Consider the following 286125-nt stretch of genomic DNA (forward strand, 5'->3'; position numbering starts at 1 on the left):
AACACTGAGGGTTGTCCAGACTTTGTCAGGTCTGGTGCAGCTGTGACATCGGGTTTGACGGCGCTGACTGCTCTGCGGGGCTCGAGGGGTGGAGGACACGGTTCTGCACTGATTTTTCATGCCCTGTTGGGTGAAATCCCTGACAAACTCTTGTACTTCTGAAGAGTGGTGAAAGCTCTCAGCGAGAACCGGAGGGTGATTTAGACTTCCTGTTGGCATTTGAAGACGGTCACTAGAATATGTATTAACCATCTTTGCCTTGAAATGCTCTGGCCGGTTCCAACGGACTTGAACCTCGCTGAGCAATGTGGGGCTGGAGATAAAGAAACTGGGAACCAGCGGTTCATTGAGGAGGAGGACAAGGACCTTTTCAGAGTTACCAGGTAACAATGCAGTTTGTATTGACTTTTCTTCATCCCTGCTTCTTTTGGCTGTAGCTATTGTGTTCCCTCAAATCTAGAGAAGTTTCTTTCATTTCCCACGAAGGGTTGTGAACAGCGTGTCTTGGGGGAGAGCAGGAGCACTGACCTTGCTGTATGGATCTGGGAGGTAAGCACTTCTTCCTCACCCCCTTTTGTTAAACACTGCAAGCTCTGTTTCTTTGCTTTTTTTCTGAGTTACTAACTTAAAACTTGGTTATGAAGTATAGTGGTTACTGGAAACTGCTTGTTGGGCAGCCTCGCTTGGTGCAGGTCAGGCAGCGTTCTGACTACAACCCATTTCTGCTGGGTGCTAAAGCACCTAGAAAATAATTGCAGAAGATAAAATGTTAAAGCTCAAGCATTTGTTGCCTGCACAATCAACACATCATTGCTTTACTTTTTCAAATGACTACTTCCCTCACTTTTGGGTGTAGGAAATCCTCCCTGCAGAGGGGGCTGTGTTTACAGCAGAGGACAACGTGCCCAGCTTAAGAGGTGCTAAAGGGCAAAGCTGGCACGTAGCAGGCTGGTTCATTGTATGGAAACGCTGCTGTACTGCTCTGTGTGCCCACTGTGCTCTATAGGTTGTGCCTCCACTGCAGCGTCGTTTCAGAAGTTGCCCACTTGCTGAGGAACATGGTTTAGTATTTGATAGGAACGGTTGGACTCGATGATCCGGTGGGTCTTTTCCAACCTGGTGATTCTGTGATTCTCTAAATGAGTCTAAGGTTGAAGGAGGCTTTTTCCTTTTAGTCAAAGATTATAATAAGACTTCTTGAAGGGAAGGAAGCGCCTGTCTTAAGCAGAACTTTGTTCTTTAGTACTATAACACCACATATCATGCTATGCATAGAGTTGCTGGTTTTGGGATTTGCAAACTAGCATTCCTTTAGGAAACTGCATTTTTTCACTCCTCAGCAATACACCTGCAGTGAGCTCTCGGGAACCAGGCAGCAAGCAGAGAAAGGTAATGCATTCCCCCTTCCTAGGACGTTTTTACACTTCCAGGAATCCAGTCGTGCTCTTCTCCATGCTTGCTTTTTCAAAGCCACGGAGTGCCCTCGAGTGGCTGAACCGTGCAGCTCGCTCCCATAGAACTTAAAATCCAGCCTACTCATGATTAACCCAACTAGACTGACTACATGAGGCATTTGGGGAATAAAAGCTTTAGTTGAAAACGGACTTTAGGAAAGAGAGCCTTAAATGTAGTTGAATAAGCAGTGTTCTGAGATCGTGTTTAGCCTCTGTTGAAGAGTGTTTTAAGGCTCCAATGTTTAAAACAGTTTTTTACCTTTTTTTAATAATCAATCTGGCAACACAAGCTTTTACCTGTAGTTTAATGTTTATATACCAATGGATAGCACCTAGAGGTCCCAGCCAACATTTGAACCCCCTCAATGTCTCTGCCCGAAAGAGCTTACAGTCTAAGCAGTCAAAAAGTAGGAGAAAATAATAACCGTGCTTGCATTTATAGATCAGTAACTCTGAGATCCAACAGCAGTCAAGTGATTTACCTGCTCTGTGGCACAGAATGCGTGGTGGGAATTGAACCAACGTCCTCTTGCTTCTCTGTTGCATCTCTCAGTTAAAAGCTGCTCCTTCCTCTCTAGGCTATTTTCTCTTAAACAAAAATTAGCCTATTCAGAAGTCTCAACCTGAAGCCGATTACCATTCAGGTCTGTTCCTCAGGTCAGGGCAAGAGCTGCAGGAACGGAACAGAGAGCGTAGCTGTCGGAAGCGTAGCTGCTGCACAATATTTTCATTTTCAGTGGTCATCTCACATGTTTCGGACCTTAAACTGCCCCAGGACTCGCTGTTCCAGGTGCTGTCTGCTTTAGACCAGAATGGTGGCTCGTGGCTTTTCAGTTCAGTGGGCTACATGCAGCAAGAGACGCCCAAATCTTAGGCAGATGCACTGTTTGTGCTACTGGAACAGCTCTGTTCTGCTGTTTCCCAAGTCCCCATACACAAACACTTCTTGTTGGTGAGCACAAGCTAAGTGGGGGTGGTAGGGAAGGCTGGGAGACCTCTTTCCTTTAGGAGCTCCGTAGCATCCCTTCTGCTTTTTTGGGCTAGAGAGAGGCTGCTAGGCAGCAGTAAGGGCCTGTGTTTACAAGAAGAGATTTGCTATTTATTTCAGCTTTGGTAACAAGTTCTTGACTTAGAGGTAGCAGCAGGTTCAGTTTATTTCTATATGCACCAGCAAACCAAAATAAAATGAGTTGAAGGATGCACATTGCTGAATTGCCCACTCTCTACCAACATAGATAACTGCAGCTAATTGAAAAAAAGACAAAGCTATTAATATTTTGCAATTTAAACTAAAGAACTTCAGTTTCATACTCAGTTGAAAGCTTTTGAAATCAGCACCAATCTCATTGTATAAATCACTGCCAGCTGGTCAGTCACCAGTCCTATGTCTTTTGTCAAATGTGCAGAAACCAAGGAGATTGCTGATGCTCCTCGTTTACAATGATAACCAAAAGGTAAGAACAAATAGCCAGTAGCAGATAAATTGCTTAACAGCAGTCAATAAAGAAATACACTTCATCTGTATAAAGCAGTATGTTAATTCACAAGTTAAGATGTATTGATAGTTGAGGTGGCAATATACAATGAAAATATCAAAGTATCATTGCTTGAAAAACAGTTTTGCCTTGCCAAGGAGCTCTGTTTGTACATCAGGGTAGGTGAAACAGCACTGACCATAGAAGCTGAAGTCATGTATACAAAAAGTGACCATTTTTCAGCTATTGCACAAGTAGTGACACTCTTAAGACATACAGAATAGGGTTTGTACAAAATGACATCAGAGAGGCTGCATGCACCATCGTTCGAGGCCTTATGTGAACTATACATACACAAGAGTGGCTGAATACTGTAAATACACCGTGGATGTGTTTAAATTCACATAAGATTAAAAGATCTTGGAAATAGGAAAGTTCCACCAACTTACACTTCATTTTATTCAGGAGGCTTCTTAGCGTGTACGCTATTTTGGATAAAATGCCTGACACCCCTTCATCAGAGAGTTTCATGTAAGCATAATCTTAAATGCTTTGGTAACTGGATTTCCCCAGGAACAGGAGGTTTTGTTAAACCAAACTGATTACTGACAGGTGAATGTGACTTTTATTCAGAAAAGAAGGATATAGAATATGGCTAATAATTTCACATATTTTCTCAAGATACAAAAAACCCCCTTTTCAGGTGGATTGGGATTTCTAAGCACAAATAAACCCACTGTTAGCGTCATGTACAACATTTAAAACCCTGATCCAAAGGACTTTAGAATAATTGTGCATTCCCCAAATGGGAACCGAGTTGGCAACTGAGGAAGGAAATGAAATATTAAATGAATAAGTTGGCTTAAGAGGGGTAAATTCTCTCTGTATCGCACATTTCATAATAAAATACTGCTGTATGTTTTTTAGACATGAACATTTTTATATCAGAGTGTGGTTTGTTGCTAAACGACTGAAAGTTTCAGCTAAAAAGGTGTTTACACAATATACACATTTCATTACTTACAAAGAGAAATAAGCTTAAAATTTCATATTAAAAACCTGGGATACAGTAGGGTTAGTAGCACCATGAAAAATGTTTTTTCAAAACTGCAGTCTTGTTATTTTAAACATACTCAGTGCGTCGTGTTCTTCTTTATTCTCTTGGTTGATCAAAAAGGTGCCATTTTGGTACAGGGAGAGAAATGAAAAATTGCATCTTCTGATCCTTTGTGAACCTCAAGTGTTCTTTTCTGTTTCCAAGAGGTCAATTCTTTCAGCTTAGTCCTGTTGTCAAAGATGTACCAAACAACCCTTAGTTTGGCACACGACTGAGGTACACTTGAACTTGCATGGTTAAAACAGTTTGGATTTTTTTTTTCTTTTCTTTCCGCACAGTAGCACCATTGTTGCAGCTGGAAGACAGTGCATCTTAGGAATTTTCAACTGTTTTATAAAACATTCTCCAAGACGTTACGTCTTCTTCATGCAAACTTGACAACGACTAATACGCGTCCTCAGGTCTCCAGCTTTCAATGTCTCTGACTGAGGTTTGCTGGGTGACAGACACAAAGGTGAGGTGAGGTTAGCTTTTTCTGTGTTTGCAGAACCGTTTCTTTAAAATTCTACTTAATTAACAGTTTAAGATAACATTGAAGTACATCTTTAAAAAAACCCACAGAGTTAAAAAAGAAATTGTGTTTATGGGAGACGCAAAATAGCAGAGACTGAAAACTCAAAGGTGCTTGGTAGGTAGTAGCAGGTAATTTTGACTGGTGAATTACTGGTGAACAACTTGAATACTTACAGTGAGGACTATTTAATGCACATAAAGTATCGGTGTTACACAAAACCAACTTGGGGGCCACTACTGCTGTAGATCACAGTGCACAGGGCCAGCCCTGGACCACAAAGCTGCATTTTTTCAGTTTGGTGGCACTGGCAATATCTGAGGTTTTTATCAGTACACAAACAGGGCAGTAGCAATTTATTCTATGAAAGGAGATGACTTTTCAAAGAAAAAGTGATTTCGCTACTCAAATTGAAAGGGAAGAAGCTGAGAGAGCCCAGTTGGAATTCTGACTGCAGAGAAGCTGAGGACAGAATGTCCCTTGGCTCCCTTGCCACCAAAATGTCATCCTAATTCTTCTGCAGAGTACTGGAAAAAGGAAGTTTCATACCCTCCTTCACACAAGGTTTTTACAAACATGCTTGTAAACATCTGAACAGCTGCTGTAAAGGGTTTAAGGAGGGTTGACCTTGCCCTTCCTGCTTGTCCCTGCTCTGTCTGTGAACTACCTTTTCAAATATTTGGCTCTGCTGAAAGGCCTGGCCAGCAAGAAAACCATCAATATCTATCTTTTAGGCTACAAATCCAGTACCTGCAGTAGGACTGCTTTTAGAGAAAGTTCTGCTAAATGTGCGTAAGAATCAACAGAAAGCTGACTAGAAAGACTACTACAAAGAATCTGACTCCTTGCAAAACAGAATGTGCCCTAGCAAGTTTTTACATAATATTAAGGGCTTACCAAGGGAACACTTGAAAAACTGGTTCTGAGAGGAAAACAAACTGAATTATTTCCCTAGACCGCTGTAAACAAATCTCTTTTGATCTTTGGAATAAATTCAGTTTCCAAAACCTTCATTTTGGAATAAAGCAATATAACAGAAACAGGTTTTCTTACCTGAACATTTCTGACACCTCTACAGTTGCCAGCCAGAAACTATAGGAATTGGCATAGTAATTACACGTGCCACGACCGTGGCATTCGATAAATGGAGCTGAGCGGAATTCTTCTAAACAGGATCCAGGCGATGCCAAGGCCTGTCCAGAGCCCTCTGCTCCAGCACTTGTGTGCTGGTGGAGGAAAGAAACAAACACAAATCTTACACGAGGTGCTAAAAATCACATAGCGCTGCATTCACCTACTGAAGAGCCGCTGCTCAGCGAACCAGAGAATGTCCGGAGTTGGAAGGGAACCACAAGGCTCATCGAGTCCAACTCCTGTCCCTGCACAGGGCAACCCCAGTGTTCACACCATGGTCATTCATGGCTGAAGATAATATGGTGTCAGACGCCTCTATAAATACCAGTTACACTGGGCTCTGTATACTGGAACCCACTGTTCATCTTGCCTACTGTGGTCAGTAACTGAAGGTAAAGGCTTCCAAATGACAGCCAGTTTTTAAGAGTCCTTAAGCAGCTGTTGGACACAAGTGGGGACGAGCCACTTGTGAAGGAGGAGGCAGTTCTTACCATCATGAAAGAATAACCAATCCAAAGGGAGTCCCAGCCTTGAGGGCACGAAGGAATCTGAATGGTCTGGCTGTGTACTGCTATCACCATCGCGGGAGCTTCACACACAACACATCTGGACAGAGGAAAGATCAGAGAAAAGTGGTATTAAAATGTAATGGGAGTATGTTTTATTAAGAATTCGTGCGCAGAGAAGGGGAAGAAAACCAGGCTGTGAAAGGCTGTCCTATTAACCTCGACTTCCACTTCTCATGCATGTTGTAACTGCAATAAAACATTATTTTGGAGTGCAAAATTTGCTTCTATTCCACTGACGACTACTGGGTAAAATACTGAAGCATTTCCTGAAACAAAGCCTGGAAGCTCAAAGTCCCTAAGTGAATGCCTTAGTCGTAGGAACAGCTCTTGTGTTCTCTTTCCTGTCCATGGAGATCTGGCACTGCTGCCTGGAGCTGAGGAGAGCTCGTGCAGCCTCTCGCTATCACTGCTGCACACAGACAGGCCTTCTAAGACAACAAATACTTTTAAACGAGCTGTCTTCCTGGTACTTCCCTGAGCAAAACATCCAGTATCCAGCCAGCATGCTGGAAATATATAGGCAAGACATCATGTTTATCCAAATAATGAAGAAGAGACCTGCTAGCCTGCTTTGTCTCACCGGCTAATGAACGGCTGGATGCTTTGTCCAGTGAGCGGCTCCATGCTCATCGGCATCGGCTCCGGAGTTGAGAGCCAGTAGGAATAGTCATTCCTTGACGCAAAGTTACAAACGTTGTTGATGTTGCAGAACATGAAGGGCATGGTGCTGAAACGTCTAAGACAGCTCCCAGCAGTACCTGTAGAGTAAGATACATAAGATGTGACAGTAAAGTTTTCACTTCATTGCTTTTTATAGTGATTCTTTGAGAACAGTAATTGTGTATTCTTCTCCGCCTGTGAGCGCGCAGCATGCGCTATCAAATTGTCACATATGGGAAAGACTTAACTTCCCAATTTTGGTTTACGTTCTTTCATCCTGAATTATAATGTGCAACCTCTGGAGGGAGTGGATCTTAGTATGCGATCCCCATCCTCATCTAAATCTCCAAGACTGTCAGATCTTCAGAGAACCAGAGCAGTTGAAGCAGCAGCTACAATCTCTTTCCCCTTCAAGATGGAGCATACAAAATCTCACCTAGATCCTGGCCATGTGCTCTCTCATTCCCTTGCACGTATAGAAGAGAGAATCCATCATATATTCTTGATGTTCCTTGTGGACATAGTGGTGTGTCCCTGGTCTGGCTGTGCCGAGTTATAAGGAATCCATGAGCAACAGAAGCTGATCCAGGAGGACCTGGTGGGCCTTGCAAGCCATCGGGACCGGGAGGTCCCTGTATTCCCCGTGAACCTGTTCTCATGAGAGAAACACAACACACAGTATTTATTAACACCATTTCTTGCTCTTTGAGGACTAACGTCGCTCTGAAACGTAGTGTGGTCTTTTGATTAAGGTGTTGGTCAGCTGGGGACCTGGTATCTGCTAACACTATCTTCCCCAAGTTATTTTTTCATGTAAGCTTGGAAGCCACTGGAATGAGTCCAAGTCTGCTTCCCCATTCCAAAACACACCAACCTGTGTTAATAATGCAGCTTAATAAGATAATGGCGAAACGCCCTGTTCAAGATCACCGAATAAATGGCAGAGCCAGAGAAAGAAGTAAGTCTTCCTCTAGGGCTGTGATAACGCCTGAGCCCAAGCCCATCAAAATGCATAGAAAAGCCACAGTCTGCTTTGGAGTAGGTTACAAAAAGTGGAAATAGGCTAGAACAGCCCTGAGTGAGAGCCAGAACGAGTCACAGGGCTGAGAAAGGCATTTGTTCTTGAACAGCAAAAATATAATGAACTAGAACTACAAATATTTAGACTGTTATTTCACAGTCATTATTATTTACATTTTTTTTCACTAAAATAATGCTAACAGAGCTCAGAGAAAAAGGAAGAAAAGTCATTATAGATTTTTGTACTGCTTTAACTATTTAAATTCTGATTCTTTCTCACAAGTTGCCATTTATAGCTTCTCAGCATGTATCATCATCACTAGAAAACTGTCCCAGTGCCTGGTCTGATTTTTCTCAAATCATATTTTAGTAATTCTAAGCAATAGCTGCATGGTAGCCTGATCTCTGCCTTTGGTGAAATTCTTTCCTTTGTGAAGTCTGGTTTTCTCCATTCATGTTTTCCATGCAAAATTAAAATTATTTTACTAATCTCTCTTTTCCATTTCAGACCATCTTCATACACCCCTGTACATCATCTGTGCTGCGAAGGGGATGCCATTAAGCTCAAGACAAAGCACTCTACAGTATTATTCAGCAGCGACTGTCAATGTGTTGATTCCAAGAATATTTCAAACCAAAGGGTGTTCAGCTGCTTGTGGTTTTGCATTTAAAAAGATCCTAAAATTATGATTTTATTATTATTCTCACTTCCCAGTATTAGCCTGCACTTGCAAAAAGGAGCATCTCTTTTTCCACTGGGTCCTCATACCTGGTTGGCCTGGAAGACCTCTCTCTCCTTTACGTCCTGCTGGCCCATCAAAGCCAGGCAGCCCATCGCGCCCGGGGTCACCAGGAAGACCAATTGGACCTAGAATAGACAAACGCATGACTGAAATGAAAGCTTTTCAAGTCTCACTACAGAGATCTTTAAATTGTCTGGCACTTGTCTATCATTTCTTCATGATAGGCTAGACCATTAAACCACATCTACGTGGTAGGACATTACATTTATTTGTTACCTCTTGCTGAGCGACTCGTGCTGCAGCTAATTCTACTTCTCAGTCATTTTCTCTGCAGCCACCTAGGCTCATACCTGGCAATCCCTGTGGCCCTGGCAGTCCAGGTGGCCCTTTCGACCCAGGCTGTCCTGGAGAACCCGGGGGACCGGGGTCACCTTTGACCACAATGCTTCGTCCAATGGTACCTGGTAAACCTGGTGGACCTGAGAGAAAGCAGGTTAGTATTAGATGAACCAAGGTGGAAGAGAGCATTAGATATGGTTTCTGTTACTCTTTATTGCAAAGTCAGAAGCCAAGAGCTCTACTGATGTCCTACCTGGTGGACCTGGCAGTCCTTGACTGCCTGTGAGGCCAGCAGGTCCTGCAGGTCCAGTGGGACCCTTCATACCTGAAACATCAAATGGACAAGTTACACAGAGTAGGAAGAACGTGGTGTCTCACTCGATCTGCTGCAGGAAAGGCGCAAACCAAGCTGCTTTTCTCCCGAGGGGCTGTTATTGTGCTTGGGGGCTTTCACTTAAAATGCCAGTTAAATACCTGGGAATCCTGGAACGCCTGGAACCCCCGGGTCACCCTTCATTCCATTCAGACCTGGACGACCAGGATCCCCCTGAACAGAAGAGCCTCACGTTATTTATTCATCTCCCTCAACAGTTTCAGGCAAACAGCTGGCAAAGGTGGCTGGGGGACAAATCAGCACAACTTGGGTCTGCGACCCAGAGCCTTGGAGGGCTGAGGCTTCTCTTCTGCTCATGGCACTGGGTGTTGTCAGAGAACGCCGGAACACGGAGTGTGCCCTGACCGCTCCAGCCCCCCCAGGAACACAAGGGGGGTGAGTAAGGAAAGGACTCTCTTTACTTGCTACATGACAGGATCTTGTAGCTCCTGCATTTTGGCTTTTATTTTACTATGACGAACTGCATATTCCTCCCAAATATATTCAGTTTTTATTGCATTTAAAAATAAACTAGGGGGAAAACTCCATTTCTTGTCCTACCTGGCGTCCAGGTGGTCCTTGATCTCCCTTTTGACCGGGAAGGCCAGGTGGGCCAGGTTGACCTGGGTTCCCTTTTTCCCCTTTAAGTGCTCCACTGCCTGGTGGCCCTCGTGGACCTTCTGGGCCTGGTGGACCTTAACATTCCAGAACAAATACGCATATATCAGCACATGTCAACCATTCTCCCCAAATCTGGGGAGAAACCCAAAATTAGATGGTACAAATATCCCCTTTGCTGACCCGCGTGACATTCACCATCTCTAAACGCTGTCTTGACAGACTGAATTCTTTCTTGAAGCCCAGCCTGCTGGGCAGCAGGAAGCCCATCATTCTGCCTTGCCTAAATACTAATCTGAATTGCATAAACCTCCTTATACTGATTGACTCTACCTCCAACTGATCTGTCAAGAAATACACGGTGTAAATCCAACAGAAGAACTGGGCTGGTCGTTAAAATATTCTCCCTTTGCTACAGCCACATTAATTCAAAGCAAAGCCGTGGATTTAAATGAAACTTCAGCAGCTGGAGAACTGAAAGATGAGACCCACCCACCTTCATGACACCATCTAAACAGAAGGTTACCTATATTAATTAGTGGCAAAGCAAACTGTGCAAACGCAGCAACAGCAAATAACATTTTACCAGTCAGATCTCATAACTGGATTAACAAAAGGATCTCTTTGCAGGACAGCACTATGACACTGTCCCCTGTATTACCCCAAATCTAGTAATATTTATCAGTGTGCTGGATTTTCAGTTCTTCTGCAGTCTTGAATAATTTAACATCTCCATTGACATCCTCATAGTTTATATTCAGTGGATAAACATCACAAGCTGTATTTCTGCATGCAAATCTGAGCATAGAATTCCTTCCAAAATTTTTCTTTTGAAATCAAACAGCAGGTTTGTACCAGACTTCACACACATCCTGTAGCAGTTTCAGCTATGAAAAACATCCCCCATCATGCAAGGATTTGTGTTCATTTTGCTTTTTTATACTGTTCTAATACTGTACACATGCAAAATGATACCAGGTTACCACCTGAAGCATGCTAATCAAATATATACGATGTGCAGGGTAACCACAGTCCTTAAAAAGATAATCACAGAATTACAGGGAAACATCCATTTCTCTTACATCAAGCACAACGCAGTAAAATAAAGCGACCGAGTTAAGAGTCTAACCTGGAGGACCTGGAAGGATCAGAGTTCACCAAAGCCCAATGATCGATGTTAGAAGGGTCAGACATCACACAGTACAAAACAAGATTACTAGTTAGAAAGAGCACAGATGACAGCAAATACACTACACAACAACCCATTTCACCAGCATATTTTGTATTTACAATATAATCCACATGCATGCATAAAACCATACATGAATACGCAATGCTATGTATTTTCAGATACAAGTTATTCTGGTGACTAGGCTCTACTAGGACTAATTTGACACTTCATTTAACAGCAAACTTAAAGCTTTACTAAAGAATGTGTTATTGCTTTAACATTACAGCTGAGGCCTGTGACTGGTTAGTCCCACTCACCGTGGGGTTTGGACTATGCAACCATTTCACTGACAAAATTCAACCACACGGGGCTTGGAGCTCAGCAAATATGCAGGTAACTTGTGAATAACAGCTCGCTCTCAAACACAAAACTGCTTTGGGCAGGGGGAGGTGTGATTAGCAGAAGGACTTGTCGCCACTGACTGGGTAGGAGCCTCAACCCTCTGAATACAATTCTAGGACTGAACAGTGGCCTTACATCTTCTTCAAAACAGGGAGCAGGGCTGATGTGGATCAAAAAGGCTGCAAATGCTATAAGCAAAAATAAAGCAGAATTTACTACAAATTCAGAATTTGTTGTCTTTGCTGTTAGCATTTCTTTCCTCGATAAAAACACACCTACCAAGGTGCTAATTTACCTGTTTAATTTATTTACAGAGAATGGCATGTGATAACATCCTTAGAAAAATCATTTATTGTCCTTTTTTTCAAAAGGTAAGATGGTTGTCCCTGCTGTGCCCCTGGATTAAGACGTGTTTTAGCTCCTCTGCCACTGGCATCTTTCATGTCAGTGAAATGATTTAAGTGTGTCAACATATCACCATGCAATTTACAGCTAAAAACTACAATAAATACACATCAGGTTTATCTCAATGCACTATTTCTTATATATTACATTATTTTAAATACTAACTGTAATACTGTTATTAAAAATAATGACGTGGACATTTCATTGTTACTGTTAAGTACTTATAAACTATATTTCACTGTTAAATAAGTTTTGCTATGACTTAGAGATCTGTTCAGTATTTGTTGATTATTGAATTCTGGCTGGGCACAGTCACAGGGTGGAACAAAACATGAAGCAATCGATAAGTTCCTCCATCCTCCCCACGACCGTAGTTCCCTTTGAAAGTGTGGTGACTGCTTGTGTGCCCACAGTTCACTTACAAAATAAAACCATGTTTATTCTTTGACACAACTGCATAAATCTAGGATGCAGACAGCAGGGGCTCCTGTATTTGCTGCCTCACAGCGCTTCAGACAGCACACTAAAAATTAAAATGTATTCCTCTATTGAATTTTGATGACAGTTCTTTGCTTCCTGAAAGTCATCATAGCAAAACTTAAAGGCATTGTTATTATTAAATAGGTATACCGAGTCATTTTCAATCTAGGCACAGATGATAACATCTCCCCATGAGCTGGTTTTGTTTCATACTGAACGTTAACGCTGCTTAAACTTGTGAAAATGACCGTGTTCTTCCCAAGGCTGTTCCACTGCCCTGGTGTAAGGGAGGGCAGGGCTGTATGCTTCATTTTCATTAAACACATGTTGAAGGAAGAGCTTTCCTCATTGCTTTTAAACAGGCTGGTGAAGCAAAACAATGGAAATATGGATTTCTCTGCACTGGAAAGTTACAGCGCTCTAAGTGGGGAATGTAAAGCCTCACTGCCACTCTGTACGACTTCTCCTATGGACGCTGTTGGTATAAAAGAAGTATCTAATTTATTTAAGTCACGTGAGAGTGTCCAAAATCAAGAGCAGCAGGTGTTACAAAAATGAACAGTGTCATTTGCCCAAGCTGCAAAACACAATTACACAGCAAAGGCGTGGGAGGAGAGCGCAGTACACACTTTAAAAAAAGATGAAAACCAAGATTTTTGGGTTTGTTGTTTGCTTTTTTCCAATTGCACTAAAAATAAATATGCTAAAACCAGTTTCACAGTTGGGGACACTTTATAAAAGCCTTGTAAGTCTGGACCCACGTGATCCTCCACCATGGGGAGAGCAACATTTTATCCTTCCAATATCAGTTCTACAACAACACCCAGTAAGAGTCTGAAAGCCAACTCTGAGTTTTTCTTTTCTACCACAAATTAAAAGGTATGTCTGAAAAATGACTCAGGATATCTAAATTTAGACATTACAAAAGTATATACATTCATTTTCATGCAAAGTTATTATTTTGGAGTTAAGGGGCTAACCTGAGGGACCTGGGAGTAGGGGGTCAAAGTTCACCAAGGTCATCATTAGAACAATGGGAAAAACATCAAAATTGTTAGAAATATCAACAAGCTAACATATTCAACTAAACCTTTCTTTTTAGATTTAGCTCAATATTCCTTTACATACGGTATGCAAACCACCAAACTATTATTACTCATAACAATGGCAATAGACACATAGAATAGCAGCAGCGTTGTGCTGCCCTGGAAACTGGCTTAATTTTATAATCAATTAATACATCTGTCCCAACACCATCTATCAATTGTTTTAGGAGCAACTCAACTGCATTGAGAGAGCTACACCATGTTTGACTTCAGCACTTTTACTAGTCTTAGAACATATCCAGAAAACAATATACACATACAGCTTCTGGTTTTATTTATGTCCCCTGAAGGGGGGTGATTTGACAGGCACACAGCTGCTTTTATGACTGGCTGCCTTATGCTGAAATGTTACAGCATCAGCATTCCCACAATAGGCTGTGTTATCATTTCAAACAAAAGCCTGGACTGCTGATCGTACCAGAACTGCAATAATAGTTTGGTTTATCCACATTAGTTCACGCGTAACTAAGCAAAACAAATGCTTCACTTTATACATTGCATGCAACAAAAATGGAAATAAAGGAAAGGGAGAAAGATAAAAAGAGAGAGAGAGAGAACATGGCTGAGCAGAACTTCACTGGTTGTTTCCTCCTGCCAATACTCATAAACCTGCATGAAATGAGTGCCACCATTGCTCTGCCTCCCCAGCTGATTAAAATCTGATTTATGCAGAGAAGCGTGAACAGGATGAGGAACTTCATAAAAGCACCAACAGCAGAGCACAGATTCTCAGCTCGTAGCTTTATTATATACATCAGGAGCTGCTTAGCTGCTTTACTTTTTCTCTTTTTTAGGGTTTGAGGATATTCTCTGTCTAAGATTCTTTTAAAGCTGAAAGCCTATGCTCCTATGGGACCAATCAGGTCAAACCTGTAACTGCCGGACCACCCTGCATACCGAAAAACTACCATTGGTGTACCCAGAAAAATCACCATTGGTGTATCCTGTCATCTAGGACGTCTCAGACCTTTATTTGGCACACTCCCATTACAAAGCCCGAGTCCAGCATCTCATCATCCCTCACCCCCTCGCTCCTCATATTTTCACTAGGACTAAAAGGAAACCTCATCCTACTGGCAAACAGCACCCCAGTTTTAAGGTGTTATAAATAAAAACCAAATGCTATTTATCATGACTCATTTTTTGAAAGCACAGTTAGGATAGATGAGTCCATAGCCTACTCTCCAGAAGAGAAAAGCTCATACTGCCATTGAGCATAGTCAAGTACTACTCAATTCCAGTTCTAGTGAAAATATTTTGATAAAATTCATTTCTAAACACATTTTTCAGTGGCACTGCCGCCTCCTCTATCAGGAGCAAGCATGAGGACAAAGTAAATGTTAAAATCCTTCCGAGCACATACTGCGAAACTAAACTCTCCCTTGATAGTAAAAATGAACAATACACGCGTAGCAGCTATTTTAAAAATGTACTAACTCAAAACTAAGTCTCCCCAAACCTTTTGATTAATACAAAAATCTGAGGTCAGAGTTTGAGGGCAATAAATGAAAACGTTACTTCTCCTTTAAAAAGCAAAGAACAAAAACATAATCAACCAATAGTTTGTTTTGGAAGTATCAAGCATGTTAAGTGAGACAGGTCTCATCGGTGGCAGGGTACTTCTGGACTCAAGACACAGCAATAAGCTTGAGCCACAGCTATGACAGGTTCATTGAAGTTAGATTTTTCAAGAGCAATATCTAAATGAATATAAAGCATTCTATGACTTGGAATATAAATCAAATTCTGATACGTGCCAGGGAGTTGCTCAGCAATGTTAACTCAACGTAGTGGTTTTTTCATTCCCAGAATTAGTCGGTGCAGGAACAAAATGCAAACATGGAATGGAAAGATGAAGACGGCATGATGGTGCACGGAGTCCATGGGAACCACATGACACAGTGGAGCAGTGTTACATGACACGAGGATGGAGAGGCAGCTATCCAATTTGATCATGCTGTGATGCTAGCGTGAATTTGATTTTCATGACTCTTAAAATGATGGAGTTTGTTACTTTTGGTTTTTTGTGCGCGATGACATTTGCTGATCACGTGACAAAACTGCAAAGGCATCAGGTGTTCAAAAGTCGATATCGTGCTCGCTAGATGATTACTGTGACAGCATGCGGAGAATCTCCCGTTTATTAAACGCTTCGCATTTTTGCTGCCAGGTATCAGAAATTAATAGAAACTGAGGTTGTTTTATTTTTAGTTACTGTTACTTTTGGCAAGAAAATCCTTTGGTTGCCCACAAACATTAAGGCCTGCACCATGAGGCTTGAACTGATCCATCCAAATAAATTGAGAAAGCTTAAAGGCTGATAACCTAGCAGCAAAACATGAAAGTACTGCCAGATGTTGATAAGTATGGATCACGCTCTTACCTGGCCTTCCTGGAACACCTGGTGGGCCAGGGCTACCTTTAGGACCTTCCAGAGGTGGCCCTGGTAATCCTGGTGGACCCGGTGGACCCTGCAGACCAGGAAATCCCTGGAAACCTGGTTCTCCCTTCAGACCTGGAAGTCCAGGAGGCCCCGGTGGGCCAGGCAACCCCAGTTCTCCTTTTTGTCCTATAAAACCAAACAGCCGTGTTTATGAACAGTTATAAACAACAAGTCCAAATGCCAATTTGCAGAGCCCTTCATCTCTCTTGCAGAAAGTGCAAGTCTGGCCACAGCTCACCTCATTTGTGGGGTGAGACAGTACAAAATTGGCCTAACATTCCAAAAGAGTTAGGGCTAATAATACTTGCAGGAGAAAGTCCTATAGGTTCTGACACAATAAAAGGTCTTACTAAGTCTCACTTGACTACTCAGTGATGGTGCAATTCATAAACATCCTCTGAGGTTGTAAGCATATCAGCAATACTTCCATAAACCTTTAAGTACCCATGAAGAAGTCCATCAATATTAACACTTCATCATTATTTTTTGAGATGCTGCCGAAAGCTACGATGTAATTGAAACATTTTCAAATAAGCTTGAGGAATTTAGGAGCTTTAAAGCTACCAGAAAGTAATGAAGTTGTGAAGTTGCTTTTGAAAATATAGCAAGCAGCTATATTATCAAAGCAGCTTCATTTTTCATCTGTTGTATACATGCTTTATTTACTGAGACAAATAGGCAAAGGTCCACGTAATGCAGTAGATTGTTATCCTGTGTGGATTTATTCTGTCTGCATAATTGAAAGTCCTCAAAGTTCAGTAGTCAGCAATGAGTGTCTTTATTACCTTGGTTAATTGAAAACAGTTTGCTGAGAGAAAAAAAAAAAGATGTTATTGTAGTTGTTGCTATGGCAGGCATTTGTTGCAGAACATAACATGCCCTTCTTTTGCTTGTGTATAAATATATTTTACATTCAACCTTTTTAACAAAGAACATAGAAACTTTACCTGGCAATCCTGGGAGTCCTGGAGGTCCTGGGCGCCCAAAACCTGGTAGACCTGAAAAGAATCAGGTTCAGTCAATAATTAACGTTCAGCTTTCAAGTCTCCAGGAATAGGAACAGCTTACCAGGATTCTCATTCACTCACCAGTCCACAGCAAAGCTAGAGGTTTTGCTACAAAATGCACCTGTAACTTTCATAAGTATTTCCACCCATTCACAAGATGCTCTTTCAGATTTCTGGAGTTAATACGTTTGCATTTTTGTCCAGGGTTCTGTCTTTAAGGCAGACATTACATTTTTTATCCATTGTGTAACTGAGCTGAACCAATACAGCTACCATGGACTAGAGGAACAGTGGCTGGTGTTGAAGTCAGGTAATAAATAAATCTAAGAGCTGATTGAATTCTTATCCTATGCTTCACTGGCAGCTTGACAGCACCCTTTGAGAACCATTCAGCAACTGGGAACCACAGAAGCAGCTTTAAAGGTGTATGGGCAGTTACAGGAAAAACAGAATAGGGGATAGCAAGACACCACAGTGGAGAGCGAAGAGAGAAAAACAAAACAGGGAGGATATCTAACCTGGTTCACCCTTCTGACCAGCTGGTCCAGGGATACCATCTCGACCAGGCTGCCCCTTCTCTCCTGAAGGACCAGGAGGGCCAGGACGACCAATGTCACCTAAAAAGGAGACAGAACACATGAGCACAGTAATGCCTAATCTGTACCAAGAAACCACAGCCCTCTCTGCCTCCCCACCATCTGAATCCAAAGCTGTGACAACATAAGAACAAATTCACAAGGGTGTGATCTTAAAATGAAAACCTTTATCTTTCTCCCCTGACAATTCAGAAAAGGCTTTTAGGCCTGTGACCTTTTAAGCAGTCAGTTTTTGATAAAAGTAGTAAGACTTTCCTTTAGGATAAATTAGAATTTCGCTCCTATAAAAACAGGTTAGGCCATCGGAGAGCTTAACATAAACAAAGCTGGTAAATACTGCAACAGTTAACTTCTTGTTTAAATAGATAGTGATATGAATATGATGGCAAACGAGTCATCAAGAGAAAGTTAGAAGTTCTTTTCTGTTTAGTTTCAGTGAATCAAGTGTGCACAATGGTATCTGAGCATCCATATACACACAGATGCACCTTCATGATGTTATAAACGTATGAAGAAAAGTGGCTTCATGTGTTGTTTTTCACAGAAGCAGCTGACCTTTGCTGCACTGTTCATGCTCACCTACTGGCCCAGGCGGTCCAGGCAAGCCAGGATTACCTGGAGGCCCCTCAATACCTTTTGGTCCTGGAATTCCTGGCGTTCCTGTAAAGCACAAGGACTTTGATCAAATTAAGCACAAAACTGGCTTTTCTGCAGATCTTGAAATGGTATAATCTGAGATGCCCTGAGTAACAAGTGAGCTAACTGTATCAATACACTGTATTTACACTCATTTTGCAGATTTACAGCTGATCAAGAAGATAAACTATAAAACTAATAATGTACAGGAACAAAATATCCCAGCACAACTGTCCTTACTGCTATTCTCAAGACTCTGTCTTCTTAATTGAGTGTCCATGGCCAAGGACACTGAGTCTAGAAAATCACCATTTTAGGGACAGAGGTTTCTGCTTGACAGCAAAGTGAATATGCATTATAACTGGCTGGCTAGCCCTTCCACAACCCTGAAAAAGGAACTTAGAAAAAATGGTCTTAGTTAGAGTTTACTCCGGAGTCTCATCCCTACACCATGAACTGAGTGGGAGGTAGGAAAAACAATCCTTCTGTTGCAGTGTGTCTGTTCTGAACAGCATCTGAGCCTGACCAAGGTAGTATCTCAATACATCATTTTGACTGTTCAGTCTTTCAGACATGACGTGAACCAGAGGTTAAAAACTGTCAAGTTCATGGCCAGGTTTTGTTCCAAGCTTCCTGCTGCCATGACTACACGGTTATAAATGCACTAACTCCCTACATTAAAACAGCTCGAGTGTGCTTGCAGAACAGCCTTTATTGCTGTGAATGCAGCATAAGTAAAAATGCTGTTTCTTTAAATTGAGAATGAAAGAACTGACATACTTCCATGAACAATCGCTATTAATATTTTTTAGTGAAGAGTGCAAAACCTAATTTCATTATGCTTTGGAAAGAGATTTTTCTTTGAACATATTTCCAGACAACTAATACTAATAAAAAAAAAGCTCAGTTTTCCCAATGACAAGTTTTTACTGATTTGTGAAGGAAGAACACAGAGCCAAACATGGGTATCGTGTGGATCAGAAAAGGTGAGAGTCTGACTGCTGTGGGAGCGGAGAGCATTACCTAACAACTGCTCTGTCCCCTCAGAGCAGGTGAATAATTTCAGAACGCACTCTAAGTGGTGCATTCACACACTTACCCTTGCAGGGCCAATTCCAACAGCACAAAGCTTAGAAGCAGCAGATAGTTAGAACTTCGAAAGACACTGCAGCCCTCCACCAATTCCCGCTGTATTAGATGTCATACCGATATAAGCAAGAGGGAAAATAGAAAAATCCTGTTCAGAATTACCTGGGAATCCAGGAAGGCCTGGTTCTCCTTTTGCACCTGGACTGCCTGGAAATCCAGGCAAACCAGGATTTCCAGCTACACCTTTTGGCCCTGGACTACCTGGGTATCCAGGCAAACCAAGATCACCCTAGAAAACAGGAAGCAGAAATAAGAACCCCGTCTTGTAAGACTGGTAATGCCCTTCTTGTATGTTCCCAGTTTTACCATCACGAAAAGGTCATCAGTATACCGTGCACACTTCTTTTATCCAGTTCATGTTAACCATCTCACACAGAAAAATAAATGGAAACAGCAACTGTAAATATTTTAACAGCTTCCCCCTAAAATTTTGCATAGAGTATCACAGTTTTTCCTTACAACTGGCCTATATTGAAGAAAAATAGTGTTCTCTTTTTCTTTCAGAAGAGACAGATTTTTACTCTGTGATAATCCAGAAAAAAAGGAGACATCTGTGGAGCTTTAGTCATGCAATGCTTTTGCTAAATTACTGCTACTCAACATCAATTGTAAGGTGTCAGCAAAGGCCACTAGATATTCCTTAGGTCTTTTTGTCACTTTTTGTGGGTGACAGACAGGATGCAAATGTTCTGTATAGACATAAAAATTTTAAGCAGCAGTAACCATGATATATCAGCTCCTTAGTAATTTACTCTTAAATGCATCTTGTCTTCATTTCGTATAATCAGCTACATAATTAGGCATGGGAACAATGACACTAATTGTATAAATCCCTGCCAAAACATCAGAGGGTATCACAGTATACACGAAGCCACTAACTGAACTCAACTTGAAAGGTGCGGTAAGCAATCTTCTTTAACCAGATCAAATTATATATAAATATTTTCACTTTTAAAATTAGAAATATTTTCTCCTACCTGAAAAGGACAAACCAGCCAAGCCCGTTTGTTATTAATATATTTATATATGTATTTACAGTTATACATTATATATATAGAGTTAGGGTTAAAACAGAAGTCAACATAGAATCTAATTTCTGCATGGAATTTTCTATCGCAGAATTTCATAAATGCACCTTTGGTCCAGGGAGACCAGGAATACCGATGCTTGGAAGACCAGGGTCACCTTTCTCCCCTTTCAATCCAGGAAATCCTGCAGGTCCAGGCTGCCCTGGACGTCCTGTTATTCCTTGGCTGCCTTTAATCCCCGGGGGACCTATCCAAAAGATAAAATACAAGTTCTATAAATACAAATAAAACTTTGGCAGTGGTTTAGAGAAATCACTTCAATTACAGCAACTGAACTAGAAAGGACTAACAAACTGTCTGGCTGGATTTGAACACCTAATGTGTTTTTTATTTTTAAAAACACACTAAAATAATTATCTAAAATCTCTCCTGGCTTTTTGTGTGACATTTATAAGGTTTCTTTCTTAATTTACACAAATCCAAATATCTCTTTGTAGTATGCTAGGCACAATGGTCTGGAATTTCTGTTTCAGTGATCTTTCTACATAACAGCATTAGCTTTCTCCTCCCCCTTTTGCTTGTGCCTGATGTCTGTCTCCTGGCAGGTGAGTTTACAGAATCACCTTTTTTCTGAACTGTCAGGGAGTGGAATCTGAGAAACCAGATCTGAAAGTTAGAAAATATACATCATTCTGCTTCCAACATCTGTAGTCACTTTAAAATAATAAGTATTTACAATACATTTGCTATTTGCATTTTCTGTTTTAACGGGTATTTCTAATTTCTTATGCAGTTATGTATTTCTCAACAAATATATATGTAGGGCTTTATGTATTCCTCATCTGCATATAATAATAACTGCACACGAGTATATCCAGTTTTATACTCTATAAAGGGAAAACATGAGCCAAATGAAGGAAAATACAAGCAGAGAAACAAACCTGGAAGGCCCATTTCTCCCATGGCACCTTTTAACCCTGGAGGTCCTGTTGGTCCTGGCTGCCCGGGAAGCCCTGTTTCTCCCTTGATGCCTAGGAAAGTTGCATTTTCAGTTAATTAATGGCAATAATTAAAAGTTCCTGATACTTATGCATCCTCATAAGAATACACTTTTTATCTAATTACAAAAGCAATGAATTTGGAGTTGCTCTAGGCCTCGTGCTGCTCCTACGTGTTTTTTCACACCCACTTATAGTGAAATATTAAACATCTTCAGTTTGTTCCAAGCCAAGATTTGATCAGAGCAATTTCTTTGTTTTGACAATTAGTCTAATGAAATGGGTCAAATATCAGTCCATGATTTGGTAACCATCTGAAACAATCTAGTACTGGAGTCACCTGGTGTCTCACGCGTTGTTCTGTAGAGCAAACACATCTCTCCCATCTGCAACAGGTATTTAGTAGCTTCTAGTATGGATTTAAACACGATCTACAATTCTTAAACCAGTTTGAGTCCTGGGTGGTTAAAAAAATTCCCCAAGCCTAATAAGATATTTAGAGCAAGACCTACTTTAGACACAGTGAGCAAAGATTCAAAATTTCAGATAAATTGTCATAGCTGTATGAAAAAGCGGTGCAGAACAGAATTTGTATCCCTGATCCTTACAATACTTGAAAGCAAAGATGTGGCATTCAGACAGCTTTTGCAATATATTTATTTGGTTGTTTGCAAAGTATAATGACTAATAATATAATAAACTACAAAACAGGCAAGTCCTGTTGGCAGATCCTGCAGTCATGGTGCTTGTTTAAGTGGCAAGCACTTTTCCAGTCATCCTAAAAGCTATCCTAATCTTCACTGGGATCAGTTTAAAACTGCTTTTGGGTCTGTTAGAAGAGAGCAAAAAGCATGCTGTTTGGATAACAATTTTAAACGTATCAAAACTGAGTTGCAGCTTTAAGTGTAAATCCCTAGGCTTTAGGTAGATACACCTGAATTAACATCCCAATCCCATGCGATAAAAATGCATGCAAAGTTTTAAACATCAAAACTGTCCATCTGAGGCTTTGTTTACTTACCTGGCAATCCTGGCACACCTGGTGGGCCACTAAATCCTGGTGGGCCTGGGTCACCTGGAAGACCTTGATAACCTTTCTGTCCTGGTAAACCAGGGATACCTCAAAGGAGAAAGGTACTTTTTAATATTTTAATTATTACTACTATTTCTACTGCTGTATGCTTTCTTTCACATTAAGAGATCAGATGTAGTTAAAGGTGAATAAAAATCCAAAGAAGGATTTTTCTTCTGTAAATATAATTCCCTCTACATTAGCAAAGAGAAGCATCACAGAACACAAAAGATTGCTTCTGGAAAGTTTAAAATTACTACAGAACAGGAACAATGAAAGTAAGCAGAGGAGAAAGTAACTTTATGACTAGTTCCAATATATTTCACTCAGCAGGGACTGTCTTTTCAGATGTGCAGACTCCACACTAACCTCTATATATTCACCCAGACTATTTATATGCATTTCATCGCATTGTTACACTTTGGAACTGATATGCTAAAAAGTAATGCAGTTTCTTTAGCAGCTTTTTATAATTTCTGTGTGATATTATCCCACACAATCACTCTGTGCTGCCCTGCAGGCATAAATCTGCCCTCTACAGCTCTTAGTTAACAGTGGGAGAAAAAAAACCCCAAAACACTAAGTGCCTTCAGATCCTACCTAGGCTTCACAGAAATTAACGCTGTAGATAAATTAGCACAATAATGGCTGGGTCAACATTAGAGAAAGACATTCTGGTTCTCATTAGGGTAGCATATTTTTACTCTTCTTGAGGCTAAACTAGAGTTCAAAGGAGACATCAGAAACCTTCAGGGGGATAAGAGGGAAGCAAGAAAGGGAGAGAGATAAGAGAGACTTGAGTGAATGGAGAAAACCTTCCAGGCTGACAGTTGCCCAAAGTAGAAACAGACACACAGATGACGTTTAGCTCAGGGGAGGGTAACCTTAGAGAAATACCCAAATGGAGAACCTGGTGATGTATGAGCAGATGACCACGAGCAAAGGCCCAAGGGCCTGTGAGGCAGCAGGAATGCAGCCAGCACAACCACCACTATATCTCATCATGCTTAAGAACAACACCCAGAAGAGTGAATCTTAATCCTGCTGAAAGCACCTTAGTGTTATTACAATATCGCCATATGCTAAGTAAAAGTAACAGTTAAGGAACAAGGGCACTGCAAGCTAACCATACAGAGCAACTTAAGTCATAGAACCACTTAAAAAAAAAGCCTAGAATAATAAAACTTTAAGCCACTGTTTATTTTTTTCTGTAAGAATGAATGAAGTGGAATGGATTCAGGTACAGGTTGCTGTTATCTGTAGAGGACAAACCACCTCCCCGTAGCCACATGCAAACTTCTGTACCTGGAACACCCGGCTCGCCTTTTTCTCCTTTTGCTCCTAGCTGTTTCGGATCAACTTTTCCAGGTGGACCTGGCAGGCCTGCTTCACCTTTGACGCCTTTCTGTCCTACTGGGCCAGGGGGCCCCTGCGGACCAGGCAATCCAGTGTTACCTACAGCAGGGACAGACAACACAACGGGAAAAAATATAATCCTTCAGGGAGGCTCATATATTTGTAATGCTTGTTTTTACATAGGGAGTCCATGAAGTTGCAATTCACTGAACTATCGGTCTTATGCAAGGTTTTCCACAGCATCTTAAGATCTAGAACAAAGCTGAGTGAGCAGACTGCGTGAGGATGTCTGTACGCTGCTGTCTGTCGGCTCTGGCCAGTCCAGCTCAGACGAAGCCGCTGTCTGTACGACCCACATCGAGAGAGCTCCCAGAGCCCCACCACACTGTGCCACTAGCACAGAGGAGCCACAACACATACAGCACCTTCAGATTCACAGCCTTCCTGTTCTTGGGAGAGGGGTGGGTTTTATTCTACCGAACTCTTTCAAAATTAATTTCCACTGAGGGCTGGGAAAATGTAGATAGAACAGTTTCTCTGTGATACCTACAGAGCTGATTCTGGATGACTCCACACCCCAAAGCTACTGATTTTCTCCTTTCTGCTGCTTAAAGCAGATTTTACAACATACTTCAGAAATATTGCCCTACTTCAATGCCATCAATCCAAAGGTAATGTTTAAAAAATAGCTAGCATATTATGACATCAATTAAAAAAAGAAGGATGGAATGCTATGACTTAAAACTGCAAAGCCTTTCTGAACATTGGCACTGTCAAAAGAAGATAATCGGAGCAGTAATGAAGATCTAGATGTTGGTATTACAAAGCCTCTTTCCACACAGCACATGGAAAGCAGCATTCTGCATTCTCTTCAGGGGCAGAGAAAACAAACATTACCTTTCAAGCCAGGAAGGCCATTTCTTCCAGGAGTTCCTGGAGGTCCTGGAGGCCCAGGAGCTCCCATGACACCCATTTCACCTTTGGCACCTAAATGCATTGAAACACCATGGTTATTCTGAAAAAAAACCTCCTCAAAACCTCTAGTACTTTACTTTCACTTCCCTGCATCTCCACAGTATTTATTAAGCAGCACATTCATACAAAGCCTGTGTTAAGAGAATTACAAGCACTCAGTTATTGTAGAGATATTAATCAGATAAAATGACCACTTGAAAATGGTACCAAATTTTCCACAGTTAAGTCATAGAAAGAAAATTTGCAGTGCACTCTTCTTTTAGGTGGAAAGCATATTTATATCTCAAATAAGTTTAGTTCCCTGGTTTGAATACTAAATACCTGTTTGAAAGCAAACTTGAATTTACTAAAAGCCAAAAAGACAATCAGAAATATACTACTTTTAGAACATTTTGTATTGACCCCTTCATCCGAAGACAGATATTCTCAAAATTCAGTTTTGAGATTTCTGTTCTGAAGGGTGAAACAGACTATCTTAACTGAATAGTCTAATGCACAAAATAAGGAGATTAACATTTAAAGCTATGCATTAGATCCAATTGATAGCATTTGTAATTGTTTCCTTTAAACGAATTCTATTTCTACATTTCAGGAGTGACTAGAAAAGAGAAAATCAGAAAATAAATTAGGCAAGTGTCATAATGATGATCGAAGTCACATTTGAAAGTTATGAAACAGTAACAGGGAAAAAATTTGAAGCAAGATACAAGGAAGCGCAGGGAGGTGACAAAGATTTTAATGCAGCTATTTTTTAAATAGTTTTATTTTTAAAAGTATGAAATAAAATGGTTACACGTGTCCAACTTTAAATAGACAGGACAAACACCAAAGCTTATTAAGCCAGTGAGTCAAAGCATAAAGAGCATCCAACTGTAACTACAGTTTGGTCTCTGTCCACAGGTAAAATATGTGAACTTACCTGGAAATCCAGGTATTCCATCCCGGCCAGGTGGTCCAGGTGAACCCTGAGGCCCTGGGAGACCAGGAGGTCCCGGATATCCTGGGGCTCCTTGGTCACCTGGAGGACCAGGAACGTCGAAGCCCGGAGGACCTGGATCCCCTTTCTCCCCTGGAATGCCCTGGAGCCCTAGAAAAAGTTGTTAAGATACAATCTTTAAGCAAAAAGTAAGGCAAGGCTAATATCTGTGCGTATCTAGGCATAACACTGAGGAATATCTAAGCTTTATCTGTGGTCCATTCCTAGCACTGATGAAAACCCTGCAAATCTTCTTAAGCCAGTGTTTTTAATGGTCTCCAGGCATTAAAAAGGCCACATTTTCCCAAAGAGAAGCATTCCTAAAATATTACCAAGTAGTTGCAAATGCAATTCAAAAAATCTCAAAAGGAAAACAACTCTCATCAACAACCCTTTAAGTCTGATTAATAAAAGAAAACCCCAAGATTGATTAGACTGGTTTGTAATTTATCACTAATTATCAAAATTCTTACAAGTATAATTCCATTAATGATTCAGTTTTACTACACTCTAAGATAACATCAGCTAAATATTTTTTGAAGGATAGCAAAATTCTGCATTACCTTTCCCTGAATGAAAATTACAAATTGTCAAAATACATTCAAGATTTTTTAAGGCTAATGATACTGAGCTTGAGGCTCTGCTGAAGCAAGCAGACAGTGCATTGTATTAGAGAAGATTCTCATTCTGGAAACAGAGCTGACAAAAAATTATTATGCTTAAATCTGAAATTAAGAAAAGGCTTTGGTAAAAAAAAAAAAAAACAACACAGTACCTGGGGAACCTGAGGTTCAAAAGCCAACGAGTTAGAGCTCATCAGGAAGTTGAGACAGGTAGCAGTAAGGAGTTGTAATAGTCGTTAAGTTAGGAAACAAAATAAAGCACGTACAGATTAGAACAAAGAAAAAATCTACCCTAAAGTTACTGAAAACAGTTCTATGTACAAAGAGGACGACACTAATGCAGGTAAGAGAAACCAGACTGCAAGGAAACTTGGAGGTCTTTCTCAAAGTGCAACCACCACTGTATGCAGAAACAAGAAACTCTTGTGAGATATTTTCAAATATAAATATCACATCTTAAAAATAAAATTATTTTTCCTTCTCTCCTTGTCTAGTCTCCTTTCTAAACTGTTCCTTAAGACAAAACTGTCACTACTAGGTACTGGCTTGGACACCTTCTGAACACCAGAGTATATCCTACCAATCAGCTTCTTGTTGATTGGCATCACGCTCTGGTCTCTCCAAGCAGGAGTTTTCAAAAGATGGTGCTTCTTTATAACACAAAACTCTCTTTTTTTCCTCTCCATTCTTCCATATCTATCCAGCAGATTTACAGTGTTACATCTACAGAGAGAGTATATGGCATGATACACGCCCTAGCACTCTCTACGGAGATTACGACAACCACCTCAGAGTAACTCCAAGGCAGTATTTCTCTAATTCTGTAACGGTGACTCCTTCTCTTAACTGTACAAACAAGTTTAAGAGTGATGTCATGATGTGTTCTCTGCACACTAAAAAAGCAGATCAAGTTTTCTTGACTGCATAGGCCGTAAACTTCCATTTATCTAATGATAAGCATGCTCCTCTTCAGCAGCGGCTCATCACCTCATTAAACCATGGTGGCATCTGCCTGCAACTGCATACTTTGCAGAGCAAAACCAGCACCAGAGGATGCACAGAGCCTACACACACTCTGTGTTTAACCTATCATCGAGTGGGAAAGAAAAATAAGAAAATAATATATAATCCAGAAATAGGCCGAACTCCATGATAAAGATACTTTTTTTCAAATAGAAATCCATTCTAATTGAATTTCTGCTTCTCAAAAATGTAACCGTATCATAATTTGAACACCACAGACAACACAATAAATTCTGAAGTAACTTGTTACACATTTAAAAACTATTTGAAGAAATGGTGGTGCATGGAAAGGAAATTCTGAACAGGGAAATCCTTTCAAGAATTTTCCAAATTACCTTAAAAACAGGGCCCCAGAAACTTTACCCTAATGTTACATAAAGGAACAGAATCAAAACAGCCTACTAAAACAACAGGAATAGGAGACAGGAATGTAAGACATGCTGCACAAAACAGGCAAGGAGCAGTGTCAAGGGAAATAACAAGGACTTCTCAAGTGGGACCTTCAACCATGCACTAGATTTCAGAGCCACCATGCAGTTAGAAGCCACAGTGGTTAGTTTGTACAGATGTGAAGAGCAAAAATATAAGCAGTTTAAATCCACAAACTCTAGTAATAATTATGCACTTGCCAAAATTGGTATTTTGCAGAATAGATCAGTGATCACGTGAAATCGAACAGTGGCTAATTCCAGAAGAGATGTTAAGGGAAGACAAAATAACATGCTTTGGATGAAATATTCAGACTCATAACTAATATATCCCCCCCCAACACATACCTGTGGTGCCTTCTGCTCAAGTTCAGCCTCAAGGGCAACCATAGGTTCAGGATGGTATAAGGAAGCACAGTAAGCCAGGCAGAGGGCCCACCTGCTGGCTCAGGGAACCTCTGTGCGTATTGTCCAGACCCCTTCTGTCCCTAGCTCTTAATCCTGAACACATTCAAGGCTTGCTAGTGCAGGGACCACACGTTCCTTTCCCCACTGGGAAACTTGTGAAAAAATGTACTTAAACAGAACCCACTCACGCCTTATGGATGTGAGTAGAACTCAAACTCCATGGGCCTACTTACTCAAGGGTTTCCCTGCCTTCAAATTAAGCACTTTGCCGGCTCTCAGCTCACAGTTCATAAAGATCTGAATATGATCAACCCACCTGTGACCCATGGTCTTACTGTTGGCCAGGAATTTTTCAGCATGCATTGCAAACAATGTCAGAACTAGTGCTGACATACAAATTCAACGAGTGCAGCTCACTAACATGCAGCATAAACAGTCACGCAGGCATGGCAAGAACCAGATGGGTTTTAAAATGTTTCAGTGGCTGGCATGCTCAAGTCCACAGAGAGCTTTCACACTGTGGTGACTGCCGCGCATTTGCAGTTGGTGCACAGCAAGCCCATGAGGGGGAAAACTGATTTCCCTAAACAAACATTGTGAATAGAATGATGTACATGCACACATATGTGCCCTTTGAGCACAGAGATGGAGCAAGTTCATGTCTTCATCAGTCACCAGTCATTTTAAACAAAGGACAATCAAACTCCTTTCAGGGACATATTCCTATTGCCACTATCCTTAAATTCTGCTTTGTCAGTCTGCTTTAAATCTATCAGGAATCATGAAATTTGCTCAGTTTGCAGAAAAATAGGGTGTGAGGGAATCAGGAATCTCAGATCTTGGAGGTATCTCTAAGAGGAATTCTAAAGCTCTTTTCCAGGCGTGCTTATGACAAGCTGAGTGTGTATGACCTCTTACTGACAGGCTTTTGTTAAAACAGTATCACATCACTACTTGGAGAACATTTTCTCCTCTGCAAAATAATGAACCTGCTAGTTTGGAATAGTCATGCTTTCTTCTGCAATTCCACTTACAATTTCAGTAAAAAAAACATGATGTACCAAGTCCTGCCTGCTTGGCTGGCAAGACAGCTGAGCTAATAGGTGTGAAGTCTCTATCCTTCCTTCCCTATCTGTTCGGTGGGACCTTCACTGTCCTGTGTACCTGCTTGGCGTTTGCCAGAAATAACCTAAGGTTACAACTGCCGCAAGTTTTACCTGGGGGGCCAACCGGACCCGGAGGTCCTGGAGATCCAGGTGGACCTTGACCACCAATGCCAGGGATGCCTGGTGGGCCTGGGAGTCCGGGTGGTCCACTTGGTCCAGGGTCACCTAAAAGAACACTCTTGTTTAGTTAGATAGTGAACGCAGTCCAGAAATACTTGCTTTCAGAAGCAGAGTGCCTGGACATTGTAGTCGAAATCTTGTCCTTGTGTGTAAACAAATATGGATCTGACACAGAATAAAACCCCACTTCAGAGGCTATTTCTGAAAGCCAGAGATCTGTCCTCACTCTCTGCAGAATGCATGCATTTTATATTCCTCAGCTATACAGACGGGTCATTGCTTCACAATCTAAATCAAACTCAACAAATGCTCTCCAGAAAACCAGGTATGTTCTACAGTTCAATGCAGACAATGACTAACAACAGGAATCCGTGAATTGCTAACCCTCTGCATGTTGAGGCATAGTGTATCTAAATGACCATTATTCTACTGAAAAGGTTTTACCCACATATTAACATGATTTGTCTTTAGAATACGGACTTTCAGATACTGACTCACAGGTTGGTATTTACTCCCTTGGTTGCTTGTCTTTCAAGAACACAAGCTTCCATTCACACAGGTGTCTCTGATTTGGAAAAAATGGACTCTGAAGTAATTGCTGCAAAATCAGCACTGCTTGTGTTTACCTGCCCTATGACTTCCAGAGCATCTACGTTTTCTAAGGTTTAATAGGGAACAGAAAATTGAAGAAGTTTTTCATACCTTTGGGCCCTGGAGTTCCATCAAAACCTGCCCGTCCTGGAAGACCAGGGCTTCCTGGGAAGCCAGGATCACCTTTAGGTCCTTGAAGTCCTTTTGTGCCTGGTGGTCCTGGAGGCCCAGGTGGACCTGGAACTCCAAATCCACGATCCCCCTGTAAAAAAATTAACAAATTTTATAAAATGGGTTGTTTGTAAGTTTAGCCTCTCCTAAAAACATTCAAGTAGCAAAGAAAAAACTCCCACCATCTCAGAGTTCAATTTCTTTTCTCCTACCCTCACTCAAACCTCAAGTAAAAAACGTGACTTCCCTGTGACATCCCCACCATCAAAAGCTGATGAAAGGTGAAACCCTCCCCACTGACACAGAAGAATCTGTAAGAAAGTGAAGTTTTATATTAAACAAGCAAACACAGACCTTCTGTCCTGGGAAACCAGGTGGTCCAGGAGGTCCATCTAGACCAGGGCGACCTGGAGTTCCTGGAGCTCCGGGAGGGCCTGGAGTCCCTGGGAAACCTACACACAACATGGAGGTTAGGGCAGCAGAGGAGAGGACACCAGAGAACATTAGAACAACTCTAACAAAAACACTTAGAGCCCAAGACAGTTCATCTCTGAAAAGAGGTTCTGTGCTAGCTTAACCATGTTTGAGGGGCACCCGTTTGGCTGAGAGAACTTTTGAGTACACAATCTTTGCCACAGAGGATCTCTGGGGCTCCTCTCAGAGGATGGCATTCCACATGCTGTGTGCTCTAACAAAGATTACAAGCAGTTCGCATCAGAAACATTAACATCTCAAGGCGATATATGGTGAAAATTCATTGATTCAAGCTCAAACATTCATAATTTCCCAAGTTTTACCTATTTGTTTTGGTATCCTTGGCTTACTGAAAAGTGTAAGGTGCCATGAAGGTGTAGTACAGTGAACAGAGGAATAAGAGCTCAGCAGGATTTTTCCTGCTACTTCTGAAACTATAATATTATAAAGACCTATAAATTCAAGGCAAACATTTTCTTTAAGTATTCTAGAAATATAAATAAACTCACTATGAAAAAGTGAAGACACACCCCTCTACGTCTCCTTTTACAGCCAGTACAATACAGTAACACAGCTGTAAACATACCTTTTGGGCCTGGTGGACCTGGAAGTCCAATGCCAGGAATACCTGGCTCTCCCTTTGCACCTGGGATGCCAGATAAGCCATGCTGACCTGGCTGACCAGGATCTCCTGTAGAAAGAAGAAAATCAACACGGTTATCAAGAATCAGTCAGAATAAAAAGCTCTTGGAATTCCTTGGATACTTAGTCACTGCTTTACCTGGAAGACCTGGGTCACCATTTCTTCCTGGAGGACCAGGGGGACCAGGAACTCCTGGTTCTGTAATAGTCTGGCCAGGATCACCTTTTGGACCTAAAATAAAAAAGAAGAAATATGTATCACTCAGTATGAGGTTCTTTTCTGTTTTTCTTTCAGCAGACAAAGACACTAGCCACATCCCAAACTTATAAAGAACTTCAACACCAGCAAAACACTACCCAACAGGCGATCTGCCCTTGAGACCCACACAGCACTTACAAGCAGAGAAGCATTTTTTAATGTTAACACAGTTTTCCTGAAAAGTTATTTTTTTTAAGCTTCCTCCTAGGTACCATCACATGAACAGTATTTTCCATAGCTGACACCAGCACAACCTGATCAGGATCTGTGTAGTTGACAAGAAGTAACAAAAGCAAACTTGTTCAAAGCAAACTCTTGTTTTCAAAAACTGTTGTAGTTGCAGTATTATTAAGCACGAGCCAGACAGTGCATTTCCACTGTAATCAGTTGAGAAGGAGAAGCTTCTCTAGAGGTCAGAGCAGAAAAGTGAGTCATGTGGCTACAGTAATATAGTACAAATTTTGCTAATTTAGCAATTTTGTGATGACCTTCAATAGGGGAGCTTATACATACTTGGTCTTGCAACACCTTTGGGAAAAGCTGAAAAGCAGCATGATGTTCTGAGAACTATCTGGAGCAAAAGGACAGAACTTGATTTTGCAGCTTTGTTCAACAGCACACAGAGACCAACTCACCAGGAACTCCAGGAGGCCCTGGACGGCCTGATACACCTTGGATGCCCTTCTCACCAGGTGGACCTTGTGGACCAAAACCAGGAGGTCCAGGAAGTCCTTTGTCTCCAGGAAGACCTGGTATTCCTGGATCACCTGGAATACCCATTTCTCCTTTGAACGCAACACTGCCCTGAAAAAAACAAAGAGCAGGATGGGAAAGAGCAACATGTATTTACTAGCAAAGGAGTGAAGTCTTTCATTGCTTCTGTTTTGAAACTCTATGGCAGTTTCCATCCATCTACTTCTCAAGCTGCCTACATTTTACTAACACGGTAGATAACGTCTAAACCTGGCTACATAATTCCTCACATTACAGAGATGAAACATAGACAATGGCAGAAAGGACCATCTGACACAACCCAGGAGAATTCTCAGCATATTTTCAGAGGCACTGACAGATTGAGAGAGTACTTCTGTGTATCATCACTAGACTGGCAACTATTGAAAAGAATTACTGCATTAGTCACATTCAGAAAAAAGTGCATTTGCCAGTCCTCTTAGCTACACTACATCAAACACATCTAGGACTTCCCAAACATCTGTCCAGTCAAAGACAGCGTAAAATGGAACTCACAGGTTCTCCTTTAGGGCCAGGTAGGCCTGGCAGTCCATCTCGTCCAGGAACGCCATCTATGCCAGGAAGACCTGGAGGACCTGGGAAGCCAGGGTCTCCTTTGTCACCCTTCATTCTTGGAGAAGTCAGGACATCCCCTGGGTCTCCTTTCGGACCAGGTCTCCCTGGAGCACCTGGAAGCCCTGGGAATCCCTGAAGAGGAAGGAAAAAAACAGAAAAGGCATTCAGTATTCAGTTTGGCACAATTGAAGAATTAAACGTTCAAGCTAGTTATGGACAAACATTCAAGATAAATGACACACTGCTTCCCTACCAGAACATAACACCACCACTTACTGGTGGCCCTACAAGGCCAGTTAATCCAGGAAGCCCCTTTTCACCTTTTGGTCCAGGAAAACCAGGAGAACCTGCGTGGTGCAGAAAGACATAAAAGAAAACCATAAAACTCTAGAAGCTGTAAATATCAAGCATGCTGTTTGCATAAGATAATAGCTATGCTGTCTTAAAACCAGGCAAGGTTTAGTCTGATTTTTTTTAGAGAGCTTGATTTCATTTGAGCAGAACAAAATTTGCAACTCTAAGCTCAATCAGTAGTGTCAAAAAATATCACACTTCTAAAAAAGCTCCAGCTCCTCTGTCATTTCCAGAATAGCAAGTAGTAGAAGTTAATTTCTCTTTCAGTGAAATCTATAGCAGATCATAAACCTTCAAAACGCAGAATGCTTGCAAGTCTGTCTTTGATCAGAGAATTGTTTTTGAAAGACCTGATTTGCAAAAAAATGAGTGATTGTTTTACACGTACCCCATCTGTTTCTTCCTAACTCTCCGCAACTGTGCAAAATAGGACATGCATCAACTTTATACTGGAGCTGACAACCATGCATTTGAATTTGTACACAATACACAGATATATCATTAGCATTATACACACATACTTGGCTATAAAAGTGACTTCACAGAACTTATTAAGCAAAACAGTGACAGCTACAGCCTCACCTGGACTACCTGGAGGCCCTGGTGGTCCTCTCTCCCCAGGCGGCCCAGTTATTCCAGTTCCTATGCAATTGAAGCACGTGTCCCCTTGATCACCTAAAAAGATTTGCATTGAAAAAGCACACTTGAGCATCAGATCTTAGAAAAAAATGAAAAGAATTCAGCACAACAGCGACTGTTTTCTTGCTGCTGATCTACAACAGCAACTTTTATAACTATTTTACGTAATTATATGATTGCTTAAATATTAGAAGGCTTCCCCATGAAGGACAGACTGAAGTGTTTCTGGTTACTAGGCATAAGAAACCCAATATCAGATGTGATTAAGATTTATTTACAATAGTGCAAAATATATTAAACCAAAACAAATGTTTTCAATAATAATAAAAAATACTGTGGACTTTTTTTTGCACAGCAAAAGTCCTCTTCTAAAGTAGGTACTTGACACTTCAAACTGCAACTCTAAAACACTTACTAAAATCCCAAACTTTAATTAAGCTCCAAGAGTGCAAAACAAATACTGGGAATATTTCACTGATTTGACAATAGGCTAGAACTTATTTTATTTAAAAGAAAAAAAAAAAAGAAAAAATAATTATTTGCAGAAGTTTAGGAATTTCCTTCACATACAGATGTTTCTGACATTCGTGAATGTAGTATTTAAATATTTCACGTAGGTTAATTAACCCTTATAATCTCCATGAGGAAGGAATATGGTTTGGAAGGGGCACAAAAATAAGTGAGATGCCCAAAGTCATCTAGGATGTCCATGGCTGAGCTAGGAAAAGATTCTCACTTACCTATATCAGCATCCTCATTGCAAGATTGTCTTTTTGGAAACAAGGATACACATTAAAGATGTATTTCTTTTGCTTATCAAACAAACAAACTCATTATAGATTGACCAACTCAAATTAGGAATCTTGCATCTATAATTTCAATACTGCTTTCCATAAAAAAATGTCAAATTTATTCATGAAGTAAGTATAAAACTTTTTCACATAGAGTTGGCAAGCGCTGTTACAAAACACTTAATTCTATCTACCCGGGAGGCATTCATAAACCTGAAGTTCCATTTTACTTCAGTCACGATGCATGCTAGGGCCTACCCCAACATTGGTTGTACCCTGACTCACTTTGATATTCCTGTGCTTTAACACTAGATGAGGGGCTATGCTATGTCCAAACAAACCAGCGTTCTCACTCAGAAACAGAAAATATTTGCACTCAACTCTACTGGCAACAGACACTGATTATCCCTATTTAATGCAGGTTTTACGCTGTTAAATAAGCTTTAGCAAAGAGAGAAAAAAAACAAGATAGCCATGACACTGCACCTTTTTGGCCTCGCTCCCCTATAAAGCCTTGTTGTCCTGGAATTCCTGGAGGACCTGGTGGGCCCTGTTCACATATCCCTTCACCTAAGGAAAATTGGGAGAAGTTTAATGATCGGTTTGTGTTAAGCAGGCATGATAAATACTTACATGTATTCAGTAAAATAAAAGAGTTATTAAAATAAAAGAATGGATATTCTAATATAGCCACACAATCACAGACCAAAGGTTTTGACAATTCAGACAGAGGATTGCTAACGAAAACCCACCAATGTAATTCAGACTCAAAAGGAAACAATCCATGATATTGCACAATGGTCATCAGTTCTCGCTTGCAATCTTACCCATCTCCCACTAACTCCCACTGCCTGCACACTTCCATCTCTACACTACGTTCTGCTGTCCAGCCTTATATCATAAAAGCACATCTATGAAATATCAGTGAGGGGTCTTAAGATGCCAGCGCCATCTCGAAGCTTGATTCCTCCCTGAACCGTGTTAGTTCCGATAAGTCACAGTAAGGCTCGCTTGGGGCAGAAGGAGATCTGATAAAACCAAACTGCAACACACACCATTGAATTTCCAAATTCAATGCCCTTAAGGCTAGATCTAGAAATGTCCTGGTCTGCAATGGGAATGACTTGGAGAACATATACAAATAGTTTGAAATCTTATGGGCTGCAGCTGCTGATAAACTACATCTGTGGAAGTAGAATTTAAAAAAAATTAAAAAAGAATGAATGTCAAAGTTATTCAGACTCTTCTACCTGCTATGTCTCTGTGGTCATCGCTTACCAGCAGGAACAGATGGTGCAGGTGGCCCTGGGGGACCTGGTGGCCCTGGAGGTCCTCGTGGTCCATCAGGTCCTGGTTGCCCAGGAATAGAAACACCAGGTAAACCCGGATCTCCCTTCTGTCCTCTCTCACCAGGTAAGCCAGGTGGGCCAGGAGGTCCAACAGTAGTGATCCCTAAGATAGGAAGAACTTACTTGAGTGCTCAGAGATTTAAATCACCTTTTTGCATGAATGACAATGATATACAATGAATACATGCTATAGATAAGACTTTCCATGAAAGTAATCGATAATATTTCTCTAACATAATCAAACTACATGTTGATGCGCAGTGTTTGACATATGCAACATTTGACATTTTCAGGTATTTCTGCTTGAAAAAATGACCTGAAACTCAAGCAGTAAATTTATGAAGGAAAAAAAAAACAAAACCAAAACAGTAGTAAATGAAAGGAAGTATGGATGGAAAAATAACTTTTACAACCGGCAACATTAGAATAATAATGTTGTTCTTTGTGCATGCACAAGGCAAATAGAAGTTTCACTGCTCACTGTCACTGTAAACACAGCTCATCTCTTCCTCCAGTATCAGCCAATGTACAGAAGAGACTAGGTTTGGTGACCAGGTACCAGATTTCTGGTACATAATACTTTCTCTGTGGAATAGAACGGACAGCATAGAGATAAAGACCATGAAGGTAGTATCTGTTTGACAGCCTTGATGATTAGCATCCTCTGTTCACCACAGCAGGGGCAATGAATGTTCAGAATTTCTCACATTATCCCCATAAGCTAAGTGTCACCCCCAAAGCTCAAAGGTGGCTCTAAATAGTTCTGCCTTCACTTTCTGCTTAGTCCAGCTCTCAAAAGGAGTGTTGAAAGACTGCGAAGCTAAATAAACATTCATACATTTGAGCACGGAGCTTCTTCTAATGCTTGTTCTCCTACCTGGAGAACCTGGCAAGCCAGGGGGGCCCGGCCTGCCAGAGAATCCACGCTCTCCTTTGGCTCCTGGAAGTCCCGGCAATCCTTTGCTACCTTTTGGTCCCACTGCTGCATCAATGCCTGGTCTTGAAATGACCTGTAAATATTTCATGTTCAAGTGAAACAACTTGCTAAGAAAAGAGTGGAATGGTAAAGAGATTGGTGGGAGGAAAGGTTTGACATATTTTGAACCTTGAATGAATGATGCTTTCCTGCTACACTGAATTACCAGGTAAAATTCCAGTAAAGAGCACCTCCCATAGGAAGCACTTTTCCTGCCAAACCAACATGGTTACAACAGGCTTCAGTGAAGCTGACTGCTTCTGCTCATCTGAGGTTATAGTCTAGCCTTCTGTTTGTAACCTAGCAAATCCTAGAGCACAGAATCTAGCTCGAAAGAAGGAAACAATTGTTTCTGTTAGCAAATATATGAAATCTTCACTGATTCTGTCATTGTTATACCCAGCGATGGGACTCAGTTACCCAAGAACTATGAGACAACACTGTCAACCAAATGCAGAAAGAAAAGAAAAGATCAGCAACTTACAATTCCAGGAGGACCAGGGGGACCAATGTCACCTTTTTCACCCTACCAATGAAATTAAAAGCATTCTTTACACTGTGCATTAGTACATAATAAAGTTATTGCAAATAGTCCTCAACACTGTAACAGCACGGACAACGCAATTACTGCTCAGCCAGCACTGAACTCAGTGATGGCAGATTCTCAATTGCTATTATAGCAATAATGAGAAAAAACACCTGACATACCTTTTCACCATCTCTTCCTGGAGCACCATTTATTCCAGGCCCACCAGGTAAACCCTTCAAGAAAAGAGAAATATAATCACACTCAGATTTTCCCCATATCAGAAGAAAAGCTTATAAGGAATCTGCTTAGATTAGAAATGTATGAGTTACTCACATCCCTACCAGGCTGACCAGGTTCTCCATCTTTGCCAGGCTTTCCCTTCAAAGACATAACAAGCATTGAGATAAAATGCTTCAGAAGTGAAGAACTCTTATGGAAATAGTGTTACTTATTTCCCTTTTTCCAGTAAACCAAACTTTCTCTAGAATACAGTCCCTGTGACAAACAGGTCAGAGACATCAAGCGAGTATAATCAATGGAGTTATCTAAACTGGGGTTTTGATTTTGAAAACCAAAGCAACCTTTATTTTAACATCAGGTAAATACTTTATTTGGAAAACAGATCCTAACTCTCTAATACTTCATTAGAAAATTAGTATAAAACGACTGGTGAAACTAAATAAAAATATTTTTGTGTTTGAACTTCTCTCTCCTTTAAATAAATGCAATTTTCTGAAGAATAGTATCAACAAAAATACTACAATTCTGCTCAAAGAAGAGACTTCTAAAACCCATATATTCTTGCTGAACAGATCTGCCATTGTTGCAACAACAGTAGTGCAAGCTTCACTTCGTTCCAGAGTATTCACTGGGCAAGACAAATACAACTTTATTGTTAGCATTACAGAAGCAGTATGTATGGGGGAACACCTGCTGGAACATAATTAGAATAGGCAATTATGTCTGACCACAGCATCAAGATCAACTCTCAGTCCCTGAGAAACTGATAATAAGACCTGACATATACAGTGTATTAGATTATAGTGCGATTTGTGAATTCTTTATTATTAGTGACAAGTTCTGACTCTCAAAAATGAGGTTTTAAGATTTCCTATGAATTTGTAGAACTACATGTTTGATTACCAGTGACATTTTTATGAGTATATCTGAATTGGGTTTGAGGCCCTCAGAATCACAGAGAGCCCTAAAAGGCATTCTTAGAGTAACTTAATAGCAAAATTGTCCTTTAAAGTATGCAGTATGCCCAAGTTCAGAGTAATAAAAGAGAACAAAAATGTTGCTAACCAAGCTTTTGTCAAAAGGCATCTGCTGTATCCCCCCAGGATTGTTATCCCTTCAGATCTTTGCAAATTTATGTGCTTCCCATTTACTTTTGCAGAGAGAAGCATCTTGGAAAATACAATTCAAAAACCACTCAAAATATAATGAGAATTTTGGCTTTATAAAGCTGCCTCATTTCTTAGGTTCTTTAAAGAAGACAAATCAAAGCCCTCGTATATCTCAGCATCTTAGAAGGGTTTTATCTAGAATACCAAACATTTGTTTCCATTGTATTTATTTCTTATCGAAATTTGAAAACCTATTAACATGTTTCTAAATAGTGTTTCTATATTGTCCAATCAACCTGAGCAAGCCTTGTGTCTTGGTTTTCAAAAAGGCACATTATGTTGATGCAATTATGGGTTCGGTAGCTGTGAAAGTGAAAATACCAAATGCTTTGAGCTGGTAGCAGCTTATTTTTACTTTGCTGGTCCAGCCCATGTTATTTACATCCTATTTCTTAGCACTTCTACGATCTTCCTCAGCTTTTCTGAGCTGTGATATTCAGGATGAATTTGAGTTGAGACAGGAACAAAGTGACTCACATTATCCTCAGACGCAGCCATCCTGACTTGTCCCTAGATAGCACATAAACTAAAGTAGCCTCTTGTGAAGCGACAAATGGACTTTTGGTCTTAATGCAGTGTTCAGAGACTTGGTTTTGTGACTGACCTCAGAAGTAATCCCACTGAGAATGCGTTTACATAGACCAGCTTAAATATGTATCAATCTCGCGCTGCTGGCCAACCCAGTGCCAAGCAAAGTGAATGAAGACCCTCTCTAGGAGGAAACAGAACTGCTGCTTCAGTCAAACAGTTCAACAACTTTGAAGAAGGTTGCCATGTGTAACTAAATCGCGTAATTCAAATTAGTTTCTCCTGCCCCCAAATCCAAGATCTGTATGCAGACAATTCTATCAGAAAGCTCTGAAAGATTCATAGCTAGAAGCATTTTCATGAACCAGATGCCGTCATCTACTAGTTTGCCAGGTTACGGAAAACAAAAAGAAGTCTCTTACCCAGAGGCTGTGGCCCCACCTGACTTCAACATTTGCTTAATTCTCAAAGCTAACACTGATTGGAAAGATAAATGTTTGGTTAAACAGACTACTTACTCTTTTGCCTGGTTCTCCTTGCTCACCTTTTTCACCTTTTACGCCACCGGGAAGACCCTGGACACACAAACGTCATCTTAAACTGAGCCCACAAGTCAGAGTAGAATGAATTTACAGTTCTGAAACAGATGTAACAAAAAAGAACTAAAAGAGGACTACTCACAGGAGGGCCTTGTGGTCCAGGAAGTCCTGGTGGGCCTGGATCACCTGGAATACCCTGTCAAGCATGGGCAAAAATAAGAAGATTGAAGCCTCCATCAACTCCTTAGTAGCTCAGTTGATTTTAAAAAAAATAGATTCTTTTTTATTGCCATCATTTAGATTTCCAAGTACTATGAACAGTAAAAGATAATATTTATTCTTTCTTTGTGTGGAACTTCAAGTGCATCTATAAATTTTATTAGCTGTTCATCCTGTTTATTTAGATGATTCACTCCACTAAGACACAGCTACCTCCTGTGTGCACTGCAGCAGCTGGTCTGGTGGCCTGCAGCTGTTATACAATAACAAAAAGAAGGAAGGAAAAAAAGGAAAGAAAGAAAGAGCAAATACCAGATCCTGCTGGAATTAATGGAGCAACAGTCATTATATTACTAGCAATTGTTGAAGTTGTGAGGCCATCAGGACCAACAGCATGTTTGTCAGAACAGTGTTACAGGATCACTGTATTAAAATGTTAGGGCTTCTATTTTGTCTTGCTACACCTCTGTACAAGTTCTTAAATTCTTCACCATTAACCTAAAGAAAACTTATACGGGGTATTGAACTCACAAAAGGTCTGTGTGAAGTTTCTGTTATTTTCTTAAAGGCCTCCTAGACTTGCACAAGCGCATCTATACATTTAATTTTTCAGAAGGAGAACACAGGTAGGGGCACATGCCAGAACTTTGTGTCTACTTCCCAAATAAGAAGCGTAAAGTTGAATTTTGTTACTAAGTGTGTACTATCAAGTATAACTTCAGTTGAAATAAAAGCAAAATTTTAAACTTTGAAATCATTGCTAATTTTGGTCAAAGGCAACACACTGAGACTGTTTGGAAGTCTTAGTGCTTTAAAAGGAAAGTAGTTAGAATACTTTTATTTTGTATGTTTATGTAACTTAATGCCAATGTAATTAGTCTTGCAGAGATCCCTGATGACAGAGGCTAATTACTCTGACCCTAATAAAGTCAGATGAATGTTTGCTTCAGCTACAGTGCAGTCAAAATATCACCTTGTGTTTTCTTTGAACTATAAAGACACACAATGTGGCTCTTTACCTTCTGTCCTATTGCTTTGGTATGCAGCAGTATTTTATTTTGGCAAAGTGTAAGACAATTCTGCCCTTCATCTTGATAAAAACCATTTGTTACTTTTCCTTTCAGAAGAACATTAAGCACCACTAAGGCATTCCCTAAAGCTATCCACTGACATACATTTGCAATGCGTAGTCATCTTAGAAAGATTTTATTTCTGGTTTTGTCTTTGTCTTGGTATTTGTGGGTGGGGAAGGACCCATACAAATGAAACCAACAGTTTGAGCTTGCTGTTATAATATGGCTAGAAATTTACTTCAGAGAGGCCAGAAACGGGAAAACAATTTATTCAGACCACAAGGAAAGCAAGATCTTTGGGCATCACTAATGACTAAAAAAAAGGAGGGGGAAGAAACAAAAAGAAAAAAAAAATAAATTGAGTAAAAATCTTTTTAAAGACTTCTTCACAATGCATGACAGCTGGTTAATTAATGGGAATTTGAATGCCCAGACAGCTTTGAAAATCCCAGTCTGGGTGTTCCAAGAAAGAAGAATATTTCAGCTGCTTTTACTGTTACTATAAAACTTCCTTTAAGAGAGTTTCTTAAGAATAGTTAATTTACTAAGGGAAGTAACTGAGCTAATGCTTCTGGCATGCCTTGTGTTAAAGGAAAAGTACTTAGGACTTAAATATTCAGTATTTTGAGGAAAAATAATTAGAATGTCTGAAGTAAGCAGGATGTGAGTATGTATGAGCAAAACCAATGAGGTCTGCAGCTTGATCACATGCTCATTGTAGATGGACATGTTTTCCCACTCACCTGATCTCCTTTCTGAAACTCAATGTCATTTGGTCTTTTCTGTTCTCCAATTTGTCCTGGTGGCCCTGGAGGTCCCTGAAGACCTTGTTCACCCTAATGTGCAAGAACATGGCAGTTTGTTAGAGGTAGTATGAGCCACAATGGCATGTGTAAGTATTTTGAAAGTAACATGCAAAAATGTCATCATGATCATCCTACTCACTTTTTCACCTTTGGGTCCTTGGAAATTCAAACCCATATTACCCTGCAAAAGGTATAACTCATCAGACATTAGAAGTCACAAAAGAACAGAAAGAAAAACAAAACAGACCACTCCAATAAGGGAAAGGAAATACCTTAGGTCCTGGCAGCCCTGGTGGACCAGGAGGCCCCTATTAAAAATGGAAACAGCAAAAAAATTAATTTCCAAGCACTTGACATGCCCCCTTGTGGGGAAAATAAAAGAACAGTGTTGCTACTTTGAGTCCTATGCATTATATCCATGTTGACAATGCACTCTGCCTTCCCTTGAGAGCTATTCCTCATGCTATTCAACTTCACAAACCTGTAAGAAACTAGTTCTTCCTTTAAGGGAGAGTCAAATAAAACTACACGGTCAACTACGAAATATTAAGGGAAGAATCATTGTGGTTTGAATAAGCTAAATCTTGTCCCTCAGGTTTCACACAAGTAAGGAGCCCGCACAAAGATTCAGCCTGACCTTATTGCTCTCTACAACTACCTGAAAGGAGGTTGTGGAGAGGAGGGAGCTGGGCTCTTCTCCCAAGGGACAGGGGACAGGACAAGAGGGAATGGCCTCAAGCTCCACCAGGGGAGGTTTAGGCTGGACATTAGGAAAATATTTTTCACAGAAAGGGTCCTTGGGCACTGGAACAGGCTGCCCAGGGAGGTGGTTGAGTCACCTTCCCTGGAGGGGTTTAAGGTGGATGAGGTGCTGAGGGGCATGGTTTAGTGTTTGATAGGAATGGTTGGACTCGATGATCTGGTGGGTCTCTTCCAACCTGGTTATTCTATGAAAGAAAAAAAGAGGTGTGGGAACAGGCTAAGTGTTTCAAACCTATCACATTTAAATGTGCACAGTGACAGCTCCAGGGTGAATTGAAGGCATCTGTGGTCTTGGTCATATCAAGTCTAGACTACCAAGTTCTCTGCACTTCAGTGACCTGCCTCTGAGGACACTAAACAAAAAAGTAACTGCCCCATTTAATACTTTCTGGAGTAATAGGTTAAAGAAACTTACTGTCAAACCTGGGGGCCCTGGAGGGCCAATTGGACCTGGTACTCCCATGGAGCCGGGTGGGCCCTGTTGAGAAAGCAAAGGAGGCTGTGAGAGGCACCTGATGAAAAAAACAGCGAGACATTCAAGGTCACAAAACCCAGACAGCTGGCACGCCATACGTGTCAAATCAAAGTAGCTGACCACTAACCTACCAGTCTGTCCTAGTGGAAAGGCGTAAAGGATTGTACATTGTGTTAGGAGTGTTCTGCTCTCAACATCAATACATCTCTTTGGCTTGAATAAGGGGAAGCTTTTTGCTTGTTTTGAACTACTTTTGCTCTTTTTTCTCTCTTCATGCACTGACAGAGAACAACAAAACACTTTGTATTTGTCATTCCTCCCAGCCAGAAACAGACAATAGGGAAGCACAGATCAGAGGAACAGAAATGCTAACAGGCTCAGTCTGGTCAGAATAGCCTGGGGCTTGCCTCTCTGTACCAGGAAATGGGAGTCTCTGGATTCTGTCCAGCCCAGGCAGATAGACTCATTTTCTGCTCCCCTTGTTCTTCCACTAAAGCAAAGAATGGCTCAGTAGGGAAGCACAAGGCCTGGGGTGACTAGCTGTTTTCACAGAAAACTGCTGGGAGAACAGAAACACTGTTCAGGAGGTGCAACATGAGGAGAACAGCTGAGACATTATCCTCTCTTCCCACCATCCAAAATAGCGACTACCACCCAGAAAGGCAGATGTGACTTGCTTTACCACCGGGTGAAGAAGGGAAGGGAACTCTAGAACTGATACAGAGAATGTCTAGGAATGGGGAACAGGCTGGGGAAACAGAGAAGCAGGTCAATTACTGTGCACTGCTGCCTGCTGGACATCATTTTCCTAACCACGGGACCTTTCTGGCCTCTGCGGTTATTAAGAGCACAGAACCTCTGCCCTATTAAGGGCAATATGGAAGCACTTTTCCTCAAGCCATAAACTAGAGGTACAGTAAATATGAGCCCTGCTTCTGCACATAAGCACACGCATCCCCTAGCACCAAATGTCCCAATTGTGCTGTAATGCAAATAATTTTCATGTTATCCTTCTCAGAGAACACAGCCTAATAGTACTTTACACAACTTACAGGTATTCCTGGAAGACCTGGAAATCCTGGGTCGCCCTTCTGTCCCGGCAGCAAGGATGTAATTATTTCACCTGGTTCACCCTAGAAGAAAAAGTGCTGACTTCAATTAATAGCTCATTTTAAAATTCTTTTTTGGCTGTTCTGACTCTAAAGAACATGCAGTGGCTCTCAAGATTCTGAGAGACTCAGAGTTATGCTACACCCTAGCAATACTCTTTAATATAAGTTTAGATTCTCCAACAACAGTGCTTTTCAGAAAAGATCCTTGCATATCTGGAGGATTCTTTATACAGCTAAATTATCAGCTATTCAAAGTTTTTTTTGTCTGTGCAAATATATCAGCATTGACTTAAAGTCCAAAAGATTAGGGGATTGAAATACAAATGGTTCACAAAAGAAAGAGACATTCCAGCTCCATGTGAAAGCAATGGATAGGACACAATGGAAAAAAGGCTCATTCAGCTTTTTCCACCTCATGACATTAATGCTGAGTATGCTGTTATAACAGTCATGCTTAATTTTCTATTTTGAAGCAGTTTCTTATTATTTCAGGGAAGATTTTCATTTTAAAAGTGAATGTTCGCAGGCATTTTTCTAAATCGATGCCTCACAACACAGACAGACGCTGTCCCTCACCCTCTCAAGGAAACCAGCTTCATAAAACAGTGTTACTTCTGGATTTACTGACCCAAATACACAAATTAAGTAACGCTACTGCAGAATTTCTGGCTAGTTGTACTGGAGTGGCCTAGAAAGACTAAGCTTTCTGCAGAGTGTCACTCCAGATTCCAAAGGATGCACATGCTCTTGCATAAAATCAAGGTTACTTATGCTGGATACACTTGATACCCATGCCTGGTTAGCACTGTGATGATAGAGTACAAAACACTTACCTTCATACCTGGCAGGCCAGGGGGTCCCTTTGTTTAAAAGACAAAAAAGCCAAAAAGAAGTATTTATTCAACAGAAATAAATCATTGGTATGTTATTTGCAAATCACTAATCAGATTTACACTCTGAGGCCAGTATTAAAGATAAAATCAAAAAAAAAAAAAAAAAAAGAGGGCAAACAGGAGAAAATAAAATTTTTAAGATCTTCAGAATCAAACACAAAAACTAGAGAGAAATACTTTTACAGTGACTATCGAGCATTAAAGAGACTACACTTCCTAGCAATTTGTTGGTTTATTGCCTTCTATTTATCTATCCTGTCTACTACATCGCTTTCTGTTTGTACTTTGATTCTGACAGTCACTTTGCTGTACATCCTTGTGTTTTATGATGAGAATATCCTACACTGTCTCTTTTTTTCTGCCCTATTAATCACCAGTAAGACTATTTAGATGTACTGGATGATAATATCAAGATCTTACTTCTCCAACACATATGAATGTATTTGTCTTTTTCTGCAGGTGGCAAAACACCTCAGCACGTGAGAACCCAAAGGACTTTATATTAGCTTTACCACTGCATACAGCAGGAAAGCTCTTTCACTGGATACCTAAAATATTCTGATTAACTACCTAAAGAAAAGTATATTCTGATTTATTCAAAGATTAACTGCAAAAATAGATTGATATTTATCTGGTATTTCACAGATTTACACAGAAGTTTTTGAACAGATTATAGGTAGCTGATCTGGAAATCTTTTACTTACAGGAGGCCCTTGTAAACCAGGAAAACCTGGACTGCCTGGGAATCCACGCTCTCCCTTAGGGATGAAGAAAACTATTAGCCAAAGCCAAAACAAAACAGAACAAATAAGCTAACAACAAAACAGGATTTTTCAGTTTGTTTATGACTCCAGAGTAGTGAACTGTACTGCAACTAGCTATAGGATAAGTAGTTTGCTAAATGACACAACTGATTGAAAGAGAACTTTCCACTCTATGGTATCTCCATATACCACCAGGCAATGTACTATACTACAAAGACAGAAAACATAGTGCTATAGAAGATCAGCTTCTTATGTAAAGATGATAACCTGAAACTAAGTAGCATGTTAGGATGAAAGTGATTCCTTCCAAAAAGGATTATGAATTAGCATTTTATATCTATTAAAAATTATTAATAAAAAAGTCCTATTGTTAGTCAATAAGTTTTCCTTGGTAGTAAGAGTCTACTACCAAGGTGAGATGTAGTACGTGACCTAATGATCAGACACTCCTCTCAGTTGTTAGCTATAAGGTTAAGGATTAGAACAAAGAATTTGACTACACTGGCTGCAGAGCACAAACGTTGTGTCTTGGTGCTGGCAATTTCTGGCAAAACTTGTGTTTTAAGTATGAGACCATGACCCCTTCTCTCAGCTGTGTGCCTGAATGTTCCTGGAATTACCTGTAGAACTCAAACAAAAAGTACTGCTGTGCATAATAAACTGAACCTATTGGCTACAGCCAGGAAAGCAAGAATTCTTTATCCCAATTCTGTTGCATTCTTAAGAATTTTAAAGGGATTCCACCTTTGTTCCATTGCATCCTGGGATACCCTGAGGTCCTGGTGGCCCATCTTGTCCCGGTAATCCCTTTAAAGCGGAAAAGAAGAAAGAAGAGTTAGCTTACAGAATGCTCTTCTTAGCCTGAAAGACAGAAGGGAACAGATTTCTATCTATACAACCCATTCCTACTCACAGGAAGTCCTGGCGTTCCTGGAAATCCTGGAAGCCCTGGTGGTCCCTAGAATGAAATTAGCCATGTAAGTTTTAAACAGTACAGTATAAATGGATGTGCAAAAGAATTTACAAAGATTTTACTAAGCTAACCTATATACGCATATGTAAGTAAAGAAAAACAGAAACATCTGAATAATTTGTCAAAAAAAAAAATGCTGTGCTGGATAACAGTTAAAGTTCTTCTTTTAGGGAAATAGACATAAAAACATAGAGATGACAATACAGAACAACTAAAGTCATAGTATGTATATATGGGGAGAAAATAAATGAAAACTCAAGGTGTGGAAAACAGATGTCTCGCCCTGAAGTCAAAGATGCATCAACTGTCACCCAGCTAAGAGGTCTGACAAAAAGGAAAAAGCAAAGGCACAAACCCTAAAGGATTTCCAGACAAATCAGCCTCTCTCATATTGATCCTACATATACTGTATCTACTTCATTATAAACCGAAGCAAAGTTACTGTAGGATTTTAAGTTCCTGTATAGCAAAACGGATCGAATAATATTGGGGTTAGTCTCCCTAAGGAGTTTATGAAAGTAATACAAGTAGCACATAAGATTGTATTATTTATGCAATCTTATATTACTTATAAAAAAGTAATGCAATCTCTTCTAGCTGGCAGATAAATTACTCTTCAGATTTAAGTTAATTTCCCCCCCGTAAATGACCACTTGTGTGAGAACATACTCAATGCCTGGCAGTCTTTATTCATAATTCCAATATTATATTAACAACCCTAAAACTGCAACATTTCTTACTCTGATTCCTTTGGGTCCAATAGGTCCTGGAAGTCCATCATCACCCTAAAAAAAACAACAAACAAACAAAAAAAACCACCACACTCAAATTTGCAGTCTGCCTATCAAATTAAACTGTGAGCATGATAAAGTTTCTTCTATGTGCTTATAATAAGTGGAGTGAAAGTTATAGTCGTTGTCATTTCCTGAATTAAACGGTTCAAAAGTATATTATTTTGGGTGCTGTACTTTGACTTGATAAGTCTTTGTTACAGCTGATAAGCTATGACTTAAAGGAAATGTGTTTTAAAAAAACCCAAAGCTGTTTAAGACTGTAAGCTGATACCTGCCAGGTGCTTTCGTCAAACATCCTACAGTGACCTCTTGTGGGCAAAGCAAAACACACAAGATAAAACGTGAATGATGCTCTACCCTTATTTATATTAGTATAATGCAGAACTTCATATCAAATTCTTAAGAAAAGACATTTATGTAATCACAGTTTCTAGTCCTGGACCCCTCTGTTGTTCCGTTCTTCTTACATCCAATTATCTTTTCTTTTAGTGTAGACTTACTTCTTACTGCCTACCTATTTTTCTTCTTTGTTTCTTTTTGATGTGCTTCTGGTTACTTTACACTGTATTTTAAAACAAGCAGGTCGTGGATAATCTTGTATATATTAAATATAAATGCATTCCAAGTATAATGATCTAATTCAATGGCAAATAAAAATAAACTGAAACCCAAGAACTTCATTTGCATTGCCCCACCCCAAACAAGGCCAGGAATGTCACTAGGTGTGAACAACATTTTGCCTGGGTGGTGGAACCCCTCGGGGCAGCTGACAGCCAAACACAACTCTTATCACTAAACTAAGTGATGGAGTGTGCTATTGCAAGGACTAATAACACCACATTACAGCACCTTGCTAAACCTGTTCTTTGACCTTAATCTGCAGTATCAAGCGAAAGAATACAAGAACACATGTAGTGTTCACAAGCACAGGTGTAGGTGAAGAACAGGAAATTTAGAGCAATCTTTCCTATGACTGACTATTCAAACCAAGCAAAATCCTCTGTCACATCCCAGCGTTTGAAGATTTTGGCTATTAAACCGAGGATAATCAAGAATTTTGGAATTATTTAGGATCAGCACTACAAGCAAGTTAACACACCTAGCATTTTCATGCTATTCCAGAGAAAAACTGGGACTTACCTTTGGGCCTCTTGGACCAGGTGGTCCTTCTGGTCCTGGGAATCCAGGCAAACCTGGCTGTCCTTCCAAGCCTGGGAATCCCCTTTCACCCTACAAAAAGAATAAGCAGTGGTGGAGGTGTAACATGACAAAGGTTATGATAGATTCAGAAAACATATTATCTTTTTGGTTTTCTGTAGGAAGTCGTGATACGGACAAGCAAGCTAACACTGTAATTAAACATCTCACCTGCTTAGCAATCTCACATCTTCAAGAAGAAATCAGCAGAGAACCTAACTGCAGCCTTGAGCAAAACATGCAAAAGGCAATATCAAAGCTTTACTCATCTCCTCTTTACCTGCTGTAAGCACCTGTATGCCAAGCATGACAGCAGTGTTAAGTCACATTCTTAAATCTTAATTTTTGCACTGTACTACTTAGACAGGTGCTCTGTATTCCACTGCGTGAGGCAGGAACTTAAGAAGTTTCATTCAAAATATTTACAAGACCTGAGATTTCAGAAAAGAATCTCAGATGAAGTAACTTCCTGCCTTCTTTCCCAGTACCTGCTGTATTGCTTCCTTGGAAATGGAAGCAGATAACCCTTTGGGTGAGATTAAAGGCTGCATGCAAGCAAGAGCTGCAACCTTACAGTGGAAACAACTAAGCTGTACTTGGTCCTACCTATTCAGTGAGAGTCAGGAGGATCCCTTCAATAGGAATGGGCAGCTCGTTTACTGTTCTGCTAAAGTTGGTTGGCTGTTAATTACAATGTAAACATACCCCTCTTTTACTGTAGGTGACATATTGCTCTCTTGTACAGGACAAACATCTTTTCTCCCCTGTTATAATGCTGAAATCGCATCATAAATGGAGTCTAGCTTAAGTCTGACAGCCTGGGTCCAGACTGTCTTTTTGCACACAGAGGCCAGACTGTACTTTCACATGTAGCTGCTCAGCTGGCACACTGCCTCATCTGAAAAGCAAGACCAGAGGAGTGTTACTCTCTCAGGACAGGATATGAAAGGGTTAGCGTGTCCTTGGCAGAGAGAGAATGAGGAATTTGGGAGTGCCTGATAAAGAAAACATCAGGCAGAGCCAGAATTTGGAGCAGGCTCTGGCAAGAAATGTGTTTGCATGCTAAGGAATCACACCTGCGTACAAGAGCCACATCAGGTGCTACACTGGGTCCACAGTGCCTACTAACTCGGTCACACTTCTGCACGTTTTTGTTAGAGAAAGTAACATCTGCAAATGGTTACTAGAACAAACTTTTAGTGGAGGGTTGGCCCTGTGTGTCAGCTAAAACTGAAGAACTGTTCTTTAAAACACAAGTCATCTGAAGTCTCCATTCTAAGCAGTCACAGAACTGGGAAGCCAAGGGCTTCAAAGTGAAAGAGAAACATATGGAGCCAAACAATTAAGCAGGGGAAATACAAGAGGCAACAGATGACGCCAGTAAACTGCACTACTGAAGCTATGAAATGAGTATTTTCCAAACCCACTTTTAAAGTAAGCTGCAACAATGACAGCCTCGCATGAGAAAACCGTTGCCAGAGCAACTCTTGTGGAGTTTACCAGCAAATTACCCCTAAGAGTAAATACATGACTTGAAGGACTACGTCTGGGGGAAGCTGACGGAATCACAGGAGACTCTTCCCAAAGGAACTTTATCACAGTAATCACAGAGGAAATATTAATAGCTGCATTATAGTAATTATTCTTGATTTTTAAAAAATGGTTGGAGAAAGAAATAAGGGAAAGTTTTGTAGGGGGAGAATCCAAGCTGATCCAGCTCTTTGGGATAAGATGATGATGTAGGGATTTTTTTACTGTCTTTTACTGCAACAGCATATAGAAAGACTCTACAAGTGAGAACAGTTTTCAGACACTGCTTCTGCCTCCAGAATTTTCCTACTGCACACCTTGCCTATACCATACTGTTTTTGTGAAGATATAGATGCTACAAATTTGCCGGGAAAAACTGCTTGCTGCCTTGCAAGAACATGGAGAAGAGGAAAAGACATTTAAAAAGCTTCCCCAAAAAACTCAGTACCAAAAAAATACATTATATAATTGGGGATGAGACTGAAGCCCTTGCACACAGTTTATTTTCTAATAGATGCAAAATCTGACAGTCACTAGGACATTTTTGCTTGCACAGAAAGAACGGAGTGAGTTTGGATACTTTCTCTTTCAGTCTAGAAGCTACTAAAGAGAAACATAAATAGGAATTATTAAGGTCAAATCCAATCTCATTTTCCAGTCCTAAAAGTACACGATTGTTTCCGTAGCAAAATAAAGAGGCAGGTATTTGCAGACCCAGTAAACTCAGCACCTTCTGAAGTTCTCCTTTAAAAGGTCATGGACTGACAATATGTAATAACTAAAGAACATCACCTTAGTCAGTTTAACTTAACTTGAATCTGACCCTGTTCATCAAAAATAGCACAGTGTATTGGAATTAATTTGGAGGGGAACTGTGTCACATAAGACACAGTTGAAAGGAGGGCTGTAAAAAAACCCTCTCACCTTAAGCCACATGTTTCGATCAGCATGAAGGAACTGACCAGGCTGAAACATGCTACATGGCAGAGGTAGAATTAAACAAGAGTCACTGGCAGCAAAGAAGGCGTTAAATAAGAGCTGTAGCTCTTCAAGGCAAGACAAGAAAATAGTTTTCCTATTTGCTACAGTTCAATTTATATTACTTTACCTGATCTGTTAAACTTCGGATATCCTGAATGGAATGCTGGGATGCTTAGGAAGAAGGCTACTTTTGAGTCTCAAGAGGAACGCATTAGGCACTGCAAGGCTGAACAAAGCAGCTCTTTTTAGTTGACTTAATGCAAGTGGACAGAAGCTGGTTGTGGGCCAGAAGCGAAACACAGTGGAACAGAAGCACAGGGCTCAACTGAGTGCATTTGACAAGGCTTTTCCTGTCTTCCCAGTACAGAACCAGGTTCCGTATGCCTGACTTCCAGTACTTCTACAAGCAAATTGTCACACTCTCAATGGGAGAATCAAAGAGGGGAGATTCTTTAAACAGCTCCTTGTCTAATGCTCCTCATAGACCAATTAGGCAAGGAGCTATAGAGTTTGACTCCTGGTTCAGAAGTCACTGGAGAAGGAAGCAGAAACACCAAATGTCAAGCGTCAAATACAAACAAAAAGCCCGAAACTTGTAGCTGCAGTTCATGCTCCACTGGAATAAAGATAATACTTGCAAGAAAGGGTTGAAGACAGTATCATGTTTGAAAACTTACATCAAATATAGAAGTAAGTAAACTGTGATGGATCAAACTAATAATTTTAAGATAGTCTATGATGTCCTGTAGTAGTAAGAGACCCTAGAAAAAGTTTATAGCTGTACAAAAGCCAACAAAAGCCAAAAAAATTTATATGAGAATACATTATGGATGCCAGCAACAGAGAACTCTTGTGGTTCCCCAGAGCTGAACTGTTGAATCCATCAACATATCAGATAGTGAGGGGTTTGTAATTACAGGGCAGCTAACATAACGGGGCGTGAGCACGTACGACCAAACCAGTTCCACTAGCAACGTATCATACTTAAGAAATATGGGTTTTGCTTTCCTTTGTTCCTTTACATAAAGTGTACGTGATGGTCTGCCAGTTTCTGAAGGGCTGTTTAAGAAGAAGCAGCTACAAAAAGCCCTCTAGCGTGCCTTAGGATTATGCTTTTTTACCTTGATCTAGGTGGAAAATTAGTCACAGCTCCCAGATTTCAAAGTGAATCTTCCATTCTAAAGATGGAAAAAAACTTGCCTTATGTCTATCAGTTTAATAAGTGAGAGTCTCAGACACATTCCCTTCACTAAGAGGACTGAGACAAAAAAAAAAAAAAGGAAAAAAAGCCAGAGAAAGCAGTTTTACCATAGGTGAAGCTCTGCTTCCCTTTGTGAGTTTTGGGGTATTTTTTAAATTTTATTGAAAGATTACACTGATCAATTTGCAGTCCCCAAGAATTTTCTAGGAGGATGCAAACCCACAAATATTTGGTCTGATGTTAAGCTTTTTTTTTTTACTGGTGGCTTTTTAACCTTCCCTACTTTCTTTACACAAAAGTTTATCAAGCTTCTCACTCTTCTGCTCAAGAGCTGCTATAATTCACTCCAGAAAAGGCCAATAGATGTAAGAAACTAAATATGGAAGAGTTTCTCCTGCCAGTTCTCCTTAACAATTAGCTAAGGCAGCCTGGAGGAGCAGAACCAAACCCGTCAATACATAATGACACTTCAGAGTTTGATCTTGAAGAAGGCTCCAGAGAAAGCTGAATCAGTATGAGAAAATAATTACTTGATTTTACTTAGCCAGAATATTTACTTCTAGGTCTTCCTTATAGACACTAGCCAGACAATACCCCTTTGTTCACTGAATTCACAACACAGCTGTGCCTAGTCCAGAAAAAGCCAATTTAGAATTACAGAAAGGTTCTCCTAAGTTGCACCTGCATTTGAAGGTCCTGTAGCAATGGCAACCCAGTTCTTTTTGGCTAACCAAACCTGACTCAGAAAGCTTGCTCTCAAGGGGATACTGCTCTTCACTAGGTGTATAAATTAGGAACATACTTGATTAACTCAGAGCAAGTAAATGCCAAGGAATGACCTCATCTGTCAGGAGCAATCTGGATGGCAGGTGTGGCACCAAGAATTACTCTGAATTTTGGACATCTGCCTTGTTCAACCTCAGCCAATACTGAAATTCTGCATCAGCACATTATAGTGCCAATGCATTGACTGAATATTTTGCATTACTTCTGTTTATTTGAGGTCACACTTGCTTATGCAATTTCAAAAATCACTTAAAATGTGTCAGAAATTAATCTTGAGCACTGAAGCCCTTTTAGAAATTTGTTAAGATAGGGTAAGTGGTTTGATAAGACAGGCTTATCAAACTCTTTGTTATCAGTTCACATCGTCAAGATAACTTCACTGTATCTCAAGAAAACTGTTTACAAGACTAAGAGTGGAAGTGTTTCAGGCAGCCTCTCCTCCTTGCAGTGATCACACCAGCAAGAAATAAAAGCTATCATCCACAAGCTTCAGTTATCTAAAACTGGCATATGGCTCAGTGGTTTGGGTATTGATCTAACAGTAAAAAAAAAAATAAGAGAGATTTACCTTTTCACCTTTTACTCCGCTGCAATCACATTTGGATAAAGATGTACATCCATGGCAAGCCTTTAAAGATAAAAGAACAAAGTTAGATGTTTTTAATCATTATAAGACTATACGAAGTGTTTAATTCTATTACAAAAGTCAGTCTGAAATGTAAGCCTACAAGCCTTGTCATCTAGCCACTATACATACATTCAAAGCAGACACAGTTAATTAAGAGTTCACTGACTTTTATTAATACCCATTGTATGTAAGTATATTATTTTAGTTTCCCCCAAAACTGTAGACTTTCAAATTCATGCTTAACTGCCGTTTACTCTAGGGCATGTCACAATCCAACACCTAAAGCCAAAGGGGGCAGAAGTTAAATAAAACAGGCTCCTGAGCACATGCTTCCACACTGAGAAGTGTTCAGTTATGGTTCCCACCAGTAGATGTCAGGGTTTGTGCAAAAATTCAAACCAAGCCTGAAGCTGTGATAGTTATTGGAAAAATACCCACTACACAATTAATTCTTTCCTCCACAGCTCAGTTATTGAGAAAGGGGTGTTTAAAATCCCTTAAATTTCATCTAACTGCATTCACACTCTATTACAAAGAATGACATGTCAGCTTCAACAGTTCCTAGGATTCCCTAAGGAGAGCAACAACCAGATATATTAAGGGATCAGAGGAGGGAGATAAGGAAACTTGAATCACAAAGATTCAAGTTAGGTAAACTTTCTGTACCATATTTGCTTAGCTTATATGATTTCTCCCCAACCCAAATATGCAATAGTCATTAAAGCCCCATGCTGATTTCAGAGATGATCAGATGCTTTTACAGAGTTGTGATTTCTAGAATAAATTACCTTTCTTTTTTTTTTTAATAGAATGTCTCTACATTATACATGTTGGTCATCGCTTTTCAAACCTCTTCATAATTAAAAACCATGACCCAAAATAGAAGATACACTACCTGAAATACTTCAGGGTTTAAGTTGTTCTGAGAATAGGTGCAGCATTTTATTAGAAAAACAGAGCACATACTTGAAAAGTTTTAAAAGCAGAGCATTTGGGGTCAACCCCCCAGTAATCTACTGACAACATTATACACGAAGTTTCATTCAGGCAGGAGGGCAGTCCCTGTGTCAGATCTCAAGTACACCCCCACTTGAGTTGTCACAGAAGCATTTAGAGACATGACCCATCACCTACCTGGCATTAGGAATGTCCTGGCTCTAAGCCCAAGCACACTACCAAGCATCAGACTGGAAACACAGGAGTAGCTTAATTCACCTGGAGCTACACAAATCCAGGATCAACTAAAGCATCTTGCAGCAAAGGCAGAGCTCAGTTTTACTACTCAGTTTAAGTTTTCAAAGATCAGACTGGACAAAACCCAGAGTAACGTGGCCTGTGTCACATTCTTTGGAGCTGGGTGTTCGACTAGATGCCCTTCTGATGTTCCACTTTGATCCAAGTTATCCTGCAAATTTGGTATCAGATCCTTTTCAATTTTAAAAGTGGATTTTTAAAAAAGCAAGTTCCTTGTGAACCAGTTTTAGGGTTAATCTTGTTAACAAAGCTTCATTTAAAAGGGATTACCCTTAGTTACATGCAATATTCCTTTGCCTCACATTACAAGCCTAAGACAAAGAAATAACAAGTTACCTAGCTCACTGGTTTCCCACTCCAAGGACAGCAGAGTGAGAGCTGCATGAAAGTCTTTGCTGCCTCCAAGAGGCAGGGGGGAGGAAAAATAAAGTAAATCGGTGCTCATTAAAAAGCTACCAAAAGCTTTGCAGTAGTAAAACAGCAGCTCAAATAACAAACTCATGGAAAAGACAATCAAGATCCTGCATTAGCACAGGGAGAACTTAGGTTATGGAACAAAAGAGACTTATTTAGTCTTCCTAGCAGCATCCAGAGAACGTTTCCAATAGAAATTCCCTGAGCTTTCACATACAACAGAATTATTGGAGTGATCAGGGAGAAAATGATGCTGGAGGGGAAAAAAGAAGCTTTGTGATTACACTACCCCTTCACAAAAGTTAGAGATGCAGAAATTTGTGAAGGTGAGTTTTTAGACAATGAAACTCGGAGTCTCTACCCTTTGCCACTACATCACTACAGTAAAACTGTAGAAAACTACATTTTTAGCATTAATATATCTTCAGCAGAGATCCTGTCAGCATGAACACTACATAAAATAGATCCAATTAATAAAGAAAATGCAATCATGGAATAGTTTGGTATGAATGGGATCACTCAAAGCAGAGCACTTAGGGCAGGTTGCACATTGAATAGCTACCATGGTGCAGATCCCTCAGCTTCTCTAGGTCCTCGATTTGGTCTCTAACTGCCTTCATGGTGAATTCTCACAGAATTCGCTATGTTGCAACATTTATCGATTTCCTTTAAAGAAATGAGGGGAGCCTGGCTCCATCTTTACTACCTGCCCTAAAGATTTACCCTCTCTGGGTAGTCCCAAAGTAGAGCTGAGAGGCAAGCGATATTTAAGTCATCTTATTTAGAAGCAGGGACTTAACTTCTGCTGATTTTGAAAGAGCTGACAAAGAAGCACCTTTCCTGCATATGCTGCCAATAAGTAGTGGTGAAAGACAAAGTGGGTCTTTTCCCAACAATGCGGCATTAAAAAAAATAGCTTTTAAGATGAATCTAAATCTTCCCATATTAAGTTTTTGAAGAAAGTACTTCTCTGCCTTATTCTATTTGTAGTTTAAAGGGAAAAAAAAAGTGCTTTGATTTAATCAATATAGGGTTTTTTTATATCTGTGACTGTCTTGCAAAGTCATTTATATATTCATACTGGATTGCTTACACTTTGAGCAGATTCTTAACATATACAATTAGTCTATCTCGAAGAGCCACGTGAATGCACTGAACACTTTTTGCAAATAGTTTTGAATATCCAGTTCAGATACGTTACTTGTAGGAAGGGAACACAGTCTTTACCAGACTGGAGTAAAGGAAAGCTACAAGAAGTCTGTAATCAGAAAACTCTTCAAATACCCACTGTAATCAAACGGTAGTAATTTTTGGCTTAAATCCTGAGAAGACTTATTCATCCACAAGCTTATCAAGAAGTATCCCCCAGCAGCGTCACTTATCTTCCTGTACAAAAGCTGTATTTGGCAGATTGTGTTTCTTATTTGCATCAACTCGTATACCCACCAAATCAAGTTGTTGTGTTTTTTTTTTTAACTAAATAGTTTGAAGAGTAAAAGCCCTGAGAACTCATACTATATCAAGATCAATTCATGCCACTTAGGGGTCACATTGCAGTGCAGCATAAAAAACAACATAAAGTAAAACACGTCGGCACAAAGAATAATAAAAAAAAAAAAAAGCTTAAAGGCCTATTCCAAGTGAAAACTTTCATATTGTTTAGATTTTTCAGTAATCTCAAGGCCTTTTTACTTGGGAAAGCAGGCACAAAAATTGTGCTACAGGAGAATGCGTACTGTGTAACAAGCTAGTACAAGTTTGAAAGCCACTTAGCAGCCACAGATTAGAGATTACTTATGTCACATATGTAATTCTGTATTTCATATTAATGAAAAGAAAATCTAGACTCCATACTGTGCCTACAACACGTGGAATTTCTCCTGCACATGAGCAATGAGCTGTCTACACTCCCACCAAACAAGAAAGCAGATACAAAGACTACAGCAATTCAAGCACTGAAAAATCTACATTAAGAACAATATTTAGATGGCTATGAACAGCGGTTTGCCCTTTGTAACAGCTTAACCATCACTAGTTCTGAAAATGAAGTGACTTACTGAATTTTCAGACACGGAAAATTCAATTACTCCAAACCTCAGCAGAACTCTGAGTTACACACTTTGTTGCAGGTGGTACCTTTAGTAGTAATTCAATTACAAGCTCCAGCCAGAACACTTTATCTTATGTGACAGTGAAGATGATAACAAATAAATAAATTTCTTTAAACTGATCATTTGGTGTTGCTTCATCTTAACTTAGCCTGAGGGAAACCCACAGAATTTTGGGTGATCCAGTCTCCCCCAGTTGCATCTGGACAGTCTGATTTGGGTCATAACATTTAAGTAGTGAATCCAGCCAAGTCCGTTGTCCTTTATATGGGTGTGGTGGGGAAAGGGAAGCGTAGCAAGGAGCAGTGAACTTTCAGTGCAAGGGATGAGATTGTAAGAGACCACTGAAAGGAGCAGGGAGTAGATGCCCATCGAGCTCTATGTGACTTGAAAGAGGATATTCCCAAAAAGTGGAGATGACTCTGCAAGCTTTACTGCTTATGGCTTTCTTGATTGTAGTGTATGACAAAAATCTGGAGATGGGCAGCCTCTTCCATTCTCCCCCTCTACTTCCTGCTGCCAAATAGTCTTATTTATTCTGGTCATCTAATTAGTTTGGATTCTCTCTTTCAAACTAGAACTCTTTAATGTTTTAATCAAATCTTGCTTTTCAGTATAGAAGTGTTTTAATCATTTTGATAGGAATGGTTGGACTCGATGATCCGGTGGGTCTCTTCCAACCTGGTTATCCTATGATTCTATGATTGAACGTAATAGCGAGTTTTGGCTTGCTCACAGGGAGCTGGTCACAATCTACAGGCCTAGTAAAATCTTTCCGTTTTCAACTACACAAAGTTGGATAAAGAATTGAGGTAGCTTATAGGAACAAGACAAAGTGCTCAGATTTGCTTCTTACTGCACTGCTGTCACCCCCCCAGCATGTACCTGTAAAGACAAACTCTCTATCATTGCCACTGCTTTTGCTGTGACTTCTGCTTAGCAAGACAAAATCAAGAGCTCTAATTAATCTATTTGAGTTTAGCTAATCCTTTCATTGGATTTTCCCGATAGCTTCTACCTCATTGAATCCATGTGTGGAGAGCAAGTTCTTTTCATTAGTATATAAAAGGAGGGATGGTATTGGTTTACTGGTCAAAGGATAATTCTTCCAGAACAAGCTCAGTCTTTTGTGTCTTACATGAACTGAGGAAAACTGCTTTATGCCACCAACAGAATGGGGGAACGTTTTGGGTTGGCTTCAGTTTGAAGAAACGAGTACGCATTTGAAATCCAAGTCACTTCTTACTCCTGCCCACAGGTTTTTTAGGGTGAGCTCTGCGAAACGAATAAGCCTAAATTATCATCAAAATTTGTTTCAGTGAGAAGCCTGCCCTATGTATTGGACACAAACCCCTCCTTTCTCATCAGGCCTAAAGATGTCAGTCACAAGGCAATTTCAGCATATTCCACTGCCTTCCCAGCTGCATTCACCACAGTATTGGATAAAATACTTCTAAAAACCCACCAGGTAGATGAGTGCTGTTCCTGCAGAGCTCAGCAACTTGGGACTTCCTAAACCCGTGAAGAGAAAAGAGAATCTCTTTCATGGATTACTAAGAGCAAGTTAAAAGAAGTAACAGAAGACCGGGTAGTGGCTTCAGGTAGGTTAGCCTGACTTTGTATCTCAGTTTGTCAGAATCAAAGCAGCACAGCACAATTTAAGCAATGTATTAGCTGCCCAACTAAACGATTTAGATGAGAAACTTAGTTGTGTTCAGAAGTGATTTCCCATTACACACGTGCAGCTGTAGAGAAACTCAATAGTTAGTTGTGGATCTGTAGGGAGGGGTGTAGGGAAATACCACCTGAAATCCCAAACTAAAGTATGCCTTAGGACTTCAATAATACAGAAATACTTAAATATATAGGAGTTCAACAATATTTTAATACTCTTTCCATGGGAAAGGTTACAGGGGTAGGGAGGGAAGCCAGTCATTTTCAGAACCTGACATATACAAATTAGAAATTAAATAATCAAGAAGAGGAGGAGTAACTTCCTCCAGAAGCACAGCAGGTAAATCAAAAGGTGCCTCTGCAAGTTATCAGAAGAGTTCTGATGTGACCCAAGTTGCTCACAAATTAATTCCCAATCCAGGTATCAAACAGTTGCATAAGAGAAAGAAACAAGAAACAGCCTGATCACTTATGGACTGAGCAATTTACTAACTCCAACATCCTCTTTATATTTATTTCATCATGAATCCAGAATTTCATGTTTGATAATCCCCTCTCATTTCTGGATGAGCACAGCAACACACCTAACAAAACAGTTGGTACTGACAGACTACACGCTTTTCTTGACAGCTCAGTTCTGGTGGCATCAAGAAGTCAAGTAAGAATCAAAAACTGATTGTGAGCAGCCACTTGTTTTAAATGCTGGTATGCCCTGTAATGCATTAAGACTCCCTTAGAGATTTAAATGACCACCAGCCTTCAGCATGCAACATCTGTTGGGATTAAGGTGTACACATCAGCTTCCTGAGTAGATGATGTCCTGAAGGGAACCAGGCAGTAATTTGACACCACAACATTGTAAGTTACCTCATCAGGTGAGAAAAGTTCCTTCCAGCAGGGAAAAAATGCACAGAAATCACTGAAAGAAATTCTGCCTAGGAGAAATTGGCAGGAATTTTAAAGAAAACTCTGCAAGACACTCTGATCACAGGAGCATAACTGAACTGTGGAACAATACTCCAGTTTGTGAGGGAGGAGCAGAGAACAAGCAGCAAAGGCTAGAAAAAAACATTACTATGCACTTAAGTCACACCACGCAGCAATTGCTGTTTATGTCTGTATTTGTATGTTCCCATACTTTTTTCCTAATGACTTCACCAGGATTTATTCAAATACACATAATCAAGCCTTTTGATAGTTTGATTTCATTAAGACTCCCATTCACTAGAATGGTCAAAAGCCATTCAAAAGAAATTTTGAATTTGAAAAAACCATTCAATAGAAATGAACCATTCAAAAAATGAAAACCCATTCAAAACAAATTAATCTTTGAGGGCTTCCATGCAGAACATGATCCATCTCCCCTAACAGTTCTTGAACCCAAAACTTGCAATTCAAGCCTGTATACTTTTTCATAGATACGAGTAAATGAAATTTTTCTGCAAGGCTGACGTGCTTTTGAGTTGTTTTTCCTGCTTGAAGCAGGCTTGACTGTACAGCTACTCAGGAAATGAATTACTGTTATTCAAAGGTATAATCTCAACTTCAGGATGGACACATACTAGACTGAATACTTCAGGCTTTATTTTTTTCCTTTTCTTCCAAGAGTTATGAAAAGCTAATACAAAGTGCACTTGCTCTTAATACTAAGTTTTAGATTGATTATCAAGCTCCTGAGGTCTCTCCCTTCAGTATTTACCAGCGTTCAGATGACCAGCTATTCCTATTAGCAAGCTAATCAGGTAATAAAATTAACACAGCACTACTTTCTTTGGAGAGCAAAGAAAAGAAAACAAAGCTGAGTCTTGCATTCTGATAGTGTCACATCAAACCACAAAGCCGCCTGTCACAAGAACTACAGGTACATCAAACCCCTCAACTTCTCCCACAGCATGCATCACCCTCACTAGGTTTTTACTGCCAAAGAGGAAGGGGAGAAGAGTTAGAAACTATGGAAGTGTTAATTAAGCTAAAATTCAGGGGGGTTAAAGTCTTCCATTCCAGAAAACAATTAAATAGGACTTAACAATTCACTAAGTCTGTCTCTGGACGACATATCTGGTAAAATAAACTTATTTCCTGAAACTGCTACAATATCTAGATCAGCTCAAATATACACAACTTCACTACAGAGCAGCAGTTTAACGGTGTTTTGTAGTTCATGAAAACTGTGAAAACAGCAGATTTCCAAGCTGAATTGCAATGTCTCATCATTTGCTCTCGTTCATGATCTAAGAGAATTTTCACAGTAGATACTGCGACTACCTGTTGGACAACTGAGGAAGACCTATTCTTAGATTAAAGCTTATACACCACAGGCAATCCCTGCAACTCACATAGTTACTCTAGCTGCTACAGGAGTTGCCTAAATGCTACTAACATCAGCCTCTGCATTCCAATCCGACAAACTATCAGTCAGGAACATAAGAATGTTTCAACATTAGAGAAAAGTAGCACAAATATCGGGTAATTCTATCAATATAAAGACCAACTCTGCTGTTAGAAATTCCCTCTGATTAAAATCAGCAAATTCACCACACAGGAAAGCATCACTTACAAATGCTTGTGCCCTAGGAGGAAGACTATAGTACCCTATAGTACCCTTTCTGCTGTAACCATGCAAAAGCCTCAAATTCAATTATCCACACTTGTATTTATAATGGAAGAGAAATTCAGCCTTTAAGTTCCAAGCCGACAAAGATTAAGCTTTATTTTGGTGATGGTCCTGAAGAACATACTCATACTCACATGTATTAGCTGGCCAAGATCTGTGTAAGAGAACACCTGCATGGTTATCTAGCTAAGGATTTACTACACAACCAAGTCAAAGATGTCACCATTTATCTTCAGCAAGTTGAGTTTCCTTTCACTTGCCTGGACATGAATATAACCAAGAAACAAAAGGTTTTGCGGGCATTTGAGAAGCAAGAGTTAAGTTAAAGCTGCTATTGTGAGTCCTAATTATGATTTCACTTACGTGCTCTTCAGGCTTAACAAGAGTACAAGTCTGCAGATAACAGTTTATTACTCAAATATCTGTGTGAAGTCAACTACTGCAGCAGAGTCATCACAGCTCCATCCAAATAGCCATTCTATTCTCACTGAAGTACTGTATTTGAGCAGTAACATTTCTAAAGCAGAACCAGAATTAAAAGATAATTACATACCCTTTTAAGTAATTGTTTCCCTCGATTTACCTAGCTAATGACACTAAAAGAATAAGTTTCATGGTCTAAAATGTAAGAGTCAGAACACATTTGCAGCTGTTCTTGACCTTTTTTTTTTTTTTCTTAAAGTAAAGGAACTTCTGACATGTAATTTAACCTCTTACACCTTGAGGCACTATCTTTCTTTGAAGTCCGCACAATACAAGATCTGTTTGGACTTGCAGAGGAAGCTTTTAAGCTGTAGTAGCCTCAATTCTGGCCACTGTGAATGAGTACACAACACAGGCAGGTTAAAAACAGATTCTGAGACAGCTGATGGCTGAACAACCCTTCTTTTCTCTCTTAAAGGGCACCACTAGATTGCTTGCTATTCACACAGTTGAATAGCTTATTACAGTTACCTTTCATGTTATTACTATGAGAAACTCACTAAGTCTAGTTACCATACCCCAAACAAACATCCTGATTACACAGAAAGTCTGTGGATCAATAATTTTTCTCTCTTAATACAGTTACTATGATTTGGTTGGAATTAAAGGACTACTTTTAAAAAGAAACAAAACAAAAGAACAAAACAAACACCCACCCCCCCCGAAAAAACAACCAAAAATATAAACAAGAGAACTTTTGCATTACTACATTCAGCACATTTGAAACTTTAAGCAAGCATTTCTGTGTTAAAAATGTCATGCCACAAGAAACAGAGGTGAGCTTTTTTGTAAAGAGGATTTTTTTTTTCTGCCAGTACTTTGTAACAAAATTATAAGGAATTCTACTGCTTTAAACTGAAGCAGTTACAGCCTTTTAAAGCACAGTTCTCTGTAAAGGTTATCTTTCACAGCGATTTCTAGTTAAAATGAAGGCATTATCTGCAGCAATGCAACTTTCCATAGACCAGTTGACACAGCCTAACCACAGACAACTTTGGGACTCGAAGACTCTTTACTGAATTAATGCCCCAAATGTTGTTTACCTTTCATTAATCCACAAACTGTGACTATACATCCCAAAAGATTTCTTTATCTTATTTCTTCCTAAAAGCCTAAGAGCAAAACAGGGAATAATTTCTTTCTGCTTTCCTGGAAGCTCCTAGGAAAGGTTCAGAGACAAGATCAATAGAAGCACTCACCTACAGATGTTGGCAGGTCAAGTGACCTGCCACTGCAGCTGCCACCACTGCACAAAAGACTCAATTGGCAAACAAGGGGAGTAGAAGGGCAGGCTATTGAAATGCCTGAATTGCTTATGAGTTCAGGAAAAAAAAAATAAAACCGAAAAAACCAGGAAGGACTCATCCCTAGCAATCCCCAGAGGGGCTGCAAGTCAGCAGGAAGAAGCTTACACAGAAACAGATTTTAATCTCCCAGGAGTTCCCACCTCCCTTTTTTAACAACTTAGGGGAAAGCAACAAGCAAACACACACACAGTAGTTATCCCCTGGAACAGGAGGTACTGCAGCCTGACCGAATCTCTCTGTATCTGATCCCTGAACCAAAAAGGAGGACAAAAAGTGCAAGAGCCCAGCTGGGCATCCACTCAACTTTCCTGCCATCCCAGACGCTGCTCCCTTTCTCCATACTTGGCTTTAAGAGAGGGAAGACTGGGAACTCTTCAGGACATGATGAAACTTAAAGCGGGCAGTACAAGGAGCAGAGCTAGCCCTTGCAACACACAGTAGCTTAATCTCATTTTCTACAAAGCCTCACATCTTCAAAACTGATTGTTATCACTTTGCTTTAAAGAGTTGTGCTGACCTTGCACTCAACTGTAGGCAATGAAAAGGACATGGACAGTTCTCACCACTTCTGAGAACCCTTACATATCTGTAGTCTGTTAGTCTTAGAAGACAAAGAATGAGCTTCAAAATAGTATATTTTATGGGGTGGGGCATACAGGAGGCAAACCAATTATATCAACCTCTACTGTCCTTCTCATAAGCATTTCAGAGCTAAAATTGAAGAGAGCCGAGAAGCCAAGTACATTTACTTCTGTCTAATGAACACATTTCCAAACAGCTCTACATCATGCTGTAAGAATGTGCAAAAATTTACTCTAACAGCAACTCAAGTAAAGTACCACCTTTATGCTGCCATCCAGAGGCAGCATCTTAAAATAAAATCTGTGTTTAGATTTGGCAAGTAGCCCTCCTTTAAGCAAAGAGCACTAAATACAAGATGTGGACTACCAGGTCATCTTCAGTTCTGGTATGGAAGGCTTTGAGGATGGACAAGTTTTGTACCACCTCTGCAGTCAGTTTACTCTTCACTACTGCTCATTTCAGTCCTAAATGCTGAAATCAGAATGCAAGCCATCCCCTAGCTTTTATACAGACTACAACCAAACTCCTTAAACAAATGTACAGCAAATTAGAAGAATGGTTTGTTCTAAGCATGCCCCCCCCATCCTTGCCTGTCCAGTTGAACATTTCTGCAGCTAACACTAGCACTGAGACCCAAGTGGTCTCAGTACCTGCCATTCAGTCAGAGGCAGTACACAGTAAGCCACTTCACTTGTCAGGAAGTTTCAATTGTACTTGAATTTTACACACAAGTCTCTAATCACCAGCCTCTCCAGGCTTCCTGATTTTTTCCAGCTGTAAATAAGAAGTGCCATATGGTACTCATTACAGGTTAAGATTTAGTAGTCACTTAGGACCCTTCCCCAGTGACAGGTGTTGGATGTTGCCACTTTCTATAACTATGTCCAAATGCAACATAAACCTAGACCTGAACTGTCAGCTGGGCTTGTAAGCCTAGATACACATGCAAGCCAAGTATTATACAGCCATAACACCACCCGTCCTGGCAGTCTGGTTTTAATCCTTTTCTGGTTAAGGAAATGGAATAAAGACACAGGCTCCAGACTAATTCCACAGAAAACATCCTGTTCCTCAACTTCATCCATGTAATATGCAATAGAAGAAGCTTCCATTTTGGAGTCCTGTTAATGGATATCAGTAATTTGTCTTTGACAACTGCACCTTCATGTGTCAGCTGCATAAAGCAGACCACACAAGAACAGAAATCCACTTCTTCCTCCAAGAAAGGAGACACAATATAGAACAGCAATTCAGGTTAATCCAGCCCCACTGTGGTCTATTTGAAACTACTGAAAGCACTCGAAGATTAAGCAAGTAAAGAACACATGCTTTGCACAGTGATATCGCATTGAGATGTTATCCAAAGCAGTACACACCCTCTTAACTGTCAGAACAAGATCTAACTCACTTAATGCTTGGTGGGCGTCTGGGGGATTTTTTGTGGTGGAAGTGATTATCAACTCCATTTTCTTTCAGTTCTTGGACCAAGTATCATAGCTCCAAGGTTCTTCTAGTACAGAGCTATTTTACCTTTTGTTTATGCCTGCAGCATCAGCATTCTCTGTATGCCCATTTTAATACCTGATGATAGTTCTATGGGATACTTCTATTGCTCAATGCTAATAAAAAAACCTACTATCCTGCCTCAGGTAATCAAAATGGGGAAATTAAGGGGTCAAGTTAAACAGGAAACAATGAAGACAAGGCAATTGTTATAACCCTGTATGTCAGAGACACTTCCAAAAGAACAGAGCATCTGGACCTGACAAGTTGGGAGGCCCTTTTCTTCTTTTATCCACATGGGTTCAGAAATCCCTAGAGCCGATAAAAGTTGGATATTTCGCAGAAGCTCTCAGTTGCCTGTTCATGAACTCACACGCTTAACTGCAGTAGACAGAGTAGCCCTCAAAATTTCTTGAGTTAATTTACTCATGCACTGGCAATAGCCCAGAGTCTCCTTAGAGCACCTGTGACAGCAGGTGAGGTGTTTCATAGGAAGGTGCGCCTTGCTTTGAAAAAGTGACCTTATGGAGGATCACAACAGTAATTTCCCACAGACCATTTCACAGAGGCAAAGCAAGAAGGGGCTTATTACCTTTAAAACGCAGGAAGAGATGGCCACAGGCTAGTGCCAACAGATTATTGTACCTAGCATACACAGATGTTGGAATTAGTAACTCAAACTTGATTAGAAGAAACATATTTCATTCCCCTACACTAGAGAAAATACGTATAGAGTCTATACATTACGTTATACTGAGAATCATTAAATTTGGTTTGCACTGACCATCACTAAACAGAAAGCATGCCCTGGGAATCAAGTCAAAGTTGTCAGAGACTTGCTACATTAAAAAAAAAATGGAACCCACACTAAATAAACAGCTAGAAGGACTGTAGATAAGATCTTTACAGAAAGCACTGAAAAACCAAGTTGTTTTCATTTTAAGTATTAACGTTGTATCAGTAGCAGGAAAGGCAAAATAAATCCCATCAGTGCTAGAGAAGGCAGATGCAGAGGAAAGAAAAGCACTTTATATTTTTGTTTCAAACAGGAGCTGTGTAAGCCATTATAGTATTTTTTTTCTGTATTTTGTCTCTATTGCCCCTCCAGAGCATAGAGAGTTCTCTTTTAAGAAACAGTCACAATGGAGTATTCAGCCTGCGGAGTTCAGTAATAAAAACATTCCTGTAAAATATGATGAGTACTTAAAAAAAGTGCCAGACAGTGCTTTAATAAAGACACAAATTAAAACGTGCAACCAAAGTACTCCTTTTTCAAAACAGAGGGATACCATACACTTAAAACTTGTGAGCAAAATGTCACTTCCAATGAATGTTGTGTAAATAGTTGAATGCTATGTGTTTGGGGAAGGGAAGATGATTTCAGCAGTAGCACTAAGCTTCTCCTTGCTTTGACAGGTGTAAATGTAGTTATTGCTTTCTCCAGCAACTATGATTTTATTCACAATTATTACTGAGTAACCTCCAGAGGGTGAGTTAATGATACCTAACCTTAGGGCAATCCTCTGAGGGCACCCTATCTTCTTTCTGCCATTGCACTAAAGTACAGTTTAAAAGAAGTAGGGGTGGGCAAGAGAGCACACATGGTTCCAGCCCCCTAACACAATAATTAAAGTGAGGAGATCCATTCATAGGAAGAAGCCCTCAAGTATTAATGAAACTCAAGATACAGTTCAGTGTCAAGCTTGGGAGGAGCAAAAAAAACAGCTCCTGGCATTTGCACACATTCCAAAACAGAAAGTCACTTTTTCTAAGGGAAAGTGTTCCCTGAGGCACCCTGTTTTAGGGAGTATACCAACTCCCACAAGTGCTATTTGGAGCTGAACAGGCCAAGAATATAACCTGCCACAAGTTTGTGATACATGCCTCGCATCCTGCGGTAACCAGTAGGTTAATTACAAGAACTCAAAACTTTGAGGAGATGCTCTGTATTAACTGCATTCCCACAGCAAAATTTGGATTAAATGATACTATTATGATGTTCTTTTAGTGCAACTAGGAGAACAACAAATGCAGAACTTGAAATACAGCTCTGCTTTGAGCAAGCGTTAACCTAACCTAGCTTCCAGAGCGGAAGGATGATAGCTGAAGTGTGAGTTCTTACTGTGATTCTACAATAAACTACTAACTCAGAATTTCAGCACTTTTTAATTTTCTTCTTTAAATGTCAGCAACAGTAATCAGAGTTTAATCCAACAATGGTTTGGTGGTGAGGTGATCCCAGCTGGACACCAGGTGCCTACCAAATCCACTCCATCACTCCCCTTCTCAGCTGGACAGAGGACAGAAAATAGAAAAGGTTCATTGGTCAAGGTAAGGACAGGGAGATCAATCAGCAATTACCATCACAGGCAAACCAGACTCAAGTCCAAGAAATTTATTTAATTTATTACCAGAAGTCAGAATAGGATATGAGAAGTCAAAACAAAGCTTAAAAAACCTTCTCGCCATTCCTCTCTTCTTCCCAGGCTAATGTGGAATGCAGGTTGCAGTCATTTCATCACACATTATCTCTGCCGCTCCTTCCTACTCTTCTTCCTACTCCTACTCTTCCCCTGCTCTGGGCATGGAATTCTTCCCATGGGACACAGTCCTACATGAACTTCTCCAACACTGGTCCTTCCCTCAGGGTGCAGCCCCTCAGGAAGATGGGGTTCCCACAGGGTCTCAAGTCCTGCCAGCAAAGCTGCTCCAGCCTGGGGTCCTCCCTCTGCAACGGTCACAGGTCCTGCCAGGAGCCTTCTCCAGCATGGGCTTCCCATGGGGTCACAGCCTCCTTTGGGCAGATCCACAGCATCCTTCTGGGCTTATGCACATCCATCCCTACAGCCCCTTACTACCAGAACCTTGCAACATAAACTAAATACAGTTTTCAATGCTTACCCTCCCCAGTCAAGCACAGAAGACAGTACAGTTCCTAAGTTTCCAGCTCTGCAAAGCTGAATGGAATACTGAATGAGTACCGAGAGAACTACTAAGGTACAACCATAGCTCACATTTCAGATAATATCAGACATTTAATCAGTATCTGTTAGCACAGTATGAAACATGAAATAAAATGCTTGGTCTGAAGCAGAGAGCCAAAAGGCTGGAAATTTTTTTTTCCACAGATAACAGTATTTTGAATATAGGCACTGATTTAAACAGGAGCTTTCTCCCAGGAGAGAGCATGACAGTGTTCTGAGGTGAGTAACTGAAGCTTCTTGGGCAGCATATTTATGATGACCAATGAAAACTGCTGTCCAATTGCAGCAAAATTTTGCATGACTGAAGAATATTTTTCCAGACTTTATTATCAGTTTTTAACTATTAGCATTCAGAAATTCATCTTTACAATTTAAGCATCCACCTGTATTCATCCTCTGAACCCCTTCTGCAGCCGGTGATAATTCAGTATTTATTTCAAAGAATCACAGAATGGTGGGGGTTGGAAGGGACCCGTGGAACTCATTCTGTTCAAGCCCCTTGCTAAAGCAGGGTCATCTCCAACAGGTTGCACAGGAATGTATCCAGGAAAGTTTGAGTTTCTCCATAGAATGAGACTCCACACCCTCCCTGGGCAGCCTGTCCCAGTGCTGTCACCCACACAGGAAAGATTTTCCCCCATGTTCAGGTGGAGCTTCCTGTGCTCCATTTTGTGCCTGTTGCCCCCTGCCCTGTCACTAGGCACCACTGTAAAGAGCCTGGCCCCATCCTCTTGACCCGTGCCCTTTAGATCTTGATCAGCATTGATAAGATTCCCTCTCAGTCTTGCTTCTCCAGGCTGAACATACTCCGGTCCCTCAGACTTTCGTTATGAGAGATGCTCCAGTCCCCTCATCATCTTCATGGGCCTCCACTGGATTGTCTCCTGTAGTTTCTCATCTTCTTGAGCTGTGGAGCCAGAACTGGACATGCGACTCCAGCTGTGGACTCCCTAGGGCAGAGTAAAGGGAGAAGAGAACCTCCCTTGACCCGTTGGCCACATTCTTCCCCAGGCACCCTAGGATTCCCTTGGCCACAAGGGCACAGTGCACCCCTCAAGTCCTGTAGTTTAAAGCCCATCTCACCAAGCTGCTCAGACTGCTATCAAATACTCCCTTGCCTCTTCTATACAGGTGGATTTCATCCCCCTCTAACAGGCTATAGATATCTAAGAACATCCCTGAAATTTCATTTTAGGATCAATGTTTGATAATTTATCTGGTACACTCCTGATCAACACCAAAAAGGGCTTCCCTGCTATTTTAAATAATCTTCTACCAAAATTATCAACATACTGCCATCAAGACAAAAACGTCAGTGAAAAGTTTACAATGAAGTTTAGGACAATACATTCAGTGATCCATCATCTTACTGATGTTAAACACATTTGCATAATCTGCCTGTTTAAAAAGAAGAAAAAAAAAAGTAATACTATTTCTGTCACTGTCATTGACTGGCTGTGCTGTTCCTCCACAATTATTTCTGTAGTATATTAGCTATTCAAGGTTCTTTAAAGAGACATGTTTGACTATTCTCACTCTTGGGTACAGTGTGCTGATGTTCTAAAAATACCTCTTTTCCAAGCATGACTAGACCTGTCAACAAGCATTTTCTCATTCAACACTAAAGTTAAGGAATTTTCTAGGTTCACTTAGGATACAAAAATTCATACTTTAGAAGTAGATGTTTTAACACTTTGTTACTACTATTGCTTTAGGAGTTTCAAACCTTTTATAATAGAAAAGATACTGTCAAGATCTTTGTGTGTTTGCACAAAGCTTTCCAGATCAGAAACTAGAATGAACTACATATACACTTTCTCTTCAGTCAAGCACAAAATTCCACACCCACACAAATATCAACTTTAGTGTCTATTTTCACTGTTTGCCTGGGCAGATTCCGAGCACAGACTTCTAGAGATTTCATGGCTAGGGCACTGCTTTCCCCATTAAGAAAGCTTCCAATATTCATGTGGCCCTAAGCTGACTATCAAAACAAAAAACCACACGCGAGTCTTGCAATTTGTCACTCTCACTAGATTTTCTCACTTAAAATATTTAATGACCTAAGAATTAAAAAACTAATGATTTTGCAGAAACTTCACCCTTTTGCCCTCATGTCTAACTCCACAGTGACAGGATGAAAAGAGATAGAAGTCCAATATAAATTCTTATTTTTCAGTCCAGTGAAGAAGCCTCTTTTCCTTCTGAATATCTTTGTCCTTTAAGGTTAAACATACAAGAGAAACGTTCTTTAACTAATTCAGAACAAGCATATTCTCTGATTAAGTCAATTAATATTGTCTGACTAGAGCTAGAAGTTACTTTGTCTTTCAGAAACAATGACTTCTGTCATTCTGTATAACAGGTTGGTTCAAAGTAAGTTGACTCAAGAAAAATGACTGCCCTGTAAGGAGGATTATTTTTAAAAGGTTTTTAAACCGAGTTCATAAGCTCCTTCACTCACACATTGTTTTGCAGTGGCACTTCTTGTCAGGAAATCAAATTTTCTGGGAGCTGAAGCCTTGTCTAGCCATGCCTGCAGGTCATACTAGTTTTCATTGTGTTAAGTAAACCCATTTAATTGTGTTTTTTAAGAGCTGCTGCAAGGTGTAGCAAGTGTGCAGTTCATTGCCCAGGGTGGTCACTTTCGTCTCTGTCAGGCACCTGCAGGATTTACATGTATAAAGAGAAATAAGATTGCCAGGCTATAGCATAATAGGCAAGCAAATAAACCAGCACCCTTCTCAAGGGTTTCAGAGGCATTTAAACAGGCAAGTAGCAGGTAGAAAGATGGTCTTCCCAGATCAGTAGCTGGGAATGAAACCCAGGCAACCAATTATTCCAAACACCTTAGTAGCAACTTGAAATGTCATTCAAAAAAACATCATTGTTATCAAGTCCTCAGGGATTTTTCTTTAGTTTTGAGTTGCAAAAGAAATGCAGTTATATTATTTCCTCCTGTACTATTTCCTGTACTGTACTATATTAAATACATGGTAATATGTGTTGCCAGTGCGTATGTTTACATATAAAAAACCTAACTTGTACCTGAGAAGATGCTACAAGATGAAGAAAAGGCTCTGACTTCCCAGCCACATAAGTACCAGTTACAGATGGCAAATAGGCAGCTCAGGTTATAAAATATATAAAACGAAGTGTAACACCTCTGACACAGTCAACAAGCTTCTGCCCCTTCCACTCAATGTTGCCAATCCATTAGGCTACATGAAGTTCCTTAAATATATTAAGTAGAAAAAAAACCAAAACCACACTGAAAAGCTTGGATAGTCAAAGCTCATGGCTTTTCTCTCAGTACAAATGTTAGCAAGTTGCTTCACTATCCCTATAGTTGCCAAATAAACCAAATTTTGTTTGGCACATTAAATTTCTCATATTTTAGTCTAGCCTAGTAATCACACATAAAGGCAATTAGTCAAACTGAAAACTAAGCTACAAAAGAAAGACTGTGTAGTTCTGCTTAATTTTCTATTTAAAAAAGTACTAAAAAGATATTAAAACTTAGATATCTTGCAACAGTAGCTCCTAAAACACTCAAGGCTGAAGAACTTCTATAAAGCTTTACTTCTATCATGAAATGCTGTACAGTCTCCAGCTCTTAAATGAATCCGTTCCAATATAGCTCTGCTGATTACTTGCCACAGCTCTCAAGCAAGTCTGTGAGGCAACCAGCAGCACTTAACCTTAACCTCATGCAAGAGGCCCATGTGCACCAGTCAACCTTCAAACTCTTCTACCAGACCCAATAAGCCAACCAGTCACAGATGGAGTTTTCCCCAGGACTCAGCGTTGGTCCAGTTCTGTTTAATATCTGTACCAATAATCTGGACAAGGAGATTGAGTGAACCCTTAGTAAGTTTGCAAACGACACCAAATTTTGTGGGAGCCTTGATCTGCTTGAGGGCAGAAAGGCTCTGCAGAGGGATCTGGACAGGCTGGATCAATGGGCTAAGGCAAACGTACAGGGTTCAACAAGGCTCAGAGTCAGGTCCTCCAATCGGGTCACAACAACCCCATGCAGCACCACAGGCTTAGAGAAAAGTGGCTGGACAGCTGCTCAGCAGAAAAGGACTTGGGGGTGCTGGTTGGCTACAGTTGAACATGAGCCAGCAGTGTGCCCAGGTGGCCAAGGCCAATGGTGGGGCCAGCAGGACCACGGAAGTGATCATTCCCAATCTAAATGTTTCTAAGGTGATCTTATATAGCATAACAACATCTCCAAATACAACACAATGAGGCAAGGGACAACTACTGCAGTAGAAAAAGAGAAGGAAAGAAATTAAAGTTAAGTTTCTTACTAGTGAACCATTTTAACACAACCAAGGCTTCCTTCTGTACTCACCATTCCTTCTAGAGAAGGGGCGTCCACCACATTCAGTTGCAGCTAAGGGCTGTATTACTCTTGTTTCTAAAAGCATCCAAATTCTCTAGGAAGCACTACAGCATAAATATTTTATTCCAAATTAACAGTGTGGTTTAAAACTAAGATTCATACTAACAACAACTAAAGTCAGTCCTAGAATAAACACACTTTCTAACTTGTTTAATATATTTCAGCAGAAAGTCCCAACGGATACAGACACTGGCAAAAAGACTTACTCACCCATTTTCAGCCAGGGAAATGAATAGAGCTTTGCTTATCTCAGGGAAAGTTAAAAGAAGAGAAAACAGGAGTTTCAGCAGAGCTGCAGTAGCAAAGCTTATCTAGCATACAGTGGGATCATATTAGACTACAGCAGGACAGTTCTGCAGGTCGAACTATATGACTCAATAAAAATGATTTTGTATATAATAGCTATTTTATCCTAGATCTTAGCTTAAGTGTGTTGCACACAGATGCCTTTTACAGTGCCAGGAGAGAGATGAGATTGAAATTCGACTCTGACATTTTAATTCTCTGTAGGTATTAGGTAAAAGAAGCAAAATACAGACAAGACTAAACTATCTTCCTTCTCTTCCAAACAGGAGAAGGGGACAAAGACAGAAACTCAGAGCCTACTGCCTTCATCCTAGCCAAAACACCATAGCTTTAGAGTTCCTCCCTTACAAGTCCTAACACACACTTCAGATGAAAAAAACTCACTACATTCATTTTTCTTCTGTTACATTATAACGCAAAAATATAAATGCACAGTGCATAAGACACCTTCCACAAACAAAAAAACTAAAATAGTGCTGTGTTGACACCTTAAGAGATGCTGCCTTGACTAGTTGTAACAAAAAAAAAGTAAGCATTTAAGTAAATATGAACCTTCCCTCTCATAATTCAACTACACAATTATGATTAATTTTTGACTGCAGGATATGTGAGTTGTTTTAAGAGAAAGTACAGCTAGGAGCATGACTGTACTCTTGCATAACTTCAGACTTACAGGATAATTCAGGCTGGAAGGGGCCTCACGGTCCAGCCTCCCACTCAAATCATAGCAGAGACGCAGAGTTTTGTAAGTGGGAGCCACAGGATAGCAAAGTCTTTTCTAGGCAGGCTAAAGATATCTAGTAACACAACAGTTTAAGTATCATGCCTTTTAGAGGGAGAGAGGCTGAAGCATTAACAAGTTTAAACTAAGTTGTATCATTTGTAGTAGAGCTCTGCAGTTATTTAATTGCCCAACATCCATCTCCTAAAATTAAGATCACATGCCCCAGTATTTCTTGTATCATCTCACAACATCTCCAAGAAAAACTTAAGCTCTGCAAGAAAGACTTGAGACAACTGCAAAACACTAAATCAAGCATCAGAACTTCCTTTTTATAACAGGATCCTTTCCTCTTCAGCTCAGCCACATTCATTCTACTGATAATTTCACATTACATCAAAGCTTTTCCTCCACATACTACACACTTAGCAATTCAATAACCAGGATTCCTCAGCACATTTTCTTTCTCAGAAGTTGCACTGTACCAGTGATAATGAATAAGGTTTAATTGTATTGCTAACCTTCCACAAGAGGATAAAGGATGCAGTTTAAGAATCCTTAAAACTGTACCAGCACTATATACTTTGAAACAGTTTATTTCAGGTACTTTTGAGGGTAGATGGTTTACAGTACAGAAAAGTCTGCAGTCAACATCAGGCAGCCAAATTCTGCATGAAGCAAGAACTTAGAATCATAGAATAACTAGGTTGGAAGAGACCCACTGGATCATCAAGTCCAACCATTCCTATCAAACACTAAACCATGTCCCTCAGCACCTCATTCACCCATCCCTTAAACCCCTCCAGGGAAGGTCTCTACCACCTCCCTGGGCAGCCTCTGCCAGTGCCCAATGACCCTTTCTGTGAAAAATTTTTTCCTAATGTCCAGCCTAAACCTCCCCTGGTGGAGCTTGAGGCCATTCCCTCTCATCCTGTCCCCTGTCACTTGGGAGAAGAGGCCAGCTCCCTCCTCTCCACAACCTCATAAAACTTAAAAGCACCCCAGCAGTTTCAAACATCACTGAGTCCATACAGCCTTATGAAACAGATAAGCAAAAAGTCTCTTCATTCAAAGCAATTTGCCTGGTACTATCATTGCTGCCAGCAGCTGCTTTCCATTCAGTACACTTGCGTAATACTATTCCTAGAACGTATAAGTGAGTTATCTAGGTATCTTGCTATGTGGTGATATCAGTGGGGAGTTTACACAATCAATGCAATTAGAGAAGGAAGCATTTTAATCTAAGTCAATGAAAGGTAAAAATGCACAACACATCCTTGCCGTATCTGTGGAACGGATCCCTTATTGCACTTTGCCCCAGATAGAAAGTACACGTGTTAGATTTGTTGAGATGTTCTTACTGTTTTGTTAACAGAAAAGCTTCCACATGTCCTATTAAAATCAACAGCAATTAATTGCGTTATAGTATAAAGAGATCACTATGTACATTTACATTTGTTGTTAAATAAATTTGTCCTCGGAAAATTTATCCTTCTACTTCAAAAAAGAAGTGACTGAGGTAATTGCTTTCTACAAATACATTAATTCATTCATGACCAGGAAAGTGAAAGCCTAGGAGTTTCCACTAAACTATCCATCTATTTCTATCACGTGGAAAAAGCTGAATAAGAGGCAAAGATTTTGTATACATAGCTGCAAAAGATCCTATTACAGTTCAAATGGCTCTTATATTAGGCTTCATTCAGGATTCCTTTGATTTGTTTGAATTTTGGCATGTGCCAGAACACACCTGGAGATACAAGTTTTACTATATAACTAAGAGCCAGAAAGGTCAAAAGCAAAAGAGGACAAATGACAAGTTGCAAGTGGGAGGGCTTGAGCCTTGATGTTATGAAACCCAGAGCATCTTGTGCATGACTAATCAAGACACATCCATGGAATTTCAGAATGAAATACTTTTTGAATCCTAAAATCCAGCATCCATTTCTTTCTGCTTTTACAGACCTAGCTTTCATAACTAGGAAGAGCCACAGCCAGTTATGAAATGGGAAATGACAATAATCACCACCACTACCATGATAAAATAACTAGGGCAAACAAGAGACCTGCAGATGATCATCTTTGACAAGTTAATCAAGTACATTGTAATTAACTTACACAGTGGCACGTATTTTTTTTATGTATGGTAACCTCTGAAAGGAAAAACCCCCAACTCTACCTATAAGGACTTTCATGAATAATACATCACCTTCTTAAACACAAATGATACCTATCTTGACAGCCTGCCTGACCATGTTTGAACAATTGTGTTCATTCTTACACTTTCAGTTAAACCAGAATTACAGTAGAAAGTGAAGAAAAAGACATTGTGGAACCTATTCCATTATTAACAACTTAATAACTCTGAAAACTTTGGCCTTAACTATGAGGGAAGCTTTTCTCAATACAAACCAACAGAGAGTCAGTAATTTCAAGCAAGTTTTACAGATCAGCATAATTTAAAGATCTAGTCTATCTTTTTCAATTAAACAGATTTTCCAGTCACAACCAGCAGTCACTTCTATAACACAGTATAAGCATTAACCTGCTAGGAGAGGAAAAAAACCACATCTGCTTATAGGATGAGCTAATTGGCTTATACAGATGCATGTAAATTTATATTAAAAACATCAAGGCATTTAAGCAATAATGTTGTCCCTTAACATACATTACAAGCACTTGTGTCCTCCAATGAAAGCATACAACAAACAAGCATCTTTTCATTACTATAATTTGAAATCACCCCATGCATTGATGACACTATCTTCTACCTCATCTATTCAGCCATTCTAAAGACTGTTCTGAAGCCCGCAGACACTTTTACTTTGTTCACCTGTAGTTACACACTATATTAACCATCAACAGTGACTTTGCACAAGGGTGCATACCATGATCCATACGACTCAAAATTAGACGATGGGCCATGGAAATCCAGCAATAAAATCTGAACAGTGAAATTAATCCTTATGCAAGTAGGAGGTTTTGGCAGTTTTTTTGTTAATAAGTGATTGGGATTTCCCTTGATGTCCACATTAGCAGATGACTCTTCACTACTTTCTGCCACCTTGTAACTGATCACATAGCCACACGCGCTATTTGAACAACCTGGAGCAAAGAAAGTATGATTTTTTGCATTTGAAATTTATATTGAGGTTGAATAACCATTTCAGATATTATTTTAATAATGACACCAGAATGCCTTGAACATCAGATTTACCCTGTTGGGAAAAGGGGGAGAAATCTGACATAAGGCCCAAAATTCACAGGGCAGAGTATCAAGCGTATGCTTCAGTGTTAATTCAAACCTTTCTGACAATGACAAAAATCAAACACTGACTCTCGTTAATAAGGATAAGCATCATTTAGTATTATGCTCACGAGATTCAAGGATATCAAACCACTGAAGTATTAAAGAACCATTAGACCTTTCTTAAAAAGTACTTCTGGGACTTGCGTGGGAACAGGCCCTTGGGTCTGCAGTTAATCTTATCTCACTGTGGGGCAGTTAGTCCCCAGGGGACTCATCAAGAGGCTGTAGCACAAGGTGGTGTTGAGTACATGGAGTTTCACCACTGTCTTTTCTCCTTTCTTCATTTCTCAGGGGACAGATGGCTGCCTACAGGGTCAGTCCAGCACAGCCCCCTTCCCAAATTTCTACTAGTCACACACACAAAACTCTGCTTGAACCTCCCCATCTTCAACCTCCAGCTACGAAAAAAAGTCAAGTCCTCTAAGTGGGACTGACTGGCTCAGTCTTTGGGGGTGAGAGCTCCGAGAGGTAGCTTGGGGTGAGGAGGCACCGACGAGCAGCGTTTGTGTCACAGCCAGCCTGGAGACAAGCAGTTCTCCAAATCAGTAAGAGCTGGTGGCACCTCAGGGTCACTATAGCACCTGGGCATGGGAAAAAACGAGAGGCAGAGAGGGAGTATATCACAGCTAGTCTTTTCTTTTTGGAAAGGCGGATGAAAGGTCTACAAAGTTTCACCGTAAAGGAATGCGCTTCAAAGGAAAGTTCAAGACAACTACAATTTTGTCAGCTCTAACTACAAAATTGGAGGAGTGGGAAGAAGAAAAGTATTCTACGCGTATTACTGTAGCGTATCACGGTTTTCCAACTAGAAAGCAACCCTAAGCAACAAAATATCTGGATTCATTTTCCTTCTTAAGGAAAGGTTTTTTTAAAAAGTTATCACAGCCAGAACAAGGGGTGGTAGAAACGTGGGACTAACCCACGCTGAAGGATGAACCTTTTGGTTAATTCACTACTCGTTAGCAGCTAAAGGTCTTAATCAAGTAGCCTCAAAAGGGAAACCAGCGATCGCCTCTCGTTCTGCGGGTCCCCAGGCCCAGCGGCTGCAGGGAGCCGGGCAGCATCCCCCTGCCGAGGGGGGAGCACAAGCCGCCGCTGCAGCCCACGTACCGCGCCCCGCAGCTCCCAGCCCCCTGGCACGGCACCTGCCCCCAGGAAAACCCAGGTGGATGCTCCCCGGGAAGAGCTCCCACATCCTCCCCTAAAGGCGCAAGGGAGAGGGAAGGGGGTTTTCCTCCTTTGTCCCGGAGCAGCAGCGGGCTGGCCGCCCCCAGCCTCGAACCCGCGCTGCCCCCGGCACCCCCGCACCTGCCAGGCGAGGGGCTGGGGCAGAATAAGGAGGGCGCCCCGCACTCACCGCCGCCGCCGCCGCCTCCCGCGGCCCCCAGCAACCCAGCAGCAGCAGCAACAGCCCCAGGCAGCCGGCGGCCGGGCTGCGGCTCCTCCCCCGCGGCTCCATGCTCAGCCGCGCCGCGCGGGCATCGCTCCTCGGCGCTCCCGCCGCCGCCCCAGCGCCCGCCCCTCTGCCGCGCTCGCCCGCTTCCCCCGGCTCAAGTCCTCCCGGGACTACTTGCCCCGCCGTATTCATCCGCGCCGGGGGCGGAGGGGGCGCGCGTGCCGTACACTCCTTCCCCCCACCCCCCACCCCCAACCCCAAAACTACCCAACCCTACACCGAGGAGGCTGCCCTTCCCCACCACCCGCCCTCCCTGCGGGGCGCCGGGGGTTTGGTTCGCTCCGAGGGCGGGCACCCGCCTCTCCCCACCCCGCACCTCCACCGGGAGGGCAGCGGCGGGACCCCGGACTATTTTGCGCGGCGGAGGCAGCTGGGTGCGCGGCGTCTTAGGGGGAGCTGCTGGCAGAGGCGGTGGCGGCTCCGCTAGGGCGGGCGGGGGGCGTCCGGCCGTGTCCCGTTCCGCGGGGCTTTGCTCTTTCGCGGCTTTCTCTTGCTCTGTTCCGCTCCGTTCAGGTGCGACGCCCCGGGGGCAGCCGCGCTCCCCTTTCCGAGAGAGAGAGAGAGAGAGAGAGGCGGCGGGGAAGCGAGCGGTGACCGACCCCGAGCGGGGCGGGGAGGGGGGAGGCAAAAGGAGCCGCCGAAGCGCTCGCCCCCGCGCGGGGGTCGCTCTCCGCGAGGGACGGCACCGGGACCCTCCTCTTCCTCCGGCACCGCGAAACCGGGCTGCGTCCTCCCCGCGTGCCGCGCGGGGCATGGGGCGTGCGGGGTGAGTGCCGGGCTCGTCCCCGCGTCCCCCCATCCCTCCTCGTCCCCCCATCCCTCCTCGTCCCCCGCGTCCCCCCATCCCTCCTCGTCCCCCCTCCTTGTCCCCCACGACCCCCTCCCTGGCCCCCCGCGTCCTTCCCTCCCCGCATCCCCCCGCACGCCCCCGTCCCCGCGGGTGACCCTGTCCCTTTCCCCTTCCCGCAGGCTCCTGGTGCTGCTGCTGCTGCTCTCCCTGAGCGCGGAGCTGGCGAGTGCGGTAAGTGCGCAGGTGCCCGGGCCCACCTGCCGGGCTTGGGCATCCCTCGGATAGGAAAGAGACGCCTCCCACCCTCCCGCAGCAAGAGACGCGGGTTCTGGTTCATCGCTGCGCGCCTCCGCTCCCAAATTAACTTTGTGCCTTAAGTCTGCTTCGCTCGGGTTCGTTTTTTGCAGGTTACGATGAGTGAAAGACCTTCTAACACCTTCCCGTGTCTGTGTCGCTCTCTCTCCACACAACTAACTGCCTTTCGTAACTTCTTAGCCTCTTCTCAAACTTTTCTGTTGAAAGCTGATCCTTTAAGTCGTTGCTTGCAAGGGATGCAACTCAGGACACCTCATAGCTGAGTTAAAGTGGTGTGAGAAATGAAAAGCTAAAGCTGTTAAGGCATCGACGCTCATGACTATAAATTAGTAACTGTAAATTCCAGGGTGGCACACAGAAGGAATGACTTTATGATCTGCCAGTCTAATAATTCTATGATATAAACACATATTTTCTTTCAGTGTGCCTAATTTATGTTTAAAGAGATTAGTAAGAAACCGCAGGCTTTTTATATGTTCATAAGTTTTCTTTTTTTTTAGCGTTGTAATAGATCGTTTAGAACTCAGGTGCTGCAACTGTTAGTCCACTTGACTATAGAAAATAACAGAGTACTTTGGAAAATCTGTAGCCTAAATTAAGTCTCCAACTGATATACAGTCAGCAGTTAAAAAAAAAAAAGTTATATTGTGTGGAAAAATTAAGCTTGGACAATAATCTGTGGTCTGGATTTCATAGCACATACATCATAATTAATGAAAGTAGTATAGTGTGTCTTGAGTGTGTTTATTTTAATTTGACTTCTAACAAAACTCGTTAAAACATCAGTTCTTGATTTCTCAGCCAATGTTTTTCAACAGCCTTTGCTACTCTTTTGTTAAGACATTAAGAGTTTAGAGCCTTCCTGTGCAATCGAGAAGAAAAAGGCTTTAATAGCAGAGGAGTTTATACTTTTCAAAAACATGGAAGGCTTGGTTCTGCTTTGTATTTCTGATCATCAATTGCACTAGTAGAATTTCATCATCCTGATCAGGTGGTAGTTACAAGCTCTAATCTTCTCAAAGATTAAAAGATTAGACAATGTGGGAAGCTGTGAGAGTTTCTTTTCTTTGTGTGTTTGGGTTTTTTTTTCTTCAACAAACCTAAGAATTGTTCTTGCAAGTGTTCTTTCTGCAGTGGAATCCATGTGGAAATTACTTTTACACAGGAAGTATTTTCAAGGCTTTTTGAAACAACTGTGCCATATTTTGCAGTAATTTCTGTAAATGTTCGTTAGCTTTTCAGATATGGTAGTAGGTAAATGACTTTCTGGTATTGCTGGATTGAAAACACACCCTAACACCTTCCAACGTGAGGTCAGCTGTTAAGCGAAGGTACTAGAGACTGAATTTTTTTTTGCAGGAAGCAGGGTTTTTTTTGGAAAAGCAGGACCTCTGAAATATTTCTTAGTAGTTCTCTGCCTTGTAATTCGAAGCGACTGAGCATAGTGAAGTACAATGTTAATAAAATGAGGTTAAACCTTTAGGTTAATAAGGAATAATAACTTCTAGAAGACTACTCACTGAGACAGTGACCTATTAAAGCACTTGTTGCTGAAGATTGTGATTTATAACTTTGTTCGTCTTCTATTTCTTTCAGTTATTCTCATTTCAGTAACTTATTTATTGCTTGTGGAGCATTTTTTTGGATTTTTACTGTGGACCTGACTGGTAGGCAGTGGCTGGCATGTCAAGCCAGCATCTTCAATAAAGTTGTATCAAAGATGAAGACTCGGAGGTCTCAATCACAAGTTGTAGTCATCACTGCCTCTGTAATAACAGGATTTTAAAGTGCATCAATGTTAATTTCTCAGCTTGTACTGATTTTTCCTGTAGATAAGCAGTGATATATTTTGAATGGCAGTACAAAATTAGTCTTGTAATGCAGTCTGTGTTTTATTGAGCCAAATGTTGAAAGTATGGGTGACTTGCTGTTACAATGGGTTTATTTTGGAGAGAGCTTGTTAACTTGTTTGTAAACCAATGTCTGTGAATGACCCAAGAACTTTCCCTAACAACTTTCGGCTGAGGTCACTCCAGAAGCTCTGCTTCATTTGTGTTTTCTATCCTTTATTATCAATGGTTTGCATTAATAATGAACCAAGAGCGTCAGTACAAGATGCTATGCAAGTATAAAGCAACCATGTAGGACAGTCTTCAAGACATTGACTGGTTGGTCCAGAGCTGGGGGGAATAAGAGAAAACATGGGAAAAGAGCTAGAGAGGCAGATGTTTGCCTGGGCTTATCACTGCCCACACCTGAGGCTTTTCAAGGCTCCAGGGCAAAATACAGTTTTTAGAAGAGGGACTTCTTTTAAAAGGCTAATCAGCTAGTCCTGATGTGATATCCTAAGGAACTACTGTAAGGACTTATTGTTGGACATGTTCTGTTGGAGCAGCTGAGCTTTCAGATAGAGTTTGGTTAGCTTTTATTTTATAAGTCTGAACTTCATGTACTATCGCAAATTCACCAAGTCATCTGGGCTATTTTTGCTAGTAAATGTGCAGTTTAACGAGAGATACCCTCTTGTTTTCTAGTGCTTAGTATCTTGTACAACAGAACATCTACAGTATACAAGCAAGGCAAATAAAATCAGTGTGCCAGAGCCAGTTCTGGGCAGTGTGGAGGCCGCCCTGGTGACACAGGAATTGGTCCCTGTCACAAAAAAAGTGGAATAATTTTTGATTTAAGCTGAAGTAGAGTTAGGTTTCGTCAAAGTAATTCTATTTTTTGAAAGTTAGCATGTCCCTCTGGTAACATGTTCTCTTTTAGACTGTTCATTAAACAACCTGGAGGTGTTTAAAAGACGGATGGACGAGGCGCTGAGAGGCATGGTTTAGGGATTGATGGGAATAGTTGGACTCGATCCAGTGGGTCCTTTCCAACTTGGTGGTTCTATGATTCTGAGTAACTGAAGCTCTGCTAGTTTATGACAAGGTAGGCCAAGTGAACTTATTTCTCACTTCTCTTAATATATCCCAAGTTTTCTATGTGATTTTTTTTTTTTAATTTATCTGTGATACAACTGCTTTGTGAAGTCTTTTCATTTAGTAGGTACTGGACCAGCTTAATTGAACCAAGCCGGTTGTTTTCAGTGGCCTTATGCCAAAAATAAAATTTGTCCCAGAGCTCTGATAGATGGGAAAAAAATATCTGTTTATGGCTATTTTAAGTCAGACTTGCAGCTCTCATCATTTTGCTTTTTTGATTTCTGCATGTATGATCTTAGCCATTAAGACCTCTTTTAAAAGTGGTTTTCTGTGTCTTTGCCCTTTTAATCAGTATTGATAAGTATGCAGTCCTTTTCTAGTTTGACTTTTACAGCTGTAGCTTTACATAGCAGCGAACTTTATCAGGAAAGAAGTAATACTTGTAATAGAGTTACTTGTGTAAGGAAGGAGCACACAGAATTCAAGAAACAGTGTGAAATGTTAACCTGATCTTGTAAATCTCAGGTTTTGTTTACTGGTTAAGACAGCCTCTAATCTGTAAGAATGCATGGGTGTAGAGCCGCTTGTTTGGTGAAGATTCGTGTACTGTGTTGAGAATGGCCATTCTGAAAAGGTCAGGTTTTAATAGTATGAAGTCTACAGCAAATAATGAGAATTATGCTCTAGTTCCATATCAACTTAATGAGAGTTACTTTAAAAAAACTATTAAAGCAGGCAGTTCATAACAGTGCTAATTATCTAGCCCTTGCCAAGACATGTTGAATTTATTAGAAAATTTTCATTTAAAGCTGAATATCCTTTTCTCTCCCACATGAACAGAGAATTATTCATTTGTTGAACATTTTCTGAGTGCTACAGAGAATTGAGCAGAAAGTGTGGCATTTTATCTGGCACTCATGTTAGGTCACAGCATCGATGAAGTAATGCATGTCGTTGTGTTCTGAAGAGCTTTTTTAATATCATTATCCGTGTGACGTTGTGGCTGCCTTTGGCATCGGTGTGAGAGGCATTGTGTGACCTGAAGAAGCGTTTTATTTCCCTTTCTGGACAATCCAGCTTTACTGCCAGCCACTGTGTTCCCTGGACTTAAGAACTGCTATTAGTAAGTCATGCTGGTGTCCCTGAAGCAGGCAGGGCATTTCATGGTGGCTTCTCCACCCATTTTTCAGCCTTGCAGTAGAGACGCTTTCTGTGTGAGTAGGAGTCTGGTACTGTGCTCCTTACTTCCTCCTGAGGCAACTGCAGTGACATGCTGATGCTTACAGATAACGCCACAGACTGCAAAAAGCAGTGATAGTGAAATGCCTCTTGCTTGCAAATCTGCATCTCCACAAACTCTCAACTCTGCCTCATTCTTATTTAGCTTTTGTGTAATGGCCATACTCCATTTGTAGACGTAGAACTGCTTTTCTTGGTTCTTACTGGTCTGAAGTGAGCTTGCTGGCCCTCTGATTTCACTCTTACCCAAATGGATACAAAGCTGTATAGAACCCTGTTGTCTGTGCTAGCTTCTCTTCTTGTTGTTTTTGCAGGATTTTGACTAGCTTTAGTTGTGTCAACCTCATTGGGCCACTAAACCAGCACCATGCAATTTGTATAGTCTCTGCTCGCTTGGTTAATACTATTAGTAAACCTTAATATTGAGAGAATCAACACTTTGAACCATATTTGGCTTATTTGCTTCAATCCTCCAAGATGTCCATAGCTACTGTATTCTGAGTTTGCCTTATTTGCTCCCTGGGCTTTTTCTCCTATTTGGCTGGAACCTACTGTACTTTGTACAGCTTCCAGCCCTTGCCTCAACGTGCTCTTAAGCTCATCTGCCTTACTAGCTGTGCTAGGGTGGCTGCCAGTGTGACTCCTGGCAGTTAATCCTATAGCGCAAGATGCCTTGCTCTCTGCAGCACTGAGGACGTGTCAATGCCTGTTACCTAGGAATCTGGGTTGCACCAATCTGTTTGAGGGTTGCACACAATGTTTGTTGCTTTTCCCATTGCTAGTAGGAACAAACGATTCCATCCCTGACACAAGTGCTTGGCAAGACCTCAGTAAAATCTACTGAGGTAAAATCCACAGTAAAATCTAATTGCCATCTAAGTGTTGTATCTGGAGTAGTTGAGAAGTAACTAGAAAAGGCAATACATCAAGGTTTCTGTGAGAAGTGAGAGTAATATTTCCTTCAGCTTTGCGTATTTGTCATTTTTCCATTTGGATTGAAGGGAAAAGAAGTTGGGAACAAGGTAGTAACAGCAACATTGACTGGTTTCTTTTAGTTTGAGGGGTTTTTTGTGGTTTTTTTGCCTGGCAGAGAGATCAAGACCTGCCAGTTTCTAGAAGTCAGAGATAAAACATACAGAGTAAGCTGACCTGCATAAATGAATTTATAGCACTGTTAGGAAGGGTTGGATTTGATCTGGAAGACAGAGGAGAGGAAAAATGAAAGTGTGGTTTAACAAGGAGCGGACCTAAAAATGCTCCTGTGCTTCTTAAAATCTCCGTGAATTAAGTGTCAGTAAAACTGAAAATAATCTTGTACTTTTTTTTTCTTTTTTTTGCTAGCAGCATCATTGCAAAGCTCCAAATAGCAACAAGTCAGTGCATTCTCTTTTCCCAACTTTTTTTAATTACTGCATGTACTTTGCATGTTCACATTGCATCAGAGTTTTCAAAACAGCTCCTTGTGTTCCTTGTGCTTTTGTTTGAATTGTTGAAGATATTATTTTCTATTAATGAAGGTCATGCCCTCACAAGGCTGTCCCTCTGTGGACTTGAAATATCTAGCTTTAAAAAAGGAATCTTAATCCAAGAAGTGTTTCATTAGGTAGTAGTATATCTAGAAAAGGAGTGATGAATTTACTACTCTTAAAAATTTGCCTTTAAGTTAAAGTCTACTTAGAATTCATAAGCTGGCAAGTCAGTATTCCAGAAATGCATATACAAACCCATCTCGCTACTGTAAGAAGATTAAATAGATTCACTGACACAATGAATAATTGCTTGACTTTCTCAAAGAGGAGCAGGACCATTTTAAAGTTGTAATAGTTCTTATATTACTAAAACTTTGCTGTGAAGAACTGTGCAGAAATCACTTGCTCTGTAGAATGTATGTGTATATTTTGAAAACAGTTTGGAATTATTACTATTCTATAGTGGAAATACATCAAAATGATAAGGAAGGTGAATCATTGTATTGTCGTTTCATAAAACCTACTCACAAAGCAGGGTGTGACTGCACTGGAATAACATAGCCTGCAGGAGCAAAAACGTTTGGCAAAAAGGAAGCATGGAAAATTAAGAATTTATAGTAGTCATCAGACTTGTCTGTAAAAGGAGCCTGTAGGCTTTCAGCCTCAGCCCTACTTATGAGATTTTTAGACTATCATCAAAGTGCGTGTGAAGTAGGTGAAAAGTTGGAGCATTACCTGTAAAATTAATGTATCTTTGTAAATGCTTTCTTCAAGAAGAGTAGCACGTGTGAAGTGTGGATTCAACTGGAAGGTGAGGTTGGCAGGTCCCATATTACATTGTACAGTGTAACATTTTGCACAGAACGTGCAGACTTTTTATTACTGAGAAGGATTGGAGTGTGGTGGGTCTTAGTCTTGTGGGCATGACTGAGGTGGTCTGTAAAAAGCTCTGGGTGCTGAAAGTAAAGTGTTTTGTTTCCAGTGTACTTTTGAAATGCATATGCTTTTTACTGGGAGAATAGATGTAACACAAATGCATTGCCTGCTATTTAACAAAAGTGTTTTTTAATGTTTTCATCTGAACACTGGTTTTAACAGCTCTCTCTTCTTGTAGGCTTTATGTGATCACTTTTACAAAGGAGGAGGTGTGCATTTTTAACCTAATAAAGTAGTTTTAGCTTAAACTGTGAACTACCTATTAAATCTCCTCTTGCAGATGGTACGTGGCTTTTTGCTGTGACTTGAAAATGTGTAAGGAATAAGCTTAAGAAAAATGTAAAGATTTTAGTGGGGTGGTGGAGGGAAGAAGCTTTCAAACTGCTCCTGTAACGAAGGTGAAATACTGTAGTGACCGCAGTAAACCGTCAGATCTTTAGCCTAGTTTTACCACAAATAGATACTAGAAATACTCTTTAAACTCCCCACAGATTTTAGAGTTACATGGGTTGGTGACCATAAACAAAATACTTCAGATGGTCTCTTCAAGGTAGTGATTATATGGTTTACTCTGTGGTACTTTTAACAGCCTTAATCTCTGTGAATCTATAATCTTGTTAGGACGAAACAAAAATCTGACTAGATAATTAAAGTGAGCTCCTAACTGTGGTTTGACCTAATATCTCTTAGTGGTACAATTTCCATGTGAATGGATTGGCCCTGGAGCATGTGGTATGTTGGGAGCCCTCAACTGTCTCTGGGAACTGAGGGCCCCCTGTACCTCTGAGAAATCTGCAGAAAATCACCCCAGAGGTTTTGCAACCGACTTAACATAAAGTAACATTTTGCAATTTTAACTTTAAAATACTTGCTGGTTGCATACTGTGTTGTCTACCCCTGAGTTGGGTCAGTCCCCAGTTTCAGTACAGGATGGGGGATGATGTGATTGAGAGCAGCCCTGCAGAGAAGGGCTTGGGGTGCTGATTCATGAGAAGCTCAACGTGAGCCGGCGATGTGTGCTCGCAGCCCAGAAGGCCAATTGTGTCCTGGGCTGCATCAAAAGCAGCATGGCCAGCAGGGCAAGGGAGGGGATTCTGGCCCTCTATTCCTCTCCGGTGAGACCTCATCTGGGGTCTTGTGTCCAGTTCTGGAATCTTCAGTATAAGAAGGAGGTAGAGCTGTTGGAACGTGTCCAGAGGAGGCTACAAAGATGATCAGAAGGCTGGAGCATCTTCCATATGAGGACAGGCTGGGAGAGTTGGGGTTGTTCAGCCTGGAGAAGAGAAGGCTCTGAGGAGACCTTATAGTGACCTTCCAGTACCTGAAGGGGCTACAAGAAGGCTGGGGAGGGGCTGTTTACAAAAGCTTGTAGTGATAGAACTAGGGGCCATGGCTTTAAATTGAAGAGGGGCAGGTTTAGACCAGACATAAGGAGGAATTTCTTCATTATGAGAGTGGTGAGGCCCAGGTTGCCCAGGGAAGCTGTGGCTGCCCCAGCCCTGGAGGTGTTCCAGGCCAGGTTGGATGGGCCTTGAGCAGCCTGATCCAGTGGGAGGTGTCGCTGCCCATGGCAGAGGGTTGGAACTAGATGGGCTTTAAGGTCCCTTCCCACTCGAACTATTCTATGATTCTGTGATTTGCATATGAGCCATGTGATGCCCTTCAGCCATGCCTGGCCATGTTATTTTACGACAGGCTAAATAACAGTATTACCATCTTGCATGTATAAAGAAGGCTTTGCCTCAAGTCATGCATCAAGCCAACTGTAGGACTGGATTGCAACCACTAGTTCCGTGCACTAACCACTAGGTAAAAACAAACTTCATGGCCTGGAAATGCAAAATATCACTTTGCATAATGATCATCGGTCTATTACGAAGGTTTGCTTCTTTAAACTGTTGCACCGTAATTGCTAGTTCTTTGTATGCCCTAAGGGTCTTCTGTAAATGAGAAGGCTTGTACAGGCTGCTTTTGGAGGGGGCAGGACAAGAGGGAATGGCCTCAAGCTCCGCCAGGGGAGATTTAGGCTGGACATTAGGAAAAAATTTTTCACAGAAGGGGTCATTGGACACTGGAACAGGCTACCCAGGGAGGTGGTTGGTTCACCTTCCCTGGAGGTGTTTAAAGGACGGGTGGGCGAGGTGCTGAGGGACATGGTTTAGTGTTTGATAGGAATGGTTGGACTCGATGATCCGGTGGGTCTCTTCCAACCTAGTTATTCTATGATCTGGAAGGGCTGGACCTCAAACTGGTAAGGCACAAACTGTAAAAACTTAGTTATGGCTATTTAAAGAATCTCCAACGTAATTATTTTCTTCTGTGTGCTAGCATGATACTGTGAAGTTTCTGAAGTTTCAGCTTCACACTATTTAGCCAAGTTCTGCATGCATTTCAGAAAGGAGTGGCAAGGATTTAGAACCAGCTTGTTTCAACAACAGTCCAACCGTGGTATAGTAGAATTAATGTTTATATTGGATCTCCAGCACTGTGAAAACTTCTTAGCTATATTCAAAGATGTTTTATCATTCACAAACCAAAATGTTTACCAGGTATTTTGGATACAAGTAAACCAATGTTACATTTATTTATTTTTTAAAGGAATGCTGTGATTTTTAATTAATTGTGTGTTGTTTTGAGGTTTTTTTGATTCAAATGTAAATCTGATTCATAAAACAATAGATATTGAGCAAGTTCCAGCAGACAGGTGGGCTGGTTTTTCAGTTTAAAAATTGGTAATAGGTGTTCGATAATTTTAATTCTAAGCTGTTATTAACAGAAGGGTTCTGCAGCTGGCTGTAGCTCTCCAATTCCATTTTGCCTTTCTTTCTTACTTCTCAGCTTGTGAAATGAAGGAAAAGGAAACTTTGGGTTGATTATTTGTTTTTTTTCCCGCACCTTTTGTATTAAGATACTGTCCAGATCTGGAATGATTGTTTTGCTGTTTTCCCTCTATGGAGGACTCTCAGTCCAGTCATCTTTGTGCAGTGATACTGGTTATAGATTTTGTTTGGATCATATGATACTATTGAATTAATTTTGCTGAGCTAGTTATACATTTTCTATATATAGTAGTAAGTGTCCTGTGTGTGTAGGAATAACCAGGCAAAATACTTCCAGCATTCATTTCATCAAGTTGTATGCTTGCAATTTCCATTAAAGAAATTCCAGTGAGAAAGTTATTCCCCTCCTCTTCATTCCGGTACTATGAGCTCACTCACAGGAGGGCAGAGGGGTACCAAGGTCTGGGTTTAAATTCCTTTGCCAGAGGAATGTGCGTTGAGGCACAGGTACAGGCTAGCTCCATGACATTCTTATTTAGAGGGGCCCTTCTGCAACCTGGCAGCTTACAGATCTCAAATTTACAATGATTCTTTACCTGCATGTTTTTGGTTTAAAAAAAAAAAAGATACAGTGGGATTTATCTTTTATGAAGAATGTTGTGACTTTTCTTTACTTTTGAAATGCATATTTCTTTTTTTTTCATTCCACGTTTATAGACAGGCAATGAAAATGTGTTGAAAGACCCCCTTAAGCCTCGTGGATGTGACAGTAAGAAAGGTAGAGACAGTTAAACACTCACTCTGCTGTCAGGTGTAGCCTATGCTATTGTGTTTAACTGAGGCCAGTGAGAATTTAGCTTGCATCTTACATAGTATGTCATTTGGGGTCTCATTGAACTGATTTTTATTTAGTGTCAGACATGAGTAATCCTTATTTTCCTTCTGTATTGAATGTCAGTGGGATCCTGTGCCTGATTATTTAGGTGTTACCTCATGCTGTATCAAAGTAATACTGCTATCAACTTGTATCTTGACAATGTTGCAGAAGAGAACTGAAATGCTTCCATTAAATAAGTTCATCATAAAACTCCTATGGGAAAGTATTCAAACTCTGAAACCAGGTCCTCTGTGTAAGGCGAAACCACTGCAATTCATTCAGTTACTTGGCAGAGCTGTGAAATTTACTGTACCTGCTCAGTTTATATCCACTGCTGCCTCTGCTCTTGATAAGCCCGAAATCACCAATTCCTGTCTGATGATATCAAGAAACTGTATATTGACTTCCATCAGATATTTTATAGTTAGGGCAGGAAGCTGGTATTTTGCAGATAAAATGTAAGGAGTCGATTGTGGCATGAGGAATAAAGAAACCTAGATTCTATTCTCCACATAGCTTGATGAGTGGCTTCATGTAACTTTCTCAAATGCTCCGTATCATGTTTGTAGCTATCTGTAAAATAACCATGCGTATGCCGATCCTGGTGGGTTTTATGTCTTTTTATCAGAGAAAGGAAAAATAGGTTTAATTTTCTTTTGAGTCATTGTAGTAGAGGGAACTGCTCTCAGAGGGAAAGGTATACTTTAAGACAGGGAACTGTTGGTAATGAAAGAAATTTGGGTAAGGAGGGCTTATATGTGTGCTTATTATTGTTTTCCTCAAGGGTGGTACAAGTATTTTGCTTTCTTGACTTTCACGAGTAGTCTACCAGCTCTTAACATAAATGAGTAAGGAATCATAATAATAACATACAAACCATGCATTTTATAAAAATGGATCTGAATGCAACTTAGAACTTGAGTTTTAATTTGATAAAACTGAAGAATTTACCCAAATCTTGTACTTCCCTTACATGTATTCCACAAACGTCTAGCCTTAGAATGATGGTGTTTTAACAGCAGTACATGCTGGTTTTTATTTTAAGAAATGATGCCGTTCTTTAGCAGTCCTGCAGAATTTCCAGCTATGTTTTTTTTATTTCAAAGAAGTTTTTTTAAAAAAGATCTTACAGATGTTGAAATCGTGTGAAGATGAGAACGTCCCCTCCCCTTTAAAATAAAATCTTGTTTTTTCTCTCTGAATCTTAGACAAAAAATGAGGAAACTGGGAGAAAAAGTGATCCTGAAAGTATCATTTTTTCTTTCATAGCTTTTAACTGAGGTGTTTGAGCATAGGCACCTGTTATATAACATCTGGATGTTTCACTTCAGGGAAGCTGGGAGGCTTCCCTAAGACTAGGTTATCTCAGACCTGTCAGCTGCAGGGTTTCTTCTATTGTTGTATGAAAAATTGGCAACCTGTGCTGTTAGTGTCAGGATCTCTGACAAGCTGGATGGAGAGCCATTTAGATAAGACTGGATTGAAGAGCAGAAAACAGTTATGCTCTTCTGGCCTTCAGGACCTGCTGGGTTCATTATGTCATGTTTGGTATATACTGGGGACGGTTAAGTGTTCACAACAAAGTTCAGCTTTTGAAGACATTAATTGATTGTGTTCTCTAAATATTTTTTGATATTTCTGTCTTTGGATGAGCCAGAGTTTGTGGGAGGAGAAAAGCTGTTAAATGAAGCAAGAAACTCCAGCAGAGAAGCTTGCAGTACAGGTGCCAGGAATCCTGTTTGCTGTTGTCAGTATGTGGCAGGAGGTTGTGCCTATGCCCTGCGTGTGGGTACGTGTGTATGTACAGGAGAAAGGAGAGCAGCTTTTTCTGAGGTTTCCTCAGCAAGCCTGTTATGTCCCATTTTGTGGTTTAACGAGTAATTTGGTGCAAACTTTTATACCTCTAACACAGCAAATGCAAGGTGTTTTGTTCAGTGTGAAGCAGGGATATTTCTGTAGCTGGTTTAAATCCAAATAGGTTAGACAACTTGTACTTTAGGATAAGATAACTTGTCTAGCTAAATAAATTGGCTGACTTCCTAGTCTACCCTTTATTTCCCATTTTAGCTGCTCTGCAAGCCTATGTGCTTTAAAAGTAATCAACTTAAATGAAATGTATTCTTCCTTTCAGTTACTCTTCCTGTACTTTATATTAGCAAAGGTCTTTTTGGTGAAAAAAAATAATTTGAAACCTTTCTCAGGTCAGTACATTTGACTGAAATTTGATATGAGTTAATTTAGCCTTGTTTGCTGAGTACCTGCAGTGTATGAGCTTCTGTTTTTAGGGCACCTTTCCAAAATCAGAAATGAAATATTTTCTTTTGAGTTCACTGCTCATAGATAAGTGAATGCTCATGTAACCTTTTGTTTGGTTTTCTATAGCATTTAATTTACAAACGTTGTTGGAAAATAACCTTTTGGCCTTACTACTGAGTTCTGTACCACAAAGGAGTCTGCAGGGTGTCAGGGTGTACAATGCACACCCCCTGCTCTTCAATCTGAAGTTGCTCTTTGCCTCGGGGAAGATGGGAGGTGTTTGGAAGTTAATATTTGGATCACTTCATAGGTTGAACTTTTGGCTTTGCTGATATTTCTCCCACAGCAACTGTAGGTCTTGAATCTGTCACAGAAGTTAGCCTGTGATGAATGTGGGAGTATAGATAGCTGTGAATTGGGTTTTTTGTGGTTAAAGGGGGGAAATGTAGCACTTATCCAGACTTATCAGAAGTCCAGAGCACACAATTGTATTCAGACTTTTTTACATTTAAAAAATACTCTTCAGATAATACTTATATTAACTTGGTTTACAACCTGTGAAGTTTAATGATCTCCATGCAGACAGGAAGAATTATTTTTTTCTGAGACATCACTTTGTAAAGCTGTGAGCTTTCTCATGTTTTTATTACTACTGCTGTAATGCTCACACCTGTGAACTCAGGTCACCAGATCTGACCCTACTGTGCTCTTGTTCCTGAAAAGTCAGAATTGAAATACAATCCATACTCCAAAAGATTTGCAACATGCCAGAATTGTGTAAAACCTAAAGAAATCATGGGAAAATATTGCTCAGCAAGGGGCAGTCTCATCACACCAACTGCAGAATCGCACTGCTGCTGTTTAAGAAACTGAGTACACACAGCTTTCATTCTGTTTAATGATGACAACTCCTCTGCCTCTTAGAATATAGAGAATGCCTGAGCTAAATGTTTTTGGGTAGAGATGTGGAGGTTCAAACCTAATTTTAATTTAAAATTGCTGTTGCACTAGGAAGGTGTTGGTAATTATCTAGCTGAGGAAAGTCTTGGAAACAATTGCCATTTCTATAAAAACTGTTCTTTCTCCTCAGTCTTGCAGCAAAGTACTGGCAGGACGGTGAACTCGGAGCACAGCTGTGCTTTATGCTGCTGACATGTAAATAGAGACCATAAAAAAGGAACCTTGCTGCAACAGTATTTTATTGTTAAGCTGATTGTTGATGTGATAGCTCAGATCATAAATCTATTGAGTCAATGATCAGCAGTCCAAAGCAGTCATTCTCTTCCTTGCAATGCCAGAGGCATTGTTCTTCCAGAAAACATCAAATTGTTTCATATACTCAGGAAAAATCTGCCCCTGTACAGCCAAAAAATAAAGGAAACCCACTACAGCCAGAAAATACATCTTGTTGTTCACTCTGGGAACAATACACATGCCTCTTACAAATAGAGAAATTAATCAGGGCTGTAATCTTTGGGCAAGATTAACGTTAAAGTATCCAAAGCTATTATACTTGATTCAAGTGAAAATGCATGTGGGTGTATGTTTATATACAGCTATTGCTTAGTTTTGACCTCTTGGAAATCTCAAAAGGCAGTAATAGCAGGTGGAAAGAGTTCTCAGGGTAAGTCCAGCATCGTATCCAGATTAGTTATTTGGTATCTGTCACTGACTTTTTTTGCTCTCTGGAAAAAGGCTAAAGGAGGAGAGGATATTTAACCAATCTAGTTTTGAGCTAATTTACCGGTTTAACTGAGATGTAGCTCGGAGAAAGACCATTAACAACCTGAGTCCTTTTATAGCTAAAGGTAATTTGGAGCACCAAGATCAGATGACTGACTGGCGTGGGGAATGCTTACCTCTGTGAATGCTGTGAAAAACACTTGTAAGCTGGCAGGTGGATGGGCAGTGTATGAGAGATCATCAGAAAAGGGCACAAGGGTGGTACACAGTACAGCTGTTCACTTTTTCTTTGCAGTGGTACTCTGATAACTCTAAAGGATTTTGTTCATGTGAACCATTTCTGTAGGTCCCTACGCAGAGTGTGTGACCTGTCCGCATTCTGTCACTGAGGAATGAGGGTTCAGGATAGCTAGGCAGGTAGCAAAACCCAATATAGCCATTTTCAAATAATAAATAGAAGGGATGAAGCAAGTGTCATGTCATTGTGGAGTGCAGTGTATTGGATTCCTGCAGTTAGTGCTTTGTTTTGCAGCGTGCCAATAAAGGGTGCACAGCGTCTTTGAATGGGTAGAAGAATATATGATTTTCTCTGAAACAGTAAGGAGTTTTAAGAAGGCTGCATAGAATTGTTTGTCTTGGGATATGACCAGGATGCAAAGTCTAGTAACTCCGGTATCTCTGGTTTCCTAATGGCCACAGGATGCCAGGACCTCTGGTTTCTGTCTCATCTGGAGGAAAGGCTAAGTCATCAGAACCCCTGATAGCTCAGGATGGACTGAGAGATAAATGCTTCCTGCTAATTCCCAGCTCTCTGCCTGTTCTACCATTCATGTTTCTGGTGAAGCTTCTTATGACAACACAGTTGTGCTGAGATTGGATTTTTTGATGGGGTTAAGTGCAAAAGGTTGCAGCTTTCCTGTGAGATACACACGTTGCTTCATGTCGAAGCAAGGGTTGTGGTGATTACTGTCACAACAAAGACAAAATACATCTAAACACATTTTTTAAAACATTTTAAAAATACTTGATTTCTCTCTCGGGAATAACTTAATGGTCAGTCTTTAAAATGAGGATTTGTGCTCACTGAATTCAGAAGTGGTTTTGAGCCAGAATTAATTAGAAAGGAGCTTGCTGCTTTTAATATTGGGGGGGGGTGGAGAGCAACTGAGCCCTGAAGCAGCTGGTTCATGTTTTCAGGCATCACAATTGTCTATAAATAAAGGAACTGGCCACTTACCTTCTAGGTGAATAAGCAGGAACTGTTTCTTTGACCACTATTTTTAAGTAAGACCTTAAATTCTGTATGTTTTGCCAGGCATCTTTGTTAATTTGGCTTAGAGAGTCATGCCCATAGCATAGTCTGTTATCGCTCTCGACTTTAGTGGTGAGTGGGACTAGGTATGTAGAAAAAGCTGCCAGTCCTGTGGGACAGTAATAAGGCTGTGAAGAGTCATCCTACCACCTGCTGTGCTACAGGATATTGCTCTCCATCTCCTGCACAAAGTGACTGCAGTGAATGGTTCACATAAACTTAGTCAGACCAGAAGTGCAAAGAGGAAACTTTCACTTAATATCCTCCTCTTTCCAATGAACCCTATGAAAAAATTTTCTTATCCTGCACTTGTGACTACTATACATCTTTTGTTCCTCTTTAAAAACAAAATCAGAGTCCAGTGGTAGCTGTAAACTAGACCAGCAAGGTTTCTAGTGGCCCTGTTTATAGAGGGAAATGAGGAGTGGGAGACAGCCAGATTGCTTAGGGAAATGCATATTCTTACCCTGGAGGAAGAATGCACTTGACATTGCAGATCTGAAGTACACAAGAAAATTCTGTGTCCTGGGGGATGCAGTGAAAACCACAGCACTTCTGTGGAGTTTGAGTAAGGTTGAATTTATAGTGGATGAATGTGAGAATGAGACTGACTTTACAGTGGATGTATAGAGAGATGCAATATCTGTTCAAGGGAATGGAAAAAACTACTTCATTTTTGCTACAAGTGCCGGTATGGTACTTCAACACTAACTTCTTCATTTCCTTAAAGGCTCACAAAGGATTTTGATATACCTCAGCATTTGTGGAAGAGCTGTGAGCCGACTAAACTTTTTTCTGGGTATCTTTTTCATTCTTCTCTCCTTTGCTTCCCTCCAGAGAAATTCCAGCCCACATCTGTCCTGTCGCTGAAAGCTTAAAACCTTTTTTCCTTATATGTGACCTTTGCCCTCCCTCTAAGTAAGTGTTAGAGAGAGGACCAGGGCAGTGGCCAGAAGTCTTGTCTGTCTCCTCCCAGCAGCAGGAGTTCTTCCTGCAGAAGGTTGAAATCCAGAGAAAATCAGGATGCCTTTTCAAGCCAGTCCAGTATATGTTAAAGCCTTGACACTTGGATGTTATCTAAGCATTATTGCCAATATTGTGCTCTTTTTAGTCCTGTACAATTTTCTTTATTGAAATCCAGGTACAGGCAGGTACTTCTGCTCTCGTTTTTGGAACCAAAGGCAGAGGGTGATTTGAACAGTTACTTTTTCCATGGTTCCATCAAGAGGACACATTCACAATATTACTTTACTCACAGCACACTGAAGGCATGGTGTGTAAGCTATTGCTAGATGTGGTGATCCCATTTCCATCTCCAGTCAGTCTCTGCATCCTCTGTAAAGAATGTCACTAGTGGAAAAGATGATCTTTGATATGGGGACTGTGAAGATCTAACTTGTACTGTAAAAGCTTCAAAGGCTTGAACACAGCACCTCTTTTTTCACATGGTAACTTGAACTATGAAGACTTAAAATTTGGAAGAGAGAAGGTTGTGAGGAATCCAAGATTGGTTCTTCCTTGTAGTCATTTTATGTCCAGCATAGAAGAGGTGCAATTTTCTATTCAAAGGAACTGTATTTAAAAGATTCCTGGGAGGGGGTTATGTTAAGAAGATCTAAAATCATCATATTTCACCTGCTGGAATGCAGTCATTCAGTCTGTGGTCAAGGATACTTTAAAGATCAAAAAGCCTAAGAATTTGCCTGTAGCTTCTATCTTCAACTACTTGATTTGTTCTGCTGCATTCAAGGTGGGTAGAAGGCACAGAACTCAGTTCTTCCACACTCCAGCCATTGTATTGAACCGGGAGTTTTTATGATTTAAGAGGCTCTGGAGGGTCTTCGCTGTTTGAAATGTCAGTGTTTATAAAACTATCCTTGAGCTGTCTTCTTTAAGCATGCTGTTCAAATTCCTCACTGCAGGAACAAAAAGCAATCCTAACATATAACCCTGACAGAATTCTGTTTACTTTGCTCTACCAGTGACACCATATATTTGTTTAAAGGCACAAAGATATACGTACAACTGAAGGCAGAATTGACCTCATCAAAATGCGAGTGGGTGGAAAGTGAATAAACTTGTTCTGTGAATAAATGTAAATTGCTGTAGCACAGTGTCTTTAGATGATAGCCTCCCAGATGTGTTCCTATCATTGTTTGCATCTGATCAGTTCCTGTTTTCTGAAAACACTTGGTTGCTTCCCATTGCTGACATAAAGGAGTCTTTGAAGATGGTGTGCTATAAGAGAAACATCCTTGAGTCATAATGGAAGTGCCAAACTGGAGTCAAAAAGTCAGGCTTTTGATTGTGGAAGTACTCTGTGACCATGAGTCATTTTTCTAACCTCCCTTGTGTTTCACTCTGCAGCTGTTAATGGCAATAGTGATATAGATGATGAAAAGCTTTTGGCTAGCATCCATGAAGTATAAGATATATACTTTAAGCTCTAAATATCAGCAGATGGTATGTATGTAGAAACATTTTGCCAAGAAAACAAGTTTAGAACATCTAACTGTGCTGACACTGACTTGTAATTTATCCCTAAGTCTTGTTTTGCTTACGCATATTGGTTTTACAGTGGCAATCTCTGATTTCTGTGATACCATTTCTACTGACATCCTACTATCAACCATTAGAAAAGACATTTGCAGAGGAGAGGAAGGAATCTAGCTAGGTAAATTACTTACCTAAAATATCTTTGAACGATTAAGTGCAGTGACTAGAGAAGAGTTTTTAGTGCAGCCCAATGATTTGGGCAGTGCTAAAGCTTATCTTCTACAACATAAAGCAGTACTGCATAATTGCAAACCAACATTGTTAAATTATGTTCAGGATAAATTATGCTTTGTCTGTAACTAATAGGGTCTCCCCAAGATATCTGGGATGGTAGATTCTCTGCTGACCTACTTTTATGTTCTGATGTTAGTGGCAGTTCCTCACTTTTGAAGTGACATGAAATAAGAACTAAGACCTACGTTCCTTTCATCCTGCTGTCCACTTTTAAGCCAAGTCACCTTTGCTGGCTTTTGCTGGTCCATTGCTTCTGTGTTGTGTGAAATAAATTATTCACTGTTCTCCTGATGTCAAGGAACTGTAACCTCTAGGCTAGCTCATAAGGAAAGACAACTGAGACCTGGCTGGCACATGTACAGGATACCTTCATCCCTGCTAGAGCTGGATTGGATCAGGTCCTCTTAAAATTGCTAACTGTTGAAACAGAAGGCCCCATTCTCTCTGATACTCAGCTTCTTTAATTGTGATAACTTCATTCACATGTTCTCATGTGCATACAGAGTAAAATTTCACTCAGTGTCTTTTTTTAAGTGCCATCTGAACCTAACAATTGAGGCAGTTTTCAGTGAATCTTGCTGTCTGCTTGTCTGTAGCCTGTGCTTCATCAGTTTCTCTATGAGGATGTTAAGACAGGCAGTGTTGAATGCCTTACTGAAGTCAAGATAAACAACATCCACTCCTCTCCCCTCATCCATTGAGCGTGTCATCTCATTGTAGAAGGTGATCAGGATGATTAAGCAAGTTATCCTTTTCATAGATCTGTGCTGACTGTTTCTGATTATGTTCTTGTCCTTCCCGTGTCTGGAATTAGTTTCCAGAAGGATTTGCTCCACTAGCTTCACTGGAACGGAGGTGAAACCAACTGGCTTGTAGTTTCCCATATCTTCCTTCTTGCCTTGCCTTGAAGATAAGAGTGAAAATTACTTAGTTCTAGACTCGGTGACCTCTCCAGCTCACCATGTCTTTTCAGAGCTAATCAGGAGTAGTTGTACAACATCACCCAGCTCACTCAGCACTCATGAGTACTTTTGTCAAGTCCTATGAACTTGTGTATGTCCAGTTTTTTTAAGTGTTTGCTATCCTGATCCTCTTCCACGAAGGGTAAGTCTTGCACACTACAAGCAGTATCTAAAAGATACTGCATCTACCAGCAGGTTAAGATTCAGCAAGGGGCTAAAATGTTGGCTTTGTAAATGTGGTTGCGAAATGAATGTGATTTAGTTTATAAAACGACATTATGTGACCTTTAAAACATCTGCTTATGAAGAGAGGGTGTTAAGCGGGACTATAGGCCAGAGCACTTTGTTCTTCAAATGACATTTTTGGAACTTTCATTACAAGAACTGGCTGTTCTTGCTTTGAGAGTGGCCTCTAAAAAACTGTACTGACATGTTAAATTCCTGTCCCATACTTCTGCTTCTCTGGGCTGCTGTATTCCTGCCATATGTTCAGCCTGAAGGATTATTTGCTTATAGGTTTGACAATAACAGGAAAGCTGTTCAAATGGTACAAGTTTACTAGTGCTGTACAGAAGTGTTTAGTCTTGACTTAGCTTCCAAGAGCTGAGGCAAGGAAGTTTATCAATCTTAATGTAATTATTTACTGTCTTGTGATGGTGATTTTGATGGTCTAGTAGCTGGGAAAGATGCTCCCCCACCATACATAGTCTTCATATTTTAAAATTCTGTGTAGGAAAGAACAGCACAAGCAGTCTAGTGGTTCCAGTCTTGGAACAGCATCAGTGGTTCCTCCACGCCACAGTTCAGTCTTGAGACCACTAGATTGGAGTATGTAGATGCAGTGACTACTGCCCACATGTTATTGGGCCCTTGCTAGCGTGCTGCAGGGTTAGTACAGCAGCTCCTTCCTTGACATGTTTATCCAGTCGCCTTGTGTGTCAGATCTACCCACTGCTCCCTTCTCTACATAGCCTTTGGGATGGATTGCAATGAAGTGTAAAATTTTGCATAGTATGGGAAGAAAGTAATCTGAATAGGGTTAAAAATACTTGATCCTGACAGCTGAATAGCTGTGGACCTTTCCAGTGCTTGGGCAGGAGATGGCTGGAAGGAAATTCAAGATGCCAGGGAACAGCAGTGTAGCAAGTACAAGAGATGGAAATTTTTTTTTGTTCTGTGATTATAATGACAGATAAAAAGGAAACAAGGAGCTGAATATGTAAAATGACTTCTTTTCTGTAATGAAGTATGTTTATAGAGGTCTACCTTTAAAATCCATAGGCCCTGTCTTTCTGCTAGTAAACTTGATACCTGCAAGAAAGCATTTAAATACTGTTCATTGCTGTTCCCTATACATAGTTTTAAAGTGTAAGTTGGCTGGTTTTTTTTTCTTTAGTTCATGCATGTAGTTTTATAGCTTTATAGCTCTGTACAGTTATATATATAAAAATACAAATTCTGGTGCTTGTACAAGATGCTATGTTGGGCACACAGCATAAAATACTCCCCCAAGACACAGTCTATACTCAGTCACCAGATAAAATGGCATTTGGACTTGTCTGAGAAGGACATTTTGATAACAAGCCCAGTCTTGCCCCTGTTGGAATCAACCAGAAGTTTCCAGGGACTTCACTGAATGCAGGATTCACAATTTCTTGCAAATCTTTAGGGAGGTCAGATTCTTTGCCCCTCGTGCTAGTGCACCTAGCAAAGAAAAGGGCTAATCCTGCGAAGAGCTGAGCCCATCAAAGTAAGGGAACGAAATACAATTGAATACTTAAATTCAAACCTTGTATCCTCTGTCTTCTATGAAGTGCAGTCCTATATTGCACTTAATCTGACCTAAGTCCTGATTGTGATTTCCTGCCTCACTTGTGTTGGATCAATTAATTGCAGGGTGACCTGGATCAGCTTATTGCTCTGCCAGAAAACTGGTCCCTGCTGATAATCTTACCTGCTGTTACCAGCAGACTCATGTGGTTACTAGCTCTGCAGAGGTGGGAATGGGGAGTGACAGAAAGAGGGAGAGAGGAATCTGTGAGAACAGAAACGAGACTTGAGGCAGCAGCCTGCAGTGCGGTGGAATTAATGTGAAACTGAGGATAATTGTATAAGTAAAAGTTGTCAAAAACCTGCAGTGTAGCCTATTCAGGTATCAAACACTTACTCAAACTTCTATTGACTGAGCAGAGTGAAGTGCCCATGTCTGCTAGTGGCAATGAAGATACTCTTGATGTTGTTGCAGCAGATGTGTTTTGTCATTTGTATTTAAGGGCTAACTTAGCACCAGTTTCTAGTTGTGTCAGGCTGAGACAAGCCTAAGCGTACGTGCTACTTTCTTCAAGGCAAGTTTCATAGCTGTTTAGACACTGTTCTAAGTAATCTAAAAAACATTCCATGCTTTAAAAAATCTTTTTGTTGACATTGTTGCTTAAATTTCAGATCAACAAGGAAGAATTATGGCAGTACATATTGATGTAGTTTGGGTGGGAAAGGTGGAAAGAATAGTTCAAGGTACTTTTTTTTTTCTGATGATACCAACTTTCCAATCACTTCGTGTCAGGACAAATACAGGATGATTTCAACGGAGACTGTATTAATAATTTTCCTAAAGCGAATGAGTAAGACTCAGGAACTTTAACCTCAGAGTACTGTACAAATAAAGAGAGCCTCTCAAACTAACATACTTTTTCTGTCTAGTGCCATTGAAACCAGATAGTGCTGTGTGTCTTTGGCTTATAGGTAATACTGGAGCGGAAATACCCAAGGGGTGTGTGGTGGTTGCTGCTAGCAGGATGCTTTCAGGGACTGAAGAACTGTAGAGCTGTTTCTCACTGTTGCTTGCTATGTCACCTCTGGAGCATAACACAGGACCTGTATTGCGTTGTAGAAGTCCTTAGAGCTTTGTTTTGCAGCTCAATCTGTCTCTTGAGGTGCATGCTAGCAGGAAGGTGGAGGAGTACTGGATGCTTTAAACAGTGTGGCTGCTGCGAAGGTTCTTGTTCATGGCATTTGTCAGTGGCAGTAAAAGATGTCACTACTCACTGAAACAAGGATGCTTGATTGTGTATGCTGGAAAAACCCATAGTTTTCCAAGTTGCATTTTACTACCATTTAAAATTATTTATTTCAATTGGAGGTGTTTTCAGTTTTTTTAATCCACAGAAACTTCTCAAAGAAATTCTTCATAATTACTGTGTTCTGCCTCAGGTTTTTGTTTTGTTTTGGGTTTTTTTTTGTGGCAAATGTATCTGTACTTTATAATCTTTATTTAGATCTTTTAAAAGGGAAAGGGGAAAGGTCTCTCTAAATAGAGACTTTCAAGCCGTTGACTCTAGGAAATAACTGGAAGGTTGCTGGCCTGAGCAGTTGTACTCCTGTGCCACTGCTGGTGACTGGTAAGCATGCTGAGAAAGAAATGTATTTGTGTGTGCAGGTAACTAAAGATACTCGGTAGTGCATATAGTCTGTTGTGAAGGGATTTTGAACTTATTCTTCTGTGTGGCTTTTAAGGAAAAGGAAATTGTGGAGATATATTTTAATGATTTTATTATTCAATTTGTTGTTCTAAAAATTTGCCTCGTTGTATTGTGAGCTCAGATGAGCAGTCCTTTTACATATTCCAGGTTGCTGATATTAACTTGAATAGAATTCAACGTTCCTGTGTTAAACATGGAGTTGTTCTGTGCCTGTTTTAGTAGGCTGTCCTGCTGCAATAGTTTGACTGAATGTCTCTGATCTGTAATCTCAGTTTCTGCGTGCATTAATAATGTAGCACAAAGTGCACAGTGGTGATGCATACAGTAGGAAGCACTCTCACTCTTACGTACTGACTTTTTCTACTAGAATGGCTTTTATTTTGTTTGTCAGTCTGTAATTCTAGTACTACTTTAATTTTCCTCATTAGATCAAAGGTTTTCAGCTTTTCCTGCTGCTTATTCTCTATGTAAAGAACAATCATATTAAGAGTGAGGAACAGGGTTTCCAAAACTTAGCTTGACTCACGTGGTCCATCTGTAGGTACATGTCTGCTATAATCTGGTGGCTCACGGAGTCATGCCTCTTGGGAGTACATGAGTAAAATCACCTTCTAAAAAGCAAATGTTTTTAATCTGAAGTTATCTAAATAACTGGCAGGGAGAGTCATTCTTACTGGACAGTACAAAATATCAGTTCTTTCAACTCCTGCATTTTCAGAAGTTCCAGGGAGTAAGAAACTTGCTTAAATTCAAATTACCTCTTTTCTAGATTTAAACTCTGTGTTGCTCCCTAGCTTAACCCTTTCAAAAGCCTGTGCAGAGAGTGAGGCAGCCCTTCACCCCCACAGGAGGAACAATCTAGCACATGGGCTGTGGTCTCTCAGTGGCTAGTGCTGGACAAATGTTAACAGCGACAGAACAAAACAGCCTTCTCTATGCTAAGGACTGTGCAACACAAATAAAATTAGCTATGTTTTTGCAACATGGTGATCTGGCTGTCACCCAGCAGCTCAGCTCCACTGTCACTTGAGCAGCCCAAGAGCAACCAGAGAGGAAGGAGGTGCTGGAGTTGACCTACAAAGAGCAAACCAGGAGGACGTGAAGGAATGATGCTACTACATGGTGGAAGATTTGGACCCACAGTCAATGAAATGCCTAAACAAGGCTCCAGTGCGTGGTGGCAAGGCAGTCGCAGGGCCTTCTTCCAGAAATGTTTATTCCTCTGCCTGTACTACGTGCCAGCACCAAGACTCCCTGTTGCAAGCAGTGGGACTGAGATCTCTTCCTCTTAGACTCGCCGAGTGCAGTGTCCCCCTCCACTAAGTCTTCCCTGTGTAAGCAGGAGAAATAGGAGTTAAAAAGCAACCATGAATGAGTCAGTGTGGAGCACAGTGTTGTACTTACCTACAATTTTGAACCCGTTATTACATGACTGCTTTTGAGCTGGTTAAGTGGCATGCTGATACAAATGCTTGGGTCACTCCTAGACTGGATTTCCCAAGGAAAATAAAGAGATTATAGAAAATCTCTTTGGAAAACAGCGGCATAAAGCTAAAATCAAAACCAGAAGGCAGGATGGCGTGACCAGCCATAGTCTTGAAGTATTCTTCTAAATTGCAATGCATGTAAATATTACTAAGCCTGTTGTGATGACTAGGGCAGGGCTGGCTTTGGGAAATTCCATGCGGATCTGTAAGTTTTCTGTCAGTTCAGATGAACGGGGTTTCTTTTTTTTTTTTTTAATGCCAAATTTCCTGTTAGTTTTCCACAAAATGTCTTCTGAAATTGCTTTGAATATTTTTTTTTTAAATTTTTTGGATGGCATATTATCCTGGAGGCCATCCCTTTTTTCCTGGTGGTTGTAGGGTCAGAATTCTAAAGTGTGCATCATGTCACGAGCATGAATCTCCTGAATCAAGTGACAGGACTGCAGAACGGGTGGCTTTCATTGTGCTGTGGGGCAGTGTACAGGGGCAGGCTTGAGAAGAGGAATTCAACAGCTCTGGTTAATAGGCTCCAAAATCAAATGGACTTGTACAAGGCAAATTTACAGTGTGCCTTTTCTCCTTAAAAAAAAAAAAAGGCACACTGTCAAATAATCTGAAAGAACCCAACATCTCAATAAGATGTGGTCCCTCCCCCCTGCTCCCTGTTCTGAAAGGGACTATTGTTTCCAGGTTTCAAGGTGGGCTCATTGACTTTCATGTTGCCATGGAACCAGCTTGTTTTTCTTCCTGAATGATACTTGCTTGTGATCTCAGAAGTTTTTTCAGCAAATTAACACAGGTGATTTGTGAGTGACCTTGGTGGACTAAAGGCCAGTTAAGGACCTGTTTGATTAACCAGATGAAGAAATAAAAGGAGTAATAATCAAGCCCTGGGATAAGCCTTGCTTGAAAGCGGGGGGGGGGGGGGGGGGGGGGGGCAGGTAACCAGAAAAGCTACTAATTCCCAGTTTCTATTCTGCATAACACAGAAAGGCTGGTATTGGATTTACATGCTGGTTGACTTAAATGCAAGTTAAGCAAATAAAGTTCTGTTACAACTTAGAATTTTAAATCCGCAAGAGTACTAGATGAAAAAGGAAGAAGTACTTTTGATGGTAATTCATGGCCCACACAGTTAAAACTAGCCTATTCCAGGGAGGTGTCCCTGCCCCTTGCAGGGGGGTTGGAACTAGATGATCTTTAAGGTCCCTTCCAACCCAAACTATTCTATGATTCTGTGATTTCGTAAGAGATACAATGTAGCTCAAACAGGAATTAAATTGGCATGAGATGATTGCAGAAGTCCTGATTTTATAGCACTTTACAGTGTGTATTTGACTCTTGAGCTGGGAGGTTCTGGCTGAGGCCAGGTTCTGGTACAGCTAACTTTGAGCCAGGGCTCAAATAAACTTTACTTGGGCCCAAACTGACTCCTGTAATTCCACTTACGAGTCTTCATGCCACATTCCCCAGGAGTCCAGAATAGATAGTTTAGAAATGGAGTGGTGTGATTTGAAGACAGGGTGCGAGCACCAAGCCAGTAAACCATCCTGCTGGAGGAAGAAGTGTAGCATCACTGTGAATGAACCTGCTTAAGTGTGGCAGTGCTGCCCAGGTCAAGTTCAGTGCTGGAAATGACAGGCTTGGCGATACAGGTGCGTATAGATTTGGCACTTAGTCAGACATGGTGATTTTTCAGCAGTATTGTTAGATAAATTTTCTGTTGTTTCGACGTTATTGCTCTCTAGAACTACATAGAAGGAGGTTGTAGCGAGGTGAATGCTGGTTTCTTCTCCCAAGTATCAGGTGTAATAGGATGAGAGCAAATGGCCTCAAGTTGTGCCAGAGGAGGTTTAGATTGGATATTAAGAAAAATTCTTTTACTGGGAGAGGTGAAGCATTGGCTGTCCAGGGAAGCGATGGAGACCCCGGTCCTGTGGATGTTCAAAAACCGTGTAGCTATGGCATTTCAGGACATGGTTTAGTAGTAGTGTTGGTGTTGTGTTGATGGTTGGACTTGATCTCAGAGGTCTATTCCAACCTTAACAATTCTATGATTCTGTGGTAGTCCTTGAATTGCGGAGTTTGCTTTAATCTCATTGAATGTCTACAGGTTGCTCAGCAATTTGTAGGACTTGTTCCTGATGGGTCCAGTGTCAGTACAAACATTTCCTTTCTCTGCATGGCAGTTCTCGGTCAGTGATATCAGTTGGAAATATCAGAGTTTGTTATTTTAAGAACATCTGTTGTTTCTTGTCACAAACCATGGAAATTTTCAGCTGGAGCCTGTGTAAAAGTTAAAATCCAATTTTTCAATTAAGGAAAAAGGGAGTAATCCTTTCTTAAAACAGTACAGCTTGAAATAATGTGCAAATGAAAGCTTGGTCCTTTTGTGTCTGTGGTCACCTGTTTTTTTATCTCACTTTCCAGTTTAAATTCTATAGACTATTCCATTTTTAAGCCCTAAAGTTGCACACTAAAAGAATATGGGACAGAGGCAGGCTGTACAAAAACATGTAGGAGAAATTGTTGTTCCATCATTAGACTTTCTACTTATATTTGTCGTGTCATTATCATAGAATTAGTCAATGTTCTGGGTAGGAAGGGACCCTAAAGATCATCCAGTTCCAGCCCCCCAGCCATGGGCAGGGACACCTCCCACTGGATCATTATGATGCTTGTAGCCAAAAAAAATTTTAAAAAATGCTTCTTAAGTTGGCAAAGTCCTTGAAAAGAAGTTGTTTGGAATAGTGTGGGTGTTAATTTCTCAGAAGAGACATCTGTGCTTAGCTAGCATGTTGCACAACTAGACAGTAAATTTTTTGCTCATAGCATTAATCTTCTTTCCTTCTCCACATTTTCATGAATTGTTGGGTTTGCTGCTCTAAGTGATAATGTTCAAGGTTGGATATTAAATTGCCTAGAATATTCTAGTAGTGTGCTTTTTACACTGCCTGTGTAGCGCCTCTCGGTCTCATTGGAAGGTGCTGTATCTGTAGCATACATCATCCATTATTACACTATGCTTGACAGCTAGGAACAAATAATTGTACTCAAATTAAGAACAATTTAGGACATTTTGAGAGCTTAACGTGAGTTTCTTGGTGGTACTGATTCTGTAAGATAGTATACTGTGACGATGTCCATTCTGAGCATTAATTCCCTATCTTTTTAATTCTTTTTAGCAGAATTTGTTTTGAATGCAGTGGCAACTGCTCCTTAAAAGAAAGCCTTATCGTTTAAGTTCTCCATTCTTGAGTAGTTCTAACTTTCCACAATAATGCACTCAGTCCGGAGGCACTGCTTGAGGGAGAGGGTTTATAGAAGCTAGTCACAAGATGGTGATCAGCAGGTCCAGGGAGGTTCTTCTCCCTCTGTACTCGGCACTGGTGAGACCGCTCCTCGAATCCTGTGTTCAGTTCTGGGCCCCTCACCACAAGAAGGATGTTGAGGCTCTGGAGCGAGTCCAGAGAAGAGCAATGAAGCTGGTGAAAGGGCTGGAGAACAGGCCTTATGAGGAACGGCTGAGAGAGCTGGGGGTGTTTAGCCTGGAGAAGAGGAGGCTGAGGGGAGACCTCATTGCTCTCTCCAACTCCCTGAAAGGAGGTTGTGGGGAGGAGGGAGCTGGGCTCTTCTCCCAAGTGACAGGGGACAGGACGAGAGGGAATGGCCTCAAGCTCCGACAGGGGAGGTTTAGGCTGGACATTAGGAAAAAATTCTTCACAGAAAGGGTCATTGGGCACTGTCAGAGGCTGCCCAGGGAGGTGGTTGAGTCCCCTTCCCTGGAGGTGTTTAAGGCACAGGTGGACGAGGTGCTAAGGGACATGGTTTAGTGTTTGATAGGAACGGTTGGACTCGATGATCCAGTGGGTCTCTTCCAACCTGGTTATTCTATGGTTCTATGATTCTATGATTTCAGTGAAACTTTGTTATTTTTATCAGCCCCATATTCATGTTCCCTGTTCAGTGACATCTGTCCACTATTAACTCTAGTGAATTTCAGGGAAGAGGAGGCAAGGTAATGCCTTAAAGAGAATGAATGTGTTCTTATAGGATAGCATTGTTGTTTTACAAACTAATTTGTGTAAACATAGTTCCTTGCTTAGACTTCCAGAATAGAATAATTGTTTATCCTTCTTCATTTCTTTGTTAATTGATTGAGACGTCATTTTAGCTTTAACTTCCTGATGAACTTTTTGTCACCCACCCGTATAAGAAGGCCAGGCAGTATGTCTATAGATAGACACTGTAGGTGTGTGGGGATTAGAGGGTTAACCGTTTTAATAAACTACCATTTCAAAACTTGCTTGCAAGGGCACAAGCCTACTGATAAAGATCCATGCCTTTGGCAAAAAAGAGTGCTGGAGATATATTAAGTAGGCATTTCTGTTCTAAATTGCATCAGACTTCACAATCTAATTTAGTAGATAGTTTCAGTCTTTCTGGTGACAGGTTTTTTTGTTTGCGTAGTTTAGTGAAGACTGAGGAAAAATATGTCTTCAAGTTTCATGTCAGGTTCTGTGACAAATGACATCTGAAGGTTGCTGTTGCGCTTGCTTATTATATGCCTTTCCTTGTCTGTGAGACAACTGAAGACAAAAGCCTTGTCTTCCATTCCCGCACACTTAAAATAATACAAATTCTTAAAAAATGTTACATATATTAAGAAAAAAAGAGAAATAAAAGATTAAATTTCTTTTGCGTTGTTTTCAGTTTGAGGACTTCTAATAATGATGTCTCTAAGAGTATCCTTTTTTGTTTTTCTTAGCTGTTGCTAAAAATAGTTTCTTTTTGTCTCAGTTTTTCCTTCCCTTATCCAGTGCTAACTAACTATGACATTTGTTTTGTAAAATTTCTTTCTAAACCTAATAGTCTGCTTAGTAACCTAGATACACAAAAAAATAGAATATTTGTAAATAAAAGGATACATTTATTCTGCCAGTTCTATGGTTTGTCCTTTTTTGGTTTCCTTAGGAGAAATGTTTGTGGCACACATTGTCTCAGATTTAATTGGTACCTATTTCTCAGCAAACATACTCTCATCCTGTCAAAATACTACATCGAGCTATTGCCTCCTCTGATCTGTTTAATCTAGATAAATGTAATAAAGGCATTTTGTCTTTTCCTGTTCCAGACAGGTAAGATTATCCGTAATGGAGATTGTACATTTTGTCTTGGCAGAAGTTTGCAATATCCACAGTTGATGAATAGACATCTGCTCTGCTTAGAAGTGTTTCTTGAAATTAAATAGGCTAAACAGTAAATTAAATATATAGGTATACAATGGAGCTACTTAAATTTCCTTTGATGTTTTATAGTTGTTTACCTCAGTTTATATTTTCTCCCTTCCCCACTTCTTTATCAGTGTCACTAGGAAGACGGTTTAGCATGATAGTCGTGGTCTTCTCTAACATGTGGAATGTTTATTTCTCACGTTGCTGTTAATTTTCGTCTGGCTTAACTGTGAAGTAATGTACTTTTTAGGTAGACAGGAGAGGAATCCTTAAGTAAATCAGTTCTGCCCTGCAGGGAAGGGCTTGACTGGCTGAATTGCTGTGAAGGGTTGCTTTACCATGAAAGGAAGGATCGCTTGCTTTCTGTTGCAAAGCCAAAGCCTTGGTGAAATGAGAAGGGCAGCCCAGAAAATCGGTCTGAACTAACAGCTGTAACACTAAATACAACATCCCATTGTGCACCCTGTCTGCTATATGTAAGTATGAAGAAGGTGGAGTTGTTCTGTAGTAAGAAAATTGCTGGATGATTTAACATCTTGGATTCGTTAGATATATCACAATCCTCAAAGTCATCAATGATTGTATTAAACTGTGGACTGTGGTACTTACATTTGTTCTGCACGTGTGTTTGACCAGGCTCGAAGATACATGCTAGGAACCTTTCCCAACAGCTATGCCATTGTGGCTTTACAGAGCAGCAAGCAGTGAGAAGAACACTTCTATTTAGAGGTTCCTCTGCAAATTCGGCTTTACCTCCTTCTTCAAGTTTCTGGGGCCCAAGATCAAGTTCCCCCAGAGCTGTTGTGTGAAAGCAAAGCTAGAGCAGGGTAACTGAGAAGAAGGCAGGAGCTGACTCTCTTAGAGCAACCCATGAGTACTCTGCTGGAGGAAAGCGAGGAAGTAGGCTTGGCCATAGCTCTGTTTCTGCTGAGTGGGTAGAACTTGAAAAGGTGGTTGTTTCTGTTATTTAACAGGTTTGAGTACCCAACCTTGTCTTCCCAGCTGTTCAGGAGCATCAAGGGTCTTGGTTTCACATGACTCTGAAACCCAAGCCCAGAATTTTTTTTCCATAGTGAAAAATATCCATTCTCTTGTATCCCGAAAATACTGGTTTTGGGGGGAATTTTTCCTAACCTTTTTTCTGTATGGAATGAAAAAAATGTCTGAAATGTAGTATTTCCAGTAGATAAAATTTTTGCCCTCCCTGTCTCCTCCCAGAGATGGCTTGTTTGAAAAATGCTTTGCAGGACCACCGCTGTGTCTGTAGAGGGCTTTGAGATAAATGTGCTCATAGATAAGCTGTGTTGAGAAACATATGGTTATCATCATCAGTGTGATAGAGGGACTCATCAAAGTCACTTTACTGTCTACAGCTGTGGCTAGAAAGGGGAATTACTTAAAAAAAATCCATGTTTAGTTATGTAAACCTGCTTGCAGGGCGATATAATATCTTAAATGCATAACCTTCTGTTTTTTTTTTTTTTTTAACATAGTTTACTTATCCTGATTTTCCACCTGTTATTGCTTGTATTTCTGATGTTTTCATAGTGTTGGAAAATTCTTAATTGCCAACTGATTTATCCTCTGTTAGGGACTAAATGGGAAGCCTTTGGGCTTCAAAGGGCATTTAGACTGCATTTGCTGCTTGGATGGGCCTTTTATGAAACTCCTTTTGCAGAGTTGTAGGGCTACAGAAGAACAACATGTCTGATTTTGCTCTTATTATTTTAAATTTGTTTGCTCGGTTTAAGCTGTATGCGGGAGCATATACAATTTTAAGGATGTACTATATGCATCGTTCATTGTTTTTCATTTTAACATAAAGGATCTGATTTTTCACTGACACTTATACTAGCGCATTATGCCTGTAGATGGTACAGCTGACCTGATGGCATGTTGCATTTCTGATAAAGGGTAAATGACCCATCAAGATTGCATTAGCAGCCAAGAGTCGACAGTTGTATGTTTCTGGGAGAAAAACATGTTCTAACTTGGTAAGTTCGCTCCCTGAAAATAGAAATAGCGAACTAGAAATAGCATAGAGGATGGTAGAGCAACAGCTCCAAAGATGTTTACTTAAAATGCCTCTATTTTTCTTAATTATGCTTACTATGTTGGTGCCCAAAGGTTAGCTAATGGCAAGGACCTGTTGTGCAGTGTCCGCAACCATAAGAATAGCAAACATCTTTTTCCCCGGAGGAGAGTAATTTCTTTATTTGTTTTTTACTTCAAAGATAAGTATTTTGTCAGTGGAGCACAAAAGTGTTTCCCTGGTTTCTTTTGAGATTTTATTAACCAAGAACACACAATGTTCTTGGTACTTTCCAGAACTGATATAGTAAGCCTTTAGTGAAAGACTTGATGAACGTGACACAGTAGGATGCCTCACTATATTATTTGAAATACGTTTAGCCTATTCTTGGTTCTGTCAATGAGAAAACCTCCAGGGATGTGAGGAGGTGTCCAGGTAGAAGCTAGCTCATGTTCGCAGGATCACACAGAGTACAAGTTGAATAGAGATGAGGTGACCAAATAGGGAAAGAAAGCAAACCGGAGGAGCTATGGAGACAGAGGTTAAAGGGTTAACCATGTTGATACTGTAACAGGTAGTCGTCCAACAGTTCTGGGAGATGGCTGCATATCTTTTTATTTAGATAGACTGTAATTATACAGACTTACAGCTGTTTGGGCATTTCCGTCCTTTTGTAACTTTGTGAAGTAGATCTTGTGTTTAAAAAAATAGGATGAGAGATTAAGTTAAAGAGAATGAGTTGATGGAGTTGTTTATCTGTCCCATCCCAAAAAGAAGAATGAATGCCCTTGATTTAAATATTGTAAGTGAACTGGAAAAGCTGGGTAAACTTTATGCCTGTGAGCTATAACACCTTGCTACCTAAACCATTGTGGCACATGGGAGTGGTTCTTAGTTGGTTCCACCCTGTCTACAGCTGACGTGTGCCATCCTATTTTAGCAATTTAATCCTGGGTAGGTGCATTAGTAACCTGACCAGGCAATTGCCACAGCCATAACCATTAATGCAGGTGGAGCTAATTGTTTATGTATGGAATGGAAATGCCAAATCCATCTGTGGGTAATTTCCATTACTTATGACAGAGTCCCGGTAGCAATGATTTCTTGTTACAGGAACATTATTTTAAAGTAAACCCAATTCTTAATCACTTTTCTTTTTCATTTTCAAAACTGTGGTCCTCTAGTATTAAGGATGGGACAACAGACTTTCTTAATCGTTGTCTATTAATAATGTGACAAGGAATTTGAGTGCAAGACTTTGCATGAGATTATTTAGTGCAGGTTTGGAATCCCTGCTGCAGTTATTGACAGGAGTGCTTGCATTCCCTCCCTAAAATAAAGGGGCTTGTGTAATGAAAGTTATTTGTCAAAATAATGTAGTTGTTGAAGTAGTCCTTGTTGTATTGTGTACCATGTCATGGGCAGGGATAGAGGCGGTTTTCTGTGTATGTATTCTAGAAGCATTTGTGCCATAAAAATGGCTAATTCAGCATTATTTTTGTCACTTTGCAGTGGAGAAACACAGCTATCTAGGTAGTTTCAATGTCTATGGAAATATGCATGTTTGGGTGTTGAGTGCTGAGGGCAGCATTTCCTGATCCTGACAAGGAAGGAATCTGGAATATTCCAAACAGCTTATTTTGTCCTTTGGGCTAATCACAAAAACCGTATTCCACATTCCACCTAAAAGCTACATGGCATATTTATTTAAAATAGAAGTGTCAGATAAAAGAGTGAATTCACACAGTTCTCTCCCTGTGTTTTGGAGTGACACTCCTTTTGTTATGCTAGCGAGGGTATTTTCCTCTATCTCAAGCTGATTATTCCTGGAGAGGGAATAGTGCAATTTGTATTTTCTTTCCAAGTCATGTTCAGGGTTGTTCCTAACAGGGAAGGGCAGGCAGTTGTGCTGCTTTGGTCAGAGGGCAACCTTTGTGGGAACTGAGGCAAACGGAGAAGGCTCTCATCATTTATGCAGGAAAGACGCATTCTTGTACTCCTATTTTTTTGCAGGGTTGTTCTATGCTCAGGTAGGTATCCTGAGAGCCATTTATGAGGAAAACCAGCACGTGCCGAAGTTGACTTCCTTGCTTAAGAGAAGCCAGCTTTTTTTTTTTCAATTGAGGTCATCAGAATTAAGCGTGGATCTTAGTGCATTGTGGAGTGGAGTCTTGAATATTAAGATACGATAATATTTGAATATAAAGATATGTTTAGACGTGTAAAGCCGTGTGGAGCCTTGCTGGTCATGTTTTCATTAGAGAAATAAAATAATAGTTAATAAAGAGATTCAGAATGCTGTTGACAGGTATTGTACTGCACAAAGTTGAATTTTGGCTGTTTTGTTTGCCACTAGTTGATTTCTTTTGTGTATGAGAGAAAGTGAGAATTCAATGGAAGAAGCTGGCATGAAAATACTTGAAACAGTTTTCTTTTTCACAAGACTGGTGGTGTCTTCAGGAAGGGCTAGTTACACAAGTTATACTTTGACAATTCTTCAAGGATTCAAACAGAGTAGCAAATGAAAAGGAGCCTGACTAGAATCAGGGCAAGGGCTGTTGAGTACAGAAACAGATCAAAAGCCACTTCTGTTAAAAGGCCCCTCTCATATCCCTTACTATGGATTTCCTTGTACTCATCCCCACACTTCACTGTTGTCCCAGGAGAGAAATGAAGCATCTCTGTACCAGTTGTCTCCCACACGTGAGGCTGGGTTGACCCCTAGTGTAACTCCTTCTGAGTAAGCAGTTACATCAGGCTGGGTTTTTTTATTATTATTTTTTTTGGTGGTTTTTTTTTTTTATTCTGACTCAAGTCCAAAAGATAGAGGGAGAGATTAGTAGTTAGCTTTGGAGGGGAAGGTCAGATGTAGCTCCCTCTCTCACTTCTTGATCTGCCAGTGTTTTGGCAAGAGCATCACTAAAACTGCAGGCAGTTTCTACCCATCTTTTCCTTGGGTTTTACTGTTTGATTGTCAGCTCTGGAACTTGCATTTCAAAAAATGTTTTTTAACCGATGACTTTGGGGAATGATGCATTTGAAAATAAGATGCAAATCATAACTTGCTGCTGTATTTTCAAAGTTGGTGGTCTGTGTCATCTGTAAAATTGGAGGATGAATTGTATAGAGGGCACATTCCAGCTTACCTTCGGGGACATGTTTTGCTGATAAGTACTATGAGCATTCCCTTGACTTTTGGTGAGGATTTTCTGTCTCTGGTATTTTTAACTGTTAGAACTGTTCACAAGATGAAGGAGCTGAGCCAGTGCTTGTCCACTGACCCAGCTGTATCTGAAATAAATGCAAAACTATAGAAAGGTGAAAAAGAAATACAAGGAGATGTTGTATTCACCTCAGTTACATAAGCCTCTGGATGAATAGTCTGCTGCAGTTGGACCTTTAATACAGAGCGGGAGTTTTGAGGCAAAATCAAGCCCTAGCTCATATACCTGAGCTGTGCTTGCTGGCAATCTCCCATGGAAGTCCTGTGTTAGCTGGATTTCTCCTGCCTTTGCTACAAGTACCATTTTATTTGGATTTGCAGGCAAGGCCTTTAAGATTGTTTGCGGCTGTTTTGTGGTCCTGTGTGTTGCTCTAGAGAAACTCGAACAAACATGAGTCTGGGACACCTCTTATGGCATCACAGCTGTTAGATTTCTTTACTGTCTTTGGCTCCACTCCAGAACAAGCTGAAGTCAATGGAAAGGTTCGAATGGCACTCCATCTGAATGAATCAACTGTGCATAAAATGCTTGATGGAAATACACTGGAAGCAGGAGAGGAAAATTGTTTTTACACTAACTCTTGGTTTTACATGTCTTTTTAAAATTATTTCTCACTCCTATCGCTACTTCTATAACTAAAGTGTATTTTCCTACCTTGCAATTCTAGCGATTCTTATGTAAACCTGAAATAATGCAATTAAAATCAGTATGTATGTTACTCAGTTTATATCATGGCTATTTAAATCTCAAAGAGTGTATTTTTAAAAGAGTGCTACCGTTCTATGTTTGTTTTCTGTTTGGAAAACTTTAGTTGTTTTCTAGTCAATGAAATTAAGAGTTTAATTTCTGTTATAATGGTAGTGTTTATGAGTAGTTCTTTAACTGTTATTGTTTCTGAGGAGCTGTATTCACCAATCTGAAATGTATTTCAGAGCAGCTGGAAAGATATCTTCTGGGAATACTTACGCAGAGCAAGTAAAAAGGGCCCATGCTTACACGTTCAGATTACAATCTATAAATGTTCAGATGACCTATGTATTCATACATGTGAATGGAAAAATGTGTTAAACCTTTTCAGAAGAGAACACCACCATGGTCTAGAATCTTACATGCAGCTTTTTAGACTGGTATTCATAAACATTATATACATGGCCGTTTGCTATTTAAATAACTTTGGAGTGTCTGATGTCAGCTACTTCCCCTAAATAAAATACTTAGGACATATAACACCTGGTTTGGAGCCAACTGGCTTTGGTTTGCTTCCTTTCCAAATGCTTATATTCATAAGAGAGCAAACTGATTCCTCATGCTGTGAAAAGGAACCTAGAAATAAATTGTGAACACAGTTTTACACAAAATAGGGACACATTTTGAGTTTTTAATAAAGCTCAGTGAGAGTTTGATCCAGCTCCCAATAAATTCAATGGGAATATTTCTTTTGATTTCCATGGGATTTTGACTAGCACCATATTTACCAACCACAGCCCTGTGGGGAGCTGCATGAGCAGTGAGGATGGAAAGAAGCATTGCATTTTATCCAGTCCTCTGCTGCTGGGCAGGACCTGGTTGCTACCACATACGGGGGATTTCTAACAAGGTGAGCTTCAGCACTCTGGGACAGCAGCTGTTGCAAGGCAGTGACCTTAGAGGAACCACATCCTGCTATGAAATAAAGTTTCTTTGCCATCACTCTCTCCTAGGAGGCCAGGAAAATTAACAGAACCACAGGATCCAAAGTTCATGCAAACAACTGTTGGAACAAAGAATGATCTGGAGAAAAAAGTAATTAAAAGTTGAAATCTTTGAAGAATTTAAGGTTGAATTGATGTCTAGGAAGGTATAATCCGATTCCCTGGAGGCATAAAGGTATCTGCTAAGAGGTTAAATGTGAGGTTAAGTGTCAGGAATAGAGATATACATTGGCTAGCAGCGAGTCCAAATTTCCACTGCAAAATATGCATATAATGGCACAAGGTGTGTCTTTGTGCCCTTCTCTCTCGAGTTTTCTTGAAACTAAATCCTAATGTCTTAATGTGACCTCTCAGCAGTGTGTCTGTTAAGACAGTTTTTATGTATTCAGTCCTTGCCAGTGTAGGTTCCAGACTCAAGTTCATGCTGATCATTCCTTGTTTGAGCAGATGGTTTGGAGATGCTCTTGCAGTCCATCATATAACCTCTAGACACAATTTTTGCGCACTTTGGTTTTGTTTGTTTGGTTTTTGCCTTTCCTGCATTAAGCTTACCTAATCGTCTGCGTTGTGTTCCCTGTTGTGGTGCCTCTCTTGCGATCTATCCCTCTCTCTGTTCTGCTCGAATGTTGTGTTAGCTCCTATTATAAGATGCTGAGGAGAAGTCAAAAGCCTTATATCTAATGGCATCTCATTTGGACAATTTGTCGAAAAGTCTGCACAATTACTGTTTGCTTGTTTTTTTAATGCTTGATGCCTCTTAGAATTGCTTGAAGGTTGTTATGACTATTTTGCAGGAAGAGATAATGCTCCCTTCAGGCTAGGGAAGTATGGGAGGCTGGATTTAAGGCTTTTTGCTGATATCTGTTCATTCTGTGCTACCTTAAAAAGAGGTGTTTAATTTAGCAAAACAGTGTGAACATCGGGGTGTATAGAGGTTTTTTTTTATTTACCTGTAACATCAAAATTATCAAGTGATGTTGGAGTAGTTGCTTTCTTTGAGAAAGCTGGTACAGTGAAGTTCTAAAGTACATGAGAAACTTGCATGAGTTGCCTTTCATTTTTCATGTTCCTTGCCAACAGATGTCAGGAAATTTTAAAGGCCTTAAAAATGTTTTCTATAAATGTGTTTAGGAAGAAAATATTCAAATCCAGTCTGAACTTGTTTCAGCACTTAGCTTGGTCACTTTGATATGAGGAGCTTTAATGTTTATTCCATTTGGAGTTCCAAAACACCGGGGCTGTACCTGCTCACACTTGACTGTGAAAGACAGTTTCCCTAGAGATGGGTGTTCTTAGTGAGTGCCTAAATTGCAACACTATATTAAACTTTTTTCCAGGACTGTTATGGTGTTGCAGGGTTTTGACAGCCCAGTATTTTGAGCCTGTTGAGTGTTGGGAGGGAATGGGTCAAATTCCCTAATCTAAACTCATGTAGTTGACTTCCATGTGCTGTCACACTGCATAACATTCACGATATACGAACTTATGATTTATGTAAATATTGTATTATCCTTGAACTAATTAATGCTAGTGGAAAAAATTAAGAATATATTTTCAAATTAAATCCAAATGCATGGTGGTTTCCTACTGTCTTCCTTGCACGTCTATTCTTAGTTAAAAATACCACATCCTCTCATCCACAAGTTTCTCTTTTCTTATAGCTCAGAGGGTACAGCTTCATGCTCTTAGAAATGTGCAAGGATCACAAAGTTAAATTTATCTTGGTAGTTCTTACTGATGCAGAAATACTTGGTGTGCAGGATGGCTTAGACACGAGTTCTAATAATTGATGGTGATCTTGGTCTAATGGTGTACAGTGTATCTCAAAACACCATCCAGATTTATGGGTTTTAGTAGCCCTAGAAAGTAATCATCACCCTGCAGAATAGCGCCAACTTTTGTGAATTCACTTGTCCTCAAAGGATTTAGAAATCAACTTGTTCTCATCTGTTTGGTGATTCTGAAAACGCCCCCATTATGGAAAAGTTAAAATGTAACTATATTTGCTGATTATTTCCCAGCAAATTCATAGGACAAACAGTACGTGAAAAGTGCTGAAACAAAACATTTTAATTGAAGAAGAACTTCAGCTGACAAATAGGTATAACATTCAATTTTCTCCTTTTCTTTTTAAATAGGGTGGGAAGAAGTCTTACAGTGGGCCATGTGGGGGCCGCGATTGCAGTGCTGGATGCAAATGTTTTCCGGAGAAGGGGGCACGGGTAAGTTTTTTGTTTGTTTATTTTTTAAGCTAGTACAACTAGTCCTTGTGTCTCTTATCAAAATCTTTTTATAAATAAATAAATAAACCCCGAGTTAATATGTGTAGTTCTCAATCTAATGACTTCATGAAACAAGAGGAATGATGAAGACCAGCTGCATTTCAAATATCCCTGGCCAAGATTTAAAAAGCTGGTCTGAAGGTTTACAAATTGCTGGCTTTGCAATGAGTCATCAATGGAATCTCATTTCTTTGTGATCTGAGCCCTAGCTCCAAAAAGTCAGATGATCTTTAAGCAGATTACAACAATTAAAAAGGAAAATCAAAGCAGTGTGAACTTCTAGTACAGATTTTACCCGGTCTTCATTGTAATAGCTTCTGTTTGTTTGTGGAAGTGGTTTTGATTTTGGTATTTGAAGAAACAAAACTCTGAATGAATCTAAGTATTTCCCTTTGAAAAAGTCTTTTGTTTAGCTAAAGTCCCTCTCTCTGAAGTCTGCACTTGAAGCAACCAAATGTTTAAGCAAGTTTTCTGTAAAAAAAAAAACTTTCGTTTCTTTCGATTGTATGACAGTGTTATAAGTTTTATCTTAATGCAGCTGTTTATTTCCTATCTTAAGGTAATGCAGAGCTGCTGACTTCACTCTGCCTTCAATTATAATGTTAATTTTTGTCCAGATACCATCTACTTAGTAATTTCTCTTTAAGTCTCTGTTTTGTCATACATCAAAATGAATCTTACAGATTTTGCATGTGGAGATGAAAGGGGTAAAGAGCTACATTGTAGGTGCTTGAAGAATTAACTTAGAAGTGCTTCTGGAGAGGGAAAATAATATTAGTTGTCTTGTTTATTGTTCTCACTGAAGTCATATTGAAAAGTCATTTTCTGAGGGAAACACCAACAATCTTGCTTTTTTTTTCCCTGTGCATTTCAGTGACGCAGTATGGATAAATTTAGGAATGAACTTAGGAAAACGTTGCTATTTAGAACTGGTTCATCAGCATTGGCTTAAATGTTTCCCTTATTGCAGACAGACTTGAACATGAATTCTTAATTGATATTTGATGGTGGGCTTGTTCTGGAAGTATAAAAATTCTTTCAAATCATCACATGGCTGGGTGAAAACATGTCTAAACAGATAATCTTAAGAACTTTGCAAAGAAGTTCTCTACGTAACTCAGAATATGAGCTAAAGCCAATTGCTTAACACCTTTTGTGATGAGATACAGTAAGGGACAGACCTAGTATGGTTCTGGAACACAATATCCTGTAAATGCTTTGACCTTTAGATAGCAATGAGCATCATCCTTCTGTCTCTTTACATTCACGGAGTTCAAATTGATTGTTTGAACTGGCCACAACACTGTTGACCTTGCAGTTTGAGCTCTTGGCATCTCTTTTGTTAAAATGTCACAAAGATTTTAGGCTGTTATTGCTGACCTGAGAACTCATTTGGCTTTTAGCTAGTTTCTTGTGTGACCTGTATTGGGAGGCATGTTCCATCCTACCGAGACCTGTCCATGAAGTAAACTGTCTGCTAGAGGAGGTAATCTTTCCCTTTTACAACACTACCTCCATCAAGCCACACTGAGCCAAGCTGACACCTTCTTGGACATCTGCAGGCAGCTACTGGAGTCCTGCCATGCCAGAGGATCAGCAGTTGACTGGCTGAACGGGGAAAGGGAACGGTGCGATTATGTATAATACAGCACAGCTTGTTTCTTGGAGGACACTGTACAGCCTGAGGCTAATTCCTTGGCTTCCTGCCTAGCTTCTCCTCCAGTGCCGCAAAACCTTTAAGTTCAGAACAGGCAAATGGGAGATGGGACTTTGCCAATGCCCTGAATCCATATTTTGTTTAAAGAAATGTTTCAGCTGTCAATTTTGCACAATTAACCAGAACAGAATAAAGCTAAGCTTTCTTTTTAAAAGAAAGTAATAGCTAAAAAGCACAAGGAAAGAAATAAGCTGACAACTCGATGAAAATAATATAGGCTGTGTCCTTAAATGTCCTCCTCCCTGAGTGCACTTCTGATCAGATCAGGCTGTGATGAACTTGTTTCTGACCAGACACTTAAAAAAAATAATGTCAAAAGTGTCAAAAAGACCCACTGTCTGATTAGTGAAAGATATTTCTAGAAATGGGCTGTAGGCACGTGGGATCCCCATGTCCCCATATTGTTGCTTTTGCTGTACACTGTTAGCACATGTGAAAGATTTTTAAAAAATAAACGGAAACAATTAATAACCTCCTTATTTTTAAGACAGGGCTTGGTAGAAGATGAACTTCTATAAAGTCAGCTTTTTGTGGAATAGATTTGGATTCTATTTAGAAGGAAGGGTGGGACGGTGTTTATCTAGCAGCCACTCGGGAAGATCTTCTAACAGAATGTTAAGACACAACTCCTACAAGAGCAATATTTTATTTCTATAAGTTATCCCAATGGCTTACATTAACTTTGAAAAGCCATAATGCTAGCTGGTACCCATTTTAGGCTGTTCAGTGAAGTATAGCGTGATCCAATTTACTGCGAAGCCTACACAAGAAGAAATCTGTTGTGAAAGGATCCTTCATCTTGACAGGTGATTCGGAATTGGGCCTTGTATCTAATGATAAGTTAATGAAAAACCTAGCTCTGTCTAATTCAACAGCAAAACTCCTAGACCATATTGCAGCCATTCTCCCCTCTTTATCAGTTCTTGTCTTGTAAAGATTCATGGGTGACAGTCCAGTGATTTGTGCTGAAGTCCAGTTCTTTGTGGAGGGGTGTTACCTTCACTGAAAGTTCCCAGCTAAGACATTTTCTGAAGGTCTGATTTTGGCCAGTTATAAATCTCGGAATTTTGGATATGGTTGTTCAGTTCTCCTAAACCGTGTTGTTAGAACTTACACTGACTTTGATATGAAATCTAACATAATGGTGTGCAAAGAAAATGCCAGGTAGCATCACGGAGAATGAGAGCCCCTGCCTACAGCCGCAGTCTCTAGATGAGTGTGTGGGACTTCTGTATCTCTGTGTCCCTCCTCCTGTTCTTCTCTCCAGCTGAGATACCACCTTTCAAACCAGCACAACAAGGCAATTTTAAAAGGGAGTCTGCTGTGATTGTATAAGTACCTGAGTGTACCTTGGTGCATGAATCTTTTTGGGGACAGGAGACAGTCTGAACACAAACTTACACTTATTGAATCCACTTACCAAGCCTTACATGCATCCTCTTTCAGAATGACAATTGATGAGTAGAAAAAGAAATTTATATTGAACTACAAAGCTCAAGAGGGAAGGTGGAAAAAACAACCATATTAAATCAGAATGTGAGTGAGGAAGTGAACATAAATTCTGATGCTAGTCTCTATCTAGCAAAAGGATGGATTTCTAATAGGTATCATTCCGATGCAGGTGAGTAATCTACAGCTAGAGCATTTTGGGTACTGTCTGAAGAAATGACAGGTTTTAAAAAAATCTGTTCGCGCTCCTCTTTCTCTCTATTTGATCCACAGTTTATGGGCAGGGGTAATGCTGTTTGAAAACATCATGCTGTATTGGTGGCTGTCTCACTAAGAAACACACTGCAGAGAAATCAGCAGTGACCAGGAGGGCATTTTCCTTATTTGCTGAGTTTCAAGAAGCACTAAACTGTAGACAACCTGCACCATTTCATTTCTGCAGCTCATTTTGCATTTGTTTATGATAGTGTTGGCTTTTTTTGTTTTAAGACACTGTCATCTCCTTTCAAACACTCAGAAAGATGAACTAGCAGACGTAGTCCTTATTGCTTGTATGCCTTATCCTCATGCCTGTTCACTTACATTGGAAATTGTAACAGTATCAGGTTTTGTTTTAAACTTTGCTCAATATCTGCTGGAGCTCATCAGCTGCTGTTAATCTTTCATTTTTTTTCATTCTGTCTAAGTCCTGTCCTCGCCCATGAAGAAGAAAAAAAGTTAGAAATTGTTTCCAAAGTTCCACAGTTACTCAACAGAGACTGTCCCAGGTGCTTTTTACAGCTTAAAATTGCTGTAAATTGTGAGAACTTGATGTTGCCAATTATATTTCTTTTTTTCCTGTCATATGTGATCTTGTTGAAAAATGTATATATTTCTTATGCATCGTGTATTCTTTAAAGCCCATTAACATATGATTATGTGATCAATTAGAGAACTGTTAAAGGCATTATAGAACCTTCTTCCTGTCTCGGCAAAAATCTTCACAGAGGCTAGTTGTGTGGTTGGAAAGGAGTGTATGTGTAGAATGAGGCAGTTGGTTCTGAGAGATGTAGTGGACACTTTACACTAAGTTGTGAAGTGAAGAAGTGAAGGCTACTGGAGTGCATCAGGTATGCTGTGTTGCCCGTCTCCTGACCTAGCCTCACTGTAAAGAAATCCTGTTTACGTACTCCAAGAATACACTGCAATGTGAAGGAATGTGCAGTAAGTAGAAGGAATTGAGTAAGATTGAGAGTTTTTGATCAAAAATTCAGTCAACATCTGAATTAAATGCTAGAGTACCCAGAGATACTTGAGATTCCACAGGTTTCCTCTGAAGCTAGAATGATGATAGCAAGTGTAGTGTAAATTATCTGTGGGCAATCAAAGAGTTTTTGATAGAATTACTGTAGATCAAACAAGCTAGAAAAGGCAGGCAGATCCCTAAGACCCAAGCACTGAACAGCGTAACCTGAGGTTAGAACTTGGATGATTTAATCTAATTGTTATCTAACATAAACTAATGTCCCATTGTCAAGATATCTTAGATAAACTTTTGTCTGAAACTAATCCCCTCAACTTAATACTGGATGTACAAAGTGCCTCTCTTGTGATAATTAGTTGAAGATTGGTTGACATTTCTTTACTCTGAAATTGTAATAATTACAGCTTGTGTTTCTAAATAATGTTTGACTTCTATTTTGACTGGTTAAATGCTAATTGGAAAAGTTCAGGGATTTCCTGATGAAACACAATTTCTTTGGAAGTGTCAACTCAACAAAATGAATTTTTCTTGCAGAATTATTTTGCATAAACATATTTGCTGGAGACAAAATTCTATTAAGCTGTTGGTTTAGACTTCTTTCTAAGTGGCTTCCTGCTATTTGGCTTGACAAACGCTGTTGGACACAGAGATGCCAATTTGATATCCATGGCCTGCTGACTGTCCCACCAAACCACTTAAAATTGAACCAGACTATGGGATGTTGACATTTCCTTCAAACTGACAATGCCAAGATATGACCAGTTCTAAACGTTGTCTTGGTGTACTAACTGCAGATAATCTGACTGGTAGAGGTAATGCTGGGATCATTATGTAGTTATTTTTATAAAGGTCTTTTCACATCCAAGAGAAGGAGGAATTGTTGCATTATAGAATTTCTAGGAAAATGTTTGCCATTTAACAGTGGTCATAATCGCTGGTTCTTGTAACATATTTAAGCTTGGTCCTGTACCTGTACAGGAACATGGAATTGGTTCTATAGTAAGTTCAGACAAGAAGGTGAGATAATTTGGGTAGAATGAACTGCTGCTTAATTCTAGAGTGAGTTCTTCAGCATCCAGTTTAAACCATCTGTGAAGCCACACTTTGTGGCTTTTGCTCCTTGTTACCTACAACCAAAGGATGCTTAGAATAGGTGCACCCAGTTATCTTTTTCCTGATGCATAAGAATCCAAAAGTTTGAACTAGACTACATGTCTGTTTTGCCATAATGTCTGATTTCACCTTGAGGCTTCTGCAACTGTTGTTCTAAGTGCTTCCTTTCCACTTCCATTGTAGACAACCTCCAGTCCAACTACTGCCCTAGGTTTCCCTGAAAATGCTATGTTAAAATCTTGTATCCAGGCCATAGGGGCTCAGATATAGTACCCGTGCTAGGACTCAGTACTTTTCCCTACTTTGTGTTTTGTAGTTCCTCTCTTCTATTTTTCTATTTATTTATTTACTGTCTCAGTACAATGAGTTGTTTTCCTTTTCTCTTTCTCTGCCATCAGCTGTATGTCCCACCAGACCTGTACAAATGTCCTTACAAATGTCTCTGTCAATTTAGATGCAGCAGTGCCAGAAGCCAATATCCTGTTTTTAACTGAATCCTCCCGTTCTTCCTCTTCTCTTTGCTGTTGTCAACACCAACATCTTTTCAGTCAGTCAGCTGTCTTGGATGCCATCCTTGACTCGAGTCTTCCTGCAAGGTTATAACCAATTTCTGTCATCCTGTACAGCGTATCCAACTCTTCTTCCTTCCTGTCTACACGTTAACAATTCACGTCCCTTTCTTCTGGCTACAGCAGAAGAATCTGTAGTCTCTCTTTGACTGGTGTCTGGAAATGCTGCTTATAAACTATTGTCCTGCTTTTCGGTGTTTCATCTCTTTGCGTCTTTTAATTGTCTTACAGTCATATCTGAAGTTGGAAGATCTTGGACTTTTGCATATGTCTACTTCATGTAAGAAACTTCATCAACCTGCTCAATTTCTCTCCTTTCCTCATCCTTCCTTCTGTACCAGCTGATCATGTGATGTCTTAGGTTGAACTCTTAAGGTTGAACTGTCTGCGGCGTAACTGAGTGTGCATGGCAACTTAGGAAGGCAGACAGGCTGCTCTCTACCACGTCTTCTGAACATGAGCAGTCAGCTGGCAACCAGACCTTTCTCCAAATGTGAATGTAAGAGCTATGCTTTGTTTTAGATTATCTTGATGTGAGGCAGTTTTCACAATATTGCAGTACTTTCACCCTTAGTAAAAAACTAGTCATGGAATATATGTAAATGATGTCTAATTCTTGTCCAAATCCCACTCTGGTTAAACAAATAAAATGCCATCATTTTATTTGGGAAGAGGATTATCTATAATGTTAAAAAATGTTGACCATTTGTTCAGTGTCATTAAGACGTTTTGGCAATATTTTGAGAGAAAATGAGGTAATAGTTAAGTCAAACAACTTACGTGCCAGCTGCTTTTTTAACAGCTGCCAAGGTATTTTTTTTAAGTAGTAAAACTGACTTTGCCAAATGCAGCATTAAGCAATTATTGTACATGTCCTCCTGACCCAACCTAAATACGTTCAGCCTAGCCCTCTAATGAGAACCACACCATATACTAACTAAACAACATAAATAAAACAGATCTTATTGTGCTTGAAAGTATCCCTTATGCAATGGGTGTCAAGACCAAACCTGCTCCTATGTACAGTTTTACATCATCTTTCATAATCTCAAGTACATTTGTGAAGACTTCTTGGAGGGACAGACACTCATTTTATCTTACTTACAGATGTTGTAGAATTCAGTAATGGTGAACAACTGTATTTAAGCAGGCTAACCAACGAGTCTCTGGTAGCAAATCGTGTTTCCATGACTTTTTTTGCAGTTTGGCTGAAAGGACTTGTGCACTAAATGAGGCTAAAAATATTCTAGGAAACATATCCCATTAAGAAGATTTTCCCAGCTTTGTAAACTAACCAGAAATCGTAGCGTTGCTGTATCACCAGGGTGGCTGAGGTGACTCTGTGACCTGAAACTGTTTCTAAATCTTCCTGCAAGGGCAGCATATTTTGTAATTGCAGTGGGGGCCTCTGTTTACTTTTGAAACCAACCAGAACGTGGGTCCTCAAACTATGCCCATAGAGCACTTCCAGATGGCTTGGAAAAGCCTAGCAAAGAAGTATGTGTCATCATTCAAGTCAGTGTGCTTCATGCAAGTTGTAACCCAGGATTTTAAAGTCTTCCCAGTGGTTTTGGAGCAAATGGAGCGTTTAAAAAGCTTTACGCTGCATCCTACAATGCTGTGAGTTGTGCTAGCTTGGGAAGAAGTTATGTAGTTTCACTGTACCAGGTGACTGTCTTTTCTGTTTTTCCTTTCTATCCTGACAAAACATCTCTGGTTTTCTCAGACTGAGCTTCTCAAAAGTGAGATGTTGCTGGTGTGGATTTAAGCTGAAGACTACTGAAAGTCACACAGTCGGTGGCAGAGTTGGATTGCTCTGCTGTGATATGTCCTTCTCATCTGAAGACACAGTAAACCACGATGCTGGCATTTTGAGCTGAGAACGCAGGCACGTTGCCCTAGGAATAGATACTTTATAATTTCTTGTTTATATAACACAAGCTGCCACAGCTACCATTAGTAATTTGGGTGAGCAAAGTACTGTTCCCCTTGAAGCCAATGCCATCACTCCTGCTGATTTCCTTTTATGCATGTATACAGATGGAAAGACAAAACCAGACTAGCCTCCTCCCTTTCACTTTGGAGCCTGGCCACGACTGGCCTTCTGTTCTAGCTTTGTATCTGTGCCACTTTCTCCAAGACCAAAATGACAAGTTGTGCTACAGATTTGATCCATATGGACAAACAGAGAGTTCAACAAGCTTCCTAGTGACATCTTCCCCATCTCCTCCCGCTTCCTAAATACTGGAGAGTAAAAGCATCCCTGTATCCCAGTCTTTTTCTTTACAAAAATTAAGTCTTTTTTGGCTATAGAAAGGAGTGTTAGACAAATCTGTGATGTTTTACTTGCTGTACAACTCCTTAGAGCAGGACTGACATCAACCCTTTGTTTCTCTTGTTTGTTCACAGTAGGTGAAGAATTGTAAATATTCTTAGAATTTTTATCTATCTTCACCTTTTAGTCAGAAAGGCAACTTCCTACAACAACTGTAGGAAGAGAAACTCTCTGGTGTCCTGCTCAGGGCAAGAAAAGCAGATGTTAACGTGAGTCTTTGGAACATATGGATCTCTACTTGGGCTTTTGCTTAACAAAAGCTGTGGGGTTCTGTTTGATGATTCCTGCAATGATGTCTCAGTTGAAGCAATGATGTCTCAGTTGAAAAGAGGTGATTTATGTCCTCTTATATCTGAGAAATAGCAAAGACTTAGCCTTTCTTTTCCAAGCAGTTAATAGACAAGAAGGGATAACTTCTGTCCTACCTTAAGATTAACCAATTGCCACTTTCTTCCATCACATTCTATGTCATTTGTGTATGGGATTTGCAACTTAGATTGTGTCTTAGTAGCCTTTTTCTCTAGGTTAAATTCTCTTTAATACCTCATCTTCTTCCTACCTCTTTCCTCTCACCCCATCCCCAAACTTGCCCATCTTCTAATCAAGTGTGATTGTTTAAGACTATTCCTGCTACTAATTATTTTTGAAGCTTCTTAAAATGAGAAGAGGTGCCCTTTGCAGAAATAAGAGTCTGTTTGAAAGAGCTTCCGTTGGCAGTAAATGAAAGGTGTGGCAGATTTGCAGTGTGATCTCTTGAGTGAGTCAGCCTATCAGAAACAGAAGGATCACAGAACCGATCTATGAGCAAGGCTGTGTTCTAAGAGATTTGGCAGACTAGGAGCCAATTCGTGAGCCAGGAGAACAGTCGACAGCAGGGATTACGACAAAGCAAACTTAATTAGGCAGCAGATAGGCAGGAAGTGCGCCAGTCAAGAAGCCCACAGCCAGATAGAGCTAACAATGAAGGTGGTTAACCAGGCAAAACTGTGTGTGTGGTGGTAAAAGAGGCTGTAGTGCCAATTAGGTTGAAGCAAAGCCAAATGTATGGTTCCCCCAAACTAGCAGTGGATCTCTGTTTTGGGGGAAAAACGTGCAGTAATTTTGGTGTGAATTGCAGCTTTACCTGGTAGGAAATCATAGATTTCAGAAGACAGGAGAACATCTTGACATTTCTCAGATTTCCATGGTGAGCGAGGTTGAACAGGTGTTTAGAGAGAGTTTCCTTGCTTCAGAAGAGAAAAGGACACATGTATCTACAGCAAAAAAGGGTAGGACCTGTGAAATACCTAACTGTAAGTTACTGCTTATTTTGACTTTGGTATGTAACACCTCTTGTGCCTTTCATGGAAGTAACCAGGCATTCTCTGAGTCTGGAAAAGGTGGTGCAAGAAGGAAAAAAAAAAAAAAAAAATGAAGGGAGTCTCAATCACAACACCATATATGCATTCTTGGTGCAAAAAAATTCATTTCAAAATTATTTTTTATTGCTTAGAATCATCTTGAGGATCCTGGAGTGTGTTACCTAATTCCTCTGTATGACAGAGTGTTTGGTAGGGTTCAAACGAAGGGTGATGTCCTCAATAGGCTGTTTTGTCTGGGAGTAGGTGGGAATTATCATAGGGTCATGGAAAAATGAAGGGACAGTTTGCTGATCATCTAAGAAGTGAAAAAAACCCAGTGATATTGGGAAACAAGGATAACTGAAAAGCTTAGTCCGTGACTAAGCTTCATCAACATTACAAGAGACAATTAGAATAAATGTGAGATTGGTACAAATAAACTGTAGCTTGTTCATGAATGATGGGCAAGGAGATGAAGAAAATGAAAGAAAGGAAAGCCAGACGTTATCACAATAGGCATCTCCTGGAGGAGATCTGATGAGAAAGAAAAGGAAATGATGGCTTTATTTTGGAGGAATAAAGTAGAATCTAAATAACAGAACATAGTGGGAATAAGAGATGAACAAATAGTGTTCATCTCTTAGTGAACAAATAGCGGGATACAGAATGGTCTGGCTGAGGATCTGGGTTATAAGCGTCAATTTTATAAAAGTAACTCTGAAATGATGGAGCAAGTAGCCCTTAAAGATGAGGGAGAACTAGGGGGGATGGTTCATTCTGAGCTTGTATATAGCAATTGAGTGTGCAGCGTGACTGATGGCAGTGCCTAAAGTTGATGTATGAAATATTCCCAAGTTTCTCAAGTGTGGAAAAAGCAGATGCCAGTGAAACAAGGTAAAAAAAGAAGAGTATCAACTTTTCCCTCAACCTAATTCTGAAGAAACAGGAGGAAAAACTCAGGTGTTTGCCAGTCTCCTTCTTCTAAGCTTATTAGAGACATTTTAGCTGTTGCTCTCCGATAAGTCATAAATCCATTAGATGGTACAGGTGTCTTTTCACAACTATCTAACGTTAAGCTGATTTTATAAGTGATGTATTTCATACTGTTTGACCTCTGCGGAATTGCTGACATAGAAAGCTTGGAGGGAAGGTGCTAACTGCAACAAGAAAGGGATACTTCAGTTGTACCAGTTACTTGGTTTGGAAAAAGTAACAGTTTAGTAGTCTGAAACGTAGCCTGGCTACAAATGTCTTATTAATAACAGGTGATTTTTGGAAGCTTGGATTTTGTTGTTATTTAAAAACAGCCGTGTGTTAGCAAAACTAATAAACAAAAAAAATCTAAGTAATTTAAAAATGTCTGGGTTTAATCCATAATAAATACAGTAGATGAACAGCTTTTGAGGACCATTAAAAAGAAATCCTTAGTTGTCTCTTAAAGCTTAAAGCTTGTGTGTTTTTTCAAATGATCAAAGAAAGAGCTCTAATAAAATGACTCAGCATGTGCTGAATTCTCACTGCATACTGTAAATTAAGAATTTTTTTAATACCTAGTGTTAGTGCTAAGGGTGATGCAGTTATATGCGTAATTTTATCTTTTAAAATTCTATAGAGCTGTTATCTTTAAGATAATTCTCTTTGATTTGCGTTCACATCTGTGATGTTCTACTGGAACAGTATAGCAGAACTTGCACTGTTTGGTTGAGCTGGATTCTGCCTGCCTGTTCCTGGAGCTGGGCTGTGGGTTAGCACAGTGGCAAATCTGCTTCAACACCAAGTTTTTTCTGCTCCTGTCTGTGTTACCAGGCCAGCAACATCTGCCTGCTTGTGTGTCTGGGTATTTTCATTTCCTGTCAGGTTCCAAACCCACAAATTAAATTTCTAAATGGGGAGAAAAATAACAAACGCATCAGACAAGATATTCTTACCATAGCTGTTTGCCGCAAACTGCTACACGTGGCATAAAAGAACTTTGAGCTCTGAGTATAGATCAAGAGCTTGTGCGCTCCAGGGCAAAGTCACTTTATATAGAAACTAGATGGAACTTGATGATCTCTAAGGTCCCTTCCAACCCAAACTATTCTATGATTCTGTGATACAGCATATTTTCAGGCTGTGCCTGTGTGTTAGACACAATGAGAGTTGATCATAGAACCGAAGAGATGTATTGAACCTGGGTGTCCTGTCTCCCTGTAGTTGCAAGATTCTTAAATAATCCTGTTCAGTACAGGGTGGATTTTTTATGTATAATAAATTTATTATTTGCAAGTGGAACCCTTAGCAGCAGCGGCTGGTTTGAACTGATGAACAATGACATCACTCCCAAAAAAGCATAAGTTACAGCTTGTATGCTGTGACAGATACTTCCTGGGAGAGGTACAGCATCCCAGCTCCCAGTTATTTGGTGTGGTGCGGTAATGCTTACCCGCAGCCCTTCCTGTGAATCACAGTGCATGTTATCAGTAATCTTTTCATTGGAAACGCTATTTAATTTAGTTCCACTCATATATTGAGGACTGCTTCCGCTGCCATGAATCACGCTTTGTGAACAGCTGGAATGTGAATTACGATATTCTTACAAGAAAAATATAGGTAATGGGTATCTTTTAGTAAATTTTTAAATAAACTTTGTTTCTTCTTTGTGAAGCTTGATTTCCCTTGATACTGAGTGATTGTGTTGGCTGTTCTGAATGCCTACATGATGATGATGTGGCGTTTCTTCTCTTGTAATAGCTACTAACTGAAGGTCCCAGCAGAGATGGGGAACTCCTGCAGTGCAGGGCAGTTAAAAACAAACAGTAGGAGACACTTGGTGCTCCAAAGTGCTTTCTTTCTCTGAGAATTGCTTGCAGTTTTATGTTTTCTCAGGTTTTCATTAAAAAAATCTTTTCCTTACTCAACAGCATTTTCAGGAAAGTAGGTGACTTAATGATTTTGAAATAAAACACTAAGAAGTTAGCACTGTGTACTCCTTACTAAAAGACCTCTGAAAAAAAGTTAATGGATTCTTCTGGAATAGATTTTCTGTCCAAACTCAGAGGCACATAAAAAAGAAGATACCAGAAGAAGTTGTTCTTGTCTCTTTTCAATTACAGCATGTCTTCTCAACAGTACAAAATGTTTTTTTGGAGGGTATTAACCTCTGGAATATCCTTAGCAGTGGAAATATAGCCCAGTCTGTCTCAGAGCAAATTCAAAATAAATAAATAAAGTCTGCATGCAAAATCAAGACAGCAGGTGGTCATTCCCTGTATAACTCCAGCTGCACTTGAGTTGTAAATCCAAAAGCATTACAAAACTAGCAACGGGACACCCAGTGGTTCCTTGTAGGCTTGAATCAGTGTTCCTGCGGCATTAAAGGAAATTTTCCTAAGATTTAATGTTTTCTCTTGAAACAATAAATGACATAAGTGTTATCTCCAGAGTTTTTCCAGAGCAGTGAAGTAATTAAATTTCACTTGTTTTTCCAACATCAGGACTAAAACCTGAACTAATCTATTCTAACCATTCCCTTCTTTTTTATCAGCCGGAATGTGCGTTAACTCCTGAGAACGTTTTAGTGAATAGTAGTTCTGCTTCCAGTGGTTTTGTTTTATGTGCTGGGTGACAGAAAGCAGCCGGAGTTTCCTTCACAGTGTTAATGTAGCTGCATATTCTACATTATTTTTTCTTGCATGAGTACGTCAGGTGTACCACATTTAGATGTCTGTAGATTCATTTAATTTGATGAACATGGTATCTACTGTAAGCAGTGCCTTGATCCTCTCACATACTTTTGTTGTGACTGCTATAATGAACTCTTCAGTCTATACTGAAGAGAAAAGGTGGGTTTCATTGGTGTTACTGAGGGATTTCCCATCAGTTCTGAGGAAGCCAGGATGTTACTTTTCAAACCTTTAAAGCAAACTGCTTTCAGGCTTCTAAGATTGATTGCTCAAACAGACATTTATGTGGGCCATTTTACATCAGTTTTTAAAAAGGGAAGAGGTTTCACTCCTGATATATATTATTTTTCACTTTCTTTTAAAAGAGAGAAGCTGTTTGAGTAGTAGAGAGTGTTGCAGGGTGTTATAGCTGAAGGAAGTGCATTTCTGTAAACCCGATCTCCTTTGCAGAATGAAGATCTAATTTATTTTGCAAGCAATGTTTAGTTGTGACCATGCTAGCTAGATGTGTCATACTTCACTGAGTTCTAGTGCAGGGCATTACCCTTGGAGGAGGCTTCAGGAACATCTCTGTGAGCCAGCTACTAGAAACACGCACAGGTTTCCAGTGTTGAACTTTTAATCGTTTCAATTGCTTCACAGGTGAAGTTTTCTCTTCAGACAGGAATGGGCAAGGAGAAGGAAGCAAAATTGGGTTTTTTCATGTCTTACAGTATCACAGCATAGTTTGCCCTGGAGAAAAAAAAGGCAAGCTGTGTCTCTCAAGGATGGTGAAGCTTGAATGGTCCTTCCATCTTGTGCAATGAACTTCTTTGAAACCTTCAGATACGTGATCTTTTCCAGACCTCCTCTTTGAGCAGCACAATTCTGCTCTGTTCCCAGGCTGTGACTTGCAGTGCCACATCAGGAGAAGCATTTAAAAGTGGTTTCCTTTGCGTTGCAAAACGGGTTGGGGATTTTTATTGTTGTTTTGTAAAATGTCTTCGTGACTTCTGAGCAATTGTGGTGCTTGTTGTATCCGTTTCAATGAAGTTGCAATGTTTAAAGGCCTGCAGAGGAAAATGCAGTTTAAATAGTCTTTAATTTCTTTTCTTTTCCTCTGTCTTATACTTTTTCAGTAAATGCATCTCTTGGCACAAAGGAAATTGAAGTGGGAGTATGTTTCATTTTAAAAAATAACATCCTTGTTAAATAATCCTGCACTTAATTAAATTTCCTCTGTTTTAACTGGACATAGAAACAAATAACTGACAAACAAAAATACAGATCCTTGAGGAATACTGACTTACCTCTGATAAGAACCGTCTGGCATATACATAATGAATTTTTTTTCAGTTATGCTTTAATAAGGAACTCTGCATTTGGTTCACATTTCCTCTTTGTACTTTGGGGTTACTTAAGAATAAAGCCTAATAGATTAAACATATTTGACTTGATGCCTAAAACCCTGTTAGTAAGGTCTTTCAAATCACTTTTCTGTTATACGTTGGAAGGCATCTAGTACAACTGGCTTCTGCCTAGTCAGTATGTAAATACATAAAAGTATCGTAGTTCTCCATTCAATGTTTCTGAAGGGACTAAAGAGAAAACAGTGACCAGTTTCCACATTGTTAATAGTACAGCTGCAGTTCTTATCTTGGTAGCCAGCTACGTTAACAGGGATCATGTTTGGAGCTTCTGACTATGGCCATAAAATTCTTAGAGGGCCTGGCAAAAGTTACCTTTGAAAAGTTTTTTCATGTTTCTGTTACTATTTCAGAGAAGAGCCTGCTCCTTTTTGAGGATGAGAGTCTGTTATTAAAAGGGACCTGCGATTCATGAGAAGTTTGTCATTTGTTTCTGGCTTGACTTTAGAAACTGAGTAAAAAACTGGCTTTTTGAAAGGTGATTGTCCATCCCTAGGAGGCCGATTAGCAACGTTCAAGATACATACCAGTGTAAATAGTTTACTTTCTGGCTGTCCTACGTGTTATTTCTTAAAATAATTCCCAGGGATATTAGATATAAGTTGATTTGCTTCAACAAATACCTTAAATAATTTCTCGTATACTTATTTTATGTGTAGAAGTGTTGGTCTGACAACAGATGCAAACTGTGAACAGGAGTATTATGAGACTTCTGTGCTTCCATGGGATTCGTACCTGCTTTTCCATCCCCTTTACAGATCTGCAATACAAGTATCGCCTGTAAAGTAGCTGCCTCTGTTCAGAGTTTTAATTAATTAAGGAGCACTGGGACCAGCGCGGGTTTACTGTGTTACTGGTTTTGGTGCATGAAAATTTGTGTGCAGAAAAGCTGTGACAGAATTACTATCCTTTCATCCTGTCTTAAATCAGAAGGCCACACAAAAGTGGTCTGATTTTGTAGAAGCGGAATCAAATTAAGACAAGAGATGAGAGAGTAAATGTGTTGCCACTCATGTTTTAGTGGTCTCTTTCCGAAGGAGAGTAACACAGGAGTGAGAAGTTCCTTCTGGGAGGAAGTAGTACATTTTTAATGCTTCGAAGTTGTTGACTGTTCTTGGTCTCATCTGGATTGTCTTTAGCAAATACTTGTGACTTTAGGCTGAGATTTTTCAGAACCTACTAAGAAGGGTTCTGAAATTGAATAGAATTGGTTTCCTTGTTCCCAGCAGCAATGGGATTTGGATCTCTTCATGTCCTTGGTCTTTTGCTGGTCTGTTGTGAAAAGCATGCCTATTTCATCCCTTCTGGCAGAAGAGAGAACAAGGTGTGCCCATTGTGCCAGTCATCTTCAGGGAGTGGGAAGGACTCATCACTTTTTGCATTCTGATGCAGGGTAGGCAGGAAAAGTTTTGTAGCACTGCTGCTGTGAGATACCTTGCAGTCCACCTCAGGTTCTGAGATGAGAGTCTCTATGTGTGTAAGTTCTCAGCATTGTAAACAACAGGAAGAGCTAAGCATAAATACAAAGAGAGGGAGACTGAGGGAGAAGAAGCTAAAATGGCCTGCTTTACCTGCCATCATTTGTGTCCTCTTCAGCCTTAGTTGTCGTTGTCAGACCCAAATCCAGTAATGCCATTGACAGCCTCACTGAAGACACAGAAACATGAACAAAAGCTGAGGGCAATCAGGACATTGCAGGATTAGGTCTTCAGAACAAACTTCAGGCAGTTAGTGAACGTTTGAAGTTGTTAAGTTTTAAAAAACTTGACTTGCAGGTCCTTGTTTGAAGTTGCTGGCGAGCCAGTCCTTCAGAAAGCAGAGCGTAGCGAGTGTGGTAGCATCTGTTTCATGTGGGGATACATGAGGCACAACAGCATCTTCTCTTGGAGTGTGCCATTGATTTTTGACTGGGGTCATTTTCCTCTTTGCCAGTAGAAAGGTGTGTGTTTGCACGTGGGAATTTATCTCAAGAGCCTTCAAGAAAAGGCGCTTTCAGGTGAGGGGAGGTTGCAAAATTGGACCATATCCACATGTGCTCTTCAGAGTAATTCCTTCCTCTGTTCCTATACATTACATTATTGGTGAAATACATCAGCAAATGTTTATAGGCAAGGAAAGTTTGTACTAACACTGTGTCATGCAACTAATCTGTTTATGTTAGAAATAGGGAACAGTAAGTTAGGTCTATTTTGCTCCAGATGCAAGTATCTTATTAAATATTTATACATGACTGGACTGTTTACTTTGCACCTCATAGTATAGTTGTATTAGGAAGATCCAGAACACCTGGGTTTTAGTGAGAACTCAAAGAAGACTTGCTTCAGCTTTCCAAATTAAAGATTAAGAGCTCACTGAATCACCGAGTATTTGACAGGAGAGTTTTAAATAGAGAAGTATCAGTTCTAGAAGTACATTTCTAAAAACGCAGTTAACAAAATATTGGTGAATACCAGATCTGGATTTCACTCTGGTTCTGCTGCATTCCTCTACTTCTCAAACAGAGAAGTGTCAGAAACATCAGAGAAATGCCAGAGTTTCCCCTAGCTTTTTTGGGGTGTGTGTTCTTTATGCTGCCAGTTGCTAGCATCAAGTCGTCACTTGGCTGACTTCTGTGATGCTACTCTAGATTTATGTAAAAAAAGTAAATGAATGTGGTCCTGGATCACTGTGTTAGAGGTGTGCTGGCTATGTAAAACATCCTTCTTTTTTTTTTTTTTTGAGGGAGAGAGAGGTGGTAGATCTAGCCTTCCTTACCATCTCCAGACATAACTCTACCTACTTAATCTGATACCCAAAAGCAGAGACAGGTGGCTTGGCAGAAAGCAGAGAAAAAACTGTTTTGTGGAGGATTCTTAAGTTTCTTGGTGTTCAAACGCTGATTGCTTTTAACAGTTGTATCACTTGAAGAAACATGTAAAAACCCTAACGCTCTTTAAACTACAAAAGTGTGAGTGAAAAGCTTCACTGCTCTGTAGAACAAAAGCTGTAGCTATTCAAAGTGAAAGCTAATTATTGATGTGTAATCTTGCGAGGTGGTGGATTGCATTAGGGAGACTGGGGAGCAGTAGCTTCAAGCTATTGCCAGCAGTTTTTGTTCTCTAATCTCGCTCAGTCTGTACAACACTGGAAGCGGTGCTGCTGTCCAGTCATTTTGCAAGTGTAGCAAAGCTTGTCTGATCAGTGCTCACCTGCAGCAAATATCTGCTCCCTTCACCACAAGATGTGCACATAAAGGAACATTAACTGTTTGTCTTGAGTGTAGTGGCCTGGGATCTTAGGCAGCTTTGAGTGTAAATGCTGTCTGAACCAATTTACACACAACACTAAGGTCTAGTACCCTTTGCTTGCTCCTAAATGCCACTGCATGTTAGAAACTCTCTACCCTAATTCTTTCTAAGCACAACTAGCTATTCAGGTTACACACTTTGGAGGGTTTCCAGAACAATAACAAGCACCCCTTGCTTGTCACAACTTGTACGGTTTACTCTTTTTCTTTTTTTTTGCTGAACATACAGCATTTGTTCTGATTTTAGCTTTACGGAGTTAATATTCTAACCAATATATTCCAAGAGAGAAGCAGCCTCATTCTTGCAAGATGAAGAACTACTGAAATGTAGTTATGACTAATAAAGTGCTTTGCTTTTTTCTGGTGAGTCTTTCTGAGCTAAAGCTTCCTATGTTTAAATTGATTTCCAAATATTTTGCACAAGATCTGGAAATAAACAAAATCTACAGTTCTAGGTATGTACTCTTAAAATATGTTTTGTCCCTGATTTAGTTTGTGCAGGATTTAAGAGTTAGTTGTATGTGGTGTATAAAATTTGCATTCCAGTCTAAACAAAAACGCCTATTTACAAATTGTCTGCTTAGTTTAATTTCTCTGGTTCTTGTCATGCAATGCAGTGCTTGAAATACTAGTCTTTTGATATATAAGTGTGAAAATATCAGTTTCCTGATTCTTTTGTGTTGAAACTAACTAGAAAGTTGAATTGTAGAAGAGATTTTAAGTCAATTACTTTTTGCTTATCACTTGATTACATTTATTTTTTGGCATTGAACTTTCACACTATTACAAGCACTACGGAGATGTCTTATACTGTCTCTATGGAAGAATCAGATTATTCCAGTAAATTAGAATCCATCTGTCCTATAACAGCTATATTAATGTGGGAGGTAAAACGCAATTTCCAGCAGAACTGGGAGACACCATCCAAACGGTTTATAGTTTAAAAGGAGCGTTTGTATGAAGACTCTAGTTTCTTTGGTCTGATGATTGTTTTCAATATTTATAGTACAGCAGGGCCTGGGGCCTCAATTATACATCAGGATCAGTTGTTTTTTGTATAAACAACAAAAAAAGCCCTGCACCAAAGAACTTTTCTTCTAAGCATTAAATTTATTGATTTTTGGAGAAAAGCACACAGCTGGGACAAAACCATGGAACTCTCCCAAACTGCAGCTGGACACAAAGGCAGGTCTGGGTTTTCATCCATCTGCTTTCAGCTGAAGAGCGTTTTGACTTATTGTTCACTGCAGATTTAATGGGGACATTTAAAGATACGTTGAAGGGATCTGCAATATAATTAAAATAAAATGATCCCCAGTGTACTGTACACACAAGCAATATTGAAGGATAAGCCTCTCGAGGAACATGAACCAGAGAAGGAGTCTGATAGTATGTTGGTGCAATCTGAAAGGAAATCTCAAAATTCTGTACAAGCAGGATTTTGAGTGGCCTCTACCCTGGAGCTGACTCTGCGCTAGGAGTGGAGTAAGGCAGTGTGCACCTCTCCATACATCACCAGGTGAATGCACTGTCACAGCATGCAGGCTCTCAACAGAGTTAAGGAGCCATAAAAACTCCACAAAAAGCTGTGGAATGTCCTGTTTCTAATCATCAGAGCGTGGATCAAGTTTTAGCATTCTTTAATTTAAAGAAAGATAGGTCACTAATTTGACCCTTATTGGGTGGTTGAATGTATGTAGATGGCATGATTTAGATAGACTTACAATCAATACTGCAAAATAGCTTCAAGATGGTATTGTTTTTCTGAGTGCTGATCTAAGTGCCAAATACCGGTGAAGATATGATCTCTCTAGCTTTCATGGAAGGCTGCTGGCCTTGGAGATACTTACAAAAAAAGCCTTTGAAATTGCTGGTATTTTGAAAAGATTGTGCGCCTCACATGTTGCTTCAGTGGAGAGGAAAAGAAGGTAGTCAGTGTTAATGGTTAGTTGTTTTTTTAACAAATACAGTATGAGTTGTTAATACAAGAATGCTGTAGTGATATTAAGAAAAGGGCTGTTAAGCTAAGAAATACTGGTTTGATTCTGGTAAATCACAATCTAAAGAAGAGAAGTTGTCCCAGATTTCTTCCCCACTTGTTGTTCTATCCAGTAACATTGAAGACAAGGACAATGTATTTTTCTTTTATTTGTTCAGCAAAGACAAAGTATCTAGAAAGTTAAATTTCCCTTCCCCAGGATAACATAGCTGTTATTCCAGTTGACAGGTAAGAGCTTTGACAGTGCGATGTTACTTCTGTCAAAAATTCTGTTTCTGGAAAGGAAAGAGAAGATAATGCAGCTTTTGAGACTTGGGTAAAATCTCAGTGTCTGGGATGTAAATCCTGTGCTTGGGCATATCCTCTGAGAGAGCAGGGCAAATGAACCCCAGGTTCTGCAGCCTGCCTTTCCCATGACCACCTGTGAAACTGCCATTCAGCATTTTTATGCCTATTTCTTGGCTTTATCGTTTGAAGCAATACTAAAAGCAGGGAGAGGGCTGCCAGATTCACGTAAAAATCAGCTAGCAAGAGTCTCCTATGTGCATCCTCAGTGCTTAATTTCATGGTGGGAGCAAGGACACAGTCTGTGCCCTTACTGCAAGCTGAGACACTTCACTTTACCCTACACATAGGATTGTTGGTTGATTTGTATGGTTTTTCCTTTTACGGGCAGTATAGCCGTGCCTCCACTGTATTTCTTACCATTATCTCCTTTCTTTTATTTCTCTGATTCCTTTTCCTTTATTCTGCTCTTAAGCTTTGACCCTTTAGCCTTCCTCAGTGGCGTGATTCCTCTTAGGCTATAGTTGTCAGACACTTGCGGAGCTGGCATTTCTGCTCAGTGGCAGATGTAAGACATTTCTGCTGATGCTGATTCAGCCAAGCAAACATCAAGAGCAACTGCAGTGAAGGAGTGATGTACACTGGGCCTGATTCTTCTCTCTCTGAGATCAGGATTATGCCTCATTAAAGTCTTTATTTGTATGTATCAATGTTGGTGAGAGGACGCTGGAGTTCTCATATGATCTAAAACTCCGTAGAAGTGAATGTTTATTCAGAGATCCAGATATGGAGAATGAATTAACTTATACTCACTGTTCTGCTGTTCCTGCTGGCTAAAATGCAGCCTGTTATAAATGCCTACGGCTGTTATGAGCAGCTTAATCTAGTGTCTGAAGGGGACTGTGTATGTGTGTGGCTGAGGCCACAGTTTGTTGCACACTATGCAAATACAGCATGGTGTGAGGCTTTGAAGAAATAGCCTATGGCAAAACATGGCTGCAGATAGCTGTGGTTTCACTGAAGTTGGAGTCACTGCATGAACAAGAGAAATACTAAGCCAGCTTGTAACAGTGGTCAATAGTGGTTTCTTTTTTCTCGATTAGTTTAAAGTGTGCTTTGCTTGGTATTTTCAAATAGCAGTCTAATGAGTGTTCCCTAGCTGATGGCTCTGGGGAAAGGGCTTAGAGTAGTTTGTGTAGCTCAACAGTGGCTGTTCTGGCTGCAAAAGGAGCACTGGCAGCAACTTCCAAGGAGTCCTGCTGAGTCTGTGCAAGCCAGATCCGCTTCCAGTGCTTGGTAGTCCCAGGGTTGCAATTTTTTATGAGTTGCTAAGAGGCTATTTGCAGATTTGAGGCAGTTTTGATTCCTCTAAAATGATGTATCATCATGTTGGCATGTAATAACACTACTCTGATGCTATAGGATGATGCTGAAGCAATGCACGACTGCACTGTGGTGTGCTGGTCCCCGTTTTGTTATATCATGTTAGCAGAGTTTGCTGTTTGAAACAAAGCCATAAAATTGACTGTGCTGTGGACTTTGTGTCTCTAAGGCCTTAGATAATTCCTGTTATTCACTGAGATCTGTTTGAGTACAAAATACAATGAGAAATGCAATATAATCTTCACACTGATACGGCTACATCGACATAACTTGTAAAAACTGGACGATATCGGCATTTGCTGTTTGAAATGGTGAATGTGCATGCAAAGAGAAGGAAACCAAATGCGATGGTAACACGTACTACTGCTACCCACTACTTTTAAAAAAAAAACAAAACCAAACAAAGGCAAATAACTAGTTTTCATAGAATGTGTGTCTTTCTCTATAGACTCTTCCTGATTTCCATTATCATACTGCCCTGGCTACAGTCGTTCTTTAACTACTGAACTTCTAAACAGAGTTAGCCAACAGAGTTGCCAGCCATCTGTGAGTTACAACTGAGTAAAGGCTACTTTCTTCTATCTAGACATCAAGATTAAAGCCTGCTAAAGACTTCTGTTTTTTCAAGTGAGAAGCAGTGTGACTTTTGTATACACATGTGGGTTAAAAGCATTTGATATCCTTGAGGCATTTAAGTTTGTGCTATTATTTCAAGCTTTATTTCCTTGGTTTTATTTTTTTCTTGTGGATGTGTAACTCGTAAGCATTCTGAAAGCAATCGGAAGCTATTTCAGCTTTATTAGCAGCTAATTTAAATCAACCGATGGGCTACCATAGCCCTCCCTTTGGCTTCTTGGTCTGTTTGCTTAACTGCAGGGTACATTCCTAACCCTTAGACGTTTCAGTTCTGCTCGGGTACAGTGAAGGTCATTATTTGACTTGTGGTCTGTCAGAACAGACCTTTTATTTTAAGAGGGAAGAAGCTGCTGAGCTGCTTTGGAAGTAGAGGGCTCGTCATTGTCTGTCTAAAGCTCCCTAGACCTGTGTTCAGGGCAGCACCAGTCAGGTTATCCTGTCATCATATACAGATCGCTGATTATCACACACCAGCGTTTGTGATCTTCTGCAGCACTGCTTCCTTCTGTCTCTCATCAAGGCCCAGTGAGCACAGACCGTGACAGGTAAAATCTTCTTCCAGACCTCAGATGCTCCCATACAAAGAGCCACGCTTAATCCCTGGCCTAGTGTGTAATTTAGTAATCTGCATGGTCATGAATTCCAGGGATATATGGGCAGGAAGCGCAGAGCACTGTGGGTAGCGGGGCAGGCCTACAGAGTCATTTAAGTCTTTGTTGTATTGTGTAGCAAGGGATTTTGCGGACAATGAGACCTGTCTGTCAAAGATTAAGCAGACTGGAAGTGTAGTTTATACCAACAAATGAATGAAGCTTTTGGGAGTGTTAATAGAGCCACATAGTAAATGTCCAAGGACTTAAACATACAATTTATGTGATGACAAGCAACATTGGAATTATTCACTTATTCTATATACCTTAGCCAGTGGGAATTCAAGTAGGTGAAGAGTTCATTTCAATCCTTATCTTGATCACTATGCGACACTTATTAGGAGAAATGAAAAACCCTCCATTTTTTTTCTCTCCCTGACTTTGGTTTGAAGTTATTTTTACTAATTGCAGTTTATTCTCTGACACTGCCTAGTAAACCAGCCACTGACCGACTGGCGCTTCTTGTTATCGGGCACTGCAGTAAAATTTTGCCTGGACCTGCTCTGCCTAAGCCTCTAGAGATAACTGGAATCTTGCCAGATGTTATGTTTGTAGATTTGCGGGTCTCTGCTACCCTCCGCTCCTCTGCACTGGTTTGTGCATTCCCGAGCAATGCGCAGATGAGAATTCACAGACTCCAGTTTTTTCCCTTTAAAGTGAATTGTTTACGTGTTTGCAAAACTCCCCTCAGCTTTGCTGTGTAACAGGTCTCTGGGAAGAGTTTTTGTTTTAAATCTGCTATCTTGAACAAGCAAATGGTTCCCATCTGAGTTTTAAATCTTGACTGATATTATCTGTTCCAACAGATAATTTCGGTTTTAGTAGTTTTTAGTGCAAGTAAAGCTGCTCAGTCCCTCATGCCAGGAACACGCTGGGAAGGCTATGGGAGGCAAAATGTAGGGGAAACTGCTTGCAGAGAATCTATTGTTCTGCACTGACCCCTTCCTGGACAGATCTGTGAATGGCCTACTTTCATCGCCTGCCTTCTAACTAGAAGCATCCTTTGGGGCTGAATGACCTTAGTGGATAATGAGAACTTCTGCTGTGTTTCTCTCTTGTAAACAGAATGTTTAGCATCTGGAATATGGTCTGGGGACTAAAATTACTATTTTTTAAAACTATGTGTGGTTTTACTTCTTTCTTTTCCAGAACAGGTTATTTTATTCTCCTGATGAATAATGTTAATATGCGATACAGTAGTAAGTTTAGAGGTAGCTCCATGCTGCATACAGCAATGCCAATTTCAGACTTGGTTTCAGAATTACAGTGTACTAAGTACTGAAATTTGGTTGTAATAGCACAAAGGGTGGATGTTAGATAGGAGAAGGGACATAACTAGTATAAAAGTAAGAACAAAAGCAATTAGACAAGATTTTTTTTTTCCTGGAACATTGTTTTACTTGTGGTAATATATAGATACACATTTTCTGTGTAACTGTGAAATTTCGTAGAATAATTAGGTGCTTCAGTATGATAAAAGTGAGCCAAAAAAGCAGTGTTAAGATCTTGGTCCACAATCGCTTAAGTTATGACTTGGGTTGCAAACTAAGTTAGAGGAAGGGTTGAGACTTTAAATTTGACTCTCTCAGCATCATACAAGCTTGTTGTCTTAGGAAGTTGATACAAATTGAGAGAAACTCTTTAAGGCAAGATTGGACACAGGCATGTAAAACTTGTTTTAGAATGCCAGTGTTACGTTTGCGATCCAAATCTGTATTGTTCATATTCTAATGATTCACTTTACATTCTGCAGAAACAGAGACTGTGATGACAAACATTAAAAAGTGATCTTTTATTTAATTATCATACTAGTAACCACCTGAAAAACAAAACAACAGCTGTTTTATTCCCAGTATTAAATCTGTATTAACTTAGTTAGTATTAAGTAGTTTCCGCAACCAATGCATCTCAATATATAAATTATTACAAAATGCCGTAAAGCAAACTAATATTACTCTACTATCAACAGACACATTACTAGCTAGAATATCTTCTGATGGGCAAAGAGTAATAAATAAAGATCAAACAACTTTTGTGAATATTCAAAGGCAAACTGTTAAATACGAAGGCTATTCTCTTAGTTCATAATTTTGCAGCATGCAAAACAAATAAGTTGTCCTGCTTTAGCTTGGAATATAGTGAAAGGATACACGGCAACACAGAGAACTTCCATAAGTAGTGTGAAAACTAGGAGAGTAAAAGCCTCTGCATAGCTGCAGCTGCTAATTAACAAATTAATATGATATCATGATATCATGGTCCACCTCTTCCTCTCACACTTTTGGATCTGTTCTTTATCTCTGAGTTATCTCTGTGTTATTGGGGGAGCAGGTCATGTCTTGACTGCACTTGGTTTCCAGTTCCCAGGCAGAAGAAGTAGTTGACTGTAGCTATAATGTAATACAAGAAATCATGAGCCAGAGGAGGAGTAATCGTGACCTTTTTATTACCAATTCTGTTTCCTACCTTCCTGTCTGTCTTCCATTTTCAAAATCCCTCAGTTCTTGATGGGCGCTACAGAGGCTGATGGACGTATAATTCTGTCTGTTAAAGAGTGAATTGCCCACTGAGATGTGCAGTTCCTCTTGCTTGTTTGCTTCTTATGGAGCTGGACTGCCTCTTTCTCAATGCACAGCTTGGACTCAGAGCTAGTGCCTTTGTAGGATGCATGGATGTCAGCAGCTCTGCCCCTCAGTGCCACAGGGAAGACCAGATCATCTTGTCTGCTAAGGAATAGTTGTACTGGGAAAATGCTGGTATGGACAGTCTCTTCCTGCTAGATCTCCTCCTTGCCCACGTCCCTTTTCTGCCTCTGAGGAAACACTAACTTTCACAGCCTTTGCTTGCAGGGGGAATTAGAAATTTAAAAATTGAGTGTGTTGTGAAAGGAAGAACTGGAAAGGAGCCCAGAGCAAATTGACAGATCTGGACGCAGTGGACCCTGAGGAGCTTTGGCTTCAGCATGTGGCAGAACCCTCCCTGCCTTTCTAGATACAATGTCCCTTTAATAGTCTTTTAACAGGCCTGACACTGGCAAGATTTCACTTGTTTAGTACACTACTTAATACAGCTAATTTTCTACTAACAACATTTTTTTGTAACAATGAATCTTCTGTCACTTGAGTCCATGAAGAAGGCAGCTTGGAAATGCCAGCCAGAGGGGGAGGTAGCAAAAAGTTCACTGTAGCTGTTCACTTAAACTGTTCTTTAGAAACACATTGGGCTTTTCTGGTTTGTTCTATAGGATGCTAGGGTGAGTGGAAGGGAAAATAACACAACAAAGAGTTGTGTGTTGTAGGGTGTATCTTAAGGAGAGCTGTGGTTTCATGGGCAGCAGTCCTGATGTGGCTGCCTGTGAAGTCGCTATGATTCAATATAAGTTTTCCCCTAATATCTAGTATCTATAATTAGTTTGCTGTGTTCCTCAGTAATGACTTAGGTAAAAGCCCTTTAAATGCTTTATGAAAAATAGTACTCTTGATCTTAGGAAATTAGTTGAAGAGACAATACATATATATATATATATATATGCATGCACATATATATTGTGTATTCATGTATATACAGACATAGTACATACTGCAAGGCCTGCAGCCAGGTGTTGGAAATTGTATGAGCTCTGTTAACAAACCCCAGTGTGTGTCTAAAGTTCATCCATATTCTCTGTCTTGTGAAAAGCAAAAGGTAGAAACAATTAAAAAAAGACATAAAACTAAGTGATCTCATTTTATTTTTGGATTTAAACAAAATAAGTTATTAAGTAAGAGACAACTTTAAACAGAAAATGTAAAAGCAGAGTGCAAAGTATTTCTGAGGACAACGAAAGTATTGACAGTAGTAAGGACAGTACAGCTGAATAAGGAAGAAAAGCAAAGCAGGCAGTAATTGTGGGCTGTCCTTCTTTGCAGGTCACTCTTGTGTGTCACATATCACTATGAGTTACTCAAGAATAAAGCAAGTCTAAGTATTCTTTTAATTCACAGAGTTTTCAATAAGCGTGAAAACTTAATTATAACCAGTTAGCTGTTCCTTTGCTAGAGCACTAGTGATGTAGATAGCCACTGTTCTGTATCACCGTAAACGTCTTATGGCCTATAGGGGTTAAAAAATAGTTGGTAACAGAACCAGTGGCCTGTCCAGGTTCAGTCTGCTCAGAGAAGTGCCCTGCAACCAAACCTACTAGATTTCAGGGACTAGGACCCTTGCTTTTCATTCAACCCACCTCTTATTTTGGGGACTGACTGCTGAGGACCTGGCACTTGGTCGCTTTCTAGTGCTGTGTTCTCACTAGAGGTGGCTTGGGTACGTTCTGGGTAAAAGGCTCTTTTGCGTATGCTCCCTTTCTTATTTTCCTGTACAGCCATCAGGGAAATTGAGACAAGTCCTAGGGAAACCCTTTATTTCCCCTGAAATAACCAATTCTTTTGTATTAAAATTCAGGTCAGGACTTGTGCAGCTGTGAAGTGATGTACACGATATTCAAAAGTGCCCTCCCCTTGGTTAAGGGCAGGAAAATGTTATGACAGCTGCTGTCCTATGTGAACAGGTCAGGGAACTGCGAAAGCTTTCTAAAACATTTTTTAGAGATTAGGCACCAAAGACTTCAGGGAGAGAAGACGAACTGAGGTTGCAAAAGACCATAAAAGTCTCATAAGCCATTCGAACCTTTGGCTGTACCATACTCCTTTGTTAAATAAAAAAATACTTCATTCATAAGTAAATTGAAGTCAGTTAGACCTCACTTACTGCAACATTTTTGTTAAGATTTTTATCACTGTGTGATCCATCCTTTCAGTATAAGCCGTGTTTATTAGAATGTTGGTGAGTAATGTAACGCCTGATCTCCATGAGGTATGGGAGCAGTTCCACCCACTGTTATTCACTTTCTCCTCTTTTCCCCAGTAGCCTCTAAGTCAGGCTTAAACATATGCCTGGTTTCAGAGGAGTACTGCCAGTTGTTGGTCTTGTATACTGTCAAGCTAGCAAAAAAAGCCTTCTGTTCATCTCAGGTATCTATGTAACACCTGAGCTTCATGGGCAGCTAGCTTGAACAAACAGCAGGTAAGCTGGGGATTCAGAGGTGATCACCTCTGCTGTAATTCATCACTGTCTAGTCTCTGCAAACCCTAACTGTGTCATACAGTTTCTGCTGAAATCAAGGCGTAATTCTGAGGGAAGGTCATGAGAAGGGCCTGCAAATGTCATTAAAATAGATAATAGAGGTCCTTAAAAATAAGCTTTAACTCATAATTTTCGTACAACTGTTATTTAGTTGAAATACAACGTAAGTCATCACTGTGCTCTGTAAGTCCTGTTGCTCGTCCTTTATTTTAATAAATCCCCACAAATATCATCTTTGTATTTCTGCAGTGCCCGTCATTCTGTATGATGCTCAGTGTTACACATGGATCTTTCTCTCTCTGGAGCACAGGGCAGGGAGGCTGCTGCCTGGCCGGCGCATCCCTCACTCAGATGTTACAGCCCACAAGTTACTTTCACTTACTTTCATGTTATCTCTGTTCTCTGTGGCCTGGAACCTTTCCACATGCTCTTGCTTTCTTATCTAGCTTGGACATTTCAGTACATCAAAGCAAATAAGTAATGTGAGTTAGTATCATCCTTTTTGATTCTATTTCTTTTAAGAAAGTAGTTCTTTAAAGATTATGAAGTGTATAATAGGAGTAGTTACTTAGATTTAACACTGAGTCACTCCTGGCATTGTCCATGATGGGGAAGAAGACAACAGTATGTGGTCTCTCTGTGTGCTAGAAATAGAAACAGCAAATATGTGGAATTGATTATATCAGGATGTTCCATGGAAGTTTTTAACTGGTAATTAAGCATTCTAAAGAGCAAACTTTTCAGACGTTTGAATATCTGGTCTCAAAATAATAATAAATTCTCTTTTTCAAATGTCCAGGGTTTATACACAGTTCTATATTTATAATGCAGTAAATGTTCCATTGCAACTTTATTTATGTGACTGAAGTACAGGATTCTGGAAGCAAATGCTTTATGGAATCAGATTTCATTTTTTTTAAAGCAATTTAAAAATAGGGTGTAAACCCATATATATATATACACACACACAAAGATTTTTATTACCTACATTTTCTACTTGCTGTCAAGCCTAGTCAGGCTTAGTGGAAATAACAGAAGTATTTTTTGAAAATGGATTTTATCACATGAACTAAAACTGAAAATTATTATGAGGAACAGCCTGCAGTTGCTCATTACTGTATTAAAAGATTGCTCCTGAGATGACCAGAGCAGCCTTGACAGTGTGCACTCTGAGCACGCTGTGCTCTGCTTTGCTTAAACAGAAAACTTCTGAAGTGAATTATGATATTGAAGAATTTCAGAAGGTACAGGAATAACTTGTCTCTTCTCTTAAAATTAAATTTAAAACAAAAATTACCCTGATATCTTTCCCTTAAAAAACATAAAGTAGGATTGTTGCACAGGATATTTTTTCCAGTCCATTATATCTCTGTGTGTCTATACAATTTTGTGTATTTGTCTCATGCTGTGTGAGTAAAACGTTCTGTAGAGGAGCAGTACATTATATGGCAGAAATAAAGAAGCCATTTTGAACAAGAGTTTCACAATAGTTTTTAGAAGAAAAAAATTGAAGAATAGTAATCTTTAAAAGTACAAAGCATTTTTCAGTAGGGAAAATAATTACTTGCTCTGGAATGTGAGCAGGGCACTGAATACCTGACCTGTAATTTAGGTAAAGTGAAGGATTTTTCATCTGTAATTATTATTATTATTGCAGTAGAACTGTGGGGCCCCAGCCGAGACCAGGACTCTGGGGTGCTCGGCACTGTCTCTATCAAGAGATAACCACTGCCACAGGAATCTGCAGCAACAGCAGGGAAGACCCAAGAGGAGAGGGGAGGAAAAGGAAGCAGAAAGTAGATGTGGAGCCCAGGGTCATGCTGCTTGCTGGTGGACGCTGCTGCCTTGCACCAATAAGTCACCTTTAGACACCTCATCTGAGTTTGAAACGAGTCAGGTGTCATCTTTAGTAGTGTGGCACTCTTGATCAGAGAGCATGGCTGTGATTTAAATGGCTAATCTGTTTGCTTCTCAGAAAGCATCTCAAAGGATCAGTCCCTTATACAGGCTATCCTGTACAACACAGGAACCGGGTACATAGATCTTCCTTGAAAGTTTTGGGCTAGATTCAGCTTAGTGCAGATGAGAAAATACATTTTTTGGGTCCCTAATGGTTTAATGGTTGGCTCTTTGGTTTGCCTTAATGTGGTCAAACGAGTATAAGATGCTTCGACTACAAAGCATATTCTTGTGAAGTAAATCTTTGTCACTAGCAATTTTTTGTGTTTATGAAACATTGTTTATGAGATAAATAATGGGTGAAGAAATAGAGTGTGAATATAGCTTCTTAAAAATATGGTCACTGAATTTGCATAGGGAAGGGACTACGTGTTAGCTTGAGAAAACATGAACATCTTTCAATTCGGGTGCTCTTTTCATATGCCAGACCTTAATTCTACTGAAAAATAATCATAATAATACTTTGCTACATGAAATACGGCAGTCTGCGAATTTACTAACTGAAGTAGGGATCAGTTCTGCCCTAACTGATCAGTCATATTCCACTTAGTTACTAGTCCTGCTAAACTTATCTCGCTTTGTGAGTTCCAGCATCCTTTTTTGGTGATGAATCACTGAGCAGTGCTTGATAGTGAGTGAGGCTGGAAGAACTGTCCCTCACGTAGGTAAGCACGTGCATAATTTTTTGTCCCTGAAATAAGAGGCGTATCCAGTGATTCCTTAACAGTGCTGCCTGTGTTCCTCTCGCAGTGACAAATCAAACAGATTTACACTTTATTCTCCAAGCTCACAGTTGCAATGGAGAAAAAAGGAATGTTAGAAATTTGCAATGTTATGTGTAGCAGCTCTGCTTCAGTGGGCGAAATTTTATGTGGGGTATTAAAGTTGTCAGAAGGGGTTGGGACAATAGAGAAATGGTGATGTATTTGATTGTGTAGCAGTGAATTCCTTACAAAGGCTCCGTCATTACCCAGCATTCTGGCCTTTCCTCATGACACGCAGGGGTGCACGTGAATTTAAAGTGTGAACGGAAGGCGGCATATATTTGCAGAACCTTTTCCATCTTGTAAGACACTCCTATCAAATTACATTTTCAGGCCATTTTGTTTTACTGCCTTCAACAGTGTGGTGATTCGGAAGCAATGGGAGGCTCCTGTCCCAGCCATTTTTATCTTTTGGTTACCACACACTGAGAATGGAACCCTGAATGTTTGAGACATCTCTGTATTTTTAATGGTTTGCAATGGCTAAGTCCGTAGCAGAGATGGATATGACTCATACTGCACTGGTGGCACAGTGTGTGTCAAATCCCAAAATTATCTATGGCAATGCCACAGTATATGAAGAAATAATGCCATTTTTTACCAGCATCGTATTTATTACAGAGGGATAGGCATCTCATTTAGTGCTGCTTGTGTGCTTGTGGCACACAAATACGTTTGAGAATGTGGGTCGTGGTTTTCAAATGTGTAAAATTCTACTGGGGATTTGAGAAACAGTTCACTAGTCACAGTGATTTCATAGACAGCGTCCTTCTTGGTGTTGCTAGTATTCTATAATTCTCTTTTTAAAAAGGGGTGTTATGCAGCCAGGAAACCAAAATGGTACCATTTGTGTTAATTACTAATGGCTTTCTACAGGGTACTGAACTACATATGTTGATAAATAAAGGTTAAAAATACAAAACATTGTTGATTCACTGTAGCTTCTGTTTGATGTAATCCACATTTTATGTTTAAGCTTTGCCCTTGCTGCTGAGGAATGTTGTATTCTTTTTATCCTTTGGGTAAGCAAGAGCAATCCTGGTGCCAAAGCACAGTAAAGACTGGACACTTTTTTGCCACAAGGTAAATTTATTCAGCTCAAGCAGTAGTTCCACCTGTTGTTGAACCCTGTAAGTGGTAAAACCTGAGTCTTCCTTGTGCTTTTCTCCTGGAATTGCTCCTGCACACCACAGTGCATGCTCTGTATAATGCTTTTGTCTTGGGACGGTTCGTGGGAGTGCTACTGAGTGATGAAAAACCCTGCTTTTTCAGCTGTGAAGGCAAGTCCTTTCTTTCAACACAGAAAATGTGATTTCCATCCACATAGACTTCAAAAGACACGGTAGAAATTCTTAAGAGCCTGATTATCATGGCATAATCACATTATTAGAAGCACTTTACTGTGTCTTTATGGTTTAGTGACACTCTGAGGCACTGGACAAAATCTTCAAGTGCTGTTAAAATCTTCCTTCTAGGGCACTGAGGCAAAAGAGAGCTCTTTACCTATGGGCCCTGATTTCCCAGAGAACATAGTTAATTCTTCTGTCAGAGAGCTGCAGAGCAAGACACAAAGAGAACAAACAGAACGTGCAGTTACTCGTCTTTACTGTCTCCTCCAGATGTATTTGTCAAAGTGACCTGCCGCAGAGCAAAACAAAAGCCTCCTGAAATTTTAATTCCTATCAGTTCCAGTCATTGTGACACACTGTCATTAACCAGGCAATCAAACTAATTGAATGCAGAAGTGTTAGCAATTCAAACAAGTGAGGAATTCCCAGTGTGTTTTCTCTGGAAACTTTGGTGGGCTCTTGGGTGCTGTTGCTTTTGTGTAGGGTGACTGGCTATCACCCTGACATGCCCGTGCTTAGGGTGTGCCTCGGGCTCTACTGCTGTGTTGCCTTCAGGCAAACAGTCCCCAGCCCATGTCTTGTAAGTGCAGATGTTGCCCGAGAGACTCTGAATAGCTTGTGACCATGGGAAATGAAAAAGTTAAAGCTGAGGCTGAAAGTGAGAGCAGAGCATGTGATTTTCTTAACGTGTTTCTTCTTGTGTATGGTTGCCAAGGACCCCTGAAGATTTGGGGATTACTGTTATGATCATATGGTTCCCAATATAAAGGATTCTATTGATAATTAGCCCAGAGTGTAGAAAGCTAAAAATAATCAACAGATAAGCTTTCTCAGATCTAAGTCTGTGCTTCTGTGTAAGGGCATAGTATGCATAGTGTCTAGACAGAAAAGGTAGGAAATATAAAACATGCACTTGACCTCAGTTTAAAGGCCAAAAGGAATCACAGCAGAAAGGGTGACACAGAGGAACTGCTGCACTTTACAAGAAATCTGCTCCAGTAGTGAAGACACGTAGAATATGGGATGAAATATTTTAGCCCAAACAAGTACTAAAAGTGATCCTGGGAAAAGAATTTCTAAAATCAATTACAGTTTGTTTCACGTTGCTTGGTTATTAAAATGTAGAAATGTATTTTTAAAATAACTGTAAGCTCTTTTACCTGCCAAGGCGCAGAGTCAGGACTTTGTATGTCTCCAGCTGAGATTACTAAAACACTGCAGCAGGGAGCTGCATTCCTTCTGCTGTTTTAAGTAGTCAGGGAAATAGAAGGGAAGCGGCTAGCATGGACATGAGTGTAGAGGAGAATGGGAAGAAGGACAATTATTATTTTTTTTTAACTTCCTCCATCATTGTGTATCTTTTAATGTAAGGAACGATTCTTTGCGATGATAACTTCATGTAATCCTTTGACTGTCTTGCTGGTAAAAAGCATAGCCCTAAACTGCCGTTCTCTGCCGGTACTTTGGGACCTTAAACTCTATTGATCTCTTTCAGAGTCTCCCAAGAACCAAATGAAAAGTACAAAAATGTTAACATAAAACTCTGCGTTAAGTGTTCAACTGCTAAGAAGCAGCTTCTGAGACTGATAAGAAATCAGAGCGCCTACAGCAAAAGTTGTTAAACATTGTCTTGTTCCAGAAACAAGTACCAGACTGCTATGCCCATCCACGTAGTGATAGTACAGTGAAAGTTTTCTCAGGCACAGATGAATCTGTGCAGCTGCAGAAAAGCCTGCCATCTTCGGGCAAGGCTCACTCATTGCAGCCTGTTTTCGTGCTGGAAAAAATCAAAATCTCTGCCCTGACTATAAGGTAACCAGGAGAGCAGTGGAATCAATCCCAGTCATAAGCCAACCGTTGTACTAGTCTCAAATACTCTGAAATGTGCTCTTCTTGCATCTTCTGTTATCTTTTTGTTGTGCTTGATGTAAAGCATAAGCAAGATCTTTTGGCACTTTGGTGCAAACTGCAGCAGAAGCAGCCAGTTTGATCTCAAAACAGTTATCTTCCCCGTTCCTTCCTACAGCAATATGGCTAGTAATAAATCTTCTGGGGAAAAGGGGAGATTTCTTACTCATTACTTACCTGAAATAACCTCTATAAACTTTGAGAATGTGCAGGGGAAACTTAAGGATGTTCTCACTGCCTTGATTGATACCAAATTGCATTAAAGATTGAGTTGGATAGAGTAATTGCAAAGGAGTTTGTGAATGTGGTGCATTGACTTATTTTTGTTGTCTCTTAGGGTCGACCAGGACCGGTTGGACTTCAAGGACCGATGGGTGCACCTGGATTTACTGGCTCAGAAGGTTTAGCAGGAGCAAAAGGTGAGAGAGGAGCGGTGGGCCGCCCCGGACCAGCTGGACAGAAAGGTGAAAAGGTAGGTTCAACTGTTACTTTTCTTTTCTGCCCCTGCAAGAGATCTATGACCTTGTATATATTTGTGAATGAATAAAGATAATCGTGGACTATCTGCCCAGGGGTAAGAACACAACAGCATTGCATTAGTGTCTTTAGGTCCCCTGCTTTTCTTTTTGAATGAGAATATAGTTCTTAAAGCTGTTGACCATTGTAGCCATCCTGGTAGTTGAACCATAGGCAAATGGGTATTGCTGTTACAAGTAGTCTTTCACTTCACATGTCCAGGGGTAGATGAGAGTTATTCACACCATGTTCAGAGAGATATGGAGTTGGTTCCTGTGCAGAAGATCCTGAGCTGGTGTCTAGAAAAGCAAAAGGAATGGCTACTAAATGTAATCTGCAGTTCAGGTTTGCAGGTGCAAAGTTATTTTTAAAAGAAAGAATGCTATAAACTATGTCATATTAATTGGAATAACTCATAAGGTATGGATATCAATGAATGCAAAGTGCAAGAATTTACTCCAGAGCTGCTGTTTTTATCCATCGAAAAATTTATGCAATACCAACATGCAATAAGATTTTATCTCTCTATCCTTTGTTGAAGCAATATACTTTACCTTTCCAAAGCAAGAGCAGTTTAGGCTGGATGTTCTGCTTACACAATCTGTTTTGCTACTATCCAGAGCACAGGAGTAGAATCCACAAAGTTGTATTTACTTGTAACTGAGCCAAGGGTGGTCTGAAGTTAATATGGTGGTCTGCATATCTCTGGGTGAGGCTATCCAAGTACAGACATAAAACCCCATAAGTCCTGTTAAAATTCTTGGAAGGTCAAGTGTGACACTGAGAGTTAAGCTTATACGGGATTGTTTATTTTCCTGGCATCTTGTTTTCCCCAGATGTGTGGTAGTAGATTATATTTTTACTTCAAATTGCCTGATTAAAACATTCCCGAAACACTCATTTGGCGTCCAGTCAAGCCCAGATGAGCAGGTCCTATCTTCACTGACCCCTGTGGTCAGAGAGAATCTGCATGAGGTAGTTTTCTCTGTTTGGTTTTTGAAAGCTGAAGTCCAAGACTGAAAATGTTGGAGTGAAAAGTATCTCACAGGTAACTGAAATATACAGTTTTATGAAGTAAAATATAACATGTACTCTTTTTCTTCAGGGCCCAATGGGAGTTCCAGGATTTCAAGGCATCAATGGGATCCCGGTAAGTTTGCATACGTAAATATACATCACCACAATGTTAGTCACAACCAAAACCATTTAAGCCTGACAAGACTGTCCTAGCTCAGGTGCAGTATATCTTGCAAATGCTTGCTCCTCTCTGGAAGAAAATGGCAGAGTTTATTAGACTACCTGGTGATCCTGTGCTCTTTTGTAAGAGGTGTGGATCCTATTATAGAATGATAGGAAGTTGATACATATGAGGAAGTGAGCCTGAGTTGCGTGGGGATCCACTGCATCATTGATAAGCTTTTCTCTCTAGGTGCTAGTTCTGGTTTAAATCTGAGCCTTTCAGAAACTTAAGACAGGGAAGAGAGAATTGCTGGATTTCCCAGGTGGTAGGGGTGTAGGTAACTACTTTCCCTGACTGACCATCAGGAATATTTTTGTTTCTTTCGTTCTTTAAAAATTTAACACAACTGACAGTTGTTTCCTTTACTGTACAAATAATTATGTGCCTTGAGTGTTTTGACCAGTTTTCTTTTGCTTTTGTTTTCCCTAGTGATTTTTGCAAAGATGCCTTACGGACTCTTTACCTCAGGGGAGTTTTAGCTGGGCCAGTTTTAGAGGTTGCCCCAAACTTCCTTGCTCTCTCTACACTATTCAGCTCAACCTGCTTTCTCCTTCTGGTATTAGAATTCTTTTTCTTTTCTTGATGACATTTTTCCATCTTCTGTATCCTTGTGCCTTCAGACTATACTCAAGCTCTTTCTCATCTTCCCTACTTCTTCAGCTCCCCAAGAGCTCCGACAGTGTAGCTGTGTTTTCTTACTTCCTATCAGGAACTGAATTGTTTTGATAGATTGAACGAAAATGAACAGTTAGTGCTGCAAGTGAGCTTGCTTGATTGGAGTTCCTTCCTGGCCCTGGTCCTTCTCTCCCCATCAGCTCATCCTTGCCTGTTTTCTCTCCTGCTCTACTCCCTTGCTGCTATTTTTTTCTTGTCTCACCAGCTAGCTCACTAGCTCTGAAGAGAACAAGCTGTTCCCATAATACTTAATTTAATTGAACACACTGTGGGAACATGCTGTTCTCAGGATATTTTTTCAGATGAGGCTTTGTAGAAAGGGGATTCCCAACAATGAGGGGAGGCAGAGATACAGCAACAGGTAGTTGGCAGTGATGGGCATTCCAAGGAGAGAAGGAGAAGTAGATGAGAGCATTCAAAGCCTCCAGCAATGCAGATCCACTCTGTCTGCTTTACAGTATTCTGCAAGTGTGTGTGTGTGAAAGAGACGGATTTTTTTGCTCATGAACAGTAAAGTGCTCACCACTGTGACTCTTCTGAGTCACAACTGCAGGACAGAAAAGGGGCAGGGGGAGACTAATTCATTTTGTTTACATTCTAGCCATTGAGACATATAGAATACTTCCATTCTAGGGTAAAAATGGCAAATAATGCTGCTTGAGAAAATACTTATACTTTTACCAGTTGCATTTCAGGATAGGGAGTAGTTTAGGTTTGTTTTGAAATTTAAATAAACATATGCTCATTAAATGGGTCTGTGAAATGCGGAGCAAGGAAGAGAGGACGTGCATGTGCTGATGCACATAAGAGAGAAGTAAAAAGACATTGCCATTTCTGCACAGGAATTAACATCTAAATATGAAAAGAGATTCTTTGTAGGTACGTTAGCGTGGGCAGGTATATTTTGGTCATGGCCAAAGGTCTGCAAGGCTGTGATTCAGAGGGGAATCCCACTATTGACCTTAAGGGAAGTGGTGTTCCACAGAGTTCCCTTGAGGAATGCTGGTGGCAAGTAAATCGTGTTGTTGCAGCTGGCCTGACTAATCCCTTTAACCTTGTAAATACAGCGGCTGCATGCGTTTATTGCTGGCCTTCCTTAGCCCTACTTGGGAAATTTATCTTTTTCGGTAGGACAAGATTCAAGGACACCTCTGGCCTCTGCTGGAACTGAAGCTGAGAGATAGATGTATATAGTTTTTCATGAACTGTCCATGGAGTTCTAGAAGGAAGTATTTCTATGAGAAATGAGCCCTTACCTATACCATGAAAGCAAGAGCTAAATGGAGAGTCAAAATTGTCCATTTTGTGACCCTGCAAGCATTTGGCAATGTCTGTAAAAAGGCCAGTTTGCCATAGTGATCCATGAAACTGCTTATTCAATTAGTTTTGTGTTCCCTCTTAATTGCATTTTTTCCCTGCTTTTAAATATTTGTTGAGCTCTCCTGTTGGGATTGTCTTTATGCTGTTTAGTTTAGAAAAGAGGCTCCTTGGGATAACAGTGTTAGTGTACGAGCAAGAGTCAGATAAAGCAAGGGCCTAGATGAACAGTTCATGTTTCCTTGTCTCCCTCACATGGAATGTCTCCTTTTGTGAGAACAGAGAGCACAAGTGATTTCTCCACTCTGTGTTTTAACTTAGGTCTGTAAACTAGTCACCCTGCCTTGTATAAGTAAAGCCTGTAAAAGTCTTCTGCCTTAGTCAGTTGAGGTGCTTGTGCTGAACTGGCACGTCTGCCAAAAGAGGAATTAGAGGAGGTGGGAGCAGTGAAATGATTAAGCACTGCTTTTTTCAGATCAAACCGGCTCTTTAAATCAGTATTTTAAATCCCCAGGGAAAAGTTTCATTTCAGATAGAACTTCACAACTCCCAAGGACCTCAGTTGTGGGTACTTAGTATCTCTTCAGGTCAGGTTCTTAAAACAAAGCATTGTGAATTCTGATAGCAGATTAACTAGAAAGTAGGAAATCCCGTGGATTTTTTCCTAAAGCAAAAGAGACAGGATGTGTATGTGTGTGCACATGTGTCAGTCTGTGTCATGCTTTGGCTCAGAACCACAGACATCGTTGCCATGGGATTAGGTGTAAGGGCCACAGATTTATTTAATACACGTAGGAAATCACTGTGCTTTGTGAGCCCTCTTCATACGTTAAATGGATACCAAAATTCTTTGAGCCACCTACAGACTGCATTGGGCCAAGAGTTAGGAGATCTCACCCGAAGTGTTTCCCAAGACATGAGGCCACTAGCCAGCTGCCTGCCATGGACTGGCTCTTGACCAGCACTAACAGCTCAGCAGCTTTGCTCCCTGTTCTGTAGCTCTGAGGGGCAGATGTTGGCTGTTCAGCTTCACTAAACCCTGCAGCTGGTCACCTTATGTTGTAACCAGATACGTGTGCACTTGTCCCACACAGCTTCTGGTTGATGCTGTAAACAAAGTGAAAGACCTGATAGACGTTGACTGCTCTGACCTCTCTTTGTAGTCACAGCCTGTCCCAGGACCAAGTCACACTCTCGTCTCCCGTCCCAAGAGACTTGGTGCTCTTGGTTGTGACACCCTACATGGATGGAGGAGGGTGGGTTTCCACTGATTTGTTCCAGCTTTGGGAACTAAATGTAATAATTTCTAGGGGACAAATTGGTGCCTCAGCCTTCTGTTGCTTTACCAGCGCCTGGCAAGTCCCTGCTTGCATACCACGTGTGGGTGTTTTGACAAACAGACTTTAATCATTAGGGCAGCTGGTGCTATGCATGCAGTGGTGCCTGATGCTAAGACTTTGGGATTACTTCATTCCATGTCCCGAGGCCTTGTTTAATCTGAGATTTATACTTGTCTGGGTGAGCTGCCTTCATCCTGTATTCATTTTGCATTCACTTCGCATTCATCCAGTTTGCACCTTATTGACTGACAGGGAGTAGATCTGAGCTTCTTCCCCTTCGCCCCACTTTGTTGGCACAAATTACACAGTTGCCAAGTAAGCTGGACCAAGGAACTCATCTGGCTGAAAATTATTGCCATTAAAAACCAGTACAGTTATTTCTCTGCTGTCTGGGCTTTCTGCTCTGACCTGCCTGTTCTGCCTATGCTTGTGCCTGCACAGGGAAGAGGTAGGTCTGAGGAAGCAGGAGTGTGCATCGGCCCTCCTGGCAGCAGCTGGGACTGGTAATCACCTTGGGTATTTGTGTAATTATGGCCTAAGTTGTTCTGTATTCTTGGGAAAGTCACTCTGCTACTGTGTGCCTCCAGCTTCCCATCCGTAAAATGAAGATTATAGCATTCCCACATTTTTGCAAGGCATTTTAAGATCCATAGATAAAAGGCTTTATGTTACTGCAAAGTTCTCACTGAGTTTGGTCAGAGCATATGCTATTGGTTTGGACCAGGAAGACCTTTAGCAGCACAAAAGGGGTTTGTTTTAAGTGTCAGGCATGAAGGATTGTTAATGTTCTGCTTTATCTCCGTTTTATCCATGTTTGGTTTTTGGTGTTTTTGGGTTTGTTTTTTTTTTTTAACTTTCCTAGTGTGAGTCATAACTTGTTTAATGCCATATCTTAGGGATGAATCTTTAGGATCAAAAGTACTTTTGGGATGAGTCAGGATCAGGGTGTACAGAAGAGAGGGAGAGAACTGTCATTACTGATAATATCTTCATAAGTTCCAGTTTTCTTCCTGCCACAAAAATCCGTCTAAGAGCTACAAAATGCATTTCTATGAAAAGGGTAATAGAACAGGGAGCTGCTTGATACCTGAGCGGCATGAATGAAGGTTCTGTCCTTCTGTGGTTTTCCTACACGTATGACACTGAAGAAAAAGTAGCTGAAGTCTCAAACTTTGATCTGCTCTGCATCAGTACAATACTGAGGTGTGAAACCAGAATTAGGTACGGTTGCATTCTACTCTGCTTAATTAGTAATTGACCATTATAAATACTTTATTTTAAATGCTCTTAGCTTAAATAGGTCTTCCACCCCGTTGCTTTGCTTAAGGTTTTAAGTTTAATAAGAAGAAAAGCTGTTTTGTTTGAGTGGCTTGATGCTGTAGCTGTAACATCTGTTGAACTATTAAAGGAAAGAATCCACGCCGGAGAGGAAGAAAGTTACTGAAATTTTAAGCAGATTGGGATTATAAATGCTTGGTATTGTTGAGTCTGCCTCTGACTTTGTTTTTAACATGAGTAACTTCCATTCCTGGTGTCAGGTGCACCCTTGCGTGCCACTCTGTTATGTGCTGTATATTTCAGACTGCTGTGGGATGAGCATTGCTCTTTGGGACCTACTCATGCATGAGTTATGTACTTCAGAAAATTATCCCTTGGAGAAAAAGATAATTAAATGAATGCAGCCAGTGTTCTAGAATTTAAGCTTTGTGGAGGATAAACAATGCTGGCCAAAGAAGCTAGTTCTGTTGCAGTCTGCCGTACACTGAACTTGAGTGGGAGTTGTACATTTCCTTGATTTTGTGTTGCCGTTTGGAAGTTATCTATTTTCTGGGGACAGAAAACTAATAAAATAATGATTCTTATGAGTCATTATCTCTTTTTTTTCTTCCTTTATGTAGGGTCACCCTGGACAAGCTGGACCTAGAGGTCTACCTGGCCTCGATGGCTGCAACGGTACCATTGGGAGTCCTGGTGTTTCTGGATCAGATGGGTTTCCTGGCCTACCTGGACTGCCTGTACGTCCCAACTTGAATATGGTGTTTTGTAGTCACTAAGCCAGGATTTACTTTTCATGCTATTGTTAGAAAAGTAACTCCTAAGTACTTGGGAAGAACCTAAGTACTTGGAAAGAACCCTAAGTTTATTAGCAGTTAGCTCAGTTCAATTTTCTTATTGAAATTCCACTCTGAGGATAAAATTAAGATCCTGTGAATTCAGTGTGCTCCTACACCAAGTTATACTAGTGTCACAGCGGTATTCAGACTAACTCAGCAGAAACCATTATAGAATTTTTAAGAACCGTGAAGTGTCCCACACCTTCCACCTGGCACATTTCAAGTTAGTGGATGCTGATTCAGATGTTATCACATGTTCAAGTCTATGCATCAAATACTAGATGCCTTCATTCAAATCTTAAGGTAGCCAAAAGCTTCAGTCACACTGATGCTCTCTTACGTCTTTGGGGAATCAGTCTTTTATGAAAATACATGGTTGGTTTTGAACTGTAAGCAAAAAATATTTGACTTGATATTAAAACATTTGACAAATATTCAATTATTTGTTCACATTCAAAGCCTGATCTTTGAAACACAGGTTGTATGGCTAATCTTATATGTAATGGAACTCCTTTGCACATGTACATGGAGAAGGGGAGGAAAATACAGCTGGTGGATATAATTAATACCATTTGTTTCAGCGTTTCTGAAATGTGCTAAGACATCTTTACACACCATCCAGACTTGAAATTATTATGACATTGAAAAACATTGAAGGAATAAGATCAAATTAAAGTGCTGCTTTATAAAGTAACTGATTTATTCATACCTGCTGCTCAAACTTCTGGTTTGTAATGTTTGTAGGATTACATTTTTGGCAGGGCAAGCTGCTTATATCAGCCAACCCCTCTTAGACTGGCAATTAAATTACCCCAGAAAAATTGGATGGGATGATCAAGACTAAAATAAATTGTGTAAATCTAGAATTGTAATGGCAGCTTTTTCAGAAGATTCGTGTTCTCTGCTAGTTTTTTCTCTCATTTATCATAAACAAAATTCAGTGATTTACAATGTTAAATGAAATGGAATCATACAATGATTAGGATTGGAAAGAACCTTAAATCCCATCCAGTTCCAGCCCCCCTGCCAGGGGCAGGGACACCTCCAGCTGGATCAGGTTGCTCAAAGCCTCATTCAGCACTTCCAGGGAGAGGCCATCCACAACTTCTCTGGGCAACCTCTTCCAGTATCTCACCATCCTCATTGTAAAGATTTTCTTCCTACTATCTAATGTAAATCCCCCCCTCTTTAAGCGTAAAACCATTACTTCTTGTCTTATCCCCACACTCCCTGATCAAGAGCATTGAAACATGTATGAACTGGAGGGTTACACCATGTCAAATAGATTCAAGTAAGATCTTAAAAGTTGTGAACAGCCTAAAATAAAGGGAAATCTAAGATAAACAGGGAAATACCAGAGAAAATATTTGAAGAACCTTGTTTTTCTAATGCCCTAGGAAGTCTTAGTTCTCATAATACCACAGCTTCTTCAACAATGCTAAAATGGTACTTCTGCAGTTTACTGGAGCCAGGAATTTGTCTTGTTCATTATGCTGAAAATTAATTCTTCCAAAACTTTTTCAGAATTTTGTTTTTACTTTTTTTTTTTTTTTTTTTTAATCAGGGTCATCCTGGCCCAAAAGGCCTTAAAGGAGAACCTGTTTTTGCTCAAGGCAGTCTTAAAGGAATGAAGGTAAGACTTGTCTTGCAGTACGAGGAAGACATTGATGTCCTACAGGTTGTAGGGCTGGTGCTGCACGTTAGATTGCTCATGATGTTAGACATGGGTATCCTGGTTATGTCTGAATGTGAAGACGACCTTACATCTTCATTAATGACAACACAGAATACTCTCAGAACTTGGAACTGCTTGGTCTTTGCAGAGATCTTGTTCTAGCAAGCTGGATAATTTTATGTAAATGTTATATGCTTTTTCATATTGTATAATGGGTTGGGTTTGTAATGAAAGTTTTTGTAGTGTGTTTATAGAGTATTTTTACAATTAATACCTTTTTTTCATGCCACTTCACTTTCTCTTTTTATCCATAAATAAAATGTTTGTAATTTCTCTGGGGTTTTGGAACCTCTCCATTACCAAATTTAACTATGGAAGGACAGGTGTCAAAATATTTTCCCATTTACACATGTTCTAATATTAACTAACAGCAAATATTTCTATTTATACAAAACTGAATATTCCTTATAGTTTGTTGCAGTGACGTAGTGTTATTTTTATTTGTGTATTTGTAATTTTTAGGGAGAAAATGGTCTTCCTGGATTGGATGGAATTTCTGTAAGTTATTTAATTTGGGGAATAATGATTTTCAAGACTATTAAATAGTTAATTTTTTTTTATTGGTCCTCGAGGACACTTTTCACATTAGTGGTCCACGTATTTACATGCCTGATACCAGTAGCATGAGCAATTCCAGCTTTGTAATGGTATGAGTGGATCCACAATGAAGTAGAGGAAGTCAGATTTTTGCTCTCCTGTTTTACCTTTTTCAAATCAAACTCCCTTCTACTACTGAACTCTGTAAATGTTATTGTCAAAATATCTAGTAATTGATAGCAATATATATGGATTAGTAATATCTAATAATCTAGTAATATGATACGGATTGCTTTAGTATTTAAATTGGCATACCTAATTAGGGGTTATTACTTAATCTTTCCTAAGCCTCCCTTTGTCTTCGATTGGGGTTTGATAGGTAAGTGCTACACATTCTATATTTGCCTTGTGTTCTTCTTATAGGGCCCAAAAGGTTTCCCAGGTCCCATAGGTCCTGCAGGCCCTATCGGTTTGCCAGGTTTGCAGGTAAGAGATCTCGGCTCTCTTACTCATAGACAGAACAATTCAAACTATGGGTGGTTTTCCCTCATTGTCTGTATTTGTGTCGTGACAATGAGCAGAAGTGTGTGCGCATCTAAAAGGACTGAGCACAGCTGACTTATAGGTACTTATAGGATAATTTAGATAGTTTAATGTAATCGCAAGAGGAAAAGTTCCTCTCTGGAGCAGTGTTCAGAGCAGCAGTCATCAAGAGAGCTCCAGCAAAGCTGTAGAGTGCTCTCTACTTCCTCTTCTTGGGGCTAGAGGGAATATGCTGACCTCTGCACGTTTGGAGCCTTTGTCATCATGAAATATGCTAAAGAGCTGTTTTTTCAAGATACTACAAGAGAGCTTCCGTTGGGCAGTGGTAAAAATGAACTAAATTTGTTGGTTTCAAACTGGTTTGCTCTGAAGTAACCGCAGTACCAAAGGACTACGTGGTCTGTTATAGATGTGAAGACTTGAAGATCATGTGTATCGGTTACTTTTGCTTTGGGGGCAAGAGATGAAAGTTCAGGTACCATTGCAGATCCCAGCATTGCTCCACTTGGGTTCATCCTAATTAATTCAAAAGAAATAAAATCTTGATCTTGTTCACATTTAGGGTCCGATGGGTCCCCCTGGGCCTCCAGGTCCAAAAGTAAGTACCTATCTTTCATATCTTCTTTCTGCCCATTATTGTTGGCTTTTTTAACAGTGCAATAAACCTAGATGATAGTGATGCTGATGCTGCTGTTGTTTTATTATTCATTCATCATTGGGTTTTTTCCCTCTTAGGGTAACATGGGTTTAGGCTTTCAAGGAGAGAAAGGAGAAAAGGTAGGTGAAACTTGGTCTGTTATGCAAAGAGCATGAAACTAGTGTTCAATCATAGCTTGATACTCTAGAAAGAGGCTAGGCTCTACCATTTTCTTTTTATTTCCTTCTCTTGGACTGACAGTCCAAGTACTAAAAAGTCTGCTTGTCTGTTGGCACACAAAAGAAGTTAGAAGCTTTTTCTGGATGAGGAGGGGGAATTCTTAATTCAGTGCTGTTTTTTCATGTTTATCAAGATATGAGGTTCTTAGACATCTTTTGAATCTGTATTTCAGTTTCTTTGGACCCTCACCTCTTGTATTGAATTTTTCTACTGACTTCATTCTTTTTGGCTTTCTTTGGGTGAACTGCTGTGTAATTTATAGTCTCACTATGCTAAATGGATGTTTTTCAGTGCGTGTGAGTTTTTACACCAGCATAATGGGGCTTCTCAGAGTTCTCAATCTGGGACTTGATTCTGATGCTATTAAAATTAGTTCTAATAGTTTCTTGTCTTCATTTGTTTCACGTTTGTACCCAAAATCTTCTGGAATGTTTTCTTGTTGATTCAAAAGCTCAGCATTATTTTTCTTGCTGTGTTTTATATCCAGAACTCTTCTGAAACAGACTTAATGCATTTTATTCATCTTAATTTTCAATCTGATCTTTTGACTTCCATAACCAAACTTGGGTGCCAGCATTCAGGCACACAGTTGCTATGTATTTGGGATATAATTAGAGTGGGGTTTTTTTCTGATTTGCAAGGCATTTCCACAGGAAATCAAACATGTTTTGCCAAAGTTAATAGCTTTGTCTTTTGCCAACAGGGTGATGTAGGACTGCCTGGCCCTCCAGGTCCCCCACCATCCACTGGAATACTGGAATTCATGGGATTTCCAAAAGGAAAGCAAGGAGAGAAGGTCTGTAAAGTCAGTTTACAACCCCTCCCCTTACCATGCTCCTCTTTCAAGGCTAATTGAAATTACTAGACAGTGATGACTGTTGTATTTCCAAATCAAAATAACTTTCTGCGCTAGTTTAATCTGCCAGGTGTCTAATGAATAAAAATATTCTTAGCTCAGACCATTGTGGAGCACTGGAGAATGCATACCTCTCAGAAGGAGAAATCTGAAAGCTATTTAGAGGTTTTCATCAGTAATCTTAAAAATAAATGAACTGTAGTGTAATGTCGGACCTGTGAAATTGCATCAACCAAAGCAAAAAAACCAAAATCCTTTTAAAAAATAAATAAAAACTTCAGCTCTTACTTTGGCTGTGGTGCACACTGCTCTGAAATAATGAGATTTCTCTCCTTTACTTTGCTGTTCTGACATTTGCTTGTTTAGCTCATCACTGATTTGAGAAAAGCTGCCTGGATCTTGAGTTAAGGAATTCTCTGCAGGCATGAAATTTAGGCATGCTGAATTAGTCTGGGACCTAAATAGGCTGGTTTAGGAGCCCAGTCTGAGCTTGCCTAAGCCCCTGTGTAAGTCATGAGAGATACTGTCTTACTTGGTAGAGGTACATTAGCATGAGGTGAGATTCAAACAAATACCATTCCTTTTGGCTCACTGTTGAATTTGTAAGCAGCATTGTGAAGACATTGCACTGTCTCTTCGTGTGTTATTTTGATGCTTTCCATGAAGCACAGTACTTCATATGTTCCGATTCCCTAGATAATGATGTGAAATGCTTCTATTTTGACGTCTAGCAGTGGAGGACAGTAGAACTGCTCCCAAGTAGTAGTCTTTGAAGCCATGTGAAGCAATCACAGACAATCTGTTGCAGAAACTGGCACTGGCTCAGCACTGGCTGAGAGATGCTGCATCTGGCACATGATGACACAAATTAAGTATGCTTGCTGACAAACAAATTACGAGGCCTAGCTTTAGGAGTCAGGTAGGGGAAAGTCTTGCTTTTGCAGGCGCAGTGATTTATTGTGTTTACCTCTTCTCCTTGTCAGGGTGAGCCAGGCCCTCAAGGATTCCCTGGAGAAAAAGGATTGCCTGGCCTACCGGTAAGGATGGGGGAGAGTTTTCAATATATGCTTAATATAGGTTAGATGGTTCTATACCCTCTGAATAGCTCTCAAGGTGTCTACAGGAGGTTCTAGGCACCAGACTATTTTGAGAATCAGTTTAAAAGGTCTGCAAGACTTTGGAGAGAGTTTTTTGTCCTGGAGATACAAAGAAGATAATCCTGTTTTACTGTAGACATAACAGTCATCGTTTCAGTACATGTAATCTGCCATTTGCAGAGACCTGCAAGTAGACATACCCCTTACATGGCCACTTGATGGCAGTGCTTCTTGGTGTCCCTCGGCGAGCTAGGAATATTTAAAAGGAAAAAAAAATCCTTTTTTTTCCCTTTAATTATTTCTAAGCACATTTTTTTGTTATTTTATTTTAAAGTTGTAAAGCACATCTTTCTATCTGTCTTTATATACCCATTTTTAAAATGGGCTGTTTAACATTAGCACTCAAACTCTGGAATGTGTAGCACCTTCCCTGTATGAATCAAGAACAACAATTTATCCCTGGATTCTAGAGAGCTATTTCTCAGCTTATGACCTTTTGTAAACACAGGTTATTTTGATAAGTATAGGGAATAAATATTTTGTGGAACTTCTGACAGTAAGATAAATTGTTTGCCACTTTCTTCAACGTGCAGATGTTCGTGGTAGAAAGGCATGCAAGAAGTCTAAACGTGAAGCACAGTTTATTATCAGCCCTTCTGGACACACTCCATTACATGCATGTTTATCTTGATTCATCACAGGGGGCCTGTTGAAGCTGGCCCATTGAACATATGTGTGGACTTAACCACAACTGTAAGAGATTTCAAGATTGAAGCCTGAAAATTGCTTAAACTATTGTAACTCTTGCTGAAATTAAGTCCTGATATCTGTCTCTGGATTTGATACTTCTTGCTAACTGGGAAAACCACCAAACATTTCCAAAAGCTGAGCTTGAAAGTGCTAGGTTTTGTGTCATTCTTAGGATTTAGAAATCCAAAAGGGTGCTCTGAGTAGTCCCTTGAGCTGCTGTTAAGAAACAAGATTTGAAGTAATTTCTAAATGTAAAATACAATACAGGATAGCACTGGCAGGGGGCACTTGGATTTCCTGCTGAGAGATGTGCTGTGGTTTAGATGGATGGAATTCATGGGGAATGAAGAAGGCAACGTACTGCACATACTGCTGAGTCTGATTGACACAGGTTTTCTTTCTGGGCAGAAGAGTCCTAGCAGAGACATTCAAATCCCTTTATGTCTCTCTGGTGTTGTTAATATAAATAGATGGGTTTGTGCTCATTTTGTCTTGATGCCGTGCTATTCAGCTCCAAATAGATCACAGATATAATGTTGATGTTTTTCCTCAGGGCTTGGGAGGTGTTGGAGAGAAAGGAGAAAAAGGCGTGCCTGGCTTACCGGGTGGCAGGGTAGGTAACTTTGCAAAGTCCTAAAGTTCTTCTCAAACACATGAGGTGAGCTTTTCATCAACAGAACCGTTCTCAAAACATGTAGGAGTCTCAGACATAGGAGTGGATCCCATAGTAACTGATGCCATACAACAACAGAAAAAATGGGTAGTTCTTATCTCAGTAAAGTCTCAGATTAAAGGTGAGATGAAAGATTTATACTTACAAGCCGTCCAAGAAAATCATATGGAAGTATTTAGTGGAGGTCTTGATACTACAAGGTCTGTGTTCTACCGATTTTTTTTTTTTTTTTGAAAGCTTCCCAGAAAAGGAAGCTTGCAGGATGTCCAAATGAAGATAATAATTAAGAGGCCTTGCAGGGGCTTCAGGGAATTCTTAACCAGTGCCAAAACCAGCCATAAGAGAACAGATAGATTCTTGGGGAAGAAATGAGCTGACAATACATGTTGGTCAGTGAACGTGAGACCTAACAGCATGCTCAGTCACGCGCCAGCCATAGATTCTCCAGACACCATGACCTTGCAGACATGCGCTTATACACAACAGGAAGACCAAGGCATTCTGCTTTGCAAGTGCAGAATAAATTGTGAAGATAAGTCTTGATTTCATTAATTTTCATAGCTTTATAATTGCAAACTTCCTACCTAACTTCCTAGGAGGTTGAGACACCATGACTCATTTACTTGAACTGCCGATTAGAAACACAATGACTGAAGAAGTTAGGACTACTTTAGCAGTTATTCTGCTGAATTCTATCAATTATGATCATTAATATTTGGGAGATATGATAAATCAGTGACAGCTTCTTTTGAAAGTTTTACTTTTCTATATAGTGGTGCTGAGATATTTGGAGACTCATATAATGAGACCAGACCATGATGAAGCCTCTGAACGTTAATGGTTTTTTGTGTTCTAGGGTCTTGTGGGACTAGACGGATCTGATGGGATTCCAGGAAGAAAGGTGAAATTTCTATTTTTTACTGTACTTACAAGCACAGTAGCTGTCTAACTGCTTAAGATCTCCTGATTTCCCTATCTAGTGGCTGCAGGTTCTCTGATGGATGAATGTACCTGTCTTGTAAAACTAGTGAGAGCTGATTAGACAGTCTGGGTAAAATTCTAGATCCCTTTAACTACCCTCTCTTTCTTCTGCAAATGTTTGGTAGGGTTTGTGATTCAAGTCTAGGCACTGCAGATGTCTCAGCTAACAAATAATGCTGCTGCCTTATTGTCTCACTGTGTAATGATGCTCTCCTGTGTGACTTTGTAGGGTCATCCAGGCGTTCCGGGCTATCCAGGACTGGATGGAGTTGAAGGCATGAAGGTAATTTCTTGCACGAAAATACCAAAGCATTGCTTTATTAAAGGTTATTTACATGAATAAATAAGCGTTATTTTCCTAATCAATTCTCTTCTATACTTCTGTATCACTGTAATTTTTGTATGTTTCAGTTTCTCATTTACTTTATCCTTAAAGAGAACAGGGAGTGGTTGCTGAACTAGGAACACTTGAATATTTAATACCTTTACAATGTTCATTCATGTAACTTCATGACTTACAACCATAGATGCAGTCTTTCTGGTCTCTTTTATCCTTACACCAATGCCATATTTACTGGACAACTGAGGCGGGATTAGGTGGAAGTAAGTGCATGTTAACGAAGTCTATCTGAAGTCTTAGATCACAGATTTACTGTGGAGACATTTCCTGACAAGCAGTCTTCCCCTCCATCACCCGTCTGAATCTGGTGTGAATCTGTTTTCTTCTACAGGGTGAATTAGGTGACGTTGGTCCCCCAGGCCCTCCTATCGTTATTGACAGGGAAGGTGTGGTCATTTCAGGTATCTGTTTCTGTTTCGGTTTGGAACTCAACTAAAGCACTTTTTCTGATCCAATTTTCCTTCTTACTACATCTTACTGCTTTTCCACATTATATATTGGGTCTAACGCATCCCTTGTTACTTTTCCTTTCCTTTCTGTATTGTCAGCACAGATACATTTGGTCCCGTGTTTATAACTTCAAAGTTTAAAATAAACCTTTCATCCCCATGTAGCAGAATGATGTGTTCCAAGGCAAAATGAAGTTTAGTGCCTAGGAGGGTGACTGTGTATGAGCACCGGGAAGGGCTGTGTGTCTGTCTTCAGTTTACTAAGGAAAAATTACTTTCTTCTGTTGCTTGGAAATGAGTACTCTGAGTATCATGCTACTGTTATTAGTTATTCAGTGTGATAAGAATATTGTTGAGAAAATGAGCTTAATGAATGTCACAGCTGAATAAAGCTTGGATGGGAACAGTCTCTGAAGCTATGAAGGTAAGGGAACAAATCGTATGTTCTCTACTCTTCTCCCTCATTCACACGTGTTCAAGTTTGAAACAGCCTCTAATGGGTCAGGAGGACTTTTTTCCCCATTTTTCTCGGCTTTGACTGTCAGACTTAACTGCTAACAGCTTTGCAGCCTTGGCTGTCAATGAGATCAGTGGCCACCAGGGTAGCTGGCTGAGCAGGGTCTTTCAGCAGAAATGCTCATGAGGCTTTCCTCCTTGTTTTTCTGTATTTGTCTAATAGGTGCCCCGGGTGACCCTGGGAACCCAGGAATACCTGGTCCTCCAGGAGATGAAGGGATCAGTGGTTTACCAGGCCTTACAGGAGCTCCAGGGTTTCCAGGCCTGGAAAGAGGTAAAGCAGAGCCCTTAGCAGGCTGTTTTCTGCGTTTTTTGCTGAGAAGGCTCTGGGTAGTGGCCTGGAGAAGATGAAGCTGTTGGAGCGAGGCTCTCCATGCTCTTTCAGCTGGCTGATTTGCAGACTGCGGTGGGAGACATAGGAGGCAGGAATGACACAAAGTACAACCAAGTATGTTGTCTGGGAGCAGAATTAATCCCACAGTGAGTTAATTGGCAAAACCTTTCCTACGTTTTAAATAATAGCTAACATTTTAGAATTTTTTTTTAGTGACTATTCATATGTGCAATGGAGAGGTAACAGACTGGCTAGACAAACCCACTGTAGGTGGAAGCCATTTGTCCCATCAATGATCTCACTGTGAAGTTTCTGTTTCACTTGAGTTTATCTGTGAAGACCTGGCGTGCAATGATCCAGACGCTGGGAACTACTGAGGAAATTGTCTCACTCAAAGGAAATCAGAAAATAAACAAACTGTTTTCATAACATGAAAAATCCCAGGATGTATCTGTTGCTGAAGAGCTGCTCATTGTGTTGTTATTTAGATGGAATGGGCCCTGGAGGGTCTCCAGGTATTCCAGGTGTAAAGGGTGAAGTGGGAGAACCGGGAAGAGCAACAATTGGATTACCAGGCGCTCCTGGGAGAGGTGGTTTACCAGGTCTGCCAGGAGCCCCGGGATTGCCTGGTTCACCACGTATGTATATTTTTCTAACATCTATTTTTATGTTTAATTCTGAGTAAAATCAGACAAATAATGATTTATGTATTTATTTCTTTACCAGTGAGGATTTTTCATCTGTAAATCTTAAATGTTTGATTGACACCTCATTGTGATTGTAACTCTCAACCTTAAATACGTATGTCAGCAACCACTCCTCTGAAGTAAGAAAATACAGCTAATTATTGTTAGAGTGGTAGTCTGAGAGACTGAAGCACAAGGTTGTGTAGACACAACTTAGGACACAGATGACTTTGAAGTTCTCAGTGAGTCTCCTGCTGGCTTAGATAAAGAATAGACTGTGACCTTACAAGCACTTGGGGTAAATGTCTAGTCTTGTGTGTAGGCATTTTGGGTACCAGGAGTCAGATAGGATGCCTGACGAGAGTTATGAGACCTTAAGAAAAGTGATTTTATTTTTACATATTCATTTGTACGATGCCCTGATTGGATTAATTCCGTGTTGTTTTGTTTTCCTCCGAAACTATTACATGCAAAGAGTTGATTTTACTCAAACCTTTGAATTTTACCATTCCACCATAAGCTGAATTCAAACAGCCTGTTTTATTTTTGAGAGCCAACCTTTCAAGAACAGGGCATACTCCAGTGATGGAGCCAATGAACATGGTCTGATGAAATGATTTTCTATAGAAAAGAAACAAGTGCTCTCTGATCAATAACTATTTGCTAATCAAACCCAGCTCATTTTTCTGCAGAGTCGGTAAAGCTCTTGTAGCTGTTTTTAGCTGATGGTTACAGTTTGTTTCCATGGAACATCAGACGGGTGCTGGTCAGCACTCCATCTTACTGCTGTCAGTGAGACGAAGGGTTTCCAGACACGGTAGTTTAGGTTATATCAGATCACTTTCCACTGTCAGCTCATATATCATTCTGTTCAGCATCTAAAGAGATGTGGAGAATAATCCTGCAGTTATTAAGTGAGAGACAGGGAACCTTCCCTTAGCCTTTTTGTCATTTAGTCTCTTTCCTAAGCTGCAGAAGAAGAGCTCTGTGTAGCCCTGGGGATGACTCTATCATGCCAGCAGGAGCAGAGAACGCTTATCATGTATGAGAGCTTCTGTGCCAGCAAAAAGGGCAATAATCAGTCATCAAAACTAGCAGTACATTCATTGATTTGTCCTTTCAGCTTCTAGCCATGAGTCCCAACTTGTCCCAAAGCTGTAAAGGCACATCTACCATGAATTAAGTCACTTGCCCTTCTTTATACAACCTGTTTGCAGTTTAGTTAATTCAGCCAACTGTCAAGTCTTTGAAAAAGTGCAGTGGTAGAGTAGTAGAGGAACAAAACTCTGTTGCCATCCATATTGTGAGAGCTTTTGCTTTTCTGTATGCCAAGCTAGAAGCAAACGTATGGCAGAGGACTGCAGCCTGTGATACCAAGTTTCATCTGCTTGTGTAGCTTCCACTGTCACAGTTTGATCTGGTACTGCTTCTGTCGGTTGTATAACAGACATTGTAAGTAATTAATGAGCTGGAAATCTGGCCTTCTCATGCCTTTTGCCTGCCTTCTTTCCACATACAGGCCCTTCATTCCCCCCAGACACAGTCCTGGCAGGAAGGATTGGGGCTCCAGGGGAGCCTGGACAAAGAGGGCGGCCAGGAGGTTTGGGTCCAAAGGGATTCAAAGGTAATTGACTTTTGTTTTGGGAGAGCCATTTAGCAGTCATTTGGCCTCAGAAAGATATTTGCACGTGGTAAATATCCTAAGGGATGAGGTCGAAGTGTCTTTATGACAAATCATGGGAGGTTGAGATGGATTAAAGGAGCTAATAGCTATTACAGTTTAAAGAGAGTTGTACCCAGCACTGCCAGCAAAACCCAATTTACTACTTCCTGCTCTGGCCAGGCAAATAAGCAGGTAAACATCTCGTAGCCAGAAAATTAGCTGCATAAGTTGTACTTCAAAGTCATAAGGCATAACAGGACTTAAGAGTTTGTTTGCTGCTTTTTGCAATGTAGGCTGGAAAAGACAGAAACTTCTATTTATTCCACTCTGTGCTAAAAATGATGAGAATTTGGATCTAAGTGCTTGAGAGAACCAGTGGCAAAAGCCAAGGTGATGCAGACATCACTGTGCTTTTTGATTGTTTGAATCTGTAGGCAGCTACAATTCAGGGAAATACAGGTACCCAACTGTAACTTGCTGTGGGTAGGACTGTGAATTTGCTTTCTCTGACATATAACCATCTCTTTAAAAAGCACAAGACCTACCCTAAAATTCTTCTAAAGCCATCGGTTTTGGGAAGAGGTCAGGAATTTCTGAGGCTCATTGTGCACGTGGTAATTTGTTGATGGGCATTGCATAGATATTAACCTGGACAAAATCTGAGCTCCACTTGCTTCAAGTTCGAGTGACCTGAGCAGAGTAGGCACAAAATCAAATCATATGGGGATGGCTTTGTCCTAACTGAATCAAGGACTGCTTTTGGAGCTCTTGCAACGGAAAAGGATCTTTCTCCAAATGATACTGATTTTGGAGTGTTGACTGTATTTTGCAGGAGAGGCAGGTGATTGTGCTTGTGATGGAGGAGTTACAAGAGCTGGTCTAAAAGGCATTGCAGGTCCACAAGGTCCATCAGGAAGCCCTGGTTTGCCTGGGCTTAAAGGTGCTGGTGGAGACCCAGGCACTGTGGGTGCACCAGGACTGCGAGGCCCTCAGGTAAGGCAGGAAGAGTTGGTTGTCATGAATTAAATGAGAAAAAGTGCTCCTGTGCAGTTCCTGATGTTGATTATAGTGAAAACAATACTTTTTTTTTTTTTTGATAATTTCTTCTACTTGTCTAGATTAAAAAAAAAAAAGGAAAAGGTAACCCATGCACTGATCTGTGAAAAGAACATGAAAATAGAGGAATCATCACCTATAAGAAATGGGGAAGAAATGGTTCTTAAATTCTGAGAACCGCACATTTAGCAGAAATGAGAAAAGAGATAAGCAGTAACTGTTATTCATCCCAGGCCTCTTGGCTGTAGGCATACATGTATTATTTGTAGAGTTCTTCCTAAGTAAGGGCTGGCTGGGGAAGTAGATATACATCTGCATGGAGAGAAGACCTGAAATTGAATGGTGAGATCTTTCCACATCATTGCTCATAGCTAAAAACAGTGTGTGCCGTAGATGCAGTCTGCTTCTCAGCTGCTGTATGCTGAATACATTAGTGTGAGTTGAGCTGTGGTTTTTATGGAACAGCAACCATAACAAACAGGATTTTCCAAAGTGCTGAGCATTGCTTATTGTCAGTATTTACTTTTGAAATGGTAGTCCATAAAGATACTGGTCTTTTGTCTTCAGATTATTTTCATCAGTGTCAGTATGCAGCACACCAAGTAATAGGGAGGAAGATTAAACACTTGGACCCTGTTATTTCATGATTACTGTAGTGTTTTTAAATGCCACCCAAGATTGCTGTCACCATAGAGATATGTGCCAGGGTTTGGCTTGTCACTGTAAGGCTGTAGTGACTTGATTGAAAGATCTGTAAATGATCAAACCTCTTTCTTTTTTTTAGTGTAATGTATACAATAGGAAACCCTTTGGAGATTCTTCCTAGCTTCGGTCATAGAATCATAGAATAACCAGGTTGGAAGAGACCCACTGGATCATCGAATCCAACCATTCCTATCAATCACTAAACCATGTCCCTTAGCACCTCGTCCACCCGTCCCGTAAACACCTCCAGGGAAGGTGACTCAACCCCCTCCCTGGGCAGCCTCTGCCAGTGCCCAATGACCCTTTCTGTGAAGAATCTTTTCCTAATGTCCAGCCTAAATCTCCCCTGGCGGAGCTTGAGGCCATTCCCTCTTGTCCTGTCCCCTGTCACTTGGGAGAAGAGGCCAGCACCCTCCTCTCTACAACCTCCTTTCAGGTAGTTGTAGAGAGCAATGAGGTCTCCCCTCAGCCTCCTCTTCTCCAGGCTAAACAACCCCAGCTCTCTCAGCCGCTCCTCTTGTTCTCCAGCCCCTTCACCAGCTTTGTTGTTCTTCTCTGGACTTGCCGAGAGCCTCATCGGATGCAAACCTTCTCTGCGTATTCATATTCCTGCTTTTTGTCGTTTGGTCTGTAGGCTTCAGCTGGTCAGCAAGGTCCTCCAGGCATTAAAGGAGAAAAAGGGGATTCATCCTATGCAACAAGCAAAGGTGCTCGTGGGGATCGTGGTGCGACAGCACCTAGAGGACCTTCAGGCATCCCGGGAACCCCTGGCAGGGATGGACTTCCAGGGTTGCCAGGCCCACCAGGACCTCCAGTAAGTAATTTAGCAGCAGTACTTCAGAATTGGAATAAGGAGCAGAGGCAATGAACAGGCCTGGCTTACTAGTCCTGATTGCCCTGTGGTAGGTCTCCAAATACATAAAAATCTTGCAGTCTCTGAGCAAGAATTTGTCTTGGTCAGGGTTAATAATTGGCACTCATTATTCCTCTGGCTACCCAGTCAAAAGATAAACTTTCAGACTAGACTCTATACTGTTCTATTTTATGTCCTAAAAGATAAAATATGCTGTAGGCATAATTGTGAGTCAAATTTTGGAATAGAAAAATCACACCAGAATCTTTTTAATTAAAAGGAAAGTAAATGTCTTTTAGGATATGTAATATTTATATTTTGGCAAATACAACATAGATATAATTTGTAATAGTCATTGAGTTTCCTGCATTTTGGAATGATGGATATTTTACAGTGGTTTCCAGGTACCTTTGCAGGCTCATCTGAATGTTGCACTGGACTGACCAAACTCTGATGCCTTTGTTAAAATAATAACAGTGTATATTCTTTCTTTATCTCTTTAATTTTCAGCTATAATTGTCTTTGCTTTGCATAGGGTGATGGCGGGCTAGGTTTCCCAGGTGAAAAAGGACTGCCAGGATTACCTGGTTCCAAGGGCCATCGTGGAGAACCTGGTTCTCCTGGCGTTGGATATCCAGGCCCTAGTGGAGTTCGTGGGCCACCAGGTGACCCTGGAATGGATGGATTTCTAGGACAAGCAGGTCTTCCAGGCCCTCCAGGTAGGTGTTGCCAGGTGCACTTGTATTCTGAAAAGATAAAAAGCTGCTACAAGTCAAATGGCACTCAGCTTACTGCTGTGCTTGTAGCCAGGCCAGAAGGCTGCATTAGAATGAAGATTGCTCTTTAAATTAATTGTAACTGGTTTGTGGGCTCACCAGACCTCATACAGCAGTCGCAGCCTTCTCAGGTTGTCATGCTTAGGAGGACACAGATAATAAGCTAGGACTATTCTAATCGTACTGAAATACTAAGGGTGTTGGATGGAGCTACTCACTGCCTATTGCTGGAGAACCATTTTACATCAAAGATAGTTAGGAGGACTGGTAAAATGAAGTTTTTAAAAAGCACAGCCTTCTTCACTGTCTGGGTGAAAATAGTAACTCATTGGGACCTGACTTCTGTATCAGTTTTCAGAACTGTTGCTATTACTGAAATAAGAAGAAACTGTACATTGTACGTGTGAACAGGCGTTGGTAAAGATGAGGTTGTCATGACAGGCGGGTAGGGGGTTGAGTTGTGACTGGTACAACCAACATGGGGCTCTTTGCTTCCTGGTATGATACAGTTTGGCCCAGTTGGTGTGTCATTATATGTACCTAAAACATACCATAATGACAAGGGATAAAATCAGTAAATATAGTTTTGATAATGTTTCATGTTTTATGTTCGTTCTCAGAGTTCAAATCGAGTTACGTGGAAGGTCATATGCCTAAACATGCAGGGAAAATATTTTCATAGCAAAATGACTGCAGAGAGCTAGTCCCAATGTCTTGATTTCATGTCAGCCGTTTAAATATTATTTAAGATAAATAGTATTTTTTCTTTGCTGCTGCTGATTTTCAGTGTATTTTCCATCCTATGTATACTTAGGCTTCTAGGTTTATAATTCTGTATCAGTAATACAGAATCAGTAATATGGTTACAGGTGTAGTATTGTTGAATAGGTTTCTGGACTGATAAACTGATGTTCTGAGTTCAAAAATCTTGGTGGTAAGACCCCTGCAGTATGAGGAGTTGCTGAAGGAATCTTAAATTCAGAGGGAGGTGATTGCTAGGCCAGAATAGCTCGGGGAAGGTTGCACAGATATGCCAGATGGCATGTTACCTCGCATCAGTGTCGTGCTGGGTTGTTGTTATGGGGTGAGGAGACAGCTAGCATTAATGTCCCCCTGGAACAGTCTGCATAAGCTTTTTTTCCAATTCAAGTCACATGCTAAATGCTAAAAGCTTTACTAATTCATAGGTATTAATGCTCACGTCTTTGGTAATTTGTCTCTTACAAAATCCACTAAATGAAAATTGCATTGTAAGATAAGTAAAAGTAAAATGCTCTGTGTGTGATGTGAACTCTAGATATGCTGTGGAGCACATCAGAAGCCAGCTTATTATGAATGCTACATCAAAGCTTTGCTAACAACAAATGGTCATTTGCAGAAAAGTATCTATAGTGAAAATATGTGAGAAGATGTGAATAAGTCATTAGCCAGTTCAGTTTGCACCTTCGTAAAGATGTGTAACAAAACTTGTGAATGCATCATCCCCTCTGTGCTAGGGCATGGTTTGCATCCATTAAAAGGCCTTTAATTAATCTAATATTAAAGAAATGTGTGTGGGTGGAAGAAATAATTCCTTCTGCTGCACAGACTGAGAGGCCTTATCATGAAAATGAGTAAAGACATCTATAAAGGGGCTTTAACCCACTGAAGTTACCATGTCAAAGACACCACTGAAGAATTTTGCTTGAGTTCGTGCCACATACAATACAACAGGTTGAAAGTCTTGCCTTGGAAAAGTGTAACTCAGTGTTTTACAAAAAGCTAGACTGAATTTACTTGGTATTATGAGATTACTAAAAACTGTTGGAATTGCCTATAATTTGCTTTTATGCCTGACATGATGGCTTCATAATTGAGTTCTTTGATACTGTGATAATTGTATAAACTGTGATAATATTGGATATTAAGTGGCTGGGGAACACTAGGTTTCCCTCATGTAATTTTTACACTAAGCCTTGCTCACATCATTTTGAAAAAACACGTAAGGAAACAGTCCTATTTGCTTTTCAGATATCTTCACATGAAATATGCTTTATTCAAGTACTGTGCTGCTGGCTAATAATGTAAAATGCAGAATATGCTATTGTACAGAGTTGGTTTAGGAACATCATTGGATTTAGACATCGTAGTCAGAAGTAACATCGTAACATTTGTGAACTGAGTAGGAATCTGTTGAGAAGAATGTCATTGCACCAGTTCTTTGCACAGCTTCAACCAAAAGATTTGCAGGGATCTTTACAGCCTTTGCACCAGAAAAGTGTTGGGTTACTTCATCAGTTTTTGTCCTGGCCTGTCATTTTGAGACTCCTATTCCCACTGTCAGTGACAGAAGCAAAGAGCCATACTTATTATCCATACAGAAGTGCACTGATTTGATTGGATTTATCCAGGAAACAGTTTGACTAGGGGTCTTCTGTTCATACAATTTGTTAGTCATCTGAAGAGTTAATATTTTCTGGAAAAAAAATGTTTAGGTTGTGTTGCTGTGCTGAAATAAATACTTCCCATGTTGCCTGATTGAGACTCGATTACCTCTTCAGGGCTGAAAGTCATCATCTGGAGTGCTCTTGAATGGCTGATGAGTAAATTTGGCTTGTCAGTCTGGGAATGGTGCTTGTATAGAAGGATCCTGCAAGAGAGAGTCGTAAGGAAATGAGAAACGATGTATTTGTGATACCTGATAATCTTATCCTTTATCAGCCGTGTAGTTTATGCCACAGTTCAATTAGCAAATACTGAGCAACAGTGCAGTTAAGCAGCTGTTGCTGTGTGCACGTAAAAGCGTTCAGAGTAATGAAAAATCCCATCTTTTGTATGTAATCTCTCTGACTAAATAGCTTTTCAGGTCCTCTGGGTTTTCATATTTAGAAAATCTATCTGTTAGTTAAAAGCCAAGCCAACTGTTACAGCGCAGGAGCTGACTCTACAGTTGTAGCACAGAAACCTCTTACGATAACGGGAAGCATTTCTGGAGCTCTGAAGTCTTGGATTAGTTTTTGTGATAATTGTTTCTGTGACTGTGCAAATGTGACTTCAAATTGTCAGTGACCTACAAGGACTGTTAGAACTGTTTGAGACCTTTCAGGTAAATCTGATGTTCCGGCAACTCTTACAATGTCACAAAAATTTCGTTCCACTAAAAAGAGTTTGCTAATACAAACAGAGCCTTATCTGAGAGGTGGAAGTCAGTCAAGGAGCTTCTGGTTGCTGAGTCTTGTTTGCTGCCAATAAACTTTTCAGCCATGTGGTTATTTCTTAGTCTGAGAGATTGTAGAAGAAGCTGTTGGAGAGGAAGACTGAAATAAAAAAATCCTTGATGTTCCACCCCCATGCATGCATCTCTTTGGCCCTAAACTCTTGAGTGACAGGTTTTTTAAACACCTGTCAATATTCCCTAGGTACGTATTTTATGTTGCATATGCACATTCATTTTAGAATTTCACACTGTAGCATTCTGTTTATATACAGCTTCGGGACACCCTCCGTTTTTAGAAGTTAGGGACACTTGTCAGCTCCCATGGACTTGGACATCTCTAAGCCTGGACCTTTTGCTCTTGGAATCACTGACTGCCTTTGCAATGCCTGCTGCTGACTAGATGCTATGGGTATCACACTGCAAGTAGTCCACAGCAGCAGTTGCTACCTTTTACTGGTCATGCAGTAAGTCAGTGCCAGGGATGAGGTTAGACAATCGCCAGATATCGAATGCCTTTCCTTTAATGTCATAGATTTGAGATGTGAGCAGTGTTTGATGTGCCTAAGTTCACTCACAGCTGCTTATGATATGTCCTGTAAAATACACCTGGATAGTGAATGTCCCTTCTCTGACCACATCTCTGAAAGGGACTGTGTGCAACCTCAGTGTTTCTTTGTTCTAGGTATCACTTTGCCCTGCATAGTTCCAGGAGCATATGGGCCCCCAGGGACTCCAGGCTTTCCAGGATTGCCAGGTAGGGAGACAAGCTGATTGTAATGCAGGGGGTGACTACCAAGAAGCACTTATTCCTCACAGAAGATAATACCTGCTAATGATCCTCTAAGTGATAGTTATTGCTGAGTTAACTGGCAGAGTAATGTTGGGTTTTTTTTCAAAGAGACTAGGCTTAAACCCCATGGGGGATCAGAATGACTGCACAATTTTTTCCCTTTCAAGTGGCCTTGGGATGCAACCCTACTCTTTCTGTGTTTATGTAGCTGATGAAATAGCCATAGCTTTGAGACTTTATCTAGCTTAAATTGTGTATCCAGTGAGTGTTTTTAGAATTAGCTTTGCAGAAAAGATCCGATCCTATTTTCTCATGCTGTTTTTGTCTTTCACTATTAATTCATTAATTTATTAATATATTTTTACCCTTAGGTCCCAAAGGCAGCAAAGGCTTTCCTGGCATTCCAGGCCAACCTGGATTACGTGGGTCAAAAGGACAGCCAGGGTCTCCAGGAATAATAGGCTTGCAAGGGGAACCTGGTAAGAAGGAAATTGCTGGAGTCCTTTCTGTTGTGTGGTTAATATGTACAATATTTTATTAAAAGAGTTGCCCAACCTTTTGGGCCACTTTTCTGTTTGGTACACTCAAAATGCTCCATTGAGAGCTCCATCGTGCTACTTCCAAGTGTAATCTCTACAAGGAAACACTTGCAGCTTTGAAGAACCCAAAAGAAGTGTTAAAATTAATTGTTACCTGCCTATAATATAATATTGCTGCTGAGAGAAAGGAGGGCAACCAACACAATTTGTTTCTCCATCATGATTCTTCGTCATTTTCTTTGTTACAGTTAAGGTTAACTACAAGTTTACTGTAAAACTTGCTTTAAGCAATATGGTACTCTGATAAAGGCATGCTGTACACAGTGCTTCGTCTCATTTTAGCTGTGGGAGTTTCTGTAAATAAGGAGCAAGAAGCAGAGGTGAGAGGGAAGATTCCTAAAGTTGAGCTGCCGTGTATGCATCGGGTTTCTCTGATGGCTGAAGAAATCTCTTATCCTTCCACTACATTGAGGGAAAATGTCATCTTTATGGGGTCGCTGATGTCATGACACATCCACACAGAGGTGCAGTTTAGTGTCTGCTTGGTGCAGGGAGAGTATTTTCCGGTCCTTACTTACCAAGGCTGCCAGTGTGTTCTGCCTCAGAGTGCCAGAAGTTGTCTGACACTGAGGGCAGAGTAAGAAAGATGCGATGAGCAGAACATCTTCACAGCTTTTGTGTTTGATAGTGGTAGTGAGATGCTGTCTGTAGTCTGAAAGGGCCATCTTCCTCTTTTTGTCCTTTTTGCCTAATCTGACACCTAGTGAAACCAAGCTTGTAAAGCTGCAACGAGCTGCAGCTCCCAGGTACTCCTGAAGTATTGTTTTAACTTTTTTTTTTTTTTAGAAAAATGATAATATGAAAGAATACTAACTATTTTAAACAGTTTCATCACTTTTTGTCAGCAGTTATTGTTACTAATGCAATACTGAAACATTCTACAACCTTCCAAACAAGTTCTTCTTGCACAGAAATTTTTTTAAATGTTGATTTTGCTAGGGATGCTTTTGGAAGCAGATATGCTGTGCTTCTGCTGACTGATGTTTATTGGTTTTCTTTTTAAGGCTTCCCTGGGCCTCGAGGAGAGCAAGGGTCACAAGGACTTCCGGGACTGGATGGAACAGATGGTTTGCCTGGGAAAATGGGTGCTTCAGGCTTAGCTGGAACAAAAGGAGCTCCTGGAGATGTGTTTGGTGCAGAGAGTGGAGCCCCGGGAGCACGTGGCCGACCTGGACTCCCAGGTGATAAAGGACTTACAGGTGATCCTGGATTTCCTGGACCAAAAGGTAAGCGCTGATCCTGCTTGTACCTGGGAATATAAAACTCCTTTTATTTCAAAAATCTTTCCTCTTTCAAATCTCTTCAAGATACTATGTTAGCAGGTGACAGTTTGCTGTTTTTCTCTTAGAATCTAATCCAACCCCAAGACTTTTATTAAAACTCACTTTTTAATTAAAAGTTTGTATTTTGTTTTATTTGTTCTGTAACATCCCTTCTCTCTCTTCCCAGGGTTAGATGGAAGACCAGGCCTCCTGGGTATTAAAGGCGAACAGGGTAATCGAGGATATTCGGGTGTCCCTGGATTGCGGGGACCTCCTGGTCCTGGAGGTCCTTTTGGCATTAAGGGAAAACCAGGACCCTTGGGGTTAGCTGGCCTTCCAGGAGCACCAGGTATGCATTGTCTTCAAATGAAAGCAAGTAGCTACGTGATGTTGAGGAAGTTTGGGAGAGATTTGGCATTTGCTAGGAGAGATCTCCTACCTCTGGTTAGGGGATAATAGAGTGCAGAATTTGAGCCTTTTGCTTCTGATTACTGGATGACTCCTGCCTCAAAGTGGTGCTCCAAGGCACGACAGGAACATAGGAGAAATCTTTAATGTCTTGATATTTTTAACATCTCTGCTCTTACGTGCTGGCTGTATCATTGACTAATCTTCATTTCCCATTTTCATGACAACTAATTTCTAATATATGAGGTTGCTTGAAATGTGAATTTGATAGATTGAAAAATTGTTGGCTTACTCAGAATGAGCACTTCTTTCTTCTCTTTCTTTCTCTTTGCTGGGGCAGAAGAGAAATTTATTTTCCTTCCCTTTTAAGGGGAAGAAAAACCACTTGCGTTAGACCAACATCTCTCAAGCTGCACAGACCGAAATGTTTCGTGATAGCATATGCAAGGCTTGAGAACCATGCAGAGAGGGATCTGGAATCATAGATAATGTCTGTGACAAAACTCGAGCACGTGACTGCTGAAGTTCAGTGACAGCAAATGAATGAAAGCAGTAACGTCACTTGAGATAAAAATCATAGAGTTTTAATGTTTTATTTATTTTAACGTTAACATTACTTTTGTGTCACCATTGTTTTACTTTTTTTGGAGTGTATACCATATATGACTTTTCTTCAGCTGTTTTTAGAAACCTCCCATTGCTATGGTGACAAGCTCCGAAAGATTAAATTTTTTGCTGCTGTTGTCTCTCTGAATCATTAATTTCTTTTGTACCCTTATTCCTTCTGTTCACATATTTTGTCTGGTTTTTCCTTCACCATGTTTCTATTCCATTTATCATCAACTCTCCATTTCTGATGTCACACTGTTTGGTTATGGGTTCTTCACATAGGCTGTCAAGGTGAGAAGATGCAGTGTAGCATAAAAGCTTATGGACTAACAGCCTAGCTTTTAATGCTACAAGAATTGCATTGACTATAGGTGACACCCCTTATTATTGCTAGTTAAAACAAAAGGCAAAGAACCATTGTAGTGAGAATGCTCAGACAGCAACAAAGCCTCAGGCCAATAAGGAAATCCTTAATATGTAGAGATTTTAAGTGTGTGTGTTTTTTCTGTGATCTTAAATAAAGCAGCCATTTGATCTTCTACTTAAAAAATACTGGTGGGTAGCTTAAAATGTTTAAGCTCTAAGTATAACAAAGCTCATATATTGTGTGCTAGTGCTGCAAATACCATCTCATTTTTCTTTCTCTTCCTCCCTGTGGATCTGAGCATTCTGTTTTCAATGGTTTGAGCCTTTATTTAAATTTGTAAACCATTACAAAGCTTCAGCTAGAAACTTTCTGAAACATTCAGAGGCAAAACAGTGCATATGGTGTTGGTTTTGTGACAGCACAATTGGAAGCTTATTCCTTTAGTGATCAATTTGCTCTTCAGAAGTGAGACTTCACCTACCAAAGTGGAAAAGAAACTTGTTAAAACAAGCCTCTCCAATTGATCTCTGGTTCACCCAGAGGATGGGGTAGGTAGCAGAAGCTGGCATTAATGACACTTCCCATTCTGGTTTGGCTGCCTTGATGATAAAGGTAAGACTGGTGTGCTACAGTTTGGTGTCTGATAAAGGAGACAAAAATGGATCCATCATAAGGGGTTTCACTCTTGCCAGTTGTGTAGTGATGTAGGCAGTAACCCTCTTCGTAGGTATTTTATTACTAGCTGACTAATGCTTTTGCAGTTCTAAGCTTTATGCCTTCTAGTAGGCTGCATGTGCCATAAGGTCCATCTGTCATATTAAATACAATGCTGTGTTTAAAGAGTTTGGGAAGCTGTCCGCAAGCTGTCCTTGTGTTTGTGTGACATAATCTATCGAATTCTTTCTTATTCAGGACTTCCTGGAGTCAAAGGCTTGCCTGGGGATGTAGGTCCACAAGGCCCTGCTGGTATGAAAGGCTTCCCAGGTCTTGATGGTGCTCCAGGATCTCCTGGGGAAAGAGGGTTCTTAGGGCCACCTGGGCCTTTTGGTGAAGACGGACATCCAGGTTTCTCTGGTCCAAAAGGTATGTGTTCTGCTAAGGGTATAGTCTGAGATTACTGCGCCCACAAAAAAAATAACTGTGTTAATACTGCTGGAAGGCCCAGCTTGTAAGAACAGAATGAATTCCTACCTAGTGCTGAAATCCATTTGGGTTTTTTTTGAGTTATAAATTACAGATTATGAATTTAATTATCATATCGTGGTCATGAGGAGATCCATCCTAAGGGACTTGGGCCCTTATGGACAGAGGATCATGGAAATCAAGATGGGCCAGAAAATTTAAGAAATGGGGAACAGTGAATGAAATCTAGAGAAGGGAGAGAATGAAGCCCAAACCAAATGGGAAGTAGAACTTTACAGTCTGTGTGGTCATTAAGCACCAATACAACACAATAACCAATATAGTTGGTTACTTGGAGAATTCTAACTGCATGTTGTTCTCTTGGAAATTGATTTGGTTTCCTCTCCAGCAGAAGCAGGACCAGGCTCTCAAAGGTGAACTGAAAAATGCTGGTTGAAAGCGTCATGAGTGGAGACCCATGAGAGAAGTGGCCATGCTGTGCTTGTGCCATGAAGTGTTACTAACCAGATTTCGTTCATTTTACTCCCCCGATCCATGCTGCCTCTACCTGCCAGCTAGGTGGCTATGCTGTGTACCAGAAAAGACTGATTTTCCCTTTCTATTTCTTAACTTTTCTATACAGGCGAGAAAGGATCTTCTGGCCTGCTTGGTTTCCCTGGTATGCCTGGCCTGCCTGGTGTCCCTGGGGTGAATGGATTTAAAGGAACTCCTGGCACAGCTGGAGGAAAAGGGAGCCCTGGAGTTGTGGGACTCCAAGGTCAAAAAGGTGAGAAACAGCCAAAAGGCTTTTGCTGGCTGTGCAGCAGAGGGACTTAGAAGGCCCTCTTACAAGGTCTGCATATTTAATGCTTTCTTCTAAATCCCATGCTCTTTTCTTCCTTGTAAAATGCTTTTGCCTGGTTGCTAAAGATGTCCAGTCTTTACTAATGAATTTGGATCAGAAGACTTGGAAGTTCTGTTATTGTCTGCCAGCTTCTAGTTTCACACTCTTTTTGCATTATGTTGTTTTGCAAGATGATTTCCTGACTACTTATTTCTTCAGGTGACAGAGGTGATGTGGGCCCACCTGGTCTTCCGGATTTTGGGCTTCTAGAACAAGCACTGCAATTCAAAGGAGACAAGGGAGATCCTGGATTAGCTGGGCTTGGAGGATTCCCTGGACCTAGAGGTATTTCACAACATTGTAGTTAGTTGCCCGTATCAGTTGTTCAGTAACTGTGCTTATTCCCAGTGGGGTATGGTCTGTCCTTTTGACAGCACCTGCACTATTACCATTTTCTGTTCTGCCATTCACATTCTAGCAAGATTTGCATATGGCATTTCTGAATTTTGAGAAAACAATTTTCTTCTGGTGCTGTGTTCTGCAGAGCCAATGCCATCCCTTCCTCCTCTTTAAGGGGAGCTTTGGGTAACAGGTCAAGTGGCCCAAATGAGCTGAATGTCTCTATTATAAAATGAAATTACCCTCTGTTGTATAAACCAGGTGATAAAGGAATCCCAGGAAGCCGTGGACAGCCTGGTCTCTCTGGTCCAGTTGGATCAGCAAGCAAAGAAAAAGGTCTTCATGGTGATCCAGGCTTTCCTGGTCCATCTGGACAACCTGGGCTGCCAGGACAGAAGGGTACACCTGGTATCATAGGATTTCCAGGAATGCCAGGAGAGAGGGTAAATATCTTAAGTATCTTCTCTAAGTGCCCTTAGGAGAATCCTGTGTTCTAATTGGTGCTTCTATAGCAAAGCAGCAGAAGGTGGCAGGATTTTTCCTTACAAAACTTCTGGACTGTTTTTATTTGGCTCATACTGTCAAATGACACTTCAGATAGTATTTCTTCCTACATCTTTGCAGTCTGTTCTCCCACATGACCCAAACTTTGAACAGAAAGAATAAAGAGCAAAGGCTAATTTTTGTTGGGTTTTGAGTTGTGCTTTTTTTTTTTAAGGGTTCAGATGGTATCACAGGAACAGTTGGATTCCCAGGACCTATTGGCCTCCCTGGTCCAAAGGGTAAGAAATCTTTCGTAATGTGCATGATCTTTCAGTACACACAGTGCTAATATTCATGACTAAAATGAACGAGTGGTGTTCTAGAAGTGTCTGTTGCTCTCCAGTGACTGGCTCTAAACTACATGTCCCTTTGTTAAGCTGCTTCATTCAGATGAGACCAATCCCAAGCCAAATGCCCAAATACTTCACAGTCCTTTGAAAGTTTGGCCACAGCACCCTTCTCTCTCATCTCCTTATGTCAAAAGTATGAAAGGCAGGATGTTTTGGAATTATCCATAGGTGTCTCTCTTATTATGCATTTGCATGAGTGAATTTGCGTCCATTGCTGTTAACATTGTCAAACTCGGGTATATAATTTACTATTATCTTCCTTTCTTCCATGGATTTGAACTACAGGCAAGGTTTATTTTCATAAGCAAGGCTATTGAACAGCTCTGGAAACTGCTCCCTGCCGTCAGTTAGTGAATGGCCTGTCCACCTTGTCTGTCTTTTCCAGGTGACCAGGGAGAGTCTGTTGGCATTCCTGGCATTGCTGGAGCAAAAGGAGAGCGAGGCAACCCAGGGTTCCCAGGTAAAGTAACCCTTGATTGCTCACTTCAAGAATGCAAAATTCTAGAGATTGAACAGGATAGCATTGGCCAATGTGAGTATTTTTGTAATCAATAAATTCAAATACTTCAGTCCTCTCCTGGAAGCGAGATTTGAGGAGTCTGGGATCTGGGTGGGGCACAGATGGGGAAGACCAGATGATAACAAACATGTCCAAGCCCAATTTTAATGCTAAATCCCAGTTCACTTCTTGAGGAGGAACTTGTGATCTTGCACCAGTATTTGGCATCCAGGGAATCCAGTCCTGGGCCCAGACCATCGCTAAGCAGACACAAGTGCTGCACCCTCAACATAAAATGTTTCTCATTCTCTTCATGTCTTCCTTCAGCTTGACTTGTGCTATATCATGCCCTCTTTTTTTATTCTTTCAGGAGAGAGAGGGAGAGAAGGACCCAAAGGTGATCCAGGCTACCCAGGGAGTGCTGGGGTGAATGGACTCAAGGGCAGCCCAGGAGATCTTGGCCAAGAAGGACCAGCAGGTACTGAACTAGGTGTCTATATTCTGCAGTTCATGGTATGGCTGCGGCATAACCTCACCTTGTTGCTTCAGTAACCCTGGTTGTCCTGTCTCAGCTGAGGCTTAAAAAAGATAGTTGACAAGAAGATGGGAATTTTCTTTGACACTAGTGAAAGTTGTCACCTTCTCCTTTATTGCTGAGTCTGCAGGTCAACCATGGGGTGAATCCTGCATAGCGGAAACCTAAAGGAATTCCTTTAACAGGGAAGACCCCCGTTAGATATAAGCAATAGCAGCTGCTTGTGGGCTGCTCTAAAATCTTCCATTGCAACGCTTCCGTCTGTTCCCTCTCTAGACCCAAACCTACCTAGAAGGATGGCTACAAGTGCCTTTGGGTATTTGTATAACTAGCAGGGGGACTCTCAAATTGTTGTCAAGGTTAAAGATGGGAGAACAGTGGAAGTAATTATTGGAATATTCTATTTGAAAAACAATTTAATTAATTATTCAGTATCTGAACTGCTGCAGTGTGTCACTTGGTCGATGATGAAGAATGTCACTGCCGTGATTAAAAAAGTTAAATGTGGGAACAGAAGCTGCAAGATGGAACTGTGAGCTGTTCCATCCTGGATGTGTAGTACAGGAACATTTTTCTGCTTGTTTTTAGGAATCCCTGGAAATGCTGGGCTGAGAGGAATCCCTGGGCCACCAGGACCTCCAGGGCAGCCAGGATCTGTTGGATTCCCTGGAGCTCGTGGAACAGCAGGACCTAAAGGTATATTTGGAGCCTTGCACATGAGGGCAGAATTTGGGTCAGCAAACCAGTTTTTTGGCCAAGTATATCACGACAGGCTGGCAGCACTCTGCGTGGGCGAGCTGTCCATGGGAAGTCAGCTCATCTCTTGGGAATGTTAGTGTGGGCACCAGCTGCTAGAAATGAGCAGAGGATTGGTCAGAATGAGAGAGGTACCCACTTGATTTGGATCACTGATGGGTGTTCACCGAGAGCAAAACCAGTGAAAGCAGTGGGAAGAGTTTCCATGAAAGGATTCTGTGTGGAGGAAGACGTGACACAGGGTGTTCCCCTGTATGTCAGATTTCTCATGCATGTCATAGCCTCCATGAAACTTCTTACACGTTTCCACCTAATTAGTTTATTTACTTATTTTCTCACTTATGTCTTTCCACTGTCTCTTCAGGGTTTCATGGATTTCCGGGTTTAAACGGTCTGAACGGCTTGCCAGGCACAAAAGGGGCTCCTGGAACACCAGGTAAAGCAAACATGTAGTAGAAGTGTCATAGCTGGAGAAATGCACACTCTGGTCCATCATGAGAGTAGAGTTCCCCACAAAATTGGCCTATTTCACCCTGTTCTGGATTTAATTATAATCTGAAGAAAAACCTTTGGATACCAAATGTGCATGAATAAGCTCTTCTTTAACACCAGTAAGAATAGGATGCAGTGTGTGAAGAGGCTTTTCTGGTGAGGGTTGTCCTTGAATTCCTGGAGGACTACGTCGCTGCTGGAAAGTCTATGGAATGAAATCATAAAAATGTTTTCATTTCTAATGGATGTTTGATTTTAGCAGGCAGCTTTAAATGCTTGCTTTGAGTTGTGCTTAACGATGGCATGTTTCCTTGCTGCTTTCCATAGCTTTTCATTATATGGAGCTCAAGAAGGGCATCAGTAAAATCAGAAGCTGATTTTTTATTAGGTTCTGGATTCTACTGTTGGGAAGTTTCTGCAGGCAAATCCTGTCACAGGAGTGTTATGTTCACATCCTTGTGCAAGAGCTTGTGGAAAGACCACAGCAGTCGTATGCTTCTCTCTCAGCATCTTGCAGATTGTTTAAATTCATCCTGCACAACCAGTTACACGTGAGGCACCAAATCTCTTCCTGTTGCTGTACTGAAAAGAGTAGGGAGGGTAGTAAATGGCTGAGTTTTTATTACAACTCTGTGTATGTAATAATTTAACTGCTACTAGACAATTAAAATATGCTTTCTTATCTTTGTTAACTGTGTTTAATTAGGCCTGAGTGAAGCTGGACTGAAAGGCCCTGCAGGTCTCCCAGGTCCAAAGGGTGAAGAAGGTTCTCCAGGCTTGGGCAGAGGAGCTCTAGGATTCCCTGGACCAAAAGGCTCATCAGGAGACATGGGTAATTACTGATGTTCTGGAAGCCCAGCAGGATGTATTGCAGCTCAGGTTAATTGTTTGCATGGTGAGCAGAATTGCCAAAGAGAACTCCTAAAGCCACAGCAGTGGTTTGTAGTTTAACAGGTAAACATTAAATCTGTGATGTGGTTATATACTTGAGAACCACTTGGTTATGTAAGATACAGTGTGCTTCTGCTGAACAGCAGAATGTAGTGCTGTTTCACCTAATGTAGTGAGATGTCTGTGTCTCAATATAAATGCTACTCAGCTACTACTTCTCTTCTGTCCATGTCTGTGAAGATCACTGAAGAGCTTTGGGTACACTCTCTTACTTTATATTTCTCATTTTAGGTCCCCCTGGTCCCACTGGACTGCCTGGCTTACCAGGAACACCTGGAGTTTCTATTCCTTCCGATATACCTGGGAGACCTGGGGATGCTGGCCATCCAGGAACAGATGGGAGCGCAGGTATGGAGAGGCTTCTTAAGGGCAGTCGACAAGCTAATGGGACATCTCTTTCTTTATGTGGTTCCTTTGAAGAGCTCTGAGGGAAAATTACTTGGATGAGTACTGTTGCTTTAATAACCTGTGTTTGAGATCAGGAATCAAGAATGAGAAGGTCTATTTTCAGTTACCGCTATTGAACCCTGATTTGATTTAGCTTGTTATTAAAGCTCACTAGTCCTTATTAATTTCCCCTATTGTGATACTGAAGACAGACTTGGGCACTGAAGTTAGTGCTGAAGTCCACCGTATAAGTAAGTATAAGTACTCAAGTCCAGCATAGTACGTCTACATTTGGACACCAGCTCCATTTTGTATGATTGTTTCCACAGCTGTAATCATAGACTCTGTGTAAAGTTTAGAAGCATCCTGTGTGAGCTGGGAGGCAGCAAAGCTTCATTGCTACTGACAGGTACATATGAAGCACTTGCCATGGAGTCAACAGCAAGTATAGTTTGAAAGATTTGTCATATTGTCATTGGTACCCATTCAGTACCTCAGAGCCTTGGAGAGGCTGAGACTCTAGGCCTTTCCCTGGCCAAGGATTTGAAACCACTGCTCTCGTTTTCCTAGGTAATGTCTGAGTCACCAGGCTAGCTACTAGGTGGGGGAAGGACTATGCTTGAGCTCAGAATTTGAAGCTTAATTACTGTGGTTAAAATGATTTAAAAGTTAATAAGACCTAAGTGGATATAAGCAGGTGGGGTCTGGTTGTTTTCCTTTGGGAGGAAGACCCCTCTAGAAATACAGACACCCAAACAATGACTGTTCTCTAGAAAGATATGCTGGAGGTAGCACCATCTTTTACTTTGCCTGAGGAGCAGATTGTGCTAATTACTCCTGTCGTCTTTAGGTCTTCCAGGTTCTCCAGGACCACGAGGGCCCCCTGGCCCAGCTTCTGATCAAGGTGACACAGGCAATCCAGGCTTGCCAGGTGTTCTTGGCTTGCGAGGCATTAAGGGTGATGTGGGACCCACTGGTCCAATTGGACTCCCTGGAGCATCTGGATTCAAAGGTACTCTTGCCTTGGAAGGGCCTGGCTGTGGTTGGGCAGCTGTCCCCTTGAGAGCATGAATGACTATCCTGTGCTTTGAAACGAATCTTCATTCAAATGTAAACATAGCTGAGTTTAAGTCTTTGCTTTTGGCCCATGCAGGTTTTACCTACTGACTCCAAAAGCACCCAGGTGATGCCAGCTCCAGGTGCTTTTCAGCGTGTCCCTAGGGATTTTTCTCTCTTCTGTTGTTGTTTTTTTGGGTTTTTTTTCTGAGTAGATTGCAGTGGTGCAATGCAATGCTGCATGCAGTGGTGGTGTGCTTGCCAACTCCAGGTACCCACGTGGCATATGCTGTCTAAGGAAAGACTGGAGATGCTGTGTCATCCCACCTATCATGTGTGCTGTGCTCAGAGGCATAGTGAGGTGGACTTAACGTCTCCACAAAAGGCTGAGAGGATTGTAGGTGTTAAGAGATCTTCTCCTGGGCTAAGGCAGGGGAGCAGGTTGTTCTCCCTTTGGTCTCTGCCAAAGGAGACCCAGAGGGCACCTGCAAACAAGAACTCTAGTAGCAAGGCTTCAAAGAAACTGCACAGCTGAAAAGCCAGGAAAGGATGGAGAACTTGCCAGGTGAAGAACTATGTGCTACCTTTGTAGGCTGTCGTATCCCCATCCCTCTATCCTGTGCATAGAGATGAGTCCCAATGGAAAAGACATGTATTCTCCACGTGCTTTCCCTGGGTTACCCACAGAAGGGGAAGAATACTTTCAATAGTGTAATTACGTAGTTGTGGAAATTCTTGTCATGAGGCTCTGCAGCCATTCTGGACATCAAAATGGACAGAGTCTGGGTTGTCATGCCCTCCATCTCAGAGCTGAACTGCTGTTGTTTTTGATGCCATCCTTGTTTCTCAGTGCCCCAGCTGTGGATCAGAATCGGGACCCTTACGCTTAGTCCCCAAGGTCTTTAGCTGTGTTATCTTTGCAGGTGTAAGAGGGGAGCCTGGCCTTATGGGGATGCCAGGTAAAGATGGGCCTCCGGGAGATCCTGGTTACCCTGGGCTGAAAGGTGAAATGGGCCGTCGAGGTGAGTGCTGGAGGATTACTTTATTGCACGTGGGCTGGGCTGGGGGAGATTTCAGAGATCCTTTCATGGGCTTATCTGGGGGACTCTTGGTTTCTTGGACATTGAAATAAACTAGGAAGAGCTTGACGTACTACTTTTTACAAAGATACCCAGTGCTGATGTACTAAGGCAGTCTTTAATTTAGCACATTTCTCCTTCGTGTCAGCATTATCAGTACTTACACGGTCATTTGCACTGTGTGCAGGTCTCCCTGGCCAACAAGGGGCTCCAGGTATAACCCCACAGCCAGAAGAAGTCACAGCCCCTGCAGGCTTGCCTGGTCTGCCAGGAATTGATGGTGTCCCTGGCTTTGATGGAGATCCTGGATTGCAGGGCCCACCTGGAAAACCAGGTAAGAAGTACGCTTAGCTCACTGAAATGCTGGCCTTCTGGAACAACACTGCTTTCTCAAATGCTCTAGGAAGGTTTATAGGATTTTCTAATAAAGGAAGTAATTCCAGCAAAATGGATACAGGTATCATGCTTTATTATTGTTAGAATGTACTTGATAATTTCTGTTCATGCATTTAGACATAAGGAGGAATGCCTTCATGCTGAGAGGGGTGAGACCCTGGCCCAGGTTGCCCAGGGAAGCTGTGGCTGCCCCATCCCTGGAGGTGTTTAAGGACAGGTTGGGTGAGGCTTTGAGCAGCCTGATCCAGTGGGAGGTGTCCCTGCCCATGGCAGGGGGTTGGAACTGGATGATCTTTAAGGTCCCTTCCAACTCAAGCTATTCTATGATTCTAAGATTTTTATAACATTTTTTAATTAGGTTTCCAGAAGTAGGTGCAGCAGGCTGTCTCGTAGCCGATATGATACCAGCTCTGGTAGTTGAGGGTGGAGTGATCATGAAAATGAATCACTGCTAAGAATGTTCTGAATTGTCAATGCGATACTGTAACTGGAGAAGTGCTGAGAACTTCAGCCTGCGCCACGGGTGGTTCGTATTGTTTGGCAAAGCAACTTTGGTGGGTCCTGTGCCAATTAGCTCTCCTAGGTATAGCAGGTCCCCATGATTCCTCTCTCAGCACTGCCGTACAGGTGATCTGTAGATGTTAGTATTCTCTTCTATTCGTGACAACTCCTAGAGTGGGAACATCACCTAGCACCAGTCCTTCTCCCTAGATGCTATCCTGAATCCTGTCACGGTGAATGGAGCTGTGTTAGTTCCTGGCTTCCTGTTGTCACTTCCTAAACTGAATAAATGTGCAGGGAGTAAAAACTGAGGCAGCCTTTATTAATACTCATCAGGCAGTCAGGTAATGGATGTTGCAGAGCAGTGGCAAGAGACGAGTTCATTGGGAAATTTCCCCTACTTATACTATTTTTAATGTTTAATATTTACAAAAGGGATGCAGATGTACCCCCATCTGTTTCCCAGACCCATAATTCTTTAGACTAATATTAACATTCTGCATTACTGATTGCATGATAGGTATCTCACTCTGTGCAGCTGCATAACACCTTCTGTATCTTTCTAGTATTTTGTTATGTTTTGCCTTGTAACACCCTGAACCCTTATTCTTGGTTTATCCAGTCCATGTCAGACCTTTCTGGTCTGGGGTCAGGACAGTCTGGAATGTTCTAAATGACCACAGGGAGGCACCTCCTCTTACATCCCACTAAATTCTAAGCCTCTGTATTCGAAGTACCCTTTCACAGTGGCAGAAATCTTGCAAGACAGAGGAGGTCACAGATTTCCACAGCCATCAAACTGAAACCTGAGTCTTCAGTTCCGATGTGGCTTCAGGCTAAAAGCAGTAGCTTATCTCAGCTATCAGTGCTGTGTCTTTAGCCTTGTCTAATGTTGAGCTGCACCTCTTGATACTGAAACAGGCAGCCAGATTGTGTGGAAGTCCTGTATGGAGTTAGTTGTTTGTAATCGCAGCTGTTTGAAGAGTGACCTCTCAGCATGGCTGCTGACAACGTATTTCTCCTATGGAATATAATTGCAGGAGTGAAGACAATAGTATGAGGAAATAATGATAGTAATAATTATATTTAATTCCAGGTCCAAAAGGTCTGCCGGGAAGATCTGGTTCGAAAGGACATGATGGTTTACCTGGATCACCTGGTGTAGCTGGGGATCCAGGACCATCAGGTGCCCCAGGACCACAAGGATTTGAAGGTAATTTCATGATTTGGGAGCACAGATCAGAAAGAAGCAAGCAGCAGAATTCTGTTTGCCTACAGGTTGTGCAGAGAGCCTCTGCAATGCCCAGTTACCTTGGGAAGACATGGGGATGTACATGACCTTGTGTCTTGTATCTGTAATGAAGTAAATTCAATCTTCAGTGAGAAATGTTATTTCACATGTCATTGCTGTCTGTCACTGCTGGTGTTTCATTATAGTGACTCCTTTTCTGTCTTCTAGGTGTTGCTGGAAAGCCAGGCTCACATGGTTTGCCAGGAATGCCTGGTCGCAGCATGGGTGTTGGATACACTTTAGTGAAGCACAGCCAGTCAGAGCAAATCCCACCTTGTCCCATAGGAATGAATAAGCTCTGGGATGGCTACAGCTTATTATACGTGGAGGGTCAGGAAAAGTCACACAACCAGGATCTTGGTGAGTTGATCGAATTCTCTTAGGCATGAACAATGTAAGCTAAAATCCTGTTTGAATTGAGCAGTCTTCATTGGTACCACAGGCAGTTGTAGTAGAGGTGGTGGAAGTCTGCTTGGCCAGAACCTGTACTGGAAGCAGCGTCATTTGTGCCACCTTCCACCACTCACATCTGGTGTGTATGAACCGGAGCATTTGGCAGATTCTTGATATGACCACTTCTCCAATTTTTCCAGGTTTTGCTGGCTCGTGTTTGCCTCGCTTCAGCACCATGCCTTTTATTTACTGCAACATCAATGAAGTGTGCTACTACGCCAGCCGAAATGACAAGTCCTATTGGCTCTCCACCACTGCTCCCATCCCCATGATGCCAGTGGACAGCGCTCAGATCCCACAGTACATCAGTCGTTGCTCAGTATGTGAAGCACCTTCCCAGGCTGTGGCCGTGCACAGCCAGGACATCACCATCCCACAGTGTCCCCTTGGCTGGCGTAGCCTATGGATAGGATACTCCTTCCTTATGGTAAGGATACTACTGCTAATGCAAAGGCAGCCTTAAACATTTCTAGATCTCCTCTTTGATTAGGTGACCAAGACTGTATTCTAGGAGTTGCTTACAGGACACGAGAGCCCTGTAGCTTCTTGCCCTAGCACATTTTTTCTTTATCAGTTGGCCTGCTGTATGCTTTTGGAGTTTGTTCCCATTAAGCTGCCCTTCTCACCTGTCCTGCCCAAGTTCAGGAGTAATGTTGGTGCCGTTGTTCTGTATTGCCACAGATATTCTTCATTCTTCAAACATTTAAATATGGAAACACTAAGCTACAGCGTTGTCTTAATCCCTTCAGTGGAAAAAATAAAACATTTTACACTGTACTCTCCTGCATGCTCATTAGTGTAAGACTGTTAGAAAAGGATGAATTCAGCATTACTGTTTCCAGATTTTCCCAGCTTATTACTGAAAAGCTGGCTTTCCATTATACCAGGCTGTACGTTCAGCCTACGTACATTCCTTTGCTTCTTCACCTCTAGCCCTGACTCAAAAGACAGATAGATATAGAGAGGGTATAATTTTGGTTGCTTGTTTTTCTCCTTTTAACAATGGAACTGGAAGACTCCCCTGTCTACCTGCCAATCTCTTTCTTTGATCTCATTTAAATGGACATCTTTCTTTCAGCATACTGCGGCTGGTGCAGAAGGTGGAGGTCAGTCCCTCGTCTCACCTGGTTCTTGTCTGGAGGATTTCCGTGCTACTCCATTCATTGAATGCAATGGTGCTAGGGGAACATGCCACTACTTTGCAAACAAATACAGCTTCTGGCTGACAACGGTTGAACAGTCACAGCAGTTTGTCAGTGCTCCTCCCTCAGAAACTCTGAAAGCAGGACAGCTTCGAACCAGGGTCAGCCGTTGCCAAGTGTGCATGAAGAACTTGTAGTAACAAAAATGCCTAAGACTAGACATCACTGCTGTGAAGAAGGATAAATTCATAAACCTGTTTTGTGTGTGGTTGAAGGGTGAATCAAGACAGCCAGAATTCTACAGAAATCAAGTGTTAACTCCAGGAGTTTGCCTTCATACAGAGGAAGGAAAGACCAGTTCTCTGAAACCCCCTTTATTTTATGGAACATGGTGCTGTGCTTTTTCTTCAGTGGGATTGTTTTCCCTCATTTACGGCTACCTCAGAAAGTCTCGTCAAGTTCCTTATTCAGACCGATGAGTAACTTATATCTTGCATTCATCACTCCTCCATTTGAGGCACGTGCCAATCATCAACAAGAGAGACTTTTCAAAGCTTATGCTTTACTAATGTCTTTGCAAACAGTATGGTCTAGTGTTAAATCAGGCTAAAATTTATCAGGTGACTTAAAAACACTAAGCATTAATAGTTGATAACTGAATTCCTTAGGAAGACTCAAGGATTAATTTGTTTTGCTTTGCTTATTATAAGTTGGAGCATTCTTTCCTCCAGTGACAGGTAACTGGTTCTAATCCAATCTCTCACCCACTGTTGACTTTGAAGAGCTACCCCAGTGAAAAATGAAACTTGATGTGAAGACGAATCCAAACCACCTTTAGCATTATTCCTGAAATACATAGCTTACTCTTGAAATACATTCCAGGTAAAATGTCTGTTTTAAGGTCTGTGCTTACCTGCTTGCAGTCAAATGACATGCAGCCGCCAGAAGCATTTCACTGCAACGAACTTAACTTTCCTTTCTGAGGTAGCCTTCGCACACTTGTGTAATGATTCAAGCTGTGTGTATTTGGAAAGTAGAGGCTTTACCAGATGTCATGCAAGCTTACGCAAACACAGGAGTAAGCTGTTACAATGAGTAAGATGTACAATTTTCACTTCTACAGTCATGATGTTTTATATATTTCTTCCTTTGGCCTTTATTTCTGTTAGCTTAAAAACCTGTATTTGTAGTGCATGCACTGTCAACTAAGTCTGCTTTCCTTCAGGGCATCATTAAAGAGAAGTGTCGCTAATTGCATTATCTTTGTGTATTTTGAGGGAGAGCCATCAAAAAGGTATGCTAATATATATAATGAATTCATTCAGAAGGGTTAAAATTACTGTTGTCTTCAGAATGAAGCATATGAAATCCTTATATATTGACATTACAGGACATTGGAAAGAAGTGCCTTGCGAATATGCTGTCACCAGGGCTTAAAAATCTTTGAGACAAAATTGTTCAGAAAATTATTATTAATGCAATTAAATTTATTCGTTTCTAGATTCTAGGCCTCTAGCTCTGTCCAATAAAGTACTTAAGAACATGCTTACTTTTAAGCAAATAGTGTTTTTAACTTTAATTGTTATTTACATACATAATATACTATTATCTTCCTAGACTAGAGTTGGAGAGCTCTGCATGTTCTAGAGTTGATCCACACTGGAGAGAAGCAGTGAATTTGTGAAGATCGAGTCCGTCTTTCAATTAACTTATTCCTCATTGTGAAAGACCTGTAACTGCTTTGGATGTATTTTGCAAATATCTTTAAGGCATTTTAATGCTCCTGAGCAGCAATTCTTTTATGCAGGATAGTCAGTCTACTTATTAGCTGTCCCAATGTGGACAGATCATATTGTATTTACATCATGGGTAATGCAAATGTAACTTTAAACACTGTGTACACACAGTGAAGCTTTCTACCTTAACTTGAGTGCTTCCTTTTAGGTTTTTTTTAGCAGTTACTGGTCATAGAATAACCAGGTTGGAAGAGACCCACTGGATCATCAAGTCCAACTGTTCCTATCAAACACTAAACCATGTCCCTCAGCACTTCGTCCACCCATCCCTTAAACACCTCCAGGGAAGGTGACTCAACCCCTTCCCTGGGCAGCCTCTGCCAGTGCCCAATGGCCCTTTCTGTGAAAAACTTTTTCCTGATGTCCAGCCTAAACCTCCCCTGGTGGAGCTTGAGGCCATTCCCTCTTGTCCTGTCCCCTGTCACTTGGGAGAAGAGCCCAGCTCCCTCCTCTCCACAACCTCCTTTCAGGTAGTTGGAGAGAGCAATGAGGTCTCCCCTCAGCCTCCTCTTCTCCAGGCTAAACACCCCCAGCTCTCTCAGCCGCTCCTCATAAGGCCGGTTCTCCAGCCCCTTCACCAGCTTCGTTGCTCTTCTCTGGACTCGCACCAGAGCCTCAACATCCTTCTTGTGGTGAGGGGCCCAGAACTGAACACAGGATTCGAGGAGCGGTCTCACCAGTGCCGAGTACAGAGGGAGAAGAACCTCCCTGGACCTGCTGGTCACGCCGTTTCTGACACAAGCCAAGATGCCATTGGCCTTCTTGGCCACCTGGGCACACTGCTGGCTCATGGTCAGTCGGCTGTCAACCAACACCCCCAGGTCCCTCTCCTCCAGGCAGCTTTCTAGCCAGACTTCTCCTAGTCTGTAGCACTGCACAGGGTTGTTGTGCCCCAGGTGCAGGACCCGGCATTTGGCCTTGTTAAACCTCATCCCATTGGACTCTGCCCAGTGGTCCAGCCTGTTCAGATCCCTTTCCAGAGCCTCCCTACCCTCCAGCAGATCGACACTTCCACCCAGCTTAGTGTCGTCTGCAAACTTGCTAAGGGTGCACTCGATGCCTTCATCCAGGTCATTGGGCACTGGCAGAGGCTGCCCAGGGAGGTGGTTGAGTCACCTTCCCTGGAGGTGTTTAAGTCACAGGTGGACAAGGCGCTGAGGGGCATGGGTTAGTGTTTCATAGGAGTGGTTGGACTCGATGATCCTTTGGGACAATTTTTTCTATGGCTCAGCCCACAGGAGGGAAGAGAAGTAAACGTCCTCCGTAACTGAAGACTGTTTTGCTTTAAAAACTAAACTATTGCTTTATATGAGAGCAAGAAAAATCCATTTGGTGTTATCCCTTTCAAGTACTATCTGCACAGAATTAAATCCTCTCCCACCTTTTCTCAAATACAGTGATCCCTTTCCAGTTACTGTCTGGCTGCTTTTACAGAAAAAGGTGCTATATGGCACTGTCTCTCTACTAGCACTCGTAGAAACCTGATGGCCCACTCTTTTGGGCTCCTTTTCCTGCAGTCTCCCTGTCCCTGCTGCGTCTTCCCTCCAGGATTCTCCCTGCACAAGAGGCAGCGTGCTGAGGCTTGCCTAGAACAACCTGCTGCCGACGGCTCACCCTTGTGGTCCCTCAGTGAGCAATGTTCTCTCCAATCTCTCCTCTACCTAATGACCATTTTTCTCCAGTCTGATGGGAACCGATACTTGAAGCCGAATTCAAAAATCTGGGATTTCCAGAGAGAACTGGAGAGGCTCCCACATAAAAGAAAGAAAACTCAACACTTAATATACATTAATGTACTTAAAATTGCACATCTGGAGGCAGAATTTGCCTTTATGTTTAAAAAGATTAGCAGAAACATGAAACACACTAATAAATAAATGCTCCTTTAACAGAGCCCTGAGAGAAGACAGCATTTTTCCACTGTCCCCTCTCTGGGCTTCTACGCTGATGCCAGTGCAGCCTGCGCCGTTTTACACGTGAGCTTCTACCCCAGGCTCTCCAAGGAAACTGCACGAGAGAAGGAGAGAACACAGGTAACAAAACCAAGCCCGTGCACCACAACTCAACCAACATATTTCATCCAACAGATGTATCTTCAATAAAATAAACACTTGCTGGTGAAGGATTTTTCTAGGTGGGGCCGAAATGTAAGCGAAACTGGACTTCTTGGCTTAGCGGGAGGCTGGGGAGAAGGAACAGCGTCACAATCTTCACCAATAATGGAGTTAGCTGCACAGACTGCTCCAGTGAATCTCTCACACGTGGGCAGGAGCGCACGCTTTGTTGTACCACCCCACTCGTGTCTGGATTATATCTCCTTTGGATCCTGACATGAGGCAGAGGACAACCAGCAGAGCCCCAGCAAGACAATCCCGGAGCTGTTAAGGTTGGATAAACTGGCAGTAAGGTAGCCCTTGGTTAAGAGTACACGATATAATATCAAATCTCACATGAGATCAGAAGACAGAAAATTCTCTCGACTGACTACATTATAAGTTCCTGGTTTCATTTTGTAGTTGTAAGAAATGTTTACTGAAATAAAAGGTGCCAGGGCAATGATGAGCCTGTTGCTTGCCTTCTTAAGGCAGTGAAACCAAGATAATCCAGCCTCTGTTTACTGGATAAATTTGCAGCTGGTTCACTCCTGACTTGCTGTGTTGGCAAGGCTGCGTGTCTGTTCCGTACGGGGCCACTGAGCACCTGCGCCTGGTGTCCAGGTACTGCAAGTGATGTGCAAGGGAGGATGAATCCAGGACTGGCTTTAGGAAGTGTCGCTGTCTCAGCCGCACGGGGCAGGGAAAGCCCCTGTGGAATGAGAGGCTAGTGATGTGGGAGAACACCTGTCGGAGGTGGCTGGGTAACTGGTTAGAACGCCGGGGAGAAGGTGTTTCTGCTCTAGTGGGAAAGGACGGACCAAGTGTTCCTCAATCCATCGCCTTCTGGGTCTCTGATAAGATGAGTAAATCATCCCAGTTTATTGTGTCTGCTCTTCCAGAGGCTTTTTGAAGAAGCCATAGAAGTTGCAAATCATCGTTCACTAAAGTAGTTTGTATTTCCCTGTGTCTGGAATATCTCTTACTTAGCCATTTCTTAATTCTTGGAAATCACCCCAGCTTCTGCGTTCTTGTGCAACGTGTCTCTCTTGCCCTTGTGCAGTGTGAGCTCTGCGTGGAACAGCTTTAGTGTGGGAGCTCTCTGAAAGGCCTGGGAAGTTTTGGAAACACCACCAAGACGTGGCAGGGACCGGCAGGAGGAAGGAGGGGACTGGAATAAGGAATAGGAGATCTAAGTGTAGCAAACCCAGTGTTTCAAAGTCTGTGCTATGTTCACTTCAGAAGCGTGTGGAAACGTCCTTTCTAATCATGAGCTCTGAAAGTCTGAATTGCCAGGAATGTGGAAATATCCACTTTCCCTTTTCTGGAAGCAGTGGAGAACCAAGGTAGTTAAGGACTTAGTACAGCTTAATGTTCCAAAGGAAGATACCAAAAGTGAACACGACATAGATGGTATGTGACATCTAGTAGAAGACAATTGAGAGTAAATACTAAAGTATCAAATCAAGGGAAAGCTTTAGCTCTACTGTGAGATCACAAACTGCGCCAGGGCTGGTTTTGTAAGGAAAAAGCCTACAGGTGCCAGAGAGGAGATTTTTCTCTGCATAGTGATGAAACTTGTGTCAATCTCAGATGCATTTATGGCTGGCACGAGTCTCTTTTCCTGTTTTTTTTTTGTTTAGAGTGCAGAATGCGATCCCTAACGGCGCAGGCGACGAGCAGTCTGCTGAATTTCCCGAAGGAGTCTATTGAGGCACTTGGGGAAGATGATCTGCCCCAAGGTTCTGTGCTATGGGGCAAGATTTCTGGAGGTGAGCATTTTCTTTTCACTTAGGTCTTGGTACAAAGTAATTCTTGCCTGGGGGGTTCCTGAAGCACAGGGTCAGAGTATCAGGTGTGCCAGGTGGGTGCTGCTGAGAAGCCTCGGGTGGAGAGAGATCAAAAAGGATGTTGTAAGAATTCTAAGTGCTCACATGCAAAGATTAGCAAAGTGAAACTTTGAAATTACCACAACTTGCACCAATCTTGGACAATTGAAAGATTCTACTTCAGGCTGTTTTCATTTCTTTTCCAGGGAGCAAGGGCCTGGCGTGGCTGGCACGTGGTCCTCACCTTGAGGTGGTGAACCCCGTGACAGGCGAGCGGCTCTCTGCGTACCGTTTCTGTGGGCTTCACGGACGGACTCCCACTGTCCGTGTGGTCAAGGAGTTTTCCTGGTGGAAGAGACTGGGGCTGCTGGTTGGTGTTGGAAATGCTCTCTGTTTGTATGACGTTGAAGGATCCAGAGTGGTTAAATCCATTGCGCTTCCAGGAAGGGTACGTACTTCTTTATGTAATTTGAAATTACAAAGCTTTTCCGCTGTTAGATGTGCATAAGTCAGTTTCAGGAAAAGCTTTGGAACGTGTCGTTGCCGGAGGTATTTTATTTGTATTGCATTAACGTCTTGTCAGTTCAAACGGTGCAGTCAAGGGGGCCTCGATGTAAAAACCTGGGCTAACTAGTACCATTGTCTTTGGAGTTCACCGACAGTGGAACCTGTAAGGTGTCATGTGGGTAGCTAAGGCCCGGCGGTCGGAAGATCTCGCGATGTACGGAAAGGTAGGACCCCCTCCCGGGTAGCTAATTGCATATTAGTTCATGATGTAAGCGGACGGAAGTGACATCGTAAGCCCAGGCTATATAAGGCTGTGTTACGTACCAATAAACGCCATTTGCCAGCCACCACATTGGTGTCTGTGAGCTCATGGACCGAGTGGCCTGTGTTTGGTCACCGTGCCATTCCTGAACCAGGTCGCCACGGCTCCGGAGGCAACGCCCGCCGAAGGCAACAAGTGGTGCCGAAACCCGGGAGCCGGGAAGGAGCTCCGGGAATCGGGAAGTCGCTTGGAATCGGGTGAACGGTGGCCGGTGCGGCTGGACCAGCCCGGCGGGGAGGACGCTCCCGGACCCACAAGGAAGATGGAAGCCCATGTGAAGGTCGTATCACTATTATTTGAGACAGATTGTAAGCCTAAAGATTTTATTCTCGCCGTTGCGAGACTTTTAGAGCTTGGGGTCATTGACCAGCCGGTGGATATTCTCCACCCCGAGGTGCGGGATGAATGCACCAAAGCGTTAGCTGAGGAGGCGATGTCCTCGGGTTGTGCAGAAAGCCTTAAGTCGTGGGGGAAAGTCGTACAGGCCCTGCAGGAGGCCACGCAGGAGCAGGAGACCTGGAGGGCGGCAAGGGACTGTTTGCCGGCCACCCCGGGATTGGGGGTCGGGGCGGCCACGCGGACTCTGCACCCCCCACGTGGTGATGATTATGCAGAGTCTAAATGTTTGCGAGAGGGTGATACGTCCCCTCAATCCCCAAACCCCGAGCCGCTCACGGAGGGACAGAAACGAGCGAAATCCTTCTGGGGCGGGTTGGCCGAGGAGGCCGGGGGCGCCGCTGGGAAAGCGGAGCCCGAGGAGATCTCGGGGAGAGCGGCACCTCCTGCGGCCCAAGATGGCGCCGAGCGGGAAAGGGAAAAGCGGGGTGAGAACGTTCGCGGCGCGAACAGGGAGGAAGCGCTGGAATTGAATGGCGCGTGCGAGCGTGACGGGGAGGAGAACATGAAAGAGAAGGGGGGGGGGGGCGAGGGGCGGAGAGCCAGTCAGCGTCCGTCTGCTCCGAGCAGCAGGCGGGGCGAGCCGGGGGGAGGGAGCGGCCTCTCTGCAAGGGGAGTGGGCGGGGCCGGGACCGAACAAAACGAGCTCGGGGCCCGGAAGTGACCGGTCAGTCGAGTTCGGGCTCCGGCTCGGACACTAGTCCGGGCGGGTGGTCCACAACCGACTCGAGCTCAGAGGAGGAGGGAGTGGGGGTGCATAGAGTTAAAAGCCGACACGTCCCCACTCGAATTAAAGAAAAGCCGAGAGGGGGACAAATCCCTCTCACGGATTGGAGAAAAATAAAGATAGCGTGTCCCGATGGGGCCCCATCAGCCACACTAGCATTCCCGGTCCGGGTGACAGACGGGGGACAGAGGGTCCACTCGCCAATAAACCCTCAGGACATACAAGCAATTGTTAAAGCAATTGCAGATAAAGGACTTAATTCTGCCATGGTCTCCACCCTCATAGACAGCGTTTTCGGTGGAGATGACATGCTGCCCTTTGATATAAAACAAGCTTGTAGATTAATATTCGACGGGGCAGGGATGATTGTGTTCAAACAAGAATGGGAGGACAACTGCGTGAGGCAGCTGGCCCAAGTCGCTGGGGCAGATCACCCACTGCACGGCTCCAGCCTGCAGCGGCTCATGGGAACAGACCCAACCATGATCACCCCTCAGGCGCAAGCTCAGGGCCTGCGGGCCCATGAAGTCATGGCAACTACCCGTGCGGCCAGAGAAGCCATTCGCACGGCTTCTAGAGTTATCGCCAAGCCATCACCATGGTCCACGATAAAACAAAGTGAAAGTGAGAGTTTCACACAATTCGTAGACTGTCTCCAGGCAGCAGTCGACTCTTCGAGCCTGCCTGCGGAAGCAAAAGGCCCGGTCGTAGCAGAATGCTTGCGTCAGCAGTGCAACTCGGCAACCAAAGAAGTTCTGCGGTCATTGCCGGTGGGGTCGAGTATCGCAGACATGATCAAGCATGTCGCGAAGGAAGAGCATCTAGCCCCAATCCAGGTGGCCGTTAGCACCGCAATAGCCAACGTGATGGCATGCTCTAAATGTGGCCAGGTGGGTCACGTTGTAACAACCTGCCCTCGGTTTAATGACTTGCCAACAGCATTCCCCCTGCGCTGGAATCGACCCAGAGGACCATGTTGGGTCTGCGGGAAGCAAGGGCACTTTGCCAAGGAATGCAGATCTAAAACTCAGGGAAACAGGAGGGGGAGAGGGCACCTGGGCCACGCACGGCCCTTTCCCACTTGGGACACCAGGCAGCCCAACTTGCCAACCCCGAATGGGGCGAAGCACCCCCGAACCTGCAGCCCCCCCCAAGAAGCAACCAACTTTATGATCCAACCAGCGGTCCAGTCGAACCTGCCCTTATCTCAGGGACAGCAAGGACAACCCTCTGGGGGCGAGACCCCAGGGTGGCCCTGGCAGTGAAGTGTGATAACTCACCAGTGGTGTGGGGGACTTGTTCCCTTTATAATACCCTAAATGGCACTACCATTAGTGTCCCCTTTTTGATCGATACCAGAGCAGACGTTACAGTTATTCCCGGGACGAGTTGGCCCCCACGTTGGAAATTGGAAGATGCCCCTATGGTGGGAGGAGTTGGGGGATTAACCCGAGCTCGGAAGAGCGCTCAACCGATAGCAATAACGCTTCACACTGAAAAGGGGCCGGAGAAAACTATTACCCTCTTCCCATATGTTGTGTCGGGAGTCCCACCCCTGCTGGGAAGGGACGCTCTAGCCCTATTAAAAGCCAGAGTGACAAATTTACCATAAGGGCCACTGCCGCATACCCACTTCCACCAATTAAACTGAAGTGGAAATCATCCGACCCAGTACGGGTCGAGCAGTGGCCCCTGTCGAAGCCTCGAATGGATGCTCTTCTTGAGCTAATTGACCATGAACTACAACGAGGTCATATAGAGCCTTCCACTAGCCCATGGAACACCCCAGTTTTCGTAATACCCAAACGAACCGGCGAGGGGTTTCGTCTCCTCCATGACCTGCGTGAGGTAAACAAGAAAATTCAACCAGTGGGTCCTGTCTAAACGCTGTTGCCCATGAACTCTATGATACCAGAAGGACAACCTTGTGCTGTCGTTGATATTAAGGACTGTTTTTTCTCGATAGCTTTACATGAGGCAGATAAGGAGCGGTTTGCTTTTTCTGTCGTGTTCCCAAATAGCCAACGCCCCAACTTGCGCTTTCAGTGGAAAATGCTGCCTCAGGGAATGATCAACTCGCCTACTATTTGCCAAATTACGATGGATCGAGCGTTAGCACCGGTTCGGCACAGTGGCCCGACCGCAACAATCATTCAATACATGGACGATACTTTGATCGCTGCGCAGTCAGAAAGTCAGGTGGACCAGCTAGTGTCAACAGTCTCAGAAACTTTAAAAATAAACGGGTTCGAGATTGCGAGCGCGAAAATTAAAAGGGGGCCATGTGTCAGTTTTTTGGGAGTGGGGATCACAAGTTCTTGTGTGACACCCCCCCCAATAAAAATCTGTCGACGCATCAAAACGCTCCATGATATGCAACAGCTAGTGGGGTCTTTGCAATGGCTCCGTAATATCGTCCTGATCCCTCCTGAAACCATGGCCCGTCTGCATGATCTTCTAAAAGGAAAGCACCCATGGGAGCAAAAAACACTGACGACGGAAGCAGTGAACTCTCTCGACTTCATCGAACAACAGGTATCGTCAAGCACACTTGCCAGATGGAACCCGAATTTACCATTTGACCTGTATGTAGATTTCACGGAAGGAGGGGGAGTAGGGGCACTAGCCCAGGGCCCCCCTGATAAAGCTCAACCTATACAATGGATAGTCCTAGGAAAACCGTCACGTGCATTCTCTCCAGGAATCGAGTGCCTTGGTAACCTCATCATGAAAGGCAGAAAACTCGCCCTAAGACACCTAGGCATCGAACCTGCCAGGATATACCTACCTTTCCGCAAACAGCTCCCAACGCAATCAGTAGCAATGTCTGAGTATCTGGCCATAGCCGTTGTCGGATTCGGTGGAGAAGTCCGGTATGCTACAAAGCCCCCCTGGACTCGGATGCTGGCAATTGTCGACATCGACCTCCCACGGAAAATCATGGACCGACCCCAACAAGGACCAACGATCTTCACAGACGCATCCTCAGCGACCTCAACTGCAGCAGCAGTATGGCAATCGGAAGGAGAATGGCACTGCATTAAAATGACCGATCGTGCGCTTTCAGTCCAGCAGCTAGAAGTGACGGCCGTAGTACTAGCATGCGGACTGTTCCCAATGGAACACCTCAACATAGTGACTGACTCAATGTTTGTGGCCAAGCTTTGCTTAGCCATGTTGGGGCCTGGCGTGTCAACATCCACAGCAGCTTTAATGTTAGAAGAAGCACTTTTTTCCCGAAAAGGTACCATATCGGTCATCCACATCAATAGCCATAACCCAATCAAAGGGTTCTTCCAAACCGGTAATGACAAAGCAGACGCCGCAGCGAAAGGACTGTGGATGCTAAGAGATGCCCGTCAGCTGCATGAGTCTCTCCATATTGGAGCTAAAGTGTTAGCAAAGAGGTGCGGGATTTCAGTTACTGACGCGAAACACATAGTAGCCACGTGGCCCCACTGTCAGAAAGCACCATTGTGGTCCAGTGGAGTCAACCCCAGAGGCCTTAAGGCCTCCGAGCTGTGGCAGACGGATTTCACGCTCTGTCAGTTGCTAAAACCTCGAGCATGGCTAGCAGTAACCGTAGACACATATAGCGGAGTCATTGTAGCTACGCAACACCTTAAGACCGACTCCAAAGCGACCATCCAACATTGGCTGACGGCTGTGGCATGGCTTGGCGTCCCTAATCAGATCAAAACGGACAATGGCCCGAACTTTGTCTCCAAATCAGTCCAGGCATTTGCTTGGAAGTGGGGTATCACCTTAATACACGGCATCCCATATAATAGCACAGGACAAGCCATAGTCGAACGAGCAAATCAAACGCTGAAATCTAAATTAGAGGTATTAGCAAAAACGGAAGGTTTTGTTAAAGCCGTTCCCCTGGGAGACAAAGCACGCCTGCTAGCGACTGCTCTGCTAGCACTAAATCAGTTCCCCCGGGGGGAAGAGGTGAATAGCCCAACCCAAAAACATTGGGCCACCCGAGCGTTAGAGGAAGGCCCGTTGGTCACAATTAGAAATGAGCTGGGAGAATGGGAACAAGGGTGGAGGCTAGTCCTGACAGGGCGAGGGTATGCTGCTATCAAGAAAGATGGTAAAATTAAGTGGTGTCCGCTTAAGTCTATTAAACCGGACTTACACGATAAAGCTAACGAAAACTGTGAGTTTCTGTCCACAGGATCAATTATCAGATGCCCTTGTAACCCGTACGCCCCGGTGGCAGGAGAGGACAAATCGACAAGCATCCTGTCCGCACATGGGAGTTCCGCAGCGGCGGAACCCAAACAACAGCGACGTAGCCTCTATGGGAAGGGGCTGCTATCTGTTTGTGTAATTTTGATTTTAGAACTGATTGTAATAATCATATTGGTATTGGTCTTTACACCCTGTATATTGAGTAAGCTTGCGTCGCTTGTTAAGAGCTGGCCAGCGAAGGTTAAAATTATGTTTGTAGAACACCAGCAGCTGCTTTAAGAAGGTATTGGGTTAGCGCTACACCCAGTTACATTTAAGTTACCATTGGCCCAAGTGTGCCAAGTGTTTGTTACTATGAAACTGTTGTTTACACGTTTAGACTTTGTATTTTAAATTCAGACTTTTGATGTTATATTTGAGACATGTTAAGATTTTTATATTTGTTAATTTATTTAAATTTGGTAAGATTATATATTCTTAAGATTTTATATTTGCTAAGATTTTTATATTTTATAATTTTTTGGCTATTTCGTTAAGCATAGGGAGGGGGGAAATGTGGGTAGCTAAGGCCCGGCGGTCGGAAGATCTCGCGATATACGGAAAGGTAGGACCCCCTCCCAGGTAGCCAATTGCATATTAGTTCATAATGTAAGCGGACGGAAGTGACATCGTAAGCCCAGGCTACATAAGGCTGTGTTACGTACCAATAAACGCCATTTGCCATCCACCACATGGGTGTCTGTGAGCTCATGGACTGAGTGACCTGTGTTTGGTGACTGTGCCGATCCTGAACCAGGTCGCCACGCCTCCGGAGGCAACAGTGTCAACTAGGCTGCACCATTGAAGTTAATTCGGTTCAATGAGTGCAGGAAGCGTAGGACTTGGAAAGCAGTAACAGATTTGTGTACAGGGCTTTTTTTTCCTTGATAGAATTGGAAACAACGCTTCGGCTTTCAGTCTAATGATCCTTCTTTTACTTTCTTGTTTCTGATGTGCAAATTCTGGCTCCACTTTGGAATGATTTCTGCTTAGCGGTCAAGGAGCCTAAATATTAACCTGTAATTTTCCTGTAGGTGATTGCTATTGAACCTGTAACTAATGACGGAGGAGTCAACGCAAGCAATCGGTACCTCCATCCGAGTCTGCGGTGGTTCACTGGAGTGGCAGCAGTGGCTACAGATGTCGGGCATGTTCTTCTGGTCGACCTTTGTTTGCACGACTTCTCTTGGAGCCAGAAGAAAATAGAAATATTGGGTAAGCTCGCAGTTTATAAACTTGAACTTGAAAGCAGGAACGGGTGTGTCTTTTAAATCACCAGTCTGCATCCCCCTTTGAAGGCACCTGTGAGCAGGCATTTCTGACTAGTGATTGCAGATGGCCATTTGCCATCGTAGAGTCCTGAAAGGCTTAAAACCAGGAGTGGCTTAATGTCAGAGGTGTCCTGTTACTTGGGAATGTTCTGCTTCTGTTCATTTTTTGTGTGTGTTTTTGTGTGCGTAGATCTCGATTTTGCCACTGCTTCTCCTGGTGAAGTTGCTCAAGTAAGAGAAACTGCGATGAGAGGAAAGAGACATCTCTGTTTCCCATTACAAAGCTGTTGTAGAAGAGCAGCATCCACGCTCTACTTCATCAGCAGAACCAATCAGCTCGTCGTGGGCTTTTCCAACGGCTCCCTCTCGCTGTGGAATATAGGAACTTTGACGAGGGAGTAAGTGAAATCATGCTGCTTGTGGCTACGTCAAACAGTTAGGATGCAATTAGAGCCAATGTTAGGGCCAGAGGCTCACCTTTTTTCTTCATTCTTGTTCCTTTCTTTTCCTTCTTAAACCTGTAGGCACAACTCTTGGCTCAAAGGAGGAAGGATTCCTGTCTGTGCTTTTACTTTTCAAGAGCCTGCGAATGATCCTGGCAGCTCCTGCTACTTGTGGGCTGTTCAGTCTACACAAAAAAGGTGAATGAAAACTTACAGTGAGGCACTGGATTGATTTCCTTTGTTCTATATTTGTTCACATCTAGTTGATAGTTTTTGCTTGGTTTAGTTAGCTGTGCAGGAGGCTGATGCCGTTGACAGAACTTGAGTCTAGACCTAATTAAATGATAATGAGGACTATAAAGCAGCTTTGTAAGCAAATGTCATCTCTTGTACCTTTTCCAGTGGAGGTGACGCTTTGACTTTACGGCTGTTGCAGTTAACATTTGTTAAACGAAGACGCACGGAATCAGGACGAGTCATGTATGAGGTAAGAGGTACATGGATGTGAAAAGATGAAAACAGTCGTTTTCTCTAAGCGAGTGTCAGTTGAGTTGGCAGGGAAAATGTTTACCAACAAAATTGGGAGCAGACTTAAACTAGAAAGTCCTTTGTTGAGTCTTCCTGAGCACTTTATCCATACTACTTGCAAACAGGTCATACCATTTGATACTGCAGTGTTGTGTGTTCCCAGGAGAGGCATCTGCAAAGAGTTCCTGTACGTTCAGTTCCTGACGAGGGTACAGTCTCTGCTTTCACAGCAGAGTCCGAGCAGCGCTTCTCATCTGAGAAGTGTCTTCATGTAGTTCTGGGCAACAAAGACACTCCTCAACATCTGCTCTTTGTCCACAAGACACATTTTCCTGTGTTGCATGAATGAATGCCGCTCTTGGAAAGAGAGTGTTTCAGTTCCCACCGTGTTCTAAGTAAGCAATATCAGAGGTTCAACCCAGTCCTGCCGGCTCTTGTGCGTGTCCTGAAGGAATTTGCTTACATCTGCCTGAAGGCCTTGTTCTGGATGTCCTCTCTGTTTTCCCTGTTTGCTGTGCTCGGTGAAGGAATTCACCAGTGAATTCTCCTGCGCCCCAGACGTAGTTTCTGTTTGCTGTCAGAAGTGAGCTCATGGACAATATACTATGCATCTTCTATCAGATTGATGCGTTCTTTGCTGCTGAGGTAGAAAGTACATTTGTATCTCAAAATGACCTTTTGTCTCCTTTCTTATTGTTTCCCCAGGATTTGGCATGCTGTGAAGAGAAGTTCGGTTTAGATCTCGCGGATGTAATCTTTCCCCGCACAGGGCAGAACAGCAATATGAAATTACTCGGGTGTCAGACGGTCGAAGAGTTCAATGACCGTCTGGACGAAGACGACAGCATGAATGGAGGTTTGTTCTGATGTCTGTGTTGGGTTGATGTGCTGGGGGGATGGAAGGCTCTTCCTTCTTCTGCCAGGGGAAATGATAGACCCCTACTTTGCTAACATCCAGAGAACACGCTCTCAACAGAGAAGAGAGGTCATGCAGTTTCTTCAGAGAAATTTAATATTGTGAATGTTTTATATTAGACTTTTGATTCCGATTTCCTGGCTGTTGAGTTTGGGGGTTCTATACCGATTTGATGTGATAACAATGTTCTTTTCTCTTGAACCTGCTGGAAAGGAGCTACTCTTGAACCGTGTCACTGAGTCAGCTGTGGGAATTGATAATGTCACTGGAGTGATACAAGTGTATACGATCATTATTTTGATGCTTTCAGAAAGGGGCAGTGCCTATGTTCCTAGCGCACTTTTGCTGAACGTTTCATCCAGCTAAAGGTCTTGATCTGCTCTTCATGTATGGAAAACTTAATTCCCTAATGACTGACTGTGTGTTTGGTTTGGCTTAGCATCGATGCAGTTTGAAGAAGAAAAACGGGCAGTGTGTCTGGAACGCATCTCAGAGATGTTTTCCCTTCTGTAAATGTCTGTGTTACTCTCGTTAAGTGTTGTGTTTCCTGAGCGATAGGATTGAATTAAGCCCAAGTAGAAAGTGGTGTTTTAAAAATATCAGTGTTGTATTTTCTACAAGGAAGAAACCGTGTCTTGTGTTTTTCAGTAATATCTCCTAACGCCAGCGTCTCATTCTTCAGTTGGCAAGGGTATGCGAGTGGTCAGAAATACCTGTCGACTTACTTGGGCGTGTTTGACATTAATGGCTGGCTCAATGCTCAGATGCCAGCCTCGCTAAGGTAGAGTTTTATTAAGTTGTTTTCGCTGCCCTTACAAATAATTCATTTGAATGTTGGTGTTTAGCTTACGCGCTTGTTTTCTTGCAGACCAGAATCCCTTCACGATTGCCCCTATTTTGCACTGTGGTCGCTGGATATGGTAACAAGCCTGGCTTCTCCAAACCTCGTTTTGGATATGATGGTAGACCAGACGAGTCTAGCTTGGAGAGGTCCTCCTTCTTACCTAGCACCTGGCGAGACTCCTCGTGTAAGCAGCTGTGGTTTTGGTAGGTATTTAATTGCTTTTAATAGTGATAAGCTTTCCTTGAGGTCAGGTGTCATTTCTTGGTTTTCTTGTTCATTGTGTCAATCAAAAGGCAAAGCAAAAGACCCTGAAGCCCCATAAACCCAGCCCAACAAGGGATTTAATATTGTCAAACGTGCTTTTTTTGGTGCTTTTGTAACGTAGCCTGTGAAATGGTGATGGCCAGAAAAGGAAAGGCCTTTGAACAGAAGCTGCAAGTACAGCGCCTTGGTAGCCCGGGGGATTTTTGTAATTATTGTTTGAAACAAGGACTATGAGTGCTCTAATGCAGAGAATGGGTGCTCAATTATACCTTTCCAAGTACTGCTGCTCGTAAGATAACTGGGAGAGTCTGTAAAGTTGTCCAACATTCCTTGCTCCTGCAGATGGTGTGTGCTTGCTGAGCCTTGGAGTTTTGCGTATGACTTGCACCCCCTTGTGGAAGGAGGTGAGTTTTTCCTGTCTCTTTCTTGCGAATGTCGAGAGATGGGCCCTTCCCAAGTTTTCTGTTGCACTGCTTTGGGTATCGGAGACCATTTTCTGCTCATCCTGCCCAGCCCCACACATATTTGTGCTCGTATCCTGCCAGTTTCACGCAGCTGGTAATGGTTTAGGTCCACTCTTGGGAGCATAAAACTGCCCTTGTCTCCTGTTGAAACCCGATCCGGGATTGAGTGTCTAGAGAGGAATAGACCATTGCTGGAGGAGAAGCAAGAAGAACAGAGCTGTTGAGGAAGGCAGGGAAAGCTGTTCCATCTTCTTTGCCTGTCCTTTGCACTCCCTGCATCGATCGTCATGAGCTGGGGTTTGGTTCCCTGATCAACTTGAAAACGGAGGACAGAAGGGAGAACAGGAACAATTATTTAACTGTCTGAGAAGAAATGGAATTGTTTTCTTCTAAACTGGCCAAATGGCAACTTCCGAGCCACTGCACAGAATGTGGCAACTAATCCTGAAAGAAGGTTCATCTCACTCCATCTTTCCCACATCAATCCGCTTGTGCCAAACAAGCCTAGAAAGCATCTTCCCAAGTGTGATTTAAAGTTGTGTGTTAGTTTAGCTGATGTACAGTGTATATTGTGTCGGTGTTTGAGGAAAAGGAAAGGCCTGAGTATTGAGAGAGAAGCTAAAAAATACTTCATTGAGCATTGCAAGGGCTGAAGTGACCTAGCCCACAAACTGGTTTTTGGTTGCCTTTGCTCAATTGTGATGATATCGTCCAGAGAATGGTGCTGTTGATGGTTCAGAGAGTGCCAGCATGGAAGTCGCTCATTTGATTTTGTGTGTTCTGCTTAGGAGGAGCAGTTAGAGGCACTATTGTCTGCAGCTGCCGAGACTGGTTCTTTAGAACTTCTGGTTGGGTACATTAACCGTTGGACAGCCGAAGGTAAGGCTTGTGAGGTTGTTTTTCTGGTTTGTGTTTTCTAGTTTGAAATTGGTCATTCACTTCTTCTTTTGTTCTCTTTTCTTACAGAGCAGCCAAGTGCTGCAGAAAATTTACAGTTTGTCCGTGAGTGCGCGTGGAACAGAGCGCTCCACGCCGCAGATGAATTTAACCAAATATGTGAGTAGTAGCCAAGTCATTCCCCAAACATCAAGTCATTGTTTGCTATTGAGCTTATTCAGTAATCTGCCGGTACCTGATAATTGTACGCATGTACTTTGAAACTCTGAAATCCCTCTAGAGGCTAATGATTTCATGTCTCTTCTTGCAAAGGTGTCCCGCTCTTTGATGGCTCCTTCATTGACCAAGAGACACACCGGTCTCTTCATCAGTGCCAGTTCCGCTTGTACAACCTTAGCACCATCTTAAACTGTTTGCCAAGAGAAGCCCAAGGGATTTGTGAAGGTTTGTCTAAGAGAACTAGTGAATCTGTTTTAGTAAGGTTTGGAATGCTAGTTGTCTTGTAGTTGTGGAAAGAGAATGTTGTCCTTAGTTGGGGTTGCTTTTTGTTTTGGTGGTGATGGTGAGATTTTTCTTCAGATCAGAGAGCAATACAGAGAGAAAAATGCAAAGGCAGGGATTTCTACCGTCTTATTTTTACACTTTCTATTTAGTGTGATGAAGGGAGTTCTATAGAAAGGAAAGGAATTGCATAACCAAAGCCATCTTGTGCCTTTTCTCGTATTTTCCAGACTTGACAGATAAGCACGAGCTAGCCGGCCTCAACTCCTTGTATGCACAAATGGTCATGTGGTTCTGTCGCTCGGGTCTCCTTCCAGAGGGTTTAGGTGAGAAATACTTGTTCATTTGGAAGGACTGTAAATTCTATTCCCTTTGAGAATGTTTTTGGTAGTGAACTTCAGGTTACACTACGTGTTCTGAATGCTGCTTCGACTGTCAACTTGAAATGGCCCTTGAGACAAGAAGGAATCGAGGTCTCACCTTTCTTTTAAGAAAGGCAGAAATGGGACTGGCTTCTTTCAGAGTTGGAGGCTTGCCTGTGCTGCTTGATGCTTAGCTTGTATGATCTTCTCTCTTTTGGAGTCAAAAGAATCGGTTTAGAAAATGCTGTTGCATCTCTAACTTGCTTTTCCTTTCTTGCCTGTAGATGAGAGTCAGCGTTCGTCTAGATGTTTTTACAATTACCCTCTGCTTCAGAGCCACTACAGAGCTCACCGAGAGAGACTGATGCTTTTGTCCAGGTAAGCCTTTCAGTACAACTCCGGCCCCCTTGCACTGCAAGTCAAGGAGTAGAAGTGAACGGTTCTTCTCTCCACAGTTGTATTTGCTGTGCTTGATGCATTTGCCAGCGGGACTTTTGGCTTTGGTGATGCACGCGTTGCGTTGAACACCGAGGTTACTGTCCTGTGTTCAGATGTTTACGCACACCTCTGCTTAGTGCCCCGTGGGGGTGGTGTTGCTGTCTTGTAGCAAACTTGCTCCTTTTTCTTTCAGAGGAAAATGGGATTTGGATGGCCTGATGATTGACGGAATGGTTTCCCACTTGGGAAAGCGAGTGGAGAAGCTGTGGTGCAGAGGCGAAGAACCGACTGGGAAATATCCCCCTCCTAGTTTAAAGGTGAGTGCTGTGTTCCCTGAAAACGCCACCCCTGCCCCCAACCCCACGCAAACAGCAGAGACTGGTGGAAGACAGGAGTTTTTAACAAACTTCATGTTTCCTTTCAGGCCCTGCTGCAGCTCTACTTGCTGGAAGACACTGTAGAAATCGCCAAACACGCAATTGTATCCTTTCTGGTTGTTTTTATTACACCTCCAGCATAGGCGCAGAAATGGTCTTAAACGTTTCTCATCTCCCATCTTGAAGAAGATATTTTAATTTGTGCTTCAAACACAGTGCAAGTGAAAACATTTTGTTTAGGACAAAGTTGTAGACAGAAGCACTGTCAGAAGCAGGGCTTTAAGTGGTTTAAGCTGGTGAAACAGAGAATTGCCTCTGTTGTTTGTTGCCTGCCCCAGAGGGGAGCCTAGAGAGCAAGGGCTTTGAAAACGGTGTAGGCCAGAGCTGCCTTCTTAGAAAGTGTCCCTAAAACCAGGGGTCAGAAAGCGGCCCTGGCAATGAGCGGTGTGCGTCCTGGTTTAGAGCCAGCGTTTATCCTTCAGAGCTCAGTTCTATTGGAAGCACATAGTCAATGATGTTGGTTTATCTGCTCAGGCAGTGAGGAAGAAAACCAACTGTAGAATTTGTTTGCTTTAAAAATGAAACACTGGATGTTCAACTGATTTGTGTTTCTAAGGGAAACTTTTAACTATCTCAAGCTGACCATTTTTTGATGCCTTACGGAAATCCAAGGGTATTTCTTTCTGGTTATTTAATCAGAATGCCATTTTGTGCTTAGGACCTGGCTGTCTTTAGGCGAGAACAGCTTCAGATGGCCACACTTAAGACATCAGTATTTTCTGCTTCCTACCCCTTTTCTATTCTTATTTCGTTATGTTTTTCTAAATGTAATGGGATACACTGTTGGTGTTACAAATGTTTTTGCCTTAATTTGCCACTTGATATCAGACAATGTACTTGCTGCTGGATATCGGGCAGGCCTTGCCAAATAACACAGGAACGTTACTGCAGTCCTTCTGCAAAGCCTTTGCTATCCCGCAGGGGCTCGTTCAGCTCATTCAAGGGTTTTGGCTGCTCGATCACAATGATTATGAAGTAAGTATGTTTCCGTTCAGTTAGACGTACCTTACAGTAGCAGGCTGTCCTCTAGAAAATGATGTTAAAGCATTGGGGCTTACCTAGTGACAGGTGCTAAACGGTGAGAAGCTTCTGTGTAGTTCTTCATGGGAAAGTGGTTAAGACAAAGAAGAAGTCACCTGGAAGAGTGCTTGCCAGCTAAATTTTCAAAGCCGTCCGCTTAGGTTATGTTCAGCGGACCAGCCGAGCACTTTCTCAAAACCAGGGTTTTGGGTACTTTCAACCTAAACACTTTGATCACAGCAGCAAGATTTGAGACAGAAGACTGCAAAAGTGGCTTTTCAACCTAATGCATGTTCTTCCTGATGCTGAAGGTTATTCTCGCCTGTCACAACATCAATAGAATCCGTTTGTGCTGCCTGGGTGTGTGCATGTATGAAACTAAACCTGATTTCTGCCTTCTACAGAACTCGCTGCCCCTGCTCTATCATCCAGCTACAGCCAAGACTGCGGTGTGGCTGCGTCAGAGGGTTATTCAGACCCTCATGTGCCAAGGAGAATGCAGGAAAGCCCTCACCTACATACGGGTCACAAAGCCATTGATCACCAGCTCCAGAGAAGTGCAGCTTGTCCTCTCTGTGTTCCTGTCCAATAGGTAAAGAAATATATCCCAGCATTTTGGCATTCAAATGTTGCAAAGGGTGGAGAACCAGTAATATTAATCCCCATCCCCCACATTTCCCTCGAACTTGGAACACAGTAATTTTGTGGCTTCTTTTAATTTCTACTCTTACTATTCCTTTCCATCTCCAAAACATGACGTCCAGGTGCTTTGTGGATGCTTGGGGCCTGTTGCAGCAGCACTCCACAGATGAAAATAAAGAAGAGCTGCTACTGCACATGTTTGAAACCTGCCGGGAGATGGGACTTGTGCAGAGCTTCCTGCAGCTGCCTTTCAAAGACACTGAGCTGGTAAGTGTGGGCAAGACAAAAAATCTCTTGGAAAAGCGTAGGGGCAGAATCACAATAAATTTGTGAAATGTGTTGCTTCTCTTAGGTGCGTTTGGTGAAGATTCTGCAGAACAGCATCAGGATTCAGGACTATGAATTGCATCCATCCCACCATCTACAAAGGGCCAACAATATTGCAGCGCTGCAGCCGAATGAGTCAGCGGAAGTGAATCTTACGGTGAGTGTAAAAGTTGTGTCAAGTGCGCCAGCTTCTGTCAGGTGTTGCTGACTGGTATGATAGTCCTCAGGAAAAATCCTGCTTCGTTTTTCATACCATTCTTTGAAATACTAGGAATCAGTTTCTACTCCTTGAGTTCCAGCTTCAGCGGTACAGACCACTGATGACTCCACTTGAAGTAGTTTCTTAGCAACAGCCCCCAGTCAGTCACCAGAGGAAAGACCACGCAAAGACCTTTGCTTTCCTGTAGAAAAGAGAAATAAGAAAACTTACTCCCCAGCTTTAAGAAGGAGGGATGTTTTTATGCATTAGGTCAGTAACAGTTCATGCATTAGGTCAGCAAGTTCAGTTTGCCAGCAGAGTTCCAGTGGCCGATTTGTTTTCCTGACTGCACTTCTGCGTCTGACTTCTTGTTTTCCTGGAAAGAAGAATTTGGTCCTTCTGTGCGTTGGAAGTCTCGGTAGCACGGTTTTGTTAGATCACTGTCCTCAAGGAGAGGCATAAAGGCTCACTTGAAAAGTAGATGAGCATTTGAAAAGCAATGATGTGAAGTGCAAGAGGGAAGTCATCTCTCTGTCTTTTTGTAGGATGACTCGGAGGATGAAAGCTCGGAAGACGAAATGTCGAAAGACTTACTCTTCCCGAGGGTGGCCAATTGGTTTTCAAATCTGCTGAGGCTGCTGCCTTGGAGACTGCAAGGGAAGGGTAAGTTTACAAAAGAAATTCATCTTTGGGATCATATAACTTGTCACCGTGGGCTTTCTGTGCTTGCAAATGATGACTTGGAGCTGGTATACGTTACAAAGGCTTTGAGGAATAGCTTACAAACTCTGTGTCAGGAACGCCTCTCGCTGAAGGCAGCGTTATTGCTTCTGCTACTTCCAAAGGGACTGGAGGAGAACAAGATTCGGCAGGACATCAAGAGACGGCTGGCCAGACTGAACCTGCTCCTGCTCCTGCGATACAAATGGCAGTCGGTCCCAGTGGAGCAGGAAGAAAAAGGAAATACCGGAACCCACTATTTACTGAAAAGGTTTTCACGGATGAGCAAGAGTTTTCTCCCCATTACCAAGTCCTGCCTACCCTGTCTGCTAATAGAGACAAAATCCAGACTGCGCATCAGAAACGGTTCCCGGAGGGGAGTGGTTCCTCCCTTTCTTCTCCTCCCGCGAAGAAATTCAAAGGTCAGTGCACCAGTTGTAGAGGCAAAATAGGGCATACTGCCGTTTTGTCAACCACAGAAAGCAGAGTGTGAGGGTGGCTTTAAGGACTGTAAAGAATGTGACAATGCCAAATACAGCTTTTGGGAAGAGGCAATTCCTCTGTCTTCTGCGTGCCTGCCTGGCCTGGTGCAGTGGAAGCCGATGAGGAGGCTGATCTGAGTAGAGGAAAGTGGAATTGAAGCTGAATTTGTGTCATGAGCTTCGTTGTCGTCAGTTTGGGAAACTTAATTTGGAATCCACCAAGTCAAGAATTTGTAAGAATTGCTTTGCCTTGAACAGAAGGCACGGCGGCTTGCTCTCAACTGACTTGGTGTGGTATCTGTTGCTTCCAGAACTGGAACTACTAGGGTGGGACGATCATTTGAGATGGAAGGGTTTATATTTTTTGGAGAGGAAGTGCAATGCTTTTAGAAATCACTTTGGCCTGACTTCTTCATGGAAGAAGATTTCATTTGTATTCTATGGAAGGTTAAAGTGTTGGCACGAGTAACGCCTTTTGTTGCCTTTACTCAGGAGCTTCCAGCTACAGTGGAAGAAAACGCTGAAGCCACGTTTCCGTTCCCGGAGTGCATTTATGTCCAAAGCAGTCAAAACGCTGAGTCTTTTTGGTAGGCCTGGAGACAAACGTACCGTGGTTCCTTTTCAGTTCAAATTGTTCCTAAAATAAAGTGCCTTTTCCAATGCACTGTGCTGTGAGGGTATCCTGCGTTACTTCACGCCGAGGTTAGCATGCAAGGTTTCACAACGTAGACTCTCATGCACTGGATTTTATAAAATAAAGCATTGAATAGAGGGGTGCAGAAAGGTGTCCGCTCTGGAGAGAGAGACTGACATGAAGCAAGGGATCCCTGGGCAGCTATATCCTTACAGACAATTGACCTGCCCCGGATTCAAGTGGGGCTCAAGAGCGATCTGTCACTGGGAAAAGATCTAATTACTTCGAGGAGCTCCCCTGGCGAGGCTCCCAGTGCAAGGGGAGATCATTGCTGTGCAGCCACAGTGACCGGCATGGGGAGCTCACAGAAGGTCACACCTATGGGATAAAAGTTGTTGACTCCTAGTCAAATTGCAAGAAATAGAGCCCTGCACGAGGCTCCTTATGGGGTTCCCTCTGTTTCTCTGCTCCTTGCGGGTTTCCTGGAGGAGCTCTTGGCCCACTGTGGGAAGGCCTTTACCTCCTCTGGAGCGTGAACTGAACTGCTGCTGGCTTGGTTAAAGGAGGGAGGGTGGAATGCATCTGTGACCACCCACCAGAAAGCGAGCCAAGCTTTCATCTCGGTTGTGCTTCCAACTCCGCTCTTCACAGGGCATTGCTGACCAAGTGTTTCCAGCACCTCAGCCAAGAAAATGAACGCTTTCCTCTGTACACCTTTATAATGCACAGAAGCTTTAGTGCCGTATCTCTCCTGTGGGGAGGAGAGAGCAACAATTGCTGAGATGAACAAGATGGTCAAGAACTAAGAAGCAGCGCTTTGTTTTAAGAAAGCCATGCACCCAGTCCCTGGGATTTGCTTTCTGAGGGTAGAGTTTCCAGGCTGTAGGTAACAAACATGGAAGGCAAATAAGATGAAATAGAACCTGGTGAACTGTTTTCCTGGAGATGGGGCTGGCTGTGAGCAAGAGCTGTGAGTGAGAGGAGCGAGGATTCGCTTTTCTCTGTGTTGGCATTTATTGGTGAAGATGAAACTGTGTGGTTCATGCCCATTACACTGCTGTGACAAAGCAACCACAGTGGGAACTGCTGGAGAGTAAAAAGGAATTTCATAAAGGATTAAAAGACCTTTGCCTTTAGTCATTCTGAGCTCTGCTTCTTACGGCTCCTTGAGAGATTCTCTGCCCTAGAAATAAAACCACACCGGCTGTGCCGATAAACCTGTACAATTAAGGCACTTTTACCAAAACAGGTTTCAGAAGGCAACAAGTCAAAAAACAACAATTAAGTCATTTGCATATACCTGTATATTAAGTTTTAAGATAACCTGGCTTATATTTAGTTCACGCAAACAAATTAACAAAACATAGCAGCGTACGCCCTATGAAAAGCTTCAGAAATGTATCAGAGGCGCAGATAAAGTGCTGTAATGGAGAAATCTTTTTAAAAATAAATAAGGTACAGTTAGACCACCTTGGACTCATTTCATCTCCGAAAAGAAAAGTCAGGCTAAGTTTTAGTGATCTGAATTTTAAGGTCAAGGTGGAATATAACTCTTAAGAGTGGTCGTGATCTGCACCGACTATTTGAGTGCCCTGTTCCTCTGCAGGTGTCCCAGAAACAGGAAGGCTATTGCGAGTGTAGACATTAGACAGCTCCCGCGACACAAACGTTTTTGTAATAAAGTCTGGTTGTTCAAATACATGTTAAAATGTTTAACAAGGAAAGAGTTTTCTGCTGATCCCGTTGATCTTTTAAACAAGACAGTTTTTTGTATGATGCAGCCCACAGGAGGGAAGAGAAGTAAACGTCCTCCTTAACCGAAGACTGTTTTGCTTTAAAAACTAAACTATTGCATTATATGAGAGCAAGAAAAATCCATTTGGTGTTATCCCTTTCTCCAAGCAGTGGCCCTTCCAGCTGAAAGTCAGACCTGATGGCCAAAGTATCCTCCGTTTGAGATTAGGATCAAGTACCATCTGCACAGAATTAAATCCTCTCCCACCTTTTCTCAAATACGGTGATCCCTTTCCAGTTGCTGTCTGGCTGCTTTTACAGAAAAAGGTGCTCTATGGCACTGTCTCTCTACTAGCACTCGTAGAAACCTGATGGCCCACTCTTTTGGGCTCCTTTTCCTGCAGTCTCCCTGTCCCTGCTGCGTCTTCCCTCCAGGATTCTCCCTGCACAAGAGGCAGCGTGCTGAGGCTTGCCTAGAACAACCTGCTGCCGACGGCTCACCCTTGTGGTCCCTCAGTGAGCAATGTTCTCTCCAATCTCTCCTCTACCTAATGACCATTTTTCTCCAGTCTGATGGGAACCGATACTTGAAGCCGAATTCAAAAATCTGGGATTTCCAGAGAGAACTGGAGAGGCTCCCACATAAAAGAAAGAAAACTCAACACTTAATATACATTAATGTACTTAAAATTGCACATCTGGAGGCAGAATTTGCCTTTATGTTTAAAAAGATTAGCAGAAACATGAAACACACTAATAAATAAATGCTCCTTTAACAGAGCCCTGAGAGAAGACAGCATTTTTCCACTGTCCCCTCTCTGGGCTTCTACACTGATGCCAGTGCAGCCTGCGCTGTTTTACACGTGAGCTTCTACCCCAGGCTCTCCAAGGAAACTGCACGAGAGAAGGAGAGAACACAGGTAACAAAACCAAGCCCGTGCACCACAACTCAACCAACATATTTCATCCAACAGATGTATCTTCAATAAAATAAATGCTTGCTGGTGAAGGATTTTTCTAGGTTGGGCCGAAATGTAAGCGAAACTGGACTTCTTGGCTTAGGGGGAGGCTGGGGAGAAGGAACAGCGTCACAAACTTCACCAGTAATGGAGTTAGCTGCACAGACTGCTCCAGTGAATCTCTCTCACACATGGGCAGGAGCGCACGCTTTGTTGTACCACCCCACTCGTGTCTGGATTATATCTCCTTTGGATCCTGACATGAGGCAGAGGACAACCAGCAGAGCCCCAGCAAGACAATCCCGGAGCTGTTAAGGTTGGATAAACTGGCAGTAAGGTAGCCCTTGGTTAAGAGTACACGATATAATATCAAATCTCACATGAGATCAGAAGACAGAATATTCTCTCGACTGACTACATTATAAGTTCGTGGTTTCATTTTGTAGTTGTAAGAAATGTTTACTGAAATAAAAGGTGCCAGGGCAATGATGAGCCTGTTGTTTGCCTTCTTAAGGCAGTGAAACCAAGACAATCCAGCCTCTGTTTATTTGATGTCTTCTACCCAGTAAGTTGTCAGCTGTGGGCTTAGAGCAGTTACAGAGCCTGGGCCAGTTCCCTGTGGTGCAAATGGTGTTTCTGCTCAGCCGGTCAGGTTGTGTGTGTTAGAGCGTGTTTGAGCACTGGATATTGCAAAGGCCCTGGAGACGGTCCCGGGCAGCCGTCTCTAGGTGACGGTGCTGGAGGAGGGGCTTGGAGCAGGTGCCATCCCATCATTCTAGAAGGCCCGTGGTCTGCATTGTGATGCGATGATTCCCGAGGAGGTGTGTGGAGGAGCGAGCGGTGCGATGCCATTGTGGAGTGGAGGCTGGAAGCGGCTGGTTCACTCCTGACTTGCTGTGTTGGCAAGGCTGCGTGTCTGTTCCGTACGGGGCCACTGAGCACCTGCGCCTGGTGTCCAGGTACTGCAAGTGATGTGCAAGGGAGGATGAATCCAGGACTGGCTTTAGGAAGTGTTGCTGTCTCAGCCACACGGGGCAGGGAAAGCCCCTGTGGAATGAGAGGCTAGTGATGTGGGAGAACACCTGTCGGAGGTGGCTGGGTCAACTGGATGCAGTGCACGGTTGTGGTCTGTGTTGGTTTTGTTTGCTTTGCTTTAGTCTTGTAAAGGCCAATCCAGTCTCTGGTCTTCATCGGCTCCAGGATCTGAGCTGTTGGGGCTCATGGGTAGGGTACTAAAGGTCAAAAATTTCCCTGGTTGTCATCTTTGCCTGTTACTCAAGAAATGGGCTGTGTTTTAATCCCAAGAGCTTAGTTTGTCTTCCATTTCTTTTTCTTTGGCTTCTTCCCTCTTTTCCCTCTGTCCTTTGAGAATGGGATCTGAATAGAGTCACTATAGGAGCCTAAAGGCTTCATGGCTTTAACCAATCGCTCTCTGTTTTCCCACTGTTCTGATTTCCCAGTAATCCTTGTTTAACGCAGCAGAGTGATACAAGTCAAACATCCTAATACCCAGATGGCAATAGAAATTGTTTATAATTTCTTATGGATTTTATCTGCCTGGTTCCCCATTCCTAAGCCATATGTCTAGGGGGGAAAAACCCTTGACAATCACGGTTGGCTGATGGGAAGAAACCTGGGCATGCCTAATGCTTTTCATTTTCACGTGCTTTTCTGTGCAGTCTCCCATCCATGCTCTTGGGTGCTGTCTTTGTTCTGCTGAGCAAAGCTCCTCCTTCCCTTACCGCACCGCTGTAATTCCCTGCGTGGATGTCCCTGGCTTCTGCTTTGTTAAAGCATTGAAACCAAGTTAATCTGGCCTCTGTTACTTCATTGTCTTCTCCCAGTAAGGTGTCGGCTATGGGTTTAGGGCAGTAGTGGAGAGAAGCCTGTGCTGGGTCGGTGTTGTTCCACCTGTGTGGTGGAGAGCAGAGTGACGTTGGTAGGAGAGAGACGCCAAAAGCCTGGGCCAGTTCCCTGTGGTGCAAATGGTGTTTCTGCTCAGCCGGTCAGGTTCTGTGTGTTAGAGGGTGTTTGAGCACTGGATATTGCAAAGGCCCTGGAGACGGTCCCGGGCAGCCGTCTCTAGGTGACGGTGCTGGAGGAGGGGCTTGGAGCAAGTGCCATCCCATCATTCTAGAAGGCCCGTGGTCTGCATTGTGATGCGATGATTCCCGAGGAGGTGTGTGGAGGAGCGAGCGGTGCGATGCCATTGTGGAGTGGAGGCTGGAAGCGGCTGGTTCACTCCTGACTTGCTGTGTTGGCAAGGCTGCGTGTCTGTTCCGTACGGGGCCACTGAGCACCTGCGCCTGGTGTCCAGGTACTGCAAGTGATGTGCAAGGGAGGATGAATCCAGGACTGGCTTTCGGAAGTGTCGCTGTCTCAGCCACACGGGGCAGGGAAAGCCCCTGTGGAATGAGAGGCTAGTGATGTGGGAGAACACCTGTCGGAGGTGGCTGGGTAACTGGTTAGAACGCCGGGGAGAAGGTGTTTCTGCTCTAGTGGGAAAGAACGGACCAAGTGTTCCTCAATCCATCGCCTTCTGGGTCTCTGATAGGATGAGTAAATCATCCCAGGTTATTGTGTCTGGTCTTCCAGAGGCTTTTTGAAGAAGCCATAGAAGTTGCAAATCATAGTTCACTGAAGTAGTTTGTATTTCCCTGTGTCTGGAATATCTCTTACTTAGCCATTTCTTAATTCTTGGAAATCACCCCAGCTTCTGCGTTCTTGTGCAACGCGTCTCTCTTGCCCTTGTGCAGTGTGAGCTCTGCGTGGAACAGCTTTAGTGTGGGAGCTCTCTGAAAGGCCTGGGAAGTTTTGGAAACACCACCAAGATGTGACAGGGACTGGCAGGAGGAAGGAGGGGATTGGAATAAGGAATAGGAGATCTAAGTGTAGCAAACCCAGTGTTTCAAAGTCTGTGCTATGTTCACTTCAGAAGCGTGTGGAAACGTCCTTTCTAATCATGAGCTCTGAAAGTCTGAATTGCCAGGAATGTGGAAATATCCACTTTCCCTTTTCTGGAAGCAGTGGAGAACCAAGGTAGTTAAGGACTTAGTACAGCTTAATGTTCCAAAGGAAGATACCAAAAGTGAACACGACATAGATGGTATGTGACATCTAGTAGAAGACAATTGACAGTAAATACTAAAGTATCAAATCAAGGGAAAGCTTTAGCTCTACTGTGAGATCACAAACTGCGCCAGGGCTGGTTTTGTAAGGAAAAAGCCTACAGGTGCCAGAGAGGAGATTTTTCTCTGCATAGTGATGAAACTTGTGTCAATCTCAGATGCATTTATGGCTGGCACGAGTCTCTTTTCCTGTTTTTTTTTGTTTAGAGTGCAGAATGCGATCCCTAACGGCGCAGGCAACGAGCAGTCTGCTGAATTTCCCGAAGGAGACTATTGAGGCGCTTGGGGAAGATGATCTGCCGCAAGGTTCTGTGCTGTGGGGCAAGATTTCTGGAGGTGAGCATTTTCTTTTCACTTAGGTCTTGGTACAAAGTAATTCTTGCCTGGGGGGTTCCTGAAGCACAGGGTCAGAGTATCAGGTGTGCCAGGTGGGTGCTGCTGAGAAGCCTCGGGTGGAGAGAGATCAAAAAGGATGTTGTAAGAATTCTAAGTGCTCACATGCAAAGATTAGCAAAGTGAAACTTTGAAATTACCACAACTTGCACCAATCTTGGACAATTGAAAGATTCTACTTCAGGCTGTTTTCATTTCTTTTCCAGGGAGCAAGGGCCTGGCGTGGCTGGCACGTGGTCCTCACCTTGAGGTGGTGAACCCCGTGACAGGCGAGCGGCTCTCTGCGTACCGTTTCTGTGGGCTTCACGGACGGACTCCCACTGTCCGTGTGGTCAAGGAGTTTTCCTGGTGGAAGAGACTGGGGCTGCTGGTTGGTGTTGGAAATGCTCTCTGTTTGTATGACGTTGAAGGATCCAGAGTGGTTAAATCCATTGCGCTTCCAGGAAGGGTACGTACTTCTTTATGTAATTTGAAATTACAAAGCTTTTCCGCTGTTAGATGTGCATAAGTCAGTTTCAGGAAAAGCTTTGGAACGTGTCGTTGCCGGAGGTATTTTATTTGTATTGCATTAACGTCTTGTCAGTTCAAACGGTGCAGTCAAGAGGGCCTCGATGTAAAAACCTGGGCTAACTAGTACCATTGTCTTTGGAGTTCACCGACAGTGGAACCTGTGAGGTGTCAACTAGGCTGCACCATTGAAGTTAATTCAGTTCAATGAGTGCAGGAAGCGTAGGACTTGGAAAGCAGTAACAGATTTGTGTACAGGGCTTTTTTTTCCTTGATAGAATTGGAAACAACACTTCGGCTTTCAGTCTAATGATCCTTCTTTTACTTTCTTGTTTCTGATGTGCAAATTCTGGCTCCACTTTGGAATGATTTCTGCTTAGCGGTCAAGGAGCCTAAATATTAACCTGTAATTTTCCTATAGGTGATTGCTATTGAACCTGTAACTAATGACGGAGGAGTCAACGCAAGCAATCGGTACCTCCATCCGAGTCTGCGGTGGTTCACTGGAGTGGCAGCAGTGGCTACAGATGTCGGGCATGTTCTTCTGGTCGACCTTTGTTTGCACGACTTCTCTTGGAGCCAGAAGAAAATAGAAATATTGGGTAAGCTCGCAGTTTATAAACTTGGACTTGAAAGCAGGAACGGGTGTGTCTTTTAAATCACCAGTCTGCATCCCCCTTTGAAGGCACCTGTGAGCAGGCATTTCTGACTAGTGATTGCAGATGGCCATTTGCCATCGTAGTGTCCTGAAAGGCTTAAAACCAGGAGTGGCTTAATGTCAGAGGTGTCCTGTTACTTGGGAATGTTCTGCTTCTGTTCATTTTTTGTGTGTGTTTTTGTGTGCGTAGATCTCGATTTTGCCACTGCTTCTCCGGGTGAAGTTGCTCAAATAAGAGAAACGGCGATGAGAGGAAAGAGACATCTCTGTTTCCAATTACAAAGCTGTTGCAGAAGAGCAGCATCCACGCTCTACTTCATCAGCAGAACCAATCAGCTCGTCGTGGGCTTTTCCAACGGCTCCCTCTCGCTGTGGAATATAGGAACTTTGACGAGGGAGTAAGTGAAATCATGCTGCTTGTGGCTACGTCAAACAGTTAGGATGCAATAGAGCCAATGTTAGGGCCAGAGGATCACCTATTTTCTTCATTCATGTTCCTTTCTTTTCCTTCTTAAACCTGTAGGCACAACTCTTGGCTCAAAGGAGGAAGGATTCCTGTCTGTGCTTTTACTTTTCAAGAGCCTGCGAACGATCCTGGCAACTCCTGCTACTTGTGGGCTGTTCAGTCTACACAAAAAAGGTGAATGAAAACTTACAGTGAGGCACTGGATTGATTTCCTTTGTTCTATATTTGTTCACATCTAGTTGATAGTTTTTCCTTGGATTACTTAGCTGTGCAGGAGACTGATGCAGTTGACAGAACTTGAGTCTAGACCTAATTAAATGATAATGAGGACTATAAAGCAGCTTTGTAAGCAAATGTCATCTCTTGTACCTTTTCCAGTGGAGGTGATGCTTTGACTTTACGGATGTTGCAGTTAACATTTGTTAAACGAAGACGCACGGAATCAGGACGAGTCATGTATGAGGTAAGAGGTACATGGATGTGAAAAGATGAAAACAGTCGTTTTCTCTAAGCGAGTATCAGTTGAGTTGGCAGGGAAAATGTTTACCAACAAAATTGGGAGCAGACTTAAACTAGAAAGTCCTTTGCTGAGTCTTCCAGAGCACTTTATCCATACTACTTGCAAACAGGTCATACCATTTGATACTGCAGTGTTGTGTGTTCCCAGGAGAGGCATCTGCAAAGAGCTCCTGTACGTTCAGTTCCTGACGAGTGTACAGTCTCTGCTTTCACAGCAGAGTCCGAGCAGCGCTTCTCATCTGAGAAGTGTCTTCATATAGTTCTGGTCAACAAAGACACTCCTCAACATCTGCTCTTTGTCCACAAGACACATTTTCCTGTGTTGCATGAATGAAAGCCGCTCTTGGAAAGAGAGTGTTTCAGTTCCCACCGTGTTCTAAGTAAGCAATATCAGAGGTTCAACCCAGTCCTGCCGGCTCTTGTGCGTGTCCTGAAGGAATTTGCTTACTTCTGCCTGAAGGCCTTGTTCTGGATGTCCTCTCTGTTTTCCCTGTTTGCTGTGCTCGGTGAAGGAATTCACCAGTGAATTCTCCTGCGCCCCAGACGTAGTTTCTGTTTGCTGTCAGAAGTGAGCTCATGGACAGTGTATACAATATACTATGCATCTTCTATCAGATTGATGCGTTCTTTGCTGCTGAGGTAGAAAGTACATTTGTATCTCAAAATGACCTTTTGTCTCCTTTTTTATTGTTTCCCCAGGATTTGGCATGCTGTGAAGAGAAGTTCGGTTTAGATCTCACGGATGTAATCTTTCCCCGCACAGGGCAGAACAGCAATATGAAATTACTCGGGTGTCAGACGGTCGAAGAGTTCAATGACCGTCTGGACGAAGACGACAGCATGAATGGAGGTTTGTTCTGATGTCTGTGTTGGGTTGATTCTTCAGAGAAATTTAATATTGTGAATGTTTTATATTAGACTTTTGATTCCGATTTCCTGGCTGTTAAGTTTGGGGGTTTTATAGCGATTTGATGTGATAACAATGTTCTTTTCTCTTGAACCTGCTGGAAAGGAGCTACTCTTGAACCGTGTCACTGAGTCAGCTGTGGGAATTGATAATGCCACTGGAGTGATACAAGTGTATACGATCATTATTTTGATGCTTTCAGAAAGGGGCAGTGCCTACGTTCCTAGCGCACTTTTGCTGAACATTTTGTCCAGCTAAAGGTCTTGATCTGCTCTTCATGTATGGAAAACTTAATTCCCTAATGACTGACTGTGTGTTTGGTTTGGCTTAGCATCGATGCAGTTTGAAGAAGAAAAACGGGCAGTGTGTCTGGAACGCGTCTCAGAGATGTTTTCCCTTCTGTAAATGTCTGTGTTACTCTCGATAAGTGTTGTGTTTCCTGAGCGATAGGATTGAATTAAGCCCAAGTAGAAAGTGGTGTTTTAAAAATATCAGATGTGTTGTATTTTCTACAAGGAAGAAACCGTGTCTTGTGTTTTTCAGTAATATCTCCTAACGCCAGCGTCTCATTCTTCAGTTGGCAAGGGTATGCGAGTGGTCAGAAATACCTGTCGACTTACTTGGGCGTGTTTGACGTTAATGGCTGGCTCAATGCTCAGATGCCAGCCTCGCTAAGGTAGAGTTTTATTAAGTTGTTTTCGCTGCCCCTACAAATAATTCATTTGAATGTTGGTGTTTAGCTTACGCGCTTGTTTTCTTGCAGACCGGAATCCCTTCACGATTGCCCCTATTTTGCACTGTGGTCGCTGGATACGGTAACGAGCCTGGCTTCTCCAAACCTCGTTTTGGATATTATGGTAGACCAGACGAGTCTAGCTTGGAGAGGTCCTCCTTCTTACCTAGCACCTGGCGAGACTCCTCGTGTAAGCAGCTGTGGGTTTGGTAGGTATTTAATTGCTTTTAATAGTGATAAGCTTTCCTTGAGGTCAGGTGTCATTTCTTGGTTTTCTTGTTCATTGTGTCAATCAAAAGGCAAAGCAAAAGACCCTGAAGCCCCATAAACCCAGCCCAACAAGGGATTTAATATTGTCAAACGTGCTTTTTTTGGTGCTTTTGTAACGTAGCCTGTGAAATGGTGATGGCCAGAAAAGGAAAGGCCTTTGAACAGAAGCTGCAAGTACAGCGCCTTGGTAGCCCGGGGGATTTTTGTAATTATTGTTTGAAACAAGGACTATGAGTGCTCTAATGCAGAGAATGGGTGCTCAATTATACCTTTCCAAGTACTGCTGCTCGTAAGATAACTGGGAGGGTCCGTAAAGTTGTCCAACATTCCTTGCTCCTGCAGATGGTGTGTGCTTGCTGAGCCTTGGAGTTTTGCGTATGACTTGCACCCCCTTGCGGAAGGAGGTGAGTTTTTCCTGTCTCTTTCCTGCGAATGTCGAGAGATGGGCCCTTCCCAAGTTTTCTGTTGCACTGCTTTGGGTATCGGAGACCATTTTCTGCTCATCCTGCCCAGCCCCACACATATTTGCGCTCGTCTCCTGCCAGTTTCACGCAGCTGGTAATGGTTTAGGTCCACTCTTGGGAGCATAAAACTGCCCTTGTCTCCTGTTGAAACCCGATCCGGGATTGAGTGTCTAGAGAGGAATAGACCATTGCTGGAGGAGAAGCAAGAAGAACAGAGCTGTTGAGGAAGGCAGGGAAAGCTGTTCCATCTTCTTTGCCTGTCCTTTGCACTCCCTGCATCGATCGTCATGAGCTGGGGTTTGGTTCCCTGATCAACTTGAAAACGGAGGACAGAAGGGAGAACAGGAACAATTATTTAACTGTCTGAGAAGAAATGGAATTGTTTTCTTCTAAACTGGCCAAATGGCAACTTCCGAGCCACTGCACAGAATGTGGCAACTAATCCTGAAAGAAGGTTCATCTCACTCCATCTTTCCCACATCAATCCGCTTGTGCCAAACAAGCCTAGAAAGCATCTTCCCAAGTGTGATTTAAAGTTGTGTGTTAGTTTAGCTGATGTACAGTGTATATTGTGTCGGTGTTTGAGGAAAAGGAAAGGCCTGAGTAGTGAGAGAGAAGCTAAAAAATACTTCATTGAGCATTGCAAGGGCTGAAGTGACCTAGCCCACAAACCGATTTTTAGTTGCCTTTGCTCAATTGTGATGATATCGTCCAGAGAATGGTGCTGTTGATGGTTCAGAGAGTGCCAGCATGGAAGTCGCTCATTTGATTTTGTGTGTTCTGCTTAGGAGGAGCAGTTAGAGGCACTATTGTCTGCAGCTGCCGAGACTGGTTCTTCAGAACTTCTGGTTGGGTACATTAACCGTTGGACAGCCGAAGGTAAGGCTTGTGAGGTTGTTTTTCTGGTTTGTGTTTTCTAGTTTGAAATTGGTCATTCACTTCTTCTTTTGTTCTCTTTTCTTACAGAGCAGCCAAGTGCTGCAGAAAATTTACAGTTTGTCCATGAGTGCGCGTGGAACAGAGCACTCCACGCCGCAGATGAATTTAACCAAATATGTGAGTAGTAGCCAAGTCATTCCCCAAACATCAAGTCATTCTTTGCTATTGAGCTTATTCAGTAATCTGCCGGTACCTGATAATTGTACGCATGTACTTTGAAACTCTGAAATCGCTCTAGAGGCTAATGATTTCATGTCTCTTCTTGCAAAGGTGTCCCGCTCTTTGATGGCTCCTTCATTGACCAAGAGACACACCGGTCTCTTCATCAGTGCCAGTTCCGCTTGTACAACCTTAGCACCATCTTCAACTGTTTGCCAAGAGAAGCCCAAGGGATTTGTGAAGGTTTGTCTAAGAGAACTAGTGAATCTGTTTTAGTAAGGTTTGGAATGCTAGTTGTCTTGTAGTTGTGGAAAGAGAATGTTGTCCTTAGTTGGGGTTGCTTTCTGTTTTGGTGGTGATGGTGAGATTTTTCTTCAGATCAGAGAGCAATACAGAGAGAAAAATGCAAAGGCAGGGATTTCTACCGTCTTATTTTTACACTTTCTATTTAGTGTGATGAAGGGAGTTCTATAGAAAGGAAAGGAATTGCATAACCAAAGCCATCTTGTGCCTTTTCTTGTATTTTCCAGACTTGACAGATAAGCACGAGCTAGCCGGCCTCAACTCCTTGTATGCACAAATGGTCATGTGGTTCTGTCGCTCGGGTCTCCTTCCAGAGGGTTTAGGTGAGAAATACTTGTTCATTTGGAAGGACTGTAAATTCTATTCCCTTTGAGAATGTTTTTGGTAGTGAACTTCAGGTTACACTACGTGTTCTGAATGCTGCTTCGACTGTCAACTTGAAATGGCCCTTGAGACAAGAAGGAATCGAGGTCTCACCTTTCTTTTAAGAAAGGCAGAAATGGGACTGGCTTCTTTCAGAGTTGGAGGCTTGCTTGTGCTGCTTGATGCTTAGCTTGTATGATCTTCTCTCTTTTGGAGTCAAAAGAATCGGTTTAGAAAATGCTGTTGCATCTATAACTTGCTTTTCCTTTCTTGCCTGTAGATGAGAGTCAGCGTTCGTCTAGATGTTTTTACAATTACCGTCTGCTTCAGAGCCACTGCAGAGCTCAGCGAGAGAGACTGATGCTTTTGTCCAGGTAAGCCTTTCAGTACAACTCCGGCCCCCTTGCACTGCCAGTCCAGGAGTAGAAGTGAACGGTTCTTCTCTCCACAGTTGTATTTGCTGTGCTTGATGCATTTGCCAGCGGGACTTTTGGCTTTGGTGATGCACGCGTTGCGTTGAACACCGAGGTTACTGTCCTGTGTTTAGATGTTTACGCACACCTCTGCTTAGTGCCCCGTGGGGGTGGTGTTGCTGTCTTGTAGCAAACTTGCTCCTTTTTCTTTCAGAGGAAAATGGGATTTGGATGGCCTGATGATTGACGGAATGGTTTCCCACTTGGGAAAGCGAGTGGAGAAGCTGTGGTGCAGAGGCGAAGAACCGACTGGGAAATATCCCCCTCCTAGTTTAAAGGTGAGTGCTGTGTTCCCTGAAAATGCCACCCCTGCCCCCAACCCCACACAAACAGCAGAGACTGGTGGAAGACAGGAGTTTTTAACAAACTTCATGTTTCCTTTCAGGCCCTGCTGCAGCTCTACTTGCTGGAAGACACTGTAGAAATCGACAAACACGCAATTGTATCCTTTCTGGTTGTTTATTACACCTCCAGCATAGGCGCAGAAATGGTCTTAAACGTTTCTCATCTCCCTTCTTGAAGAAGATATTTTAATTTGTGCTTCAAACACAGTGCAAGTGAAAACATTTTGTTTAGGACAAAGTTGTAGACAGAAGCACTGTCAGAAGCAGGGCTTTAAGTGGTTTAAGCTGGTGAAACAGAGAATTGCCTCTGTTGTTTGTTGCCTGCCCCAGAGGGGAGCCTAGAGAGCAAGGGCTTTGAAAACGGTGTAGGCCAGAGCTGCCTTCTTAGAAAGTGTCCCTAAAACCAGGGGTCAGAAAGCGGCCCTGGCAATGAGCGGTGTGCGTCCTGGTTTAGAGCCAGCGTTTATCCTTCAGAGCTCAGTTCTATTGGAAGCACATAGTCAATGACGTTGGTTTATCTGCTCAGGCAGTGAGGAAGAAAACCAACTGTAGAATTTGTTTGCTTTAAAAATGAAACACTGGATGTTCAACTGATTTGTGTTTCTAAGGGAAACATTTAACTATCTCAAGCTGACCATTTTTTGATGCCTTACGGAAATCCAAGGGTATTTCTTTCTGGTTATTTAATCAGAATGCCATTTTGTGCTTAGGACCTGGCTGTCTTTAGGCGAGAACAGCTTCAGATGGCCACACTTAAGACATCAGTATTTTCTGCTTCCTACCCCTTTTCTATTCTTATTTCGTTATGTTTTTCTAAATGTAATGGGATACACTGTTGGTGTTACAAATGTTTTTGCCTTAATTTGCCACTTGATATCAGACAATGTACTTGCTGCTGGATATCGGGCAGGCCTTGCCAAATAACACAGGAACGTTACTGCAGTCCTTCTGCAGAGCCTTTGCTATCCCGCAGGGGCTCGTTCAGCTCATTCAAGGGTTTTGGCTGCTCGATCACAATGATTATGAAGTAAGTATGTTTCCGTTCAGTTAGACGTACCTTACAGTAGCAGGCTGTCCTCTAGAAAATGATGTTAAAGCATTGGGGCTTACCTAGTGACAGGTGCTAAACGGTGAGAAGCTTCTGTGTAGTTCTTCATGGGAAAGTGGTTAAGACAAAGAAGAAGTCACCTGGAAGAGTGCTTGCCAGCTAAATTTTCAAAGCCGTCCGCTTAGGTTATGTTCAGCGGACCAGCCGAGCACTTTCTCAAAACCAGGGTTTTGGGTACTTTCAACCTAAACACTTTGATCACAGCAGCAAGATTTGAGACAGAAGACTGCAAAAGTGGCTTTTCAACCTAATGCATGTTCTTCCTGATGCTGAAGGTTATTCTCGCCTGTCACAACATCAATAGAATCCGTTTGTGCTGCCTGGGTGTGTGCATGTATGAAACTAAACCTGATTTCTGCCTTCTACAGAACTCGCTGCCCCTGCTCTATCATCCAGCTACAGCCAAGACTGCGGTGTGGCTGCGTCAGAGGGTTATTCAGACCCTCATGTGCCAAGGAGAATGCAGGAAAGCCCTCACCTACATACGGGTCACAAAGCCATTGATCACCAGCTCCAGAGAAGTGCAGCTTGTCCTCTCTGTGTTCCTGTCCAATAGGTAAAGAAATATATCCCAGCATTTTGGCATTCAAATGTTGCAAAGGGTGGAGAACCAGTAATATTAATCCCCATCCCCCACATTTCCCTCGAACTTGGAACACAGTAATTTTGTGGCTTCTTTTAATTTCTACTCTTACTATTCCTTTCCATCTCCAAAACATGACGTCCAGGTGCTTTGTGGATGCTTGGGGCCTGTTGCAGCAGCACTCCACAGATGAAAATAGAGAAGAGCTGCTACTGCACATGTTTGAAACCTGCCGGGAGATGGGACTTGTGCAGAGCTTCCTGCAGCTGCCTTTCAAAGACACTGAGCTGGTAAGTGCGGGCAAGACAAAAAATCTCTTGGAAAAGCGTAGGGGCAGAATCACAATAAATTTGTGAAATGTGTTGCTTCTCTTAGGTGCGTTTGGTGAAGATTCTGCAGAACAGCATCAGGATTCAGGACTATGAATTGCATCCATCCCACCATCTACAAAGGGCCAACAATATTGCAGCGCTGCAGCCGAATGAGTCAGCGGAAGTGAATCTTACGGTGAGTGTAAAAGTTGTGTTAAGTGCGCCAGCTTCTGTCAGGTGTTGCTGACTGGTATGATAGTCCTCAGGAAAAATCCTGCTTCGTTTTTCATACCATTCTTTGAAATACTAGGAATCAGTTTCTACTCCTTGAGTTCCAGCTTCAGCGGTACAGACCACTGATGACTCCACTTGAAGTAGTTTCTTAGCAACAGCCCCCAGTCAGTCACCAGAGGAAAGACCACGCAAAGACCGTTGCTTTCCTGTAGAAAAGAGAAAAAAGAAAACTTACTCCCCAGCTTTAAGAAGGAGGGATGTTTTTATGCATTAGGTCAGTAACAGTTCATGCATTAGGTCAGCAAGTTCAGTTTGCCAGCAGAGTTCCAGTGGCCGATTTGTTTTCCTGACTGCACTTCTGCGTCTGACTTCTTGTTTTCCTGGAAAGAAGAATTTGGTCCTTCTGTGCGTTGGAAGTCTCGGTAGCACGGTTTTGTTAGATCACTGTCCTCAAGGAGAGGCATAAAGGCTCACTTGAAAAGTAGATGAGCATTTGAAAAGCAATGATGTGAAGTGCAAGAGGGAAGTCATCTCTCTGTCTTTTTGTAGGATGACTCGGAGGATGAAAGCTCGGAAGACGAAATGTCGAAAGACTTACTCTTCCCGAGGGTGGCCAATTGGTTTTCAAATCTGCTGAGGCTGCTGCCTTGGAGACTGCAAGGGAAGGGTAAGTTTACAAAAGAAATTCATCTTTGGGATCATATAACTTGTCACCGTGGGCTTTCTGTGCTTGCAAATGATGACTTGGAGCTGGTATACGTTACAAAGGCTTTGAGGAATAGCTTACAAACTCTGTGTCAGGAACGCCTCTCGCTGAAGGCAGCGTTATTGCTTCTGCTACTTCCAAAGGGACTGGAGGAGAACAAGATTCGGCAGGACATCAAGAGACGGCTGGCCAGACTGAACCTGCTCCTGCTCCTGCGATACAAATGGCAGTCGGTCCCAGTGGAGCAGGAAGAAAAAGGAAATACCGGAACCCACTATTTACTGAAAAGGTTTTCACGGATGAGCAAGAGTTTTCTCCCCATTACCAAGTCCTGCCTACCCTGTCTGCTAATAGAGACAAAATCCAGACTGCGCATCAGAAACGGTTCCCGGAGGGGAGTGGTTCCTCCCTTTCTTCTCCTCCCGCGAAGAAATTCAAAGGTCAGTGCACCAGTTGTAGAGGCAAAATAGGGCATACTGCTATTTTGTCAACCACAGAAAGCAGAGTGTGAGGGTGGCTTTAAGGACTGTAAAGAATGTGACAATGCCAAATACAGCTTTTGGGAAGAGGCAATTCCTCTGTCTTCTGCGTGCCTGCCTGGCCTGGTGCAGTGGAAGCCGATGAGGAGGCTGATCTGAGTAGAGGAAAGTGGAATTGAAGCTGAATTTGTGTCATGAGCTTCATTGTCGTCAGTTTGGGAAACTTAATTTGGAATCCACCAAGTCAAGAATTTGTAAGAATTGCTTTGCCTTGAACAGAAGGCACGGCGGCTTGCTCTCAACTGACTTGGTGTGGTATCTGTTGCTTCCAGAACTGGAACTACTAGGGTGGGACGATCATTTGAGATGGAAGGGTTTATATTTTTTGGAGAGGAAGTGCAATGCTTTTAGAAATCACTTTGGCCTGACTTCTTCATGGAAGAAGATTTCATTTGTATTCTATGGAAGGTTAAAGTGTTGGCACGAGTAACGCCTTTTGTTGCCTTTACTCAGGAGCTTCCAGCTACAGTGGAAGAAAACGCTGAAGCCACGTTTCCGTTCCCGGAGTGCATTTATGTCCAAAGCAGTCAAAACGCTGAGTCTTTTTGGTAGGCCTGGAGACAAACGTACCGTGGTTCCTTTTCAGTTCAAATTGTTCCTAAAATAAAGTGCCTTTTCCAATGCACTGTGCTGTGAGGGTATCCTGCGTTACTTCACGCCGAGGTTAGCATGCAAGGTTTCACAACGTAGACTCTCATGCACTGGATTTTATAAAATAAAGCATTGAATAGAGGGGTGCAGAAAGGTGTCCGCTCTGGAGAGAGAGACTGACATGAAGCAAGGGATCCCTGGGCAGCTATATCCTTACAGACAATTGACCTGCCCCGGATTCAAGTGGGGCTCAAGAGCGATCTGTCACTGGGAAAAGATCTAATTACTTCGAGGAGCTCCCCTGGCGAGGCTCCCAGTGCAAGGGGAGATCATTGCTGTGCAGCCACAGTGACCGGCATGGGGAGCTCACAGAAGGTCACACCTACGGGACAGAAGTTGTTGACTCCTAGTCAAATTGCAAGAAATAGAGCCCTGCACGAGGCTCCTTATGGGGTTCCCTCTGTTTCTCTGCTCCTTGCGGGTTTCCTGGAGGAGCTCTTGGCCCACTGTGGGAAGGCCTTTACCTCCTCTGGAGCGTGAACTGAACTGCTGCTGGCTTGGTTAAAGGAGGGAGGGTGGAATGCATCTGTGACCACCCACCAGAAAGCGAGCCAAGCTTTCATCTCGGTTGTGCTTCCAACTCCGCTCTTCACAGGGCATTGCTGACCAAGTGTTTCCAGCACCTCAGCCAAGAAAATGAACGCTTTCCTCTGTACACCTTTATAATGCACAGAAGCTTTAGTGCCGTATCTCTCCTGTGGGGAGGAGAGAGCAACAATTGCTGAGATGAACAAGATGGTCAAGAACTAAGAAGCAGCGCTTTGTTTTAAGAAAGCCATGCACCCAGTCCCTGGGATTTGCTTTCTGAGGGTAGAGTTTCCAGGCTGTAGGTAACAAACATGGAAGGCAAATAAGATGAAATAGAACCTGGTGAACTGTTTTCCTGGAGATGGGGCTGGCCGTGAGCAAGAGCTGTGAGTGAGAGGAGCGAGGATTCGCTTTTCTCTGTGTTGGCATTTATTGGTGAAGATGAAACTGTGTGGTTCATGCCCATTACACTGCTGTGACAAAGCAACCACAGTGGGAACTGCTGGAGAGTAAAAAGGAATTTCATAAAGGATTAAAAGACCTTTGCCTTTAGTCATTCTGAGCTCTGCTTCTTACGGCTCCTTGAGAGATTCTCTGCCCTAGAAATAAAACCACACCGGCTGTGCCGATAAACCTGTACAATTAAGGCACTTTTACCAAAACAGGTTTCAGAAGGCAACAAGTCAAAAAACAACAATTAAGTCATTTGCATATACCTGTATATTAAGTTTTAAGATAACCTGGCTTATATTTAGTTCACGCAAACAAATTAACAAAACATAGCAGCGTACGACCTATGAAAAGCTTCAGAAATGTATCAGAGGCGCAGATAAAGTGCTGTAATGGAGAAATCTTTTTAAAAATAAATAAGGTACAGTTAGACCACCTTGGACTCATTTCATCTCCGAAAAGAAAAGTCAGGCTAAGTTTTAGTGATCTGAATTTTAAGGTCAAGGTGGAATATAACTCTTAAGAGTGGTCGTGATCTGCACCGACTATTTGAGTGCCCTGTTCCTCTGCAGGTGTCCCAGAAACAGGAAGGCTATTGCGAGTGTAGACATTAGACAGCTCCCGTGACACAAACGTTTTTGTAATACATTTTTGTAATAAAGTCTGGTTGTTCAAATACATGTTAAAATATTTAACAAGGAAAGAGTTTTCTGCTGATCCCATTGATCTTTTAAACAAGACAGTTTTTTGTATGATGCAGCCCACAGGAGGGAAGAGAAGTAAACGTCCTCCTTAACCGAAGACTGTTTTGCTTTAAAAACTAAACTATTGCATTATATGAGAGCAAGAAAAATCCATTTGGTGTTATCCCTTTCTCCAAGCATACAGCCCAGTGATATACTTGTTTTTGCCTTTATCACAAAGGTCCATTTGTCTTCAGGTAAGACACACCTTAACAAGAGCTTCCCTTTACGGGTCGTCTAATAAGATCTTTTACTGCCTTTCCATCCCAGGAAGCCTTTTGACCGCAGGATCTGTCACTGTTGGAGTTTCGGATGCTACTTGGTTTTTGTGCTCTGTTATCTGTAATTTCAGGCACTTTGGGGCTAACATGGCTGTTTGATTTAAGTTGATGCAGTAATATTAGCAATACGTTCAATACTCAGAAGTGTGACTACAGTTTCCTTCACACACTTAGGATTTCAAATTCTTCTTCCACTTCAAATAGTTTGTCAGTAGATTCAATGAGTTCTGCAAAAAAACCAAATTATACCATTTAGAATCTGAAGACATGCTGGATTTTGTTTATTTAGGAATACAAACAAGAAAGGCTTTTTCTGGAATATGTCCTTCACAGTATTTTGTAAAGTTTCAAAACAAAAATCTGCTGGCTATTGCACATGGCCTGTTTGGAGAGTGGTCTAATAGTCTGTAACGATAAGTGATTTAATCTTGTGGCGATTGCTGACACTTAGGAAAGCATCGTTATTCCACCTGGGATTAGTCCTCTGTTTGCTAATCTGCTGCACAAGAGCACTTTTCATCGGTACCACACCTGCTCCTGTAGTTGTCACCTCAGGCTTTGCTGGAGGGATGAAAGGAGGCCAGTGTGGTGGATGCTTCTGGACCAGCTCAAACATCCGTAGGCTCTGCTGCTTTAGGATATCCTGAGGACAGAATACTTTCATTTTAAAGGATGCTTCAAGAGAACCTTCAAACACAAAAAAATGTCTGCTTAATTAAAAACATTTTTAATTATGTATGTCTACCAAAAAAACAATGCAGACATACAGACATTACACTCATTTTCAGATGGCAGGGTTCATGGTTGTCAAAATGCTGAACAAACTCCACTTAGGAATTCAGTAATATTAGCTTAACCTGACACATTAATGCAGTCTTCTCCTTGGCTCATTTAGTTTCCATGAAAAGAAGAATGTAATGGCAATTGCCGTTAAAAAAAAAAGTATACATTATTTCACACCGAGCCAATAAAGACAGTATATTACCTTTTGTACAAGAGTACACCAGTTATCAAAATCACATTCTTCTTTGCAAAAGAAGCCCTAAGGAAAAAATAACAATATGTCACTGAGTGAAGGTGGCTGTGGTATCTTCACATGTTGTTTAAAGCTCCAGAAACACATCTGAAGTGACAATGCCCAGAGCCCACCCACAGGATACTGGCATGGGATCAGATTGAATTTCTTCAACTACCAGCTGATGGAACAGTGTTCTTGTGACATATACTGGATGTCTTCTACAAGTAATTTGATTTAAAGATTTGTAAATGTTGATATAAAATAAATTAAAATTAAATAAGTAACTTATCCAGACACATTCATGTATGGTAGTGATGGAAAAAAATTGGTAGTGATTCAGTTCCTTGCTTTGACCTTCAGAACACTTCTTGCAAGAGGTAAATGCTTCTTAGTAAAGAAAACTAGCTCCCTGGGACACAAACAGCCAGTTCCCTGCTTGACCTAAGATTAATGTATCCTATGTAGTTCATATATAAACTACTATGTGTTGAATTCTAGATCACAGAAAACAGCCCTGCAATCTTGATTCTGCTCAAGGAAATGCATTACTGCCCTTATCAATGCACACAGGTATTACTTTCAAATCAACCGTACACATCTATTATTTCATAACACTTACTAAAGCTACTGAAGGGTCTAAATTCATGATCTTCATTCTGTGTGGGGCTTGCTGGCAGTGGAAGCTCTCATCATCAACTGTGCCATTTTCTTCTGAATCTACAAAACTTTGAGTGGTGTGAGGGTCCAAATAAATCAGCTCATTGCCTGTATTGGAAAAATCCACATATTGATAATAAGCAAGAGACTTTAATAAGCACTTATTCCATTCAACCTTGTAAAATACAAATTAGATTATCATCACAGCAAACAGAATTTCTAGATAGGGCAAAATCAGAAAGATAGGCACAATAGTTTCCAAGAGGATATTTAGTGTATTTTTTCTTTTGTGACCTGTTACTTTAGATTGTGGGGTTGGCTTTTTCTACATTTGTCTCTTTTCTGTGTGAGGTCCAGCACATTTTTAAAAAAATGGTATTGTAAATCCCAACATTCCACGGCTCAAAAGTACAGGATGATCACAAACACAGTCTGTAATCCCTGTAGGAGTTCATTCAGAAATTGAAACAAAGAAATCTGACTAAAACAGATCAGGTTATACAAAGGGAAGAACAAAATGTCCATAAAATTATGAATCAAACTGGGGTGAAATCTGAAAGGTTGAATCTAGTACCAACTATTGTTTTAATTAACAAAGGAAGACATGGAAGGTCAGAAAAAGTTTGAAATACGAGAAAAGAATTAAGGAAACTGTGGAGCAAAAAATAAAACAAGACACCCTTCCCTGATGAGGAAAAAGGTAGTATTTCAGCAGTAGTGACATTTGACACTTGTTGAATGCTATTCTTAATTCATAGTGTGTTGTTCTTACTTACATCATTCCTTACTTTTACATATAGCTTTGCTACTTTTCCATTCCTGTCTGGATGATATCACACCATTCTTGAAGCACCTGAAGTATGTTTCTTCCATTTCTTCTACTCTATTCTCGTGCTTAAACCATTTGCTATTCCCCCTTCAAAAAAATCCTTTCTGTTTAGATCATATGCGTATTTGGACTAAGTTTCTCTTTTCTCTTACCTAAAAATCCTATGAAATAATAGGCATTATTTGGTTTCCCTCCTAATGCTCCCAAGGACTGTGGCATCTTAAAGCATTCCTAGGAGTTCAGAGGGAAAAAAAGTTAAATTGTAGTTGATTTGTTTATTGATATGACAGGCACCTGAACTTATTTCACAATAACAAACAATTCACTGAAAAAAAAAACTTACTTTAAACGCATTGATATATACTGGATTTATATGATTTATCCCTAGACGTAGAGGTATAATAAGCAAGAGGGGCTTCCAGCCCATGCAGAATCCTGCTGTGTTCTTATTTCGGCCAAGCGCACTTCTGTGCAAATGTGCACTGCTGTGGGCCGCACTGCTGCTCTGGGGAGGGGACCAGCACATTTTCTCTGTGGGAGTAAAAACACAAATCAATGAATGCACACAGAACAGATGTTCCTTTCAGTCATGAATGAAGCTACTTTGCCAGACATCTTTGTAGAGCTCCTATTTTAGGACAAAAGGAGCAGGGCGTGGAAATTGTGACACATCAGTGGAAGTAATTGTGTATGCACTAGTGCATTAGTGACACAGCAGATAGATGACTGGGGGAAGAAAACTGAAGATTGACATTCCATTTATTACCAGCATTATTAATACTGTCAAGCTTTGCCCATCAAATATCAGGGAAATGAAATGACAGAGATTATTGCATTAGAAACTCTTCACTTGCAACGATGTGACTGTAAAATAAGCAGAAGTAGAGACTGAAGTAAAAATGGGCTGTGGCTAAATGCCACTTGTAAACTCATCATTCTTACAACTGAAAATTAAGCCTGGCCATGTGTTTCTCTGCAATCTGCCCCTGGTTTCTCTTCTGCCTGACAAAAGCACATTTCTCTGACAAACTGTATGAAAAACAATTCTCTGTATTGCTACACACCATGATTTCATTCCATTTTTAGGGCAGGAGGTTAGAGAGCGCAAACTAGACTCCATCTTCTCCCAAACTGCGTGGTATATAATCTGGCCACCAAGAATGGCTACGTCATTCTGTGCTATCTTTAGTGTTGGACACCCAAACCCTGAGTTTGCATTTCCTTTACTGCTTTTACCCTGGGAATAAGTAGAAATGGCCCAAAAATATTTTGCTTATATGTAGATATATTCAGGAAAATGGAGACAAATCAAAAACGGTAACCAGAGAAGTCATGTTTCACTTACTGATGTCTTCAATGACAACTGTATTGTCCATAGATACGTAAACCGCTAATGAATTCCATTCATCAAATAAAGCAAGCTTCCTAGAAAACATTAAGGTAATAATTAATGTATACTAATTAGGACCACAAGGATAGCTTTTCATCCAGAAGAATTAGATGGTTCTTGAGTAAAAAATTAAACTGTTTCTCTGGAAAACCATGTTCATTGGGTTTTGAAAATATCTCCACGCAATAAAAAGATAACTTTGCATATTTAATGTTTAATATATTCAGAAAAATGAATATTGAGCTGTACCAGGAAAAGCATACACAATATACCACGTGGAAACCGTTTTGTCCTTTTGCCAAATGCAGTGATAGTAACTGATCAACCACATAGTTGGGTTTATTACTTTATTGCATTTAAAAGCTTCTGCAATGGGATTCTGCCAATTGTGCCTGGCATTGTCTAGAGAATTAAAAATTCCCATGCCAGTTTTGCACGTTACTTTTTGCTTAAGAAGTTCCACTGATTTCAGTGGAACTATGTCTGTGCATTTGTGGACAGCAGACTCAGGCTGTTAAAAGCTACATTAGCTTAAAGGGTTTTGGCACTCAAAAATTAGGAGGAAGGCATTTATAGCACAAAGGTTTCAGTTCTCTTGTCTGAAATCCAGAACTCTGGGGAAAGGAGCTACACTCTTAAGCTGTGCAAGCAAAGTCAGCTATCTGAAACAAGCCAGGAAGAATTTATAAGTGAAAACAGCTGGAGGCCAGGGCATGCTTTAGCTCCTCTCTCTCTCCAGAATGCACGTCTGTCCCAGGGCTGCAAGAACTGCAGCTGAGCACTCCAGATCTGCTGTCTAGCCTCCACTTAAGACAGACCTATCCCTCCAAAATAAAGCAGAGTCAACTCTTTTTAAGTGTGGTTTCTAGATCAGGAGAAGCTGCCTGTGTTTTCTACAGCTGCCTTCAGGCAGAACTGCAACTCAGACAGTGAGAAACTGCAGTTCAGTTCCCTCCTTGGCCTGGATGGTTTCACTCCTGTCATATCGGCACGCTAATCTGGACAATGGCACTCGTGACCTGTCAAAGCTGTGCCTGTAGGTGGAAAGGAATACACATCTCCAGCTGTACTGCTTGGGGCATGAAGACGGCATAGGAGAAGAGACCTTCTTGCAGATCCTCCCCGGGTACATTAAAATTTAGAACTCTCCCAACCCCAGCTCAGTACCTGCCCAACACATGGCCTTTATATTCCTGGTTCCAGGAGAGGGAGAACAGCCAGTAAATCCCTATTGCATCTTGGGCCCCACCTCGGTCTCTGAGCTTAGCTGCCCTAGGAGAGTACATTCTGAATGAGACAGAGTGATTTGACTTACTTCAGTACTTGAGCAACTGTATTTGGTCCAAACCATTCTCCAATTGATTTCCCCTCTCCAACACCCATCTGTGCTGTTTATATGAGTGAAAACACAGACACAGAGAAGAAAAAAGACCACAGAGGGTCTGGTCACAATATATATGTTAAATAGCATGACCTACTAATACTGTGTTGTACATCCTAGAGCAATTGCAAACTGTATTGAGCAACAACAACTATGCTCTTTTCAGATCTTAATAACAACTAGTTCCTTTACAAAAAGTTTCTAAACTGTAATAAGAAATACAAATATTAGTGATCTTTATTACAAATTACAGCAATGATCTTTGTGACAGCTTAATTTAATACTATCAACTCTGGTACCCAAGGCCTACATACTTTATCAAGAGCTACACTCTACCTACGGATTTATTTAGATCTCAGTGAATAATGCTTCAGAATTATTCTACTTTGTTGCCATTTGCATGCATTTTAATTTATACATATACACTGTCTTCATAATTATAATTTTAAATTAACATATTTCAAATTAGAAAGTTTCAACATGGTAGGAATTTCAGTGGGGAAAAAAAGTCAGTGTGTGTTCTTACCCATTTGGTGGATGGAATAACAGCAATCTTTTCTATCTAGAAAGCACCGTAAGATCCTATGGTATTCTTCTGGTTGTTTTTTGTGTTTTTCCCATTGCCAATCTTACCAGAAAAAAAAAAGTTATAGAGATTAAAATATAATAATGTTTCCATTGTCCTTATCAAATTTCTAGATAGCAGAAAGCTGTACAATGAAGTGTTAAAAGACTAAGGTACAATTCATCTCTACATTTTGTTTAGAGTTCCTAGAAGTCACAGCTTGTCCTTTATTATGAAGCTGTCCTTTATCATCACAGGTTAGATTGTGAAATCTGGGGAAATCAAATAAAATTGTCAGCTGCAAATATATTCCGAGTGATCTCTGCTGAGAACTGACAGCTATTGCTGTATGTGAGTTTTCGAGACCGTGTAAAACTATACGCCCTGTTTAGATGTTGTTAGATTTGTAAACATACATCAGGTAATAAGACCCATAAAGCAAAGTGCAAACACCATGCTGGCCCTCTCTCACAGCAAAATTCAAAACACAACTTTGCCATGTATGTTCCTGCTTCTGCTGTAAGGTAGTTACCACCCATTTACTGACAAAGAAAACCACACATGGGGTTGACAGTATGAAGTAGCTACATAATACAAGCTCGTATTCCAGTTTTTCTCAGGTAATTAGTTTGTTTGCCTGCTCCTTCAGTTAAATCTTTGCACCTCTGTTCTGTGGATTCAGTTACTCAAGTGGATAAATCTTTCTGTGGATTCGATTATTAAAGTAGATAAATCTACAAAGCATGCTGCCCTAGAAACTGCAGCACAACAGCATAAGGATTACAGCCCTAACCACAATGATTTATTTAACTGGTACAGCAGATCCACCCGGACCAGACCTATGATGCTTACCTGTGACCCTGGGATGTGAGGTGCTGGTATAGGCTTAAGTGCTTGTACTAACAGGACCTGCTGTGGGGTTTGGAGCTCGGGCTGGTGAGGGATGTGTGGCTCTGTACGGTGTCTATCGCTATGTCACTGTGTGCCAGCATTTGGTGGCTATGTAAGCAATGAGGAGAAGGGTAAGAACTCAGACCCCTGGCAGCAGGTTCTCCCTTGGCCTCAGTTTGGGTATTCCTCAAAAAGAGTTAACAAAAAAAATGGCAATGGGATTCCCTACTTGTCCTCTCTCTAATTCTATTTCCCTGCTTTCAGCTGGCATGATTTTGCCCTGTCAGACAAGAATAATTCACTAGTAACTTCTATCAGAGCATCAAAGAAAATGTCATTAATAAACTTAGGTTTTTTGCTTTTATGGAAAACACAAGAATTAAACCATATCCAAACAGCATAGAAGTTCACTCTGCAAGGGTACTCACCTCTTCCTAAGTGTCTGCAGATCAGTGCTTGTGCCAGCATCATCTGCCCGCAGCGCAGCATACATCCCCAGCCAGCATCCGACGAAGGACCAGTGCCTCCTGTTCAAACAGTTCATGACAATCAGTGGGGGCTTTAAAGTGAATGCAGCGCTACACAGAAAACTTCAGAGTTAAAATCTCCAGCTGTCCTATGGATAAAAGGCCCTGAGCGAGACCTTTTCTTTCCCTGTTGCTGATCTAATCTCACCGCTTGCTCTACAAACACGAAGACCTGATTATATACCGGCACAAGTAAATACAGCTTCCAACAGCTTTAATATTTTGTTTGCATAAACAAATGATGCTCAAAATGTCCCAATACTGTAAAAATCATTCCTCAGTCCATGACAACATCACTAACCCTGCTATCAAATTCACAACATGGCAGCTAGTTTGCTGAGTACTCACCAATTGGTGAAAACTTTCTTCTATACGTAAACCAGAGACGAGCACTTACGTCCAACAACAATTTAGATTTGTCTGGAATATTTTCAAGAGGAAAGAAATCATTAAAACAAATTTTTAAAATGGAAAAATTCTCATTTTCCCCATACAGTCAATATATAGTGGGCATGGTAGACCCCTGTTAGATTTTACATATTACTAAAGACATATTTTACCTGTTTAAACATGGAGAACTTTTGTAGACTACTAATTAAAGTTAATTTATTAAGGGGGAAACGAAGTTTTGCGAGGTGTTTGGAATGATGATGCCCAGCTTGAGTGAAACAACTATGGAGGATTATGTCCTCACGAAAGAACTGGTAAAGCAAGTTAAGAAAGGTGAAGAATTTCTACACACAACCCAATGTGGAATTACGCATTAACAGCAAACCAAACACGACGTCATTTTAAGAAAAGGTTAAGAACATGAAATTTAATTAAATCTCTCTCTTTTTTTCAATACATGTGCTTACAGAATTCTCCCAAAGGCTTTGAAGAATTCTTAAGAATCTTACTCACTGCACTTTGAACGGTGGCTCACACTGCCTGGCCTTCAACCGATCAAGATTGTATGCGATACCCTTGGCTGTCCTGAACATCGTACCTGCATTGATGCCCACTGCCTCCAACACCTAACACAGGAGGATGCCCTTGTCTTCTCCTCAAGAAGAAAACCTCATTTCTGCAATCTTATTTTTATAGGATATATAATTACATCGCGCTGCTACGACTTTTAGGTCATGTATTTATTTTCATCAAAATACACTATGTGCCCTAGATTAATTTTATTATTATTACTATTATTCTTTTGAAATAGCATTTTGGTTGCAAATAACAGGCATCCCTCAAGGTTAAATAACATTAGTAACACTAGACATTCCCCAGAAGTGATTGATTTGTGTATTTCAGAGGCATTTCATGTCGAGAAGCGACCAGCCTCATACCTGACTGGCGTTTGCTACAAGTACACAATCCCTTTCAATGAATTCTGGCAGAAAGTACATTGGTAAACTTCTGGCTTTATTTTAAGATCAATGCTGCTTCTTACAGTTGGCTTCTTGTTGATGAAGAAAAATAACCTTTCTTGTGAGACATTAGGGAATGTTTGGAAATGAGCAGCTGCTGCTGTACGTGAATCTATTCTACAGATTTTACAGAGGAATTTTCCTTCTGAAGATACCTGTGTTTAGGTGGTGTTGCCTTCCTAGAATCCACACTGGCTCATCAGTTTCTGGGAATTCTTCTGAGTAGTCTGACAAAATAGTGATCTGGTTTTCGTACCTAGATAAAACTGAACAGGAATACACACAATTCAGACTCCGTTTTGGCCCTCTTTTCTTTTTTACACATAACTTTGAGCTCTCAGACTGAACTAGTGGTAGGCAGTCTTTGGGTCTTCCAAACGGTCCTGCCAGCGATATCCACTCTTCTCCTTTATGGTTCTGATAGGGAAATATCCCATAGCCTGGCTGGTTTTTATTTGGCTCCTCAGCAAGTGCTGAGAGAACACCAGAGCTGACACCTTGACTACAAGCAGCCTGACCAAAGCCAGAGGCAGCAGTGAGACTAAGACTGGATCCAAGGAAATGAAGGAAGGGGAAAACAATGCAGGCACCATGGCATATATGCCCATGCTTGATCTTAAATGTACAAATACTGCCACTAAGAGTGATTATATCTTTGTGCTTAATTGGAAACATGTGAAAAGTGTTCGCAGGACTGGGAGTTACCTTCCTAACAGAAGGTTTGAAACGCTGTGTATTAATGTAATTATTCAGCACTAGGTCTATTTCGTGTAAATAACAGTGACAATTAACACTATATAAAGAAGACCATCTGAGCAGTTTTTAGATAGTTCATTAAAGCAGGGTTTGTTGGGAGAGGGAAGCAGGCCTTCAAGTGTAAAAATAAATGTAAAATCATTTCTTCTAGATGCCAGTCTTAAGGAATACTCGGCTGAAATATCAGAAATTGAAAGTTAAATCAAACACAACTGCGTTTTACTCTTCAAGAAAGTGCACAACTATGCAGTACAAATAATCACCAGGTGAGTCCACAGAAAAACCCCATCCCGTGTAAAACCACCCCCCCAATACCGATGGGAATCACAGAATCATAGAACAGTTTGGGTTGGAAGGGACCTTAAAGCCCATCCAGTTCCACCCCCTGCCATGGGCAGGGACACCTCCCACTGGATCAGGTGCCCAAGGCCCATCCAACCTGGCCTGGAACCCCTCCAGGGATGGGGCAGCCACAGCTTCCCTGGGCAACCTGGGCCAGGGCCTCAACACCCTCAGAGTGAAGAAATTCCTCCTTATGTCTAGTCCAAATCTGCCCCTCTCCAGTTTACCCGCATTGCCCCTCGTCCTGTCACCACAAGCCTTTGTAAACAGTCCCTCCCCAGCTTTCTTGTAGCCCCTCCGGGTGCTGTAAGGTCGCTGTCAAGTCTCCCCGGAGCCTTCTCTTCCCAGGCTGAACACCCCGAGCTGTCCCAGCCTGCCTAGGAGAACGGGCTGGAGGGAGGGAGGGGAGCCCCGGCCCTGGCACACGGGGAACCGCCCGGCGAGCCCCGGCCCCGCCATCGCGCCCCAGAGCCCGCAGGGGGCACGGCCGGGCCTGTATCCCCCGCCGCCCCCGGCACCCCGGGGAGGCACGGCCCCGCCGCAGCCCCTCACCCGACTCCATCCTCCCGCTGTCACCATCCTCCTCCTCGCCCCGACGCGGAGGCACAGCGCTGCCGCGGCGCTCCCTGGGAGTTGTAGTCCCGCCGGGCCGCGGCAGCGCGGAGCATTCGGAGCGCTGGACTACAACCCCCAGCATGCCCCGCGGCGCAAGCGGAGGGGCAGGCGGCCGCGACGGCGCCGGACTACAATCCCCAGCATACCCAGCGGCGCGGAGGGCGGAGCGGACGTACGCGATTGGTTGATCCGACGCAGGCGCCTCTCTGATTGGCTGGGAAGCAGATAAGCTCCGCCCCCCCGGCAGCGCGGGCCGGAAGTGGCGCTCGGCATGGAGGGCTCGGTGTCAGACGTGGGGGTTTGCAACCTGGCCTATGCCGGGCGCCTGGAGGAGCTGCGGGGCCAGCTGCTGCGCGACAGGGCTCTGGCCACCAAGGCCGACCAGGTCAGCGCCCCTGCGCGGCGGGGCTCGGGGCTGAGGGCTCTCGCGAGCCTCCCCGCCGCGCTCACCGCCGCCTTCTCTCCCCCAGGACAACCGGACAGCGCTGCACTGGGCGTGCTCGGCCGGACACACCGACGTCGCCGACCTCCTCCTCGGCCTCGGCGTGCCCGTGGGCGACAAGGACGATGTGAGGCCCTCCCGGGAACCTCTCCCTTCGTGCCCCGAAGGATTAGGGAGCCAAGCTGCAAAAACGGGGGGGCTTTCAGATTCATAGACGGGGTTGTTACTATTACAAGAAGCGGAATATTTTGGTTTAAGCTAAAGTGGAGTGAAGTTCTGGCTGATCAGTTGTATTTTTTGGGAAGTTAGGCGAAATGTCCCTCTGACAGCAGGGTTTATTTCAAACGGTGTTTCATAGAATCATAGAATAGAATCATAGAATGGTTCGGGTTGGAAGGGATCTTAAAGATAATCCAGTTCCACCCCTGCCACAGGCAGGGACACCTCCCACTGGATCAGGGGCTCCCAGCCCCATCCAACCTGGCCTTGAACACCTCCAGGGATGGGGCAGCCACAGCTTCCCTGGGCAACCTGGGCCAGGGCCTCCCCACCCTCATGGTGAAGAAATTCCTCCTTATGTCCAGTCTAACTCTGCCCCTCTCCAGTTTATCCCCATTGCCCCTCATCCTATCACTACAAGCCTTTATGAACAGTCCCTCCCCAGCTTTCTTGTAGCCTCCTCAGGTACTGGAAGGTCGCTATAAAGTCTCCTCAAGGCCTTCTTTTCTCCAGGCTGAACAACCCCAACTCCCTCAGCCTATTTTTCCAGACACTGTTCATTTGGAGTTGATAACGTCTTGTGTTCAGCATGTTCTGTGCTGAAAACATCTCTTCTTCTGTAATCACCTCTGTCTGCAGCCTTTCCTCATCTCAAATGCAAGGTCAGACAGAGCTGGAGCCAGCTCCAAGTGAGCAAGAGTTTTGACTGTTGCAAAGTTTCGTAGTAACATTAAAATTAGTCCTTGGAATATAACAGAACATGCATAAGATTTCTGGGAAAATGTATTCATGTGCATTTAAGTGGGAAATATATTCTGTAACCAGCTCTAGTCTTGCTGCACGCGATTGAAGGAGATCACTCCCTCCTGTTGCCCAGCCCTGATAAAGATGCTTACTTTCTAAATCCCCAAAATGACTTAAGGGTTTTATTTGGCAGCATTTTCGGTATCAGCATTGCCTTTCTGTCTGTGTGCCACTCTCAGACTTGTTGTGCCACATCCTGAGGTGCCCTGAAGATTCCTCGCTGTTGGGGAGGGCGTTACGGAGTAGGTGACAGGTTTAGTGATTTCCTGGTTGGAAAGGAGAGAGTCTGTTGCTGTTCTAGGGCAAGGGTTGAAATGGTTACATCTGTTACAAAGCATCCTAAAGAGTATCCTTAAAGAAGGAAATGTCCTATCGGTTTAAGTAGAGGGTAGGATATAGAAAAGGTCCCAGAAACTTTTGTACACCCTTTTCTGTTACTCTTATATCTAATTTAGAAAGCACTACTGTTAATCCTGCCAGGGCCAAGTGCCCTGGAAGATGACATGCACGACAGAAGTGATTTCTGTCATTTAGCAGGCCTTTGTTGGGTACTGAATGGTAATAATCAATAATGTTTAGCTTTACCGTCACAAGAAAGTATGTGGTATAGCTAATGAGTGGTCAAGTCTGTATTGGGATTATGATTTGTCATGTTCTTTGCCTGAAACTCCTGGTTTGAATAACGTGGCTTCTTTTCTCGCCTCTCTAGGCGGGCTGGACCCCCCTGCATATCGCGTCTTCAGCAGGCCGTGATGAAATTGTGAAAGCCCTCATAGCTAAGGGTGCTCATGTAAATGCCGTCAATCAGAACGGCTGTACGCCCCTGCATTATGCAGCCTCCAAAAATAAGCAGGAGGTATGTTTGCCTGTGCTACTGGAGACGGTGTTGCTTTTGAAACAACTATTTCGTTATATTAACTTTTTCTCCTTCTCCCACTTCCTTCTTCTTTCTACATAATCAGATTGCAGTTATGCTTTTAGAGAACGGAGCTGATCCAGATGCAAGAGATCATTTTGAATCCACCCCATTGCACAGAGCAGCAGCCAAAGGAAATCTAAAAATGGTGCAGATCCTTCTGCAGCACAACGCATCTGTTGATATACGGGACTCTGAAGGGAATACTCCTCTGTAAGTAATTTTTTATTTTGCTTAATATGGCATAATCTCTATGAAGTGGAACACCGTTACTTCAATTTCTTTTTTAAATTTCTCATTGCCTCAAAATACTCCCTTGATTCACACACCTATGTAATTAAAAAGGATTTGAGAAGGTTATACTCAGTATTTGACCTGTGTCTGTACATAACATACTTTAATTTGTGTTACTACAACTACTTTAAAAGTGTGGAATACCTTTTGAAATAGTCTGGAATATGTTTGGTTGCCACTAGAGGGTAGAAAGCGAGCTCATGACATGAAGGGTGGAGGAAAATGATCTTGCAGGCTATCTACTCTGTCCTGCCAAGCAAGAACCAATTTTGGAAGCTTTTCTTCACCTCTCTCAGGAAAATAAGTTGCAACTTAAATACGTTCAGTTCAGTGTTTGATGTTACCTTAGAGATCAGTTTGAATCTGTAAGGGTAAAAACCTTAGCTGCTTTGAAGCAAAACTCTGCCTTGTCTACAGTGGAATCAAGATTTTGCCACAAGTAAGGTCAAGCAGTGTGTTCTAGCTATGTTGTCCAATAATCCAATATTGTTCTGAAATGTGCACATTTATTCTTGAGATACTGTGCCAAGTGGAAAAAAAAATACGAGTTTACTGCATTTGTAATAACTCTGTGCTTCAGATTATTTTAAAGCATTGTATGATTTAGTTTTGTCTCTTTCCATTTGAATAGAGATTATCGTTTTGCAGTTTCAGCATGGATTACGTGCTCCTGAGCTTTTGCTGACTGCAGAGCCAAATCCTAATTTTAGAAAGTGTTTTAATGTTGTGAGGACAGTAGCAGGAGGAACGTTCCTGAGGTATTTAATGGCAGCAGAGTGACTGGACAGCAGGGTTTGGAATCTGTGCAGGTAGTTGGTTGGGTGTGGTTTTGTTGTCCTAGGATGTATCTTAGGAATGGTTGGACTCGATGATCCAATGGGTCTTTTCCAACCTAGTGATTCTGTGATTCCCCCGCCAGGGTTCACACTGTTGTTTGACAAGGCGTAATTGCTGTCCTTTATGAGCTTGGACTGTTTGATAGTGGCTGTGGGTCTCTTGTTCTAATTACAGTCATTTAGCCTGCGATGAAGAGAGAGTGGAGGAGGCGAAGCTGCTGGTGTCTCATGGTGCAAGTATTCATATTGAGAATAAAGAAGAACTGACCCCTCTGAAAGTGGCAAAGGGTGGCCTGGGAGCCATACTGAAGAGAATGGTGGAAGGCTAGTGAAGACTGCTGGCTTGACTCTTTCCTGTAGCACTTGCATTCTAGATTGCAATCTTGGTATTTTGATAATTCAGCTGGGATGTTGTTTATGGGCATCAGTGTGGTAATACAATGTGTATCTCTAGCTTTCCTTCAAGTACAGTGCCAAAAGGATTGTTTGTACTTCCTGTTAATTAAACAGTTTGCTGATTATAAAGTACTTTTCAATATCTTGCAGTTTTCTTTCAGTTTACAGTATGACCTGTATAAATGCAGTCATTCCTTCTATTTCAGAACGTAGTTTAGGGTTAGTTCTTGAAGCAACAGGACCAAACCAGCTTTAACCACTTAGAGTAAATTTTGTTTATTCTAGGGTGTTTGTTTTTTTCCCTTAGCCTTAGAATCATAGAATCATAGAATAACCAGATTGGAAGAGACCCACGGGATCATCGAGTCCAACCATTCCTATCAAACACTAAACCATTCCCCTTAGCACCTCTTCCACCTGTGCCTTAAACACCTCCAGGGAAGGTGACTCAACCCCCTCCCTGGGCAGCCTCTGCCAGTGCCCATGACCCTTTCTGTGAAAAATTTTTTCCTAATGTTCAGCCTAAATCTCCCCTGGAGGAGCTTGAGGCCATTCCCTCTTGTCCTGTCCCCTGTCACTTGGGAGAAGAGGCCAGCACCCTCCTCTCTACAACCTCTTTTCAGGTAGTTGCAGAGAGCGATGAGGTCAATGAGGCCTTTGTGCTTTGTGTGTGGTTTTTTTTGTTTGGTTTCTTTGTGATTACCAGTTCTTTTCCCTCAGATGATTCTAAACTACACCTCTTCCTCTGCAGAATGCAGTTTGCTCAGTTACTTAGGTAACTGTATCCATTTTTACTTTTCTTTGTCCATTCAAGTGAACTCCTGAGTGTTTAAAGCTTTTCTTTTGTTTTCTATTGTTACCCTGTTTCTTTGAATCCCTAAATATATGTATTTGATGAAGTGCACTGAACTGTTTGCAGAATGCAGGCACAGTTTCAGAGTTGCCTCTGGAAATATGCTATTATATAGTGGTTGGCTCTGGGTTCTTCTCTGGGATGTGTTTCAAATCTAATTTTATTTCCTCTTGCTCTTTCTGTAGATTTCTTTTTCTGTTGTGTTTGACTCCCGCTCTGTAGCACTGATGCTTGATTCTTATTTTATAGAAGAAGCCTGGTTTAATCTTTTACTCATAGCAAATCCTGGTATTAAATTATTAGAAGGCAGAGCTAATGAGACAGAGTCTGAAAAGTGACCTTCTGTTCTGATGTCGGTAAGATCACTTTTGATACTAGTGCAATAGGTTCTCCCTTCTTCACAAATCATGATAATGAAATTCTGTGAAATAAAGAACTTTCTTGAACAGCAGTCTTTGGTGTTATGAAACTTTATTAAACTTATATGTAACAAAACCAATATTTCTAAATAGCTTCTCTGCTTGGGATGTGAGCAAGTCAGATGAAACCCTGCCATCCATTACACAGTCTGGAATTGAACGTCTTAATTCTTCAGCTGCAAGGAAATGTTGAAATGGAAGATGACAGTTTCTACAGTGTGACTTGTAGGGATTAAGGTAATGCAGTTTATTTTCATAAGCAAGACAGAAACTTATGAAAATGTCTTCACCGAGTGCTTTAAGTCTATCCTAGAAAGCAAAATGCAGCTTAAATTTCACTGAGGGTGCCTATTGAGAGCAGGAGCAATAACCTTGCTTGTACAGTAAGCTCTGGCTGTGCAGACCTTGCTTGAAGGAGGAATCTGACTGAGTAAATGTGTCTTGTGTATTGCGCAGGCACTACTGAAAACTTGAGAAAAGCTCAAGTTAGGATTCTGTATTCATCCTTGATCTTTGTGTGGCAAAAAAACCCTGCTTCCGCTCTGTAGTTTTGTAAATCCACTTCCCTAGGAGACAGTGGCTTCAATGTCAGCCTAATATCTGGTTTCCATATTAATGATTCCTGCTCCCTCAGGAGAAGATAAATGGGCCACGCAGCTAAGACTGTTGGAGCATCTGAGGCAAATTCTGAAATGTTTCTGCATCCTGTGTAGCTCTGCAGGGTTTTTGAGCTACGCACTGTGGATCAATACCTAATTTGGCTTGTGCTTTGCCAAGAGCATCAGTGGAACGCTAGGAATAGTGCCCTATCCTTTTTAATAAACTGTTTTGCATAAGAGGAACTTGATAATGAGAACAAGCATCTGCCAGAAGACCTACAGAAATATCTCAATATGTTAAGCTTCTCCACATAAATGTTATTTTCCTTACCTTCCTCCTCACCCCCAGCGATCTGGTTTGCTTCTGTTTTTTTGCATTTTGGTTTGGTTTTGTTTCTTTTTTTTTTGTAATACTATGTATTACATGCTGGTGGCTAGAAGTATGAGAGGAATTATTAGTCTAGAACCTGTGCTCAATTGTTCTTTCTTTTTATGTAAAAGCATTAACCTAACTTGAGCGATTTCTACTCTCTTAGCAAAGGCAAGATCTTTTTAGGAAGTTGTATTGGCTATGGAAAGCGATTACAACACCAGCATAAGTTCCTATCTTACTGTAGCAAGTTATACAAGGAACACATGCAGAGAAATTTGCAGAAGTGAGATTAAGGAAAGATTAGAAAATTATCATAATGGTCACATAATCTATTTCCCTCTTCAATCACGATAGTGCTGTTGCAAAAATGTGGAAGCTGGAAAACTGTTGCAATAAGAAAATTGTAATTAAGACATACACACAGGAGATGACTTTGCAAGAGCTAATACAACTACAGCAGTGTAGTGAAGAGAGTTGTTTATATTTTCCCATGAAGGGCAGGAGGAAAAAAAAGCCCAGGAATGTCAGAAAAGAAATTATTAGAAATTAATGTCACTGTCAGCCAAGTCGTGGACTCCCTTGGACCAATTTGTTTGCATTATCTCGTTAGGAAACAACTTCGGCAAGGATGTGAATTTGAGGATTTTGCCGCAAGAGTCAGTAAGAGATGTCTGATTAAGAAGAGACTTCCATGCAGGTCAGGGCTTAAGTTTCACCCTGGATATCCTGGGGAGAGAGGAGTGCGAAGATCCGCTTGGCAGAACATGGCAGTGTAGATGTTATTAAGGGTTTACCCCTCAGAGTCTGGCAGAAGCAGTTTTTAGCTAAAATGATGTTATAAGAACACTGTAAATGCTGTTTTGCTCTGGAATGAGGCTAAGCTGTAGGTCACATTTGTTAGACAAATATTTGAAAGCTGGAAAACTGGGTAGAAAGGTTGATGAATACAGTTATGCATAACAATCCAGATTGAATCTTATTTAGGATTTCATGCCTTAAATCTTTATATGTTGACAGCTTTTTCCTTTGTCCTTTTACTTTGGTTTTTGGTTATTTCGTTGTTTTTTTTGTGATCATTTTCTTGATAAACCTACTTAGAGCTGTAGGAGCTGAACCTGGACATTTTGGCCCAGATGTATTCTTTTATCTATTTTAAAGATGACTTGCATATAACTAATGTTTACAGGCTAGGAACAGTCACCAAAGGATTTATGATCCTACATGAACCTATATGATCCTATAAAAGACTTAAGTACCACTAAATTCCAGTTCCCTGAGCCAGATACATTTTTCTGCAGTGCATGAGGTCGAAGCCAGCACCTCCTTGTGTCAGTGAGTATGTGCCCCATGGAGTTGAGCAGGTGGCTGCTGCAGTTGTGTGTCTATTCACTGGAGCCCTGCGGTCCTTGAGCTCTTCAGAAAGTACGTCTCTTTGCTGTTTTGAAGAGCTGAGTTTGCTTAACCTTAGAAGTAGGACCCAGAGAGAAGAGATGCCTAGTGATCAGAGTGTATATGGTTCAATTCCCTCTTCTCCTTTCCAAGAGAGTGCTCATTACTGAGCTGTTGGGTCTTGGTGTGGATACACTATTCACCTTTCCTCTCAATTCTTTCACCTATAGAAACAGTCAAAGTTATGCTGGGCTAAAGAGACCAGCAGAAAAGTAGCATGAGTTTGTTGCTTAGTGAGTAGGGCAGTTGCTTGGGAATAGATTCAAATCGTCTCAGACAGAGGAAGCATCATCTGAGCTAGTGTGTTGTGTAGTAGACAGTATTCGCTTCCGTGCTTTGAAAACAGCTGTATCTGCGTGTCATGAGGAATCTGTTACTCTGTGTGTGCCTGCTGTAACGAGTCTTGCAAGGGATTTAGATTTCCAGCCCCTGTTGTCTGGAAACCAGTCAATCGATGTCTGAACTGGGTATCTGAATACTAATTCCATTGGACTGAAAACAGAGATGCTGAAACACATAACTCTGGAATGCTGATGCCTTGGGGACTTCAAAGCCAAGAAGGTCGTTGTTAACAAAACGTATTCCACATCAGGTTGCAACAAGGTAAAATTTTCCAGAATCTTTGGGGTCTTTTTTTTGTAGCTTTAAGAGGAGTTCAAACACAAAAGATTTCATTGTTCCGGGTCTTAACATCCCTTTCGGCACTCTGATGACATGGATGAAACTTCTTTTTACTTTGGACATGCAAAATCAGTTCCTTTAAACACTGCCAGGTATTGGCCATGATAATTGTTCTTGATGCACAGGAAACATGAGGTTGGCCACCACTGTTTCTGGAGTAGATGCTGTGGTTCAGAACTGTATGGATACATACAGCATTACCAAGAGTTGACTTGGAAAGCTTTTACTTTGCCAGATGCTTCAGCCCATTTCCTAATTAGTTTTGTAAAATAGGTTGGATAAGTGTGGATGAAAGTCTTTTTATACTTATATTTATGTACAATTGTAACTAGGTAATAAATGGAATTTTGTTTAAAGGCCAAATGTGCATGTGTAACAGACCCTTTTTGATCTCCAGCCCAGTGGTTCACAATACAAATGCCCGTTTTAAGTTTTAGTCGTGCTTCTATGTTAATTCAATGACAATGCTTTTTGTATAAGGGGGTCCAAAGCTGATAAGGAAAACTGTATTAAAACTCTAGGCTATTTCTTCTTTTTCCGCTTCTTGCTTCTCATCATTTCCAGGTGTTCCAGGGGCTGCTGTTTCATCAACACCAGCGTATTCATTTGTTGCGTTGCTTGATGGAACTGTAGTCACAGGAATGTTTTCTTCATTGGGTACCTGAACATACTCTGCATTGGGTTGTTTCTGAGCCATTTCTCTGCAGGAAGACAGATGAGGATTGTGACTTCACATGTTGAAATCCCATCTATACTAGAATCTTTCAAAAGAGCGAGTCTTTGTATTTCTGCTGCTTAAACAGTAACCCCTTTATTATGGATCTGTTCCAAGAACACCTGAAAAGGCTTCTACATTACTGTTTTAAGTGACCTGGTTAGAATAAAGTGAATTTTACTATGTTTAAATGCTAGGCCAGGAAAGCAAAATGGGGAACCAAGTGCTGGCAATCAGTGTCTGAGCAGGGGTGGCAGAACAGACTGCTTAGTGTGAGCTTCCTGAGAAATTCCATGTTGATCTGGTGTCCCGCTCAAGTGCATTAAAAACAGAATGCAGTCAGGAAAGAGCTATGAAAAGGCTGAAATCTAGACAAATATTTTTAGTAACAGTTATGAATTCCATTTATCTAATCAAAAAAATAATAAACAAACCTCTGATATTTAAGCACTTTCATGTGTAAAAAATACCAGATGCTACTGGATTAATTCAGTGTAGTTAGATTTATTAGGAGCTGAGCACAAAAATAGATGTTAATGCTACATCGATTGAAAGCAGAAATCAGGTGCATTAGGGCCTGCCCACTGGTCTAGATTAGCAGAATTCCATATTGATAAGTCTTAGACCTCTGCTACAGGGAAGTGTCCAGATGACATAAGGTCTTTTCCTGGCTTCAGCTGTATGTATTCACTTAGCATTTAACATCATGGGGCTAAATACAATCTGTAAAGCATGTGAGATTATCCCTGTTCTGAAGATTTGGCAAGTTAAGAGAAAAATGAGGAACCAAAGCACAGAGGAAATTACATTTGCAGAGCAGGATCAAAAATGGATCTTCTGGGCTCCGTTCTATTGCCTAAACCTGGCAACTCCTGCCATTTGAGATGCCTTAGAGTATCCCAAACGTGTATCCTGTAATTTCAAATTGCACTGAACTGAGCCTTCTGTGTTTAAATCCAGGAATGTGCAATCCCAACAATAAATATGCTTATGCTACCCTTAGTTGCTCTTCCTTTTTTTAAGTCTTCCACTTGCCAATAGCAGTCACGTTAACTTTTAAGTATTAAAAAACTGGTTTTGCAACTTTTCATTTTTATTTTGTGGTGTTTAAAATACAAATACTTTACTATTTTAGGTACTGCTAAGTGGTAGCTGGTTTTAAATGTGGGGAAGAGAGTAACGGCAGCTTCTGTTAGAAGAGCAACAGCTTAAAAGCCAATATTCTCATTCCAGAAGTTTTCTCAAAACCTGTATTATTTACCCTTCAAAAAATGCCCACAGTAATTACATTTAACTTTAGTTCTGCATTAGCAGCAGAACTTGACAGAAATAATTGTCTTTAAAGGAAGCAAATGGGAACTCTTACTGCATCTCATTGCTTGACGTCTTCTTATTCTTTGCCTTCTTGGTTAAGACCCAGACGATAACACAAATGACAGCAGCTGCCAGAACTGCCCCAATTAACGCTCCAGCAACAATCCCACCATCTGAATCTGGAAAAAAAAGAAGATTACTTGCCTTTTAAAAAAGTCTTATTATAGCAAAAGCCTGTGGAAATTTGAGAGGAGGAGCCTTTAGCAGAGAGAAGGCATTGGATTCAAACAACTAAAAACTGACTGGCAGCTCTGTTTCCAGTAGGGAGGCCAATGATTCTCTAGGAAAGGGAAAACTATGCTTTGATGACCTTTGCTGCCTCCTTTCATGTTGATTAGCTCCCAAGAAACCTTATCTTTATCTAAGGGAAATCCTATCTTTATCTAAGGGAAATGTTAGGCTGTTAACAGTGAGGATAGCTGAAATCATTTGCTCTTCAGTCCTTGGAAACAAATTCTGAAATTCAGGATTCTTTTACCTCTGTATTTCAGCTGAGATGTAAAATGTATGCTCTGATCATTTGTGAGCCCTAATACCTTCTATTTCCTTTTCAGAAAAGCTGCTGTCTCTGGCCTCTGATTTTCAGTTTATAGACCACTGAGTAATAAAGGGACCATTTCAGGGACACCTCTCCTGTCTCGTACAGTGTATACTTGGTTCTTGTTAAGTGTGCTTACGTGAAAAATCTGCATGCAGATGTGGTTGCCCACTGCTTGAGAGCAGTCAGAGTACCGTGTTTTTCCATGGCTGCAATATTCTTAGCTGGGGGTCACATCTACAATGCCTCAGTTCTTGGACTACCACAATTCAGTGATGGTTGTAAGTTCTGGGGCAGAGGGACCTCAGTGGGACTGCTGGCTGGAAGAAATTGCTCTAAACTCAGTGTCTTTTGGTTCTCAGTAAAGGCTTTGCAGTTGGAGCCAAGTTCAGTTCCTGCTCCCAGTTAGAAATGAAGCTGGAGATGTTAAATGAGTTGTCTAGGTCAGTATAAATTCTGGGCACGCCTGGATGAAAGTGCTAGAACTCTCCAAAGCCCATTCTGTTCTTACATGGAAAAAAAAAATGTTTTAAAGATGTTACAGCATTTTTGTGCACTCTGTACCTGTCGTATATCGAATGTGTGATTGCTTTCATGCATTAAACTTACGCTTTGCAGTGAGGTCCAGCTCACAGCTAGTGTTGCCCAGGACGTTGCTGGCTATGCACCGGTAATACCCAGTTTCAAAGGTGGTGAGGTTGCCAATGTAAAGAATGCCAGTGGTTGGATCTGTGACAAAAGAGAACAGATTATCCTTTCTATACTGTGTAGAGGCTAACAGTTTCCTTAGCTTGTAATTCTGAGAGCTTTTAAGAGATTAGAAACTCTGATTATTCATTCCTTTGGGTTTTTTTATTATTCTTTACATTAAAACCATTTGCCTTCCTTGAAAATTACTACAGTGGATTCTGCAGGAGTATATTAGAACATGAGAAGTAGGCTCCTACTTTGCAAATCTCTGTCTGAGGTTTTACCCACATAGGTACGATTGTCAATGTAACTTCACAAATAAAAGTGCAACAGGTACTGAAGGTTTTCAGGATGGAGGTCTCAGCACCTGAATGACAAATTGACTTATTCTGAGTATGAGTTCACTCAAAATTCCAAGGGAATGGAGATGTAAAGGCATGACCATTTCTCCCATTTTAACAACTTAAAGTAATGTCATAGACGACACACAGTTTCTATTAAAACAAATAGAAAAAACATGCTGTGTTTGTCACAGCTACCAGTCGATTTAAATAAGTAAAAATATGATTTTGTGACACTGACTGTCAGAATAGGATAGGCTTTAACCACCATATGTGATACATGGTTCCAGATCTTGATCACAGTATGGGTTACGTACTAAGATGTTCAGTCACAGGCTTGAGGGTGTTCTCATCTACTTTGTACCAGTGGTAAGTAGGGCGAGGGAATCCTTCATCACATTTGCATAAGAGGTAGATTAGATGGCCTTTTTCAGGCGTTCCTTCTATTTTGCAGAACGGTGTTGACGGTTTGACTGTAAAATAACAATGAGAACACATTGTAAGCACATACCCAGGGCTATAAGCCCCCACTTGAGATGGGGAGGGACTTAGAATCATAGAATCATAGAATAACCAGGTTGGAAGAGACCAACCAGATCATCAAGTCCAACCATTCCTATCAAACACTAAACCATGTCCCTTAGCACCTCGTCCACCCATCCCTTAAACACCTCCAGGGAAGGTGACTTTTTACAAAGGTTTGTAGTGATAGGACGAGGGGCAATGGGTATGAACTGGAGAGGGGCAGGCTTAGACTAGACATAAGGAGGAATTTCTTCATGATGAGAGTGATGAGGCCCTGGCCCAGGTTGCCCAGGGAAGCTGTGGCTGCCCCATCCCTGGAGGTGTTCAAGGCCAGGCTGGATGGGCCTTGGGCAGCCTGATCCAATGGGAGGTGTCCCTGCCCATGGCAGGGGTGGAACTGAATGGGCTTTTAAGGTCCCTTCCAATGCAAACTATTCTATGATTCTATGATTCTGCTGTAAGTGAAGAATGGAACCCCATCTACGGAGTTCCATCTGAGGACAGAGCCTTGTGACCAAAGGCACTCCTGTAAGAATTTGAATAATATTGAGTACATGGTCTAGGATACATTTTTATTATCTTTTCTTCCATTTGTATACTAAAAGTTATTATGGAGGTGTTGATATGAAGATTGTAAATTATTTTAATTATAATTAGAGCCAATTGCTATTCATCATAACACTATTCTGCCACATAGAATCATTTTCTTTAGGGAGGCAGTAGGAGCTTTTCCACATAAAGGGAGGTTCAGGGTCTAGTTCTTCAGTATGTTGCAACTGTGGAGGAAAGAAATGGACTACAGTTCTGCTAAAATATGTATCTGTTTTGATAGCATTTCCTCACATTGCACACAGGAGACAATTCTGTCTTGGCTTACACCTGTTATTTTTCATTTCTTACCTATCGATATGCTGCCGTGGTTCTTCAGAGTACCCTCAGTTGAACTATACCAGCACTGAATACATCCTGACATTGTGTGCATAAATGAACAACCTTTCTTGGGTTCATGTGAAAAGTACAATCTCTTACTAAACTGCTCCAAGATTTACTGATTGGGGGATTTTAGATGAGAATTAACAATAGTATTTTGATTTTTTCAGGAATTGAGTTTACACATGTCTTCTTCTTGACTCTGGCAGAGAGGAAAATGATGTTGGAAATCCTCTTCTCATGAGACTTTGATTTGTCATTCTGACCAGGTATGAATTTTCAATATAAAAGTAGTGGTTAGATGAGGTTAGTACAAAAACTTTTATCTTATTAGGTAGTAAAATATCTCATTCCACTGCTTTTCATCTTCTCTGTCCTGCCTATTTGTGGTTGAACTATTGCTTTCTTTCATGCAAAACAGACTTTATACTACTTCCATCCAACAGATACTAAGTTTTGGGGAGTTTTGGGAATGGGGTGAACTGGAACCCTTGGGCTATACTCCTGACTCACCCTAGATTAAAGCAAGTCACCATCACCAACACTAGGTAAAATTAGTAAAGTTTAGTGTTTCCTCGGGCTGGTTTATCCTAAAAGTAACAGCTTCAGAGAGAAGTTGTCACTCCCAGCTAAAAGGGCTTTTTGTTTTAATTGAAGTTAGTATCACATTGCTTTCCAACATGAAAAATGTCATGAGGCTGGGTAATGCCAGCGACCAGCTTACCTGCTTGCATCAGGTAGCTTTTCGAGAGCACAAAGTGAATCTGATGAATGAGATGTGACTGTAGGTCAAGGAATTGTGGCTGCTGAGCAGTGCTGACTCCGCTTTGGCTGGAAGCTAGAGGGCACCCAGGGCTCTGCGTGCTTCCAGAGCCCTTGGAAAAAGCTCTGCTTCAGCTCATCACCAAGCCCTTTCTCTGCATCATGGCCCAAGAGAGCTCAGTTGTCACAGCTCTCTTATTCCCTCTGGTCCTGTGTATTTTGAGCCATGGATTCAGTGTTTCATAATAAGGGCAGGAAGCTGCACTACAGGAACAGAGAGGAAAGGCGCTTACCCAGCACATTGACAATCAATGATTTTTGACTCTGTCCAGCATCACCCTGTGGGCTGAAAACTTCGCAGGTATAGGAACCAGTGTCTGAGGGCTGCATGTTGGAGATTGTTATTGATGCATTCCCTGGATTTGTTGCAGCTGTTATCCTGTTCTTAAACTCTCCGTAGGAGTAAGACTGGCCTCCTGAATAATAATAGATCTGTGATAAAGAATCAGTTGTTAGTTTAATAACAAGACATCTTCCTGCTGCTTTGTTTGGTACTTATAATTGGGATACAGTTGGTTAAGCCAAGCAATATCTTGCCCCTCACCCAAGAAAGGAGAGATGCAAACATGGTACATTTGAATATATATTTCTGATAGTTCTTAAAAGACAAGCTTTTCAGAAATTAGATTCTTTTAATTGTGTAACTGGACAGTAGCTAGTTCTTTGTGGGTACTCCAGTTGCAGACTGATGCATTTGTGGAAACAAAGGTGACACCATTCTCTATCACATGACAATTCTGTGACAAAATGCTGTCACTCACAATGAATTGTGGTTCTAATTGAAATATGATAGTTTGTGATATCATTACTGAGCGACTCAGTAGATGATTGTGACAAGAATGGGCCTTTTTAATTTGATGTGGTAAGTGTTTTTAAAGTGCACCATCTTGACTGTTAAAAAAATACAAAAGAAATCTGCTGAGCTTCTCTTGAAAAAATAAGCTTTTTATGTTATCAAGCAAATTATGAGCAGCTCTAGTGAAGCTGATGATTTACCAGTGTGAAAAATGGATGGCTCCAGAGTTTTCCAAAGACAGAAATGAGCAAACAGAGAACTGAAAGGAATCAACAAGGCATCAGTCTAAGCAAACAAGGTGCCTGATCTGTTGGCAGTAAATTTGGAAGCAATAAAAATGCAGTAGGAGAACACCAGCAGAATCATCACAGATGCAGTTAGAGCAGCCGCGCTGTTCTTGTTTGTGTAATCAGGGTCAGTGTCATGGACTATCCTGGGTTTTTTGAGTTTATACCACAGGTGGGAGACAAGAATACTGTTAGCCTCAGGGCTTGGAGAAAGGATCCAGAAGTTCAGCTTTTACTAAACAGTAAAAAAAGTTTTGCGGAATTGTAGATGTAGTCAATGTCTCTAATGAATGCAACGTTTCCTCCCAAATGAAGATTTACTGCTTAATGTTGACTGATTTCACTTACTTGAGTAGCATCAGCTGTACTTAACAGCACTGTAGGAATAGAATTGTCTTGTAAGCTCAAACCTGCTGTCTGTTGACTGAAAGGAGAGGTTGAATTGGTTCATTGTGGAGCCTGACTGGTTGTCTGAGACTTGGGCTTTGAGTCTGTTTGGGAACTGCAGTATCTCACCTGCTCTGGGTAAGTATAATAGTTTTCAAGGAGTACACATGCTTTGTCCAGTCTAGCTCTGCTGGGAAACCAAGATCTGAAAGAACAAAGCTAATGTGGAAAACTATGGATTGTTAATTATTTTTGTCAGATGTTAATGACAGTGTTGGGTTAAAGTGATAGTGTTTGGGATAAACACTATGTTCACCAGTGCCTACCTGCACAAACTCCATTGTCCAGGCAAAGGGAACAGTTCCAGCATACTCAGTCATCTTTAAGAATGAGCGAGACATAACCAGATAGAACTACAGGTTGAGACCCAAAGAGATCTCATGTTGTTCCTATTGATGGTATTCCAGAATCAACAGTGTAAATGTATCGAAGTTGGACTGACAGCGTGTTTTTTAATGAGAATAACTGGAAAATACTTGTAGGAAAAAGCTCCTTAAACTCCTGTGAAATACCATTCACACTTGACTACTATAAAAATTTCCTTTTGGTCAAAGTTCCTTGCCTTTAGGAACACTACACATCCCCAGGCAAGAAGTATGATTTGCTTTACTTTGCAGATCAACTGATTGCATTTTGAATAAAGAATATTTATTCTTAATTCTATTTGTCCACCCCGATACTGTGTTGACAAAAGTCTTTAAGCAACGTTATCTGAAAGCCTTTATTAACTTAAGGCAAGCTACACCCCAAAACTGCCAGAGCACAGCTGGTTTATGAAAAGATAAGGCTTTGAAATGAAGGTCAGAACTCAGACTGCACAGCACCAGCAGCTCCGGTACTGCAGCTTGGCCCCATCCCAAGTGCAATTTTGCCTGCTTTCTAGCCAGACCTTATCTTTCCCTGCCCCAGGATTACAAACACCAAGTACAATTGATGCAGGGCTCTGAATACCCGAGCTACACTACTGCATTGCCAGGATGTGGAAAATTGGTGTTGCAGTGAGGAAGTGTAAGGGGTCCAGGTTAACACAGCAGCAGGTGAGGTTAGGAAGTCTGCTGGGCAGCTGGATGGACCCTCCAGTTTCCATTGTTTGTATTTAAACTGATTTTTTGCTTAGCAAATGTCTAGAGATGCACCTCTGTTGTAAAACTTGAGTCTGGACACACATCCCTGTATTCCCCAAGGAGGGTGAGCATTCAAAATAGCAAATTTTGTTTAAGAAATCTCCCATCTAAAAATGGATCTACCTGTAATTCCAAAACCACACTGGCCACACTTGTCTCATTCTACATTTATCCAGTATGAGCAACAAGAGTGTTATACACTGTTCCTTGCAAGAGTCCAAAGTTACAAAAACTGTGATGACTGATTTCAGCCTCCTCTTAAGCTGACATTCCTATATAGATCTCAGCAATGATGAGCTGGATTTACATCTCCTCTCCATCAGCTGCGTCTGTTTGAGTGGGGCAGGGAAAGAGGTTTCATCAGCTCTTCCCACTAATGTGAAATGAAGTCGCACAATGACTTAAATGAAGTAATGCATGGCAGCAGCTTGTCGTGAGAGGCAGGGCCATTATAGCCTACTAAAAGGCCTAATTACTGGGAAAAAAAAGGAGCTAAATTCTACTGAGTCTATCTCAAAGCGATGTGGGATTTATGTAAGAGTGAACAGTAGCAGAAGCTGCCCGCTGAGTGCTAGCGGAGCTGTAGCACATGTTCCTGGGAAATAGGACTGGTACCACCACGAGTCTTAAATGCAGTCAGGGTATGCCAAAAACATTATACAGAGGAGCAAATGCTCCTGGGTATATGATCTGAAGTCAGGGTGAATTATATCTCTAATCCCTCATCCAAGACCCTGAAAAATGATTCCCCTGTGTTCTCTCTTCCTGTCTGAATGTATGCGGAGAAAATATTTTGTGTACACTGTTAAATCCGAGGCAGGTGTCAACACAGCAGAGAATATTTGTTCTCTTCATGGATTTAAACAGAATCTTTCTTGGTTGTTTTTTTCAACTATGAAAATAGAGGCAATGGAACATCTTAAGGAAACACATTCAGTTCTTCTGCAGGCTCCTGCCCGCTCTCTGTTGTTCTGCTCCTGCGTGATGCTTATCTCACCAGCTCTGGAGTTCCTTGCCTGAAGGAAGGGGGTAAACACCAAAAAGGCTGAGTAATTGTGATTAATTACTGAGGGCATATCTTGTCCCAGAGGTGTGATTGGGTTGTGTACACAGGAAATTTCATTTAAGAGGAACATGTTTCAATTAATTGGCTGTGAATTCATAGCCCATTTTAAATAATATGCTCAAATTGGGTTTTTTAAACCTTTGTTCAAAGTGGTTTTATACTGCCCTTGAAAAGCCTGTGTTTGTATCTTTCAAAAAGCTGAAATGAAAATATTGGAAAAAATGTTTCCGTTCTTTTCAAAAGTAAACTTTTTTTTTCAGTTGAAGATATAGAAGAATTTTTATTTTGGGGCAACAGAAAGCTAATGTTCCCTCCTACTACAGATACACATCTCATTGACATTTCTCTCATTTTTACCTAAAATGTCTGTCTGGGAAAATGGTAAATTTAGTGAATGGTAGACTTTTCCTGGAAGCCTTTTTAATTTGATGTGACAAGTGTATTTAAAGTGCAACATCTTGAATGTAAAAAAAAAAAAAAAAAAAGAAAAAGAAAAAAAAGAAAGAAATCTGCTGTGCTTCTCTTGAAAAAATAAGCTTTTTATGCCCTCAAGCAAATTGTGAGCAGCTCTAGTGAAGTTGATTATTTACCAGAGTAAAAACAGTATTGAGGATGCAACAATGGTCAGTACTTCTCATTACCAGTTAGTTTAATCATCCAAGTTTTTATATAATGGTGCCTTTTCACATTTCATAGGAGCAGCTGCCTGGGCTGACTAGTAAAACAACTGACAGAAAAACAAGTGGAGATTAGCACTCCTAAAATTGCTGTCCATAGTAACTCCACAGTCTGAAAAAACGGTTTCTGCAAAACAGGTAAGTTGGCTAGAAAACATCTCCCTGGCCTTAGAAAGTGCAGCAGTTTGGTTGGTTGTTTAACCTGGGGGCCAGGCAGTGCCTAAATCAGCAGCCGTCCTCTCCTTTCTAAGGCAGTGGTGTAATTAGTCTGCATTTCCACAGCCACAGTGTCTGCTGCAACCACGAAAAGGGTATGGGCTCCTAGACTTCCAAGGCAGTTGAGTCAATTATTCATGTACCTGTCTGGGGAAGCTGGGTTACAAACAGAACAGAGAGTTAGGAATGATCATACTCATTTGGAAGAGAGCCTTGGTAATCTCGATGCTTTCCACATGCTGGAGACAAGATTACTTGTTGCCAGTTCTGACGGATCTGGTAATGAAATCACATGTCCTTTTCTTCTTCTGTAACCTGACTTGTGGGAAGGCTCCTCCATTTCTAGTGTGATAGTGAGGAAAGTATTTGCCTGAAGAGGAAGCAGTTGGCAGAGCGAGTGCTGAGTTGAGGCTTTTCAGAGGCTGCCAGATGTTTAGCAAAGAGTGAGGAACCCACCTACAGGTTTTCTTTTTACAATTTCTATAGAAAGATCTTCCATCAGGAGTAGGAGGGGGGGGTGTGAAAAAGCAGGCAGTAAATTAGAAGAAACCTGCCTCCATCTGCTTCCTTTCTTCTTGAGGCAGGACAAATACATACTAGGATTTGCATAATTATGTATCTTTCAAATGTCTTCGGATGGACTCATTTGTCCAGGTCAATATTCCTCCAGCCTCCTTTCTACTAGTGTCATTGTGTCACATTGCTGTACGTGCCTTGTACATCTGGATATCAGAACTGTAAGGTGGGATGTACTTGAAGATGTGTTACAAAATGTTCCGCTCAATCTCCATAGTCTTAATTTCCTGACTGGGGGGCAGTTTCAGGACATAACTTCTTTTTCAGTACCTGCCTTCCCTCCTCCAGCCACTGCTCACTTCCCCTCCCCAGCAGATGCAAAGATGATGATCCTGTTTGATGATATTCCTCTAGGCTGTGTATTCAGCATCTGATTCACAGTCTTTGCCTGGAGAGCTGTAAAGCTCAGGCATTCGGAGGGCACTGTCATTGGGTTGTTTCATCACTTTCTATCTGACATTTCCTGAAGCTACTAGAAAAAGAACCGTTAAAGTCTCCTTCTCCACAAAAAATGCAAAGGAGGATTTTAACAGCTTCACTGGTTTGATATCATGATCTCTTTTTGATTCTGAGTACAGACAGAATTTATAAAATAGCAAGGGAAAAAAATGTTCATCACTCCCTTAATCATCTTACCATCTAATTAGAGAACAAATGCCGCACGCTCAAAGTGTCAATTAAAGCCTGAGGCTTGGATTCTGAGCTTGGCTAGATAGAAAGCGAATTTTCACATGTGCGTTGGTTTCTTTGACGTGTGTCCTGTGCCTGCGTCTGGCCCCAAATCCCCTTTTTCATCCACAGCTGCTTTTCACACGTTTTTGTTGGAACTCTGCTCTGCCATACTCTAGGGTTATTGTGTCCTACGTGACTGGGATTTTTGCATGGGTAACTGAGGATGTTAATAATGTCTAGAAGCCGCTTGTCACAATTGCAAATTGGTAGCAGAAGAGAAGGATGGATGGCAGAAGCCTTTAAAGCATTAATAATTTCAGCAGATTTTACTGGTGCAAAATGCTTTTGAGGAGCAGCTCTTTCAAGTTCTCACAGTATCATTCTTGTGGCTGAACTATTAGTGACTAATTTCTATGGTGCATCGAGCACGAACATGCTTTCTCAGTGGTTTTGGTGTAGCTGCTCTGCAGCAGTTATTATTAGACCTTCTTTACACTGGGTTGTATCCTGTACCTCATGGTGAGACAGGAATCTCACTGCACTCAGAGAGTTTGGAATAGATTATGGCCAGGACATTGAGCTGACAGCTGGGAGGAAGCCAGTTCAGCAGTCAGTTCTGTTGTATCCATCACATCTCAAAATGTTATTATAGTCTAGAAAGAGTTCCAGATGAGGAGGTTTTGCTATGTAAATATGCAGCCCCAAATTCGGGCTATCCAGGCTTGCTCACATTCAGCCCAGAGGCTCCTGGTGTGTGGGCAAGCCTTTCAGATACCCTTTGGGTAGAGTATTCCTGAAGATGCTAGTTCAGCCACCTAGAATAGCTGTGGGGAAAAAAAACCAACAGCTACATCCAAAGATAAATAAAACCAATAAAAAATAGGGTGAGTTAAAAATTCTGAGTGATGCATCTGATTCAGCTTATCTCAGATATGTGCTGGTTTTAAGATTTTAATCCAGAACATGGTTACAGGTCTCACAAAAACATAAATCTAGTAGAAGTAGTAGAAGCCCTTTAGCTCTTTTTTTTCACCTTCAGATTGTGGGTATTTTTTTCTTACCTTGTATCTCCAGCTACATCTTCCCCGTGCATCTGTCACATACACCATCTTTTGACAATGACTGACTGACTTTTCATCCATACTCAGAATACCATGACACGGGGAACTCTGTATTTGAGTAAAAATGTGCTGATCTGAGAGTTAAATGAGACTTTAAGTGTTCCCCCAAAATCAAAGAGCCTCTTCTCAACACAGCTCCCCAACAGTTACCATCAGTGCTGTTCACAAGTACAGGTGTCCCTGTCCATCACAGGGGGGTTGGAACTGGATGATCTTTAAGGTCTCTTCCAACTCAAATGATTCTATGATTCTATGATTCTATGATTCTATGATTCTATGATTCTATGATTCTATGATTCTATGATTCTATGATTCTATGATTCTATGCCTCGTGTTTGGCAGATTTTGAAGATGCCTCAAGCCCTTATCAAAAGTGAGATGGGATACAATCTTATTTCTAAGTTTTACCTAAAATTAGGCAAACTAAACTGAATGTTTGGTCCCAACACATCAGTTACAACCTGATCATTTTCTACTTGTCTCTACTTTCCTTTCTGTTCTCTCTATTGGCTGCTTCAGTGTATCAGCGTGTTTTATCTTCTCCCTGCAGCCTGTCACCCTGGTGCCAGCGATAACCGTGGGCGTCCCACAGTAACTCCATTGACATCCAGGGAGTGGGTCACTCGGACTTGGTCACAGCGAGTGGCCTGGGCTGGAGGCTCAAGGTGTGGCCCTGGGGAGGTCCAGGACTTGTACTCGGCTTTCCGAGGCTGTAGCCGTGCCTGTGCAGAGTTAACAGCAGGCTTCAATCTTTCAAACATTTACTTAGGTGCTTCACGCTGAGGCCAGCCGAGTGACTCAGAGAATGAAGTCAAGCACAGATATAGCTCTTTGCAGGGGCTGAGACTTCACCTCATGAACCAGGCCAGGCTGTGATGTGCTCTTACCCTGGGTGAGCTGAATGAGTAGTGTTTGCCCTAGTTTGTCTGTAGGTGACACAGAGATAGTTCAGTACTGGAAAGTTCTCAAGGTCCTTGGCTGGGAGTTACTATTTAAAAATTAAATTTATTATTAAAATTGTGTTGCTAAGGGGTAAATGGCAAGAAGAAAAAATTAAGAATATGTATGTCATCCTGTTTTCCATGAGTCGATATTTACCTTATTTAGTTTAAATGAGGGGAATTACTTCCACTGGATAAACTTCTCAGGAAAAGAGTTGAGTTAAGCTCCAATTAGTAATAAGATTTCGATTCACACACTATACGTAGCCACGCTGTCTTCAAAACAGTGCTGTGAACACCTGCCTTTCTGCTGTTTGCTGCTTCCCTTTTCATCACACTGTCTGTGAACAGCCTGCTTGAGGTATTTCACCCTTTTTGGTGTAACTGCCATGACTTTTAACTGTCAAGCACCTGCACCAGTGTTGTGTAAGGTGGGCAATGCAGAACAGGATGCGAGAACACCAGAACAAACAGCAGAAAACACCAGCCAGCTTCCCAGAGCTGGTGCTGGGAGGCAGACTTGCATCAGGTCTGCAGAGTAATGCACAGCACTGCCTCACCTTGAAGCAAGGTAAAATCTGCTGCTGGATACTCTAAGGCATTAAATTAACACTGGCACCCATCCTCATCCTGATCTTATTGATTTCATTCTGGACAGGACTGTGCCTGAGCTGATGTAGCTCAAAACACTGCAAAATCTGTAATGTAAGTTGCAGTGTAAAATACTGACTTTCTTATTAGGAAGGGTACCTATGGCCTCAGTGCTCATTAAATATTATGTCTTAAAATCTAGTAATTTAGGGCTCACGTTCATTAATGCTTCAAGCCAAAAGCATCTTAATGACATAAATTTGCCTTAATTAATTCTAATGTTTTACTGTTTGCTCCATTATTTGCTACCACTGTAGAGAGAAAGGGCCATATTTCCTATTGTGTAAATAAACATTATTTCAAGGCCAGGGTAGATGGGTTCTTGACCAGGCTGGTCCAGTGGGAGGTGGCCCTGCCCATTGCAGGGGGGTTGGAACTGGATGATCTTTAAGGTCCCTTCCAACCCAAACTATACTATGATTCTTTATTAGAATCACGATTCCACACCCCACCCCCGAGTGGTTAGACTCCTGTCTTCAAAATATTTGACAGGACTTTTCTACTTTAAAGAATGGAAGTTGAAAATGTTATCCAGTTACTGAAAAAAAAAGGCAATCAGCAAACTTTTTCAGGGACAGTACATGCTGCACATAAGGAAGTGTTTGCTTCTGTGTTTATTCATTTATTTATTTATTACTGACATTTTAGAAGAATCTTAATAGCTCATAAAATGAAATTGTTTTATTCCATTTAAAATGCATGCTACTGTTCTAGTGTTCAGTATATTTTTGACTTGCATTTTAGTATTCTTTAATCGAAACAATTAAAGCCAAAGCTGGCATGTCTCCATTGGCGTGCATATATTTCCTACTTGGAACAAAATGTGAAACTTAGCTGCAGCTACGTGCCAAGCGACCAGGGCAAAGCCAGGTTTGTAGAAAGAGAGATTATGTTTTGTTTAAACTTGTGGGAGTAAAACACACATGGTTTCGGGCCCTCTGTCCTTCCTGAAGCTCAGAAAAGTCACCAGACTGAAATAGAAGTAGCAACCTCCTTTGCTGTGAGTTCAGAGGGAGACTGAAAATCCAATTTCATGTTCAGCTGTAATTTTTTGAATCATATTTTCCCCAAGCAGGCACAGTCCTTTCTCCCCAGTGTTTTCATTACAAGGATTTTATTGTGAATAGATTCAAAATGGTACCATGTTGTGGAACGACGATACAGAGTCAAGCACTACAGGACTGAATGGGCTGCTAGAAGCATTTCTACCCTCTGGACACACCAGCAGGCTCAGAAGAGCCAAGGGTATCCTCCTGGTCTCGCCGAGTGTGCCAGCTGAGGATAACTGGCACTGCGGCGAAAGGGAATTTTACCTTAGTGTTCAAGGAGAGCAGGATTAGTCACTAATCTGTGGTCTTCCCAGATTTAACTGACTTTATGTAATGAACATGCAAATCATTCCTTAAAAATGCTTGTGTGTTTTGATGTGAAAGTGAATTTACCGTGAAATTGGTTCCAAATAGGGAGGAAACGGGCCTTGGGCAGCCTGATCTAGTGGGAGGTGTCCCTGCCCATGGCAGGGGGGTTGGAACTGGATGATCTTTAAGGTCCCTTCCCACCCAAACTATTCTATGACTCCATGAAAACTAGATGTTTTTTTTCCTAGTAGTGTTTCTTATGGTCCTTACAGGCACAGATTTCCCATTGCCTGCAGTGGGAGCTGCAGAAACCGTGCATGAGTGCTGAAGGGATTGATCTGTAAGGTTCCCCTGACATTTGGTAGCCTCACATCAGTTCTTGCTGAGCATACTCTGAACCACCCACAGTATTTTCTGATTATAATCCTCTGGGGGTATTTTCTCATTGGTCACAGTTTACAAATGTTTTTCCTCTCCTGGATCTCTTGAGACTGTCTGATTCTCCCTCTAAAATACTTGCAACTCCAATCTGCTTATTTCTTTCGGTTGTGAACATAAAGTATCTTGCATTTAATGTCTTGCAACATGGAAAATCTGACACAAGTAAAAGAGAGAGACTAACCAAATCTGGAGATCCTGTCTCAGTGCTGTACTTACCACCTGAACAAGTAAGTACAATTTTATTATGCAATGTAATGTAGTGGATATAATATATGGTACAGCTTCCTTAAGAAACCTGCAGCTACCGCCCTTTCCTGAATAATTCTTCATTTAATACAATAGTTTTGACTTGAAAAAAACAATCAATGAGTAACAACTACTCATACAATTAGTCAGGCAAGGTGTGGGTCTGGCATTCAGCTAGAATGAGAATTTGGGATGGGCCCGGTGTACTTAGCACTGACACAGTCTTTATCTGTGGCTATGAGACACCGCAGGAAGGCGAGCAGTTCTGTCCCACATTAAGAGGCTGTTTCTTACAAACTGGCTGTTGCTGTTCAGTGCCAAATATGTTACATACAATGAATTCTGCAAATTGCAGGCAGTCTAATTCTGCTATAACTGATAAACCAAACAGAAGGTATAACTCTGTCAGCAATGGTGAGCTTCCTAACATAATGTTATTAGGGAATTGGTGAATGTGATAGGAATATAACTAGTGCAAACTGCGACAGTCTTCTAAGTCTAATCTCTTTACATCAGTTCTCGGGTGTAACACCGGGCAGGAGGACTGAACTTCTAGACAAATAATGTTAGCAGCAGGATAAAAACCTTGGGAGAGGACAATCAGTCCAGCAGGCACAAGCCCAACACCAGGGCATGGAAAAGAAATCAGTCATCTTCAAGGATTCAGTGACGCTTCTAATCAGCGTTTCTTCTCATAAAGGAAGGTGGTGTTGCTTGCTTGGCACCTGTTAGAACTGAGCTGAAGGGAACTCACGCCCTGCATGTTATGCTGGATGTGAGATCCATGAGTTCACTTCCTCACCAAAAAATAGGATTCATAGGTAGTTTTGAAGTCTGGGCAGTAGTGTCAGTACATATAGGAGTTACACATCTCATCCCCGACTCCTCCCAGGCAGCCCAGGCTGCTCTACAAGTCTTTACAGCTGTATGAGAGGCTCAGGCTAGCTGTCTACTGCTTGGTGTCCTTCACAGTCCTGGTGCTGTCTCTGTGCTGATACTGCAACCTACCTCGCGGTCTCTTTAGACTCCTGGGGGAAGTTACTGTTCGGCTGCCTCTTGGGGTCTTGGAAAGGGCAGGGAGCATGTGCCTTTGATCTGTAATTGTGCTGCCACAAAGACACCCATGGGATTCTGTGAAATACCAGCACAAGTTTGCTGTGGCAGATTTCCTGCTCTGACAAATTTCTGGAGATTCCTGCCAAAATACTCGCTGCTCACTTTGCAGTGATAGCCTATTGCTGGGCGGTGCTCCTCTTACTGAGCTGCCCAATAGCCACAACAGCGACTGAGTCAAGGAGCTCTCGTTTGACCCTTCAGTGGGGGAACACATTGTAATAGGCAAGGGCGTCTCGCCAGGAAAGCAGCCTTTACAATGGAAGGAAATACCTGCCAGACAAGAGCGAAGGGAGCTGGAGCACTTGTGTGGTTTGGGACACCTGGTGTTTGCTCTGCTTCACCCTTCCTGTGTGACCTGGAGCAAGTCTGAGCATCTGAATCCCTTCTGTACTTTCTCATAAGTTTCTAAAGGAGTTCAGGCATGCCAGTAGGAATGAATAGCCTAGATAAATGTGCATTTGCCCCTAAATGTCATTGCACCCCGCTCCCTTCTCTTTAGGGTTACCCACCTCACTGATCTATCTGTAGCGAGGATAACACTGTTGAACCTAACAGGATTCTGTGAGGACCGAAGGATATCTTAAATACAACTTCATAGTAATATTAAATAAATAAATATCTTACGGTATGCAGTTGGCTCTCTTTGGCACTGTAAAAACTCCACTGTATAAAGAAATTTCCCAGCGGTTCAGAACTCGTGTAAGTACAGAGGAGGGTTGCGTTTCCGCCTGTAGTGACATTCACTGGCTTCTCGGGGACGGTCACCACAACGCCGCTGACGTGGCCTGTGGGCAGTAAGTGTGGTGAGGAGAGATCAGTGGGATCCAACCCTGAGATCTGTGCAACAGTTAACAAAGAAACCTGTGCGACATGTCCAATCATTCTCCTTGTCAGTAGAGTTTCCCTTGGGCTTTGTGTAGAAATTTGAGTGATAACAAGCTGGGAGTGAGTAAAAGCTAACAAGCGGAGAAATCCCCTGGAATACCTGCGTCCCTTACAACAAATAACATTCTGAAAAAGCAAAGTTCCCAAAACCACACTTGTTCTCGCTTGCAGAGACTTGTCTTCTCACTCAGAGCCCGTGGCAAACAGAACCTTTCCTCTGTACTCGCAGAGCTCTCCTGCACGTTGCGCTCTCACTTACAGCTGTCTCGAGCCCTCTTTTACACCCTTCTTGTCCTTTTTTTCCGCAATTATTCCTTCAATGTCTGACACTCGCTGAGGATCACCTTCTCCTACAGCGTTGTCTCTGTGGACTTGGTGGCACTGTCAGGTTTGCCCCATCTGCAGCCCAGCAGCCTTTCTTTTGCTAATTACTTTGCCTTTGGTTAGTTTTTTTTAGGGCTTACATGCAGGAGCTGTTCTTTTCCAATGCTTTTACACTGGAAACCTCAAACTAAGCTTTTTGGAACTACTTTTACTATGTGGGTTGTAAGAAATCCTGTGATAACTTTATAGACCCTCTCTGTTGTGCTTAAAGCAGAAAGGGAGCAAACATAACTTGTGAGCCCTTTCCCATAATATTCCAATCTGTCTCAGCTACACCACCATGTTAATGAAAGGAATCAGGCACCATCTTACAGTATTTATCTGTTTCTGTCCTCCGTAGCAATGAGGACACACTGCAGCAAGACTAGAGCTGTCAGAAAAATAAGTCTGGATGACAGGGTTTTACTAAATCGTCAAGTCCAGTTTTAAAGCTACTGTCTTAAGATTCTGAATGATAATATATTTCTATTGAATGTAATGGGAAATACAAGTCTCGCTGAACTTTCTGTGTTATAATAATCTTCATGTGCGCTTATTGCATATGTGAATGATGATAGAGGCAAACCATAAAATTTTCTTCTCAATTAAATATATGTGCATCCTAGCTCAGGTGCTGCTTTTGAGAGCTGCACCTGAGCCTCCAGTGATACCAAAAGAGCATTTTGCTCATATTATCAGCTCTATGGAAGAAAATATTGTTTAAAAATGAAATGTAATGTATTTTGACACTTGTAAATATTGCGGATTGCTCAGTTGCTCAAGGTACAAATCTATCTGCACCTAGAGACTGAACTCTTCAGGGTTTGTTTTCCTTGTTTGATGGCTTCAGTAGTAAAAGCTCACTGTAAGGAAGAAGGGAATATTCGACATTGGTGGTAGCCAGGATGAGAACTTGAGGGTTTAAACTATAGCAAGATTTACATTATATGTGCAGACAGTCTCACAGGAATGGCTGGAGATTGACCTAAATGTGTCAAACCTGCCTTGGGGAAAGAGGGGATCCCAGAGCTGGCTGCAAGTCCTGCTTCTCCTGTGCGTTCAGAATAGCTTAATCCTTACTGAGATCTAATATAAAAGCTGTGTAATATTATTTTAGATATCTCAGTTCACTGTTCTCAGCTTTATAAACTGAAGTTGGGCAGAGGATGATAGTTTCTTGCCACAATAGCACTTCCAGGTTTACACTTATTTATTTTCTGGTCTTTGCTAGATTAATGCTATGGTCTTTCAACACCACTTCATTCTACTGAAAACATCCATTTCCCAGTCATCTGCCTCACGTTTTTCCATTATCATTCTCTAGTTTTGGAGTCAGGAGTGCCACAGAGGCTGGCTGTTATAAACTTCTCCAGGAAAAATTAATTTTAGCAGAAATGACTCTACAAAGCATTCTAGTTTCCATGAAGCTGTATATTTTGAAGAAATCTATTTAATTGAAATAGGCTTTGGTCTAGTAAAAATATAAAGCCCAAACCAACCAAATGCCCATTGTCTGGTGAGACTATTTAAAACCATCACTAATTGTAAGGTGGAGCTTTTGACTGAAGATGAAGCAAACTGGCCCCGCAGAACCAGTTCCCCCATCACGGAAGTTAATGGGAGTTTTGCTTTGCATTAGTTCACTGTTGACACTTTCAAACTCATAATCCCATTTCATACATGGTTCAAAAAAAGGGCATGTGTAAGAGGTAACTCAGTGAAAAGGGCTAGTCTGAACAGGACTGTAAAAGTGGTTGATCTGTGTCTTTTACTCATCAATATTACAGTAAGACCATTTCCTTGCTCCAAAGAAAGCCATTGCAGTTAATTGGGGATCGCCCACTTTCACTGAAGTCCCATGCAGTTTTTAATGCTCATGAAGTAAATCCAAGTTTGCTGATCTTTTCCTTGCCCCTACAGGACCCCCAGAACCAGTGGCCCATCAGTACAGACCCACCGCTAGTCTTAAATCCAGAACATTAAATTAAAAGGACATTTTTTTTAAAAGTATCGGTCCTAACAGTGCATTACTTTTCATTTCTAAGGCAAAAATCTGTGGGATTCATGTGTGAGTGAGAGAGGTAACATTGAAACACCAGCAGTAGCTATTTAAAGTATTTCTCTGGCACCCAAACCAGATAATTCCATCTTGAAAAGAAAATGTGGGAATGTAACTTCCATTTTCTTTAGTGGAAGCAGAGTCTGTTCATTGCCATGGTGCAGTAGACTTAAAATGTCTGCTTCTGTATATATTAAAAATAAAGCTTTCCACAATGAGATGTCCTCGAAACATAAAGAATACATAATCTTTAATATACTATGTAATTCCTAGATTCAGTGAAGTATTACATCCTCATCTAACTTCAGGGTAATCCAAAGATTGTTTGCAGGCTTGAAGTTAAGCATTTCCAAAAATTTTTTTGTGGGAGTGGGACAAAAGCATCATTTCCCAGGGCTATTATCAATGGAAGCCAAAAGCCGAATGTGAGAAAACCTTAATGTGAGAAAACCTAACCCTGGAACTCTTGAAAGACCCAAACGCTCTATGTGAGAGCTCTTTGCCTCTTTCCAGCTCTAAAGCAAAGTATTAATTTACCAAAGCTAAAATTCTGTTCTCAAGCAAGCAGCTCTTACCAGTCAGTGGTCAGCTTGCTGGTTTCCACAGGATGGCATAGCGTTAGAGCCATGATTTTCTTTCCATCCTGAAATTAATCTTGAACGTTCTCCAAGTTTACCAGTCAGGTTCACCTTTTCCCTGATTTCCACAATTTCTTTATTCCGGTGCTATTTCAATCAATTCTTACCTGTAAGGATGGCTAGAACTGGAAATATCCTCAGCATCGTTGCAAATATCTTCTTGGCGTTGAGAGAGAAAAGAGACCAGATGCTGCTTCTGACTTCAGCTAAAACTCAACTGTTTTTTTTTTTAACGGTGAGTTTTTGTTTTCCTTATCAGCTGTGTATCAACACGTCAATGAGCTTTGTCATTCCCCTTCTTTATCACATGTGTGCTTTTCTCCGACTACTGGTGTGGCTGTTCTGTTGAAACCATTTTGTGGGGTTTGAGCTACTGAGGGTTTTGTTAATAATAAACCTTTGAATCAGAGAAGCCGAGATTCTCCCTCTTTTATGAGGGCCCAGCAGTATTTGCCTACATAAGTACTTCCACCAAGTGCAAGAAAAGTATTTGTGGAGCTATTTAACAGTCAATCGATTACTGGTGTTGGAGTCAGGCCTCATATGAATAAGGGGTGATCTTTATTTCCTGTTAATTCTATAATTTCTTTTAAAAAATGGTCAGATATTAAAAATGCGGAGATATTATGTTGTTAGTACATTTTCACTTTAAAACATATTTCTCATACAGTTTTGTACAGAGTGATTACACAGGACTCATGGTTGCCTTGAAATTTCTGTATTACTGAAATCAATCAATAGGGTAACTAATTACTGAACTAATCAATAGGGTAACACAACAAAATTAAGATAAAATAAGCATTATCTTCTAAACTGATAATGAAATCTGTTTCACCAGGTTTTAATTTATTATGTTGGATACTACTAATACAAAACATAGTATTAAAGAGAAAACATTGTTTAAAATGACATATAATCTATTTTGATATTGTTAACCATGTAAATATTGCAGATGCATCAGTTGTTACAATATACAAACCTATCTTGACCTAGAGTCTGAACTCTTTGGAGTCTGTTTTCCTTGTTTGATGGCTTCAATACTGAAAGCTCACTATAAGGGTAAGGAAGAAGGGAATAATCTACTAGGATGAGAACTTGAGGGTTTAAACTACAGCAAAATTGAAATATAAAAGGTAAATATATTGAATTTTATTTAAATGTTAATACTTGTGTTAGATGTTGAAAAAGCAGTGGATGAAGGCTAGCACTTGAAGCACTAATCGCAATAACTTGCAGTAAATTACTTTCTCCTTAGTGAATGCAAAACACCTTCTCTAAGTCTCTGAAGCTCATTAGGAACTGAAGGTGCTCAGCTTCTTGAAGGAGCCAGCTTTGCTTTCTTTTATCCCACATCATTTGACCGAGGCCAATTAAAAGCTCCAAGCTGTGATGGGAATAGCTGGTTCTGTGGAGACAGCCATGCATGAGTGAGTCACTGAAGACAGAACAGAGGGCAGCATTGCCTTTTAGATGAGTGACTGCACCTAGGACCAGGACAGTTAAAACGGTCTGGTTTTTTCCACGCTTGTTGAAAACCTGGGTCAATTCATGCCTTGTGTTCCCGTCTTTGCAGTGAGAGGCAAGGGCAGCCACTCTGCCCACGGGGAAGAGTGCAGCTGGGGAAGCCCTTTAGGTAGCTGGAGCTCCACATCCGACTGTGTGTGGTTGGAGGGCAGAGGTACGCCCAGGCTCTCCGTTATCTCTACCAGGATGTGGTGGTAGATGTTTCAGCACAGAAGCGGTGAGTTACTGGTGGTGTCGCTTACTACTGGGATCAGGCTTATGCACATAGGTAAATTTAATTCTGCCAGATATTTCTGTGCATGGCAGGTGTCTCAATAATCTCTGGGCAGATGTCAGGGTTTGATTATATTCAAGCTCTGAAAGTTTTACAAAAGGCGGCTTGGTCTTAGTTCTGACTGTCAGCACTTCCCACAGCATTCCCACAGGGTGGGCAGTGCTTGCTCTTTGGTGATGGAGAGGACAAGACTTGGAACTGTTAAATGACTCATCTAAGGGTGTACAGGTGACCCAGAGTCCAAATGGAATATGTGCTTTGAAAGATTAAAAATCATATTCAGGTTTCTTCCAAAACTTGAAAAGCGTTTAGATTCACCTTCACTAAGGAATCACAAATGCACATGAGAATTTCTCAGTGACTTTTCCCAGGTCAGCCTAAAAGGGGAGCTGCTGCTGTTTTCCAGTCGTTTATCTATTGATAAGCACAAACGAGCTAGACATGAGCACAATTTACAGACCCATTTCAGTAATCACCTGTGGCAGCTCCGTAATACCCAGAAGAAGTCAGAATCATAGCTCACAGAGCACTGATCCTTTGCAAAAGACAGCAATTTTCAAGAAGATACAAAAAGCATTGCCACCCTGTACTGCTGGTCAGCATGCACCTGCAGGATCCTGTGTCTTTACCACAATATCAGTGTGTCCTCTCGTTTATCAACACCAAAGTCCTCCCTCTGGCACTCACCCTCAATATATATTTTCTCTCTATTATATTAACTTTTTGTGAATTAAGTCTCTGAAAGATGACAGAACAACATTCCTAGAGGGTGAAACGCTCAGTTTGGCCAGAGAACAGGAGCCAATAACACCACTTCTGCAGTAATATGGGTCCGCTTAAGCTTGGGATGCAGGGCTGAGATTACCAATTATGGAGCAGGTATATCTCATAGCAAGTGATTACAACCATCAATCCTGTTTTACAGAGGATACTGAACACCAGCAGCATTAACTTTTGACTATGACAAGCCTGAGGCATGTTTCACACCATCAAACCAGGAATGCATACCCTAACACTAATCTTCGGGGCCATCCAGGGTTATTCTCCTGTGAAGGTAATTGATGGTCCCTGTCAGGTGCTGGTTTTGCTTCTAGCTCATTGCTACCAGAACAAGCCTGTTCCAATGTCACCGTAACAAAAGAACAGAACACAGAAAGTAAAACCTGGTTTGATGATGGTTAAGTTACAGTGCGATGGCAAAGAAGTTCTTGCTTACACCACCGGCCCTTAGCCAAGAGGAGAGAACAGCCCAGAGCGCAGCAACAGCAGCAGTCACTGTGCTATGGGTGGAGCAAAGACTCTTATCTCGAGATAAAATGGAAGGGGCCGGTACCAGGAACTGTATGTTAATAGACTTTGTGACTCAAATCCGTGTACACTGAAACATATTCTGAAATGTTCCCTTCCAAGCAACTCCTTTATATTCATTCTATAAATAGAAGTGTCAATCATTAAAAAAATGAAGCCCAGAGACACACCTAGAGCAAGGCAGCATTGCCCAGCCAAGCACTGCCGTGATATTTAGTTGTTCGGTCTGAAACCTAATTTAAAAACTTCCTGTAGAATTCCCTGTTTGACTTGATAAAGCCCAGCAGCACTTCAGCTGCTTTGTCATCCTGAAATATGCTAAATATGTGGTTGTTCAAAGACACCAAATCCAGCGTAATGTGATTTACAAAGCTCTCTAGTTCACTATCACATCTGATGAAGAGAGAAGTGCAATTAAAGATTCAAACAAGTGCAGTAAAAGAGCTGCTTTAAGCCTCTAAATCCATCATTAGGTTGACTTTCAAATGCACTTTACAGTTCATTTGCTTATTGCCCAGCCTCATTTGTTGTCTAAAAATTACAAGCTTTTGCTGCAGCGTTTGCTGCCTAAAAGTTAATCCATGAACCCACTGTTATGTTCAAGCTCACAGAGAATGAAAGTCTGTAAAGGTACCAATAATATAATCTCTTTTGAGGAAAGCAACATGGCTTGTCACCCCAGAATGACTTGGTCAGAAATATACCTAATCCTCTATATGCAGTTCCCAAAACAGGCACAGCTTATTATCAAAAAGCACAATACCAGTTCCTTATAAAGGTGCTGGTCTGGTCTTTATTATATTCCCCTTTTCTCACTTCAGAAAGAAGTACTTTTTCCCTTTTAACCATTCAAAAGGCAGGGTGCCCTAGAGCAAACTCTTTATCCAGCAAGCTTTCCTCTTTCAGGGGTAGGGGGGAAGGAGTGAAATCAGACACACCAGAGTAGTGATTGCCAGGAGGTTAGAGGGCTGCAGAGCTGGGCAGCTGCACTTTGGCTGGGTTTGATGGGCTTCTACCTGGGCTTTCTAAGTTCCTTCTGCTAGCCAGTGTCTCCAAGTGGGATTCCTGGGCATGGCAGAGCAGCACACACTCACCTGTCACACCTGGCTGCACTGCCTTTGCAGGTCTGCGTCTTGAGGATGGCAAAAAACCTGTTGGGTCAGTGTTGTGGGTGGATCCTCAGTGGTTTTGGCAGCCCTGAACATGCCTCCTTTCTGTTCTGCTTGCCAGTTAGCAACTTTATCCCCAGAGATAAACTTTGCGTTATTGTTAGTAGCGTGTATCGGATTATGCTGAATTCCAGGTAGAACTCCCGTGCTCCGTGTGGGTGGAATCGCTCCAGTTTTGACAAGAGACCTGTCAAGGCACGTGCTGGCAATTCAATAGGTGAGTCTGTGCTCAAGTCAGGAGCCCGGCATGCAGCTCATCAGTGGTTGGATGATTTAGATGGCTCAAAAATGTGGCAAGGAGTTAATTCAGTGGTATTTTGTTAAGAGCATGCATAGTGCTAGATCTCTGCCATCTGATCTGGCCTGTTTGACAGACACAGATGAGATAGAAAGTTCTCTTGTCCTGTTATCAGCTGTGGGAAGCTGATGTTTGCTGCACTTGAAGACACTTGTTTGCGTGTAAGACATTGCAATACAGCTCCATTACCTGTACTGGCAGCGATGTTTATTTAGTCATCCAACTCCCATGTGTAAGTAAGCACTTGGATAAATTTATGGATGTGGTTCAGCCCTTTTTGGTCGATGGTAACGCTGCCCCTCTCCTCCCTGCCTTCTGTCCTGAGAAAAGTATAAAACACCAGAGAAGTGGCTGCTAGTGATGCTGCCCCTGACCTCCTGGGAATGGATCCATGTGACCAAGGACTGGGCTGCCTTGGATTGTGCTGGACTATGATGATGGGAGTGCTGGAGAGAGTTTTGTTGCAGAAGCAGAGCGACAGTTTTACAGCGGTTGTGGTGTTAGTATGAATAGTAAGTTTTACCCCCTCTTTCACAGGTGAGCTGTGCACTATGGGTGCCCTGCTTGATGCAGGATGAAGAATGACTTTCTAACAAAAAGTGCCACCATCAAATAATCCATTTATGCACTGTGGCTCAGGTTTCAAAAGCAAAGCAAGCTCACTGCTGCATGATAAATCACAGTAAAATGGTTCTGTTTTCATAGAATTGCTGTTCCCTCAAATTTGCTTTGGCTGCATAACCTTTTCACTGCATATGATTGACTCTTGTCGCTATGTCTTTTTTTTCTCTTGTTCTTTTTCATGTAGTTTCAAAATTGAAGCTAATAAAGCAAAACAAAATGGGAAATTCACAGTGGGGATCTGGGGATTAAGCTGTCTATTGGCCTTATTGGAGGGAAAGGTCTTTTTTCTAATCATCATTTGCATTTTAATAGGTTAACAATTTCTGAAACTGCTAGGTGATATTGTTCCTTGAGTTTGGCAGCATTTGTTGTATTTGTCTAAAATGAAAAATGCTTTCAGCTTAAGAGTGAATATAACTGTATAATTTACATGGTGCTTGCTTGTTGTAACAGGTATGGTAATGTAATTTTGGGATTACCATGCCTAATTAAAAGCTGGCATAAAACTCATACAATTCCCTGAACTCTAAGGTTTCCACCTGCTTCTGCCATCTCTGAAATGGAGGGTTTAGGTGGATAGGTCTTAAAACAATGCTGGTGTTTGGTGCTTTTCAAACACACCAATTCATGCTGTCAAATTAATATAAGGCAATCTCATTCTTTATTTCTCATTCTTTATTTCATTCTTTATAAAAAATAGCTAGTTTTTAATTCTCACTATTTCAAGGAAATGCTTGGACACGAGGGCCTCAGCTGCTCCCTACTCCAAGTAGAGAGGAATTGCTAAAATCTCTTTGCTTTTGGTGTGCTTCAATTTAGGAAAGAGATTAAAGCAGCCTCTGGTGTCTGCACATTGCTTTGCCTGCCTGAGTTTCACCTGGGTGTTAATCCTGTTAATTTAACTTAACACAACTGGCCCCGCCAGAGGGGAATGAAGGCTCTGGGAGAAGCTGTTCTGTGTCCAGGCTCTGCAGCTCGGCTGCCCTCTGAAGGAGCCTACATTCACTGAGATTGCCTGACCTTTTTCTTGGGGAGCTGGAATAATAGTTGTATAGCTTATTTTCCATCTGCTGTCCTTCTCCAGGCATGTGTGCCAGGGTGTTCCTGGTGGCAACCAAAGCCTGGCTCTGCCTGCTGGCAGTTAGCTTCTCACTGCTGCTGTGGTACCAGCTCCTCAAGGTGGGATGTGATGGGATGTTTTCCTTGGGAGACTCCAGATTCCCTGAAGCTGGGCAGTGCTTTGGAAATGCTGCAGCGTGTTATGGTGAGCAAACTAATGAGAGGTGAAAGCAGAGTGACTGCTTGCATAGTGTCTGGTTTTGGTGAGATCTTCCTTTTGATTGCCAAAAGCTCTGTGGTGGGAGAAAGTTAATTGTTTAGTTGGTATTAATTCTCATGAAGAGTGATATGATGCTTCCTATCCTGCTTTGTTAATATTCTCATTAGAGTAGTCTTAATTACTTTAATTACATTGTCTACAAGAGTGCAATGGTGTGATGTGATGAATTTGTTGATCAGGGAATCATAGAATAGTTTGGGTTGGAAGGGACCTCAAAGCCCATCCAGTTCCACCCCTGCCATGGGCAGGGACACCTCCCAAGCCCCATCCAGCCTGGCCTTGAACACCTCCAGGGATGGGGCAGCCACAGCTTCCCTGGGCAACCTGGGCCAGGGCCTCCCCACCCTCATGGTGAAGAAATTCCTCCTCATGTCTATCCTAAATCTGCCCCTCTCCAGTTTATCCCCACTGCCCCTCATCCTATCACTACAAGCCTTCGTAAA

General features: G+C 41.6%; 7 protein-coding genes across 12 annotated transcripts; 4 read left to right on the forward strand and 3 right to left on the reverse strand.

The window, feature by feature from the left end:
- Window positions 1-1742: 1742 nt before the first annotated feature.
- On the reverse strand, window positions 1743-79468 carry COL4A5 (collagen type IV alpha 5 chain). Of its 3 annotated transcripts, XM_069867682.1 has the most exons (51): window positions 79366-79468; window positions 54275-54334; window positions 49152-49241; window positions 47958-48002; window positions 47158-47202; window positions 46989-47051; window positions 46185-46238; window positions 45421-45447; window positions 44528-44608; window positions 43416-43478; window positions 42511-42546; window positions 42378-42419; window positions 42176-42268; window positions 40283-40336; window positions 40120-40176; window positions 37998-38042; window positions 37844-37897; window positions 37620-37661; window positions 37037-37169; window positions 36089-36262; window positions 35297-35380; window positions 33963-34055; window positions 33303-33373; window positions 32967-33158; window positions 32354-32522; window positions 31599-31691; window positions 31404-31508; window positions 30698-30795; window positions 30284-30434; window positions 29513-29626; window positions 25757-25924; window positions 24760-24849; window positions 23812-23961; window positions 22456-22554; window positions 21378-21467; window positions 20544-20683; window positions 19511-19637; window positions 18203-18283; window positions 17546-17644; window positions 16968-17018; window positions 15961-16146; window positions 9957-10090; window positions 9497-9569; window positions 9276-9347; window positions 9034-9162; window positions 8710-8808; window positions 7357-7569; window positions 6841-7018; window positions 6183-6297; window positions 5611-5783; window positions 1743-4481 (listed from the first exon to the last, which is right to left on the reverse strand). In XM_069867682.1, the coding sequence occupies exons 1-51, from the start codon at window positions 79462-79464 to the stop codon at window positions 4400-4402; spliced, it is 5076 nt and encodes a 1691-aa protein (XP_069723783.1). In that variant the 5' UTR covers window positions 79465-79468; the 3' UTR covers window positions 1743-4399. The 3 variants fall into 3 exon arrangements, with proteins under 3 accessions (XP_069723783.1, XP_069723785.1, XP_069723784.1); XM_069867684.1 differs by lacking the exons at window positions 1743-4481; window positions 5611-5783; window positions 6183-6297; ... (5 more) ...; window positions 9497-9569; window positions 9957-10090 and adding an exon at window positions 12864-13460; XM_069867683.1 differs by lacking the exons at window positions 1743-4481; window positions 5611-5783; window positions 6183-6297; ... (5 more) ...; window positions 9497-9569; window positions 9957-10090 and adding an exon at window positions 15460-15637.
- A 1009-nt stretch (window positions 79469-80477) lies between these two features.
- COL4A6 (collagen type IV alpha 6 chain) lies at window positions 80478-197683 on the forward strand. The gene is made up of 44 exons (XM_069867685.1): window positions 80478-80482; window positions 119083-119166; window positions 153741-153875; window positions 155025-155069; window positions 160390-160506; window positions 162170-162238; window positions 162803-162838; window positions 163301-163363; window positions 163983-164018; window positions 164156-164197; window positions 165001-165093; window positions 166137-166190; window positions 167554-167613; window positions 168530-168574; window positions 168884-168937; window positions 169386-169455; window positions 170183-170293; window positions 170842-170991; window positions 172559-172663; window positions 173535-173695; window positions 175098-175277; window positions 175852-176035; window positions 179971-180042; window positions 180450-180557; window positions 181682-181903; window positions 182127-182288; window positions 184236-184406; window positions 185089-185232; window positions 185509-185634; window positions 185950-186131; window positions 186407-186470; window positions 186967-187041; window positions 187451-187558; window positions 188204-188311; window positions 188736-188807; window positions 189570-189695; window positions 190046-190162; window positions 191052-191213; window positions 192181-192279; window positions 192524-192670; window positions 194330-194446; window positions 194693-194884; window positions 195118-195404; window positions 196056-197683. The coding sequence occupies exons 3-44, from the start codon at window positions 153774-153776 to the stop codon at window positions 196314-196316; spliced, it is 4899 nt and encodes a 1632-aa protein (XP_069723786.1). The 5' UTR covers window positions 80478-80482; window positions 119083-119166; window positions 153741-153773; the 3' UTR covers window positions 196317-197683.
- Window positions 197684-201530: 3847 nt separating this feature from the next.
- On the forward strand, window positions 201531-215476 carry LOC138726347 (protein ELYS-like). Its single transcript, XM_069868032.1, has 17 exons — window positions 201531-201780; window positions 202044-202285; window positions 209063-209243; window positions 209490-209697; window positions 209824-209940; window positions 210145-210229; window positions 210976-211126; window positions 211835-211967; window positions 212055-212233; window positions 212416-212468; window positions 213547-213637; window positions 213725-213814; window positions 213968-214099; window positions 214387-214482; window positions 214803-214896; window positions 215150-215273; window positions 215381-215476. The coding sequence occupies exons 1-17, from the start codon at window positions 201660-201662 to the stop codon at window positions 215474-215476; spliced, it is 2193 nt and encodes a 730-aa protein (XP_069724133.1). The 5' UTR covers window positions 201531-201659.
- Window positions 215477-218449: 2973 nt separating this feature from the next.
- LOC138726348 (protein ELYS-like) lies at window positions 218450-235116 on the forward strand. Its single transcript, XM_069868033.1, has 22 exons — window positions 218450-218723; window positions 219276-219370; window positions 225446-225574; window positions 225838-226079; window positions 226560-226740; window positions 226987-227194; window positions 227320-227436; window positions 227641-227725; window positions 229348-229364; window positions 229452-229630; window positions 230034-230095; window positions 230944-231034; window positions 231122-231211; window positions 231365-231496; window positions 231784-231879; window positions 232200-232293; window positions 232547-232670; window positions 232778-232834; window positions 233617-233763; window positions 234213-234400; window positions 234573-234717; window positions 234803-235116. The coding sequence occupies exons 2-22, from the start codon at window positions 219337-219339 to the stop codon at window positions 234983-234985; spliced, it is 2601 nt and encodes an 866-aa protein (XP_069724134.1). The 5' UTR covers window positions 218450-218723; window positions 219276-219336; the 3' UTR covers window positions 234986-235116.
- Window positions 235117-237655: 2539 nt separating this feature from the next.
- Window positions 237656-249290, reverse strand: ATG4A (autophagy related 4A cysteine peptidase). The gene is made up of 13 exons (XM_069867529.1): window positions 249188-249290; window positions 247693-247803; window positions 246477-246548; window positions 246030-246128; window positions 244672-244773; window positions 244080-244152; window positions 242720-242799; window positions 241718-241905; window positions 241527-241605; window positions 240508-240653; window positions 239856-239912; window positions 239402-239513; window positions 237656-239097 (listed from the first exon to the last, which is right to left on the reverse strand). Exons 1-13 carry the CDS (start codon window positions 249195-249197, stop codon window positions 239033-239035), a joined length of 1194 nt encoding a protein of 397 aa, XP_069723630.1. The 5' UTR covers window positions 249198-249290; the 3' UTR covers window positions 237656-239032.
- A 212-nt stretch (window positions 249291-249502) lies between these two features.
- PSMD10 (proteasome 26S subunit, non-ATPase 10) lies at window positions 249503-254832 on the forward strand. Of its 2 annotated transcripts, none has more exons than XM_069867677.1 (5): window positions 249503-249635; window positions 249721-249819; window positions 251425-251571; window positions 251678-251844; window positions 252937-254832. In XM_069867677.1, exons 1-5 carry the CDS (start codon window positions 249522-249524, stop codon window positions 253088-253090), a joined length of 681 nt encoding a protein of 226 aa, XP_069723778.1. In that variant the 5' UTR covers window positions 249503-249521; the 3' UTR covers window positions 253091-254832. The 2 variants fall into 2 exon arrangements, with proteins under 2 accessions (XP_069723778.1, XP_069723779.1); XM_069867678.1 differs by lacking the exon at window positions 252937-254832 and adding an exon at window positions 252574-252770.
- A 3066-nt stretch (window positions 254833-257898) lies between these two features.
- VSIG1 (V-set and immunoglobulin domain containing 1) lies at window positions 257899-279491 on the reverse strand. Of its 3 annotated transcripts, XM_069867687.1 has the most exons (8): window positions 279254-279491; window positions 275826-275986; window positions 270389-270496; window positions 263700-263898; window positions 261507-261662; window positions 260768-260887; window positions 259613-259739; window positions 257899-258232 (listed from the first exon to the last, which is right to left on the reverse strand). In XM_069867687.1, the coding sequence occupies exons 1-8, from the start codon at window positions 279288-279290 to the stop codon at window positions 258049-258051; spliced, it is 1092 nt and encodes a 363-aa protein (XP_069723788.1). In that variant the 5' UTR covers window positions 279291-279491; the 3' UTR covers window positions 257899-258048. The 3 variants fall into 3 exon arrangements, with proteins under 3 accessions (XP_069723788.1, XP_069723790.1, XP_069723791.1); XM_069867689.1 differs by lacking the exon at window positions 270389-270496; XM_069867690.1 differs by lacking the exon at window positions 261507-261662.
- Window positions 279492-286125: the final 6634 nt, after the last annotated feature.

The sequence above is a fragment of the Phaenicophaeus curvirostris genome, chromosome 13, assembly GCF_032191515.1.
Source record: "Phaenicophaeus curvirostris isolate KB17595 chromosome 13, BPBGC_Pcur_1.0, whole genome shotgun sequence".
NCBI classification, from domain to species: Eukaryota; Metazoa; Chordata; class Aves; order Cuculiformes; family Cuculidae; genus Phaenicophaeus; species Phaenicophaeus curvirostris.

What these genes read in the sequence shown, in the direction of transcription:
- COL4A6 (XM_069867685.1), top strand. Translation starts at nt 153,774, where the DNA reads ATGGGTGCACCTGGATTTACTGGCTCAGAAGGTTTAGCAGGAGCAAAA. An exon ending in AGGCTTGCAAGGGGAACCTG is followed by an intron (nt 180,558 to 181,681) that starts GTAAGAAGGAAA and finishes TTTCTTTTTAAG; the next exon opens with GCTTCCCTGGGCCTCGAGGA. An exon ending in AGGGGCTCCTGGAACACCAG is followed by an intron (nt 188,808 to 189,569) that starts GTAAAGCAAACA and finishes GTGTTTAATTAG; the next exon opens with GCCTGAGTGAAGCTGGACTG.
- COL4A5 (XM_069867682.1), bottom strand. Translation starts at nt 79,464, where the DNA reads ATGGAGCCGCGGGGGAGGAGCCGCAGCCCGGCCGCCGGCTGCCTGGGG. An exon ending in CCCCTGGTCCTCCTGGAATT is followed by an intron (nt 37,170 to 37,619) that starts GTAAGTTGCTGA and finishes AAATATTTACAG; the next exon opens with GTCATTTCAAGACCAGGCAT. An exon ending in TTGGTTATTCTTTCATGATG is followed by an intron (nt 5,784 to 6,182) that starts GTAAGAACTGCC and finishes TTCCTCCACCAG; the next exon opens with CACACAAGTGCTGGAGCAGA.
- VSIG1 (XM_069867687.1), bottom strand. Translation starts at nt 279,290, where the DNA reads ATGCTGAGGATATTTCCAGTTCTAGCCATCCTTACAG. An exon ending in AAGAGAGCCAACTGCATACC is followed by an intron (nt 270,497 to 275,825) that starts GTAAGATATTTA and finishes ACTCAAATACAG; the next exon opens with AGTTCCCCGTGTCATGGTAT. An exon ending in GATGTAGCTGGAGATACAAG is followed by an intron (nt 263,899 to 270,388) that starts GTAAGAAAAAAA and finishes TCTTTATCACAG; the next exon opens with ATCTATTATTATTCAGGAGG.
- LOC138726348 (XM_069868033.1), top strand. Translation starts at nt 219,337, where the DNA reads ATGTCCAAAGCAGTCAAAACGCTGAGTCTTTTTG. An exon ending in AGCCCAAGGGATTTGTGAAG is followed by an intron (nt 231,497 to 231,783) that starts GTTTGTCTAAGA and finishes TGTATTTTCCAG; the next exon opens with ACTTGACAGATAAGCACGAG. An exon ending in TCGATCACAATGATTATGAA is followed by an intron (nt 233,764 to 234,212) that starts GTAAGTATGTTT and finishes TGCCTTCTACAG; the next exon opens with AACTCGCTGCCCCTGCTCTA.
- PSMD10 (XM_069867677.1), top strand. Translation starts at nt 249,522, where the DNA reads ATGGAGGGCTCGGTGTCAGACGTGGGGGTTTGCAACCTGGCCTATGCC. An exon ending in CCTCCAAAAATAAGCAGGAG is followed by an intron (nt 251,572 to 251,677) that starts GTATGTTTGCCT and finishes CTACATAATCAG; the next exon opens with ATTGCAGTTATGCTTTTAGA. An exon ending in TCTGAAGGGAATACTCCTCT is followed by an intron (nt 251,845 to 252,936) that starts GTAAGTAATTTT and finishes TTCTAATTACAG; the next exon opens with TCATTTAGCCTGCGATGAAG.
- ATG4A (XM_069867529.1), bottom strand. An exon ending in GCAACACCACCTAAACACAG is followed by an intron (nt 246,549 to 247,692) that starts GTATCTTCAGAA and finishes AAAATATTCCAG; the next exon opens with ACAAATCTAAATTGTTGTTG. An exon ending in GGTGACAACTACAGGAGCAG is followed by an intron (nt 239,098 to 239,401) that starts GTGTGGTACCGA and finishes GTTTTTTTGCAG; the next exon opens with AACTCATTGAATCTACTGAC.
- LOC138726347 (XM_069868032.1), top strand. Translation starts at nt 201,660, where the DNA reads ATGCGATCCCTAACGGCGCAGGCGACGAGCAGTCTGCTGAATTTCCCG. An exon ending in CAGGACGAGTCATGTATGAG is followed by an intron (nt 210,230 to 210,975) that starts GTAAGAGGTACA and finishes TTGTTTCCCCAG; the next exon opens with GATTTGGCATGCTGTGAAGA. An exon ending in TGTAAGCAGCTGTGGTTTTG is followed by an intron (nt 212,234 to 212,415) that starts GTAGGTATTTAA and finishes TTTGTAACGTAG; the next exon opens with CCTGTGAAATGGTGATGGCC.